Source organism: Hypomesus transpacificus, chromosome 7 (assembly GCF_021917145.1).
Source record: "Hypomesus transpacificus isolate Combined female chromosome 7, fHypTra1, whole genome shotgun sequence".
Classification (NCBI taxonomy): domain Eukaryota; kingdom Metazoa; phylum Chordata; class Actinopteri; order Osmeriformes; family Osmeridae; genus Hypomesus; species Hypomesus transpacificus.
The window spans coordinates 978,419-1,235,918 of record NC_061066.1 but is presented as its reverse complement, the minus strand read 5'-3'; the positions used below and the strand labels follow the sequence as shown (position 1 = coordinate 1,235,918).

At 44.6% G+C, this 257,500-nt stretch overlaps 10 protein-coding genes across 22 annotated transcripts in view; 5 read left to right on the top strand and 5 right to left on the bottom strand.

The window, feature by feature from the left end:
• ppfia2 (PTPRF interacting protein alpha 2) overlaps positions 1-24,371 on the bottom strand; it is a 105,196-nt gene extending 80,825 nt beyond the window's left edge. The window contains exons 1-2 of the mRNA XM_047022729.1: positions 24,204-24,371; positions 18,326-18,580 (exon numbers count right to left, since the gene is read on the bottom strand). Of these exons, the coding sequence (XP_046878685.1) occupies positions 18,326-18,574 (249 nt within the window). The 5' untranslated portion in view covers positions 18,575-18,580; positions 24,204-24,371. The remainder of the gene's footprint in view (positions 1-18,325; positions 18,581-24,203) is intronic.
• Positions 24,372-52,056: 27,685 nt separating this feature from the next.
• si:ch73-352p4.8 (cystine/glutamate transporter) lies at positions 52,057-58,985 on the top strand. The gene is made up of 12 exons (XM_047022742.1): positions 52,057-52,878; positions 53,144-53,270; positions 53,429-53,544; positions 53,622-53,747; positions 53,846-53,945; positions 54,041-54,085; positions 54,166-54,289; positions 54,503-54,606; positions 54,725-54,821; positions 54,946-55,095; positions 58,383-58,560; positions 58,778-58,985. The coding sequence occupies exons 1-12, from the start codon at positions 52,650-52,652 to the stop codon at positions 58,840-58,842; spliced, it is 1,461 nt and encodes a 486-aa protein (XP_046878698.1). The 5' UTR covers positions 52,057-52,649; the 3' UTR covers positions 58,843-58,985.
• Positions 58,986-59,139: 154 nt separating this feature from the next.
• foxm1 (forkhead box M1) lies at positions 59,140-64,690 on the bottom strand. 5 transcript variants are annotated; one of them, XM_047022732.1, is made up of 9 exons: positions 64,521-64,690; positions 63,531-64,031; positions 63,251-63,399; positions 62,693-62,893; positions 62,415-62,543; positions 62,147-62,206; positions 61,729-61,777; positions 61,433-61,599; positions 59,140-61,339 (listed from the first exon to the last, which is right to left on the bottom strand). In XM_047022732.1, the coding sequence occupies exons 2-9, from the start codon at positions 63,985-63,987 to the stop codon at positions 60,521-60,523; spliced, it is 2,031 nt and encodes a 676-aa protein (XP_046878688.1). In that variant the 5' UTR covers positions 63,988-64,031; positions 64,521-64,690; the 3' UTR covers positions 59,140-60,520. The 5 variants fall into 5 exon arrangements, with proteins under 5 accessions (XP_046878688.1, XP_046878687.1, XP_046878689.1 ...); XM_047022731.1 differs by having other exon boundaries at positions 63,531-64,360; positions 64,554-64,690; XM_047022733.1 differs by having other exon boundaries at positions 64,554-64,690.
• Positions 64,691-64,798: 108 nt separating this feature from the next.
• rhno1 (RAD9-HUS1-RAD1 interacting nuclear orphan 1) lies at positions 64,799-66,604 on the top strand. Of its 2 annotated transcripts, none has more exons than XM_047022747.1 (3): positions 64,799-65,036; positions 65,272-65,468; positions 65,610-66,604. In XM_047022747.1, the coding sequence occupies exons 2-3, from the start codon at positions 65,292-65,294 to the stop codon at positions 66,357-66,359; spliced, it is 927 nt and encodes a 308-aa protein (XP_046878703.1). In that variant the 5' UTR covers positions 64,799-65,036; positions 65,272-65,291; the 3' UTR covers positions 66,360-66,604. The 2 variants fall into 2 exon arrangements, with proteins under 2 accessions (XP_046878703.1, XP_046878702.1); XM_047022746.1 differs by having other exon boundaries at positions 64,806-65,036; positions 65,260-65,468.
• A 195-nt stretch (positions 66,605-66,799) lies between these two features.
• Positions 66,800-87,909, top strand: tulp3 (TUB like protein 3). 5 transcript variants are annotated; one of them, XM_047022737.1, is made up of 13 exons: positions 66,800-66,911; positions 73,304-73,345; positions 75,489-75,540; positions 79,405-79,567; positions 80,528-80,740; positions 82,736-82,951; positions 84,427-84,560; positions 84,665-84,856; positions 85,017-85,129; positions 85,324-85,441; positions 85,552-85,650; positions 85,922-86,093; positions 86,220-87,909. In XM_047022737.1, exons 1-13 carry the CDS (start codon positions 66,892-66,894, stop codon positions 86,351-86,353), a joined length of 1,668 nt encoding a protein of 555 aa, XP_046878693.1. In that variant the 5' UTR covers positions 66,800-66,891; the 3' UTR covers positions 86,354-87,909. The 5 variants fall into 5 exon arrangements, with proteins under 5 accessions (XP_046878693.1, XP_046878694.1, XP_046878692.1 ...); XM_047022738.1 differs by lacking the exon at positions 66,800-66,911 and adding an exon at positions 67,966-68,056; XM_047022736.1 differs by lacking the exon at positions 66,800-66,911 and adding an exon at positions 68,065-71,549.
• Positions 87,910-88,369: 460 nt separating this feature from the next.
• On the bottom strand, positions 88,370-91,427 carry LOC124469766 (protein mono-ADP-ribosyltransferase TIPARP-like). The gene is made up of 6 exons (XM_047023257.1): positions 91,409-91,427; positions 90,393-91,254; positions 89,869-90,037; positions 89,441-89,628; positions 88,987-89,250; positions 88,370-88,814 (listed from the first exon to the last, which is right to left on the bottom strand). Exons 1-6 carry the CDS (start codon positions 91,425-91,427, stop codon positions 88,370-88,372), a joined length of 1,947 nt encoding a protein of 648 aa, XP_046879213.1.
• A 511-nt stretch (positions 91,428-91,938) lies between these two features.
• trim35-14 (tripartite motif containing 35-14) lies at positions 91,939-97,586 on the bottom strand. Of its 3 annotated transcripts, none has more exons than XM_047022745.1 (8): positions 94,947-95,231; positions 94,485-94,600; positions 93,851-94,337; positions 93,492-93,587; positions 93,190-93,420; positions 93,063-93,085; positions 92,854-92,972; positions 91,939-92,717 (listed from the first exon to the last, which is right to left on the bottom strand). In XM_047022745.1, the coding sequence occupies exons 3-8, from the start codon at positions 94,271-94,273 to the stop codon at positions 92,173-92,175; spliced, it is 1,437 nt and encodes a 478-aa protein (XP_046878701.1). In that variant the 5' UTR covers positions 94,274-94,337; positions 94,485-94,600; positions 94,947-95,231; the 3' UTR covers positions 91,939-92,172. The 3 variants fall into 3 exon arrangements, 2 of the variants coding, with proteins under 2 accessions (XP_046878701.1, XP_046878699.1); XM_047022743.1 differs by having other exon boundaries at positions 93,851-94,316; XR_006956299.1 differs by lacking the exons at positions 91,939-92,717; positions 92,854-92,972; positions 93,063-93,085; ... (1 more) ...; positions 93,492-93,587; positions 93,851-94,337 and adding exons at positions 96,013-96,137; positions 96,218-96,240; positions 96,425-96,652; positions 96,754-96,840; positions 97,081-97,586 and having other exon boundaries at positions 94,491-94,600; positions 94,947-95,763.
• Positions 97,587-110,235: 12,649 nt separating this feature from the next.
• On the top strand, positions 110,236-133,075 carry ptn (pleiotrophin). The gene is made up of 5 exons (XM_047022748.1): positions 110,236-110,447; positions 126,118-126,215; positions 126,590-126,763; positions 127,979-128,140; positions 132,177-133,075. Exons 2-5 carry the CDS (start codon positions 126,119-126,121, stop codon positions 132,230-132,232), a joined length of 489 nt encoding a protein of 162 aa, XP_046878704.1. The 5' UTR covers positions 110,236-110,447; position 126,118; the 3' UTR covers positions 132,233-133,075.
• A 68-nt stretch (positions 133,076-133,143) lies between these two features.
• On the bottom strand, positions 133,144-185,213 carry chrm2a (cholinergic receptor, muscarinic 2a). Its single transcript, XM_047022741.1, has 2 exons — positions 185,109-185,213; positions 133,144-140,675 (listed from the first exon to the last, which is right to left on the bottom strand). Exon 2 carries the CDS (start codon positions 140,610-140,612, stop codon positions 139,101-139,103), a length of 1,512 nt encoding a protein of 503 aa, XP_046878697.1. The 5' UTR covers positions 140,613-140,675; positions 185,109-185,213; the 3' UTR covers positions 133,144-139,100.
• Positions 185,214-239,143: 53,930 nt separating this feature from the next.
• On the top strand, positions 239,144-249,037 carry mtpn (myotrophin). Of its 2 annotated transcripts, none has more exons than XM_047022982.1 (5): positions 239,144-239,263; positions 239,451-239,565; positions 241,995-242,108; positions 243,089-243,172; positions 247,661-249,037. In XM_047022982.1, exons 2-5 carry the CDS (start codon positions 239,494-239,496, stop codon positions 247,745-247,747), a joined length of 357 nt encoding a protein of 118 aa, XP_046878938.1. In that variant the 5' UTR covers positions 239,144-239,263; positions 239,451-239,493; the 3' UTR covers positions 247,748-249,037. The 2 variants fall into 2 exon arrangements, with proteins under 2 accessions (XP_046878938.1, XP_046878939.1); XM_047022983.1 differs by having other exon boundaries at positions 239,145-239,300.
• Positions 249,038-257,500: the final 8,463 nt, after the last annotated feature.

Genomic DNA, 257,500 nt, shown 5'->3' with positions numbered 1-257,500 from the left:
TTCATTTTACTATCAGAGGGTTCAAAAGACTTGGCATTGTGCACGTGACAAAGGCTACCGTCCGTCATAACCAGTCCTGTTTCTAGAGGGTGGCCTGGTGGCTGATAACAGAGTAGCAGGGATGAGGGGACATACGGAGGGAGGGATGAAGGCAGAGAGAGGGACGGAATCATCCAGCGTGAGAAATCGCAAGCTGATTGACCTCACCGCCAGAGAAACAATCTGGTTTTAGGCTCCTAGTCACGCAAGCCTTCTCTCTCTCTCTCTCTCTCTCTCTCTCTCTCTGGGACATTCTGTGGAGGGTGGGTTGGGAGTAGAGAAGACAACCTGGTGCAGTTACACAGATAACCAGATGAGGGAGAGAAAAGTGCTGAGCTGGAACAGGAAAAGACAGGTTTCAACCAGCCTTGTGTCTACTGATGAAGTCATGTTCAAGGTATATATAACATGCTAAATGTTGCTGTTTGTGTGTGTGAGAAGTATGACTGGTGTTTGTGTGTCTCATGTGTTTGCAGGCTTGTGTGTGTGTGTGTGCGCCTGTGCTGGTTTGTCCTTGCATGTCTGTGTTCACTGTCCCCTCCGCTTCTCTCCTCTGCTCTCCCAGTGACAAGCAGTGTGACACGTGGGACCCGTGCTGTCATGTGACTTTCTACACAGAGACAGGTTATCTTAATCATCAAACACACACACACATTCACATACACACACAAATACATATTCTCTCTCTCTCTCTCCGCTGTTGAGGCGGTGATGACAGCTACATGCCTTCATCAGCTGCGGCCGCTGGTGCAGAGGGAGACAGCTGGCCAGCTGCTGTTAGCCAGGCCCTGAACCAGCCCTCCTCAGGCTCCCTGCCTGCACCACGGAAATGTCATCCTTTCACTGACGACACACACACACACGTACCACAAACTCACACACTTACTCACACACATACCACAAACACGCCCGCGCGCACACACACTTGCATTCTTAACTCACACGTACACACACTCATACACACTTATGCACTCACTCTCTAACACTCACGTACACACACAGACTCACACACAAACACACACAGACGCAAACACAGTCACACTTACATACACACTGCTGCGCCATTTGACATTTAAATATCAATATCATAGCCCACACGAGAAACACTGGGTTGAGCCTGTGGGTATTTCGGCTGTGGACTTCATATGAACAATGTAAAGCTACTCTACGGCTACTGTTTGCATCCAGAGTTGTGAGTATTCAGAGCCTGGCAACTCCAGAACAATTGGCAAATGTGTATTAGTCTGGAACCGCTCAGTTAAATTTCGATTTCCAAGGGACGCTATGAATGAGTGCAGACCAGAATTCCTCTGGACACACCTGGATAGGACTGGAAAGATACAGCCAATCAGAACAATGCAACGTCATCTCGGTTGTTTATGAAAATGCCTCTACAGAGCTCTTCTGTAAAGTGATAGTATTGAAGCTGCCCTTTATCAGATAAATGATTGTGATTGGCTCGCACTTTCATTTTGGAAGGAAATCTGTTTTAATGGGAGGGTGGCCAGACCCATCTCCCAAAGCACATTAACCATGAGCTGGCAGATTACTCTGTGTTCCCAGGATACACATTATAGGTATCTTCCATTCTTTCAATCATAGCTTAACATAAATTGTGTTTAAAGCAAGATGGCCAAAAGTTCTACAAGTGGCTAGAAGTGGTTATCATTCTAGGTATATCTGTATAGCTTGCAGAGTCATCTGGTTCCTTGGCTAGAGTATTCATGCAGGATGAACATCCAAGGAACTCATTCACAACCTCAATGCTTCCTCAGTAGCACACTATTTAGTATGAACAACATGCATAAGGGACTGTCTAAGGAGGCCAAGGGCTTGAGGGCAATGACTGGTAATGGATAGAATTATATCCCGAGCAGAACGCATGTGTGGCTAAATGGTTGTGTATGCTTGGAATGGAAAGCACACGTGAACAAACAGGCAGGCACACACACACACACAAGCAGAACACAGACAATAAAAAAGGTGATGTCTACTGATGTCTCCCTCCACACACACACACACACACACACACACACACAGGAATCACAAAGGCCATCTGACAGGCCAGTGTCCTAGTGAGGCAAAGTTACTCTTGTGATCTATGTCCTTGATGAAGAAAGAAACAGAAAGAAAAAGAGAGAGAGAGAGGGAGATAGATAGAGGAGAGAAGGAAAGAAGAAAGAGAGGGACAGAGATGTGCTGGCCCCTATGTAATAACATGACATCACTGCTTGGCAGCCTGCTCCTAGGAGACTGTGGTGCCTGGGCCACAGTGATGTGCTCATCCAATCACAGGGAGAGACTGTGTCTGTGTGTGCGGGTGTGTGTGTGTGCCTGCCCACCCTGAGACCAGGTCAGTCAGCAGTAGCCCCCCACTGCTGTTCCCTAATCAAACAGAGGGAGGTCACCCCAGGGGACAAGTAATGGAATACAGTGTGTGAGTGTGTGTGTGTGTGCAGTGAGACAGATAGACACAGTGAAACTGTGTGTGTGTGTTTGCGTGACATATACACACACGAAGTAAAGAGAGTGTGTGCGTGTGGTGAGAGAAATAAGAGAGAGACAGAGCAAGAGAGACAGAGAGAGAGACAGAGAGAGACAGAGAGAGAGAGAAAGATACAAAGAGAGAGACATAGAGAGAGACAGAGAGAGAGACAGAGAGAGAGACAGAGAGAGAGAGAGAGAGAGAGAGAGTCCAGGTGTGTGTCTGTGTGTACGAGCCAGACAGAAACAGAACAAAGAAGGCGTCACTCCATCTGCAAGTATGAGAAACGGGCAGGTGGCCAGGGACAGTTAGAAGAAAGAGGGACAGTGAGAAGAAAGAGGGACAGTTAGAAGAAAGAGGGACAGTGAGAAGAAAGAGGGACAGTGAGAAGAAAGAGGGACAGTGAGAAGAAAGAGGGACAGTGAGAAGAAAGAGGGACAGTGAGAAGAAAGAGGGACAGTGAGAAGAAAGAGGGACAGTGAGAAGAAAGAGGGACAGTGAGAAGAAAGAGGGACAGTGAGAAGAAAGAGGGACAGTGAGAAGAAAGAGGGACAGTGAGAAGAAAAGAGAGGATTGGGCGCAAAGGAATAGAGTGCGTGCCGGGGAGAGAAAGTAGACTGTGAAAGCATTTGACAGCATGAGTGAGGAAGAGCTTGTGTAGAGAAAGAGAGGTGAAGACAGAACATTTGACGGCACTGCGGAGTAAGAGAGGGTACGTAAAGAAAGAGACCAAATATGAGGGAAGGTGGAGAAGGAAGGCGGGGCTGGTTCATGTTGCTTATGTAATTTTGCGGCTCACCATTGTGCAATGTGTCTGTCTAAATCAGCTCCTGCCTGCGTGCTTGACATGAAGGGGGCTGTGCACCGTTAGTGATGGCAGGTTCTGACCCAGAATCCAGCTTCATAGGAGCCCACTGTTCTTCAAACACCGTTTTCCTCTGGAAGGGAGATATTTAAGGATTGAAGCAGAGCTCTCCCTAAATCTCTTCTGATTTCTGACTTCCTCCCTCATCCATTTCCTTGTGTGTCGTTCCTCCTCTACTCCTGCATCATCGCCAGGTGTGACGAGCAACACTCCCGTTTACAAACACACCTCCACAGTGACGTCCCCGCCCAGACGTGTGTGATTCACCGTGGGCCAGAGGTACCCTCAGCTACGCACAGCCTCTGCTGAACTACCTCCACAAAGTCAGCCCTGCCAGGGAAGCGACCTAGCGGCACACAGATATTATAACACTGTGGAGAGCGTGAACTCATTAGCACCCAGGCAGTGAGTCAACGTTTCTCGGACTTCTTTTCCTTTCGAGACCAGGACATACAGAACGGTAGGTGCTAGACTCCACAATGTGTCAATCAAACAGGCCTTCATACGTAGAGAGGTGCAGAATATAAGACAGTGATTGAAGGTTTGTGCTGAATAATAACACATGATTGTGGAATGATTACTGAGTTTTGAGTCAAGACTGTGTGGGAGACACAGTGGATCCTGAGAGCGTGTGTCTGGGGCCTGTCTGGGGTGTGTGTGTGTGTGGGTGTGGGGGGGGGGGGTGTATGTCTGAGACATGGGGATGCTTTCCCCTGGCGAGTCGACAAATCCACTTTACAGCCACACACTCCAAGCAGTCTTAGAAGGTCAAGGACACAGTCTCTCTCCCTCTCCCTCTCTATTGCTCTCTCTCTCCCTTTCTCTCTCCATTTTTTTCCGTTTCTCTCTTTCCCTGTCTGTTGTTTACCCTCAATTACCTACAAACCATCTGTGCCCTTCTCCACCTCCGCCTCCGCCTCCGCCTCCGCCTCCGCCTCCGCCTCCCTCTCCCTCTCCCTCTCCCTCTCCCTCTCCCTCTCCCTCTCCCTCTCCCTCTCCCTCTCTCTCTCTCTCGTAGACATCCCACCTTGCAGGTGTGAGTGTGCTGGAGCTGGTGTTAGCGCAGGACCAACCCTGTGTGGGGAGACGGAGGACATCCAACCCTCCGCCTGGAGACACACCACAGAGGAGCATCTGGGATCACCATGGAGACGACCGTCCCCTCTGGGCCACTGTGATACTCACACAGCAGGAAACACACACACAGGTCTATATACACACACGCATAGACACCCACACACACAATCGTACAGTACACACACACACTATGGTGGAACACACTCAGACAAGGGGAAGGGAGAAAAGACAGACTGTAAATTCCAACTATTCACTGACACACTATTACACAGCACCCTGTATACAGCCAGCTGTCAGAGACATTTACTGCGGGCCCTTTCGAAGACGGGGCCCTACAGTCTACGGAGGAGGACTTGGAGAGGGGGCCCCTCAAAGCGCCTGACGTAAAAGTGACTGACATCAAAGGTACCGAAATAAAATTGAAAGCGAGGTGTTATGCCTCACCATCCAGCCCAAACTGTTCACAAGCTCTCACGTTTCGACTGGTGAGAAACACTGGAAACAGTGCAAAACAGTGTGTGACACAGCACAGCGCCTCTGAACACCGCTCACGCAACCTCGCAGACAATGACGCGCGTAGAGGGAGGCGTGGCAAATCGACAGCGAGTGAGTCACAGACTCAGTCACTGTGACGTCAGGATCTTACAGAGGGGAGAGTGCTGGAGATGTAACTCATCGCGCTGCAGACGGTGCAGGTGCGGGTGGGCGTTCAGCATCGGCGGTGGGCGTTCGGGACTGAGGTGAATCTGAGATGCAGAGCCTCTCGCCCCCCGAGGCTGTCCTACGTGATCCTACATGGCCATGGGCTCTTCCCTTCCTTCCTCTGCCGAGTTCTTGGGAGTGCTGCAGGAGCGCCGCCCGACAGTCAGCATTACTGAGACAACGTGTGAACATATGCCAGAGGGTCAGGCCTCCAGGAGGCGTCCTAATGCCCCACTAAACTCTCTCCCTTTCACTCTTTTTTTTACTCTCCCTTTTTTCTTCGGTCTCTCTCCCTCTCTTCTCGTTTTCTCCCTTTCTCTCCCTCTCTAGGCTCTCTCTCTGTCTCTCTCTCTCTCCTTCTCCATATCTCTCCCTCTCCATCCCCCTCCCCCTCCCCCTCCCCCTCCCCCTCCCTTCTCCATCTCTCTCCCTGTCGCTCTCCCCTCTCTCTCCTTCTCCATCTCTCTCTCACTTCCTCTCTCTTCTTCTCCATCTCTCTGTCACTTCCTCTCTCTTCTTCTCCATCTCTCTCCCTCTTTACTCTCTCCTTCTCCATCTCTCTCCCTCTCTACTCTCTCCTTCTCCATCTCTCTCCCTCTCTACTCTCTACTCTCTCCATCTCTTTCTCTCCCTCCCGATTTGCTCCTTCCTTCCTCTTTTCCCCTCTCTGACTGTATGAGGTAGCGGAGCACATGGTATAGAACTACCTCTGTGAACATGCCAATGCTGGCTGAAAGACTCCACGCCAATAACACGAGCGCAGCTAGTTCTGGCAGGGCAATCGGGCAGCGCGCGTTATCGGGGACGTAAGGCGTCTTACTCCACCTTCCTTACTCCACCCACTACCACACCCATGTAGCAGCGCATATCCATTGGGCCACGTCCGATAAGGCGTCTTTAAAAGACGCGCGGATATGCACATACTCACCCCGGTCGTTGTATGATCAGTGCTGCTGCCACCCTCCACCGTCCCCTTCTCCCCCATGCTGTCTGTGTATCTATCCAACAGGGGGATTATATCTCTAATGCTCCCTGCCTCATATGTCATGTATGTATGTGTTGCATCAAGGAGGCAGGGAGTGCTTCCCTTAGATCATCCACTCCGCCAAAGTCAAATCTACATGTCCATGTCATGTAACAATAAATGCTCAAATCTAATACGTGATTGTCTTGACTGAACTCTTAATGTGCATGTGTGTGTTTGTCTCTGTGTACACTAAGTGCACAGTCAATTGCCCATCAAAAGGAGCCGTATCAATCAGATACACAATGAGACTGCATTCAGCGACACTCCCATTAGTGTAGGGCGAGCATGTCTATTGAGGTTAAATAGTGGGTATCCACTGCTGCCTGGCTATGGTCAAACTGGCTGTCTGTTTATCAAACCGGCACCAATGTGACTTGTGACAAGGTTGAGCAATGAGCTCTATTTAAACTACATTAGCTCCTCGTCTGAGGATTCTTCTTTCAGCCTTTGATCAAAAGGAACCAAATATCTTGACTGTGGTTGTCAGGGAGGACTATTTTGAAGCTTCCGCAGGATGTGACACACCACTGATGTCAGGTATAACTGGAAATAGCATCAAAGCAACATACAATGTGGACAGCTTTTCCTCCCAAACAAAAACTAACTGCTCCTCTCGCCAGACTCTGGACCAGAGCTGAAGTCTGGAAGGTAAAACTCTCCCCTTCTATCCTCTTTTCTATTACTTCCCCGAGCTCTTTTTGTCATTCGATCTATCTCTCTTTTGCTATCACTGTCTTCCTCTTCCTGTTTTTCCTATCTCTTCCCTCACTCCTTCCATCTATCAGTCTGTTCTACACCAGAGGGGGAGTTGGCTGGCTGGCTGCGACCTATTTCTGCAGAACTGGGACTGTCAGTCATGTAGCTGTGTGTCACGTTGTCTTATTGCACCCTGAAAGGATGCCTCCCAGTCCCCTGCCTGTTCTCCTCCTCCTCCTCCCTCTCCTCCTCTTCCTCCCTCTCCTCCTCCTTCTCCTCCTCTTCCTCCATCTCCTCCTCTTCCCTCTCCTCCTCCTTCTCCATCTCCTCCTCTTCCCTCTCCTCCTCCTTCTCCCTCTCCTCCTCTTCCTCCTCCTCCCTTTGCTCCTCCTTCACTGGAGGGTTGAGAGGTTGGGGTGTAATTTTGGACTCATCTGCTCCAGTTTTCTTCAGGACACTTCACCCTCCAAACAAGAGAGTGTGGGTGTGCTATCCAAGGTAGACGGCTTCTTGCTTAAAAGTGAGCGTTATATAATGACGTTTGGCCCAGTGTAGATTTGTGTCTGTCTGACCGTGAATTTCACAGTGCACGTCAGGGGTTTCTGGTATGTGTCTGTCTTGTGTGTGTGTGTGTGTGTGTGTGTGTGTGTGTGTGTGTGTGTGTGTGTGTGTGTGTAAGTAAATATGTTCCAGCCTTCCTTTGTAGACACATTCAGTGATTCCATTAGCACAGGAAGGTGGCACTGGGATCCATCCGCCCAGAATAAATGGCAGCTGAATTATTGAGTGTGTCAACTCACTGAATGACCAGGGATCCATTCCCTGCACTGAGATGTGGTCCAGTCTGACAGGACAGGAAGGAGGGACAACCTGGCAACAAAGTGGGGATGGGGGGGGCCTGGTTGTGGAGAGAGGTTCAGAGTCTGTAGTAAAATCTCCTTGCCTTGAGTCTCTGAGTTAGAATGTATAGGCTGAGGGAAAGGGAACGCACCACCATTACATGACAGAATGAATTACAACCGGCATTACCACCAGCCTGTCCTAGTAGCCATAAAGACTGACCTCAGAATCACCTGCCACATCACTCTTTCCATCCCTCCTTCCCCCTCATTCTTTTCCATTGACACACTCTTTCGCTCTCTCAATTGTTTGCTTTCTCTTTCTCTCTCTCCATCCTTTCTTTCCACATGTTTTATTCCTCCTCCCTCTCTCTTACTACCCCGCCCTCTTTACTCTGTCTTTCTCCCTAAGCTTCTCATCAACAGCTCCTCCTCTTCTGACAGTTGATTATATCTCTGCTCCACAAACCACGGGAAATCATAAATTAACACTGTCAAATTGATGGCCAATTATAGACAAGTATCAAAGCGGAGGAATTATGTGTCATAACAACACATCATGATCAGTGTCAAGACAGGAACAGAACTAGCAGACTTAGTCATTGTTGACTGCGACACGCTAGTCACGTTAAACCAGAGGCAATCTGCAGAGCAGGCCCCATGCTGCCTTTGATGACCTTTTGTGTGGAGGATCAGTAGTTGTTGAGGACTTTTAAGGTCAGATTTTAAGAGGAGCTGAGTGGGGGGTACAGTGTCTTGGTAAATGCGGTGACATTGTCTGGTTGGCTGGTTTCTAATGAGACCAGAGGACGAGGGGCTGACTGCAGGACACACATGAGCCTCTTCAGTTACAAAACTCATTACATACATACACATACATACGCACACACATACGTATACAGTAGTTAGCCTTCTTTACTAGATGCATGAGAGCAGTGTTTTCAAGTTGACCCTCTTACCCTCTCTGTGCACCACAACAGGACACCACGGGGTTGTCTTTAACACGGCTTCAAATGTTTATTTCATGTGCTTTAATAAACACTGCAAACACACGCACACACACACATGCATTCCCCCCCCCCCCCCGACACACACACTTTCTCCACCACAGATTCCTTCTGCTCTCTAACGACCTTTGAATTGTGAATACATCACGGCTGTCCGATGAAGGGAATCAATAGAGCCCTGTACATGTCGGGGCTGAGAAGGTGAGAGTGGACCTGTCAGGAGAAGTGAGCAGCATCTATCATAGGAACCTGGAGTCTCGGATCAAATCCGAACGGCACGATCCACACAAGCATCTGTTCGACACCGAGGGGTCTTCATTGGTAACCTTTCTTTCACACTGTTCCTTCTGATGCCTTCCTCCAAGTGCGTTCTTGCTCGTTTACTACAGTCTAGAGCCATAGCAAACCTGTGTAGCGTAGCAGGTGATGCACTACATAACATCAGCCTGGGGAGCAGCAGTGTCTGAGAGGAGGAGGATGAGCCCAGGGTTTGTGAGAGCAAATATTTCAGCCACACTGAGGGTTCTAGGGAAACCACATCCTCCCTCAAAACAGCCAGTGAAGTCATCCTCAGAGACCCATCATTGCCAATGATTTCATCCCCCATATAAATAAATCAGAATAAGGGGTTTTATATCAAATTGCATACAGTACTTTTGTGTGCATGCGTCAAATCTACAGTAATTAATTTCACACAGCATTCAAAGCAAGCTTTCTGTGTCATCTTAAATCCAGCAGCAAATGTATATGATACAATACAGAGCTATACCAGCGACTATTACCTTAAAATAAGGATGTTTACCATACAAGGTTTTTAATCCCCCCAACAGTGGATCTATAATATTGGCATGTCTTCTGGCTCATATCACAAGAAACAAAGTAGAGAGGCTCAACATTGTCCAATAAAGACAGATGAAAAGCTACATTAATACACAGGAACACAATTGGAACCAAAGCAAGGTTATTATAATTCCATAACCTTTCGTGCTTGTCTGTGCATGTGTCTCTGCCTGTGTGTGTCTGTGTCTTTGTCGTGTGTGTGTGTGTGTCCATGTAGCTCAGTCCACAGACACATTCAGCAGCACGTATACAGCAACATGTACGGCACACGTACGAAAGATTCAACACCCCTCTACCTGCAGAACATCAATCATTTGCAGACAGCTACATAAAACACCTATGATTCACACATCTCAGACGAGCTGTGTACTGGCAACCCAACACAGAACAGACCAGTCAATAAAATGGACCTTTGTTATGGCAACATATGTTCACTGATGTGTTCAGTGTATTCAATTAGCAGATGCTTTTATCCAAAGTGGTGTACAAAGGGAGATTCAAACCTGGCAACCTTGATGTGCAGTCAAATACTCTCCCACATATGTATAATAGACATACTAAAACATCCTCCATCAACATTTGTAGACAACCTTTTGATGCACATCAATAACAATGTGGTCTCTAACGCACATTCACAGCTACATTCAGACCATTTAGTGACGTTTGTGTAGAGTAGGTAAACCTACTCAATCCTGTACATCCTAGGCATTGTTGGCAGATATTTTTATAAAAAGCAAGTGACATCTGCAATCATACTGCTAGATCACACACTACAGCGCCACTGTAGGGCAATCATCATCTAACAATTCTAGTTTTCGATTCATGATTTTGATTACAATTTCATTATCCCATATCCCAATACAATTCTAATCTAGTGTGACATACCAGTCAGTGGATGCTCAGGGAACAAGCTGTGTTCGACAATTCTAGTCAAACATCCATAAGAAGTCACCCATGTGAAAATAATTGCTTAGAACTAACCAGAAGTAAATTGGCAGTGATTAGGGGCACATCTGTCCGACCATCTGAAATCTCACAGAAATCTTTTCGCTCTCTGAAAATGAGTGGCTCCTTCAGGAAAAACTAATACACACATTCGATGAGTAACACAACATCCGGCATCCACGCCGCATAAACAATGTAGTGTGTGGCGTGGCCACCTCGGGATCAACGCAGACAAACAGGGCTACTTCAGGCAGGTCTCCAGGGCCCTTGGATGGGGTAGGAACCCCCCCTGCTAAGCCCTGGATCTGGGGGCACAGCGCCATCTGATCTGCCCTCTGGAATACCTGCGCAAAGACTTCCTGGGCAGCAGCTGGAGGTGGCAGAGGGACGTTGGCACCAGATGACTGCACTCAACTCCGGCTACAAAACAAGCAGCTGTATCATCGGTGGGTGGGCTGGCCTTGGCTTTAAAGGCAGACCGGGGCTGTAATTACCGCGAGGCGAGGGGGGGGGGGGGGGGGGGCACATAATGCAGAGAGAAGAACCAGGCAAACCCCTTGACACTGACTGACACTGTACAGCCCGACATCACAGACAAATTATCCATTGCAGATGAATTAAGTAGGATGGGTGTAGCTCAGTGATGGAGCATTTGATTGCAGATTGAGAGGTCCACCCCCATCATAAGTGGCTTTGGATAAAAGCACCTGCTAAATGAATACTTGTCAAATATGAGGAAAATGTGACAGGAAGAACGTCAAATGTTTTCTAATCTCCTATTATGTTGGTCAGAAGAGTTGTCGTTGAATGGCCAGGATTAAATATCCTGCAGTGTCCAAAACCCCCCATTGTTGCATTGCAAATTCATATCCTATAAACAGCTTCACAGGCGCCTGTTCCATCTGACCAGCACTCTTGATTGGGCACATGCCATTAGGAGCAACATTACGAGGAGAGGTGCTTTGATGTGCACTGTTGGGGGCTGGTGTGCGCTTTAAGGTTGTGCTACAGTCCAACACCTGAGTCACATGACAGGGTAGCATGGAGGAACCCCTAATGTGAGCGAGAGAAGCCTGTCACATAAGGAGCAGAAGATCATTCTGGGAAGAAGAGTCCTCGAAGACCTTGAAATATCAAGATAAATGTGCCACGGTCACCGATAAATTAGGAGAAATTGTAAATCAATCGTAGTCATATTAGAGGGCGGAGAGAAGAACAAGCAGCAAACTAGAATGTTCTACATGCCCCGCCATGTAACTCTTCCCTGTGATGTGTGATGTGTAGGTGGTGAAGGGGGGGGGGGGGGGGGGGGGGGGAGAGTGAAGGGTGAACGACATATCCAGGACATATCCTGCGTCTATATAAAGCTCTGCTGTGGGGTTAAAGCTCATCGAACTGACTGCATATGTGGCCTGTGAGCTCGCTGGGGGGAAAGTGAGGGACATCTGCTCATACGAGCCTTCCATTCTCCCACACCCACTGGCTTACCGTGCACACATGCAGTACGCTTTGACAATGTAGGGTACACAATGGTGTTCAGAGCTAGCAGGAGGAAGCATGTCCAAGAAGATATCTGTGCCACTGCATGATAGTCTTCACGCCGACTGTGTATTATAGCAGAGAACCAGCTTTATTAAAATGCATGAGGTTGGCTTAGATGCCTAGCTCCAGCTTTATTGAAGATAGCACACTTTTGCAGTGCAAAGCTGTGAACAGTCCTTGAACAGAGCATCTTATCCGGAGTGCCTATGACATCATGGTCTATTTCGGGCCCAAGTGGAGCATTCAGAAGCTTAAAGGTATCCATTAATGGGGACCAGCTGTCTCTAGAAACACCGTCTCTCAAATCTCCAATTTGCAGATTTCTACTGAACAGTCTTGCATGTGGCAGACAAATCAAGGTCATAATGATCACTTGGTCACTGGTCATTTGATGTCTTAGTGTTAAGCTGGCAAGCATTCATTTTCTGGATCAATCCATTTAAATCAATCAATTAACTCATATTTCCCATGCATTCACGATAGTGTGATCAGACCATATGTCCTGTTCAGTTCATGCATTGTTAAGTATAAACACAATAATGTCATTGATCACATATTTACCTAACATGGATAGTTATTTCAGATTTAGAGAAAATAGTACAGCTAGTGTAAACAAATACCCCCAAAACCAGATCCATCCTTTTCAACAACCGGAGACGTAGAATAAAACATGACTGTTGGAATTGAAGAGACAGACTAGATGTTGAGGTCCAGAATGAAATGCCAGCATGAAGTATTGGTCATGATAGCTTCATTACACTTCATTCACTGGAGTGGCTATGGAGAGAAACGGGCTCTTATTCCCAGTGGTGTGAGTGTGTGTGCGTGCGTGGAAATATTGTACAGTGCGTGTATGTGTGTGTCATTAAGTGTTTCTAACCCTGGGTGGAGGTGCGGGCGAGAGTGATTTCCATGTTTCATCACTTGACTTGAATCCAGCACTCTCAACCAGTGTATATACAGAACCTGACCAGTACATACCCAGAGCCTGCATCAATGATTTATCTTAGTGGGAGCGATCTGTCTGCTTAATCAGACACTAACCTTTCAAGGGTATTGATCAAGAAACTCTGACAAAGCCATTACAGGCGCTCAATGGGCAAAGGCGTCTGCCAAACGCCCACCGCCGCTTCCTCTAACTGGGGAAGATTAAAGGGAGATGGAGGGAAAGGGATGAAAAACAAGACGTCGGGGGTAAATTGAGCATGAGAAAGAAAACTAGAGAGAGAAAGAAGAGGGGATGCTGGGGCTTGTGGGACCGGAAAATCGGGGACGTAACCGTGATGGTGTACTGTGCCACGAGAGACGATATCAACGCCAATGGGAGAAGAGCACTCCAAGGGTAAGAGTGCATTAATGCCTCTGTGCAGTGACACCTCTCTATCCTCCAAGGTGACTGAGCACGAGCAGCCAAGAGGAAGCGTGTTCGACTCTCCAAACGGTGTCAGCTTTTTAAAACCCCGCTCAAGAGCCCAAGAGGTGAAAAAGCCACAGTGAGGTGTGTAGACCTTCCGACATGCCCTGCCCTTGCCTTCTAAAGGTTTCAGTTGGGGGGGGGGGTCAAAGATGTCGTTTAGATCTATCGCTATCCAGGCGTCCTCTGAGAGGACGGTTGACTGGGAGACAGGGCCGTCATTACAGCAGCTCTGGAGAAGCCCTTCGGCTGGCCTCTGTAGAGACTCCTCCACGTCTGCTGTGGCGTACATGAAGCAGGACTGCAGCCGGAGGGTGCAGGGAACTAGGGCACAAACAATAACAGTAATCATCATGGCCAATCATGTGCTGCTCTGGAAGAGGAGACCAGCTGACTGCCTGCCTCTCAGAGCCCAGAGGGGCCAGCAGTCCATGTGACGTGCATGCAGGGAGGGGACAACCAGAGGGAGGAGGTGAAGGCCAAGGAGGGGAGGGGGTTTAGAGAAGGGAAAAGCACTCTCTTCTACACCCGCTTACTCATCTTCTTTTCCTAATTCTGCCCTTGTCAGCTGTATCAGCTCTATTTTCTCTCTCCCATATTTCGTCCCATTCACTACTGACCCCCGCAAAGGCATGTGGAATGGTTCAATCCAGGAATACACATGCTGGTTTGGTGTCATAGATAGGATCCTCTAGATGGGAGATGGGGAAGACGCGGTCTGGCTCGTGACCATAGACTGGGCCATTCACGACTTACAGTCTACCCAGCAGGGGTTGGAGGGTTTGAAAGAAGGAGAAATGAATGGACTTGATGTGGCAGGATAAAACCGCCGTTGTTAATGAGCGTTCTCAAGGCCTATGACAGATGTGTGCTCACCCTTCCTGTCTTCTCACCATCACTAATCCTCACATGCCGCACATGCTCTGTAACATAAATTCAGGTCTGTACAGGTTCTGTAATTGAAAAAAAAAACGGTTTTGCACAACACGTTTTTCAAGAGAAGACGGTCAGACAGACATGAATGAACACAGGGTAGAGGATCAATCGACTGGCCCGATACAATAATCTAGAGCTATCTTAGCCTTCATTACAACAGCGGTGTGTGAGTGATCAATAGTGGGCGATCTGATTACTGTCTGGCAGGGGAAGAGAAAGCACTGGGGGACTGGCGTCAGTGATGAGGACTATGAAGAGGGTGTACAGTACACATCCCTTAAATCACAGGCTGTATGGAGCAGCTAGGTACAGCGTGTTATGGGGGGGTTTAGAAAACTGTTTTGTTAAGGCACGGATACCCCTTTGATGCTGTAAAACATAATGGTTCTGTTATGCTGTGGTGGTGGTGGTGGTGATGCTAGCTGCTACAAGGACAAAACACGGATGTCACTTCCTCTCCATGATTTCAGACTCCACCCAGGAGCTTTGATGGAGGTTCAATAGGTTCAGCTGACCAAGCCGACAAGCCCTGCTTTGTAAACAGCTCAGGCAGCACAGACCGACACTTCTTGACTACAAACACAGAATCCTAGGTAGAGGTGTGAAGAACAATAATTATAGACTGATCAATGTTGGGCACAACAGAGGGGTCACCCGGAACCAGGTCGTCACCCGGAATCCAGTCTCCATGACGGCCAACAGCGAGTTTCCCGGTCCCATCCAACGTCTATAAAGCCGAACAATGGATTTTGGTGTTTCAAAACCCATTGACACTGTATGACTATGTTTAGCTTGTGTTCTGCTCCTCTCTCTTACCAACCGTCTCTGGAGGAGGGGATCCCTCTCTGAATTGCTCCTCCCAAGGTTTCTTCCATTTTTTCTCCCGGTGGGAGTTTTTCTGGGAGTTTTTCCTTGTCTTCCTTGAGGGTTTAGGTTGGTTGAGGGGCAGTTCTATGGGCGCATGTGAAGCCCTCTGTGACATGCTTGCGTGTAAAAAGGGCTATACAAATAAATTTGATTTGATTTGATTTGAGGGGTCCCACATAAACATGGTTCTGCAGGTCAATGGTTGTCTGTCTTAATCTAGACCCTCAGAACGTACATACTGTAGGATATTATTGCCTACTGTATCTCATATATCCAGTATATCCATCTTCCTCTCCCTCCGTTCCTTCCCCAGATTGTAATTCCTCTCACACCATGTTTCTCGATCCAACTCACTCAAACTCCTGACAGCCTCCCTCACAGAAGGAGAGGAAGTAGTGAGAAACAGGGAGACCGAGATAAAAAGGCTAAGATCAGGATCTCAAGCTGAAGCTACAGACTGAACGACTGCTACCAGGCAACCAGGGCTTCAGTACGTGTGGCAGTCCCGTCAGACACACTGCAAGGCAGGAGGACACAGACCCGCAATATCTATCTGCGGGCAACCAGTAGCTGTTATTTGGAATGTAAATGACACAGACAGAAATGCAACTGAGCTAGCTCCAGGATCCACCACCGCCATGCCAACTGGAATTATTGTTGCGTGGCACGGGCACTGCAGCTATGTCCAAGGGCCCACGTGGTGACTGGGTTTCAGATGAGTCTATGTGGCCGTGTTTGTGTGCCTGCCCGCACGCTGCCCACAAAGGCGCTTAGAAATGCTGTTCAAGTCAGTGACTTCTTGGCAGCTTGCTTCTCATGCAGAGATGCCAAGCCAAGCCAAACGGGCAAGCTGCTGCAGACACAAAGACAGCTAATGGCTGCCCACTGCCACTCCACCCTCCCTTCTGAAAGAGAGAGAGAGAGAGAGAGAGAGAGAGAGAGAGAGAGAGAGAGAGAGAGAGAGAGAGAGAGAGAGAGAGAGAAAGAGGAGGGAGAGGGGGGTGCTGTTGCATTCTTATGCACAACAGGGGTCAGAGGCCTGAGAAGAGAGAGAGAGAGACAGGGAGAGAGGGAGAGAGAGAGAGAGAGAGAGAGAGAGAGAGAGAGAGAGAGAGAGAGAGAGAGAGAGAGAGAGAGAGAGAGAGACGAAGAGATGGATGGAGGGTAAGGCATGGCAGGTAGGGAAGAAGACAGTGATAGAGATGTTTGCAGTGGAGCCCTGAGCCTAATTCTGCTCCAGCTCTCTCTTTCTCTCTATGGAGAGGTGGACAGACATGAGAGAGCCCCACGAGGCCTTCTACTTCTGACTATCTCCTCTGCACACACACAAACACACAGTAGTGTACTCACATCATACAAAGACCCGCTGGGCATCTTCGGGCCTTTTTAAGATCTACACAGCATGATTATTTTGAGCAGTTCTCTTAATTCACAAGTGCCTTAGAGTTCTGAAAACCAACACTTGCATCAAGCCATACAGCCGTCTTTACATATTCCACTCCAAACAAGCACTGTCCCTGTCAAACGCCAATGACATTATTTCAGCAAAAACAGGGAGTTGTAACCCTGCGCAGAAAAATACATTCATTATTTACGTTTCCAAGAAGCAGACAGTACGCACAGCCTTATCAGCAACATATTAAACAGTGATACAAACGACTTTCCCGGCGATTAAGCACCTCTCCGCTATCACACAAACTGCTTCATAAACCATTAGCGTGATGTTGCTATCATACAGGCTAATACAACCCCGGCACATTAATTAATGGTATGGTTTGTGCGTGGGGGACAAACATTGCAAGTAAGGATCCAGATTGCCTTGTGACATCTAATTCAAACGTTGCAGAGAAAAAAACGCAGCACTGTATGTCGGCACGCTGTCATTATTAGCCTATGACAACCAATACATCATTGTACACACTGTAGGCCTACTTTAACCACCTCATGCAAAAACGTCTGATAACAGCGTCGGTATTTTATTTTTCCGATGGTTTGCTGTTGAAACATACCAGAAACTAATTGACGTGAGAGGCTCTCACTTCTACCGCACGTTGGCAAGATAGAAGCACTCTCGCAATCCAGTTGTCTAGCAGATTCAAGTACGGTAGCCATGGCCCAAAATAGGCCAGTGCATTCTAACGGCTACCCTCACTATACTGTTAAATAAATCCGTTTGACAACCTGACAACTGAATTGAATTCAAATGAGCAAACAGGCTAATCCAAACGGGAGCTAAATCCACAAACGGAGAATGTTTCTAAAGATGATCGTTTTTAGCCCTGTGTGTTTCTGCCTTGACTGTCGGCTGGGTTCTTCTATATGTCCATGTCATAACAGAGCTGCAGAGACAGGCCCCTGGGGCTATGTCACTGGGAGAGCGACATAGCCCCAAAAAAAAGAGTTTCCGAGGAAAACCTTTCGAAAGGGTGTGTACATATTAAACATAAAAATACTTTTTGATCTGTATTATACACTTTGTAAGGAGGAGAAATGTGATGCTCAGACCCAAAACCCCTTCTCAAGCACTGGGATGTGTGATCCGACCAGAGCTAATACAGTTCAGTGTGCTTTTGGCAGTCTATAAAACCGTGCAGATTACTGGAGTATTGGAAAGCGCCGCTTGTGAACAAAGTGCCCTTTTCTACTAGCTTGAGCACTGGGGTCCTGGGGAAAAAGGAGGACAACTTGTGACTAGAATTACTGACACACATTTAGTCAGCAAGAGAGCTAATCTGTTCTTAGGAACTATTACCCAATCTCCCCAACCCATACGCTGTGAAAGGAAGTCTGCACACCAGAATGTGTGCTGTTTCACTCCCTTCCACGGCTGCCTCAAGGCTACGGTGATGCTCTCCTCATGGGAGTCATGGGAGCGACATGGCTGAATGCACACACACATAAACATTGCGTAGCTTCAGAGGCCCACACTCTCAGTGCATACCACAGAGAGCTGGAACCATCCTATATATTACCGGGGCAGTAGGCACAGTATACTGTGTAGCATCCTGTAGTTTCTAGCTGTAGCATGTAGCTCTTTCTGTTACCTGCGGCAGGGCGGAGCTGAGCTGCCTCTGGAGCGAGTCGCGGTCGTAGCTGACGTCCTGCAGGTGCTGCTGGGCTAGGCCTAGGCTCTCCTGGGTCTCCCGCAGGGTGTCCAGGAGACGGTCGCGCTCGTCCAGCATGTTGACCATCAGCTGCTCGAAGTGGGAGTCCGGATCCGAGGCGCTGCTCTGGGAGCCGCGCTGGCTCAGCGCCGTGTCCTCGCTGATGGTCGGCATCACCTCGCACATCATCGCACCCTGCGGCCAGGGGCGAGAGGAGGGAGACGGGGGGGGGGGGGGAGGGGGAAGACACGGGAGGGGGGCGGTGGTCAGAGGTCATTCAGGTTGACTGCGAGAGCGTAGGCTTGGGTTTGAACATTAGTGGGGAGGGACAAACCTTTTTTAGCACCCTAAACATCTCATAGTTATTGGTGGGGACGTTTCAGTGGACTCCTAACATTGCTTTGTCTCTAGTATTACTGTCTCTAAGATTTCATTGATCTTCCAAGGGACAAAGACGGCTGGTTTTCCTCTGCTTTCTCTTAGCCTCAGGTCTGGGAGAAACATGGGCCCTGTTTACGACACGCTGACCGGTGTCTTGTTCTGTCACACCCGAGCACTGACAGTGGATGATGACGTGAGAGGGAAGGGCATGTCCAACTGTGTGGAGGCCAGAGAGATGGCTCGAGGCCCTGGCCTCAGTGACCTCGCTTTGGGCTGTGAGATTCAACTGGCAAGGACGTGTGTGACTGTCTGTGTGTTTGTGTGTGTGTGTGTGTGTGAATAGGCCTGGCACACTTGGATCTGGGCCTCTCGTCACTCCAGCATTTCAAGGCTGTGTCGACGTCTTAGGAGGCTGGGCGTTCTGCCCCAGTTTTCACGCTTGTGCTGTTTAATGGGCCAGCCTGGATCTGATTACGTCATGTAGCCTATCTATACTATTGTGAATTTCTAAAACAAGTAGTGAAGAACCATCTATGTTCTCATCGTCTGCAGTTTAAAAAACCTTCTTGCTGACAGTTGAAACATCTCTGATTTAAGTTGAAACATTCATTATCACTGCATCTTCACAAGTTCACAGGCCTGGGCTTTGGTGTATAGCGAATTAGTTCAAACACAACAAACTTATGTGTGAACGCCATCCTGTGAAACGAATGCGTAGACCGCCAGATGAACAGACAGACAGACAGTGATATCATCCCCACTCCAAAGGGACATAATGGCTGGTCTGTCTGGCAGTGTCGTCTCTGGAAGGAGGCCCGTGTCTGTCGGTGCTGGGCCAGGCACACAGCCAGGAACCCACCAGCTCCACATTCAGCCGCCATCCGCTGCCATTTAAACCTGAGAGACCCAGACGTGGTGCTCCCAGCACCCTCTATATAGCCCAGGCAGGGGGAGTGCAGCAGCCAGGTTGGTCTAGCATTAGAAGTGAAGAGTCAGTTTGCTTAGTCCTTGAGCCAAACAAGAACATCAGTTCAACGATACTCAGGTGGCTAAAGCACACTTGACAAGAGATAGCCTTGCAAACCAAATACAGCTGATCCTGCCCTACTTGAACAGTGTACAGTGTAAGTATTTGCCTATGATGATAAATAATCGTAATGTGTTGATTTAGTAGACAATTTCATCCAAAGCAACGTACAGGGAGAAATTTGAACCCACAACCCTCTTGATTTGCAGTCAAATACCACGGGGCTATGCCCATCCCAGATAAATCATGAAGACAATTCACCATACCACAAACAAAATAAGCCTCACACTGGATATCCACACTCAGATCAAAATCTCATATCTCTCAACGAAATTCCTCACAGTTTCTCAGTCAGTATTGAATAAGTAGCCTCCTTCAGTCTTTAAAGTGGCAAGCTTCAGCACCCTGGCAGTGGAATTCTCTCCTTCTTTCATAAGTTAATGTACAGTTTATCTGCCTGGTCCCTGAAAAACATTTCTCCCAAAGTGCCACTATATTGTCACTGTGTGTCTGTGTGGTTACATAAGATGTTAATTCTCCAAGTAACTCACCACAGAGAGAGAGAGAGAGAGAGAGAGAGGGCATTGGATTTAGTGAGCTCTCTTATGAACTCCCGTATGGATGGTCAAAATCACCCCCTCAAACACACTGAACACTGTTTACTGTCTGAGGCAATATTTTTAGTTTACTACTACTACTAGTTTCTGTACCCCAGTCCTTACTGTGGCTAAGCTCAAACATAGAGTACACACATTCGAACCAGCATCTGAAGAACCATACAGAAGCTCACTCTGCCACACCATGTTTGAAGAAAGACACAAGAAAATCTGTCTTTGGGTCTACTTTTATCTGCAAGGGATCTCTATTCGGTCCAAAGCCTTGATATTGATGGATTGAAAGCCTTAAAAACGTATTTCAGGAAAAACACGAAACCTTCGCAATGACAGGATGCTGAAAATATTTCTTGTTAAACACAACTGACCGTGGCTGTCCATCAAAAGAAAAGATGAACAGCGCTATCACCTCTGAGCACTCAGTTCCCGATTCTAACGTGCACAAATGAGAGGCAGGCTGACAAAACAAAGATGAAATGAAACCAAAACCATAGGAACAATGGAATGTTCTCTAAAAGGCATCGTGGAACACGGACGTGGGGGGGAACGTGAGCTGGCAGGATCACGGGGCCTCCCTCTTCATGCCATATGCCAATCAATGAATTATTCACGGAGAATAGGAGACTGGGCTGTTTTTCCAATCGGTGCAATCCTACCACCTACCTACCACAACCTCACTGTAACCTCCGCCCGCCCACACACACACACACAAACCCCAGCCTGCCTGGAAAGCCCTATCATGAGTAGACACCTTCTGCAGTGCCTCTCACCCTGCCTGTCATGTTGAACCCCCTAGCGATGACTGACAGACATGCCACATGGCTCGGGCCTCCACCGACACCTGAACCACAAACTGTGGATCTCTACTGGTTCGGATGAACTGCCTAAATAACCATAGACAAGACTGCAGGTAATCTTCTGTATTGTTGATCAATTTGGAATGGACAGAGTTGAACTATGCCCTGACAACAGAATTAGACAGTAGTGGTGTCAGACACTCTAAGAAATAATTTGAAACGATTTAAGAGATTTCAGAGGGATTCATAATGACCATACATCCCTACACCAGGTCTACGTTTGGACCACAAATCAAATCAATTACAAGAATTAGTCTCCAGAGTTCGGAAGTGTGAGTTGCTCCACGATTGCAACTGCCCCCACAAGCAATCGGAAGCTAATTTCCTGAATGTCGTCTGTTAATCTCATTAACAGCAACATTCAGAAAGTATATAAGGACTGCTCCACTCCAGCAGGTTCCAGGGGAATAAAGCCAAGTGTGGTGATTCAGCATTACTGTAATCTCAACTCATGTACATCAAGGTATCATTGAAAGAGATAAGAGATAAAACAAGCATGTGGGGAAAAACACAGTATGCATCATCAATACTGTGGCATCCATACAGGTGTGAAACGACTTCTGTTAAGACATCAATATAAATGATTTCAAACTCAAATTAGCAACAAAGAAAATTTGTGTTGTTTTTATATTGATGATTTACTGCAATACCATCCATGTTGCTTCCAAGATATGAATTATAAAGTTAATGACCCACAAACTTATATATTCAAAAATAGCGACATTATGAAAACATATTCGGCAGAAATACCCTGTTGCTAAATGGCCCAATAGTCTACTTCCAACAAATGACAGTGGGATCAGTTTTCTACTCTGTGAATAACAGACACAGAACATCACTGTTACATTAACAGCCTGCACATCAGCAGTGTACTACACTGATTATCCATGGGATCGTTGACTGGAGAGTGCTGACTTGGGATAAACCCACTTCTAAATGATGCATATGAGGTCGTGGCATTACTTGGCATTGTAGACTACCCATACAAGAAGCAGAATGATGATCTGAAGAACATTGGAAAACCTATTACACCACACTCTCTCTCGATTTGGCAAGTGGCCATCGATAGACAGGTAGAAGAGAATGACACAGCAGTTTTGTGAATGAGAGAGACGAAACCACATGCTGCTGCGAGAGTAGAGAGTTCCCATTCATATGGAGCGGCCTACAGAAAATGTGTTTCAGACAACAGTGGATAGCCTGCCAAGAAGACAACATTTCAACGCTGTCCAATTCAATCACTGAAACAGAACTCAAAAGGATAAGCAAAGACTGACAATATGAAACAGCAAAAAAAACACATTAAGCTCCATTTCATTTTATATTTGGCTTTCCACATGCGAATCACCATTATTTCATGAAAATGACAAGGACTTGATCACAAGGTTCTCCCAGCCTGCATCATCAATACAACATAGGATATTTCAATCCATAACCAGCTGCCAATCACAACAATGTCTCAGGCAATACCGAGGGTTATATTACAATTGGTGGTTACAAATGAGAACATGAGATCTTAGAGTACACTGTGCTTTCATTGAGTAAAGGACTGGCACCCCCCACCCGTCCCACTCTCACTCTTCCTGAATGGACGAGCTTGAGAGGGGTGGGGATGACAGAAAGGGAGCAGTGTCGAGTTTCACCCTACACAATGCCATTATGTTGTGTGTGTGTGTGTGTGTATGTGTGTGAGAGAGCATCCACGCTCCTGGATGTGAGAGGCATATGCTTTGATAAGAGCGTGTGTGTGTGTGTGTTTGTGTGTGTGTGTGTGTGTGTGTGTGTGTCAAAGCACCGTTCCCCATAACATCTCCTCTCCTAGCCCTGAAGCAAGGTCATGCAAACCATCAATCGATGGCGACTGAATAAGAACACCAATAGAGATGAAAAGAAAGGGCATTAAAGGCAACATTTGATTTGATTTGCAGGTGACCAGCCTGGGTCAGTGTGACATCACTTCCGATGCAAAGCCAGGTATTTTACCTATATTTTAACATGGAGCGTCAGGTAATAAGGAAGTCAATTCACCGACACTCATAATTGTGAAATGCCTCGTGAATTAGTCTTCTCTATTAATGTTCATGTATAAGGCTACTGCCTTGATGTTTCACTTGCAATATTGAAGCTCACAATAGCTACAGGTTTGTCAAGAGATCTATTCCATAGATTAAAGACAAATTACATTTTGATATGACATCTTTATGAATTGAGATGATCAATGCTGCTCTTTAACTACTAATTCAAGGACAACTGGTTTATTCATCCCTGCATGTATGTATATATGTATGTATGTATGTATGAATGTATGTATGGGTGATAGGTGTGTGTGTGCAGGGGGGGGAGACAGAATCAGAGAGTGAGTGAAAAAGATAGAGATAAGAGAGATAGGGGGAGAGAGACTGAATAGCCCATATTCACATGAATGGTGGTCTTGCTAGAGGATAGGAGGGGCAGCTGATTATGTCTTGACATATTTTCAGTCCTCCTGCACAGACTCGTGACATGTTGGATCGATATTCTTTGAAATATAATTTTTTCACAGTAACATCTTTTCCGCGCTCCTTAATAATAATAATTGGGAGAATCCTTAGCCATTGTCTCCAGTGCATTACATCATGCATGCTTCACTATCCCGCCCCCTTTAACTCTCTCTATTGCTGCACTCTTGACAGTGCCAGTATTTTCTTAACATCTTCACCGGTAAAACAGGACAGTCCCACGAAAATGTATTTCCATCATGTGCATTCATTCATGCCCGTTTCCAGACTCCAGCATCACCCACGTCGGTAGAAGTTGAGGATGTGAGTAGGGCACTGTAGGCTATCTCTGAATCACCTTGAGCGCGCTGCCCATCACGGGTCAGGATTTTTGAACGTCGACAGGCAACGGACAAAATGTTACAGAACCATATTATATTTGCCAACAAATGTCATACTTACGTTTAATTCCTATGGGCTCCTGACTGTAGGCTCTTTAAATAGATCAATGACAACTGCAGTCTCGGCAAGCTACCGGAATCGCAAAGCTGGGACCATAAGCAGACAATCCTATGAAAAAGCTTCACTGGAAACGAGCAGCGACAGAAACGCTCCAACACAAGGCACACTTTCTCCCGCTGGCATTTTCAAGAAATTGAAATTGCCTTGATTAATTGTAACATTTGGTTCTCCAGCTCTACCCATTGGTAAAATATAGCATGTTACAAATTGTACCGTGAGAAGCGGAGCTGGTAAAGACCATTGTCTGAACTGACGGAGGGGAGGTGTGCAGCATCTTAAAGTTGCAGCTGTTCAATTATTTGCTCAGCAGCTTAAAGACTACAGTTGTCACGATTACAGCTAGGATATTGATATTGTAATTTTAGCCTATGAGCAGTTCTAGAACATAACTAAAGATTTATTGGGCTACGATAGACTGCCTGATGAACACGGATCCAATAAAGTAAGCAAGAAAGTATGGAACTGCTGTTACCACACAGTAAATCATGGGTATGCATTTATCCTTTATCAACATTGCCTTTTTTAGTAATGATGCCATGAAAGGAATATTTATTTATCAGTTTTTCGGGTGCATAAACCGTAGTGGGGGGAAATCTAAGGTGAGAAAAAATCTCTTTAGCCTATTCTGATCATGCTCACCTTCATCTCACACACAAATGGTTTATGCCCGTCTTGAAATAAATTGCGAAGTAATCAAGATTGCACTACCAATAATGCTTACATTCCCCCAGACATTTGCGTTGTCGTCAACTATACGACTGTCGCTCTTTAAAAGCGATACGTTAGCCCCAGATGGTATGCTCTGTGCGCCATTTATTAGACATAAAATCTCAATCTTATGGCACCTCTGGACCTTCTCCACAGGTCGCTGTGCCAGATGTTGAGCACTTGGATATCCAGAGTAACATAATGTATTAGTAAAGTACCAGTACAAAACATGACAAACATTTTAGAGCAAGTGTAACTTTAAAATTGTTATCATTCTGGAGAAACAGAGGCAACAAATCTCTAAAGGTGTATTGATTTTTAAGGTGCTATTCTGCATGTTGTTTCTAGTATTTTACTTTCATTAGGACAATGGTCAGAAGCTTACGTGCGACCATTATATAACCAAAGTGATATAGCCACTCTTAAACAAGATTTCCAAAAATAGACCACAGGCCAGTGTGTTTAGGAAATTATGAATTAGGCTTATATGAAATTACCATGCTAAATTGTGTACTTGTAAATGATATGAAATGGATGTAAACTGGAAGCAAGTAACATTTAGCAATGGATTCAAAGCCCCAGAAATGAACCCAACCCTATAAATACCCCAGGTAGTGTCACACAGTGTTTAAGCCTATTAAATATTGAAGAAACATGAATTCTTTGTTTGGGGGGAGTCATTGACCGTTGTGTTACTTCTCTTTGTAAGACAAGCATCCTTCCAGTTCCTTGGTATAAATGTTTTAGCGCAGTCCAGTGACTTGGCGTTTTATGTGCATTCAATTACCAACAGCATAAGGTCATTAAAGAGCCAAAGGTGAACAAACGATGCCTGCAAGGCTTTAGATCACTGTTAAAGCCCACACGGCTTGGCTTACTTAGCACTCACAATAGAATGCTCATGCTGTGGTGCAGATGAAACGGCAGTGCTTTCTTGGTAAGTTATATCCACAGCTTGTGGGAGAAAGACCTTCTTTAACATTGTATCCAGGTTTGGCCAGGCGTCATCATATTTAAGGTTAGGGGATGAGGACATACTCCGCACTTTGCCTGGGAAAGAACGAGGAGCAGGCACGTTGCAAAGTGTCGCTGTCCATGGTGCTGAACATAGTGTAAACCTCTGGTGGAGTAACTGTCCAAAGCCATTGCTTTGATAAATCAGACACAACAAGGTAGTATTTATTGTATGTTATCTATATCCGAAACGTACCTAGTCTAATATCTGATTTGCGTAAAAAATACAGACAGAGCTATAGCGGTGAGCTGTGAACTGATCAGTAGACCACAGGGTCAAACACTGAAGGATTGCTGCTGTCGGCCTGCAGCTCTCTAACTTAACACCTCCAGAGAGCCACTGTGTCACAGCTAGCAGAATGGCTGCCCCACGAACACGAGAAACCTCCTGAACCAGGTGGTGCAGACTGTGACCTTCACAAGAGCGTAAGTAGCCGAGGGTTCATTCATGTCTTCTGATGTCCAAAGGAGGAACTACAGACATGTAGCTATTTCATTATTTCATTTGTGGATCTATCAAAGCAGCTGGGACTCACAAAAAGGTAAATCGTCAGGATAAAGAGCTGGCAGTGGACGTCAAATTTGGGTTGATCTTGGGAATCACCCGTCTGTATGAGGGGAATGAGGGGTTGAGATCAGAGGTTGGACACTGACATTAAGGAGATGATTTGGAATGTGTGTTTTTGAGAGTGGAGAGTGCTGGGTTTAGCATATGCTTGTTTGCTGGGGCAGAGGGTGTAGTCACACAGACACTCGGGGTTATGGAGACGAACAGACATATGGAGAGGTTATCCATGGTTGAACACTGAGGCCTGACCATGTCTTGTGCAACTGTGTTTTGTACTTCGCACAGACATCTTATCCCAGTTAGAGTACCTCTTCTGACACCACATATGTGCAAATGTAAATGTGAATGTCTAATCTTCTGGGTTTGTTCTGATGGATTATTGAGTGTGACTGTGGTCTCTAAATGTAGCATGGCATGAGCAGATCATTCAACACTAATTTCCCCAGAGGTAGGTAGATACATTGAGGAGCAAAACATGCTCTGAGCTTGAGAGATTCTGTAATATCCTTCCTCAAACCTCCAAGTTAACGTGCAGAGACAGAATTAGTCATTCCTTGCTCTGCCATCTTTGCTGTGAGGTGTACTGTTAGGCTTTTTGAAAATGTGCCAAGATATATGTCTATCTTAAAGCAGTGGTTTACTCTGATCCAAACATGTCTCAACTTTCCTTTGATGTCTGAATTCATGAAAATCCGACTCCCAGGTGAAACCATGCCAATTATGGCAAATATTTGACAATGCTTTGACAAAATAATCCAAGCAGTGACAACAAACGACAAATCAATCAAGAAAACAAGTTGAGACCATTAAAATAAATTCCTCCTGTTCAGAAGTAGAAAGGGGGAAAAAACGTCATATATCTTGTCAGGTTCTCCTTTGGTTATGCAAATAATATTCATATGAAATTATAGGGTTCTGCTCAGTTTGTGCGATGAGTTTGTAAATGCTAATTTTGCATTACAAACTCAAGGATTCTGCCTCGTTGGAGAATCTGACTGATGAAATCAGAAATGCACATGCACATGGGCTCGGCCTCAGCTCATCAGTAGTGCTGATGTTAGGTAAATGTTTACCTAAGAAGATCGAGGATATATCGTGGCCCCATTAATATTCATGTCTAATGCTTGACTGCAAACACGCATGTATGATGACAACACAACTGAAGAGGAAGTTCATTAAGAAACCAGGAAGAAGAGGCCCAGCAGGCTTCCTCCCTTCATTTCCTACTACTACAGATATAGACACAGCATGTATAGAAATATATACAGTTTATACTGTATATATTATATATATTATATGTATTTTCTCAAATATTTCTGACATTTACCTCTTCTGTAAAAGCATGTTTTCAGGCTTCCAGTTCGACATACCCTTATCATACGTCTCATCCTGATGTTATAGCACAGCCTGACAAATCCTCAAATGATTTAGCCCTGCGATCCAGGTTAATAGAACACAAAGCTGCATATATCAGCAGCAGGCAGTGCAAAGCTGGAGCTGCCAGAGGTCTGCTATCTTTATTACAGTTTCGAACCTCCATCTTCTAGGCCTGGCTGAGGTACAGACTAGGGCCCATGACCTCACTGCATCAACCCCCCCCCCCCCTCCCACACACACACACACACACACACACACACATATTTGATTCAGTGATAGCAGCAGAGAAGCGCTGCTGTGAAAGCTATCCCAGTCTGAGACGGGACTGAATAGGGGATTACAAGCGTCTGAAGTCCGATAAATGTTTTTATCGGTGGCTCCCGCCCCCCTACAGAAGAGCACTGTTGTCACACCTTAATGCCCATTTTCTGCCCCCTGCGATAGCACTGAAAACATACACCACATAAAGGCTCAATAAAGCGGTTTACTGCCCTTCCAAACCCTGAGATACTGCACAGATTGAGAAAGGAAAGAGAGTGATGGCACTACTTGAATGAGGAAGGAGCATTTGTAGTGCTAGAGAGCTTATCCGTATTGCCTTTCAGCTCATGAAGGTCAGCATTATACAAGGTGGGGGTCTTTGGAAGCAAGTGTAAAGTGAGATGTTAGCATTGTCATTGTCAGCCTATTAACATGATAGGTGTGTGTCTAGGATTTGTAAAATGACATTTTAAATCCTTTTGTTAAAAGACGCAGGTTTAGTCTAACAGTTTGTTCAGAGTGTGTGGCCTCAGTAAGATACACTACGGTAGGACATAAGTCATCCCCTTCCATTGTCCTAATACGCGTTCATGAATATCATCCCACACGCAACAAACCAGTCTGAACAGACTGTAACACACAGAAGAAATATGGTGACAGTTAGTGGTGTAGTCCAGTTTTTTCTTGTGGTCAGGTTTAAACCATTAGAAATGTGGAACTGTATTCATCTCTAGTTTCATTGTTTGAAAAAGAAACAGCAGGCAGGCTAGATCACCTTCCAATGCACAGTCATCAGAGTGTGACCATTTATACAATGCCCTTTGCACTCATTCAGGGAGCATTGACTTTCAGCACTGCCATAAATTATTCTAACCTCTGGAATATTACTATGATCTCTCTCAGATTATGATTATCACAATGCTGTAAGCTTGAGTGTGTGTGTGTGTGTGTGTGTTTGCATGTAGAACCAAGTATGTCTTTGTACTGTAAATGTGTTCATAAAAGTATGCATTTACAATGTAAACTGGAGAAGGAAAATTTGTGAAAAAGAGAGATAGACAGAGAAAGAGAGAAAGGGGGAAAGAGAGTGAAAGAGAGAGAGGGATACAGAAGGTGAAAGAGAGAGAGTGAAATAGAAAGGGAGGGAGGGAGAGAGAGGCAGGGAGAGAGAGAGAAACAAACAAGAGAGACCAGAGAGAGAGAGAGAGAGAGAGAGAGAGAGAGAGAGAGAGAGAGAGAGAGAGAGAGAGAGATAGGCAGAGTTGCTCACCGGCTCCATGTGGTTCTGTAATGGATAGAAGGGCACAATGTGTCAGGCATGCACTACACCTTCTCCATGGAGATGGAGCGCAAGAAACCAGTCCAGACACCTAGCAGTCCAAATGAACCACTGCTGTTTTCTGTCACAGAGCAGTTAATTGGACGAGCACCTGTGTCACAAAGAAGTTGTAGCAGATCCTGCCCATGGAAAATACACATTTACAAGAAATGTCGTTGTCTGTCTCCCTCATTCTTTCTCTTTCTCCCATGATGTTGTGGTCTGTAGATAGATGAAGATAGACAGACATAGATGTCTATTCCTCCCCCCACCCTTTCTCTTTCTCTTCCTTATCCTTTGCCACCCTTTCTCTCATTCCCCCTCTGTTCTTCTCTCCTCTCTACCCCTTCCTCTCCCTTTCTTCTGTCTCTCCAAACACTTGACCTTCATGCAGAGATAGCCCCTGCCTTGTAACAAAGACCTTCTTGAAAATGTCACTTCTCTGGACCCGTATGGGTTACAGGAGGAAAGAAAAGAATACAAAATGGGTCTGCATGGACCCAGGGCGGAGTATGGGGTTTGTTTAATGGAATCCCCTCAGAGGTATAAACACACACTGCAGACATGTTTTATTGTTGAGAAGAGGTATGGACAAAGGAGAATGATGTAGTGGAGCTCCATCATCTTATCTTCCAGAGGTAATGTAATATATTTCAGATAGAAAGGTCATCTGTGAATACACAACTAACAATTCGATGGATTTTGACTACCATGGTTTTCATGTTGTATCTACCGCAGCACACATTCAGAGTCCTCTTGGATCATGACCTTGCAGAATATCTACTGTATCCACCGTTTACTGGAGGTAATAGAAGTTGTTCTATGGTGAGACAGTTACTACACCATCAAAATTGTCATTCACCCCAGCCATCTAATACATTGTGGGTCTGCACTGGTGTCCAAGCCCGGGTGTCGCCCTATCATGCATCACGTTTTGCGAAAGACAAGTGTAGGCACTGTTGCGGTTAAATATTAATCGAGTGTGCCTTGCTGCTATTGGAAATCAAATTGAGTTGGGAGGAGGGAGCGTGTAAGTCTGTGTATGCGTGTGCGTACTGTGTATGTGTGTGTCAGACTGTAGATCAGCAATAGCCACTATGTTCCAGAACCTGAAGATTAGGTCATGCAGGGAAATGTAGCCATACCATGCAGTACCAGACGTCGTTCCAGCAAAGCTTCATTCCCTGTCCTCGAGTTTCCATTATTCGTTTTTGTGATAAAACTGTAGTCACACTGGGTCCCTGCTTAAAAAATTATGAACCAAAGAATCAATTGGAGGAAAAAAATAAGTATTGAATAAGGACTATTTACTTTTTTCCATCTTTCCCTTTGCAAGAAGACTCCAGTCTGGCCATGTCTCTGCTTCCTGTTCCAGTGGCACAGAGGGGGAAATGCGAGCGGACCACCAAAGCAAGTGTGCCATGTGATGATTGACTGCATACTATATCTCTGTTACAATGCCACAAGCACTAGTCAATGTAGTGTTTGTTTTAAAAAACGGTATTTGACTCAGATCATCAGTTTATTCAAAGACTCTGGTGAGTCCTAGAGGGATATCAGCCCAAACATACACAGTGTCTGAGCCCTGAACTCATTTTCATGCTTTCTTTTCACTCACTGTCAGTGAACCACGTTTATAACCCATGGCAGGAAAAGCTGTTTGTTTGTAAGTCCAGAATATTAAAACCTGGCCCCGAATGTAGAATATTTTACACCCTTTATCTCTAGTATGATCATATTGCTGTGGTTGTGCAACCACAATCTATTGACTGAATCAAAAGCCAGTTCTACACTTGACTGTTGGTGATAGTGGAGGTTATTTGGACCTATCTGGTCTTTGAATGAACATGGAAGTGGAGGATATCATCTGAATCCTCTACAAGATCAGGTGTCCATACCAATTTCCAATGAGCAGCGCCTCATTTTGTGATGGGAAGCAGGGGAAAGAGGGAGAGAGATAGAGACAGATAAATGGGAATACATAAAGGAGGGAGGAGAGAGAGAGGCAGATAGAGGCTGCATATTAGATAGGGACAGGATAATGGAATCGGAGAGGTAGGGTGAGTTGTATATTGAGAGAGGGAGGCAGGGTGGGGGGGGCAGAGGGAGGAGAGAGTACATTGATGCATTAGCCTTACTTCTCCACCCTGGCGATTTGGGCGGCGGCCATGTTTCGAGATGATTCATTGAACACAGAGGGTGTCTCCTTAATGGAGCCTTCTATTGTCTCATCTTCAGGTGCAGATCTATCGTCTTTTTTTTCTTCTTCTTCTTCTTTTTGCAAATGGCCTCCGGAGTTTATTTATGGTGATGAGTCACAAACGAAAACAGATATTGAGGTTTAAAGGCGCGCTGGTTGTGCGAGCGTGACGCTCGCTCCTGCACCTCCTCCAGCCTTCTCCAGCCTCGCCCGTCATGAGAGAGGAAGCGGCTCAGCACGCACGTGCCTCATACATCCCCCCCCGTCCCAGAGGAGGAGGAAGAGGGACTCGCGTTCTCATTCCTCCCCCCCTTCCCAGATTTGTTTGTCGGGAGTGAGTGAACACTCGTGACAGGCCCGCGACGTGTTACACATTCCACCAAACGTTGCCCGTTTATCGTAACTTTGTTCCTCAAAAGCGTCGCCATGGCTCCCTCTGCGGCTGTCTTTACGTACGAGCGCCGCCCTTGAAGTCGATGGTGCCGGAGCACAAAATCAATTGAATTAGAGATCTCACTCTGCCTTTCATGTGTCAAGGAGAGAGAGGCAGAGGGGAAAGGCCTGTTGCATGTGCTCCGATTGGTTGCGTCGGGTCTCAGTTGCCAGGCAACCATGCAGCGGTGTACACGGGACCTGGCTGACGGGCAGCTGCTAATGAATCCTAAGCAGCATATAGAAGGAGCGCGCAGCATCCAGAGAGCGGCCCCAGGCTTTTTCATGCCTCACACGTACCCCGGGCCCCACCACACACGCATGAGGAGGCCTCCTGGATGCTGCACGCGTGCGGGGGGGGGGGGGGGGGGGGGGGGCAGGTGTCAGCTGACTGGCTGCCAATGCATTTCATCGAGACACCGATGGACACACGCACATGTATACACAAACACACACACAAACACACACACTGGGTATACTCTCTCGTTTGTCTGTGTCTCTCCCTAGGTCTCTCTTTCTTTCTGTCTCTCCCCTTGCCTCCCCACCCCCCATAACTAACATTTACACTGGGATGGCACGAGCCCGCATGCATAATCACACGATATGTTCCGCCTCTCCTCACAGAGGTAATGAACCCTGGGAGGCGATGTGTTGAGTGTGAAGGTGAGCTATAGGCTGCTGTGGACTCATCTCCAACCACCAGCCACTGAGGATGAGATGCAAGCAGCATCCAGACACACGATCTATCAGTGGTTAACCCAGACAGGTGTTTTCCAAATGATCACTGGTTGTTCATAAGGGAATTATGTTATATGTGTCAGGGATGAAGCTATGTGCAAGGACCAGATCGACTGTTTAGTTTCCCTTTATCGTTTTGTCAGGAAGCAACATGAGCTCTTGATAAAAGCGTGGCCCCTTTGGTTTGGGTTGTCTCTGAGCTGAGGGGAGAAGAGGAATCAAGAGTGCTCTAGCACAGATGGTGGCAAGGCAAACTTCACAAGCTGAAAGTTAGTGTTGATTACTGCTGAATGACTCACAGGTCACACATACAGCACAGCAGGCTGCGGAAGTGCTGTCGTCCACCAGGTTAGCAGATCCTGTATGAGTCAAGACACTTCACATAGCATGTTTCACATCTCATAGTCTGTGTAAATATGCTACCCGTCAGTGTGACCTCGGGAATACTAAAGGTGGACGGATTCCTATCGATTGGGTTTTAATGATGTACCCCACATAGATATAAGCCAGATGAATCTCTGCATCTCTGAGTGTGTGCATGTGTACAGTTATATGTCTGAATGTCTGGTTGTGTTGCCATTTTAGCGGCAACTCTCTCCAAAGACTACTGTGCCTTTCCTTTCCTTGTCGCATTTCTGCCTCTTTGTTGTCCGGGGGAGGTGGGGTGGGGAGGTGACAAAAGGATGAACAATTTCCCCCACGACAACACATCCGACACTGGGCTGTCAAGCTTTTCAGGGACGACTGACAAAATGGGCCATTTGTGCGCACTCGACATGGCCTCGCGGTGTCCCTCTCTGGACCACTCTAAGGGGAGCTCCACGAGGCCCTCCTGGGGCTCTGAGCAGGGAGACAAGCCCCCGGCTCCCTCCTCCACAACCGGGGAGCAAATGGAGCTGAGCTCCTCCCATGAGCCGAGCCCCACCACAAGTGGCCCCCTCTCTCCCTGGTCGGCTGGGAGATTTCCAATTACAATCTCAGCAGCGTGCACAGACGGGGATGAAGGAGAGAGAGGGGCGTTGCCAAGGACAGTCTCAGGGCCCCGGAGAGTCTAGACACAGGCTCCTCTGTGTGTCCATCTGCCTGTCTGTCCGTCTGGACGTCTGTCTATCGGCAAACACGTCTGCCTGTGCCTCTTTCCGTCGGTCCATCTGTTTACGTCGAAATAAAGACCCCTAGGAGCGTGTGTGACTCCCTTCCCTGGTTCCCCGGGTCTCTCACAGACACGGCCAGCCTCTGAGACCAGGGTCAGGAGACCGTGCCAGCGATGTCTCCAATATGCAATGAATCTTGTGTTGTTCCCGAGCACGACAGGTATGCCTAATAGATATAAGCTGCCTTCTCAAGGTCTCTTATCACTCTCTGTAGATGAAAGATGGATGGATGGCCCTCTTTAAAGGCTATATGGCACCAGTGTCAAAGGGTCGGGGGTCTCACCTGCACTTCCCCTGCTCTATAATGGGACGATGTTCCATACATCCTCCCATCCCTTTATCGTAAATATATGGTTATGGAAGAGTTGGTGCTAATCTATGCAAGATATATAGGCCCCAGTCACATGTTGGTGAGATGTACAGACAAGAAATATGGGCGTTTGTGGCGTAGGGTTTTGTCTGTGTGTGTGTGTGTGTGTGTGTGTGGGAGGGGTGGTGGTGTGAGTGTGTTTGTGTGTGTGTGTGGGAGGGGTGTGTGTGTGTGTGTGTGTGTGTGTGTGTGTGTGTGTGTTTGTGCAGAGCTCCATGTAACAGTATGTGTTACATAGAGTACCATATGACATTGTTGTTTATATTGAAAGGGACCACATGACCTCTTGAAGAAAACCCTCATCATTATTGCTGAGTGCATTATGCTGCCAAACTAAATTACTCCTACGACTCTCCATCAAAAGATGATGGCTTCATTAAACACACATCCATATGTTACCCAGGCAAGGCCTGTCACTGCTACACATGAGATTACAGTTAGCTGGCAATTACTTCTCTGCCATCTGAAAGGAATTTTGGAGCCAAGGATACATCATAAAACTTTCTAGCATTCTCCTGCCTGTCCTATAACGAACAACACCCTCACCACCCTCTCTATCTGCTCCTCCAGGATTCTCTGGTCCAAAGGTAAAGTGTTGGCGAGTGAGCCTCAGACAGTGGATGCTGGCTAGGCAAAAGAGATCAATTATTCAGGAGCCAGACGCAGCAGGATACACCAGGGCTCCTTGGAGGGAAGGAACCAACAGATCATACCAGTGCTTGGCTGGGTATGGAGATGGAGATGGGGCAGGGGACTGAGACAAGGGCCTACGACTGGGGACTTGAAACGGAGAACCAGGGCTATGCACTTGGAGCTGGGACTGGAGACTAGGGCTGGGACTAGAGCTGGGGCTGGGAGTCTTGGGTTAGGGTCAGTCCAGCTCAGCAGAGTAAACTATCTCTGTACACCAGCCGCTTGGGCTGAGGAGAGTGGATGGTCCGGACTGTCTGAGTGGGATAGAAGGAGAAGTCGAAGAAGTGCTAGAAAGAAAATGAGGAGTGGGGCTTAGATAAAAGGCTTTCCTGTGCTGCAGGCTGGGCAGCGAAGGGAGGATGCACAGGCTGGCAGGGAGGGGAGTATTAGTGTGTCTGGAGAGAACCACTCTGGGCCAAGGTTGTTCAGGTCATCGGTAAAGTATACCAGCATTCCTGATCGCTGCCAAGAAACGGGAAGCAAACAAACAACAGTTGAATAGATTGAACAGATTTGTGACCAGATGGATGAATGGATGAATGAATGGGTAACACTTTAGAATAATGGTCCGTTGTTAACAAGTAGCTATGCAAGAAGTAATAGGTAGTTCTACATTAACACCGAATTTAATACTATTAACTAATATGGAACCAAGATTAACTAAGCAGTAAGTAATAGCTAATTTACAACAAAGGTAGTTCCTTGGTAGGTATTTGGTTATTACTAAATAAATGTATCCTCTTGAGAACTACTTGTGAACTATGAACAATTAAGAAAATATAACCAATTAATTACTAATCACAAAAGTAACATGTCTAAAAAGTGAACAATTTGGTTGTTTTACTCATAACATGGTCATAACTTTCCAGAAGCTTGTGCCTCAAATGGGTTCTTTGTGGAAACCAGTTAATTAATATTATATTCCCCCAAATACGTTAACTACAGGTTGAGATTTTGCCTACTCTTACCAAAGGATGGACGAATGGTCTCTGTTTATTTCAAACTTAAACATGGCATAACACAAATAATGATCATTTGTTAAAAAATAATAATAATTAGGAAGTGATGCTGACACTCTCATGTTTGTATTAGTTTGGTATTATGAGCTCTTGAGTGTCAGTTAAATGTCTCAGACTCCAAAGACCTACCTTTATGTTACAGTGGCCGCCTGAGGAGGACTTCTCTTTAGGATATGAATATAAACATTGATGTTCTCTTTTCAAAAACAATTTGAAAACCAAATCTTCCAGATTACAATGTTTGTTAGAATATCACTAGTGCCTCACAGAAATGTATGCCTCTACCGTATGTGTCAAATATAAAATTAGACTTATTATAGGCCTATTACTTGTGAAAACCAGTATAACTCTTCGCTAATTACTCAAGCGTTACCTTGTCATCATGCAGGAACTACTTGTGATGTGGACCATTATTTTAAAGTGAAAATCATGTTAACTCCTCACTAATTATTCAAGCGTTACCTTGTTATCCTGCAGGAACTACTTGTGATGTGGACCATTATTTTAAAGTGACAAACATGTTAATTCCTCACTAATTACTCAAGTGTTACATAGTCATCCTGCAGGAACTACTTGTGATGTGGACCATTATTTTACAGTGACAAACATGTTAACTCCTCACTAATTACTCAAGCGTTACCTTGTAATCCTGCAGTAACTACTTGTGATGTGGACCATTATTTTAAAGTGACAAACATGTTAACTCTTCACTAATTACTCAAGAGTTACCTTATCATCCCGCAGTAACTGTAATCTGGACCATTATTTCAAAGTGAAAAACATGTTAACACCTCACTAACATGTCACCTCACAAGATATACAACATAAAACAACTGCAGTGATTGGATAACATTTCTTTTAATTATATCCACTGGAAGATTTCCATGAAGTCGTAAAAGAAAATCCTACATAATGCAAAAATGCACATGGGCATGCAAGAATAAAGCATTTTGTAAAATATGTCTGAATTAAACATTCTTTTCTTTTATTCGTTTTGCACAATGATGAAACCTAGCATTTAAACAAAAATTCTGTATTTTGGAATGAAACATTCAACACACTCAACAAAATGTGACGATAAACTGAGTCAAACATAATGGCTAAATAAGTAATAAGTAAGTACATGGCTAACCCTAACCCAAATCAACGTATAGGCCTATCCACTACAACAGCAACGCTCCCAAAGGAATAAAAATGATTAAGGAAGAAAGAACAAATGGCAGGACTGTAAAATAACTTGCTAGATAACCCAATTCAGAGAACAGGAACATGGCCCAAAACGCTAGCTACAGTTGTTGCTAGCTGTAAAGCCAGACTATAGCTGTCGGCTAGCTTGTAAAAAGTCCCTCATACAAACTGTATAGTATTGCAATCGAAATTTGCACTAATTCTACAATTCCAAATTTGCACTAATTCTACAATTCGAAATTCTAGTGAAATTCACCTAGTTGTTGTTGTTGTATGTTAGCCAAATACTGGATATTTACAATCCATAAAAATGTGCCACTGCCAAATGATTTCGCGCTCCAAACTCACTCGTTGACGTTGCACCAGTATAGGTTTAGGGGAAAACATGACATGGATTCAGGACAAATAGGTTTTGGTAAGCCAAGTCGACTGGATTTGGAAAACGGACCGGCCGTGATTTGATATTTTCTGAGCTGCAGAAAGACCTTATAGCAGACACATCGAAATTGCCCGCATAATCAAACAGTATGATCAAATATTGGGGAGGACGTGTCCCATAATCATACAGTATGATCAAATATTGGGGGGACCTGTCCCATAATCATACAGGGACGTGTTATAACGTTAATATTCATAAACTGGTTTCCACAAAGAACTAATTTCAGGCACATGTTATGACCCTGTTAAGAGTTAAAAAAAAAAACAATTGTTCACTTTGTAGACGTTACTTTTGTGATTAGTAATTCATTGGTTATTCTTTCTTAATTGGTCATAGTTCACAAGTAGTTCTCAATGAGGATATATTTATTTAGTAACAATCAAATACCTACCGAGGAACTACCTTTGTACTAAATTCGGTATTACTTACTGCTTAGTTAATCTTGGTTCCATATTAGTTAATAGTATTAAATTCAGTGTTAATGTAGAACTACCTATTACTTCCTGCATATAGCTACTCATTAACAACGGACCATTATTCTAAAGTGTTACCAATAAATGACTGAATGAATGGATGGATGACTAGGTACATGAATTGATAATAAAATGAAGAAGAGACAAACAAACAAAACAAAACAAGCAGAGCTGATTCATGCAGGGGACGCGAGACCTGGCGCGTCACCAGCAAATCGTCATCACGCGTCAAGGCACACCTTCCTAATAGGGCGGGGTATGTATCAGGGATCCCGGCACTTGCATTGCTAGTGCGACACAGACGCTCTCGGCCTCCCGCGGCCTCCTGCGGCCTCTCCCCGGCCTCTCCCCGGCCTCCAATAATGTATTGTAACGTGTGGAATACAGTATCAGTGAACAACACTACTGAGTCCTCCTGCCTGAACCAGTAAACCTGCATGCCAACAAGAAAGTGAGATCGAGTAAACACATTTAGGAGCATTCTGCATTGTCAGAGCAGTTCCGAAATCCTTTCCAAAGGAAACTCCCTCCCTCTGCAGCAGCAGTCTAAATTTAGACATGTCTGCATGTGGAAGTATAAATATCACATGTGGTGTGGGGCTTATTAGGTCTTCTAAAGATTGGTGAAGTTTAGCATTCATGGAGAGACTCATTATCAGGGGGCCTCAGGCATGAAATTGGAGAGAGAAGCTCTGAGATTGTGTGTGACTCAGTGCGTCTACAAAGATGCAAACAGACGCACAAAATCTCCTTCGCAACACACCTCCCTTGATGTTTAATATTGATGAATGTTGGAAGTCTGAAACGAACCACAAGATACAGTAGTTCTGATGTGTTGCTATGGGCCCTTCTCCATGTCACACATACAGGACACTTGAAGCTTTCCAGGAGGGGATTCCTAATGCAGTAATACATAGTATCAATTAATGTAAGGTTGAAGACAGTCATGGGCTAGTGATACATGGTCAATCTTAACACACCATGAGTCTGTTGACTGGGCTGTGGAGAGGGTGCTGGTGTTGGCCTGATAACTACACACAAGCACTGACAGCCATGAAAAACTGATTTCAGTGCCTCAAGACTCACAGATGTAGTTTGCCATGCTTTGATACAAAACGTTCTAATCATGTTGGAGAACAGCACACAGTAAGAGGATCAGAATAATGAGTACAACACAGAGTTCAGCGAGAGCTGGGTTCGGAAAAAGAAGAATCCCTTTTCATTTCCAAGCAAACCGAAAAATCATCCCAAATCATTCTCCTCCTCACTTGTGTTTTCTGCAAGCCTCAGCATCCCATCATGCAGCTGCAAGTGTTGTTCTGCTCCTGGGTGTGGGTGTGTGTGTGTGTGTGTGTGTGTGTGTGTGTGTGTGTGTGTGAATTGTCTCTTCTCTTCCCAACTGTGACCAGAGTTTCAGAGGTATGTCGTGCCAAGAAATTGACAGATCCTGTATTCCGGGCCCAGATTAGCGCCTGGGAGTCTCAGACTACTCTATCTCTCTCTACCCAGCCCCACACTCTGCTTCCCTTTGACACTGAGGGCCTGGCTCCACCAAAAGAGGGTTCAGGATTTGACAGAATGAGAGAACTGCACCACTAGGTTGCCAGGTATTTACTATCCACATCCATCCTCAACCCATACAGTGGTTTGTGGGTTTTAGAATAGGCTTGAATTATCAGTGTTCTTTGAAGATTTTGTTTTGCTTATCTATTACTGTAATTTCAATGAATTGAGCTCGATATCGCCCACATCACAAATCCCAGACTCATAACAGACATGATAATTCTTAGAAAAGTACAACTAAGGAGAGGATGACATCTGCTGCAGTGAGATGTTAGACTGCTGAGTGCTGGTGCTTGAGCTGCTGTCCACGAGCTGATGGGCTGTTAGCAAGCAGCATTAGCAATGTTATTACAGTGTACTGACAGGCAAGCCATGAGAATCAAATGAACCTGCAGAGCACTGTACCAACAGCTACTACATACAAACAGGAGTCCTGTTTTGGCTAGAAGATGCTTTCTCTGTCTCTTTTTGAAGTGTTTAACGTGTGGGTATGAATTTGTGACCGTGTGTGTGTGTGTCTGTTGAAACTCCATTTAGAGCACAAGTGGAGAGACCTCCTTTTCTCATGTTGCTTCCTAATATACAAACCATACACCCATTTGTCCCCTGCAACATTTTAATCTGGCCATCTAACCTCCCAATAAACATACATTCACAAACAGATACACACAAACACACACACACACACACACACGCATGGAGACATGCATTTTTATTTGCTCTATTTGCTGTAGGAAACATTTCCATCCCCCCTCAAACCGAGTACACCCCTATCACACACACTACACCTCTCTCACACACACTGCACGCACACACCGTCCTCCCTCCCCCCTCGCCCCTCCCCCCTGGTTCTCCATACCTGTGTGATTACAAGGGTTTGGGAGGTGGGTAAGGGGGGTCAGGACACTAGAAAACTGCCAAAAGGAATCAATGAGTCAAGGGGGACATTTAGAGAACATCCCTTCAGGTTCCTGAAGGATTAGCAGGAGAGCTCTCACTGGAGGCTGATGCATGCACTGTGGAGCTCTCTGAATGCAACCATGGCTGAAACAGTGGCAAACGAAACAGCTTTTGAACTTCCCCTGAAGGGCAATTACCATTATCTAATTAACACTTTCTCTGTGGTGGATGCCAAGTTTGCTCCAGAGCCAAGAAAACGCCAGGAACCTATAGTGTAAAAAACGGACTGGCCGGTACTGGAATGGGACTCCCTGCTGGAGAGGGATCGTTGTAGAATAACACATTTACATTTCAATGAAGCCCGTGTAACAAATGATCTGCTTCCCCATTCATCAAATTCACATTATCTTCCTACCCTCAATCTGGAAAATAAATCACCAAAGGCTACAGTGACGATTTACAATCCCTAATTGCAGCTTTAATGATGAAATCCACAGAACAATACTGACTGGCTTACTTTTTGATGCCTCCATGCTTCTAGAGCTGGGAGAGTCATGGGTCTTCCAGGTTGATGGGCTAGTGTCAGGGGACACTGATGAAAGGGACCATGATGCATTGTCAGACGCTGATCAATCCTGAGCTAATCATGGCAGGCCCTGCTCCATCGACCTGCTGTGACACCAGCTTCCCCCTCCTTCATATGGATTTCCAAAACTGGCTGGGCTTCTCTGCTGTTCTCCGACTCACGTGTGACTGATCACTTCGATTTCGAAAACACAGTTATGGATGTAGGCTAAAAGGAGTACAAGCAGAATTTCGGAATCACACTTTTTACTGATCAACACCACAGTGCCACAGAAGAGGACTGAGAACAAAATTCAGCCTTGTGCATGCCCTCACCTTTTCTAAGAAAGGAAAGATTGGCTGTTTTTCCATTACTGGCAAAACAACTGTAGGCAGGTTCAAAGGGCTGTGGCGGTTAGCCTCTATGTTTATAACCTTAGGGTGAATTTCAGCCCTGTAGGTATGTTAGCAGTACGGCCACAGAGCTTGTTGATACCAATTGCTCTCTTAAATGATGTGGAATACTTCCAGAAGGATCCATGTTAAGTAAAGAAGAAATAATGTTCCATAGACAGGTTGCTTAATCAAACCCTCAATGCTATTCAAAGCAGTGAGCAGCACCGTAATCAGATTCAACACTACTTTCCCATGTATTTTTGCAGACGCTTGTACAAGCCAACGTGTTTGTGCGTTAGAACTTCATAAGCATTGTCAGGCTGTACTATATGGGTGAAAGCTTGTCTCAAATCTATCTCACGTGCTGCTTGTTTTCCAAAGGTGTTATTTAGAGAGTAGATTAGAGTCTAGATTTCCATTTTCCCTCAATGCTTTACTGCTCCATGAATCATTCATGGCTACTTCCTGGCTGGAGTTCCTTCAGTGGAAAGCCCTGAGGTGAATGAAAGCAGGTTATCGAATGAAAACTCTGTCAGCTACACCTCTGTGTCGAATAACAATCCATAGTCTCATAGGCTGCATCATGATGAGTCATGTCACTTTTTATCCATGTGTTACTTTAATCATTTTATCCTTTAGAGAATTTTTGTTAATTTCACTGATGACCTCCATGTTAAGTGCATCAAGGATGAAACTAGAAGACTGCTCCTGGGAGCTATCTTAGATCATACATTTTTAAAGGACTGGTTGTTAGAATTTAAGGTCAACCTGTACAGTTTTATATTGACTTACCACCACAGGAGTTCAAGCTGGTTGTTCAACAAATACTGTGTTTCGTGAATGTTACTGAAGTAAAAAATGCAAGAAGTAAGAGATGCGTGCAATATCTAACACAATAAAAGGTCTTTCACATACCAAACAGGATTTGTGTGAAACCAAGTTATCTCTATGTTTTGGCATTCTGTGCACAAGGCTCTGGATAGGATAACTGTCTATGTGCATTCAGAGCAATGATTAGAGGCTTAAACATAATCTGGTCTTTCAAGGAAACTTGGAGGAGAGCCAGTAAAGAAAGGCATTGAATTCAAAATGGACTAACTGACTGACTGGAAACTCCAATGGGAAACAATAATTCCGATCTCAGCCAACTGAGATCTTATTTTCCTTTATCCTGTGGGGTGTAGTTGCAGCAATCTCTCCTAACACCAAGGAAAGAGCCAAACAGGTAATGAGGTTATCTTAACCTTACTGTAAGAACTCCGTACCTTCATATCAGACCTTAGTACCCATGTTAGGAATATACTTTGCAATGCCTTTCAGGCAGTAATGTCATGTCATTACGACAGTCCCATCCCCTACATAGCAGTATTGATTATGCACCTCCTGTTCTTGCTTCCATGTCCACCATCCCAGATTTACCTCTCCTCCACATGTCAGTGATGAACAGGAAGTGAAAGGAAGCGTCCATCAAACCCACGACAGAGCAGATAAAGATGGAGTCTTACTCATGGCATATTGATCGGGGGCCAGACGGGCCCCAGGGGACTGCATGACAGCTTGTCACCGTGGAGTTGTGCACCATGAGACAGGGGTTAATATCGTGCTGCTGTCTTCAACTGCAGGCTGCTTTAAAGAGGGGTTGATACAGGGTCAAATCTACGCTAAATATGGTACAAAACACGTTGTATAACAAGCTGTTCTTAGGCTGAGTAACATCATTACCTCATTGTGTTGTTTGGAGTGGGCTCTGTAGTGCAGACAGAATACAACTGGTCTGGCTCTACGTTCTCATCGTAGACTGTAGAGTTAGCTTTTCGTGACCTCTGCTCTGCAATTTGTTTCTACTTTGCAAATTTGAAATGAATCAATTTCTTATGCGGAAAAAAGGGGTGCTGGCACTACATTCTGTAAGCTCCACTTGAAATGTTAATGCTCCGAGGATCTTCAAAACCGAGACAGCACATCGGGTCAGAGTGAGTAAGTGGAGTTTAATCCATGTGGTCTGAAGGGAAGGCAGAAAGGGGATGGGAAAACTCATCCATTTCAGAGTTAGGAATGATCTGTGTGTCTCAGGGGATTCGTTCCTTTATCAATGGCAATCTTTTAACGTGTGAGAGGACCTTTTTAAACGTGTTAAAAACCGTTGGATCACGGGTACTGGAAAATCACCTAAAAGATTTGACCGAGAACTTCCTTTAAGTTATCTGTTTAAAAGTAGAAGGATTCAAAGAAGCTCACACACACACACACACACACACACATGTACTGATGTCCACTATCCCACTCAAACTCCCACACATGTGCCCACTCTCTTCCAGCAAGGCACAATTGAAATAGTGGACGTTCATGCCCTGGTTTTACCTCAAGACAAGCAGTTTTAAAACACACTTCAAATGCAATCAGATCTATGAATAATCATACAGTGCTGCTGCAGAACATTGCATATGAATTTGTAAGTGAGATATTTTAATGATGGTGTACAAATATACATTTCTTAGATATGAATTCACAAATTCAAACATCACCTTTACCATATAAACGCCTTCTGGACCAAATACTTTTAGGCGAAGTGAACGTGCTTTGAATGGAACGTGGTGATGTTGTTTCACTGAGAAAGTAAGTGTGATGTAACATGTCAGAGGAACTGAATAAACTAGCGACCCTCTGAAACAAGGAGCCCCAAAAACATCACACACCTTCCCCAGCATACCTGTTACTACGTTGCTCTGATACGATCACGGTAGTAGGGCAAGATATGAGGCGACGATGGGGATGATCTGGTATGGTCAGAAGGTACAACAACAACTGAGACAACAAATAATTGAATGTGTTACAGAATGAATGTGCATGGACTGGACATAGGCTGGTAAGGTACCACCAAACAAACCGATACGCGTGTCCTTCACAAAGGAGAAGTTCAGATAGCACAAAGAAAACAATTTGAGGGTAAAAAAAATGTTTTGCAGCGATTAACCATTTGCCATGTAACTTACATATCAATCACTTCATTGTTGGGATTAGTGAAACGGTACTGAAAAAACATTTGTTCAACAAATAAACAGATAAACACAACCTCTACAGTCGGACACCTCCCACTGGTCATTTGCAAGTATATTGTCATATATTTTACATTTTTTCAAGGGGTAGTTTCTCTGTCTGTCTGTCTGTCACACACACACACGAGCCTGCACACACACACAAAAGTGTGCACACACACACACACTTAGCACCAAGATGGAACCTGAAGCTAAATCACAGGAACACGTGAGAAGCGTGGGTGACAAGGCAAGAGGCAGGGAACACAACAGTCAGCAACTTCACTCCAACCACCTTCTCTCTGATTGAACATCTTCCCGAACACATGTGCACACACACATGCACAAAGACACCTGCACACACAAACACACACACACGCACACACACACACACTCATACACACGCGCACACACACATACACACACACACACACACTGTACACGCAAGTAATGCACTTTTTAAATGGTCAGTGTTGACATCAATTTAAATATTACATTGGTACATACATGTATTCCTATTCATCCACTACAATATCTCATATTTGCCCTTGACACACTATGGTCATTCCATGTCCAGCTCTGAGATCTGGAAGATTGCACTTTTGCATTGCTTTGCTCAGTCGATGCTATATTAGTCACACACACATGCAAGCACACACATGCACACACACACACACACACACAGACCTACACACACATGAACACACACATGCTTGTCCTTTACATCCGTCTGCCTAAAGATCCACTGGGCAGGGAGGCGGCGTCTCCTAGCAACTGGTGCTCAGCGTAAACAGCCAGCAGGCCCAGAGTTTAACAGAGAGATGAGAAGCACTCTGGCACAGCTCTGTGGCGTGGTGGATACATGGACAGTAAGTGGTTGGAGTTTAGTATTTAAATTATTTCAGGAAAACAGACTTAAAAATTTGTTATGTAAGTGAAACAGGAGGCCACAAGGAGCTGAATTAAACATTAAAGCAAGTCACGTCTACAGCTCGGATGGAGTCTTGATTTAGTTGTTTCGATTGTTTGCAACGGCACAACACACTGATTGGAAGAACTTTCTTGATCTCGATTCTCAACAACACAAATTCTGTGACCTAACACATTTGACATTAACTGAGTCCACCGAGAAAATCTAAACACTTCTTTGAGGTAACAAAACAACACAATCAATCAGCCATCAAGTCTCTATCACCTCTGCATGTCCAAATCAATCTCTCTCCCTTCCTCCTGCCCCTAGCAAATAAACTCCTGCATAGATCCAGCTTGCTTGTTTCTTTAGCTGTAGCCCCTAACACCAGGGGCATATATTTTGGGGATAAGTATAGCTCAGTGGTAGAGCAGTTGGCTGCAGATCAAGGTTACAGGTCAAAATTGCCTGTTTGCCTCTGTGGAAAAAGAAATGCTGAATAATACGTTCTTTACGTGTTTTCTATGCACATTAAAATGTGGAAGGCCTTAAGTGTATACCCTTGGGGAAAACAAATACACAGGAAGTGATGAAATGATTAGGATTCTCACCAAATCTCAGAAACTCTCCTCAATTTACCGTCCACCTCTCCATCCTTCATAGTCATAGTACTCAGGAAGGACAATGCTGTAGTGTGCTCCAAAGTGTATCGGCAGCGTGGTTTTAGAAGGAGCTAGCTCTGGCATGCAGATGAACAAGAGACAGGGAGAAATTAGATTAGTTGCTGCTTATATAATTTCTTTTGGGGGTTGAATCCAGTCTGAGGTGTTAGAGAGAGGAAAGGGGCATCAATCTCATTGGGATTCTGGACTGCAGAGCACAACTCCCACTACAGTTTTTCGGGGCTTTTATCCAGGCTGAAATAACTTACTTGTCCTTCAGCCGTCCATTCAGCTGGGCCCAAATAAACTCTCCTCTCCCCACAGTGCCTCTCTCAGGACTTGTTTTGGTCTGTGGTTTACCTGTGACAATACAAGTCTTCGGACACAACAAATGCAGACAGCTGCCATGTGATTCACTTCCTCCAGGCTGGATGGCCGCCCAGTTGGGTGATTCTGAGAGCAGTCATAACGATGAGATAAGTTAGCCACCGTCTAAATGAAAGGAGTTAGAATACTGTCCAACATCCATCTGCTGAACAACACTTAAACAAGACCCCTTCAAAAGGGCAGGACAGAAATGGCAATGTACATATGTTATCCTGGGTACATACTGTGTATGCGGGAGTGACTGGGCTGTATCATAAACAGCCAAAACAAAGTTTATCAAACATACTGTGCACTGCCGACTAAGTATATTTAAGGTTACTTTGGCGGATAACGTGTCTTGGGGGAAGACTGAACTCTTTATTAATTGTAAAAATAGGTACACTTGTAATTGTTATTCCAGGCGATGGTATGCCCCATCCTGTATGATGTCGTCTTTCATCCACAGTGCAGTGTCATATTTCCTGTAGGCCCACCACTTTATGAGTGTTTATACAATACGGAAACAGACTTCAAGCATTGCATGCTTGCGATTAGGAAACAAACAATGTCAAATTGTAAGTGTCATGCATCAGGCATCCTCTCTCTGCCTGTGTTAGATGTGCCCAGTTAGCCATCGCTCCATGTTGGCAGCCAGTGGCCCACGTCGGCCTCTAGGCGCGCCCCCTCTGCCCTCCCTCCCTCCTCATGCCTCCTCCCTCAGTGAAACCCTGCCAGCACAGGCACCCAGCTGGTGGCTTGGCACCTGTCCCTTCCCACGCCCCACAGAACAGAACTTAGGATGATCACTTAAGCTCACGGGCAAAAAGAGAGGTCTGTGTGTGTGTGTCTGTGTGTGTGTGTGTGCGGTGGTTGCTCCGGGGGACAGGGGGATCACACCAGGCACCCAGACTTCTCTGTCTTGTTCTGATATAACTGTCCACGTGTAACTAACCAGACACTATGAAGACACAGGAACAGGACACTCCTCAAGGGAAACATGGCTTGTCATGTGTTGAGACTAAACCACCTCATGTTAAATACCTAGATCTACACTGGGTTTAAAACATGAACACTTACATTTCTCTATTGGGCTAATTTGCTACTTTACAATTCCACCTTCATCATAGCTTTGTTCAGAGCACCTGGAAGCAATTAGGGAACAAATCATAGCAATCAGCCAACTTCTGAAACATTTACCTCTCTGGGTTAACCTACATAGAAATTCTTGGACATTCTGCTAGGAAATACCCTTAAAGTGTGATTCACACTCTGTAAACATGTCAGGAACATGATAACATATTTACACTCTCTTGAGGTTAACTATATTATAATGTATTACAACACATTGACTGTAAATTGAGTCTCATCGCAGTTCACTTTCAAATGGAATGAAAAGATGATCGCGAATGTAATGTTTACATAAATTATGTGTTTCTACTGAATGGCTCATTATGTCAGTGGTGATTACTCTATCTAATTTGATGAGTTGGAATTGACAGTTATTGCAAATAAATAGCAATCGTAATGGTAACCAAGGGATCCACTGGTTCCTCAAGCTAGAATCTGTCATTACAATTGTTTGCTTCCTGTAATTAATAACTCTTGAATGTGAATTAGGTTCCACAAGCCACTTAATGTGTTGGTGTAAAATAGAGGCAGTTGACTGGTGGTCATAATGAAGTTACGGATTCCAAAGAGCCACTGAGAAACATGACACTATCATTAAAAATAAGGATGTTATTTATCCAGAGTTAAAGGCAACACATTCTTAATAATCTAAAATAATAATCTAGTGGATCTGTTTTTCTGAAACTCATTCATGTACACTACATAGCAACAACACATCATTAACAACCCCACTAAGAGTGTGGTGTGATTCTGTAAGTTGAATGAATGCCCAATAAATCAAGCCAAGCTTCATCTGGTCATAAAGTACTAGATGGATGTAGACATGAACAACTGAAGGTATGTTATCAAACTATATGACTGCGGCAATCTGAAAAAAATCTGCAATTACTCACTGCATCAATAACACACAGACGACACCACTCATTTGACGTCCCATGACAGCCACAAACAAATTACTCAAAACAAACAAGGAGGCGCACGCTATCAGATGCATAATGAAAAACATGAATTATTAATTGTGTTTAGTACTTACAATGTACATGAAATCTGGGCTCAAACTCAATTTCCCCAGGGTTGAGCTTTGCAGTGTCTTTTCTAAGCCAGTCCTATTCAGATTTTCATTGATTAAGGCATCTGCTTGTTGGTGTAGTGATGTAAGCAGTGACACATTGTTCTAGCTTTCCAGGGTCAGGAATTTGACAATCACCTGACAAATCAAATAGTTTAGCTGCTCTCACAGGGGCGGTTCTACACGGGGGCCTACAGGGGCCAGGGCCTCTGTAAAAATGTATCTGGCCCCCCATGTGGCCCCCCTGAGCTGACAAAAAAAAAAAAAAATGTCAAGGTATTGAGAGAACTGAAGAGCTGGAAGAGGGAGAGCCAGAGCCGTTTGTATGATTTTAATGTAAAGCAAAATTAAATTATTTAATGTTTAAATATCATGTGTTTGTTTTTAATGTGCCCCCCTGATTAAACACTGGCCCCCCCTTGGCACCCCTAGTAAAATCTGTCTAGAACCGCCACAAGGATTCTAGTATAGTTTTATGCAATAATCTGCTTGTTTGAGTATAGTAAAATATTTGCCAGGTTCTCTTCTTTGTAGACATTTTGGAACAGGAGCTGTGCCAAAACACAGCCTGTTTCGCAGGAACATTTGTTGTTTGTTTACTACATTTCTCAGCATACCCTTCACAGTATTTAACACCTGAACACAACTGAGCACAAGATAAACTACCTCCGACATACAGTAGTACTGCATATTACTTCAACTAGAAGGGAGAACACTGACATGTACAGTCTAATTCAGTATATTTCTCATCTGTGTGGCCTTTTACATTTGGCACAAACACAAAGTTTTACTGTGCCTCACTGTTGACACTCACCCTGAAAAGGCAACCCATATTTACATCCCAAAACTGCCCAGCACCACCTGCTTTTGTGTGTGTGTATGTGACTTTGTGCATTTGTGTGGATGTGTGTGAGAGGGAACGAGAAGTGCTACTGCAGAGAGACCAGTGTGTGTTTGTGTGTTTGTGTGTGTGTCTGTATTGCTTGTTAAAATCCTCACATCAGAGCAAGTTGTCCGGGGACTTAATTACCTTCCACACAGGCCGTTATCTGCTGTAATAGGGCCCTAATTGGTGGAGACAAAACACTGACACTACTATGGACACGAGGACCTCAGCTGGGTGCTTCGGACAAGGACAATAGGGAGCATGATTTATGTATCCTTTTCTTCTTTCTCTTTTTTATCCTTCTGTCAAGCGTAGATTCTGACAGCCATCGTGGAGGGGTCCAGCCACACTGTGTTGGTCGTCTCACTTCCAAATGTTTACTTTGAGGAGAGAGGGAAACCCTGCTTCTGTCTCCACGCTCGAGGGCTTTTGTCCACGCTCATCCTTTTATGGAAAAGAAAAGAGAGATAGTCAGAGAGAGACAGAGAGGGAGACATGACAAAGAGAGAGATGGGTAGAGAGAAGCAGAGAGACAGGGAGAGATGAAGTGAGAGCGAGAGAGGAGTGAGAGGGAGAGATAGAGAAAGAGAGAGATAACGTAACCCTTTCCCGGGGCCCTGCCCCTTCTGTTCACTAGAGTTGTTATTCTTGTCCACAGAACCTCTATGGGTAGTTAGGAAGAGGCTGAGCAGAGACAGATCCTCCCCAGGGATGAGGGGATGACTGGGGAGAGAGCGAGTGGTAAGGGGGAAGGGTTGGCCTCCACTTGACTGAGCAGGGTTCCAAGGAGGTCTTGTAAAACAGCGGGGGTCCAGTTCACATCTCTGACGGTGGAGGGAGGGAGGGGGGACCCACTACAATGCCACATGTACAGAGTAACTAAAATTGGACTGAATCTATTTTATTGTACATAAGAATTGCACTGGGATTCCCAATTCCACTGCTTCATATGGGACTTCCAGGATGTATGACATTTGTTTGATTTTACCAACAACTTTACTTGATCCCTATTTTTTCCTGCATTGCATCATCTATAAAGAAGTCCCCAGGCACGCGTATATGCAATGTTTAGTTGATTACGGAAAAGCTTGCTTTCTACTGGAGAATAACTAAACTGGTGATTTATACTGTAGCACCATCAGCTGGCCATCACTGTAACAACAGTTCAGTTTTCACCACTGCTTTGTGGTGGGACTGTTGACAAATAAACCCAATTAAGAATGTAGAATACTGGAATTATTGAAGATTCTAAATAATCTCTCAAGGAGGTTTTACATTGGGCATGAATGTTTTAAAGGTTTATTTAACTATCTTAATCTAACTGTTAAGGTGAAAGTCGGCCAAGTGTAACATTTTGCATTCAGATGATTGCAAGCTGTCAAAATATGTGACCTTATGTGCGCAGGTATCAAAATCTGTTACCTTTTGTTCCCAGGTCTAGCTGATAAGTATTGTGTGTGAACGTGTACTTATGCTCTGGATTGAGGAATTTGCTTTTTTTTCATGGAACTTTAAAGAAATCTCTTCCCCTCTACAACTTAATTCTATAACCCCGGGATGTTATAGAAATTAAGGACCCGAAAGAATGACCAAACATGTCAAATGAAAATACAAAGCCTCTGTTCGAAGCCATTGTGTTGCCTGCTTTGTGAAGGAATGTTAACTAGATGCTCAGCTAGTGACTGGAATGGACAGACACAGTTAGCCTTGCACAAAGAGAGACGGCAAGTACATACACATTCTAACAGTTTCCCGCCAACTCTGTCACTTGTGATAAAACACACTGAAGGTTATACTTCAAGACCCCTGGTTAGTCAACAAGAGTGTGTGAGGGCAGAGAGAAATAGTTCAGTACTGGCACTGGTCAGTAAAAACGGTTGTTTTTAATTTGTAACTCGTATAACTGCATGCTCTTATGGGTCTTCCCTAGGCACTTGTTTAGTTTTTTCACAATGTATGCTTCATGTTTTGGTTGCTTGCAATGTTTAGGACTACTTCGTTGTTATGATCAGTGACCTATGCTCTTTTGTAAAGCTCTCTCTTGGAAGTTGCTTTGGATAAAAGCGTCTGCTAAATGCATAAATGTAAATGTAGTCACTGTTCAGTCCACCTATGTCACATTTATCAACTTATTTCATCTCTATCTCACAGTTGGCCTTTATTCTAATTAATGAATCGGCCTCTGGTGTGTGTTGAACTGATGTTTTATAGATAACTTAGATCCTTTTTTTTTTAGGACAGCAGAATTCAAAATGTTTTCGAGAGCAGACCACCTGCCTCAACAAGACACAGCAAGCCTCAACTCATGCTACATTCTTTGTTTCAAGCTGTGCACACACACCACACACACAACAGATAGGCCTACAGACACACAGCACACACATATGGCACAACACACTATACACACAGCACAATACAGCACAGCATAGCTGTGACCCTAAACTGCCTTAATTACTTGTGTTTTCGAAGCTCGGAAGACTGTTGGCTTTGTTTTCTGCTTGTGCAAGATAGTCAAGTTGCTGTGGTTACTGTGGCGTTTTGTAAGAGCCAATGGGGAGATCAGAACCAGCCAGTTAGCTCAGAGCAGAGGGCCCTCTGAAGGGAAAGGGGTAGAGTGATCCAGACACTCTCTTTCTCTCTCACCACTCTATGTAGCTGGTCAGACTTTTACATGAGGATTAAACACGAAGAATGACCATCGATTTGTGAGTCAACAGAATTGGTTGAAGGACTTTCAAAGCTTTGGAACATACGGGAATGCGTGCTATATGTAGGAAGGAAGGTAGATACTTCTTGGAACTACATGTTTGAAGGTGAGAAGTCGTCAGTGGAATTCCAACCTTCTCCGCGGTGAAACTTATTTCTACCAGTCACGTCATCCAGTGCCTGGATCTTCCTGGTGTCAGTCTACGATCTGAGAGAGAGGTGTGTTTCCATCCACACACCGTCTGAGAGATGGATGGACCGACAGGAAAGGGGGATGAGGCAAACGTGAAGGAGAAGAAAGCGGAGGAGGTGGTGCACCTGAGGAGAACCATCGGCCTGCTTCCTGCCGTGTCCTTCATCATTGGTACAGTGGTCGGCAGTGGCATCTTCATCGCACCCAAAGGAGTCCTGATGAACAGTGGCAGTGTGGGGTTGTCCCTCGTGGTGTGGGGACTGTGTGGGGTCCTCTCCACATTCGGTAAGAAAAACACCTCATTGGTCAGTTAAGAACAACACCTCATATGTCAGTTATGAACAACACCTCAGTTGGTCTGTTTTCACTGTTTCCCTGCATGGTAGAATCATTCACTAGCCAGGCTGGGGAAAGACAGTTGACGTTTTACTGGGAGCAGGCATGAACACGTTGGCTTATAAGGGGAAGCACAATCCCAAGAACAGCATACAGTGTGTGTTCAATTATTAAGCCATTTAAATGCAACATATAGAACCTATCTTTGTCTGAGGTGCCCTGTGCTATGCTGAGCTGGGGACTACATTCACCAAGTCGGGGGGCCACTACACCTACCTCCTGGAGACCTTGGGGCCCTTACCCGCCTTCCTTCGACTCTGGGCAGAGTTCCTGTTCATCAGGTCAGTCAGAAGCAACAGCGCTTCCTGATGTGAACTTTTAGACGGCTACCAGCAACCAGTTATCTTTCTCAAAGGCATTGTTAGTGCTCCACAGGTCTTTTGGCATTGTGTCTCACTGTCTGGTACCCTGATCACCTGTGTGGGTTCCGGCTTGCCAGGCCCGCGGTGGCATCCTACGTGTCTCTGGCGTTCGGGCGCTACGTGGTGGAGCCCTTCTTCGCCCCCTGTGCCGCTCCAACAGCGCTGATCCAGCTGGTCAGCATCCTCGGCGTCAGTAAGTGGCTTTTCTTGTTATTCTGGTGTTTTTGACTTTCCTTGAGGGATTTATCGTGCTTCCCTGTGTCCCTGTAGCGTTTGTGGTGGCAGTCAACTGCTGGAGCGTGACCCTGGCCACTCGAACACAGGTCACATTGACCTTCATCAAGATGTTTGCCCTGGTCCTCATCATCGTCCCTGGAATCATAGCATTAGGGAGAGGTACATTCATGTAGTCTTAAAAAAAGTCCAGAAGCAAATAAATAGTTCTTGATAGCGATGGTTATCAGATTATATTTCTCTTCTCCTCCTCGCTACAGGTCGGACTGAGAACTTCCAGAATGGCTTTGAGGTTGACACCATAACCCTGGATAAGATTCCATTGGCTTTCTATTCAGGGCTCTATGCTTATGGTGGCTGGTATGCAAAACACCTGTACATCTTGGGACATTGGTGTCTATTACGAACTGCACAGTTAGTTTAAGCTTGCTTTCTTTTCCTGTCTACCTCTGCAGGTTCTATTTGAATTTTGTCACAGAAGAGGTCATTAACCCGAATAAGTAGGTATCAAATAAATGATCACTTCACCATGCTTTATCACTAGAATCAGATGGTCATTGTCTGCTTGCTGTCACCTCAGAAACATCCCGTTGGCCATCATCTGCTCCATGGTGACAGTGACGGTGTGCTACGTGCTGGTGAACGTGGCCTACTACACCATGATGACTGCAGATGAGCTGCTGGTCTCTGAAGCAGTGGCGGTGGTCAGTGCAGTAGCTGAAACACACGTCAATCACAACAAGCCCAGTCACGGTCTTTGAGCCATCGTGGTCTGTCACCAGTCATGCTCTGTGAGCAGTCATGGTCTATGACCAGTTACGGTTGGTGACCAGTCATGGTTAGTCACTAATCATGGTCGGTGACCAGTCAGGGCCTGCGACCTTAACAACCATCTCTCTGTGTTCTTCTCCCTGTAGACATTTGCCAACCGTGCTCTCCAGGGCATGGCCTCTGTGGTGCCTGTGCTTGTGGCTGTGTCCTGCCTAGGAGCGCTCAATGGGGGCTTCTTTGGAGCACCCAGGTAAGGGAGCATACTTCCAGTACAGTAATTACAGCTACAACATCCAGTGCCTGAATGAAACAGATAAGATATGTGGCTGTCTGTCTCCCTGACTGCCCACTGTCTGCCTAAACCCCAGGATGCTGTTTGTTGGGGCCAGAGAAGGCCACTGGCCTGTCCTGTTTTCTATGATCCACATCCGTAGACAGACACCACTCCCTGCCGTGTTGCTGCTGGTACGACACTCTCCGACTGCTGATGTCACTTATCAACCCAGTGCAATTAGTCCCATTGGCTTTTGTGACCCTAGGTGACAGGACTGAGATTGTTGTGTTGTCCCCATCCTCTTTCGACACACAGTACCCCTTGGTTATCATGATGGTGGCCAGAGGAGAGATCTTCCAGCTCATCAACTTTGCCTCCTTTTCCCGTTGGTTCTTCATCGCCTTGGCAACCATGGGAATGCTCATCCATCGCTACCGCTTCCCACACCACCCCAGACCCTTTAAGGTTGCTATGGCGACAGCTAATGTCCGCTTACCTTGATGTCGGTCCTTTGAGGTTGAAATTTCCTCCTAAATGTATAATTGTTCCCATGGGGCCCGGTCGGGCACAGCCCGAAGAGACAACGTGGGACCCTCTTCCAGTGGGCTCACCATCCGCAGGAGGGGTCATGGGGGTCGGGTGCAGTGTGAGACGGGCGGCGGCCGAAGGCGGGGGCCTTGGCGGTCCGATCCTCGGCTGCAAAAGTTAGCTTTAGGGACGTGGAACGTCACCTCGCTGGCGGGAAAGGAGCCTGAGCTGGTGCGCGAGGTAGAGAGTTTCCGGCTAGATATAGTCGGCCTCGCCTCGACGCACAGCGTGGGCTCCGGAACCAGTCTCCTTGAGAGGGGCTGGACTCTCTTCCACTCTGGAGTTGCCCTTGGTGAGAGGCGTCGAGCTGGGGTGGGAATACTGGTTTCCCCTCGGTTCGGCGCCTGTACATTGGGGTTCACCCCGGTGGACGAGAGGGTAGCCTCCCTCCGCCTTCGGGTGGGGGGACGGGTCCTCACTGTCGTTTGTGCTTATGCACCAAACGGCAGCTCAGAGTACCCACCCTTTTTGGGAGTCTCTGGGGGGGGTGCTGGAAAGCGCTCCTCCTGGGGATTCCCTCGTCCTCCTGGGGGACTTCAATGCTCATGTGGGCAATGACAGTGAGACCTGGAGGGGCGTGATTGGGAGGAACGGCCCCCCCGATCTGAACCCGAGTGGTGTTTTGTTGTTGGACTTCTGTGCTAGACACGGTTTGTCCATAACGAACACCATGTTCAAGCATAAGGGTGTCCATATGTGCACCTGGCACCAGGACACCCGAGGTCTCAGTTCGATGATCGACTTTGTAGTCGTGTCATCGGACTTGGGGCCGCATGTCTTGGACACTCGGGTGAGGAGAGGGGCGGAGCTGTCAACTGATCACCACCTGGTGGTGAGTTGGCTTCGATGGTGGGGGAGGACGCCGGTCAGGCCTGGCAGGCCCAAACGTAATGTGAGGGTCTGCTGGGAACGTCTGGCGGAACCCTCTGTCAGAAGGAGCTTCAACTCCCACCTCCGGGAGAGCTTCGATCATGTCTCGGGGGGGGCCGGGGACATTGAGTCCGAATGGGCCATGTTCCGGGCCTCCATTGTTGAAGCGGCTGACCGGAGCTGCGGCCGCAGGGCGGTCGGTGCATGTCGCGGCGGTAACCCTCGGACCCGGTGGTGGACTCCGGAGGTGAGGGATGCCGTCAAGCTGAAGAAGGAGGCCTATCGGACTTTATTGGCTGGTAGGACTCCAGAGGCAGCTGATGTGTACCGGCAGGCCAAGCGGAACGCGGCTTTGGCGGTCGCGGAGGCAAAAACCCGGGCATGGGAGGAGTTCGGCGAGGCCATGGAGAATGACTTCCGAACGGCTTCAAAAAGGTTCTGGACCACCATCCGGCGGCTCAGGAGGGGGAAGCAGTGCTCTGTCAACACTGTATACGGTGGGGATGGTGCGCTGCTGACCTCGACGGGGGACGTCCTGGATCGGTGGAAGGAATACTTCGAAGACCTCCTTAATTCCACCAACACGCTTTCCGACGTGGAGGCAGAGTCTGGGGACATCGGGGGGGGCCCTTCTATCTCTGGGGCTGAGGTCGCCGAGGTGGTTGAAAAGCTCCGCGGTGGCAGGGCCCCTGGGGTGGATGAGGTCCGCCCGGAGTTCCTTAGGGCTCTGGATGTTGTAGGGCTGTCTTGGTTGACACGACTCTGCAACATCGCGTGGACATCGGGGACAGTGCCTCTGGACTGGCAGACCGGGGTGGTGGTTCCCCTCTTTAAAAAGGGGGACCGGAGGGTGTGCTCCAACTTTAGGGGGATCACACTCCTCAGCCTCCCTGGGAAAGTCTATTCAGGGGTCCTGGAGAGGAGGGTCCGTCGGATTGTCGAACCTCGGATTCAGGAGGAGCAATGTGGTTTTCGTCCTGGCCGTGGAACAGTGGACCAGCTTTATACCCTCCGCGGAGTCCTGGAGGGTACATGGGAGTTCGCCCAACCAGTCTACACATGTTTTGTGGATTTGGAAAAGGCGTTCGACCGTGTCCCTCGGGGGCTCATGTGGGGGGTGCTCCGAGAGTACGGGGTACCGGATTTCCTGATCGGGGCTGTCCGGTCCCTGTACGACCGGTGCCAGAGTTTGGTCCGCATTGCCGGTAGTAAGTCGAACTTGTTTCCGGTGAGGGTTGGACTCCGCCAGGGCTGCCCTATGTCACCGATTCTGTTCATTACCTATATGGACAGAATTTCTAGGCGCAGCCAGGGTGTTGAGGGGGTCCGGTTTGGTGACCTCAGGATCGGGTCGCTGCTTTTTGCGGATGATGTGGTCCTGTTGGCTTCATCGGGCCGTGACCTTCAGCTCTCACTGGAGCGGTTCGCAACCGAATGTGAAGCGGCTGGGATGCGAATCAGCACCTCCAAATCTGAGGCCATGGTAATCGACCGGAAAAGGGTGGAGTGCCATCTCCGGGTCGGGGAGGAGATCCTGAACCAAGCGGAGGAGTTCAAGTATCTCGGGGTCTTGTTCACGAGTGAGGGAAGAATGGAGCGCGAGGTCGACAGGCGGATCGGTGCGGCGTCCGCAGTGATGCGGGCTCTGCATCGGTCCGTCGTGGTGAAGAAGGAGCTGAGTCGAAAGGCGAAGCTCTCTATTTACCAGTCGATCTACGTTCCTACCCTCACCTATGGTCACGAACTATGGGTAGTGACCGAAAGAACGAGATCGCGAATACAAGCGGCCGAAATGAGCTTTCTCCGTAGGGTGTCCGGGCTCTCCCTTAGAGATAGGGTGAGAAGCTCGGTCATCCGGGAGGGGCTCAGAGTAGAACCGCTGCTCCTCCGCGTCGAGAGGAGCCAGCTGAGGTGGCTCGGGCATCTGATTAGGATGCCTCCTGGACGCCTCCCTGGTGAGGTGTTCCGGGCACGTCCCACTGGGAAGAGGCCCCGGGGAAGACCCAGGACACGCTGGAGGGACTATGTCTCTCAGCTGGCCTGGGAACGCCTTGGGGTCCCCCAGGAAGAGCTGGCGGAAGTGGCCGGGGGGAGGGAAGTCTGGGCCTCCCTGCTTAGGTCGCTGCCCCCGCGACCCGATCCCCGGACAAGCGGCAGATGACGACGATGTATAATTGTATATACCGTAACTGTAGAAATATTATCTACTCTTCTCTAACAGACACTAAATCGATTGCATGTTCAGATGAACAGATATTGAGACGTTTTCCTATTCCTCTGCATGTTTCCTCTAGGTGCCCCTGGTCATTGCAGTGTCCTTCACTGTGGTGTGCTTCTTCATCGTGGGGCTGTCCCTGTACTCAGACCCCTGGAACACAGGGTGCAGCTGTGCCCTCACCCTGTCAGGGGTCCCAGTCTACTACCTGACCATCCACAGCTCACGTCTACCCCCAAGACTGAGGCGCACCTACAGTGAGTCACAAAGCACTTCACCATCACCAGTCATATTTACAGTACTTTATCCCTAAAATACCACTTTATGAGCCGACTTTTACTCTGAAATACTATTGAACTATCTGAGCTTAACGCTGAGATAGCACTTCTTTATTTGAATTGAACTTCATTTTATCCGACACTGAGGTGAGAGCTTTGTGTGGTAACAAGGCTTGTGCTTGTCTATTCTGTGTAGACTTCTGCAGCAAACAGCTGCAGATCCTGCTGGAGGTGGCTCAGCAGGAGGTGAAGACCTACTGAACATCCTGACCTCACCTCCCTTCACACACACAGCTTGCTGCTCCTATCCCATATTCAAGTCATATTCAAGTACTAGGACCCATCACAAACTCTCTGTTCAACGACGATACAAGAAACAAGTAGAGCAACTCCCCCCCCCCCCCCATTACAGTAACTGGCTCATGTTTTGAAATGAGTGAATGTGTCTTTCAATGCATTCAAGAAACTGGTTCATCGGATTTATGTAATACAAGCTAGTGAAAGTTCTTTAAATTGCACCTCCTCAAATCTTGTCTAAACAATAAGCAGAGACAAACCTTCTTCTTGTAATTTATATCAGATCATTCAAATTGCATTGACATAAAAAGGTAATACAACAGGTTTGCTTTGCTACAATATGATCTGATATGGTATGAACCTTTTCTAGCCCTTTCCAAATGGTGAACTCGTAATAGAATACAATTTAATGACAGACAGAATGTAAAAAGGATTGAAGTTGACCAAAGTTGACATTTGTACTTTTCTGTAATTGGTCATGTTCTGATAACTACAGTGATTAAAAAGGGCAGTTTTGAAAACATAAAACCCAAAAGGCCTTCTGAACGATATTCCCAAGAGCAGCACTTTTCAAACTTTCAGAACAGTCACCCAAAAACAAAGAAACTAGCTCTAAAAAGGTCCAAGACGACAAATGCAAGTTGAGCATTAACATTTGCTCCAGTTGACATTATCTGACCCAACTGTCAAAAACGCTGCTTATTGCCAAGTTTACAAAAGTCCTGTGGCGTGATATTTTACACCCCAAATCAGACATGCCTGAACACCTTTACAGAACCACCAGAAAGTACAGAAGCTATAAAGCTACTGATCACCATGAGCTCCTTAAGCATTCTTGTTATAATTTCCCATACAAGTATACTGCACCTCATCAAACACTTTCAATGTCAAAAAATCTAATGTACTCCTTCCTACGTACCACTACACATTAAAAGACAGTTCAACCACCTCTAGCGGGCCAATCTAATATACTTAGATCATTTGTTACAAAACATGGCCACTGATTAGGCATAAATACAAACGGTCTTGTCATACCAATAATGTCTAATGTCTACAAAAGTGCACTGAAGTTGTTGACATACTGACAAATTAGAAAATTGTGTGAATCAATAACACTAGGAAGATACTTATTTGGACAAAGTTGGTGTTGGTTACTTATTGCTTTCCAATTCTTTGTAAACTTCCCTACCATCTGCAGATCTAAACCTAAATCCACTTTCAAGTGATTCATTTAAATGGATACTATACATAAGCAGAGGAATTCAGGAACCCCATTCTAGCATGGTATTGTAAGCTCTTACTGGGTGACTGGATAATCCATTTAATCCATTGACATTTTCAAGAGCTAAAAACGTTACAAATGTGCAAACCAAACATACATATTATATACACACATTTCTATTTTCTACATGTTCCATCACAACTACACTGCAGTGAAATATATTTAACATACATGTAGCTTGGGTTTAAAAGAAGGATACAGAGAATAAAAGCTGGCAGTTAGTGTCAAAGGCAACCAAAGACATTAGGAGGAAAAAAAAAGATTCCACATAAAGATGGGAAGACGATATGTGAGCAGCTTGAACAAGGACTTGGACTATGCAGCCTGCTTCTTCACCCAACGGGACAGCTGTGAAAATGATCAGAGAGGAGGCTCCTTGAGTTCAGGGATGAGCTGGGACCAGCTGATGTTCCCCATCCCCAGGTCATCATCCTCCAGACCAGAAAAGCTGATGTCCACCAGGATCTTGCTCAGGCTATCGTTCATCGTGTCCAGGACCAGACCCTCTGTCAGGGAGTGGTTGGCCAGGGGTGTCCCCCCCACCTGGAGCTCTCTGGAGCAGCCCTGGAGCCGCTGGGGGGAGTAGGAGGGACCCCCCGCCATCGAGGAGGAGCGGGCTGACGTCAGCAGCTCGCGGGGGGAGTTGAAGAGGGGCAGCTCTTTGAAGGGCGTGCTGCTGAAACTGAAGGGTGTGAAGTCGTGGTGCTGTGGGGTGAGGCTCGGCCCCCCGGGTGTGCGGATGGGGCTGAAGTCCAGCACGCCACGGCTCTCCTTCCCCAGAGGGGTTACCTTCCAGGGCTCTGGCAGCACAGGGGGCTTGCTGGGGGTGGAGGAGGCTGGGTGGCTGCTTTTGATGGGGGTCTTGAAGGAGTACTGCCTGAAGGGGCTTTCCGGGTCGGGCCGTTGGTCGTGCTCGGCATCGCGGGTGTCCTGGAAGGTAGAGGCCGAGGCGTCGGACGCCAAGCCTGAGTCAAAGAAGGTGCTGTTTGGGAAGAACAGAACAGGCTCCTCGATGGAGGGGAGGACCATGCGTTGCTTGCGCCGTGAGCTACTGGTCTCTCGTCTTGCAGCGGCTGGCTGGATGCTCCTGGGGGTGTCTTTATTCAGGGGCAAACACACCTGCTCCTCCTTCACCTCCTCAAAAGTGGAGCAAAACATGAGAGTCTCGCTGTGTGTAACCTGTCAAACATGTAAAACGTGTTATACTGTGTAGACACACACACACACACACACACGTACTGTTCGGAAACACAAACGCGCTTTCTCTCTTACCTTGGGAGCAATACGGACCTTCTTTCCCCCCAAGGACCTGCATTTCTGTGGGGGGGCCGGCATGGAGAGCTGGGTACTGGAGGACAGGTAGAGGGAGGGGGTGATGGGCAGCTGGATGGGGACCAGGTAGGAGTCAGTCCGAGGGAGAAGGGGTTTCATCCTCCTTTCTGAGTGAGTTGAGCGCAGGAAGAGAAAAGGTTATGTCTTGTTTCTACACTCTGGAAATGTTGCAATCTTCCAGCTGTTTTCCCCCCCCCCCCTCCTTCCTATTATGCACAAATCCCCATTCCACTCACCAGAGGCACCGGCTGTTTTCTTGATTTCAGGACCCATTCTCTTCTGCTGCTGCCAAGACAAAAAGGAAGAATCATGAATTTTCCGTCATTAATTTGGTCTCAAACGGCCCCTTTCTCTTCACAGACAGCATCGGATAGCCAAGCATAAGCTAGCCTGAGTAACAGTGCATGTTACTGCTGGCTATATACTGTTGCTTACTGACTCAACAGATCAATAAGTCAAGCCAGGGGAAGTGTCTGCCTGCCTCTTTTTCTGTCTGCTTGTCGCATCATCTGCTTCTGAAACAAAACTGCTACTTCAGATAGAAAAGACTAGATCGGGTTCGGGGGTCTCCCATCTGACTGTCCTGTCCTCCCTGGCTCCCTGTGCTCTGCAAAAGGCTGTTCCAGAAGTAAACTGAAGGTAAAACCATCTTACTTGTTGGTCAAAGACCTGCATGGCCTGAGAGGAGAGGGAGGCTGCAGAGTCACCATCAGGCTGGGTGGCAGAATGGGGATGAGAGAAAGATGGAAGCGGAACAGTTCAAAAACAAGCAGTTAACATTACAGCTACGAAAGAAAAAAAAAGTCAGGATTCACGGTCAAACATGACTCAAGCACAGATACACTTGTTCAGAAAGACTTTGTAGAGTTGTGATTTGTGTTGTGCTTTACTATGTGTTAACATCTCTTGCCCCCATGCATACCTTGTAGACCTGGTCCAGAGTCAGACATCGGTTGGCCTCTGGTCGGATGGTCCAGTAGGACACTTTGCCATCTTGTGTTGTTTCACGGATGAACATGTCATGGAGGGAGAGGTTGTGGCGAATGGAATTCTGGTACAAAAGTAAAAGAGGATTTAAAAGGATGACAATCTCATGCCAACAAACTGCTTTGTTTTTTGTAGTATTGCATCTAGATCTGATTTCCTCAACAAACTAAACTATATATATATATAATTTATAGTGAAATCATTTAAATGTACCTTCCAGCCTGGCTTGGCCACAAATCTAAAGAAGGGGAAGTGGTCTTCAATCCATGTGTAGATCTCTTTCAGGGTCATCCTTCGATTCCTTTTACTGTTGATGGCAAACTGGATCATGGCCATGTAGGAGTAGGGAGGTCTTTCTGAAAGGGGATCCTTCACGACAACACTCTCTGTCTCTACTTGTCTGCTCTGTGGCTGCTGTAGAACAAAAGAGGAAAACGACCTCAACAACCTCCTTAAATACACTTGAACAGAATCTAGGCAAATGTAAGACAACATGAGTAAAAGATGTATGATAGCCGTCTGCTATTTTGTTCATTGGCTTCTCTGTAGACCTTAACAACTGCAGCAAGTTAAATGGTTTCAGTGATGTTTGTAGAAGCATATTACACTTAAGTGCCATACATGACAGGCTGTCAAGACAAACAGGACAATGTTGGCAGTACACCCTGGAATGTGTGTGGCAAACAACAAAAACATCTGGGAAGCATATTTGAGGACAGGCTGTTAACATGTTCCCAGTGACAGACACTACAGTGACGAGCAGCAACACACCTGGACGATTTGAGCACAGGCATCCTGGTTCTCCTTATCAGCCGGCTTCTTGGCTGGATCAGGGCCAAGACCATCTGTACTCATTCTGCCGAGCCATTGGATGTTAGTCAGGCTGTCATCAAGTGGACTGCAATCAAGGTCCTTGTTTACTGAAATAAAGGAAAAGGTAAATGTCAAGCACGAATTGGCGATTTGACACTGAGCTGATTCCAATACCTGAATTTGCATAAGGCATGGAGGAGTCAAATTGAATAAAGATCAAAAACCTTTTTTTACATACATGGTTTAATTGTAGTCAGAGGCTTAGTATCCAGAAGGGAGTCAATGGCTGCCTCTTCCTCTGTCCGTGTGTTGAGAAGACCCAAACTAGTCCTGGTAGTGCACAACCCGCCATCCAAGTTAGCTTGACAAAACGACTCTGGCCCATCATCTAGACTGCCACTCAGTAGAATGAACTTATTTGGTCCATGAGAGCCACACTCCTTCCCCTTAGCAGTGAGTGCTCTGATGACACCCTGAAGGTCCGCAGTTTTGGGAATGATGACAACTTGGGTGTCAGACATAGTAGGATGGTCCATGATGCGGATGCCATCAGGAAAGCACTGACCACCTGAAGGCTTGGAAGGTTCCTTGTGCTTAAGTCCATCTGGTCCATCATGTGAGGGCAAAGGATTATTTTGCTGGAAAGGCAGCTTCCTCCTTTTTAGGATCAAGGGTCTTCTTGGGCTGTCTCTCATTCTGCTCGAATCACAGAGACTGGCCCTTTGTGCTCGGAGGTTGTCTACAGAAATGACAGTTAGGTGGTAAACGTATCGTAACCAGATAGCAAAGACGAAGTAAAAAAAGATGGGTTAGTTGGCTAGCTACATAGCTGAATTGGCGGTGTACCAGTTTACAGAGATGGTAATTATATAGCTAGCTATCGACGTTGGCAACAAAAGCTAACGTTGGCGATTTTGTAGCTAGTGTAGCTAAGCTAGCTACTTTTAAAGTGGATGAGCTACAGTAGCTGGAAATATCCGTCTTTCAAAAGTCAGCTTGGTTCTGATGCATTGTCTTCTAGAACACGTAGCCGTTGGTCAGCTAGTTCTCGAAGGCACAAAAAACATTCTGAAATAGACAATAAAGCAACGTTATCTCCGATTGACTGCAGTCTGTTGCTTGTTGTTAGCTTGGTTAGCCGGACTTCTAACATGGCTAGCAGCCTTGCTAGATAGCTAGTGCTACATTTGTTAACTAACTATCATGAATATGAACATACGAATCAAACCTTCATATTAAGATGATGAAACTGTTGACCAACCTAGCTAGTACGTTTTGTTTGCTGGACATCTGCTCCATGCACGTCATGAAATGTTGATACAATCTGACAATAATATGAGATTTAAGTGTTATCGCTAACTGAGAAAGTGAAACGCATTTCGTCTCTCTTTCTGAAGGTGATTTTGAATTTTGGCGCAGTACGAGTAATTCCGGTCACGTGGTTTTCCATGACCCATGAAAGTCCACCCGTTTTATAAACCACATCAGCCTGAATGGGTGGAGGTTTTTTCTTTGAGCCAATAGACTTGCTTAAAAGGAAGAATCCCGCCTAAGAGAGACATTACAATAAAGCAAACAATGTATTTTAACCGGGTTGGGCATACTCAATTTGGAGCTAATCTCTCGAAGATCACTATAACTCGGAAAACATAATTTCGTGAACCTAAAGGACTATTAACAAGTAGCCTGCCTGTCACACTGTTATGTTCATTTATCTTTTCACGTACGCTGTCTTTATAACAAGGTATGTCGGTTATTTGAACAAATGGAAGATAGCAAGCCGATACACTTTCTCTAATCTTTTGCTTGCCAACAAACAGATTGATCAAATTCCACTTGTTTTTGTCCATGGCCGTGGACACGTCTGTATGATCATGATGGCCACTGCTTAAGCACCGACAACATGCTAGTATGCATCAAGATGTGTGTTTATCGATATGTACAATTCTCGTTTAACAATTTTGTAGGGATCTCTACAGGTCGAAAGCAATGACATCCAATGCCCCGATCCCGTAAATCACGAAAAAAGTCATTGTTGAAGTCGCCCCTGTTATTTTTGGAGCCACCACTTGATGGAGCCAGATACTATGATGTACCTCAAGTGCAGGCAGCACTCAATCCCAAATCGTTTGTATCAGAGGAGGAACGACAGAGCAACACGGCACTTACTTCTTGGGTAAGTTTGTCTATGATGGAAGTCATGTCAGAAAAAAAACTGGAAATCAGTTAACATCATAAAGTCTTTACAGTTCCAGACTCCTGTAATGCTCTTTCTTGTATCTCAGTATCTTGTCTTATTATTTTCACAATTTTCCAGGTGAGCCCACAGTTTGATCAAGTGCAGATTTCCGCAGTCCCTCCAAGGCGAGGGAGGAGGGCCAAACCAGCAACAAGTATGCTGGACAGGAGTAGTCAATTGTCTAGGAAATCTACCGTTTGCAAGTTTCCTTCCTTGTCCTTCGAAAATAAGACTACATCTCAGGATCACCAACAAAAGCATGCACCTGGAAATAAGAAAAAAGAGACTGTCGTTGGGGGCAGAGGGGTTCAACAGACATCACAACATGTCCAAAAGTCACCTCCGGACACCGAGACACCTAAATGTCCACCCTTTCTTAGGAAAAGGACCACTAAGGGGTCAAGTTTGTCGAGATACACGACAAATGGAATTGCATCTACCTCCTGTAGAGTCTTAGAGGACCAAATAAATCCAGCTGAACACATTATTGCTAAGCAACACAACAACCCCTCATGTTCTTCTATGAATCCAGGATCAGAAAACAGACAAACCCCCAGGATGAGCAATGTTTTCACTCCACCTGATATAGAGACTCCAGAATTACACCAAGGAGGCCACAGTGGTCCCTCCACTGCCTTTCTGGATCTCCTAATACACCCATCCCAGCCAGCAACTCCTCTGCACAGACAGACCCTTGAGACTTTGGTGGGAGACACTCCAGAGAGGGACTATGGAGTGAAGGTGACATGGAGGAGGAGGCAAGGACTAATGAAGCTGCTGAAGGAGCGAGGTAAACTTTCCACCTCAGAAACTCTAATTAGTATCTAAAGTGGAAACATTAAACATTTTCAACTTGTCAGTGTTGTTGTGTTATGGTTGATGGGCTAGTAATAATGATGCATAATGAATGAACTGTCATTAAATAAATGGTTAATTAGAAAAGGGAGTGCTGCTTTCTGCTTATACCACCTACAGACCTACCGTGTAAAAAAAAAAAAAAAAAAAAAACTATTAATACTATTTTCTTTATTTTTTCTAAACTTTTTGTGGAGGTAGTCCACTGACCAAAGGAAACAAAGGTTTGCAATAAAAGTAAATACATTTGTGTGTGTGTGTTGTAAATCGTGTTGATGCTTATTGATGTGTCTACTCAATGTTATAAAATAATTTTAGATAGGGTACCGCAGTCCGACAATGTTAACCAATCACCTTTCCCCTAAGTACCTCGTTGTCCAATGGCATAGTCTGTTGTAAACGAGTGAGGTAACCAAGGCACAGGAACAATTATTTTTCCAAGCGCGTGAACGAAAGTTGTCCTGCAGGCCACCAGCTGGGGGATCCATAGCAACCGTGGATAAACATGAGTTACTACAGCATAAGGTAGTCAAACCATATAAATATACGATTGCGTGTTTTTATGTGTTTGTTGGCTCGTTTCTGTATTAGAAGCTCTCGCGTGCTTTGTAGTTTGACGGACATTTCTGTTGAATACAACTTTTTTAACAGTACTGTTGCATTGCGCCGGGCGAAGATGTTCCAAGTGAGCCAGCTAGCGCACTAGCACGACGAAATTGCGAGTTCAAAGTATTTGTTAAAAGACAGCATAATACGAGTCAGTGAGTTTTATCGCCGAAATATTTTCACGGAGATCGGTTATGTGTTTAATCGCAGCAATCGAAGTCTCGAGCTTGACATCTTGAACAATCGTAAACGCTAGCCAGCTACTGTACTGTAGTTGACTGCCGCGGCATTCACGCCAATGTTGCAGTCACTGAGTGGCTAAGAAAAGCTAACGGTTAATAGATTGAAGGGACAGACAGATGTTTGGTCCGTGCACATCTGTTTATAATGACGCGGAAGCTTGGTAATATTTCGTCAATCGGATATTAATGCGTTACAAAGGTAATCAAGAAGGGAACATTACGTTTGATCTATCGTGTTACGGTGGCTGTGACATAGGAGCCTGAACCACTTACACAGGGAGCTACACTGGTTTAAAACTACAGGTATATAAGGACAATTGTACCCATGAATTGTTTACTAGTAATATAATGTCATAATAAATCATAAAAGGTTCATCGATATGTGAGGCATGTTTATTATTTTAACGATCGAAAACGGATGTATCACAGACCGCTATCGTATATGTCGTTAAACAGAGGCTAATTACGCTAACGACTCAGTCATCAAACGAAAATTGACTACTGTTTTCGAAAGTAAATGTACTGATAATATCAGCGTACATCGTACTGTACATTAAATATCACAATTGTGTTTTTTATCACAATGTTAAATGAGGAGTAAGTTCAGTTTGGCATTTGTTGACGCTTGGAACTCTCCGTTGTGATTACATTGAGAGCAGAACGTTTGTCCTCCCTGGAGACTGCTCTGTTGAAGTGCTGGTCGATGATTAGCATTATACTTGGCATATTAGGGGGGACACGATCGTCACATTGCCTCTTACCAAAACCATCTTGCTAGTGTCCAAAGCTAAGAAATGAAGAGATGAGCTTCAACAACTCCAGGTGAAGAAAATGTCATAATAAGTATCAAATGATAGGCATTGGATAGGCATTGTGTAGCCTAGTGATAACCTAGAAATATAACTAAACGTTTTTTATCGTTCGTGATGCATTATCAACCACATCCTGGTGTTGTCAGAGACAACCAGCATCTTGCAAAAGCTAGCATAAATGAAAAAAGGGTAGCTAGCCAAATTTACTCCAAGTGCCCGATAAAGCAATGGTTCAGAAAAGCATGTATAGACCTTCCCCTCGATTATTTGGCACAAAATGCTGTATAAACTACAAATTCCTGGTCAAAATAATGAGGCACCTCCCCCACATAATGTACTGGAATGTAGAATGTGGATTGAATTGTTGGAGACAGGCTATGGGGTCCTGTAGTATGTGATTGCATGTTCAGAAATCATCACCACAAATGGCTATAAATCAGTCTTTAGCATACGACATACTAAAGTCACCCTGTACAGATAACCATCTGTATTCTATATAACCTACTGTGCTTTTAATGGCCTACAGAAACAAACCTTAACCCAACATGAGATGAAAGAAATGGGGAAGCTTGCTGTTCAAGTTGAGACATGTTCTTTGCTTGTCTGCCTGTAACATTTATCCAGTCTGCTCCAGGACTGAGGTGTCTTACATCTGACCAGTAATAGTCTTTTGGGAATGGCAGGTTCTTTGCAAACTTTCTTTTCATGTTAGCTGATCATGAAAGCAGGTGCTGGCCAGCCATATGATCAAAGTGTGTGTGTGTTCCTCTTCCTGTGTACAGAGTCAAGTAAACTGTGGGTCTCTACTTGTATGAGGGAGAGATTAAAATCTGAGTGAAGTAGCTCCCACCCTTTCCTCTTCCTGCTACTATTGGGCTGGGATCGTTTGATTTAATCTTTTAGCTCCTCTGAAACATTTCCAGGGAACCTGTAAGTGAAGGGGTAGGGAGGGACACGACAATCATCCAGGCAATTTGTTACCATGTAGGCTTATAAACATAGGCCTTTTTGTCTGTTTTGTCAGTGGAAACGTGTCGGTGGTCATTGGAGATGTTTGCTGTGTCTTATGTAGACTGAGTTTGGAAGGAGCTGGGTGCTAATGTGTCTAACCAGCGTAAAGGCTGCATGTTGTGTGAGGAACACACAGTAGGCATAGACGTACAGATTTTGATTGAGCTGTGATTGGACAAGTCCTCACTCCAGCTGCTTCCGTCCAATAAGGTGACAGCACACCTGTAGCCTCCTGCGAATATATGAGGAAGTCACTCGAATGTTATCTCTTATGCTATTCATGCCAGTAAAAACATCTCTCACAAGTCTCTCTTGTAGTCTGCTGTCTTTCATGTTCGGTTGGTCACACCACAAGGCCCTCTCCTATCGAGCTGTTTTTGTGCTTGTACGGTGACTCATTTGGTAGAGTGGGCTATGCCAGCTTCTGATGGGTGAGTGTGTGGAGTGCTGAACATTTGGGCTGTGAGTGTCCTTTTCTATCCCGTATCAGAGGCTGGAACAACACCACTCAGTCTGTTGCACATAAGCAGCCCAGAAGCAGAGCTAAAGGTGCACAGAGGATTGAAAAGTCATCACCATCGAGATATCATCAGGAAGTAGAGCTCAGTGGTTAAAGCATTTGATTGCTTATCAAGGGGTCGGAGGTTCAAATTCCCACTGTACTTCCCCTCTGAGAAAACTGTCTGCCAAATGGAATACAAAGTTAAAATCTAGCTCCTCTACACATGGTGGAATATATTAAAAGTGTTCAATCATTGCAACCACACAACCACAAAGAAGGGCTTTGTTTTGGCTTCATATCCATGTGTACTGTAGACTTCCACTTCCTTTCATCTGGCAGTGTAGTTGTAGTAGACTTAACACATCGACTTAACACCACCCTGGAATACAAGCATGTGGCTGGCTACTACTGGACTGTGTGCTAGACTGGAAGGTCAGCAATGCTTTCCAGCTGAGGGAAGCATATGATTCAATTGAACTTTCGGTCTTCTTAGCACGACACATTCCTAACACATATGGCTCAGTGGCTTGAGCAATCCACTGACTTTGTTGATCATGACTGGACTGCATGACAAGAAAAACATCTCTGGTATTTTGTAATCATCCGGTTCATGCGCCCTAAAACAAGCGCCCTGTTTTTATGCTTGTAAAGTAAGTGATTCCTCTTGCTTTCCTTTTGTAGTCCTCCATGATGGTCTTTCATGATTTGTAGGCCACATCACAAGGAAGGTGATTGTTGTGTGTTTCTGAACACCTAATGAAGACACTGTAGACTCTCACCCAGAGAAGAGCAGCAAGGATGTGCATTTGGAATACTTCTGGGATGGGATATTATCAGAACACATCTCAAGTTTCCCTCATTTGTTTTGACATGGTTTAATTATTCCCTCAGGTGTGATTCCCCAGGCTGTCCTTAGCTGACCTGGATGACACTTTTCGCTGTTTTGTACCTAAACACACACACACACACACACACACAGACAAAAGGACAAAACAGTTCCAGTTTCCTAGCAACTGGACCACGGTCACATAAATCCAAACATTTCTAAATGAGAAGGTAGTTTATGATTCCACTACTTGAGAATAGGCTAAGTAGCATAAGCATTTGTTTTACTTTCATGTCTCCATATCTTTAACCTAGTTAAACTGAACTAAGAACTTACCGTCCAACAAACACATCAGTTTCATATGGCTTTGGTTAGCTGAATTGAGACTACAGTTTTGGGGTTGGGTTATAGAAAAACATAACATTTTCAGTTGAGCTTCAGTCAAAAACACATCTTAGTGGCTTGGGTTTTGAATTGTGCTTTGGTTAGCTGAATTGAGACTACAGTTTTGGGGTTGGGTTATAGAAAAACATAACATTTTCAGTTGAGCTTCAGTCAAAAACACATCTTAGTGACTTGGGTTTTGAATTGTGTATATATCCACTTTTGAGTGTGAGGAAATAACATTGTGTGGTTTCATCATTTGTCAACTCTAATGAGGAACAAACTTGACCTGAACAGTTAGTGAACTAGGCACAATCTTAGTGTTTATAAGAAAGGGCTCAGCTGTCTTCATTTGATTGTTTTCTCTACAGTTAAACAAACATACTTTTTTGTACAAGCCTGACTTTGATTACTAGCCTTCTCTAACAATCTTACTCGTCATAGTAGTTTGGCTCATCATACATCACAGATTGCTAGTCACTGTTTGGGGCGTGTATAGTGATAGAGAGTATTGCTTTGAGTGTGCAGTCATGGCAACAGCTCCTGGTCTCCTCAGTCACCCTCAGTTGTGAGAGCTGTCACTCCCCAGGGCAGCACCCCCTCCCTCGGGCCTCCTGGCCTCATCGGAGCAGGTATCTAGCAGGACCATACATGTGAATGAATGCCATTCAGCCCTGGAGTCTGAACTAGCATACGGGTGTACAGCAGCAGCAGCAGTAACATGGATACTATAAAGAGTGGGGGCTCTCAACAGCCTGTCTACAGCCGTTGGTCCTACAGGTACACACACACACACACACGTTTCCGTATGATGCTGACACTAATGATGTACACTAGTTACATACGCACATTGTAACAGCTAGTGTGTTGCTTCTGCTTTTTGTAGAATGTATGGTATGACGGGATTAGAAAGTGAGAGTTCGAGGTTTGACCCTCCTTGTGCAGTCAGACAGGGGTCTGAGTCTGTGCTGAGTCTGTCTCTGTCCTGCTCTACTCTATCCTGCTCTGCTCTGTCTTGCTCTGTCCTGCTCTGCTCTGTCCCGCTCTGTCCTGCTCTGCTCTGTCCTGCTCTGCTTTGTCCTGCTCTGCTCTGTCCTGCTCTGCTCTGTCCTGCTCTGCTCTGTCCTGCTCTGCTCTTCAGGCAGAGTGCCTCTGCTACAGTTAAGGATCTGTGTTTGTCTCTCATGTTTCTGCACTCATGTCGTTACTTATTCAAGGGGCCAAGGCTGTTGTAACAGGAGTGCGTGACGTCGAATGTTGTATGGTTGCTTCGAGTTTTAATCCCCTCGTATGTTGTAACATAGGAAGGCATAAGAAGTCATCCTCCTGAGTTTTATGCTCTCCAAAGGGACTTCTAGCTCAAAGCCTTCAACACCAATGTTTCAAATGGGGTAATCCCCCTCCAAATGTTCAGATGGTGCGTGCATTCATGAGTGTTTTCACCATTGTAGCCTATCTCCAGATCAAACCATTCACTCTTGTCAGAGGGGTGGATTAGTGGATTCATTTGTATACTTTTAATTATGTTGCTTTGCTTTAATAATTTACCAAAGGGGAAATTGAAATGATTCAAATCTGTCTGATGCCACTGCAATCCTTATGCATGCATTACTATAGCATGGTCTCTTTACATTGACAAAAGAGACTCACTGTTTGTCTTATGTTAAACTCCTCACAGCCAGGTCTACATTTGAAATTGCTTTGATATCGTCAGCTGAATGCAGTCAGTTTCATCCTCATTCTGCTTTCACCAGAAGCTTGAGGAAAGTGAGGGTGGTGGTCAAAGGCATTCTGAAACTTGTTGTCTTGACAGCTTGAAAGCACACTGCTGTCTTCATGTTGTCCCCGTTTTCAGCAGATCTTGACAGCGTAGTGCTAAAGCAGATTCCCCATTCACTGGGGAAACAATTGGCTGCAGTTTTTAATCAATGCTCTTCAAGGTGCAGTGTTGACGGAGGTGTCCATGGTTACCTCGTCGGTGTCACGCCACACAGACGAGACTGTCTCCTGTCTCTCCTTCCTACTCACCTACGCTGTGAAAGTAATGAAACATTGATCTGACTGTGTGTGTGTGTGTGTGTGTGTGTGGGAAGGAGGGCGGTTGGAGGGGGGGGGGGGTTGCTGGGGATAGAGGTCGCTCTATGCTAGTTAAAGCACAGATTTAAGTATTGAGGATAATACCCTGAACTGTGAAGAATCAAGTGTCCTTCACTCAGCATCTGCCCTACTGTAGAAACAATCCACGTTATATAACGGTCAAACAGACTTTAACTAGCCTAAGCCCATTTGACTTTACAGTATAGGTTGAAATGAGACCTTGGACTTGTACAAGCGTATTCTAATAAACATAGAACAAGCTAGTCTGGTGTGCTTAGACATAGTTAGCCTGTGGTTGATCGTACATGCAAACGTAGCCTACTTTTCTCAAATATGAACGTAGGTTTGTGTTCGTTGCAAATTAACTTCTTCCTTTGCTTCCTGTCTTGTCCTGCCTCCCTCCCCTGGCCCGGTGCCACCCTGCCCCACCCCTGAAGACCCTCCAGCTCCTCCAGCTTCTCCTCTACCTCCGCTGCAAGGTAAGACGTCCCGCCACCACTGCCAAGAACCATGACTGGCACCTGTAATCAAAGATCCTCACACACACCGATTTCTTGTGTCCCAGCTCGGACGATCGGTTTCCTTGCACGCGCTCCCCTAGCACGAGGCTGGCTTTCTTTGGAGGGAGACATGTAAACTACAACCCAGTAGGTTCAAAATGAAAGGGAACGCCAAACAGCATGGAGCGTGTAAGACATGTAAAAGAGGTGTCGTCTACATGCGTGACCTTTTTATTCTAACTTAAAGAAACTCATCTGCACTCTGGATTTCTTATGGCCATTTTACTGCCAAGTCATGCTTGCATCCAGTCCTTGCGGGGGAAGTCTAAAGCATAGAGGCCTGCTAATCCCTATGGCAGTAACCATGTCCACCAATCCCCTGCTCACAGCAGAGGACAACACCCACCTCTGCGGCTCCTCTTCTCTGAGGTCTCTAGTTGGACAACTGTTGCTGGAGTCAACACACCCCTCACCCCCTTGCCCTAATGACCCTACCCCCGTGTGTAATTAACACCTCCCTTCACGCTGTAGTCTGGGCCTGGTCTGACACCAGCTGCTGCTCTGTGGGGGGGGGGGGGGGGTGGGGGGGGGGGGGGGGTGGGTGGGTCTCCTAGAAGTGACCTCCCAATAGACTGACCTCCATCCATGGACCAGCAACACAACAGCCACTCAGAGTTCAGAACTGGCATTAGCATGCTATGCTAACACTGTTATTCTAAGGGCTTTGCATGCTTGCACACACAGTCACATTGTGGGCTGATAATGACAAATCTCAAGGAAACGAGAGCTACCAAGTCCTTGTCCGTGTCCAGAATGGACTTGAACATCGACCAGCTCAGTTGTTTGTAACCCCGTCACCACCTCTGATGGTTTTACAACAGAAAAACCAAATAGTCTCTAATGATCTGCTATCAAATGACCATGTGGAGAGCAGGAAGCAGTAGGTGGAGGTATGACAGGTCTCTGCTCTGCTGCTCTGTGTCTGTCCCTCGTACAGCTATGACATCAGCTGCCAGTACACATCACATCCTGCTGTAAAGGAATAGAAAAAAGAAGGGCGGGGGGGGGGGGGGGGTAGGGTTGTCCAGAATATCAGAAAAAGGAGGGTTGAGCTGTAGATAGGAGGCATACAGAGACAGACCCTGTGCAGACAGACAGACCCTTTGCAGACAGAGACAGACCCTCTGCAGACAGAGACAGACCCTGTGCAGACAGAGACAGAGGCAGACAGAAGCGTCCTATGAGGTCAGATATTTGGAGAGGTTTCAGACAGGAGCCAGACCTATCCTCCCTCCCTCCCTCCCTTCCCTCGCCTGGCATACGCACACCCACGCTCTCTCTGAACACCTACAAAGAAAGTGAGTGTGTGTGTGTATACGTGTGTGTTTATGTGTGTGGATGCGGAGCAGAGATTGACTCCTTTGACTGTGTCTGTCTGAGTAGTGTCCTGCTGCTGCCCTTCTCCCTCCACTCTGTAGCTAAGCAACATGGGGCCCACTGGTCCTTTCATAGGTGTCCAGCCAGAGTGCCCGTAAACCAGACTGGGAAAAATGAGAATGATGTTGTGTGTGTGTGTGTGGTTCTCACCTATCCGCTATCCAATCACCAAGGCCACTGTGACATTCACACTAGAGCAGTTAGCTTTGTTGCAGAGCAGGAAGCTGTATTTCCAAACATAGATCTGGTTTCATAACTCCCCCATGTACAGTTTCCAATATATGTATTGAATGCATTCAATGTGAGGGTATACATGTATGTGCCTGTGACACTTCTTGCAAAAAGGGTGATCAAGTGCAAGTGCTCAGGCACGGGTGATCATCTGGGCCTTACGATGATTTTCAACATGTTACCCTCTTCCTCCACAACACACAGCTGTGGCTTCTCCAGCTGTTCCAAGGTTCTCCTCCTTTCCCATTATTTACATCTGCGTTGCCCCCTAGTGGAGAAATCTGGAAAATCCTTGGTTTCCCGTCAGTGTGTGACCATGTGGGGTGGGGGGTGGGGGGGGGGGTGAGCTTCCCTGGAACCTGCCTGAGAGGTGCAGCTGTTGGGGCATAGTGAGTCACACCTGAGTCGTGATGAGAGTGCACGATGACCCATCCCCTGCCCCCTCTCTCCTCAGTGCCCTTGATGATGACAGCACCAGTCTCAGGCAGCAGAAGCTGGAGAAGCAGGTAAGCAGCACACACACACAAACACACACACGTATATTCCCATAAACACACACACACACACATTAGCACTGCTGTTCAAGTTCAGCTTCTCTAATCTGCATGAAGTCATTTCGGACTATCATGTTATCAAATGGTAATGCCCGCTGCCAAAGTGCTGTGGCCGCATAAAAACACAAATCTCCAGGCTTGCCTCAACCTTGTTTTGTGTGCATCAGCATTAGCATCATCTCAGTTAGAAGCTGACCTTGTTTTGTCAGTTTAATGTCACCCAGAGAAATAAACACTTCTGGCACACTGGTCAACACTGGGATTCATTTGATGATTCATGTCAGACAGAGGACCTACAAAGCAGCTCAGAGCTCTCTTCATGCAATCACACTTTCTTGACTAAAATAGGACATGGCTTCAAAATGAGATTTCTCTATATCGCACATAACTATCCATATATCACATTATACTTCTCCCTATATCACAGATATTCCTATCCCCATTTCAGAATATCTATCCTAACATCACAAAATTTGATATTTAATGCAGACCTAGATGCAGTGTTCGACATGTGTGATGTTGTGTGTACAACTGTCTCTGTCTTGATACACTGTGTGTGTGTGTTTGTGTGTGTGTGCGTGTGTATGCCAAAGCACTCTTTACGTAATGAACACACTCGAATTTGGAGGAGTACTTGGTCTTTTACAAGACTAGAACCAGTCCAGGACAAGACTGCTGTGCTCTGCTATTCTATTTAGTTCCCATGTCCATTCATCCAGAACATGGAGCAGAACTGCAGTTGCCCCTCCCCTCAACCTAATTGTTTCTGCTTCCGCCTCTCTTAAGTATTATGAACAATTAATGACCATTAACTCCCACCGCCACCCCCTCTCCATTGTCTGTCTGTCTGTCTGTCTCTCTCTCTCTCTCTCTCTCTCTCTCTCTCTCTCTCTCTCTCTCTCTCTCTCTCTCTCTCTCTCTCTCTCCTATTGTCTGTATCTCTCTCTCCATCCTTCTCTCTCTTCCCCTCTCAGGAGTAGAGTGCTAATGACTACTGATTCAGTTGGAGACAGTGAACGAACACACACACACACACACACACAAGCACACTTTAAGCTCTCTCATACAAACACACACACTCTGGTGAGCTGTGGAGAAGGGGCTAGCGAGAGTGCGCTAGACGGACGTGTGGTGTTAAGGCAGTCGGTTGTCTAGTCTTCCCGGGAAGAAGGTCAGCGAGACAGAGTGATGCCCTGCAGAGGTGCTGCAGTCTGGGGGACAGTTTAGAAGTCTCCAGCCTCTCAGAGCAAGAAGGAACACAAAGCTGTTGGGTCCACGGGGAAACTGTTCACTTCGATTCACCGCTGTTCACGATGTCCATGGAACGGGTCGGTAATTATTGTTGGGTTTCATCCACAGATCAGACATGAATATTTAATGTCTGTTGTTTGTACGTGTGTGCCAGAATGTGTATAGAATTTAAGGAGCTTGATGGACAGCGTTGAATGCCTTTGGCTCCATGTTGTCGGAAGTGTTGCATTCTTGTATAACGCGTAAAGTTCTACATTCCGTACGTGCTCGCCTGCTCGTGCAGTGTGGGGAGCTGGGCTCTGTCATCCACCGCCCCGTGATATCATTGTTAGTCTGCTTGGGTAGATATCCCCTGCTGGGTTCTTATCCTGTGGTATTTTCATTAGCTCACTGTTTAGTTTCACGTTCACCCTCTGAGGAGACGGGACCAGCCGAAGGGGAAATACATCCTTTTCCCCTCAAATGCCCGGTTCCAGCCAGCGTAGGAACAAAACAAAAAGAAACGTCACAATGGATTTGTTTTTAAAAATAGCCCTTTGCCGTCTTAGAGGACGTCAAAGCAAATGACTGAACGCGAGAGATCCCCTGCAACACTGCTCACAGGAGGGCCGACACTGCCCGAAAGCATAGGAGGGGTTTCAAAGTTTGAGCGTTCTCTAGAACAAAGGCAACAGTTGCCCCTCAGATATAGATGGACCCGTGCGCACGGCGTCTGCGGAAAAGCAATTCGTTTGAGGCATGGAAGGAAGAATCGGGAAAAGGAGTTTGAAAGGCGAGAGCAACAAATGAACAGTCTGGTCATTATGATAATCCACTCTGATGTTGAATTCATTTGCCGCTTTGTTTTTAGCCGTGTCACTCTTCTTAAAACAAAAGCCTTTTGAGGTGTTAACCAGACCCTGGCTGAATAGCGGATGAAGCAGCCTTTCATCTCCTCTTTGATTAGCATGTTAATCAAAGAGGAGCTGCCTAGTCTGTCTTGGTCACATTGCAGGTGTATTCATGTCCCACTTGGCTGGATGCTGCAACCGTTATTTGCGCTGTGTGAGTGTGGTCGTGTACGTGGTTGTGTGTATAAGTGTACACGTGATTGCATGAACTTGAAACACACTTGTGCAAACATTTGTTCCCTGTTTGTGTGTGTGTGTATGTAAACCATGTGTGTGTAGCATGCTCCTGCGTGTGTGTGCAAGTGCTGGAACCCCTAACAATGCGTTATGAAAGCATCTGTGCTGGTGAATGGGAGAGTCCTCGTCCTGTTCCAACTCACTTCACCACCAAACCAGTGAGTTGTTTTGATGCTGGCTCGCTAATTGATGCGGTTACGTAAGGCCCAGCCTGCCTTACCAGGGACAGGGGCAGCTGGAGGGCCATTTGACTGATCCTGTCAGAGGAGTCCACAGGACTGGAAGATTCCTTCGATTGTGCCACCTCTTTAGAGACGCTGCGCTCTGTCATGCCACGGAGAAATCCCAGCACAGCGCAACACTTTCTTTTTTTTAAACTGTCAACTGCAATCACATGTACATGGTAACTTGTTCTCACAGAGTCTCTCAGTAGCAGCCTCTTCAGTGGCTCTTGTTCTGACAGTGCTGCAGTACAGGTCCTGTACCTGCTGTCTTTCAGTAGGCTTCCCACCCTGCTTCTCAGGGTTTGGGTTAGGGTTAGCCTTCTCCAGATCGCACCAACTCTGACACAGAGACAACATGAAACTCATGATTTCTCTTGGTGATGATGCTTTTTGTTTTTTTCCCCCCCAAAGTATTGTTTCATTCAGTGCGTCTTGATTCTCTCTCTCTCTCTCTCTCTCTCTCTCTCTCTCTCTCTCTCTCTCTCTCTCTCTCTCTCTCTCTCTCTCTCTCTCTCTCTCTCTCTCTCTCTCTCCCTGTTTTTACCTTTTCTTCTCTTGCAATCTCTCTCTGCTTCTTTCTGTACCTCTCTCTCTCACTCTTACCTTTCTCTACCTCTTCCTTTCCATCCTTCTCTTTACCTCCATCCCTCTCTTTTCTCTGTCGTGAAATGACGATAAAGAGCGTTAGGAAGCATGAAAAAGATTTCAAGGGCAGGATCCACTTCACTCTCAGGCACTAGAGCCTTCCGTTACCATAGGAACCTTGCACTCAGATCCATCCCCTATCAGGGCAAGCCAGTCAGAGCGACGTGCCTTGTTGATTCTCAGATTTGTCTTTTGACCGCAGCCAATAAAACACCAATATCGATCTTGAAAGCTTGACCCGACCAAAACTGGATCATCTGCCCAAGAGTGTGATAATGTGTCTGTTGTATGTAGGAGAGCAGGAAGATTTTAAGAGGCTAGTGACGTTGCCGGCCTCACCAGTGACCCATCCACCTTGTTTGTGTGGCTGAACAAGGACGTTGAGTGGTCGTTGTATCTAGGGAGACTGCCATGAGCAATAAGAGGACCGTTTATTGGTGAGGCGATGAGCGAGGCTTCACACTCGCGTCCTCAGAGCTGACACTGCGGGAGAGACGGCAGCCTGTCCCGCCTCCGCCTCGACTCCCGCTTTGTCCACTCACCCCTGCTGTTCCCCTCCCCGTCCACAGAGGGCGCTGCTGGAGCAGAAGCAGAGGCGGAAGCGCCAGGAGCCGCTGATGGTGCAGCCCAACCCGGAGGCGCGTCCGCGGCGCTCCAAGCCCAGGCGCAGCGAGGAGCAGGCCCCGCTCGTCTCGTCTCGTCTCAGCAACACCAGCGACGTCATCATGGACGGTACGCTTCTACGCTAGCTCGAGGGACACAGGGCCAAGGAGAGCTGGATAGGCCAATGTGTCTCTAGGTTCTCCCAGGCGGGTTTATTCATCAACACTAGAGCTGAACTTATGATGATGATATAATAAGTACAACTGTGTGTGTTGCTGAGAGAGAGAGAGAGAGAGAGAGAGAGAGAGAGAGAGAGAGAGAGAGAGAGAGAGAGAGAGAGAGAGAGAGAGAGAGAGAGAGAGAGAAAGAGAGAGAGAGAGAGAGAGAGAGAGAGAGAGAGAGAGAGAGAGAGAGAGAGAGAGAGAGAGAGAGAGAGAGACAGAGAGAGAGAGACAGACAGACAGACAGACAGACAGACAGACAGACAGACAGACAGACAGACAGACAGACAGACAGACAGACAGACAGACAGACAGACAGACAGAGTGACAGAGTGACAGAGTGACAGAGTGACAGAGAGTAGCACTTCAGCAGTCAGAATGGAAGACCTTACGGACAGACTGTGCAGACAGATTTTGACAGACGTGTGTGTGTGCCGTGTGCGTAACTGTTCCAGTTCTCAGGGTAACTGAGGAGACGTCCAGGCCCCGCTCTCCTCTGACACAGAAGAAGGACTGGAGAGTAGACAGACGGAGTGACCAAACGATACACAGTGAAGCATTCACATGTTCAGGCAAGGACAGGGCAAGCTACAGAAACCCATCAGAGGTCAGGGCTACTCAGACTGCCACTCTTACACCATAGATCATAAGCTGACATGAGGCCGCGTTCTATTCAAATGTCCCTTTTACCAACCCTCATGGGTGCTGACCTAATATAGAAGACTTACTAAGCAGTGGGTGACAAACAGAATATCTGTCATCCTCATTCTAGCTGGACAGTCATTACCACGCCTTCTGTTCCCGCCAACGCCTCACAGCTTTGTCAACCTCGAAGCTTTGTCAACAAATGTCCCCTCTCCTCCTGTAGGCATCGACGGTCCTGCTGCCTTCCTGGTGCCAGAACCCCCAGACCTGGGTACCAAGATCCAGATCCTGTCAGTGAGCCAGCCCCAGCCTCAGCCCCAGCCCCTGTCCCAGCCCAAGCCTCAGTCCCCCCCTGTGGATGAGCCAGAAAGGGATGGAGACACAGAGACACTGCTGGAGCCCAAGACAGACATCCATGAGCTGCTGCAGAAAAGAGGTGAGATGGGGAGGTGGGCCGGAGGGATGGGGGGTTGGAGGGTTGGGGGAGTGGGGGGATAGGCAGTTAAGGGGCTGGGGGGCTGTGTGAGTAGGGCTGGGAAGGAGTTTTGTCGGCCAAGACAAGTTGTTGGTCCAGACATGTTTGTATTGGAGCTGTGAGCTTGTATTTAGGGAGAGGGAGTTGACATCCAGTGTGTTTGAAGAGCACTGTTCATACAACAGTACTTCCTCCACACTGCAAGTAGGTCTATCAAATACGGCCTAGTTGTGGCAGGAAACTTGGCTACCGGCAAGGGAGTGAGTTAGTTATTTACCTCCATCATTTACCCTGCCATTTCCCTGTGCTGCGCTGGGGCCACACAACCATACCAAGCAGCTTCATAGATACGGTCCTGTCAGGGCCTGTTCCCTCCCCTGATATCTCCAAGTCCACCGAGCTGAGCAACACCTGAAGGGAGGATGTGAAGTCAGAGTGACAGGAAAGGGGAGAGAAGCAGTGAGAGATTGAAGCCAAAAGTTGTGGCCTGAAGAGATAGAGACGAGTGAGGCAAAGCAAGGGACACTGGAGAGAGGGGAGTAGAGAAGGAGTGCTTGTGTGAAAAAGGTAGGGTGAGGTGAGGTGATAAAAGCAATCTAGGATGAAGGTCAGGCCGGGCTGGCAAAAAAGCTTCTTTTTTTTGCATTCCTCTTTTCATCCCCAGAGACGTCAGCACGATTGTTATGTTGTGGCTGTCCAGGGCAACCAGGCTTTTTCCACCCTGTGTGCGTGTGTTTGTGTGTGTGTGTTTTAGGGCAGCCTGTGTGTGTACTAGGGTATCCTGTGTGTTTGTGTGTGTGTGTGTGTGTGTTTTAGGGCAGCCTGTGTGTGTACTAGGGTATCCTGTGTGTTTGTGTGTGTGTGTGTGTGTTTTAGGGCAGCCTGTGTGTGTACTAGGGTATCCTGTGTGTTTGTGTGTGCGCGCGCTAGGGCAGGGTGTGTGGCAGGGAACAGACAGAAAAGAGATTGATGGTGACGCATTGCTGTGAAATGGCTTGTTTCATGATTTGATGCAGCTTCATATGTTGGTTTCCCTGCAGTTTAAAAACAAATGTATTTACAAAACACCAGGCGAGGTCCCTAACTCACAGACTGGGTTCAAGGTCTCAGTCACCCTAACAAATAATTGCTGCCTTAGTTTCAGATTGTAAATATATATAAAAGGATATGGATATTATAGTTGCTCTCTGTACGGATGCTAAATATGCTTAAAAAAAAAAGTTACATCCTTTTATGTTGACGACATTCATTATAGCCGGAAATGTCTGCATGATTACTGTGGGCTGATGATAGGATATTAGGCAGCCTACTTACCTATATTCATCTGTTCCCCGCCTGAAACACCAGGCTCGGTGACACTTCCCTCTCAATTATGCAAACCTTCATCAGTTATGTCCCCTAGATTTAGCACTGGGTCCTATCCTCAGGTGCCTCACAGGTATTCCTGTCTCCTCTCCGTTTCACATCCCTCAAAGGAAATGAACGTAAAAAGAACTCAACTGCATTTCCTAGAACATTAAAGTTAAAGAGTTGACCATAATCGGTTCGAGCTTTTAACGAAGGTAATGGAGAATTAAGTGAATGGATTACTAATCTCCATTCACAATCTCCATTCTCAGTGAGGGCTTTAAATAAAAAATGCAGACTGATTTATTTTCCGGTTTCAAATGATAATTATGGAGCCTTGTCTCATAAAGGTTGAGCAAGCATGATCAGGCTCCTTTGACATTTCCAACAATCCAATTAATGAAGCTTGTCAGCCGTCCTCCGCGTTGTTTGCTGTTTTTAATTGGTGCCCTGGAGTCACGATCAAAGTGTAACATTTGGAATGTGTGTGTGTGTGTGATGCTAAGCACTTGTTTGGCATCCAGATGCAGCTCCAGGGCTGGAGCTGAAAGGCAACGGGTGTGTCAATATTGTTTCTAGCAGCTCTGGTCTGTTACATCTTTACTGCAGAGGCGTGGGACTGCTCTCTCAGCTCTCAGCCCTCCCCCTCCGAGGCTGGCCCTGACCGTGATAGGGTGAACCAGCTGAGACCCTCCCCCTCCGAGGCTGGTCCTGCCCGTGATAGGGTGAGCCAGCTGAGGTCCAACCCTGAGGAGGAAGGGCCAGGGGGGTCAGGGGAGGGCCCAGAGCGCCCTCTGTCAGCCAGGGTGAAACTGCTTCAGTCAGGTAGAGTGCAGTGCTTGCGGTGGTAGATGGTGTTTGGGTGCTGGGAAACAGGTCCCTCTGTCTCTTTCACTCCATCTTTGCAACTATGTCACAGGTTGATTTGAGTGGTTTGACGATATGGCACTGACAATCGACTGACAAATGTTTTAACTTACTGTACCGTACTGTAACATACTGGTTTCTGGTTGAAATTGAAGAAGCATTTATGCTTCTGGCTGACAGGCACAAATATGAGGAAACTGTCTGAGGCTTAAGGTTGTGCATAATATGCCTGCCTTGAGATGGGACTGAAATGTTTCCAACAAATCAAACTGACACAGCTGCAAAGATGGACTCTTCTCTCCCTTTTTTTTCTGGCTCTGCTAACTTTGATGTCTACTTTTCCTCACTCCTCAACAGCATTCTCGTTTCCGTGGCGGCTTTAGAGTAATCCACAGAGCTAGCCGGAGTCTCGGCTGATGAATCTAATTAACAGTGAGATCCTGACGCAGGTCTCCTGCAAGCCAGCTTGTCCAGATGCCTGGATGTCTGACCGCTCTCATGATGTGATGTGTCTGCTCTGATGATGAAAGCACTTGAAGAGGAGTTCACCATCTCGTCCTTTAAAACCCTTGCAAATGGAGGGTGAAAAAAAAAAGAAGCTGAATAATTGCTGACAATGGTCTATTTCTGTCTGTAAAGAGTGTCTTTAGTTGACAACGCCAGGAAAAGCCAGCTGAATTGAAAGGGGCCTATTTGGCCCGCATTGTTAAGACGTACCCTTGGACCTGAACATTGTTCTCTCGGTGAATCTCTGTAGAAGACTGGGCCAGGTTGGTTATTAGCACATTCATTGTTGTCCATTTCAGTGCAGAGCGGGATAAGATACAATGGCGGAATGACACAATAGCAGAGGCTAATTGCTGAACTATAATGGGTAACATGTTTTTTGGTTCCAGCTTCCAAAGACGCTGTGTAAATTAATCTCTCTGTGGTTAGTTTACATATGTTTTCCTCAGTTATGAGTGAGGATGTTTGGTAAGCAGCTAGTTTGACTCCTCAAAAATAAACAAGTCTGTTGAATCTTTAAGGAGGCACAGAAAGAGGGGCTTGAGCTGCATAATATAATACTTGGTTTTTCCCATTGCAGAAATATTGCATCAGTTTGGATCAATTTAGCCGAATTTCTCTAATTTTTGGTATCACACATCAAAGTGTAAGTGATCAAGTAGAAAATATGCATATTCCTTTTTTCTGCTAATCATAACCTGCAGGGAATCTCTTCTTCTCTCCCGTTTAAACAAAGCTCTTCCTCGGGGGATAAGAGAACAGGGAAGCCTTGGGATTAGAACATGCAAATGGATGTGCTCTGAGTTTAACTGTCTGCTTGGGCTCATCTCCTCTCTGGTGGAACAAGAATCAAGGCAAAAAAACGATGTCAGATCTCCAAACCGCACTCAACCTTCCTCACTCCTCTGCCTCCCTCGCTCCACCAGGGCTCTCTGGCAGCATGAACTACGACGAGGCCAGCGAAGATGAGGAAGATGAGGAGGAAGATCGGACCCGGTCCCTGTCCCCAAACACAGAGTCCACCAGGCCGGCGTCAGCCTCCAGCACCAAGTCTAACACGGTAACAACCAGGCCTACAATCCTACTTCTCACTGGCTTCCCTCTGTGGCTAAATGTGGATCAAAAACGATTGTTTTAACGTATCCGTGTGTGTGTGTGTGTCAGGAGTACGTCACCACAGGTTCTCCCACAGCAGAGAGCCCCCTGATTGAGGTGGACAACCTGGAGGAGTTTGTGCTGCGTCCTGCCCCTAGGGGCGCCACGGTCAAGTGTCGCATCACCAGGGACAAGAAGGGCATGGACCGAGGCCTGTACCCTACCTACTTCATGCACCTGGAGAGAGAAGATGGCAGGCGGGTAGGGCCCCCCTTCTGGTTTTTAACCTCCTATTGTGAACACAACCCATGGATCCCACCTATGGTTCCGAGTCATCTCATTCCCCCCCCCCCCAGTTGTCTTGCGTTTCATTGCCGAGAAACGGCAATAATCTCCTGGTGTGTGTTGTCGTATCTGCCAGCTGTTCCTGCTCGCGGGGAGGAAGAGGAAGAAGAGCAAGACCTCCAACTACCTGATCTCCGTGGATGCCACAGACCTATCACGCGAGGGAGAGAGCTTCATGGGGAAGCTAAGGCAAGACGCCCAGCACAGACGCTCCGTCAGCTCAAGCAGCTGGTGTTAAAGGGATAGTCCAACCAAAACACTAAATCATTCAGAGCCTCACTGTCACCTTATATTCTAGCCTTCTGGGTGAAGGGCTGTCGGTGGAGCACCGGTAGACGTAAGAACCTCCAGGATGTCATTGTGTTGTCCTGTTTGTGCTGCAGGTCCAACCTGATGGGGACCAAGTTCACGGTGTATGACAATGGCACCAACCCCTGCAAGAACCCTGGGACCCTTCTGGAGGAGAGCAACACACGGCAGGAGCTGGCAGCCATCTGTTACGTGAGTCCCTCACACACACACACAAACACACACGCAGACACACGCACACTGGAGTTATTTAGTCCTTAAGACAGGTGAGTGTGGTTCTAAACTCTCGTCTCCTTTCACAGGAGACTAATGTGCTCGGGTTCAAAGGTCCACGGAAGATGACCGTCATCATCCCTGGTATGAACATGAACTTCGAGAGAGTCCCTGTCCGCCCCACCAGCGTGAGTCAGGGCCTATGATGTCACTTCCTCTGTCGCACGGACTAAGAGAGGGTTATCGCTGCTGTCTCTGTGTATTATCGCCGCACTCACTACTGACATCATCACACTCGCTGCAGGCCATGCTTAGCGTTGTCTGTCATTTCAGAACCAGCACATAATTCTCATAATTGCAAATAATAATAAGCAATTTGTCCTCACACACATCAGAGTGTGTGAATGAGTGTACAGTCTGTGTGACAGCTGTGTGTGTGTGTGTGTGTGTGCCCTGCAGGAGCAGGACAGCCTGCTGAGTAAGTGGCAGAACCACTCCCTGGACAACCTGATCGAGCTGCACAACAAGGCCCCGGTGTGGAACGACGACACCCAGTCCTACGTGCTCAACTTCCACGGCCGCGTCACCCAGGCCTCCGTCAAGAACTTTCAGATCGTCCATGACAACGATCGTGGGTCTAGTCCGTGTTTCTCTCTCTCTCTCTCTCTCTCGCTCTCTCTCTCCCTACTCTAGATCAGGTTGTGTGTTGTTCGTAGTTTCATGTGAGGTTCAACTGTCTTTTTTTTTACCCTGACAGCGGACTACATCGTCATGCAGTTTGGCAGAGTGGCAGAGGACGTGTTCACCCTGGACTACAACTACCCCATGTGTGCCCTGCAGGCCTTCGCCATTGGCCTGTCCAGCTTTGACAGCAAACTGGCCTGCGAGTGACCCCAACCGCCCCACTTCAGCATGATAACCCCCCCCACACACACACATACACACTCGCCCTCTATCGCTCCACAGGACTGGGTGCCTGACCATTCCCCTTTTTCAGTGCTCAGACACAGATTTCCTGTACTGTTGACCAGCTGTACTTTGCCTCGGAAGGAAAACCATGGACTCTGCTCTCCTTCCTGCTAATGACATGTCCTCCTAACACCACTCCTCTCCCTGTCAGCAACTTGTCAAATCATGACGGTCAAATCAAACTGACTAAGAGGAGGGGAGAACTTGGGTGAGACACGTGTGGGCCCCTCGGACCAACAGGAACCATTAAACTACCACTGCACCAAGAGAGGAACTTAAGGTCATGACGCCTTTGTTTTTATTTGTATTTAAGCGGTGTTTTGTGTTTTAACCAGTTTGTACTTGCAGTTTACAATTTAGTCATTGTTAATTGGTGAATGTGTATAAAGGGAAAGAGGACACAGTCCCCAACACTCCAGCGAAGGTGAACTCAAGCACAGAACATGCCTCATCACTCGCATCACACGGTATTAGATTTGAATGACTTGCTGCCTGAAAATTACCGTTGCATTATATTTTGTGGCAGATTGTTTTAATGTTGCTTTTATTGCCTTCCTTCGTTTTTGTGCTCTTGTATTAATGTCACAGAGATTGTGACCATGTTGTTGATTTCTGCTTCAAAAAAAAAAAAGTATCCATGACATTTATATCCTTTCATATCCATTTAATACGTTTGAATCACTCAAGGTTCCTGTTTAATCTGAGCAGAATATTACTTAACTACAAATATCTGTGTTTGTGTTTTAGTGAAGTGTCTATAGTTTTTCTACATAGCATGGTACTATAACGTCACAGAACATTACTATGTTTAAACCATGCAGGAAAACAAATGGAGTAGTTCCGCAGAGATAAAGGGATTTATTTTATCGTTTCTGACATAATGTTCACTTTCCTATGAACTGAAAATGTTACAAAATGTCAATTAAATGTCATGTTAGGACAGGAAGAGAATATAATGGCCTTTACTCGACCTTCGCCAAAATAAATCTACCCACCCATTACAAATTATATCAGATTTCATAATACGACACAATACTGTTGAAATAATAAAACATAAAACGACTGGAACAATACCTTGGTCATAGGGGTTCAGAATTCCTAGTTTCAGTCACAAGACTAACCCAAGAGTACAACTACCTTCCAATGGATCTTTGGAAACACAAGGTTCTTTTAATGATGTCATAGAATGTCTGCTTCTTATGAGCAGTGGTGTGATTTCTCTTGAGGAAGAAAATGGTTGATTCCAGAGCAACATGTTTCAGCACTGATCATGTATGTGCCAGTACCCTTAAGGAAGTTTAGCTTTTTTGCAAACGAAGGGAAAGGTTTGATACAACGTACAAGTTATTTAAATAATACAACTTTTACTATGAGATTTTTGGTAAATGACATTCCATTCATAATCTAGTGTACTTTTATGGCATATGTTCAAATCTAATTTCATATGAATGTAAATTAAATGAGTTTATTGTAAGTGATTTAGACTCATTGTTTCATTTACAGTAAGAAAATGTTTGCTTTATTATAATTTTTTTTTATGTACACACAGAACATTTGTGAATATTTGACTTAACAGTTTATTTTCGAAAACACTACTTAGTCAAAATAAACAGTTGGAAAACATACAAACACATCCAATGTTTACCATGAAGAAACTCTGAATTAAACTGGAAGATTGCATATCCTCTTCCACTCATCCTTTTGTTTTTTACTTGATAATGGTTAAACTCTACTGGACCCATGCATCATTTGTGTTCATCTAAAGATAAAAGCTGATCTACTGCAGATAAAATTTTGCTTTGAACCGGGTGAACAAAAATATTCAACAGTAAACAGTTTTGACATCTTATGTCTGGATCTCTGTAACTCGAGTCACAGTCAATATTCTACAGAATTAACATTTACTACTTGTTAACAAAAGTAACATACTCACTAGGCTCACACCAATTCCACCACCATGGGCAGCTCTCTGTACTTGATGAGGTAGTATGGGTAGCACTGGCATCTGTCAAAGACTACAAAAATGGAGGGTTTGGGCAGGCTGTCGACACAGGAGTCGTACAGGATGCAGTTGTTCTTGCTGACCGGTGGGGGACGGCGGAACTTCTGCTTTCCAACGACCATCTTTCCCACCAGAACCTTGGCGAGGAACATGTGTTGGGTCAGGCTGCCACCAGACGGGGTGGCGTAGGTGTTGGAGTATCTAGCGTCGCAGGCAAAGTAGGCACCGTACCCATGAGACACGCCGTTGACCCCGGCGACACGCGGGTCGATGTTGTTGTGGCAGATGTCTTGGATGTTGGTGCCTGGGGTCCCGTGGAACAGGTGGCGCTCCAGCCCCTGCCCTGCCTTGGGGTCACACTTCAGCATGTGCTCCTTATGTCTGGGGCAACACAGACTTGTTAGCACAAGGTAACTACCGGTAAACACATTCGGAAAGACACTCACATGATTATACATTGTTGTGTTTAAATGTGCTATAGGATTAACATTGACTTGGCGGCATTACTCATTGTGAAACTTGTAAAGTAGTAGGTATTGGTCACTTCCTATACCTCTGGAACTTGTCCCAATGGAGGACGTTCTGAATCTGCAGGATGTTGAGGATCTCCACGCTGGTCTCTGGCAGGCTCTGGTGGAACAGGCGGTAGATCTTCTGGTAGACTGGAGAGAAGGGGGGCACGTCCACCATGATGCTGTTCTGCTCGGGGTTTGGAGCCCACGTGGGAGGGTACCAGGTGGAGAACTCTTTCAGGGGATCCACGCTGAAGTTACCCGCCGGGGAATCAGCAGGAGTGGGGACAGTCAAAACGCCTGTCCTGTGCAGTGAGGGGAAAGTCGGAGCGATGTAAAAGTATTGTCTGTGGTCTAGATTTCCCCAGATTGGGCTTGACACTATCTAGATTACACTAAGTATGGGGTTGACATGTCCCCCCCCCCCACATTCAGACATGTTGTATTTGTTCCCATTCCATTTAAACTTCAGCCCCACTCAGCAGTGGGCTGTACCTGAGGTGAGGCAGGATGTCGAGCACCGAACGGTAGGCCGGTCTCCATCGGATCCTGCGCTCAAAGCCTGTGGTGACATTGGTCTGGGTCATGCTGAGGAAGTTCACCATGTACTCCTGGGATCCGATGTGGAAGCGACAGTCCAGTCTTTCACTGGCCATCGTCTCCAGAAGGAGCTTAGACACATCCTGCCAAAGCCATCACAAACACTCTGCTATCACTAAAGCTCAGTATTAATGACATGCAGTCGAAGGACAGAAGAAGAGTTTGACTGGTACAGAGGAAGAAGCCAAGGCAATGTGTTTGTGTGTGGTCGTGGAAATGTTTGTGTTTGTGTGGTTCTGTGTGTGTGTGTGTGTGTGTGTGTGTGTGTGTGTGTGTGTGCGTGTGTATGTGTATGTGTGTGGTTGTGTGCACAGTAGCCCTACCTGTTTGTACTCCTCCCAGCTGAGGTAGTTCCACCAGAAAAAGTGCCACTCGGTAGGGAAGTGGGGGTTACAGATTCGGTTGGAGGTGTTGGAGAGACGCCTCACCAGGTCATACTTCTCAGATTTGCCAACCTCCATAGTGTCAAACGACAAGGTGACTACAGACATTCTGGAAGATATTCACAACACATATTGCTGGGAAATGATGTCCAAATGAAGTGAATTGGACACAAGATTTCACATTGCTGAATACGCTTGACATAATAAATGCATACATTTCATTCATTTGACAGATACTTTCATTCAAAAAGACACAACAAAGAGTGCATAGAAGGTATGGCAGAAGATCATGGACATAGTTTTAACAGTATTCAGTAAGAGTTAAAGTCTTCAGCTACCAGGCACAATGGGCAAAAAGATACAGAGCAACAATAACATATTGGTTACAGTAGCTGGCTAATTAAGGCAGAAACAAACCACAAATGTCCATAGTGTATTAGAGAATGCTGCATTACTCTACTCACCCATCACGCAAGCTTATCTCGTCTCTGCTGACATTACAGTACAGCCTCTCCAGGCGTACCTGGTTACAAGTGGAAAAGTCCAACCACTGATCGCACGTGCTGTTCCGCAGCTGCCAGTGGAAGGGGAACGACGTGTGATGTTGCTTGCACTTGAGCCCAAGGAAACAATCGTTGATCAGGAAGTGCTCGCATATCTGGATGTCAGGGGAGTGCTTGGTGTGGAAGAGGCGACAGGCAGACAGGGGTGGAGTAGAGGTTGTGAACTGGGCCTGGTAGCTTGTAGAGGCTACGGCGCTATCTTTCTTGGCAGAGGTGCTGGTCTGAGTTGGAAGTTGAGGTTGCTTGATGATAAAAGGCAATGGGAGGATGACGGAGTTGGGGATGAGGACCTGGTTGGGGGTGGGGAGGCCGGGAGGGTGAGGTGGTGGGGATATCTGGAGGGTGCTCTGGGGGAAAGTGACCAGGACATTAGGGGTGTTTGGGTCGGAACCTGCGTATGGAGACAGTGATTGGATGATGATTTGTTGAAGGCTGACGGCTCCGGTCTGGGGCTGGGTTGGGGCCAGGGTGGTCCTGGGTATGACACTGATTTGGCCACACCCTGGGTCTGGCACTGGCTTGGACAGGAGAGGAGTGAAACAAACATTGATACTGTAAGGTGTCACAGTCCATCCGATGTCCACTTGTTGTGAGCGAATACTGTCCCACACTGGAAGGCTGGTGTTGGTGTCAGAGGCTATCTCCAGAAGAAGAAGATGGGAGCTCAGGAAGCTGACTTTGGGTGACTCTGAAGGTGAATCTCTGCGTGAAATCTCACTTTCCTTTCTCTTTTTCATCTTGCTTGTTGAGAGGTTAGTTTCTTCTATAATCTGTAGAGAAATACGAGTTTAAAGCAGGACTAGCTACTTTAAAAACTGCAAGGGTACATCTAAAATTAATAATTAATTCGATGGTTTCTGTTGCAAAGCCCTGGGGACACAAGTAATGGTCACCGTCCAAGCTGTCCTTTTGCTCACCTTTGAAAGAAAAATACATGTGCGATTTGCTAACGCTTGAGAGAAGAGGCTATCGAGGGCATAGTGACGGGTTTACACATTAAGTCAAACATAATCATTCAAACCATCTTAAAAACGTTATACAAACATACATAACCATAATAACAATATATTCCTTCTAACACGATTATAATATAGGTATAAGACTTAGCCTACTTCTGTCTTCTTCCTTACACTGCGTTGTGCGTTACTGTACCGCTTTGTCGACTGTCCTATTAGAAGCTATCTTTGCTTAAGTTAATAGGCCTAAAAGTTAAACGATGGTGGACTGAAACATTCGTCTACTAACATAATTAAATGTAGGCCTCCGCAGTAGGTGCCCTCAAGATAATTTTACAAATGATTTTAGATTCTAGCCGTTCTGAGGGTTTTCACGTCAGTGGATCTGAAAATTCCAAGAGTGGTTTATTCCAGCTGCCCTCTAACGAAAGACAAAGTAGTAATAGTAATACTAATGATTATATTCATCAATTACAAGTAAACGAAACAAATGACATTTCAAGTTGACATGCTTTTATTCTTGCTCGAACAAACAGTTACAAATTGTCACAATTATATTATCTGAAACAAAACAAAAATAACAATCGGAAAATACAATCTTAAGTGTAGTGACATGCAATTAATAATTGGATAGAATCTCAGAATATGTGTAAGTGCTGTCTTATATTATTTAAATAATAAATCAATTAGACTTCAAAAGATAAATATATTATGAATTGAGATTCTCAACTACAATCAATCGTTTTTACAGAGACCTCTAGTGGCTCAATCCTGAGAGGACACTGTTTACATCCAACCCAGAAGTAGGGGAAGACCTTTTCAGAAAAGATGTGTTTGAATGTGTAGATGTTGGAGTTGTCTGCCGGATCAGAGAAAGACACTCTCCCCCTCTCACAATCCACCTGCACCCTGATTCTGTGAGGCTTCTTCTTCAGGTTAAGACGTGTTAGGGGGGAGGTTCCTGCAAAATACATCTTGTGGTAAAAGTAAACAGATAAGTAGCCATTTTTCAGCACTGAGGATACTTTTTCCTTCCTCAGGACAGATTCTTTGGCCACACCCAGGACCCAGGCGGTGTTCTCCCCAACCTCTACATCCCAGGTGTGTTTTCCTGAGGTGAAGCCCTCGTGGCCCAGGACGCCAGTATCAGGGTCAAACCTCTCTGGGTTTTCCGGAAGCATCTGTTTGTCATCACTGTCTCTCACACTCGTGAGGTCTTCTGATAGGAGGAGCCAAGGAGCAGCTGTGTTGGGGTCAAGGGTCACAGGGGCTGAGGAGAGTGTGACAACACATCTTTAGTCCCCGATGAAGTGACAAAGCCGTGCTGCCGTCATGTCTTGGGTTCTACTGAGTCTGTCAGACTGTACTGTACATATACACACTATATCATGGTCTTATGTACTTACTGTATTTAATGATCCCACGCATTCTCTCCCATACCATGTACTTAAGAGAACCAAGGTACTTGGCCACATCTATGAGGCATCCCTGATCCACAACTGGTTCCTGTAGTGTACACTGAGCACTGCAACACAAAATAAAGTACTTTGATTGGAAACGCACAAGGCCACTGGCAAAATAGGTTGTCAGCACTAACAAAAATGAGGAAACATACCTTGACATGGTCTTCTTGTATTTCTGGGGGGAGCAAAAGACAAATATTAACAAACAAAAACCATTGCACTTTGGTAATCCACCTAGAAAAGATCATTCAAATGACGTCCATCCGCGGACGAGCTCACATGCAGGAGGGAGATGTCCTCCAGGGCCATCTCTGCTTCGAGGGATCTTATCGTGTCAGAGAGAGCGGCTATGTTATGGTTCACCTCCTCAATCTTCTGCCTCATCCTCTCCGTCTTGCTCTCCTGCTCCTCCTTCAGTGAGGCCATCCTAGCCTCCTCCTCTGCCTTGAGGAACTGATGGAGCATCTCAAACTCCTCGTGGGTTCTCCTCTCCACAAAGTAGGCCTGGGCCTGAAAAACAGCTCCTCTATAATACTGTCGGTATTAAGAGTTTTTAATGAGTGATCGACATCAGCGTTTACCTGAAGGTGTGTAGTTATGTTCTCATAGCTTTGCTTCGTTTTGTCAAAAGATTCCTTCTTCTCTTGCAGAGAGGTGAGAGCAAACGTGATCTTCTCCTATCCAAAATAGGAACGTAGAATTTAGATTATGTGAGCCTCTTTCTCCAGTCCTTTCAGAGACGAGGCTGAATAAGTATCTGGGCCAACTCTACAAATATCTACAAAAGCAGACAGTGTTTCACATCCAAGTCCAAAAGGCAACAGTAAATATCAACAGGCTTAACTTTAAAAGCATTATTCCAACCAAACCTAACTTAACACCAATATACAGTGTGCAATCGAAGCCCAATAAGTAATCAGAGACGTTTGAGGTTACTGGCCTTCATTTCCACGATAGCCTCGTTGACAGGGCAGCACTCGTGTTGTTTGTGCTTCCTGGAGGTGTGGCACACCACACAGATTGGCACTTTGTCCTGCAAGCAGAAGAGCTTGAGCCTTTCCCCGTGGAGAGCACATAGCTCCCCTGGTTCACAGTACAGCTCGCCTGCTGAGTCCTGGGCCTCACTCTCCTGGATGTAGGACTCACACAGGTTCTTCAGGGTCAGACTGGCCACAGGCTCTTCCGCAGTCTCCCTCCTACAGAGGGGGCAGTCGCGACAGGACCCCTTCCCAGACCAGTACTGCTGCAGGCAGGAGGCGCAGAAGCTGTGGCTGCATTTGAGGACCACAGGGTCCCTAAAGATGTCACAACATATGGGGCAGGAGAGATCCACCTCTGCGAGAGAGAGTCTGGCGACTGCCATCCAGGCTTCCCTTATCGTAAGGTGTGTACGTCAAAGGCAGGAGCTGGAAGTGTAACAGACAAAACTGCCTTCGATTAAGTCACACACAAACACTCTGGAGGGAGTCATATTTCTTTTCACTTGACTGTTTAAAATAACATGCTGTCGAAATATGTTTGCGTTTTGTAAAAGAAAAAAAAAAGAAAAGAAAAAACGTTCTAGAGACACTCACCTTTCAAGACACAGCTGAAAAACAAGCTACGACACTGAAGTTGTTTCGACTTCCTGCTTCCTGTTAAAATGAGTCATCATCCGATGGGGTGGAGCCAAGTGGTCGGCTTTTTAACCCTTTAAAGAAAAGCACTTACTCAAATCTTTGATTGAAAGTTTCCCGTTAATCTTTTTGTTTTGTCCCCGGTTGAAAATATCACAACAGTACGTAAACCATCTTAGCTCAAGAATGAGTTAAATTACCAAGGTAAGATGTTTTATTCAAGTGTGACACTACAATGAAGCAACACATCTTGTAATAGTATAGAATGTTTAAAATGGACAGAAAATCTCAGACTATGCACCAATATTTCAGTTTACAGTTACAAACTACTTTTGATTAAGGCAGCAGACTGCTCCGTTATTATTAAAGTAAAACATAGCCTGTAGATTTCAAAAAGCTATCCCCGTCTGGTAGTAATACCTGGTAGTGAACTTTAACTTCAACAACTTTCAGGCATTAAAATGTCAAGCCATTTTCGGGTCATCATTGGTGGATAAATAGAACTGCCTGAAGTGTATTTGAATGGATTTGTCAATTTTCTGTGGGCCTTCGTTACATGTAAAAAAAAATACAAGAGAAACAGATGAACAGATTAACTTTAAACGATTTAATGTTGAGATCAACAGTTTGCAGATAAATCTAACATTTGGCATCACTTTTGTAGCACAAGAGTAATTTACAACATTCCTCAGCCAAAAAGTTAGTTATTGAACGCCTCCAAAACGCAAGTCTAATATCTGAAGCTTCAGTGGACATTTAAGGCTGCTAGTATTAAAGTATGGGTACACCTTCCCTGTGAACTTGTTGTTGAAAGTGTATAATTCTGTTTGGGTTATCTGATTTGAAAACTTCAACTCCCCTTTGTCGTAGTTCAGCTGTACTCTGATCACACGAGGGCGCTCAGCTACATGTATCGCAGAGCGTGCTTTCACACCTGCCTTGTATTTCCCACTGACAAACCTGATGCTCCACAGTCCACTTTCAGGAACCATTTTCAACATCTTTTTGCGTGCAATTGACTCCTTGACCACCCCTAAGGTCCAGTTGTCACTGTCTCCAACATCCACAACCCAGTAGTGGCTGCCTTTACTGTAGCCCTCAGACCCCAAGACCCCTGCACACATCCGCTCAGGAACATCTGGCCATGCCTGGGTCTCCTCACTATATGTCACACTGGTGAGGTCATCAGTGAGGATGAGCTTCCTGCAGAGTGTGTTTGGATCCATTGTGACTGGATCTTTGGGAAAGGGACAGTACAGAAACACATTTACACAAATGGTGTGATGTGGCTACTATAATACAAACCAGTCCTTGACTCAGGCCACCAAAATACTGTTAGAATGTGCACTTCTGATCCTTGATCTTCTGCTGTGCTTTTTACATGCACTATTTGTACGTTGGTTTGTATAAAAGCGTAGGCTAAATAAAATGAAGAAATGATGTAATTTTAGGTGTTTTCTTAGCTGTCTTCTATGAACAAACTTACTGTGTTCAAGAAGTGATGTCATCTTGGACCAGACTTTGAACTTTAGAGATCCAACGTGTAGGGCCATGTCAATCAACATTCCTGGATCAGTCTGCTGAGGTGTGTGCTGAGAGGTGCTGTTTGCTCTGTGGTTATAAATATCATTGGTGTGGTTACCAACTGAGTCATTTTCAGTCCCAAAAACAACTGATTGAACAGGACTTACCTGTCTAGTATTGACTTGTAGTTCTGTAGAAACAACATTTTTAAAAATGAGAAACAACTCAATTCTTCTAACACCCATTCTATAGGGAACAACTGGACACTAATACGTTTTTCAATTTCTCACTGTACACCTGTTCACATGTTTACATTGCATACCAAGTATGACAAAACTCCTAATCGTCCCCAAGGTTCCCAAGTCATATTGTACCTTAAGAAAGGTGACATTGTTCTCCATGTCCTTACTGATTCCTGAAGAAGTCTCTAAAAAGGACGACATCTCCTTGGTCAAAGTGTCATTTCTTTCTCGTATTACTTCATATTTCTGATTTTCTTCTTTCCTCAGAGCAGCTATCCTGGCAGCTTCTTCCTCCTCCAGAAACTGCTGTAGTTTAACAAACTGGGCTCTTATCGTTTCCTCTCCACGTTGTCCCTGGTACTGAAGAAACCAAAAAAATAAATTTTTTAGAGTGTTAAGAGTCTTTTTCGCTGTCTGATTTTTCGCTGTATGATTTGAAAAAGTTTAAAAAAAATACCAACCGTTATGTGGTCCATCAGGGTTTTATGTTCCACCTTTGCTGGCTCCATTAGACATTTGTTTTTCAGCAGAATAGCCTTGATTTCACCCTAGAGTCAAAGGTTGTATTTTAATATTGTCAAAGTGTATCTGACACAACCTACAAAGACAACAAAACAAAGAACTGTTTTTGATTTGACATTTATGTCATAACCAATTCAGCAGGCATTTATCTGACCAAAAGTATACCCCATAGATTAATTGCTGATAAAAAGTTATGCTAAATGAACACATAATCATTGTATCTGATTAACAGTAAATAAGAGAAAAAAAACTATACTCTATCTCACCTGCAGTTCAGAAACAGCCTCTCCAATGGGATAGCATTCATGACCCTTATGTGCTTTGGATGTGTGACAAACAACACAAATGGGCTGCTTGTCCTCAAAACAAAACAATTTGAGTTTCTCATCATGTAGCAGGCACATGTCCTGAGATCCGGAGACGTCCTGAGATCCTATGGGCGTCTCACTCTTGTTCTGTATGGATTCACAGAGTCCCTTCAAGGCTAGGCTCACTCTGGGCTCCTCAGTAGAACACTGTTTCCGACACACCGGACAGGTCACACTCTCTATGTCCTGCCAGCACTCTTGCAGACACCCATGGCAGAAGCTATGGCTGCACTGTAACACCACAGGGTTGTTGAATATGCCACAGCAAATGGGACAGGACAAGTGTTCCTCCAGCAGAGACACATTAGTCGCCATTTGTAAAAAAAAAGAACAAGAACAGGGAAGTGGTATGACTCTCTTACTCTAGACGGATCCAAGCAGCTATGCTTGATAATAATTAGTCCCGCCTTTCTTTTTCCACACGTCACTGATATGTTTATGCATGTTTGAGCCAGGACTATTCAGGACATGAAACTCTACACCCAAAACCACATAATTACACACACACACACACACACACACGCAGTCTGACTTGTAATCTGCTCTCGTGCTTGCCACAGCCTTGAGAGAGGGAGTGATTGCTCTGGAGATCAGTTGTTTAGGATTTCACGATGTTACCAACTCTATCAGTAAAGACATGTATTTGGCATGTTTCTCTCTCCCTCTCACACACACACATACACACGCACACTTTTATACGCGTACACTTAATTTTTATTGTAGTAGAAGTATTTTACCACTAGATGTCAGAAGAGTGTTTTTCTTCGTCCCTTTCTTTTGACCTGAAACTGTTTGAAAACACAATCCTTCTGAGTCAAGCCAAGCTTATAGCCAGCCCAACCCAACCTAACTCAGCCCAACCCAGCCCAGGCCAGCCTTGCTCAGCCCAGCCCAGGCCAGCCTTGCTCAGCCCAGCCCAGCCCAGGCCAGCCTTGCTCAGCCCAGCCCAGCCCAGGCCAGCCTAACTCAGCACAGCCCAGGCCAGCCTTGCTCAGTCAATCCCTGAGACTCCAATGAGCTCCATCAGGTGGACATCCACAAGTTATACCAATCTTGTCTTACTGACTGATACCGCACGGAGAGCACCTCCGGTAGCTGTTTTCACCCTCATGTGGGAGCTGTAAAAAGGCACAGTTAAACTGATAGTCTTTCCCCGAGAGGTCCACCCTTGACTTGATTCCCTTCTGCAGCAGTGTGGAGCTCCAAACTGCAGAGATTATATCAGGGAGTTTATTGATGACAGTAGCTCAGAGAGCATACTAAACTCTGTTATTGATAGAACATAACAGTCATATTTATTTTGTCCTTGTATAAACCTATTTACAAATATATGACAACAAGTCAATACTCTATTACTTTGCAGTGTTTTTCTGCTAAGGTGGACGCTAACCAATGAATAGATAACTATTAGTTATGAATGTTCTGAAAAGGGCTAAAAGAGCGAGAAAGAGGGTGAGGGAGAGATAAAGACAGAGAGACAGACATAGATTGAGGGAGAAAAAGAGAGGAAGAGGAGAGGAAACACTGATAAAGGAGGGAGAGTGTGAGAGAGAGAGAGAGTACAGATGGAGAAACAAACAGAGAAAGACAGAGAGAGATGTGATAACAGACTCCAGGTGCTGACAGTTGGAATCCTCCCAGGACTTCTCTACATGCTGTGCCTCAGCTGACTGGCTACAGTCCACAGTGCCTTGTATCAACAGTACCCCTACACTATCCCCCTTGTGATTATTAGCTCGGTAGAAATTGTACTGCAGCCTTGACTCTTCTGATCGCAGAATAACAACACAAACATCAGCAGAGCGCAAAGCCTTTAGCAACAGTATCTATTATGGCATTACTTTAATTGCTGCAGCAGAGATGAAGTGAAGAGGCAAAAAGCACAGCTAAATCATACTCTTTCTCTTATCTTTATTCAATCTGTAAAAAAAACTGTTGTGAATTGTCAACAAATCATTTCCATGCCCTCCACGTCCTCTGCAAAGAGGACCAGCATCGTCAAAGGATAGAAACCCCGAGCACATCCATTTCATCACCGGATGCTTTCATTTCAACTTTTCACACATGAATTGAGGCCTCCATTTAAATTGGATTAAATGCACAATTTCACCATGCCTGCCAGGGCTGCCCACCACAAGTTACCTTTTTCAGGCATATTGATTCACATTTTTCCTCAGCTCCAGCTGAAATGGTAGAGAAACATTTGACAACAATCTCAGTCAGACGACACTGTCAAGCCCAACGGCAAAAATAGTCGGGGGAAAATGACAGTTTCCTGATGTTTAGGGCAAGAGTTTGGAAAAGTCTCACCAGAAGTCATTTCAGACTGACACCAGGTTGAAATACAGGTGAGTTGACGCAGCCAGTGAATACACACTCTCCGACCAGAGACACACCACATGTCCTCCCTCCAAGCACACACAGACACACACACATACCCACACACAGACACACACACATACCCACACACAGACATACACACATACCCACACACAGACACACACACATACCCACACACAGACATACACATACACAAATGCAATCACCCTTCACACACATCTGGCCTGCAGTGGGAATGAGGAGGTATGGTCAATCTGATTTAGAGTGGTTGGTGGAAAGCCCTTGGCTCAGTCTTCTCCTTGTGGCTCTGGAAGGTCGCCAGCCACCTCCAACCCCTCTCAGTCTCCCACACGCACGCACGCACACACACACACGCAGCACCCCTGAACAAGATTCAGAAAAGCCACAGATATATTGGGTGAGCAATATGCAGCCTCACACACATCCAATCATTCCCAAAGGAGTTTAAAGGAGCAGCATCAATTCAATAACCAGGACCTGACAGAGCAATTCAGCACACTCACTCTCTGCAACCTAATTCTACTTTCCGTGAAAGTTCTGGCAGAGGAATAGAGAGTGATCCCATGGTTGTTTCCTCGATATGAATTTGTGCACCCACTATGACTCAAATCTTTATTACAGTAAGGTGCGGTTTGTGAAATAACTGAAGAAGAGCAACACGGTCCCTGTGACAAGGAGATGCCTCCAATCGTTTCGGCGGAAATGGTGTTTCACGTTATGGATCTTTCTCTCCTGCCGCCACTCTGAACTTGGAGAACGAGGGACGGCTGTAATGGAATCACGAGGCGAGAGTAGAAAACGTCAGATACAATTCATTCACCATAGGGCCCCGCCAAGCTACTGGAGGGTTTGGGATCATAGTGGCCATTCTGATATAGAAAACAGGTTCAAATCAATGTCACAGACATACCATCTCCATGCAGGTTATGTAGCCTGTGGAAACAGGTCGGGGCCTAGCTGTCACCAGCGACGTGTCAAATCCTTAGTGGCAAACCCATAGGGTCTACAGCCGGAGGTATGTTTCACTAGAGAGGGCAGAGGACATGGAGGCGAGGTGGTTGCTGGTGGTGTGTGTGTGTGTGTGTGTGTCTGTGTGCATGCCTGTTTGTGTGGTAGAGGTCCTGCACTGAGAAATGTCCATCCTCTCATATAAGAGATGTAGGGTGAGTATGCACCCTGCAACCCTGCACCAGCACACACAGTGTCATACGACCATTCAGTTATCATGAACTGTTGCACGGCTAACACAAATAATCCAGATCCTTTTGCTTTGAGGAACTTCATCTTCCATCTGTATTATCATTCTGCCACGGACACTGGAGTCTCCTTAGAGCCAAGATAGATGTACCATATCCTCCACTATGACATCAGAGGGCCCCAGTCACATGATAGAGGACATTAAGCCCTGTCCTGGGGGACAGCGTCTGCCCTCACTGGCTGGGAGCTGGAGGGACTCGTGAAGGAGGAGGATCGTTAAAGGGGACCATATAATCCCCCATCGACCCTACGAGCCCCCAGACACTGACTGTGTGTAGAGGCAGAGATCAGGGACACACTGATGTGTTTGTGTGTGTGGGTGTGTGTGTGTGTGCATGACAGTGTGTGGGTGTTTGAGAATGCATGGCTTTATTCATGATCAAGGGTAATGGTGATTGGTGGAGAATATGCTGTCCACTAGTGTGTGTGATGAGATGTGAGGGTCTCATTGGTCCTCACTGCACTCCACACTGCTGATTCAGACTGGAGAGGTTTGTCTTGATAAAATCTTTGCAAAAAAAAAAAACATTGCAGCTGTCACTAACTTGACAGGGTCCAAGAAAACAGGATGAACATAATACTTTTATTAGGGCAGTCAGCACACTAGCAAAACTACTGTACACACACAGACATAGAGACATGCGCACACACACACAAACACACAAACACACACACACACTCACACACACAAACTACATTAGCCCCTTAACACCCCCACATGAGCATCAGATCCTGGCTCCACATAACTCTTCTCTGTCCCAGCAACCTTTTGTCCCTTGTGAAATGGCTGCTCCGCTGTGGACAAGCTATTTTCTTTTTATTAGTGATCTCTCCCCAAGGAGGTTTTAGATTGGATGAGCTAACACGCTGGCCTCTTTCCACCTCCGTCAGTTCCCTTCCTCACGCCCCCCAACCCTCATCTATCTGCCTTCTTACTGTAAGACCAGGAAGCCTTCAGAATAGCTTGCTGAGGGCGACCAGATAATGGTGCAGTACCATTGAGTGAACCTCAAAGGAGGATGTTTGAGTCATCAGGGATGGGGTTTTGAATAGAAAGGCAGGTGTGGGCAGATGGCAGTTGACCTGTGCTCCTCTGGATTGCTGCTCTGTCTGGATGAATGGCTGATAGTAGTGTGTATCCCTCCAGCAGCCCGGCCCCCCTCCCCTCTCCCGTGGGCGTGGAGACGCTGTGGCGTTACCGGGGATACAGCGGCTGAATGTGTCGTGGATGAAGGTTCTGGAGGATTTGTACCTTGTTAGTCTGACATTTCCACTGAGCGAGATTTGCCTCTAAACGACTTGCGCGTCTCCTGCCTTTAAATGTCAGCTTCTAGGCCTAATGATTTTTACCATTAAATGGCCATAAAAAGCAGAGAAGCTAGTCTGCAAAAGCGAAGAAAATAAAATGGGGAGCAGGCTGATCCAAAGGCATGTTTTTCCTTGATCTGGCTTTCAAGTGGACTTGAGACAAGCCGACCTAGTGAGATGTATTTGATTTTGTCAGAAAGTGGATCATAAAACGATATTTTAAGGCACTTGCAAAAAAGTGTATATATATATTTTAGTGCATTCATTTGGAGAAAGGTGAAGCCCTTGAGGGAGTTATAAATTCTTGAATTCACTTTCTTATTCCTCCCCACACAACCATCAAGTGTGGGGCACACCCCCGCTTCACATTAGGACTGTATCACGGCTGGATGGACAGGGATTCATATCAGCTCGGGACTGTGTCTGAATGTCCATAAAACAACTTCTGCACTTTTTTGCATCACAAGCTTCCAATAAATGGAGCCTGCTCCTATCACTTCCCCCCTGTGCTAACTGATAACGATGATCATAATCGCGCTGCCAGATGTATCGACTGACGACACTCTGGTCCCCGAGAGCAGGGCGGTGAAGGGAGGGAGGACACAGTAATCAGACATTGATCTGAGGGCGGGGGAAGGTGGGAGCGGTTGGAGGGGTGTGGGTGGGGGACTGGTCTACACTCAATGAACAGGGGGTTTCGATTTTGATAAACAATGATGTATGGTGGACGAGGAGAGGGGGAAACGAGCCGAGATAATTGTTTTGTTGGTGTTCGCTCCTGGACTACGGGCCCAGTGAAGGTCAGGATTTATTGAGTGTTTCGCAACGCTTTTAGCCATAACCACGCTGTTAGGGATAATAGCACTAGTGATTACACGCGTATCTCGCGTTTTACAACCCTCCAAATTGCCCCATGAAGATGGAGCTCAAGTTTTAAACGAATTTCTCCAGTCAAGGTGAAATAAAATTATCCATTCGCAAGAGGAATGGACGAAAGCTGCTGTTTTCCACTCAGTAGCAATGCTACGGCAGGCCACGTTAAAAAGTGTCTTTGTTGATGTGTCCATGATACATTAAGTGGTGTGTGCATACCTGTGTGTGTGAGGCGGCGTGGGCTGAGGCTGATCTCTGCTCAGACGGCCAGGGCGGTGGGGACTGATGGACAAACACAAGTGATGAGCAACACCTCTACACTTGCTTCTCAGGTCAGACTGAAAGAAAGAGAAATAGAGCGTTTCTGTCAGGACGGACTCTCGCTCTCTCTCTCTCTCTCTCTCTCTCTCTCTCTCTCTCTCTCTCTCTCTCTCTCTCTCTCTCTCTCTCTCTCTCTCTCTCTCTCTCTCTCTCTCTCTCTCTCTCTCTCTCTGTCTCTCTCTCAGTATCCCATGTGCTCTTTTTCACAGTCTTGTTCTCCCTCCTTAGCAGGCTGGCTGGTGGTGGGCTGTTTGTTTTGCAGTCCGGCCAGGTTCCTGACGGAGTGGTGCCGGGTGGAAAGGTCAGCATGGTCATTCTTCCCCTCATTAGAGGAAGCCAAGCAGCTCCTGGGTCCAGACAGACAGTCATCAGTATGCCAACAGACTCTAATACACACTCCAATGTGGTTGAAGATACACACACTGGTTGCCTTGAATGAACCCCCACAAACACACACCCACACATTCAAATAATATCACACACATGCATACATGTGTACATGCGTAGGCACACACACACACACACTCACACACTTTTGTTACGTTTGTCATGTCTGCTTTTAATGTGACCCGTACCTCCCCAATACATGTAAGAGTTCGGCAGTAGGTCTTTCCAAATTGCGTCCCTCTGAAAGAAATGACCGATCACGCTTATACTCTCATGGCGTGCTCGACTTACACTTGATTTTCATTGGGCACTGAAAAAACTTTGGGAAGAAATTAAGTGAGCAAACTACATAGTTGTACTCTCTCAGTTCTCATCAAATAAAGGATTAGGTTCAAATATTCTTCTCTCATGAAGTTACACTGTACAATAACGGATCCTCTTCTCTTTCTGTCTCTTCATCATCTGGAATGTCGTCCTCCTTATTGCCATGGGGAGGAATTCACTTCTATTCCACCAGACATATTCACATTTAGGGGTGGGAAACACAGTTTCATTAATAATGCATGTTCGCCGAAATGAGCTCTGAACATTGTGATCAAAGTTTAAATCCATGTTTAAAGAGAGATCACTTTTCATTGTCCATAATTACAGTGGATTAGGGTGGGATTATACGGGGGGCAATCCTGTTAGATTAGGGATTACATCACCCCTGCCGGATGGTCTCAGTCATTTTATAACTCATATCCTCCCACTAGCTGTACTGAACTTAGAGAGCTTTTCTCACAGGAATCAGTGAGCTGCATGCTGTATTTAATACAAACAAACTACACTTGTCTAAACTCCATCCCTGCTATTGATGCAGTGTGGCTCATTAACACAGCAGCAATGTTTGTGTCTGTGATTGCTTACAGCGGCTGGTTAAGGAGTAGTAAGACTATAGATCAGCTGGGACTAGATGCTCGGTGTAGATTTGTATTTACTTTTGCTGCTGTGTGGATTGACAGTAAGCACCTGCAAAAGGGCCAAGGCGGCTCCCACTAAGCTGATGTGTTTACACGCTCTGTTGATTCAGAGAGAAGCCGCGGCGTTGAGAAAATGAGGGCTTGGGCCACTGTGCCAATCAAAACCCCTCAGCAGTCTCCGTGCACCTGTAGGAGTGAGGTAGAAGGAGAGGAAGATGCAGACCGAGAGAGATGGAGGAAGGGGAGGAAGGGAACAAGAGAGAGTTGAGCAAGTGACACAGGCAGCAGCGATAGAGGGAGAGAGAGAGTGAGAGAGTGCTGAGGTCATTTTGACCAGTCCGCTCCAGATTTCTCTGACTGTCTGTGTGACCAGGAGGGCTGAGGCTGAAGAAGGAGCGGTGAGGCCTCAACCTGCTCCTCATTTCTCTGGCGAAATCCGGGCTGCCGGGGTCATCCATTTTCCAAATCAATTTTGACTGCTATGCCATCCAACTGTTGAAGTCTTAGGGATCAAAAGATGGACAAATATGTTGTTACAAAGATATCCATGTCCATCTAAAATCTGATTGTCTTCATAAAGGGCTGCAAACCAGTAACATGGTCAGAGTGCTGGACTGTACCACAAGCATTTACATTTACATGTAGTCATTTAGCAGACGCTTTTATCCAGAGTGACGTACAGTAAGTACAGGGACATTCCCCCCGAGGGAAGTAGGGTGAAGTGCCTTGCCCAAGGATACAACGTCATTTGGCACGGTGGGGAATCGATCCGGTAACCCTCTGATTACTAGCCCAACTCCCTCACCGCTCAGCCATCTAACTCCTTGCATCCTACAAGCAACTGCCTCCCTCCCAGCCATTTTGGAATTCCAGTTAGCCCAGGACTGACTGTGTGTGAGTTTGTGTGGGATCTGATTTGTGCTTAGACAGCAAGCTGGGGATGTCTTTCAGTGGTCCTCTACAGTGCCGGAATGTTCCATGACTGGTCACGGTGCCATATCACCCTCTCTCTCGAACGCTCACAGCACCAATTCAAGGTTTGGATTGAATGAATGAAACAAATGGGAAGGAACCAATCAAACACAGAGCAACAGGAAGGGTTCCCTCAGGGCTTTTCCCTATTACTGAACCATTATCCTACACTGTTATTCATGGTTGCCAGGTTAGCAGACAACCTTCACTCGTGTTCCCAACAGCTGTGTTGTGTCTGTTTCATCTCATTTTACGTAAAGGAAACCTCTGGTCTCTGAAAAGACTTATATCACACTTGATATTACAAAAAAGCTTTCCTACCTCAGAAAAAGCTATTTCAGTTGAGGCAAAAATGACACATTATTTTTCACGTTTATAATTGCTATGTAATATAAGGTTGAGAAACCTATTAATGGGAACATATATACGCCATAGCAGGAACACCGAAAGAAGTCATTAAAGATTAATGAGTTTTTTGGGGAGGCGTATGTGGGCGGATAAACGGCTGGCGGCCGGCGAGGCTGTCGGGCTGAGAGACAGATCGCGACGGGCTGCCTTGCCGACGCTGTCACGCATCGCCGGCCACGACAGGGTGTTTGGCTCCTGCAGATTAATTGTCAGCGCTAAATTAAGTTTCTCGCTCCATCCATTCGTAGACTGAAATTCTGCTCTATACCGATGAAGCTCTTGGGTTTGTTTGAAGCAAGGGCAGGAGAAGAGGGGAGAGGAGAGGAAGAGGAGAGTTTCCAAGGGGTTTGAGAGGAGATGTTGAGAGGAGATGAGGTCAGGGGAGAAAAGGGGGGTGAGGGGGAGAGGAGAGTGATGACGGAGAGTGCTGTTTCTGTTCCAGGAGCTCTCAGAATGCTCCGACAGTCCACAGAAGGATGTATTCACTTTATAAGGAGATAATGCACTTATTAGGCATTGTCTTTTGAAGGTAGACTAGATATTCAAAGAACAATACCAATACAATAACTAAATTCCCACTGGATCACATACTGAGAGAGTATACTGTATGTATGCTGCTGTATATTTGAACACACAATACTATAAAATGCAAAATAAATATGGAGATAAAACGTTTTACTTGCTATGTATGGAACAATGAACATTATTTAAAAATGTTCTCTGAGTTTCAGAAAAGAGAAGATGAGGATACGGATGATCATGCAGAGTTAAAATCTCTTTACTTTTATGAGCAGTGCCACAGAGACATGAATATTAATATTCAACCAAGAATTCATGATTTATGCATGAAACTGAGCTTCATGTGAAATTAAATTGGCATAATAGGATTTCTTTAATAACTCCATGCTGAATTGATGAGAGACACAGAATGATTTTGGAGACGGAATTGTTCAGATGACGGCTTGATCTTGATCAACATGAGCAGCTTCCTTGGGCATCAGTTTGTAAACTGGAAAACAGTTTGAGTGACAAAGTGATCAGATGAGCAGAAGGTGAGTGACTTACAGTATGTGTTTGAGACGTACAGAAACACAACAACGCCACACACAAACACACCGATTGATGGACAAGCTGACATCACTCTTATGTGTATTGATTGGCTAGACAGACAGACTGACACCACTCTCTTGTTGGTATTGATTGGTTTGAAAGTCCCTCTCAGAAGCCCAGTTGTTGCCAGATGTTTCTTGAGGACCCCCCCTCCCCTTCCACCCCCACCCAGTCTAGAAATTATCTGACCAGACTGGCCCTTTGTCTTGCTCAAACCATTAAATCACATTCATTTCATTTGTTCTCCTCTTTGTCTCACTGCTGGACTAAAATATGCCAATTTGTGCGGATAAATTTAACAGAGGATTTGATTGCATTGTAGAGAGCATCATGGTTCACTGAGTGAAAGACGAGGCCTCATATTAGTCTATATTAGAAGTGAGTCAGAAAGGTGCAGCCATGCTACAAGATTCTGAAGATGACCAGCCAGCCTGCCTGCCTGCCTGCCTGCCAGCCTGCCTGCCTGCCTGCCTGCCTGCCTGCCTGCCTGCCTGCCTGCCAGCCTGCCTGCCTGCCTGCCTGCCTGCCTGCCAGACCCCTCTCCTCCCCCGGCTGATTGAGATGCATGGTCTAGCCCTCCGCAAAGATGGTAGCTGTCAGACTATGTGTGTGTGTGTGTGTGTGTGTGCCTGAATGACTCCTCCGCTCCCATCAAGAGGACCTGCGCAGACTTCCTCTCTCAGACGTAATAAATTCAATCTCAATTTGCCAGACAGACACATGGCAGAAATAGAACATTTGCGAGGTAAAAAAAAAGAAGCAAATCTTCTCTCCCTCGTGCCCCTTTTAGAGATGGGCTGACACTAGTCCTTTCAGCTCAGCAATTTCCCCCAAGCGAAGGTGTTTGTATCTACAAATGACAGTGCGCCAGTCTGTCCCAGGGCCAGAACCGCCAGCAGCTTCATATGTCAGTATGGAGGTGCAGGCTGATTTCATCCGATTTCATCAGACGAGGCAAGCACCACAGACACAGATGTTCACGAGCACAGACATGCGTGTGCACACACACACACACACACACATTCACGCACTCACACACATATTCACTCACACACGTACTCACAGTTGTAGGAAAGCCTCTGGCCAGAGTTTGAATAGGTTTGAGACAACGCTATTTGTCATGCCAGCAAGACCTCGACCACAGGTCCAGAAAGAACAACACCTGCTAAAGAGATGAAAGCCGAAGAGGAGAAACTTGCCTTTCCGAGGAGACCTCCTCAGTCAGGCTTTTGTCTCTGAACCGCTTTTAGTAGGAGCGCCCAAGGTGTTTTGATGCAATAGAAGACCCACATTCACTGCGACCAGACACAAACAAACCATAAGATAACCAAGGCTTCTCAACCCTATCACTTCATCATCTGTCAGCACTCATTCAATAAGTCGGGGGGAATCTCATCGGGGGGGGCTGGAGAGGGTCAGGCTGGGGTGCACACTCCTGGGAGGGCCTGAGAGGATAACGGACATGCTTCATTATTGATGAGAGGAATATGAGAGGGGGATGTCACAGCGTTGCGTCAGGACCACAGGGGAACATACACACACACACGATCACACGATCACACACACTCCAGGGTAACATGAGTCACCACGAGGAGGAGTGACCATCACTGCTGCTGACTCTCTCATGCCCTGGTCAACTGGAGGCCTGTTGCATGTGGGCTGCTGTGTCCAGAGTGGCAGGACTGTTCTGGAAGGCTGTGGAGAAGCTCGCTGCTTGAGGCTTGGCTTTTACATCACCAATAATTCCCATGAGGACCTTACAAATGCTTTTCCAATGTACTCTGAAAAAAGGAACGAATCAGATATACATTTCATACCTTTGACAAACGTAATATCCAGATCTGGAACCAACAGGTCTTTTTTCTAATTAGACTAAAGTGCATCAATGAAACAAACAAGCAAGCAAATAAAACAACAACAGCAACATATTCAGCATCGCTGATTGCCCCCCCCCCCCCCCCCTGCCCCCTTCCAGAGGCAGGTCTGAGCCATTGTTATGAAATCCACGGCTACATTGCTGTCTCTGTGTGTGTGTGTGTGTGTGTGCGTGTGTGTGTGTGCGTGTGTGCGTGTGTGTGTGTGTGCGTCTGACATCAGCATGGTACATGGCCTGCAGACAAAGCTAATGGCAGAGGTTATTGATTGTGGGTGCTGTAATGTGTCAAAGGTGTCCATGTTAGAAGCAGAGTGAGATCAGGGCTGCCTGTGAGGTCACATGAAACCATCTGTTACAAACTCAAGCCACAATACATCCATTAGGATGGTCAAGATGGGAAATTAAATAAAATACAAAGATGAGAACAGCTTTTTCTTGTTAATGTTCTATTCTGTGGGAAGTAATACTAATGCAACCTGTTGTTGGTTCAGAGTGTGCTGACAGTTGTTGGTTCCCTGGCTCCATGTTGTGTTTTGCATAACAAACTGATTGGGTGTATGTGATAGCTAAGAGTGGCTTTCCCCAGCCTGTATACCCACATTTACCCAAACACAACTCTTCCCTGTCCATTAAAAGCATCTCTCTCTCTCTCTCTCTCTCTCTCTCTCTCTCCTCTCTCTCTCTCTCTCTCTCTCTCTCTCTCTCTCTCTCTCTCCTCTCTCTCTCTCTCTCCTCTCTCTCTCTCTCTCTCTCTGTCATTGTCTGTTGTGGGACTCTGAATCTAAGAGCTCATACTCCCTCCCTCCCTCTCACTCCACTCTCTCATCACCTCCCTCCCTCCCTCCCTCCCTCCCATCCTCCCTCCCTCCCTCCCTCCCTCCCTCCCTCCCTCCCTCCCTCCCTCCCTCCCTCCCTCCTCTCACTCTCTCATCACCTCCCTCCCTCCATCTTTGTATCCCCCTCCCTCCCTTTCTCTTTGTATCCCCCTCCCTCTCTCTCTCTCTCTCTCTCTCTCTCTCTCTCTCTCTCTCTCTCTCTCTCTCTCTCTCTCTCTCTCTCTCTCTCTCTCTCTCTCTTTCTCTCTCTCTCTTCTTTACCTCCCTCTCTCTCTGAGTGCTGCTCCCCTGCCAAGTGGGCCGTCCCTGGAGTGACCTTGTGGTAATGAAGTGCTGATCACGAGTCAGGAAACCAAGCTTTCAGCACGCCCTCTCAGCTACAAAAAAAAAGAGAGAAAACACACACACATCATTCTCTTACACACAAACTAACTACACCCAGCTATCGTATGCCCAGCCTTGTGCAGGGACAAGAGAGAAGGATATTGAGAGAGACAGAGTGAGAGAAAGAGAGTGACAGGAACAAGGACTAGATGAGAACAGAGTGAGAAGCTATTGCAAGCATAAACACAACTACCAGACCTCCCATTCAAAGTAAGTACTTTTTGTTTGCTTGGCCTGTATTGTTTGAGTTGGGCGTAGGAAAGAAGGGGGATTTCAGCACTGACAAACGCGGACAGAGACAGTCTGGAGGGTAAAAACGATGCCGGCCCAGCTATTTGGGTAGATAAAGATGTATCCTAACAGACGTTACGTGGGGGAATGCAGCCTATGCTTTATAAGATCTTGGAACCACTGATGTGTACTTGATAGCATCCAACTTTCTACATGTTCTCTTTGTGTTGGTTAGCTGGGCAGACATCCAGTTCATTAATTACACACCTCTTTGACAAAAGAAGTAGCTGAGGAACTTCATGTTGAGGCCAGCATGTAGGGGCTAGGATTTAGGGTCAAGGATTCAGGGGCTAGGATTTAGAGACATGGTTGTAGGGGCTAGGTACAGGGGCTAGGATGTTGGGGCTAGGATATAGAGGCTAGGATTTTGGGTCAAGGATTCAGGGGCTAGGATGTAGGGGCTAGGATGTTGGGGCTAGGATGTAGGGGCTAGGACCTAGAGGGTTGGATGGGGTGACCTCATATTGTTCAACACAGCTGATGAGTGGGACTAACACACTGTCTGTGCTTTAGTGCCCCAGTCAGGAGCAGTTTGTGATTGGCATGCCTACTGTTGCTTGATCTGTTCATCTACTTTGTTCAGTCAACATGCAAACTAGATTAGCAGATGTAGCAGAACATTACAGATCTTGACATTTTTGGGGAGGTTTACACAATGATGCGTTCAGGCAGATGTGAGAACTTACTTAAAGAAGTTACGTTTGAAACATCAGAAACAATGACTGTGTGACTCATCCGTGATATTCACATCAAAGGAATGTCTCGAAGGGTCTCTATATTAAACAACACCACTCACACTAAACTCTTTCTTCAGCATCGATGTAGCCCCGTCGTCTGCGAGCTTTACGCCAATTTCTCGAACGTTTTTTTCCAGCGGTCGTGCATGTGTGTGTTCACGCGTGTCAGTGCTAGGTTAGGGCCAGCTTTCCCAGGATGTTGTAATTTGGGTCAAACCTGACTTGAATGACAAACCGAGGGGGCCGTCATTGTACCAGCTCTATGAGGTCGGAGTGGACCTTACACTGCCGTTGCCATAGCTCTCCCAACCCCTGGAGCAGAAACCCCACTCGGACACCGGCCGTTTCTCGCCTCGCCGTGGCATTCCTACTGTGTACAAAAGCACCCGGCGCCCCATTGGAGCTCTCAATGAGAAGGCCAGCTCATTTCTTTAGAATCAACACATGGTGTGCTACTAATGAAAGCTCCGGGAGATTAAAAAACGATGTGGCGAGGATGAGCTTGCGGGAGGAAACCAGCTTTGGTCAGAGGGAAGTCAAGCTCATTGTGGATGTGCCTGGACGCGGGCCAAAGACGGAAAGGGGGAGAGCTCACATAACCAGTCCCATGTGGGCCAGCTTGGCCTTCCACTTTCTTCTTGCCTTTTGGGAACACACAAGAGACATTGTACACACACGGTCCTGTCCTCTCATCTGAACAGCTGCCTCTCACATTTAATCACGTGTTTTTACCGGAATGTACAGAACTGGGTGGGATGGAGAACGGAGCACAAAGCCAATGTATATCTCCCTTGAGTCTATAGAAAAGCTTTCACGTGACTGCTCCCCATGGAAGACACCCAGCAACAACACCCAGGCTGTCAGAAGCCCTAAGAAAGCGTTGCTTCACGGGGGGGGGGGGGGGGGGGGGGGGGGTTAGAAGCCCTCTCAAAGGATCCAATTCTGGTCTATAGGGCGAGTGTGTGGTGTGTGAGTTTATGTGTGTGTGGGTGAGAGAGAGTGTTTATGTGTTGTAATGGGGCTTTGGGGGATAAGAACATGCACAAAGATCCCAACATTGAGTGGCTGCATGGTGAGGTGCATACTGACCTCTCACATCAGATGAAACAGAGGGGGACTTGATGGGGTCTGGGAGGCCTCCATAGGGGCTGGTGATGGGGGGCATCGGGGGGGGGCATGGGGGGGGGCATGGGGGGATGGGCTCTCCTGGCAGAGACTGTTCATCTATAGCTATCACTGTTCATCTATAGCTATCACTGTTCATCTATAGCTATCACTGTTCATCTATAGCTATCACTGTTCATCTATAGCTATCACTCGAGTACTCAGTGGGCTCAGTGGAAAAGGCTGGTCCTCCTTCTCCAGCAATGGAGGACGGGTGGTCAGGCCAAGAGCTTTGACCCTGCTGAAGAGGTTTGTCTTGAAGCTGGAATGGAGAGCACTGGATGCTTCTGTCCACTTGACAGTACCACTGGGTCTGACGGCTTGCTGGTACCAGCTTGGAAATGTATGGTTTATAATTGAGCTATCTCATTATGACTAAACAGAGGAAATCCAAGAACCAACAAAACAAATCCTCTAAGCCAGTGGTGGGAGAATGTCTCTCTTGTGCTGTTAGCCTATTGTCAAGAGGGACTCTCTTTGGAAAAAAGCTCTATTGATGGGGCTGGTAATGCCTTTTCTTGATGAATAGGAAGAATGCTTAGTGTGTGTGTGTGTGTATGTGTATGTGAGAGAGAGTGTTTATGGTAGCACGGAGGGGGTGCATGTGTGATGTGCATGTGTGTGTGAATGAGTGTGTGTGTGTGCATCCGTTATGTTTGTATGTCCATCTTTACACACCACTCACATGCATCACATCCTTTGATCCCAATTCACTCCCACTCTGACACCCTTTTGAAGGCCAAAGGAATGGTCCTCTTTAGTGGCAGTGGTCAATCTGTGGGAATCTAATTATCTGGTTGATGTCAGATGCCTTATTGGCTTGACGTTCTGTTTGATCCTCTGGATGCTAATGATACCCTGAGGGCCTAGACCACGATCAATGTGTTCATTAGCCTCCCACTCTCCCAGGCCTGCAATTGGCTAGCCCTGGGGATGAGGGCAAAGGTTAGGCCGTTGGGAGGGCTATGTCGTGTGTCGGTACACTGGTAAAGTGAATCCAACGGTATTATGTTGTCATTACATTATATGATGGCGCTGCAGTTCTACATTGAGGATAATTCCAATTAGACCTTTGAACAAGAACTTGAAATTACAAATTACAAAAACAAACCTGTTATAAACATTGAGAGTGTGTGTGTGTATGTTGAAGTGTGTGATGCAGGGTATGTGTGTGTGTGTGTGTTGGAGTGTATGTGTGAGGCTGGGAGTGTGTGCGTGTGTCTTGTTGGCGAGTGTGTAGGTAAAGCTGGGAGTTTGTGTGTGAAGTGGTGTACGTGTGTTCTCTAGAACTGGTCTCCAGGGGGTTCAGCCTCGGTGTGTTTGTGTGTGCTGGTTGCTGTTAGGACACTGTGGGGGACCTGGGACTGTTTGTGTCTCTCTAATGAACTGAGTGATGATCGTGTCTCACACGCACCAACTCACCAGAGAGAGAGAGAGAAAAGGGGGGGGGGGGGGGAGACAGTGAGAAAGTGAGAGTGTGTGTGTATGAGTGAAACAAGACAGTAAGATAGACACATACATACATAGATGGAAAGAGCATAATAGAAAGAGAAAGAGAAGGATGAAGAGAGACATTGGAGAGCATCTATGTACAGTAGTTCTGATGTACATCACGTGATGACCGTACACATTCTAATGCTCCAGAGAGAACACAGACAATGTGATGTACGCGACAAAGCGCTGAGATCGATGGAACCAATCGATACAAAGACCTGTATTATTAACCAGCAGACTCTTCAATCGTCAGTGGCTGGACATGAGTTGGATTGTTCCGTAAAGCTTCCTCTATTATGACCTGTAGTATCAGAGCATAATCTACTAAAACCCCATAGCTGAGTGGTTGTTAAGGGATTTGTGATTGCCTGCCTGCTCCTGTCTGTTTTGCCACAGCCCAGCCGCATGTGGGCCATGTGTGTTTTGATGTAGCCATTGATGTCGAATGGAAAGTTTAATTGATCGTGAGCACCCATGGCCAGCACTGCAGCACTTAGTGTCTATATTCCAATCTCCCCCTAATAGCGTGGCTGGGGCTAATGGCAACTAGAGATCCGATTGAACGGGATAATTGTGTAATCGCAAGTTGTCGCTCCTATGGAATGTCGAGGTGTTCCACGTGAACACGACTATGCTCACGACTCTAACATGAGCCTGGTCGTGGAGAAGTCATGGCTACACTTCGAAACAAGTTTTCCACCACTAAACCCTCCCCACAGTCAGATTTACAGATTCCCTCACCATGCTTGAGATATACCTCTAATCCTACCATAGTCAAATCTTGCCTCCTTTTAATCTGGCTCAAAGCAGACTTTCAAAGGCTGATAACACGGTGGGACGTTCTTATTTCCCTCCAGGGGGGGGGGGGGGGGAATGTGATTCAGAAACGTCCCACGTCAGTGAGGGACGGGCGGAGATCAGATGGACACCCTCCTGGTCTTCAGCTTGGTGTCCACCCACACAGTGGGATTAATGTCCAGGATCATTACGTTCTGAGAGGCTGTATTCACTGATGCCCCAGGGAGTCATTCTAAAATCATTTCTGCCTTGTTGTTAGTGCAGTGGGTAGTTTGTGTCTCAGATATCTGTTTGGGGTGTTTCGGAGGCAGCATATGGAAACTTCTGGATGTAAACAGAGTCGTGTCCACAGGGTGGTGGATCATACATTGTGTAAAGGAGATGGAGAGGTAACAAGAGAGGGTGCGAAGAGGACTGAACATTGGAAAATAACAGTGTGTGTGTATGTGTAAGTGCCTGTGTGTGTGTGTGTGAAAGAGGGAGGGAGAGAGCCATTACTCATCCATTAGTATTCTGTCCACAGTTCCATAAGGAGATGATAGACCTAAACAAACACCAGAGAAGGGGCAGTCTCATTATACGTTTTCTTTCTTGTTCTTACATAGTTCAAATTCCTCTGACCATAAACAAAAGCCACAACACACAGCCATGCCCTTGGTTTGTACTGGAGTTGAGGGACATAGATGTATTACCCTGCAACATTTCACATGCTTCTCATGGCTCCCATCAGATGAGGGAACCACCAGCAAGGCCAAAGGGAGCCAGGGAGCCAGGGAGCCAGGGAGCCGGGGTGGGGTGGGGTCAGTGGGTTTGAGGGGGATATAGGGGTTCAAATTTTAACAGCCCATTATGTCCACTTATACTCTGCTCCTGTTCCTCTGTCTTCTGGAGAAGCAGGGGGCTTTGTGCTCTGCAAGGGCCAGAGCCCCCTGGAGCCTGGAGGAGAGGACCTGGTGGGTCCCTGGCTTCCCTGAGGGGCCAACTGGGCTAATGATTCGTGAGCTGCACAGCAATGCCAACCCAAAAGAAACGCTGTCAGATTGCCAAGACGACAGCTTACACGGGCATCGACACTCGTTTTGTCGATAGCATCGTCAACAACACCCGGAAACACTTTCTACACAAGCTGTGTGGTTGCATGAGGGCTCCGGATGAAACGGGAATGTGTGGTTCTATTATATTTGTGGGTCGAGGAGTGTATTCTTAAAAGCGACGAGTGACCATGCCAAGACACATTTGTCCAGTTGACCCATTTTGCTGCGACAGAAGTTGAGGGAGAGGGCAAATGCATAACCTCAACATCAAATACTGAGAAATTCCATCGTGTTTTTCCTATGTCCAGTCCTAATGCTTCCTGGCATGTGGAAAGGGCAGAGTCAATGCCCTCAAGGGGCTGCTTCCGCATCCTGTGTTTGGAAGCAGGTGGCACTAAACTCCCCTCTTAAACCTCCGAGAATGAAAAACCAGAGAGAGTCAGCAACACAGTGTCAGAAATGTAGCTCACGGGAATGCTCACCCCCTATCCTCCATCCTCTGCTCTGAGAGAGTTTTATCAACACAGCAAAATGGGCCAAGCTATTTACTTGCAAATTGCACACAGGAGAGTAGAGAATATGTGGGTTTTGGTTTAAAAAACACACAAAAAACAACAAAAGCTGGTCGGATTCAGACATGTATAGAGATGTAAATGTATATAATAGCAGGTTTGGATAGAAGGGAGGTAACTGTAGATGCTTGTTAGAGGAAAGGCAGTGTGTTTCTGAAGGAAGATACTGAGAATAACAAATGAGGGTGGTTTTGACCAGCTATGCTGTTCCTGTGCCTTGACATTGCCTTCAGAAAGGAAACAGTGTGTTCTCTCTCTCGTAAACCATCTTTAAAGAGCAATTTGACGCAGGTGAAAGGATTTCTGATAAGTGATTGTGTGTGTGTGTGTGTGTCTGCGTGTACAGTTGTGTTGAGAGTGTCAGCGTTCAATTGACAACAAAGAAATGTGTGTTCAATGAATAAAGTGTGGACTCTTTTCCTGTTAAACATCTGTACAAAGATTGACCGCAACCTCCCTTCTTCAGACTCAGAGACTCAGGAAAACAGAACCAAGATGGAGGGTACAGGATACCATCCACATCTTGTTGCAGTTAGAACACAGCACTAGTGGAAAAATAAAACCGGGTTTTATTGTGGAATAAATGAGCTAGCGTTGATGGGTATTGGATTCCCATCAGGCTTTGCAGCGGACGTCAGAAGGACCCGAGGCGCTGGGTCTCTCATGGCTGTGCAGCACATGGCCTGCTCATCAGTGACTGCTCTCTTAAAAACCCACATCACTGTCGAGCTCTTCCTGGCTAGGCACACACACACACACGCACACATGTGGTACAGACAAACACACACACGCAGGCATGACTGCATGCCCAAACCTACACAAACACGCACGTGTGGAAGCACATTCATACATATGCACACACAAACACGTACTCTGTCCACACATACATGTGGTTGCACACACAAATGCACACACACACGGAGAAACACACACACACACACACACACACACACACCTCATAAGCCTCTGCACAGAGGAGGGGGAACTGTTCAAAGTTCATTAATCAGAAGAAGTTTTCAAAAACTCAGTTTTTTTTTTAACAGAGTGGAAATAGGTGTCGGATTAAATTGAAAGTCCACTTGTACTAGTGGGCGATCTTTAAATCCTGATATTAGCTTGACATTCAGAGCTTCAGAGTTGTTATAGAAACCCAGGCATTGTGTCAAATATGTCTCCTGCCCTTTCCTACTCAATATTAGCCTTGGATCATGTTGTTTCACCCTCTTTTAATGAGGACTTTTGTATGCTCTGACGGGGTTAGGGTTAGGGTTAGGGTAAAGGGAGAGAGGTCAGAGGTCAGAGGGCAGGGCTACTCAGCACAATACATGAATGGAGAAGAGGAGAGAAGCAAAGTTCATTCAAACACGTTACATGACCCTCACACCCAATGGCTGTGAAGACAATACCAGAGGAGTAAAGGATTTTGAGAAAGAGTCCTGTCCTGTCCTAAATCAGGGTTATCCAATCCGCTTGTGGTTTGCACTATACATAACTACCCATCCCATCCCTTAACATCCAAAAGACCTGAAAGCATGACTGTCTCAGTTAGAACTAGAGACACACAGAACCTGCACAGCAGTGCATCTAGCTCACAGAAACAGATAGCAAATTCACTGGTGGTCCTAAAATGGAATTGTGAAACACGCTTCAAAAAGTTGAATGACACTCTCACTGTGGAGCGGAGGTAAACACTGTGCTGAAATATATGTCTGCTTCAGGTTTGTTTGGAGAAGGAGTGCAAGTGCTCCATCACTGTCTCTGAGAGGACCTCCAGAAGAATAAGCAGTCCTCACCTAGAGTCTGGAGTAGCATGGACAGAAAAGAAGCATTTGTTTAAAGATAGTTGCCAGATTAAGACTGAACTGGAAGGGAGATGGACTGGGAAGGGAATGGACCTGCTAAAGTGATGACTGTATAATACATCTCTCCCTGTCCTCTCCCTCTGTCGCTTTCCTCAACCCTTTCTTTCTTTCTTTCTTTCTTTCTTTCTTTCTTTCTTTCTTTCTTTCTTTCTTTCTTTCTTTCTTTCTTTCTTTCTTTCTTTCTTTCTTTCTTTCTTTCTTTCTTTCTTTCTTTCTTTCTTTCTTTCTTTCTTTCTTTCTTTCTTTCTTTCTTTCTTTCTTTCTTTCTTTCTTTCTTTCTTTCTTCAATAGCAGTACTTGGGGCCTCCCAGCAGAGGGCAGTGTGTAGTTGAAGAGGTGATCCAGACTTTTTAAGTGGAATTACATGTAAGCTAAAATATATTGTATAGAGAGAGAGAGAGAGAGAGAGGGGGGGGGGGAGAGAGAGAGGGAGAGAGAGAGAGAGAGAGAGAGAGAGAGAGAGAGAGAGAGGAGAGAGAGAGAGACTATGTCTGTGTTGTGCGTGGGTGGGAGTATCAGGGGGAAGGAAATAAGGGGTTACTTTCAGAGGGTCCTCTGCTGACAGCTACGCAGCTCAAATCTCAGCCAAAGGATTAAAGAAAGCAATTGGATGCTTGTATCACCAAGCCAGCTTATCCCTGCATCCGCCTCATGAATGCAATCGGTTGGAGAAATCCAGAGGCCCTTTTCTACACGAGAGCACTGGAGCGCTGAGAGAGCCATGTCCAATCTGCATCGCACTGCATCCTGTTGTCTTTCAGCAATATTTGGGGAGGAAACAATCATGTATGTTTTTCAACGGAGGTAGTGCTTCGTGGGTGCCCTAACAGTTGGCGCAGGGGGAGATCAGCTTTTAATTATAGGAAGAGAGGCAGAAGCAATTAGTTTGTACACCCACTTACCATTGTACCCACTGCTAGACAACAGAGATGATGTCTTCACAGGCAGGGATTGCTGAATCTCAAATCCCACCAGTACTGTCTCCATGGCCCCTGACTCCATTTACCGATGACTATTTTCGTAGGTGTCTGTTGTTATTGAGTCATCCACCACCCACCCTCGCCTGCCCAAGACAAACCTATATCTCTGTGGATATGCAATCTGGAAAGGTGCAAGACATAACTATTAATCAAACAACTTTTTGAGAAGCACAATCAAGGTGGGAATATGTGTGTGTGGGGGCTGAGGTCTAATTAGTTTCCTCCCCACAGCTGGGTACCATGTGGGTACAGCTGGCACAAATTAAGAAGTTACGGGCGAGGCCCTCCAGAGAACCACTGAAAATGACCAGTGACGACGGTCTGGTACCAAAGCAGGCAGGTCACTGATTAAAACCCGTAATTGATGTAATTGTCTGTGCAAATGGATCAGGGATTCGGTTAGGGCTGAAAACAATCTGGGGAAAGCTGCTTTTGCGTCGTTAAAAAAAAAAGAGCCCGCTACTGTGTCTGAGAGAGAGAACAGATTGATAAGCCATCCAGGCCATCATTCAGACGGGTTCGTTCAATGTGCTGAGAAAGTCTAAACGCACGTGAGGTTCACCCTGAGCGGCTGCCTGTTCTGAGCTGCCGGGTAAGGTGAGGTGAAACGCCTCGACCGACATCATTTACTACTGTTTGCTTTGGTGTGAGCCTGCTGTAATCTCGTGCTAAGCTTTGTTCCCTGTCCAGCTTACTCTCCTCATAGCACGGGGGAGCCAGGGGGTGCGGGGGTGAGATAGTGCTATTAAGTTGGCCTTGACCGCTGTGATTGGATGACAATCCACAGCTCAGGTGATCCGTCTCCACAAGGTGGAAAGAGATAAAAAGGATGATACTGTTGTAATAGTTGGGGCGAGACCGTTTCTGATCGTTTTGGTGTGATTTCGGTTGAGATAGGCTACCCGTTTACTTGAGGAGCTTGAGGAACTTTGATTATTGCTAAAGGAAAGTTGAACGGTGAAAAAGGTATGTGAACAGCTGAAACATTCCGTCGATCATTTACTCAACTTGGTGTGAAGCCCTGACCTTGACATGATCACATGTGAGATCTATGATAATGTAATAATCGGATAGGAGCATTATCTTCCCTCTCTCCTTGACACTGACAGTGATTCAATGTGTGTGCTCAAGCTGGGACGGCCTCGTTCCTAATGAGGGGCTGTGCCACACTGGCAAATGTGACCCACACTGTTTACCTTGACTCACAGCATCAAGGACACTCTCTGCCGGAACATCTGAATCGTGCAGGCATATGGGAGTGGAATGCACAGGCTATTATACAGTCATACACACCTAACAAGAGCTGGAACGAGTGATGGAGAGAACACGTGCAAGGAAAAGGAGAGGGTGGCAAAAAAAGAAAAAGGAGATGCCTTAATCAAAAGATGGCCAAAACTGCATCGCATCCAAAGGCTTTCTCCTCCTCTGACACACTTTGATGAACAAGTGTTTCAAGGTGCTTTCAAGAGCTTCTTAGAGAGAGAGAGAGAGAGAGAGAGAGAGAGAGAGAGAGAGAGAGAGAGAGAGAGAGACAGAGAGAGACAGAGACAGAGAGAGAGAGAGAGAGACAGAGACCATCTTGTTCAAATTGGAGGCTTTTGAGAGTGGGTAGATAAAGGAGTGAGGGAAAGAATAATGGGAGAGAGAGGTAGGGGGGGCAGGGGAGAAAGGAGGCAGAGAGGAGGAAGAGATGAGGGAGGGGGGGGTGAGCGGGGGATGTGGGGGATGAGAAACGGCGATGCTTGTGGGGTGAGACTGGAGGGAGGCTCATTTCCCTTCGCGGTTTGACATGCAAGGAGAAGGGGTCGGTTGTGGGGCGTGGGTGGTGACCGGGGGTAGGGAGGTGGAGGTCAGAGGAGAGGAGGGGATTAAAGGACAGGCCTCTGGTCTGGGAGAGGAAGAAGAGACGCCATTTTGAGTAATCCCAACAGAGAGGATGTAAAGAAGAGAGACAGAGAGAAGGAGAGCGAGCTAGATAAGGCATCTCCAGCAGCCACAGGCTCCCCACACAGGTAATTCAACCATGACTCACACTCAACTCCCTGTGATAAATTGAGATTATAAAATAAGGGCCAGCAGAATCCCCTTGGGAAAAGACGCTCAATATTGGCCACGTTAAAGGCAGTCTGAAATCCCTGTAGAAAATGAATATTCATATTCAATGCTGTACTGTATAATTGGTCAGTCAAGCTTCAAGCAAAAAGCCACCATGAAAATTGACCTGCTGTCACCCTAATGTAAATGAGTCAAAATACAATGTAACTATTTTGTTCTTACAAGCAAAGGTGTCAAGAAGAAAAGTGTAACATGGTTTTTACAAGACTGGTGATAAGAATATACATGTATTGGGATACCATCTAAATGCCTTCCTGTTGTTGTGAAGCTGTACAGATCTGTACTGGGGAGTACTGGACTAGAAGGAAACTGTCAAAAATATTTTAGCATCACTGAGAGAGGGAGAGAGAGAAGGAGAGAGGGAGATGGAAATTGAGAGGGAGAGAGTGATATGGAGTGGGAGTGGCAGAAGGAGACAGGTAAAGGGAGAAGGAGATAGACAGGGGAAGGAAGAGGGAAAGAGGAGGGAGAGAGAGAGGGGGTAGAGAGGAGGATATGGAGATAAAGAGGGGGGGGGAAAGAGACAGCGGGAGAGGGAGAGGGGAGGAAGAGCAGGAGACAGAAAAATGAAGCCGTGTTCGTCATTATTATGATTGTGGTTTTATGATCGCCTTCACTTGGCTATTGACGAAGGTCAAGCTCTATTCTGTATTTGCTCATTCCTCCTTTCACAGAAGCCCCTCTCTAAACACACACACATACACAAGACCCTCACGAGCAACACACTCACTCATACACATCCAGACCCCCCCGCCACACACATGCACACATGCCAGACACACGCAGCACACACACCAAACACACACACAATACACACACACACACACACTGTTATTGTTGGCAGGGAGAGATCTCTGGGGGTCTTATTTGAGCTGCTAAGAGAGCTAGCAGACACTCTGCACACAGAGTCTCCCCCACCGTATGACCTTTACAGACCTCAGGTCAGCAAATACCTGCCGCTTGATCCGCCTCATCCCACAGCTAAACACACGAGGCATGGCGACAGGGCTTGTTTAGGATATGCGCCCTCCTCAGCTGGGAGAAAATCCACGTTCTCCCCGGGTTGATGGATCTGTGGCTTTGTGACGGCTTTTTAGGACTTTTGGTTTGGTTTTCTTGCTTGTGACGTTTTGCTGGTGAAGCTGCGTAACAGCATCTGCTGGGTTTCTGACGTTTTTGCTTATTGTTTCAGACTTCTTTAAATGTGACTTATTTTCAGGGACGAGTGGGGTTTCACCCTGCTCTCTGTAGATAGTTTCTATTTCTTTGTATTATTTTCTCCAAAGCTCATAAAAACGAATAAAACACAGACTGAGAAACTTTATTATACATTTCAGTCCACTGTATAGGTAAGGCATTTCCACTCAAACACAGAGGACTTCTAAACTCAGAGCTTTCAGCCTTATATTTTCTTCAAGAAGTAAAATGCATTTATTTTACTAGAAAAACTTACTTTAGTTGTTAGTCAATGCAATTCCCACAGACAACAAGACCTTGTAAATCCACTGGGAAACATTTCTACAAATATGGATTGTTGTTGTAGAAACTGTAGATAAACCCTCTTCCTTGTATTTTCCCCTTAAATTTACCTTTGTCCAATATTGGCTGTAACCTAACATGATATGAGAGAGAGAGAGAGAGAGAGAGAGAGGAGAGAGGAGAGAAAGAGAGAGGAGAGAGAGAGAGAGAGAGAGAGAGAGAGAGAGAGAGAGAGAGAGAGAGAGAGAGAGAGAGAGAGAGAGAGAGAGAGAGAGAGAGAGAGAGAGAGAGAGGAGGGGCAGTTTATCCTCCAGCCTGCAGTTTATCACATATTATCATCTGTTTACATCTCTCCTCTACAAGCCAGTGAGAGAGTCAGATTGAGTAAAACACACAGAATGTATGGGCTAAAACCCTTTAAATCATTCCCACAAAGCCTACACTTATCTCCCTTCACAATCCATGCATAATTCAGTTCTCTTTGGTTCTGGGAAATAGGGATTGGCTTTTTTGAAACCTTAAAGAGGAAATTATTTTGTTAAATCTTCATGTTTTATTAATGCATAGCCAACGTACACTAAAAGCATTTAGTGCATATGGAATCTGTATTCTAAAAGTTTTCTCTACAATACCAAAAAAAGGATCATTATTGCCGATCCCGTTATTACAATCAAAAATAATTAAAACATTTTAAGAACCAATATAATTTTCTTCTCAGCTTGATTTTCATTGTCTTCATTCAACTGAGATGCCCAATAACCCAGAGTGAATTCTCCACTCAAATAAAGTCATTTAACTGCTCCTTCCTTTGTTCCCCCATTTCATTGCCTTCCTCCATTGAATGAAAATACACTAAGGGATCAGACACCGAGAATAGATTTTGTCTATTGCTCAGCATTCTGACATTTTCAACGGGACAGAGAGCAGGTGCAGACAGTGTTTGTGAGATGGAAGGCTGGACCTGAGAGTGGTTCTATAGTTCTATAGACAGAGGAAGGTGTTGGGGCAAGCTGAGGCTCCATTGGTTCCAAGTCCAGTATTGAATTTCTTCCTTCCCCCTCTTGTCCTCCAGCAGCCCACTGCCGGGCCTGATCAATAACCGAATGGCCCGTTTGAAGGAGCTAAACCTAGCCAGCCGATGAACCAATGACACGTCAGTGTGTGAGCAGTACACCCACCACGGCAGACGGGTGGCAAACCTCACACGGTCTCGTTTGTCTGTCTCTGCTCATGGAACCTTCTGGAGGGGCTGTGGTCGTCCCCCACACCTCCGACCAGCTCACACTGAGCTCCGCTACCCAGACCAGTCAGACCCATATGGAAACATATAGTATGATGCGCATGACTCTTACACAGCAATATCAAACAGCCATTACATCCCTCACTGTCGTGTCAGTCACATGCCTGACTGCCTCCTTCTGAGACATGACGGAACTCCCACCATAAGCAATAATCTACACAGCTAACGGTCTACTGGAGAAGCAGTCCCTGAGCAGCGCTTACACTAGGGTCGTAGGTCAAAGTTCACTAGGGGCAGTAATCTGGAAAGGGAAGTTTAGTTTGATGGTTTTATGTTCTAGATCTCTCTTACAAGCTCTTATGAGGTAATCAGCTCCTCCTCAGTTCAGCTGTGAGCTGTGCAGGTGGAAGAAATGACAGAACGGGTGCTTCTTTATGTCTCAGCACTGGTGCCATACTCACTGTCTGTCTATTAGAGAGGGGGTGTAGCATTGTGCTGTGTAAAAGCCAAAATCTCTGATTCAGTCTATCATCCATAATAGAAAGTGTTGCCATGCTCTTAAAACACAGGAAGGGGAATTTGGGATTTGGTGCAAGTACTTGATGCACAGTACCTACTGAAGAATAGATGAAACCTTTGTGTGGAGGGTGACCCTGAAGTTTGACCTCGATAGGCCCTTGGCTTCTTCAGGTAACCTGCTCCGGTACTGCTCTGCTGGAGCTGCCTGTCTCCCACCAGCCTATCTTCACAAAACCTCCTCATTCTTTCTCTGTGCACCCTGCAGTCAGCTGGTAATACATTATTTAGGGAAAGCTTACCCATCCTTTGAGCTACCAGAAGAATATGTATTTGAAAATTGATTTCTTATGACGTGGCAAGATTCGCAATTTAACTTCTGAGCAACAAGTACTCTTTCATGGCTCGGGTTCACTCACAGACTGCTTCTGGGAAATAATACATACAAATTCAAAGATGTTTGAAGATGTGCATTCAAAGATATGCATTAGAATAGATTAATTCTTCATAACCACTTACAGAGACACCAAACTAATATGAAAAGGCTTTAGACTTGTATTTGAATGGATCATCTCAACATTCATGCAATCAGGGAGACTGTGGACTGTTCTTCTGAGAGCTCAAATAAGATGGACTACTGTCACTAAAACTGTCATTTTATCAGCTAATGAGCACAGGGACAAAATAAATTGCTGAGTGAATGTACTGTGAACACGGCCTAATACTAAACTAAAGAGAAGTTTAATTGCCCACATAAAACTCATTAACCATTCAGCAGCCACCTTGCATTACAAATGGGTGGAGGGTGCATGAACTTCTGTGAAGTCTCAGAGTGAAGAAATGTAACGACCATACTGTACAGGGCCACACACAGTAGGGAAGGGAGGGGGGATTCATTAACATTTATGACCAGAAACGATTTCCCCAGCAGGCTATACCTATCCCCATAATTTGAGCACAGTGGAGCGTTTTGGCTTCAAGATGTTTCCTAATTGCTTGAACCTCAGGCTTCCTTGCTCCCCTCTGAGTGTGTTTGGTAGGTTTTATCTCGCCAGTCAAGACAAGACACTAGACAGAGGGGTAGAGGGAGGAGTCAGGCTAATGCCGTTTCCCAGAGTTCCAAAGCGCTGTGGTCCCCCGGATTAGATCCTACTGTGTTTCTCTCTTATCGGTGTCCTGGGATTGAAACCAAGGAGGTCTCTCACATGGTACATGTGTGAAGACACGCAGATGGCAGGACATTATGCACTTCCTGTGTTGACGTCATCCACTTCCTGCTGAGCAAAAATGGATGAATTCCAGCTGACTGGATTAGACACTGGGTCTACAGCACTTCAACTGTCCCTCGTCCAGCCTCCATGTAGTAGGACTACGGTGACAGTCAGACCTTTTCTGAGGAACACATTCCTCACAACATGTCTTCTTTTCGTAGACGCTTTTATACCAAGCAACTTGAAAACAGAAGACAGAACCTTCAGTGGGTTTAGCATTCTAACCCACGATTCAACGTATGCCCTGGCCAGCGTTGAAGTGATGGAACTCCTGAGACATGGTCTGTTTTTGACGCTCGTCTCTCATGACGTTTTCCCTCCTCCCAGGATGCATGTGCAGAAGCAGTGGGCATGCGTTGCCGTGGTTGCGGCCCTCCTGATCCTCACTGTGTCAGCTGCTGAGGGGGGCAAAGCCGAGAAGCAAGGTGAGATTCTGGCGCATTGACAGCAGACGCCAGCAAAGCAAAGACCCCCAGAGCCAGGCACCTGTCTCATCTAGAAATGCTGCTACAAGAGGGGAATGTTAATTAGATGTAAATCTTGATATCGGGTCAGATTTCTGCAGGCATCCACTGAAAGTAGAGGGGTGCTCGTAGACTTTCAATGACAGATGCATATCTCAGTGCTGATCAGATTGAAATCATTTGACCTTTCAAAGTGGAATTGGCTTCATATTATTTTATCTTTATTAATTGCATCCTAAATAAATGTGGAGGTGACTTCAGGGTAAGAGTGATGTACGTGTGTACGTGTGTGTGTGTGCGTGTGCTCTTATTCATGTGTGCATGTGATCTAACAGGAAAGAAAGAGCGTAAGTCCGACTGCGGTGAGTGGCAGTGGAGTGTGTGTGTTGCCAACGAGGGGGACTGTGGACCTGGCACCAGGGAGGGCACAAGGACCGGCACCGACTGCAAGCAGACCATCAAAACTCAGCGCTGCAAGATCCCCTGCAACTGGAAGAAACAGTTTGGAGGTGAGGTGGGCTTGAACATGGGAGCATAAAGGATTCTGTCACACATGCACGGTAATGCCAACGTGTATCACATGGTGGTGAAATCATCTAGTAAACTGGATTCTGGCTGAAATGTCTCTATTGGGAAGATCTTCTCTTTCTGTCTCCCATGGGGGCAGCAGTCATGCCTTGTGTATGGGAGAAAAATGTGAGAAGATGTGTGTGCACGCGTGTGTGTTAGACTGTATTTGTGTTTACAGACTTGTGTGTGTGTTTGTGTGTCTGTGTGTGTGCGCTCCCCCGAGCGTGTATGTCTGAGTGTCATCTGCAAACAGAGCGTGGGCACTGCTCTGTCCCCCCAGGGGGGCCCGGGTGGAAGCGTGCTCACAGCCAAATGATAGGTACCTGCTTTCACCCTGCGCTGTGTAGGAGGTCCCAGTAGGATTCCTCCAACAATGCATCCTGTCACCACCCTCTCCCCCATCCCTCCTGTCCTCTCCCCCTGTCCCTCTCTCCCTCTTCCCACTCCCCCTTTCTGATGAGGACCCAGGGATCTCATAGCCAGGTGACAGGGGCCTGTGCTTTTATCTGGAAAGGAAGTGAAGGATGGGTAAACGAGTGTCACTATCCGCAGGGGAACGGACGGCTGGGCAGAAGGAAGGCCAGACGGGAGACGAGACATGCACACAGACTCACAGGCGCACACACACACACACAGTACATTACTCATGGACAGATATGTCATTACCTTCACCTGCACAGAGCGATGCAGAACACACGTAATCCAGCTTTAACCTTTGTATGTGTCCTCTTTTGAACGTTCCTAATTCCACAAAGTATCTCACTACATCGCATAGAACAGCCACACTTCAGATACCATCCCCTTTAAGACAAAGAGGCTACTGAATCTGTGAAAGGATAAAACGTTTCTGATGCATTTGTAAGAAAGAAAAGTATACAAAACTGTTTACATCTCATAACTCCAACTGTTCTCCACCCGTGAGAATGTGGGGGGACTAATTACTTTAAAGTTGAATATGTATTTATGATGACAAAAGTGTTACCAGCAATAGTTTTTTTGTATCCAGAAGTAACTATGTTTTGCTGTTGTGCTCTCTCTCTCTCTCTCTCTCTCTCTCTCTCTCTCTCTCTCTCTCTCTCTCTCTCTCTCTCTCTCTCTCTCTCTCTCTCTCTCTCTCTGTCTCCCTCTCTCTCTCTCTCTCTCTCTCTCTCAAGGAGAATGCAAGTATGACTTCCAGGCCTGGGGAGAGTGTGACCTGGCGACCGGCAAGAAGAACCGGACAGGCGTGCTGAAACGTGCCCTCATGGATGCCACCTGCCCCACCACAGTCAGCGCCACCAAGCCTTGTGGCAAGATCCCCAAGACCAAGCTACAAGGTACAGCTCTCTGCCAGTGCCCTCTCTCTCACTCTGTCGCTCTGCTATTCCCGTCTTTCTCTTCAGGAGACTGTCAAGAGGTTTATTATGCACCAAATATTGAAGCGTGAAAATGTGTACATCCCTGGGGTAGATTATCATCTGTATGAGAAACTCTCAACAGGGACGAGAAAAAGAGAACTTTGGGTACATAGTCATTTTCCATATTTACATTTCCATACATATATAAATGCTTCGTGTAGCTTTGAGTGCGTCCTCGTGGCGCAGTAACCTTGGTAATGATGAGAGGAGGGAAAGAGAGTGTGTTTGAAGTCCAGGATATGCTCTCCTTCTTCTGCAGCTCCCACTGATTACATCTTGCTGAAGACCTAAATCCGCCGAAGGATTTAATCAGAGATAGTGCCAGACTTGTCACATATTCGTATTTAATCCATTTTCTCTCCAGTCCAAAACGAATACCCTCTCTATTCATCCTTGCATTACAGGAGAAGCTAAATAGCTTTTACAAGAAAAACAATGTATACAGGGGCAACCCAATTTCCACCATCATGTTGCATTATTTGGCTGGCTAAATAAGAAAATCAGACCATCCAAGGTAAGGTAATTGTTTTTGCTTTGTCCTCAATGTTGCGGTAAAAAGACAAGCCTATTCCAAATGAGTCTATAGTCCCACATTGACCTATGGAACACAGATACTTCGATATGTTGTGGTGTTGCTTACAGTATGACCTCACTACTACAATGGGTTGAACCAAACACAGCCATGTTCTTAATTCATCATGTGCTTTGAAAGACAAGCTTGAAATCTTAACAGAAGTATTGCATTGGATGATGTATCAGAGTTACACTGAAATATTCAGATAAGTTCATCAGTTGCTTTCCCAGGTCTCCCAAACGATGTGCACAGTGTCATTCTGTTCAGATCAATATCCTTCCTCGTAAATCCCATCTACATCCACCGTTTGTAAAACCCTCAAAAATATAAAATAAAATAAGAGAATCAGCCTTTGGGTTTGTTTGAAGATGCATGCCTCTCCATGTCCAAACCTTACATGATTTCAAAGGGAGAACAGTCTGAATATTTCACTCTAGTCTCCATCACTAATGTATGATGACAGGGTGTATCTAAAGTGCACTGAACAGTTCCCCAGACTTCCTGTGTCTTCCGTCAGATCAGCCACCAGACAAATCCCTGCAGTCACCAAGCTGTTATCATGCTTGTTAAAACCCCTAACAGACCACGGCTTCTCTTTTTATTGGGTACATGCTCTCCACTCTCGGTGACCATTTAAAGTAAGATATGTCCATAAAGAGGGATCTAGAGTTTATGAAACAAATATTGGTCTAACTTTGGCACTGTGAAGAAAAAAATACATTGCTGAACGCTCATTGGTCTGCTAATATTGACTTTCAAACGTACACTGAAGTCACAGGGTTGGATCGAACTCCAAATCTCCTGTCCATATGATTGGAATTTCTGGGTTCAGTTCCTGTTTTCCCTCGCATTGTGACTAAGTTTGAGTGAGTCAGTCATGAGGGTGAGAGCTGTAAGCCAAATCTTCCTCTATGTGTGAAGAGTGTGCTAGATTGACAGAGCTAACTGTGGCTTGGTAATAGCTGTCTTATGAGCAGAAAAATCCTAGCATGCAGGATAAGCCTCGAAAAGCCTATTAGGATGGCACATACAGGGAGAAATTAAAATTACATTTGAATGAATGTACACATGTGCATTCCAGCACTTGAATTATTACAGTACGATGTGTTGTATATTCATGACATACATAAAAAAATCTGTACCGCATGTCAATACTGTTGTGTTTAGTGTTTGTGTGTTTATATATATATATATATGTGTTTGTGTGTGTTTTTAAGAGAGAGACAGAGACAGGGATTGAAATAAAGAGAAAGAGAGAGTTTGTGTTCATACATACACCATAGACTCTAAACACACAATCCTGGCTGTCACCACACTGTACCTCCGTGAATCTCACTTCTAATGAATGCCGCAAAAGTCAGGGGTAGCTGCCCTGGAGGCAGATCAGTGCAGGGTGAGAGGCTCAGCAGGGATGACAGGACTGGGATGAAGAGAGACAGTTGGAAAGAGAGACCCGTTATCTAAAAGATGTGTGTGATTTTCCATGTCTGCCAGTTCTGAGATAAGCTTTGGAAGCAAGGGGGTAATTCTGTAGAAAGAGAGTCTGATAGTGTTGCGGTGTGTTTGCAAGTGTGTGTGAGTGTGTGTGTGTGTACATGTGAGTGTGTCTGTCGGTGGGATAGCAGACACAGAGTCACAGTAAGACGATTCGAGAGCCTGGGAAAAAAAAGAAAAGGAGAAGCCTGTCCTGAGAAGGCTATCTCACCTCTGGCAATGGGCCTCAAGCCTCAGGCCTTATTTGCAATTCTAAACAGCTACCTCGGGTGGAGGAGATAGGTTTCCCCTGACTACTGTAGCCGAGAGTGAGAGAAAACATCTGTCAGTGCCAGATTCTGCTGAAGACAATACAGAGAGGCAGCCAGAGACGCCATGAGGCAGTCAAGGGTGTCAGGGCTCGCTGGTCTCGCATGGGTGAAACGTGCCCCGTCGCATGAAACTGAGGAGGGCCAAGAACAAAGAGTGACAGCAATGAATCGTTATGAATACCTGTAGAAACCTCTGAGTCCCTTCCCTCTCTTTCACTCCAGCCGGCTGGAGACCCCCTCACCAACATGATTCGGGGCAAAACAAAACACTTCAGTGGTAGCTCATGCTATCTCAGCAATTGTTTGGAGTGGAGGGGTAGTGGGACTTGGACATTGATGCTGCTCTAAGCCTAATACCCTATCCCTGTAACACACCTAGCCCAATACCTAACCCTATCACACACCTAGCCCAATACCTAACCCTATCACACACCTAGCCCAATACCTAACCCTATCCCTGTAACACACCCAGCCCAATACCTAACCCTAATTCCAGTGTTAATAATTGTAGTGGTAAATTGTTGATTATTGTTAATCACTGATTTCTAATAAGCTTGTTGAAGTATTGTACCAGATTTTAGATGATGGTTTATGAGAATATCATAATGATTGTCTGATAGTTGCTTTTTAGCCAGTTCCTCTAAGCAACTCAGAATGGATACTGTGTTTCATGCCGATTGCTCAGCCAAGGAATGATTTTCATGTCAAGATGACTTTCTCTCATGTTAGATTGACTGAGCTGAAGGGCTTTAATCAACCAACCGATATAGGAGGATCTCATTTCAGTGGCAAGTGTAAACTTGCTTTAAATCAGGTACACAGACAACACAAACAAGTGTTGATTAGTCTGTTGATATCTACAGTCTTTCCTCGCCCACAGACCACATGGTGTCCTGTCTAAAACCCTGAGTGTATGAAAGGAATTACTTTTTTTTTCTTCTTTTTCTTCTTTTTCTGGAATACAAATCACACCTTTTGATTTCTAACTCAACTTCAGAGAATAAAATATAATCCCAAAAATTACTGTATGTAGAATCTGAGAGATGTACACACAAACTTTAAAACAGATGGAAAAAGGGAAGCACTGTATAGGCAGACAGGGAGACAGACAGACAGACTGACAGACAGACGGGGATAAACACGGAAAGTGGTTATGTTCTTCCTATTCACTGAAGCAGAGCGACAGAGAGGGTGGCATGGACAGCGGTTCTTGTCATTTCTGCCAGGTTCCAAATCCGCTCTTGTGGGACAATGATAAAGCATTTTTCATACTGTACTCACATGCCCACCAAGGCTTCCCTCTCTGGCCAGCTGCAGCAGTAGGATTGACTCAAAACCAAGAGTGTGTGAGAGGGACACTGGCTTAAATTGAACATGGTGCTACTCATCAGTGACTGCAATATCACAAAACGTTACCTTGTTCTGGTTGACAGCAAAGTAGATTATACCCCCAAAATCCCTTGGAAAAATAATTAATTCACTTTTCAAAGATGAAGGGCTAAGACTTTGTGGGTGCTGACTGAATAACAATTATTTGAATAGATTCTAACTGCATGTGCATCTGTTCTTACACCAGATTCCAAGAAGCCCAAGAGAGAGGGTAAGAAGAGGGAGCGTACACCAATGGACTAGCACTGAGGTGTATCACACCAGGAAGTGAGCGAGGAGGAGTTTACTGTCCATATGGTTCCTCATCTCCACATGGTTCCTCTTGTATGTCCTGCAGGTTAAGACTAGAAGCATGGATTGTAGTGTAATGGAGTTATGGATTGTAGTGACAAAAAAAAAATGTTATTTTTCCTTCCTAGTGTTTGATAAAGTTTGTAAACTGTAGTGACCTAATGTTTGGATGTATGCATTATGCATATGGACAAATAGTTTCTTAATAAAAGGCTTACTTAATACCATTTTTAGGGTCATTTTGTGAATTTTTAACACACACGATTCTTGTTTGTGTTGGTTGAGTTGAAAAACAAAATGTTACTCACCGTGATGTGATGTATTGATTTATTGCTTCAGCATGCTGAAAAACTATTTTTAATCAAATGATGTCATTGATATCTTCAATTAGATAGCTCCCACTTCAGTCAGCCAACAAGAAAATTAAACAAACGATTAATAAATCAAGTTTTCATTCAATGTTGTAATAAATATTGTTTATTCTACATTATACATGACCGGTTGGTCAACAGACGATTTTTGTAGACACTTTTTAAGGTCAAAACTATTACAACTGATATATCTCATAGAAAATACAGAGTAAGATGTATACTATTGTCTCGTATCTGCTTAAAGTGACTCTGTATATGTGCCCAGTCTTGTTATTCCTGCTTGGTTTGTCTCATGTAATAGTGTCCCTGACATCTATAAAGATTTCCAAACATTGTTGTGTGTGTAGTTGATGTTAACTCCTCCCTCAACTGTACCCCTAATTTGGTATTACATTTTAAACCAATAAAAATGTAGATGTGTAAACCTGATTAGTTTTCATGTTGTACCCTACATGCAAAAAAAAAAATATTGTGTTAAATAATAATACGAAAAATCAAACACATTTCTGAAGATTTTATTTGAATTCGGTTTCAAAATGTTATGGCACAATATATCCACTGAATATAACTTTACAGAGTCATAGGTGGCCAGTGACATTACAGTAACACTCAGATTCATTGTCCTTCACAAATAGTCAATCAATAATGTTTAAAAATGGAAATCAATACCATTACTACTGTACATTAGAGGGAGTGGCTAGCATCACATAGGAAGAAAGAGGGAGAAGGTAGGGAAGCAAAGGGAACATTCAGATAAGCTAGTAAACATGTATGTACATTTCAACTGTACTGCATTCAAAATACATATGTATACCATAGATATATACAATGCAAACAATTTGTCTTTACCAGACAATGTACTTATTGTATGAGGAGCCACAAGCCACAGTGAATAAGTACACAATAAGCATCTATATACTTATGCAACTGAAAATGAACACCCTGTACAAAGTGTACAGCTATTAAGGGAGGGTATGCTTGTTTGTTTTTTTTCTGCGACAGGTCCATTTAAAGAGGCTTTCACATTAAAATTCAAAACAAGTTCAAATGTATTCCCTCCTGACAGGTTTTGTTTGTTCCGTAAAACACGTCCTCCCATATATGACATGTCAAGTTTCAACATGGCTGTGTGCCGTAGCAGCTGGTCAGCAGCTGGTTGTCATGGTTATCCCAACGGTATGTTTCTAGCTCCCCGTCCTTCATCTCTAATTTAGAAGCTGACCCTAAATGGATGCAAAATATTTCTGATGAGAACAGTTTTGAACTTTTCATAGTCTTTCTGTCATGGATGTAGTTTGGTCATATATCCACAACAAAATATCCTCGAGTTTCTTCTCCACTTACAGTCCCCATACATGGGATAGAATCCGATCATTCTTCTGTATAACTGAAAGATCTAAAAAGGTTTTGTCTAACTGAATGTTTCATAAAGCAGTTGTCCACTCCTTCAGAAACCATGCCTTAAGAAATGTTATCATACATTTGTTTTTCACTTACATCAAAGTAATTCGTTTTCTTCCAACTTTGGATTTTAAACTTTCTTTCTTTCGTCAGTATACTTTCATCTTCTCTTTTTCAGTTCTACATACTTATGTGCTGGTTAGATCTGTAACTCCTCTTACAAATATTTGCACATTTTTAACATTTCTGAATCTATAATATTACATTATTACATTTGTACATCCATTCAATACACATATATTTATAAAATGTGAACCAAAATAAATGTCCGTAATATGTGTGTTGGCTAAATGAATGCCTATTTTATATTTGTACTTTTCACTGAATGTTTTGTCTCTGAGTCTTTGGAAGCCATTTGCTTTTGAGACACTCATGGAAAGACCAATGAAAACGTCTATATTTCTACAACTTGTGCCTTGTGAAATTAGTTCTCAATCAGAGATGCTTTCTGATAGCTTCATGCAAAGATTTTTGGTAACACTTTACATTGTGTGTTCATTAAAAAACCATGTAGCTAAGTAGTAATAAATGCAGTAGTTACATAGTAGTTACACGTAATGTAAATTGTTACCAAATGTTCTCATAAAGAAAAAAATAAGAAAAATCTAATAAAGAATCACGTATAACTGCCATACTCATTCATCTTTACATAGAGTACAGTATTTTGGACACATACACACATACTCTCTTTCCCACACACACGTACTCATGCACAACTTCAAGAATGTTATCCATGTACCTGCCTTCAGGGTTGTAGCCTTAAAATGTGTGATTTGAAAAAGAGGTATATTAGTAAAGAGTTGTATTTCTAATGAGTGGAATTTTTTAAATAGTTGTTTTTGTAAAGAGCTGTTGTTTTAGTCAGGTAATTGATGATGTGGGATTGTTCAGACACATAACATCCCAGTGGTTGCCAGGGCGATACGTGAGGTGAGAGAAGAGACCGCATCTCAGCACGGCGAACAATGTAACATGTTGCATCCATAAAAGATTTCTGAATTTTCACCACTGAAGATTATACTGAAAACATTTTAAATACATTGTGCTTTTCATAACTGCTGTCACACAACCACCATCAGTTTTCAATACTTAAATAAAAATATGACTATTATTAACATTTCAGAGCAATGTTTTATTCTGATGTAGTTATATATAAGGCACTTCAAACTGCTCGGTACAATCTGGCGATATGATGTATTTTTTAGGGGAAACCATGAAGCTACAATGGAATCAACGGCATGCTTGTCAGAGTACTGAGGTTGACTAAGGCCCAAGGGACTTTTACTCCTTCACCTTAAAAACCAAAGAAATCAGAATAGATTTTAATACTACATGGAAAAACTAGTCCTAACCTATTACTCAAAACAAAAACAAAAAACGACCTAAAACTTCCCTATTATGTTTTAATTATGTATGCTTTTTACTATAAATATTTAATAGATCTCCCTAGATAGGAGTTTAGCCCTTTGATATAAGCCGTGTGAAAAGGAGCTCAGTTAGCTCTGTCGGCACATAATGTTCTGTTGACACCATGGAGACAATGTTTACATGATGCTGGAGAATGGTAAATGGTGGAATGACAAATCCACCCATGAAAAACACACAAAACACCACACAAACACATATCTACTGTTCACTGTGTCCTGTCTATGATACATGTTATTTAGGAATGTGATGATGTGTGGGAACAAGGAGTCATAAAAACAAATCAGAAACTGAACCGTAACTCATTTTGTTTAATAATTCTAGGACGGTTAAATAATTCCTGCAGAAAACCCTTGGCTAACCTTTGCTCAAACAGTCGGCCTTCATTTTTTCCAAATATGGTTGACAGTTGACATCCTTTAAGACTGTGAGCCAGCCTGCTGTGCATACAGTTGACGGGCCTTTGCTCTGTAATTGTGACTACAAAAGCTATCTTATCTAGGTCGTACTGAGTGGACACCTCAGGGTCTGCCTGTTCCTTGCTTGCGTATGCCACTTTAACACATGGTAGCATTATCCTCTCTTCAGCTCAACTCAGCCCAAAACACTCACCAAAGACAAAGCAGAAAAGGAAGTAATTTTTCTTGTAAGACCAAACACCAGCCATTGAGAGGTTAGAGTTGGAACACTTTGATAAAAAAGTTGCCAAAATAGTGAGTGGCGAGTCGCGACCATTTGGAAAACCATCTCAACAAGGGGTTTTACTGCTGTCACTCCCCATCACCCAGCCAGGTATCTGTTACCAAAGCTGGCCTTAGACCACCAGTTGTGTTGGAGAGCACTTACTTCCCTGCTGGTATCACTCAAATGACAGCTTAGTCTAAGATTAATCAGACGTGGTAGCAAGCAAGGAGGTGCTTAGCCTCTACTGAGAGGTGTGACAGATGACACAGAGTCATGGGTCCACTTATCATAGTGACGAATGGCTGGATGCTCAACTTGGATGGATGCCTCACCTCGCATAGCCTGCTGGGATAAGCTGTCTAACCGACGGACTGGATACCGCAGTGATGCCAAGTGTCCAGTGGCTAACATTTTTATTTCAATCATGATGGTTGAGGTTTCAATCAACCTCTCCTCTTTTTTTAAGTCATATTTAAGGGCAGGAAAAAGTTTGAGTCTGAATTCCATCTAGAAATATATTTTGAGAGAAGGAGTGCTGTTTATAAAGAAGAGAAAAATAAAGAGACAGAGAAAAAAATGAAATCAAGAAAGACAGAAAGAAAAGAAACGGAAAGACAGAGGAGAGGTGAGAGAGAAAGAGAGAGAGCAGGAACAGAGCGAGAGACACTAGTAAATATGAACACAGTGTTGGCTATGTTAACATTCCCATGGAAACAATGCCGTGGTACAGGGACAGTCACACATAAGAGGATGGGAAGGGGGGTGGGACACTAAGTAAGAAGGGCGTCCTGTATAAACCAAGCGTATAATGGCCAATCTTCAATCTCCTATGTAGGTGTTCCACATCATATCATAATCTGATCAGCCCCATAGTGAGTTCCATAATGGACCTGTCCCAGATCTTTCTCTTTAAGGAGACATGTGTCAAGGGACTGCTCTATGATGGCGTCATATCCTGTTATGCCGCACAGACTGGCTAGCATCCAATTACTGCTTTTATATTCATCACTTCAATTGAAATACATACATGCCAGAAAACAGAGACTTGGTTTGAGGGTTAGCATTCCGTGTTAATGTAATATGTGCCCTGTGTATTTGTCGACACAAACATGATTATGTGCTTGTCATTGTAATCCTAATACTGTAATTATACAGAACCAGAACATTAAATATGATATAATGCACCTACAAAACTGATCTCAATTTTTTTTGTCTATGCATTCACTTCATTCTATGATTCACAGCATGGATTATGAATTATGAATGTGATGTAACAACATGAAAATAGCCCTTATAAATCACAAGGCCAGAGCCTGCGATTCAAAGTAAGCCTCGTACAGAGGCACCGACACGCACCACGACGGCTCTTGCGCGCTCACAGAGAGATCCCCCAATGACGAACCAATCTGGCAACCCCTTAAGGTTCCCGAACAAATAACCGTAACGCTCGCACCACACACACAGACACACACACACACACACACGCTCACTATGATGTAAACCGGTACACGATGTACCATAAACCACGTATCAACAGGATGGAGACAGTCGTCTGTGTCCAAGAAACTACCCTCTCATCTGTCTCCCACACTGCTGTGCCACAAGAGCCTTTCCTGACAGGAACTGCCACTATGCGCTCTACAACCTGGTCGCTTTCAGAACGAGTCAGAGGGCTCTTAAGATCAGTGGACATGACGACAGCACGGCCGTAAATATCTCAACAGCAATTATCGCAAGAATAAAACAACTGGTGTGGTGTATTGTTAAGAAATCAAATGACGGTGCTAAAAACTGGCAAACCAGAGAACGTGAATGAACAATCCCTTTTCGAAGTTTTTTCTCCATTTACCCTTGTGCAACTCTTGCTGTTTGTGTTCCATTGGCTAATGTACAGCATGTTCTACTGTGCACTACAGAGCTCAAATCAATCTATATGTTCAATCGTTTTAAAACCTAATTATGCTTGATATACTATGGGGGTCTGGCATGGAGTTAGGTCCATGGTACGATTTGAGGGGCCCTTCTATTCCATCTCAGGAGATCCTAACTATAGTATGTGATTGTGTGGACCTGCCAGAGGCAATTTAGGCAAGCTGTTCTATATTGAATCACGCCAACACACGCCAGTGGAGAACAGAAACAGATTGCAACATGAAATATGTCCTTGAGTCATTGTTACTGGCGGCCATCTTCATTTAAATTGATTATTTACCCTTACGCTCATGCCCTAACAGACACGCAAATACAGGCAACTGAGAGCAAACTGTTCATTCTCACAAACAAACACACAAGCACGCACTCAAGTATGTTTCTATACACAGTTATATACAGGGATCTTTTTACACTGAACTGCAAACTTGACGTTTGTAAATTCAGTCAGCCCTATTTTCCCTTTGAATTTGTTATGTATTTTACACAGTGCAGAACTTTCTATCCAGCTGTCTGCTTCATTGTCAGTCTATTTGTTCTCTTGTGCAGTTCGCTGTCAGACTCATGTCTCAACAGTTGCATCACACACCGTCCTCTGTTTCACTTATGGTGTATCTCATTTCAACATTGCCGTGATGTGTATTCTCTTAAGAGACTCAGCAAAGAGATTTATTGAAAACTGTTGCAATGATGTCTCAGTGTTGTAGATATTAATTATTTCTCATGTAAATCAAATGTTTTTGTGGCCAACAGCAGTTTATTCCTTTCCTTTCTGCACTGTTTAAAAAAATCTGCAACGTATCTCAACAAAACTGGCTGCAGTTAAGCTTGTGTAAAGTGCTACAACAGGTCATAGAGAAGAAAAATATGTAAAAACTAAGGAATCAAACTGTCATACTTTGTCACACACATACACATCAACCCACACAAGCACGCACACACACACACATTCATCTAGCTGACCTAATGTTTTTGTACTGGCAAAGAAGAAGATGTTTGAATGTCTTTTTGAAAGTGACATTGCAGAGGGCGTAGCAAGCGGGGTTGATGGTGCTGTTGATGTAGCAGAGCCAGTAGCCGATAGTCCACACCGTGTTGGGAATGCAGCTGGAGCAGAAGGTGTTGATCAGCACCATCACGTTGTAGGGAGTCCAGGTGGCCACGAAGGCCACCAAGATGGCCATGATGGTACGGGTCACCTTCTTTTCCCGAGACGGCGCTGCTTTCTTCTTCTTGGGAGGCTGTTTGGTCATCTTCACAATCTTCCTGGCCACATGGTCCTGCTTCTCGGTGGCAGGGACGATCTCCACCGTGGCGTTGGAAGGCGTGTAGCAGTCTCCCTTGGGCGACTTGGTCTTTATCTTGATGCAGGTGAGTTTGGAGCCGCCTGCTTTGGCCCGCTGACGCGGCGCCAGCTGGGTGGGCTCAGCGCTGCAGTTGGCCCGGGAAGGCTCCGCCTCTTCGTCCTTCGGATTGGACGCCGCCGCGCTGCCGGACGTGGAGTCGTTGGAGCTCTCCTTCTCCTCCCCCGGGGTGCAGTTCTCCTTCGTTCCCTCCTCTCCCTCCGTCTCACCCTCGCCCCCGCCCGCCGGGGACGGGCCCTTCCCGTTCTGCAGCTTGCCGCCGTCGTGCTGGTTGGGCTCGCCGTCGGTGGTCTGGGTCTGAGCGCGCTCCGTCTCCTCCAGGGCCACGTTGTTGTTGTGGGGTTTGGGGGTGTGGCTCTGGGCCTGGTTGGGGGGCACAGCCCCCTGATTGGCCTTGGAGAGGTTCCGGTTGCCTCTCTTCACCCGGCTCTTGCTGGCTTTGGAGATCCGACAGTAGAGCACAATCATGATGATGACTGGCAGGTAGAAAGCTGCGATGGCAGTGCCGAAGGTGACGGCGGCATTGGAGAAGAACTGTATGTAGCACTCCCTCTCAGGCACTGTCCGCCCACCTACAATGAACTGCCAGAAGAGGATGGCCGGCGCCCAGAGGATGAAGGACAGGACCCAGGCGGCGGCAATCATCATCCCTGCCATCTTGGTGGTCCTCTTGACAGGGTAGCTGAGAGGTTTGGTGACACAGAAGTATCTGTCAAAGCTGATGATGAGAAGATTCATGACGGACGCATTGCTGACGACATAGTCCAGGGCTAGCCACAGGTCACACACCACGGGCCCTAAGGGCCAGTAGCCAATGACAATGTAGATTGTGTACAAGTTCATAGAGCACAGTCCAATGATTAGGTCAGCGCATGCTAAGCTGAATAAAAAGTAGTTGTTGACTGTCTGAAGATTCCTATTCACTTTAATGGAGAGCATGACCAGTATGTTTCCGATGACGGTGACCAAACTGAGAGAGCCAGCCACCAGCACAATGAACACCACCTCTACAGTCTTGTAGGGGCTTCCATTTTCATCCACTGAGTTTGTATTATTGCCTTCAGAGGCATTCCAGTAGGTGAAATTGAACACATCCATTGCATTTGGTCTTGGTTGTGTTTCTCTACGTGGTTGGAATCTGGGTTTGGACTTGCCACTAATCTGTAGAGGGAAGGAAAAAAACAGGTCACGACAGGTTCATATGATACAGACATCTAATTTTCCCCTCATTTTTCCATCTCATTTCACCAACATGAATATAAATGCAACATTTATGAAGAGGAGGATTATACATATTGTAAACAGGAATGTGTGAAAAAACCAATCTGTTCAAAATGCGTAATGACATTGCACTCGATGTAAGGCTACTACTACAGGCAAAAACACTGCATTTAAAGTGGTCCGGCCAAATAATATATGGATGTGATAGCTTTATCTTCTGACGATATATTTCATGAAAGCAAATACGCCAGACCTTAATGTTGAAATGGACCTTTAGGCACTTTGGAGGCAGTTTCATCATATCTTGGAATGAGACTTGTGAACTTCTTGGCCATCAATGTTTTATTGAATATATTTGATATATATGCTGAATTTAGGCCCAGTTCAAATTATAGTCTTCAATGAATCCACATTTATTTAAGGGAAATGGTAATACGCATTCATTCCAGCTGCTACTTCATGTCAGATCTAATTTCATATTAGTCTAAACGGACACTCAGATATTCACTTAATCAGCATTATTAACTTAGATCCCATTTGACCCACCAACTCCCATTTAACTTGAAGCACTGCATGTGTATGTGTGTGTGTGTGCACATGTGTGTGTGTTTAAGGTCTAACCCTTTGCTTTGTATTCTGCTCAAAATTACTATTCCTAGTCTATAGATATTGATAGTGATTTTGTTGGACAGTTTTTGCTGTACACCTGCAGCGAGCTAGTGACGAAGGCAGGACCAGCTGATGTCTGTCATAACTTTAACGATCACACACCTTCTGGCCTATCACTTCCTCTCACACAAATCAAAGAGCTTGCACACTGCTTTGACGTAAATGCCATTAGCTTCTATGCTGTAGTCTCTTTCTCTCTTTGTCGCTCTATCTCTCTCTCTATCTCTCTCTCGCTCTCTCTCTCTCTCTTTCTCTCTTTCTCGCTCTCTCTCTCTCTATCTCTCTCTCTCGTCTTTCTTCTACCTTCTGTCTCTTTGATGCTCGACCCTGCACCTGAAGAACTGTTTGTGCTCTGGCGTGATGTCATGAGAGTCTGTGACAATGCCCTTATGTCTATGTGACTGTGACATAAGGAGGACTAGCCACTTGATACTCTGGAGACTATCTCAATTCTAACAGTGAAGTAATTTGAACAGTGAATTTACTGTGGACGTTTTCATAATTTGGTAAGGAGTCAATTACTGTCTTCGTTTTCACTGCTGACTGACTTTTTGACTGGCATTCTTTTTTATTAAATAGAATATCACTGTGTGGTTATTTTTTTCTTCTTCAAGGAACTGACTGAATCACCATGCAGCAGTGACTGATTTGCCAAGGACTTAATGAAGAGTTATTTGCTGTCGGCCCACCGTCAAGGGAGTGCTTCTTACCAAGGCCCTGTCATTTAGGTACACCGCCCTTAACAGTTGAGCACAGCAACTGAGTAACTAGAGAGCATTTACTTATCTTGTAGGCCAGAAATCCCTAATCATTGCATTAGGTGGAGAACTAAGCTCAACTAATCCCTATAAAATGTTTAAGTCGACAGATTTATATTCAAAAACAGCAACAATACAAACAGAATCCACTTGTGGCTCACCAGAGACAAGTGGATTAGAGAAGTAAAGTGGATCAGTGGAGATGGACTGAGGGATGAGGAAGGCAGTAAGTCTCTCAGCCCCTCCTTGTCCACCTCCAACTGCCATAAGCCTCCTCCCACACCTGAAATCTCCCCCACAACAAGCAAAGCTCTGCCTTCATTGAATCCAACAGACACACAAAATCCTCTTTGCCACGAAGCGTGCATGGACATGGTTACCAAAAAGGTCCTTGTTTGAAAGTGTTTTCACACTCCACATTACCCCTGTTGAAGGGTAGACATCTCGACTCCCCGGGGAAGACGAGACAAGTGTGTCGCATTTCACCAGAGAGGTGTGGAAGATGGGCTGGGTCCGGTTGTCTTGCTAGTCATTTAGCAGTGTGGGACTAACAGCCCTCTCAGTGTTGAGTACTGTAGAAACATGCCCTGCCTCAGGCCCATCATGGACTTGACCTGAACCCCTTCAGAGAGTGGCACTGGTGAAGGATGACACGGTTGCCGCAGTGCTGTCCAGGTGTGAGCTAGTATCGTCCCGGGTGTGTGCAGGTGTCGACACCCGGGGCGACAGTGGTGGTGGCTTCGACATAGCTATCCATCACTGACTCCACCTCAAAGTCAGAGAGCCCTTGCTGTGCCCCCCCCCCCCCCCCCCCCCCGACCCCCGACACACACATCCACACAGGGTAGAGTAGCTCTCAAACACAAAAACATCCTGAAAACAGCTCTGATGTATTTGTTTCCTGCATTTCCCTTTTCAGGTACGTCTTTTTCCTTGAAACGCGAGAACAATTTCATTTTGAATCGCATCTTTCCACTGACTGTGCTGCGATGGAATTGAATGCTGCCACCTCAGATTTTGCCATCTCACTGTGTGTGTAAATAGATGGTAGAGCAGTCCGGTTCTACTGTGAGGTGAATGTGGATAACCGAGTTTAAATGAGTATTGTTCTGCATTTTAGACTTGAGCTGTTTCTGTGGAACTGGCTCAGTAGAGCTGAAAATTGCTTGTGTCCATGGGGAGCCTCAGAAGTCCAACTTTGCCCTTTGTACACGATTCATGCTTGTCGCCCTCATTTTGTCGTAAATGGCTGAATGCAGACCAGTCGGGTGACATTTTTCCAATACACAGTGCTCAAAGTCAACCTGTCAGTTTTACCTAAATGACAATGATTGTTTACAGCCAATATATCATCTGTGTTGCCACCCAAGGCTTTCCTGGTCACAAGGTGCGTTGTACATCTACAACAGTATAATAAGACCTTGAAATGGGTAGGTAACCTTTCTCTAACACTGGTGTATAATCATGGTTGCTCTTGATATTATATCAAGCTTACCATGCAATTGCAGGGGGAAGGTAGTGTGTAGGCGCACTTAAAGCGATGCATTAAGGCTGACTCCCCAGTGTACTGCTTCTCATTCCCCATCTCGGTGCACTGATGCAAGGCAAAGCCCAGGGCAGTCGACCTTTGCTACCAATGATTAGATGCATTTTTATTGCTTACCCCTCCACGGGAGTGCACAGGGTTAAGGCTTCCGTTCACTGTGCTGTTTGCTGCAGAGCATGCCTGGAATCCAGGAGCCATCATCACTGCAGGACGGCTCCTCCTCAGGGGGTATGGATACACTCAGCGCTCCTCTCAATGGTATTACATGGATGTATTCTAGGCAGGAGATATGAGAGGAGCTGTACATTATATGGGCTCAAGGCCTGTCGTTTTCCCATTGCTTTTATAAGCTAGAAGATGATGTTCAGATTCCATCAAAGTCTATTGATTTTTTTTGCTTTATCCAGTTTTACTTTCAAGGTGTAACGGCAGAGATGGGGTTTTGAAACGTTGCGCTTAAAACAAAGGTTAAAGATTTGTCTTGAGTGTCATGCTCCGTGGTTCATCCTAGAATGTTGTTTTTAATTCCTATTAGAGAGGGGCACTCCGCTGTTAAGGGGTTGCTTTGACATGATGGAAATGTTGGAAACTGTAGTGAAACAACCATAACAGCTTTACTCCGTGTTCAGCCTCTTCTCTGAGTAGGAGAATAATAAACATCTCCTTTAGGACCGTGTGGAAAGTGCTCTCTTTTGAGGGTCAGCAGGAAAGGGAATTCACAAGATGGCAGCCATCGAAGTACGAAGCACATTAACCACAAACATCAAATACTCTCTGGATGTTAGATAACAATTCCAGCTTACAATGATCCTTCACACATTCAGCACGTAATGTACCCACTGTTTATTTCTGGTTCAAAATGTCAGCGGAAATTGAAAAGGCCAGTGGCCGCCGATAGAGACCGCAACCATCCTCCTTCCTCATCACATGATGGATGTCCTCATTATGATTATAATCTCTAGTTTCTAGTTTCCAGCTATGGGGAAGTACGATACAGAGTTTGCATTCATTTCCTTTTGGCATTTCTCACCAGGATCTCACATTGTTAAAGATAGCTCCCATTATGAGTTAATACGGACCTTTCCTTGATTCTAATCACCAAAATATTGTTACTGTGATCTGCTGTTCCCTCTATGTGCACTGTTTGTATATTGCTTGGAATGAAAGTGTCTGCTGATGAAAATGTAAAGTAAAGTACTCATGAAAGTTAACCATGAGACTGACGACAGTCTGGAAAGTCTTTATATAAACTCTTGCCTTCCTCTTGATCAGCTGTGCAGTCTTCTCTCTCTGCCAGTTTACGGGGAGAGCTTTCAGAGTCAAGCTGTCCCATTTGAATTGAAATTAAGGCATTCAACACCCTGGTCAGGTGTGAAAGAGCCATCTCCTCACACACGTTATGGGTGGAGTGGACACCAAGTAAAAGGGGTTAATGGAGAGTTAACGAGCAGAAAATGACAGTCAAGCAAGTGGAAAAGCTCTCTGTGTTGAGCAAACAGGGTGGTCAGACTCCCCAGAGAACACTAAAAGCCCCACAACTGTGTGTGCATGTGTCATGTGTGTGTCGTGTGTGTGTCGTGTGTGTGTCGTGTTTGTGTGCTCTGGCCTTGCTGTTGTGAATGCACGTGAGAGGGTTTTAGGTGAGAGCATTGTCCATGGAAAACAGTTCTGTATCAATAACTCTTCCAGACAGAGGGCGATGTTGTTGATGACACCTCACCATCTGTTTGTGTCAGTCCCCACTGTGAGGGTCAACCTCAGCCAAAGCCAAATCCCTTTGTCCGTTCCTTCGCATGGAGGTCCGTAATTCTTTTCCAGCTGACCTGTACGTGTCACTTCCTGGAAATTACATTAATTCAGATTTCCCACAAATTTCACTCCTTGTCGCAGGACTGGCACGTTAAGGTGCCCTCTACTTCTTTTCCCTTCTCCGAGAAATCTGCCAAGAGATCTGTCTATTGATATTCAGTCTGGTTTCTATGGCCGTCTCCTCCACGCCATCTGTGAAAAATGAGAGTGTCACACACGACCTCTGGCGTTCTGTCAGGTTGCCCGGCCAGCGCTGGACTGATTTACACCCAGGCAGTCGCATCATAGACACGCGAGGTCTGGGGAACACGCTAACACTCAGTATATCAAGCCTACGGACGCTAGAAGAAATATAGGTGGTCTTGAAAATGCCCTACAGCTAGAGCATCTGTTGTTGTATCATAATGACGTACAGGAGCACCCGTAGTAAACACAGACACATGACTAGAGCTGGCTCGACCAACAGACTCTACTCTCAGACTCGATGTGGTCTGAAGAGCACTAGAAAGATAATTTCCCAGTTTGCCACCCCTTGCTTGTTCTGTTGTTCAAGGACCATGTGGGCAAGCGAGGTATCATGCTGATTTGATGGTGTTGGGTGGAAAAAAAACACGTTGGCTGAAAGCTGAGACTCGAATGATAAAGCAAAGTACTGGAGCGGGCTGATGAAGGTTAACAGACGAGTCCATTTCCTCCTGTCACATTGAGAGTCCTCACGGCTGGTGCTACTTGACAAACACAGTCACGCTGCATACCCAAATGCTCCCAATCTCGTCTCTCAGAACATACAGTACTACTGTTGTCATTTACCAGAGACTGGAAAAACAACAACAGAAAGTTATGTCCATCTCCTCCACATTACTGAAATTAGTCCAATTTGGCACTGTCTCTTTATTGTAGATTTGATGAATGCCAGGAATTCATTCGGTTTCAATCAACGTTTTTTTCTTATTTCTTAGCAGAACCATTATACTTGTTTTTCTTTGATAATGAGTTCAATATATGTTGTAAAACAACAATGAATCTGTATGGAATGATCTTAAATAGTGAAATTCTAACTGTGATGAACAGCTGGGTTAGCATCAACATTGAAATTGAATGGTTCTAGTGAAATACTTTAAAAGGCCATTAAAACTTGTGGCAACACCAACAACATCAATCTCAACTCGTTCATTGCTCATCCTCTGTGAATAGTATCCCAGGTGTCATTTCTGGCACACACACGCAACACCTTTTTCACAGGGCACAGAGGACGACGGTAGCACCCCTGAAATAGCCCATTATCAACAGGCAGATGTATTAACAGCAACATCTGGCAGGCTGGTCATCTCTCTGGCGTGGTGCCGTGCTGCGGGCCAATGCCAGCCCAGGAACAGACAGGATGTTTACGCCTGAGTGCCTAATCGCACGGATGGGATGTGCAGGGCTGAGGTACTGTACACCTTCCCAACATGATGGAACAACACTGGACAAACACAGACACCGCCAGCTTAATCGACTTATTAGGATCCCCATTAGCTCTCAAAGCATCAGTGTTTGTGTTCCTACTCAGGGTTTTCCTCACTCGGGGGTTTTCATCCTCAATTTGTCATCTGGTGCGATGTTGTCCATAATATGACTGAGCTCCACGTTCACCAACTGTAAGATCTCAGGGTTTCTCTCAGAGATAGCTTTACAAGGAAATCCAGGAAACGGAATTGCCACAAATCTTTACTTGGCAGAGACACAGTGGTGTAACAGATTCTGGTTGGTAATGTGACACATACACAGTCATCTTCCAAGTAAAACTCCCCCATGCTGAGTGTCAAATGAAACATGTCTCATTTTTGTAAGAGCCAGGAGACCCTTCTGCTGTCTCTGGGCCCACCATACTATGCATGGCAATGAGCAGGCCTGCTGCTATCTTAGAGGGTAGAGCTCATGACTGCTTTCTTGTAGAGAGTGTTCATGGATGCCTTGACTCTCTTCCCACTCAGAAGTGTCATGGAGGCTTGTTAGTCATCCAGGCCAGGCCTAGGAAGATCTGAGGGTCATCTTCTTAGGTCTTCTTCCCCCTTTTTTGGTTATTGAATGTAGCCCTGCTTCTCTACCAAGGTGCAGGATCAGCTGGCTGATGGTTTGAAGCCACAGCTTCCAGAGTTAATAAGCTGAAAACAGATGTGACAGCAGCATATTTTTTCTCCAGGAGTTTTTTTTGTTTAACACTTGTTTTCATCTAAAAGCTGTCAGAGGATTAAAAGAAGGTCTTCCAGTGAGCATTAAGAAAATGTTGTCTTTTCTTACTTCAGTCGTGTTGTATTTAGCACACCTCACTTTTTCAGAATAATGTCACTGTGACACTGTGACAACGGCATTCAGTTTGTTTGGAGTAAAGTGGTTCTGAATGTACCACAGGCCTTTACTGTCTAGACTAATTTTATGAGTTGGACGTGTTGAGAGACAGGGTACAATGATAGAGACAAGGACATCTTGTACTGTAGACCATGTACCAGTGAAGAGATACTAGAGAGGGTGTCTTGTTAGGACCATCATGCTGTCCTGAATGTCTCCAGAGAGGTGTCACTTTCGATAGCAATTCAACTCTCAAGAGCAGACCCACAAGGGACAAATGATGAGCAGTCAGGACACTGTCAATATCACTGATTGGATGAGTCAAGAATCAGATAAGACAGCCAGACTGACACAGTCAGTGCGTTACTAAACTGAAGACATGACACAGTCTAATTCTGTTGCTAACCGACAATGCTTTACTTCACAGTGAAATGTTGTAAACGAGGCTGCCTTAAGTCTGTGGAAATGTGCCGTTGCTGCATGTGAACCGCAGAACTCATTTACAACATTTCACTGTGAAGTAAAGCATTGTCAGTTAGCAACAGAATTAGACTGTGTCATGTCTTCAGTTTAGTAACGCACTGACTGTGTCAAGGGCTTTCTGTCCGAAAGCCCTTGTTCAATTCCAAAAAGTTTTCTGTAAGGAACTGTGCCATTCTACTGCCATGACCGTACCCTACTCTCTCTTTCTCTCTCTCTCTCTCTCTTTTGCAGTGAATCAGCATGGCTGTCTACTCAATCTTAATCGCTTTGTGTAGAGTTCCGGCAGCTTCACTGTCTCCCCATTCCTGTCCTCTCCACGTCCCCCTCTGTGTCCTGCTGGTGATGCATCGCACTGCCACTCTCCCTAGATGGAAAGCTGTGGTGCTCATTAAGATGGAGAGAGATAGCAAAAATGGGAAAAAGAGGTGGAGGACGAGATAAAGCGTGTGCCCGTTAGATTTGTTCCACTTCATTGTTTTCGTTTTCTCAGTCCAACCCCCCCCCCCCAACCCCCCCTCCCTCCCACACACACACACACACCCTCTCCTTCTACCACGCACAACGTTGCTTCTGATGCAGCTTGGCGAATAAACCGAGCCATATCATCCTTGAATGGGTTGTTCCATTGCCTGTTTGTTTTCTTTTTTTTACCACCTGCATAAAGAGACTTGAGTCAATAAACATGTCAAAATATATCAACAAGTTTGGCGGTATTAATGACATACCAGTAAGTCTACAAAGAATTTATCTACTCCCCAGACTATTATCCAGTCGAAGAAAATGCAATATGTAACAGGACTAACATTTCTCACGTGGGCTATCTTTGTCTGCCGTTAAACCAAGTCCATGACAAGATGTTGTTGCAACCTGTCTGTCTTCCATTCCCGTTGTGGGAGTTGAGGTCTGAGAATCACTGATGCATGAAGTCTTTCTGGGGCCTCCATTCACATGCTGAGGGATCTGGTTTCCCTCATGTGAGACAACTTCAGCCGTGTCAGATAAGAGACGAATAAAATACACCACACTCCAGACCAGTACCCGACACCAAGTAATATCTGCCCTAAAACCCAACAGTGTGGTTGGACATAAAACAGGCTGATAGCTGCTAATCCACAGAGTTCAGCCTTCTTTCAAACATCAAGTTCAGCAGGAAAAACAATCAGAACCAAGCCTTTCCTAGACGATGGCCTGTCAAATCAGGTTAAAACAGGCAGGTTGGATCTTGACAGAAACCACTTAAGGTTTTTTTTCTCAGATTTAGCGTCATTTCCTATTTCTCTTTTAATGAAAAAGCATCAGGACAGATTCACACATGACAGGTTGCATAACCTAGTCATGCAGGCTACACTTAGCTCAAGAGCTTAAGAGAAAGTTGGACATCTCTAGCAATTTCTTAGGTTGCTCTTTTATTTGCCTGCACTTCTATTCTTAGTACTTAATTCATTGCATCCATCATTCAACCGAAGCCCCTCGCACAATAATCAACATTTCTAGTGTCCAGGCTATTTATTTATAAGACCAAGTCTTACTAAGTCATTCAGCTTGAGAGAGAAAAAAACTATTGGAAGAAGAAAAACAAACTCTGTCAAGTAGTTTTCAGTCTCCAAACCACTATGTTGCTAAGGCATTCAATTAATTGTGTTGTGTATTTAAACTTCACCTCCACTTTCCTCTCTGACTTTGGTTTTCATTTGCATAGCTTTGAGAGAATATCCCTGTAGGAGTACTTTAGCTTTTTGAAACAGCGACTGCGCACTTAAATTAAGTTCCCAGTGTTTGCTAATGGAAACTGAAGCATTAGATGATGATCACAGACTTTCATTTAAAAGACATGACGGGTAGCAAAGGAAGAGAGAAAGAGACTTGGGGCTTACAGAACACAATGTTCAGACAGGGATATCGCTCCACCTCTGCCATTCTTGTCTTTTCAAAGGCAACAGCAAACTACACCGGACAGGCATTGGCAAAACCGTAAAGAGCGGCATCCAATCAAGCTAATTAAGTACTTGAATGCAACAAAATTTGTTATGCTCCGATATGGTAATTTGAAGGCTGGTGGTCTCAGCTGTACAATTAGCTATTCTAAGCCCTCTAGCTTGCAGAACCGTAGTCCCTGGTGTCCTGATGGACAGCTCCGCTCTAACTCAAGGGGCAACTGCTTGCTGGACTATGGTTCACGCAAGCCAACACACCCTATGGCTAATTAGCCTGTGCTGTCTAGCTGGAGCTACAAACAGCAAGGCCAACAACATCTCATCAGAATTGCAGGCCAAACCTTATCAAACCACAGGCACGTCATTAGGGAGGCCTGACACTGACTTGGGGGGTATTTTTGTATATCACCATTGAAAGTCTGTGAAGGAAAAGCCCAAAGGAAACTTGCTGTCAAATCAAATTCTGTTAATTGATGTTTTAGCTGGTTTGTCAGAGTTCTGACTTAATGTGGCCTTTGGTCAAAAATGCCTTGAAAAGGTCAGTCTATAACTTCTATGTCCATTGTTCAATGCAACCTTAGTTGTTTCGCTCAATGTCGGAGAAGATCATTTTCAAACGAGTATTGAAAAATCATGAGTGTGGGTTTTTTATGAGCTCATGGAGAAGGCAGAAGTACGTTTATGTTTTGTACAACTAAATTAGTTTTATGAAATCAGTTCATAAATCATCATAAAATGCATTCTTTTCAATTATTCTCCATTGAATTACATTTACTGTGTTCGCTTCATTGTTTACAAAGGATTTACATTTGCGTCCAGGCAGAATTTTTTGGGAATAGCCTGAATGGGTTGCGGTTCTGAGAACCATCCAAGCACTGGCACAAATTCACCATGACATTTTACTTGCATACTACAGTATATCCAATGCATGGCAAAAGCCTGGGGTCATTGTGAACCAGGCTTAGGACCATGAAGATATAGAGGGTGACACCAGCACAGAGAAACACAGCTCCTGTCAGAGTTATTTAAATGACGACATAAACATATCCACATTCACCCATGAGCACTCTAATGTAGAAACAACCTACCACAGCTGCTTAATGCTCCAGGTGAAGTATGTACAAATAAACCCTTGATTCTACACACAGTGGTTTTAGTTCAGATTTGTTTCTAGTTGTTCAGATGGACTTTTCTAAGCAAATCACTTTGAGATAAACCATTTGGAGTGTGCTGAAGTAAAATACTGTACAAAATAGACTTTGTCTATAATAACTGGAGTCAAATGCATTACTTACTTAGTCATACAGTATTTATATTTGATGAGTTTCTGACACAAATGTAACTTTTGAACTGATCCTAGGTTAAAATTTGATGCGTGGATAATGAGCACATGAGAGGATGGGAAACAGTTTTGAGACAATAACATTGGCTCAAATAAGCAAATAGGTACTTATTAAGTTTGATGGAGCAAGGCAGTATAGGGAATCAAGAAATAAGCCATGCCATCATTTTCTTGTTTTCAGGGGATAGCAATTGATAATATAACAAATTATAAATTTGAATTTTAAAGAAAATATTCACGTTGAATCTTATTAATATTACAATAAATGAACGCATGTCCCCACAAAGGGATGGGCCACTTTTGAATCTGAGGCCCAATACTCCTTGTGAAGTCCACCAATAAAAAATGTATTTCTCAAGAAACGTTCTCGCTTTCACTGACATTGAGCGCAATTGATCTTTGACTGCAGTGGGACGATGACAGATTCAGATTAATTTGAAAGCATTCAGGCCTTTATTTGTATCTGCCAAAGCTGGGCTGAACTCCATCATTCAGAGAGTAATGACTCTGTCATTTGATCCTTTCCATTCACAGGGTGGTGGTGGTTACCTTAAAGTGATAATTGGCTGTGATGAAAATGGTGAGCTGGTCTTTGTGTTTGGTCCTGGCTCACTGATGCAGTACAGATACAATAGAAACAGTATGATAGTGGCACACCAGTCACATAATTATAGATATATATATACATCTATAATCATAATAATCCATTTTATTTGTATTGCACTTTACATTAAAACTATCTCAAAGTGCCACCAGAGCATATAATAATGCAAATTAAAAATAATCAAAGTTTAATAATTAAAATGAACCTCTTCAGGAATGACTCACTGTTTTTAGTCATTTAGCAGACGCTCTTATCCAGAGCGACTTACAGTAAGTACAGGGACATTCTGCCCAGGGGAAGTAGGGTGAAGTGCCTTGCCCAAGGACACAACATCATGTGCACCGGACGGGAATCGAACTAGCAACCTTCAGATTATAGGCCAATGCTCTACCCGCTCAGCCACCTGACTCCCGATGATTCCATCATTGTATGGTTGTTGTTTACTCAAATAATATGGTGTTTACTAAGTCATCTTGTTTTACATCTAAAATGCCAACTAGTAAAGGTTTGTCTGAATTTACATAGCCCCCATTAACGCAAGTCATCTTGAAGACCTTGAAGATTTTCTGCTAACCCAGATTAATAAAGAATGGGCAGACATAGTTCATGTACACAAACTGGGTTAACATTTAAATATCTCTCAAAGGTTTGTCTGTGTGTCATTCCTAAGTCACATTACATACCTCTACAGACTTGCTGCCTCTAACAAACACTACCTACAAAATTAACGGTTCTCCAAGGATAAGAAGAGACAACCAAAAGTCGTGGATAATGGAGATTCAACAGTCCTTAAAATGATTCATATATCTGTACTTGGTTTAGTGTTTTCTGATTTGTTTGTTTATTCTCCCGCCATGATTCTGTGTATTTTCCCTTGGTTGCCCCTATGAAGCTCTGCCAAGTACGAGTTGTCCTCCCGACTCTGTCTTTCCCTGTCCTTCACTCTCTCTGTCCCTCTGTCTCTGCATCTCTCTCTGTATCTCTCTGTCTCTGCATCTCTCTCTGTGTCTCTCTGTCTCTGCATCTCTCTCTGTATCTCTCTGTCTCTGCATCTCTCTCTGTGTCTCTCTGTCTCTGCATTTCTCTCTGTATTTCTCTGTCTCTCCCTCTCTTTCCCTTTCCCTCTCATTACCTCTCTATATCCCCCCCCCACACACACACACTCAAACACTTTCTCTCTTAGGTTGGGATACTGTACCACTCAGGGAGAATCTGCTCCCTGTGAAAATGATTGCTTTCGATTTATAATTTTGACGGTTGAGAAATTCAGTGTTCATGTATTTTATGTCTGCAATTGGAGCTTGACCTTAGTTGGACAAGGCTATGTGTGGCAATTGTTATTAGATTGGGCTTTATGTGGCAGGGAATTTATGATTAGGCCACATATAGACTGTATGTGGCAGTGGAATGTATCTTGTCACATGGTCAGTTATGGCATAATATAGCTCATAGCACCAACTCCAGACTCTTCAGATCTAAATGACTTGTGAAAACCCACATTTGCTATCCACACATGTTTACCCTCCAGAGACAACGTTCTTTATCCAGAGCTCTTCAGGTCTTACTGATTGATGAACAGGACAGTTTAGTAATTATAACTCTCCAAGGTATACTTTAGCTACCCTGGAAAACATCCCTTCTTTCTCTTTTCCTCTATCTTCCCTTTCTCTCTCAGTTAGCAGTAGCTGTCTAATTATCAGATCAGGACATCAAAATTGAGATTGAACTGATCAGCGTAATAAGAAGAGGGAGGGGGCGGTCTTTTACCCTCCGTCCCATTTAGCAGATTAGCATCACAAGGCTCTGGCTGAGACGGAGTATGGAGACTCCACTAGGCTCACTGCTCAGAGGGATGAGGGGAGCCGGACGTGAGCTTGGAGCTTGCAACTGATCTTATTGATCTGTTTATCCCCACACAAGGATGTTTCACAGGCTAACAGCGACTTGAAGGAGGGGTGGTCTGCGCAGCCACTGAGAAAAACATTTTCTTGCACCAAGTGGAGAGGATAACTGCACTGGCTTGAGGGCAAACAGTAGAGTTACTTTTGTTGCACTCAAGACAGAAGGTCATATGAGGTGAATTCACAACAACATGAGAAACTTTTAGGATAATTAGGCTAATCAGGGGTCGAAAACCAGGATGTGACTATTATTGGAGATATGATACCATGGATCAGGAATCATAACAGCATGACCACTGGCCTGCGGACTCCAGGACCATAGCACTGGGATTAAACACACAGGAAGTTTGGAAGGGCATCAGGCACTGGGGAGGAAATATTGTTTGTCGGGCAAAAAAAAAAAAAAAAAGGAAATGAGATTATTCCATCTGGCTGTGACCCAGTATTATGATTATTATCATATATATTATTATACTGAGTTATGCATTTATTCTGGCAGTGATGGAGCAGAGTGTGGTTTTAATCTGCAGGCGTCACGCCATCAGGCTTTCTTGCTGCAGTGGATTTGATAAACTGGTGTGTGGAGGAGAAGAGAGGCCAGTCATGGGATCTCTACACCAGGCTCTCTGGACACCACTACATCTCCCTGTGATCTGCACATCGGGCAGCTCTGGGGCAACCACTAGGTCGAGATCAGATGTGACAGCCAATCGGGAGAGGAGTTCATGTTTGCGGCCTCTTCGTCCTCTGTGAGGAAACTATTATATTTGATTGGAAATTTGCCTTGTCTGGGTTAGGGTTAGAATTATCAGGTATAAAGTATTTTTCTTATAAGCAATGTTCTCCACCAATACAGACAAGGATCCAGATAAATTCAGCCCACTTTCTAGTCTGTAAGATGTGTACATGCAGCTGCTCTCTGTCTCTGTCTCTGTCTCTGTCTCTGTCTCTGTCTCTGTCTCTGTCTCTGTCTCTGTCTCTGTCTCTGTCTCTGTCTCTGTCTCTGTCTCTGTCTCTGTCTCTGTCTCTGTCTCTCTCTCTCTCTCTCTCTCTCTCTCTCTCTCTCTCTCTCTCTCTCTCTCTCTCTGTCTCTCTCTATCATGCGAGGTGTGTTGCGGAGCTGCATGGTTTGTGGGAGCTGGTTAGCTCTCTGCTCTCTGACAGACAGTCATGAAAGGACCATTATCAGTGACCCCTGCAGTAAGAAAAGCACTGGCTTTGTTCAGGAGGGACTGGTGGAGGCTGTAGAGGACAGTTACAGAGGCCTGGACTCAGTGTTGGGTCACTGCACACTCTTAGCAGAGTGCTTTTCAACCGTTTTTTCTCTCTCCACAATTTCCTTCATACAGGGACCAGTTTCTCCCTGTATACAGTTTATAGCTGTAATTGCTCAAAGTTTGGAGGTGTGAATCTTGCAAGTTGCAACAGAGGTTGTGGGACCTTGTTATAGGGGGAATTGTCTTCCCGCTTCAGTGGTTTAATGTTGTCCTTCAAGGGGTGTTGAAACAGAGTCGGGGGGGGTGGGGGGTGATAAGGATATTTTGCTTTGGATAAAATCTAAAGATGGCATGTACTGTAATGTGTTATACTGTAATGTTATCTTACTGAATGGCCTTAATGCTAATAATGTAAAAGTGTGATATACGGTAGAAGTGTGTGTGTGTGTGTTGTATGTGTATGTATAGTATGATGTGTACAGTATGATGTGTGCATATGGGTGTGTATGTCTGTGTGTGTGTCGCCGAAGTGTGGTGCCATGCAATCTGTGTTTTGCAGCATATACAATTTGATCTGTATCTTGTTGATATCAATGTATACGCAGAAAGCCTGTACTGTCACTGAATGCTGTATTGAGGTGGAAGTATCCAGTTGCAGATGATAGCAGATTGGCTGGTTGACATGCTATATCTATTGCTTGCCTGCCCACCAACTGATAAGCTTCCAGTTACAGTAAACACTGATAAAGAAGGATAGGTGGGATACCCATGTTTTCTTTGAAGTGCCTCACCTGATGTGGTTTTCATGGAAGTGTATAGGCTCCAGGGTGAATGTACTTGCAGGTCAATCATAGTTTTTTGAGCATTCAGCAGATGTGTGGTTCTCCAGGGGATACATGTATGAATATTGCATATTTGTTCTATTATATTAATGTCATGCGAAATCAGTATGGTAGACTACATCATATTATCGCACCACTCTCTAAACACATTTCATCTATCAACAACATGAGACATATTTGAAATGGGGAAATAACTCATTATAAAAGTGCTGCTCACACTCTGTTCCTCATGGCACTCATTTTGTCACAGACAGAAGGCAGTGTCACCATCTCATTCACGATTATAATTTGTAATTATGTGATGTGTTATGATTCTCTCTGTGCCCAGTCTGCTCACAGCTGTACCCATGGGACGACAAGGACTGTGACTTGAAAGATTAAGCTATCAGCCTTGTCCTTTAAATGATACTATTAAACAGACCGCTCTACCAAACACAAAGTTGTTTTGTGCATGACCACCCTGACAATACTGTCTGGGAAACACAGAGACAGTGAATCAAGAATTATAGTCCTATTGATCCCTTGACCGACAATGTCATTTCAAGGCTGGATTCAAATGAGTTGATTTTGGTTTAAATTAGTTTTGAGAAGTGCCGTTACAAACATTTGACGCGCAGTTTGGAGCAGTGAAAAATAACCATTCAAAACTAATACACAAAAATTGTGACATCTGAAAGATAATGAAACTATACCACAATTGTACCTCAACACATAATTGAAATGAACTAAACTAGTATGAATTGATTATTAATATAACATTATGCAAGTCACAAACGTGATTCGTCTCAACATATAGATCAACTTACATAGGAGGTGTTCCTCCACCCTGAGAAGGTGCCTGAAAAATTACCACACCTGCATTGATGACCACACCTGCATTGATGACCACACCTTCATTGATGACCACACCTGCATTGTTGACCACACCTGCATTGTTGATCCCATCCAATTAAGTTAGCCTCCAGCATCCTGCTTGTCATGAGCAGCCTGGCCGCTAAACACAGGTATATAATCTCTCTCAGTCTACCCCAACGCTATTCATGAGTCCAGGTGTTTATGTGCATTCATTTCCAATTCATTCATGGTTTTACATCCATTAGTTTGTTTGTTTGTTCAGGTCAATTGATGGTCAATCTCATCGAAAAGATGAGTTTAAGTGTAAGAGATATAAATGTTGCCGATTTTGGTGTCGGATGAAATTCCCTAGTGACCTCACCAGAAAATCCAACAAAATGAAAAACAACAACAGCCGCAACTGTAATTGTGACTCAGGCAGGGTCCATTGCCAGCAGGAAGGTTAAAACGTCTCCAATTTGTGAAAAGGAGACAATTAGAGCAGGGGGAATAGAGTCATCTCTGGCCTGCATCCAGCTTAAGCATCTCTCAGAAAACTTCCCTCACAATGTCCCGCCGCATCCATTCACCAGTGGGATTACGTAATGCGATTACTAGAGCCAACAAATGAACCGTGGTGAATGCGGCCTGTAATTACAGCTAGGAGATGAGGAAGGTGTATGACAAAGATTAGGAAAGGTGAACTACAGTGTGTGGTTGCAACACAACACCTCAGCAGCATCAGCATTGAACAGAGAGGCCATGTATGGAGAGAGTTGCTTAGTAACGAGAGAGTGGGTACTGTAGCCACTCAGTCTTCTCTCTTGGGAAACCAACAGGTATCCTTCGTTTTGTTTATTGATGCGTTTATTTCGAATCGTGATCGAGACTTTGAATAATTGAATGAGCGATGGGTTCTCACATTCTTGAAGCTTAACTTGTTGTCATCACCACGTGCGGTAATCAACATCAATGTAAATGATATGGTGTCATTCAGAGACCTGTCATGGATGCTGTACAAGAATCTCCAACCGTTAAAGCTGCCAGTTGGTTTTCAAGCCAATGAATCATACAGACAGTAATTGAGAAGGCAATTTTTTTTGAGGGTTTGATTATTTGGACAAATTAGGACTGGGGTTTGACCAGGTATTTGAACAATGTATCTTGAAGCCAGTAGAAGACCTATTCTAACAACCATCCATCTCAAGTATTGACCATATTATATCAACACCATTATTTTCAAATTATGATATGACTTTTTGTTTTTAAATTAGGTAGTTATAGAGTAAATTGGAAAGTTCGTTCAGTCCTCATCACTTGCATCATGTGGTGTGTTTTTTCTTCTTCTTTCATTTACTGTAATGCAGGTTCTCTACCCTTCAGTATATCAACAGAACATCTACTAATGACTTCCCCTCTTAGACCAGTATTTCACAGACTGCATATCTAAGCAGGCAGGGTCTCATTTGACTCCTGAGATAAGGTTAGCACAAAGTAGTATTGCAAGCAGTAAAGAAGTTTAACAACCAGACAGGGATGCATTTTCTTCTAACATTGGCTTAGTGCAATGTAGGATCACTGCTACCTGATAATGTGAATGGTATTTTTTTGAGTTTGGAGGCCTCTCCAACTCTAACTCAATGATGTAAACAAGGACGCAGGGATCATCTCAATCAACCCAAACCATCAGCTGGTTATGGTTCATTCAGCTTTCGGTTTTATCCTTGTTTTAGCCTGTTTTACGATAACAAACACAATCAATTCTTGTTTCAACTGGCTTAAGAACTGCCTACAACAACCATATGGATGCCATAGGGTTTGTATGCACATCCTATTTGTTTAGGTGTCATTTGTGACACACACAAGTTGATGAATCTTTAATGTCTGCATACCTGAGGGCCCTCCCTGCACAATGTGTGTCTCTTCAGTGAGCAAGACAGTGTCATCCGGCACCATACCCTTTGGCTTAGCTGGAAGGAAGGCAATCTGTATCCTACCTCTGAAGCCATATATCTTCACAACACCTCAAACTGAAGGCAAAGACTCCCTCATATGGGAGAGGGTGCGAGAAGAGGACAAGCAAGGAACAGGCTCAGTAGGGGCTGTGGGACAGTGACAAGGTCTCCCATTAAAAAAGAAGGGAAGACTCACGTCCGTATATCAGCAATACCCAGGGAAGAAATGAGGCTTATCACAGGAGCGGTCGCCCATCCATCAGCGATTCCTCTCCCTTTATCAGCCTGCCCAAGTCGAAGCGCACGATGATGTCAGGCATTCATCAAACGCTGACACCTCACATTCAGGACTTGTGTGTGGTCCTGCTGGTCATCTTCCCAGGGGTGCAGAGCACTGTCCTGCGGAAGCCTTGACAGGAGGGTGCCCTCCAGAACCACAGAAGCCGTCCCGGTGGTCCAGGTCTGGCTGGATTCTTCCTTATACATGAGAGATATGTTGTTTGGTGAGTGGAAAAGGGTTGCGTAAGGAAGTGTGCAGGGCCACAAATGAACAGGGCATGAGCGTTCATTAACACAAGACAATCCAATTGGAGTCAATGTATCTCCTTCACCCGCAGCCTGTGTGAATAAACAGTGAAGATGATGTAATGTTTGTTATTATTATGAACATGTTTGCCTTCCTTGTTGGAAACCATCTTAGAATTTTGACTTCTGGTGCTGTAGTCCTCTATGTGTTTATGAATGAGTTGCAGAAGCACTGTGATGTTCTTGTGTGCTATAATCCACTTACATTCAAAATGCAGTGGAACAACATGAGAGTTTCTGGGGGGAAGGGAAGAGGGTTGTCTATTTTTAGAGACCCTGCCGATCACAGTTTTTCTGTCTAGAAATTGGAAACATAATTTTTCCTATTTAATTGATGTGTTGAGGATTCAGTGCCTCCTGAGAGTACAGGCAGACAGTCAACACTCTCTCTTTTAGATACAGTAGTTTAGATCTCTGGCATACATGTTCTCTGTTTTGACAGGTGACTTGGATGCATTGATTGGCGCTCAGAGAACCTAAGGTTATCTTTTGTGCCTACTGAAAAGCGAAAGCATGTGTGAAAAAGTCTGCAGTAAAAGCTGCTTTGGATTCAACCTGGAAGAAATAGACTCCCATAGTGTCATGGTACTGTTTAATATCCTAAGGTGTGAATTATTTAGACGGAGGGATCTCTGGGATTTCAAGGCATGGAGCCAGCTGTGACCCTGGCTCACATTCTCAGCCTTTTCACTCTCACATGCTTTTTGTTGTTGACTTTTTTTGTCATGTTGAAATGGCCCCTGGCCCCAGAATGTGGATGTTTTGAACGCTTTGTTTGTTTGTCTCTGAGCCTCTCTCCATTTTAGAGAGCAGCACAGAGACAGACAGAGATCGAAGGAAAAATACAAAGTAGAGAGAGACGGTAAAAATACAAAGAAAAAAAAAGAGAAAAATGTTTTTCCTATTTATTTTTTGTTGCTGTGAAGAGGCCCTAGAGACTTCAGGACCGACTCACCTCCTCCATGTTTACTGATTCCAAAACGTCTGTATGACTGTGACCTAAAACAGACCTCCCTAGCAGCACACACTGCTGCCCTAAACAGGAGGCCGGCACATGGGGGAAAAAGGACCGTGAGCTAGCAAGCGGGAGGGTGCGTGAGTGTGTGTTTATAGAAAGAGTCTTTCACAAACCCCCAAAAAAAAGAATTTCAAGTCAATTTGCAAATGAGATTGGACTTGTTACACAGCATGTCTGCACCATGTGTATATCTCCTAGGATACGTGACAGCTTGACATTCCATCAGAAAGGTACAGACTTTCTACTGGAAGATCGTGTTTGCATTGAAATGCAATGTATACAGTATCATCATCAGCTATGAGGACCCAGACTGTTGAGAGTGTGAGTGAACTTGAATTGTTTTTTCAATGATGATAGCAAATGGAACAGATCAGGAAGAGGGAGCCTTAGCACTACCACTAGCTAACACACTTCCAATAGCTACTGAAGACCTTATTTCCCCAAAAGAAACAGAGTGGATAAATGTAATTTAAATACAAACTATTTTAAATCTCTCTCTTGCTCTCACTTGCTTGCTCTCATTAAAGTTCTGCAAGCTGATTGACAGGCCACTGCTATTCCTCAATGTTTCCCTGTTCATCCATGGGGACTTGAGAGCCTGTCTGAGACTGCAGCAGCAATCCCATGAGGTTTTGACACTGTTCTTCTGGTTCCATGTTCCAGCTAGCTATGGCAGTGTCCAACAACACTAGATATCTCTCCTCTCACGGGCTGCCAGAGCTTTGTCCACAAGTACCAAGTGGAAATGGATGCAACTCATACAATGTTCCAACATTGACTTCCACAAGAAGTCTCTGTAGGGACCTACAGTGTCAGTGACCCAGATTGCTTCTCCATAAATGTCATATTCTTTCCAGGAATCTTTCCAGTACACAGTAAATGCATCCACCATGCTATATGAATGCAATGCAGGCAATTATTTGTGGGAAGCGAGTGCAGTCACACATCTGTGGAAATCCATGGTTCATGCATCATTTAATGTGCATGGCTGTAGTCCAATAAATTGATCAGTTACTGTTTCACAATGTAAAGTAATGGCAAGAAACGTCTGCATCTGATCAAAGAGAAGCCTCATTTGTCTGCATGCTACCATTGATGCCTTTAATATGCTATTTATTTATTTATTAGTTTATTTGACAGGGACAATGCAGTTAAACATAGCTACAGAGCAAAGTTTGCAGCTGGTGTGATGCACATAGAGGTTATAGCAAGAGCTCATTTTCAACTCCCGTCCCTGGATGGGCCTTTCTACAATAGCACATAATAAAAACAATATACAAAAATACAGATTAGAAAAATACACATTCAGAACACACGCATATTGTGTTGCGTACAATCTTACAGTATGCATCGACAGATATGCGTTGATATGCATTAATCAAATAAAAAGTAGCTTTGAAGGCAATATTGAATTCAATATGTGTTCCTATCATATTTATGTGTACATGTTAGCCACACTGCACAAACTATCAGCATATTACAAAATATCATCTAATATAGACATTTTATAGGCTCACTTTAAGAACTAACTGTCATCAACGACCTTGCTGCAGTTCATTATTGTTAAGTTTATTGTTTTGAGATACGCTATACCACTTATCTGGAGAAAATACGGTTCACATTGATGGTTGCTAGGGAACGTTTAATGTTATGTACTTTTAATGTCATGTGCTTGAAAGAAAACAGGGTCAGATAGGGAAGAAGTCCGAGGTCGTTCTGTTCCCTCTGTCTTCCTCGTCTTTGTACCCATTGACAAACTCCTTCTTAATTGTCTGATAGGTCGACTGGTGACAAAAGATGAACAGCAGCCCTTGGACAGACTGAGCCATGGCTAATGGTTTGCAGACATCAGCTCAGACGAAGGAGCGCAAGGGTTCATATCTTGACATTTAGAACCTAATTAAAAGCAAGGAGGGAAATGATCCAAGTGGGGTCAACGCCTCCTTACAGGCAGGTGGTCACACACAAAACACACACACAACACAACAACAAAACACACACACAGTCTTTGTAAGAGCACATACACACACACACACACACACACACACACACAAACAAACACACATTCATGCAGATAGGCGCACACACAATGGTAAACACACCAACAAATACAGACACATACATGACTGCCCTGACAGAACCAAGCATAGCCACTTCTCAGAGCCACTGGTTTCAATCACACAAGCAGATCTCAGTGGAAATATACTGCTGACCTACAAAGACCTACGCTTCATGGGATGTGACCTGGCAATCCAACAAGCCTCAGGCAGGACTTGAACCTCAAAATATGCACGTAATTGAAATGCAAGGCTGTTTTGCATATAGACGCTGATTACATGAAGGTCTAATGATAATGTTAATGTTTTAGGCCCAAGCTGGGAGTTCTTGTGATGAGATACATGCACTGCTCCCATCAGCCATACATTGTTAACACAGTCCCATTCTTGCCCTGTCGTGTGCACAGTGTGCTCAGTCTTTCATCATTGTACTCAGTGCCTACCAGACGAGAAGAAGACCGTCATTCCTAGTGACATCCAATCATGCTCAATTCATTCAAATGTTCTATGTGAGCCCCCCCCCCACCCCCCACATTCACAGGGAACAAGAGCTTGAACTCCCCAGACATTCCCGTGAGATGTATGTTTGTTTGCTTGTGTAATGGCCGCTGCACTAACTCCAAAACTTCAAGCAGAGCTCCTCAGAACAGACCCAGCCATCCCCTTAACCAGGAGAGACAACTTGAACTTAGAGACAGATCTCACAGGAAAGTTGAAACAGTATCAATATTTCATTTGATCTACTTCAACTGTAACAATTAACTTCAGATCTCGAATGCTGTGAACATTCAGAAATGCGACGTGATGGAGGGGGTGCTACAAAACATAGTATAGTCGGCAATGGTCGTTCTGCAGGCATTTCAAAAACGGAGCTCCCAGGAACCTGCAGCTATGAATTCCGAGACTGTTATTACCGAAATTGGCACATTCTCCATGGACTTCCCTTTCAGCCTCTTTTTCGAATCTGCCTCTAAGTTGCACTTGTTGTTTGAGTTTGTGTTAATCACCTTTTTCGGATGCTGCAACCTGCCTTCCGTCTCTCCTATTCATGGGTGATTGGCTATGCGGCGCATGGCTTGACGGGCGGAGGAACCTGCGGGCGTCTGTGTCTGGTGGAGCGAGGGGGGCTTAAAGAAACAGAGCCCACTGAAGCATGGCCCGCGGCTCCTGACAGACACCGTCTTTATTTAAGAGTGCTCTCCTTCTTTTCAGACCTACTTTTTCCTTTTGGCGTTTTCTTTTCTCTTTTTTTCTTCTTTCGCTTGCCTCTCCGCACCTTCTTTTGCAATATCCACCCATCCGTCTCTCAGCTTTGTTTGTTTCCCTGCCTGCATCCATCCTCCTCTTTGTGTCTCCTTCTAGACACTGCGGGTTCACATTGAACATGTGGACTGCATGCCCTACTTCCCCTCCAGGACAGGGTTTAGAAGGTCTGCCCAATATCCAGATTACACAGATGTAGTTACAGCCCGGCAAACTGACGAGCACCAGGGTGCTGTGGTATGTATGACCAGAGCTTCACTTGGCTGGAAGTGGATTTCCGATTTAGGAGACTGCCAGACACATGGATTACGCAACTCCAAAGCTGTTGCAATCATGCTACACACCAGCGCCACCCATTAGCCAACTTCCAGGTCTTGTCGTCACCACAATAGCCCCTCCGAGGTGACGAAGGATTCCACATAACACAGGCTCCAAAGTAAAAAACAATTCCAAATGGTCAACAAATCCTCATTGGACCTGACAGTACTACCCAAGTGGTGAATGTGACCTTTAACCCCTGTGCTTCCAGTACCTATACATTCTGGCTCTTGACCCCAGGGTATCATTACACAGTAATCATGCGCTGCTCTGCCAGCCCACATTTGTTATTTCTCCCTGACAGCCTAATGTTGAGCCGAGGCAATTTCACCTGATGTATGATCTTAAAAGGATGAGGGTCTGTTACAGCCCTCACGCCTGTCACTTGAATTATGCACAGCAAACCCCAAAAACCACACTCTCTCTCCGTCTCCGAAACTTGCCTTACAAAATATACGGTCTGCGCATGCATGCTCGTGCTACGCAGCCCTGAGAAGTCCCCTCATCAAAATGCACGTGGGACGTTCTTCCTATAATCAGCTTTGATTTTGATAAATACTCCACCTTAGAGTAGGCGGAAGTTGATGATGTATTTTTAGCTAATCCCCAAGCAGCCACTGATTCATAGCCAGTGATCCCTTCAGTTGAGGGAAGTATTCACAGTCTCTTCCCTTTGACACTCCTCACGCCACGTGAATCAGGCAACAATGAGTAAAAAGTGTCAACACGGGCCTCCTCAATCTTGTCACTTTAAGAGGCAATCAATGCTGCTTTCCAAGCTACCGAATGCAATTGGATCCTACATCCCCTGCCCCCCCACCCTATACTACCCGCCCCCCCAGCTAACCCCCCCCCCCACACACCTTCACTGCTTCCCCTCAATCGACTCTGTTCCTCACACACTGGGTGGAACATTTCAATCAATAGGCCACTGCTGGAAAAACCAGCAGCAGAGACGACAACAAAGTCCATCCCAGGTTGAGGTAAGCGCTTCAGAAAGGTTATACAGGATATGCTCCCTGGAGGGTTTCACCACAGTGTGATATGACTATGAAGAACATTTAAACGCGGAAATACTTTTATTGCTTGACTACAAAGCTGTGTTTGCATTCCTTTCACGTAAAGGTTAAATGTTGTGAGAGGCACCTTTTGGAAAATGGGGAGGCCTTAAATAACAACATACAAGCTTGAGTAGATGCTAATGCCACGGTTCTGACAACAAAAAGCATTATACGTCAAAACGAATCACAGCTAGACGAATAGTTTAGTCACACACACAATTGCCAAGACGTTTATAACTCATTACGTAGGACATGGACTAATGGGTTGCTACTCGCAGTCTACCTCTCATCCTGATAGATCGCAAGCTCTGTGACATCACGTGGTCACTGTGAAAGACGTTTTGGGCCTATATGTACAATGAATGTGTTTCAGGAAGAAGCTTGATACAATGTATGTTAATTCAACTCCATTTGGTAGAGATGACACCTGTAGTTTTATAACACCTAACTAGGAGACATGAAGTCTAAGAGACGTGAAGTCTGGGTGACCTGAAAGGGTTCTTGTCACCTGGGGGGGGAAGAGACAGTTGGTCTGAAGAAAATGTGGATTTAACTGTATTGTTCTAAGGATTTAACCAATGACAGAAGAGATTTAGTATAGCTTCCTTTCTGTAGGATGGACCAATGACTTTTGAGAACTGTCGTATCTATAAAATGGTCTGTTGAAGAATGTTCTGGGGGGTTCAAGGCCATCAGCTGGGTAGTGCTGGTGGGCTGGATTCTCCCGGTTCCATTCTAGAATGCTAGATGGAGCTGTATGGAATTGTCTTTATGTTATTGTCTTATGTTTGTGTGCTGATGATGTTATGTTGGTAACGTTATTATGTTTAAACCTACGTCAAATAAACATTAACTCTATACTTCACCAGACTTCAGCTTGAACAATTGATTGTTTGCAAAAACTACCACGACATCACACACTCATATCATATTGAGTGGCCAGTTGGGGGTCTGGACCACTTTTCCCCCAAGGACATGGATAATATTCTGCAACCCAGCAAAGGAGATAAATGTTGCCTTTATCAGTGGCTGGCTGCTCTTGAAGATCAATGTGGGCTGCCTTGCACACTCTATTCACCTCTGTATATGTGTGTGTGTGTGTGTGTGTTTATGTGTGTGTGTGTGTGTGTGTGTAGTGGTAGTCAGTGTTTGAGGGAGGGAGAGAAAGTGAAGGAGAGTTGCCAGTGGCTATGTACTGTGTGTGTGTGCGTGTGCGTGCGTGTGTGTGTGTGTCTGCCCTCCCCTGCATCTGCAGCCCTCGCCAGGTCGTACAGACAGGGTGAGGCCAGGGAAGGATGCTCAGGTTACTGGCTGATAATTGGAGGGGAGCCCCCTCTGAGTTGCTACTCAGGACTGGTAGTCCTCCTCTCTCCTGTTCCTCTCTGACCTGATTGGAGGGATGTTCTCTGCCCTGTTCCCTCATCCTGTCTCCCCTCTCCCAACATGTAAAAGGTTACATGTGTTTCGGTGCACATAGACAAATACTGTACACCTGCACATGCATAAATGGAATAAAAACATCATGAAGCTTGAAAAATCTATAAAAATAAATATGTTCTCTCACACTTACACTTTTTATTGTGGAGATTAGAAGATGGCATACCCGACATATTCCTCCATTTGCCATTGCCATATTTCGCATAATGAAATGTTACCTGCCAAGTGTGATTTAACAACTATGCTCTAGACTGGAAGTATATTCATGTCTGCCATTGGGGGTTTGTGTGTTGAGGAGGATGATAATGATCTACTGACCATAAAATCTTTGAGGCAGATGGTGATTCATAAAGACAAGAAGGCTTACGACACATACTACATCATCTCAGACAAATGACTTTCAGATAAACATTAGGGTATGTAGATGTGCAGATCGATCCAGAGAGCAGGGCCTATCCCTCATTGTAATTTATTTATTCACAAATTTTTAAGATGGGGAAAAGATTTAGCCCTATGTTGACAGTATTTATCTGATATGCCATGTTGCGTCGCTCAAGGTCATACAAAATGTAGACAGACTATCGCAATCAAATCCCATGCCTGGTGATGCTGTGTCTATGTAGACACAAGGAAGAATGTAGACACAAGCACAAGGAACAGGATTTACATCAACACCCAAAGCAAGGCGATTGACAGAGAAGAGCTTCTCATGCACTCAACACTGCTTTTCAGTTCTAAACGAATGAATCAAAGGCGAGGTGTTTATTTAGCAGTAGGGACCCTGCTATTCTTCCCCAAACCAAGGGATGAAATGAACGGAAGACTGGTTGCCTCTATCCAGAACTGCACAACATGCTGCAGCAAATACAAGTATTATGGGGTACAGCAAAGAGGCCTTGCTGTCTGTAAAGCAGAAAAGGCTCCAAACCATGTTGTACATCCGAATGTCATTTTACATCCATATTACCTTCAACACAAACTACTATTCATTTGAACAAACTAAGCCAGTGACTTTGTTCCAGGGTGAAATGGGAGCTGGGACCAGCCCAGAGGTTCTGCTTTCAGCCTCCTCACTTGATTAATACATACTTCATAAGCCCCTCAAGCACCTGTAACCTTACACTAAATAATGTATACAATATGTTCTACTGCACGATGAAAGCCAATTATGAAACATTAAAGCGACTCTCACCGCCTCCTATGTAAATGAGCTTGGTCATGTGTCAAGGGCCTGTATAGAAGTCACGGGTCTTTAAGACCATTATACCAGTGCCCTCCCTCCCTTCCCGCCCTCCCTCCCCGCCCTCCCTCCCTCCCCCTCCCACAACGCATCCCCTTCACCCCTTCTCTACCCCATCGCTCCCAATGAGCCACTGTAACAGGCAGCCTCATGTTTAAATGCAAATTTGTGTCACACAACACCTAACCAAAATCAAAGCACTTTTGAAAGCTCTTTACTGGAACCTGCACGCCTGTTACGAACACGGCCTGAAAAGAGTGCACTGATGACTGCACCAAAACCAGGCAAAAAGAGGAAGGTCACACTTGTTTTAAACCAAAGGCGAAACAAATATTGCTTCAGACGTTTTTCATGCGGAGGCTTGAGAAGGGTGTTCAATGTGGAGTAAGCACTGTGGCTAGAGTTAAAGCTCAGGTATGGTCTGCTGATAGAGGTGCTATGTTAAGATATGCTCTGTTTATGCAACGCATAACAGCCATCGCAGGCTGCAAGGTACTCAACTCAGTATGTTATGACTAATCATACACACACACCCACGCACACACACACAAGCACTGACACCTACAGTACAAACACACAGTCACAGTGAAGGCCTGGGTACTTCAGCTTTCAAGGTGCATGGAGGTGGAAACGGCTCCCTTGAGGTGGAGTAAAGATGGAGGTTGTTTTGACTCTGGGGGATTTGCATGATAGGTAACCAGTAGGGCAGAGAATAGGAATACCAGCTGACACATAGCTGTTGTCTCACATAGTTGGGCATCAAATTACCCAAATGATTTCCCTGCAGACATTTTTTTTTTGTTTGATGATCATTGTCCCGGGTGCCATAATTCACTCATAATGCTAATCGGAAAAGTCATTAGTCTGATCAGACATTGCATGAAAATAAGTAGACTCTGGTGTACGATGATCTGCTACCCCTTACCAAAGAGCCTGAGGGTGTTTTGTCAGACGGAATTACTAGTGTGAAAAACTCAGACAAGGTATGTCACGACTCTCAGTCCCATGACAAACACGTCCACAGCAAGATGTTACACATCTTCAGTGCGGATGAATCCAGGCGGGCACAGTAGATGCAATAGTTTATCTAGTAAGGTCGAGGCTGAGCCAGATAGACAGACTCGGGACATAAGGCAGCTTCCTGCTGACCAGGGATAAAGTTGGTCTTCCTGTGGGGCCACAGCTGTCCTGAGGGAGAGTTATCAGAGGGATGGGTGAAAGAGCCATCAGGGCTGTAAAAGGGTGGTGTGTGGTCTGGTGTGCATCTCGCCTGACCCAGCCTAGCTGTCTTTATCCACGATCCATCACCTTAATCTCCCCCCATAAATTACCCTGCTGCCCCGGGGGTGTGGAGCTTTTATTTAATAAAGCCCACAGACCTGTCTCAACAGACTGTCATCCCTGATTTACTCCCCTCTAACTGTTTGTGGAGGGCCTCACTGAGCGTGGGTGCGTGTGTGTGTGCATGTGTGAGTATGTGTGTGTTTGACTTTGACTGTTTGATACGGTAAACATATCAAATGGAAGTGAATGTGTTGGGTGCTCTCCCATGTGAGTGGGCTGCATCCTTATATAGAGTTTTTAGCTCGAGTATTAGGTTCAATTAAAATCCTTGAGGGTGAACCCACTTGTAGTTACATTATTAGCGTGATTTGTAGTTGAGAATTCAAACAGCGAGTTGTATTATGCTGAACTACTCGATAAGACTTTTAGCATAGCTAATTAAGATCCAGATTGTATTCTCCAGGAACCAAGACCTTGGAGCTTCACAGTGAATTGCTTTTGCTTCTCAAGAGCCTAATTTGCCTAAAATGTACACATTTCATAACTGCATGTTCTCAGAAAGTCTCATCTTACTGTTAGGAACCTCAGTCAGTAATATCTAACCCGACTCAACCCAGCACAAAGCAGCATTATATGTAATTTACATCCTAGTGATTCATTCAATCAAATGCTTTATGGGTAGTTACCTCTCTTTCTTCATTTCCCTCTCTCTCTTTCTGTCTCACTCTCACTCTCTTCCTCCTCTCCCCTGTGTCTCTCTCTCATTGTTTTATTCTCTTCCCCTCTTCTCTCTCTCTCTAGTTGTCTCTCTCTCTCCCCTCTGTCTCCCACCCAGTTGTGATGTGCAGCGGTCTCCTCCCTCCTGTGAACACACTGCTGGCCCTCCTCTACCAGATCTGCCCCCCTCACCTGGACACTGGGGGAACACGGTTGTCAGGCGTGCAGCATGGGGACTCAAAACAGTACAGCATGTATCAAATACAGACTCAGTTCTCAACTGTTACAAATACAAGGAGGCCTACTTCAAGATGTCTTCAAGTATAAACATCAGGGCTAATAGTTTGAGCGCTTGTGTTTAGAGAACTCCTGATGTCTGGAGAGCCGAGTTAGCATCAAGAAACAGTTGATCCATTTTAAATTAGGTTTGTACAGTCATCCCAATTTCCCTTCAGTAAACTCTTCTGAGAGATCGCTGTTTAATGTCTGCACACTCCAGCGTGTCCGTGCCATCCCCCTTGGTCTCCTTCTTATTATAAAAACATGTTTGCGGTGTTATGAACGGTCTTGAGTGCCTGGAAAATACCTCATCGAAAGCATCAGTCATAAACCAAGCCTTGTAGTGTTTCCATTTTTAAATACCCAAGAGGGAGCATCCATAATGCAATTTTCTAGTACTCTGTGTCACTTGACAGTGTTTGCCGAGGCCCTGGTCCAAGTGTGAGCTGCCGCTCTTTAAGAGCTCAGGATTATAACTGGGGGTAGCCTCTCTCGATCCGGCCTGGGCCCCTCCCTGGAGATTGTAGCTGACGTCTGAACTAGCTCCACACAGTATGCCGCATAACTTCCACTCAGCTAGACTGCTTGTTTCACATTGCTTTTATGACAACTTGATTTCAAGATGTATGTTTCTGGAGAAGTTCAAACATCAAATGCATTTAGTTTGTAAACCTCTGGTGTGTTTGTAGGGTGCTTTCACATAGGAATACCGTGCTGTCTATGTCCTTGCCTGTGTTGATGTGACGGGCATCTAGATAACCATTCTCTGCTTGATCAGATATGGTTTGAGATCTATGTGGAATCCTGACAACAACTCTCCATTCATCGATGAGCACTTGCGGTAGTTTGAGGGAGCACCTTGTCTCATACACACATCACAACACAGTAGGGTACATGTGTGCGTGTGTGTTGTTTTTTCTCCATGGTTGAATGTCAATGTGTGTTTCTTTAGCGAGACCTGTCTGTTCTAGATTCATCGACACTGGAGTCAGATGTGTGCAGTCAAACGGCCCATCTCCTGAGCTCATATTGCCTGTGTGAATACAAATACAAAATCAACAAACAATGATTAGAAGGTCTGTTTAACCTCAAGGCAAAGGACTCCAGTTATTTGTTTGTTTACCGAGATGATAGCATAGCTTCCCACTCTCCTGCCGAACAGTATGTCCCAATACCATTCAAGGTATACTGTATGCTTACAGTACAAAGTAACCGAAACATAGAGGAAGATGTTCACACTATAATGCCAAAAAGATGACTTAGTTTTAGCATCTGATTTACTCACTTCGATAATTTACTAAAACAAATAGAAAAATACACTGTCTTGCAGAGGTACTTAAATAAATGGAATCCAAAGAATGTTATGCAAATGTTATTTGCAAAACATCAGACACGCATATTGAAATAGTTGTTTATCTCATTTCTATGCATGGAGGAACATGCAATCTTCTAATGTCATATAGTCAATAATCCCTATGGCTGTCATGAATTCAGCCCCATGAATAAAACGACAGTTAATTGGCTAACACCATACATGAAATGGTGACACCCATATGTATTCATCTGTATGTTGATGCCAATGTGTGAACAAGCATCTAATTAAGTCTCGATTTCACTTGGAAGAAGAACCGTCTAATAGTAGATACGAGAGAGTGAGGGGCTCTACTAATGTTGATCCCTTGTCAGGGACTGTCAATCAAAAGCTTTCCTTTTCGAATAGCCTTCAATGAAAAAGGAAGTGGTGTGGCTCGGTGCATAGACAAAACCCCTATCAGCTGTATGAGTGGTACACCTGAGATGTTTCTTCTCCCAACCATCAAGGTACTTGGGAGTGTAAATATCTCAGGAGGTATGGAGACTGAAGGCTACAGGATGAGCCAGTAAACCTGTCAGATAACCACATTTTTGTCTGAGGATTTGTTTATGCACTCCCTACCCCACTGCTTCTATCTAAACACAGATAAGGAGTCCAGTTCACACAAGACTGCAGACTGCAGACTTAGCTCTGCATATTTATTCAACCTCATCCCATCAGCGACGAAAGTCTCTTTTCTTAAATCCATGCTATTGAAAGGGGAGTGGGGGGTGGGGGGTGGGGGGTGGGGGGTGGGGGGTGGGGGGTGGGGGCTTTTACAGTGTTCATCCCTTCTTCACCGGTGTGCAGTCTCACTGCTGGGCCCAGACTTTACACTGGGATAGAAAAGATTCCATCCTAAAGTTCATACTACAGCCAGGGGAGAGAACAGAATGAGGGACATGCAGTCATAGGGGGCAGATAAGGCATGAATAAACACTCAGTCTGTGGCAGAAAGGTTAGCCTCACACATTGTGGTGCAGCACAAGTCTCAGAATCCAACAATGGGTGGTGATTGCAATTCTGCCCCTGCTTTTGATCAGTCCTAATCTTGATGGCCAGACTGGACGTTTCCATGAGAACCAATAAACGCCAGGGTTCTTTCCTTCTCCGACTCCAGGAGCATACATCTAGACAGATTCCGAGCGAAGCCGGTGTGAAGCCTCGTACTGACGAGTCGGTGACGGAAAGGAAAGATGTGGAGACGGGTGACCAGGCTTCGTCTCTCAGTCTGCACGTAATATCATTAAAATCGCAAGAAAGATTTCCAGGGTCTCTTTAAAATGTAATTTTCTTCCATAAGCACAGTAGGGCATAGTGCTGGGGTTTAAAAAAAAACCTGGAAGGAAATCTGGGTTAAGTAAAGGTTACAGAACTGGGAGGTAGTCATCCCTCTGAACTCTGATGTAACAAGGTTTGCTGCCAGAGGTCAGCTCTGGGACAGGAAGTCTAATATTCCCTTTGTTATGTAAACAATGTTAATCTTATACACCACCGTGATAAGCTGGTCGAGATGTGACCCAAATAGAAAGTCCACAAACAAAGCAAATGAAGAAAACATTTTGGAAGATAATAAAAGCCTCCAGTACCTACTTTAGAGTATGGCTGTACTACATCAAGCAAAAAAAATACTATTGGTATTCATATCATGTTTTAGCACTGGGTCATCTAGATTGCTTGCACAGCATCTGAGAGTTTGTTTCTTTTAAATTAATGTTCATGCAGTCAAATTTGCATTCCATCATCTAATTTCCTGCTGGAACAATTGTTTGGGAAATGCAAATAGCCATGTCTTGGAGAAAAGAAAGACTAGAAGAAACATTCTTGAGCGGAACTGCAGTAAATGAAATGAAAATGAATAAATGTAAATGTATTTCATTTGTTAACTAAGCTGACGTGCCATCAAGTTCACTTGTGTTACTCTCCAGGGTAAAGATCAAGTCATGGTGTTGTTCACGTACAGGGGAATAATACAGTGGGACGACAGTGTAATTAGACAGCAAAGTAGGCTATTAGTATGCAGAAAGACCAACAGCAGTCTGCCAACAAACAAAACCACCAGACTGGAGCTGGAGAGGAAGATCTACAGGCTTTTTCAGACTAGGCAGGCTTCAAAATTGATTCTTTAAAAACATTTCTGTGTTGCGTTTATCTTTCCTCAGCAGAACAGCCCTGTGAGAGTCGCCATGCAGGAGAATTGAGTAAAGGTGTTTACGCAAGCGGTGAAGAGGCCTTTTCACTCCTTTTCACATCCACTGATAACTTTTGCATTTTTATTGTGTCAAGGTGAGTGGGTTCTAAAAGCAAAAGTGGTTTGCTTCTTTCCGTATGGAAAACCAGGCTGAAATACTTTTTTACTTGAGTACTCAAATAGAGAAGAAACTTTTTGAAAAGCAAGTCGATTTGTTTTCTGTTCTGGATTTAATTTATGAGCAATCCTCATCTAAAATCATCAAAAAATGCTGATTGGATATCAAAAAAATAAAAATTTAATCTTAGCATGTTGCACATTCTCATGTTCATTTCTTACAAAATGCAAAATGTATTACCTATCCATTGCGATCAAGTTTGGATGGCAGTGTTTTCAAGCAGTCAGCACTTTATATCTCTCAGTCTCAGGATCTAACAATGGAAGGTTCCAAGCCTCAAATGGCTTTATAATGAATTAGTCAAGGCAGGAGATGAAAAAGCTGTGCTGTCAGCTGGATAGCAGTGGGGTCCGCTCATGTTGCTAGTGGAAACGGCCAAAGCGAAAGGTCCCTAAATGTTCCATAAATGTTCCATACCAGCCCTACATGCTCCGCTTTTCTTTCCCTTGCAAAATCCCTCTTTCTGTAACTCTCAGTCTCACGCTCTTTCTGTCTGTCTCTGTTTTAGTGGGGTCTTTCCAAAGTCTTCTGTTGTAAAGACTGCTCAAATGTTGATAGACTGACCCTGCTATGTACAGAATAGTCATAATAATCAGGAAGTCAGTTATCTACAGGGAACAGCTATGTCAACAAATAATGTTTCCATCTGAATAAGTGAAATGCTCTTATTTGCAGCTCGGTAACGCATTCCGATAGGGACCCATTTCCGATGCAGCCCCCCTCCCCCATCCCTCCCAGATACCAGTGTTCATTCCGCAGCCATTTTCCAGAGCGATTTGTGAGGATAATAGCACTCACAAATCATCCTCTGGGCACTGGCGCTTGTGAAATGGATGTGCCTTCATTTCAAAACAATGGAGGTGCCTTATGAGGGGTCTTATGATGTCATAACTTCAGCAGCTGACAGGCTGGGCAGGAGAACAGGGCCTGAGGATGGGCCGGGGCCTATGGAGCCCTCACCAGGACGACTCAATCAATCCCAGAGTGTCAGGGGAGATGGCGGAGCCAATGCTATAAGCATCCCCCAAACCTGCTCAATCATGCTCCTTACACTGAGCAGAGGACAGCCTTGACTTTCAAATCTGGCTTTCCTCCCCCAGACTGGTATCCACCCTCTATTTTTTTTCTTCTTGATCTCTTTTTGTTCATCCCACTGTCGCTCTTCCCAGTCCCACCGTTAACGGGATAGTTTGAAGACAAGACTGACCACACCTGTACCTCATAATCCCTTGCCTGTCCTGCATAAGCAAAACATAATTTAGCAATCCTTCAGCATCATCTGATGAAAAGTCTTAAACATGCTCCGGAATCGACAACAAAACACAAAAGCTGAATGTGTTTGGCGCCGCAGTTTAGCCTTTATATGTGTCTCACTCCCTCTCAATGTACTGGCCGGGTGATATCAGAGTGGATTAAAGAGCTGCTGGGGTTTTTATGTGGAAGCGATTGAGTAATAAATTATTCATGGGACAGGGAGAGGAAGACCATAAATCTAGAGAGTTTTTGAGCAGAGGCCCCCTGCGTGAAACTTATAGGGTTGTGCATCGTTGGCGCCGACACCTCACTGATTTAAACTCACTGACGAAATTAATGAAAACCTCAATTTTTTACGGGGGAAATTTTCATCTTCAACCCCGATCCGTCAGCCGTGGTCACATTCCTTATTAATACTTCTTCCTGTGGGTGTGTGATTTTTATCAAGAAGGGTAAGGGTTAACACCTCTAAATGAAAAAGATTAAAAAGCCACTTAGATGTGAAAAAATAATTATGGGTGACCGGGAGAGCGCTGCTTAATTGGAAATTGATTGACTTGGCAGGGTTCTTAACACACCTGGTCTCACAACATTTCACATCCCCTCATGCATGGGGACTTCTGATGCAGTTTGAGCTTCTCCACGGTGGGGAAACCGTTTTCATACTGGAAGCTCTGTGTGGAGGAAATTGTGTGGATGGAGTTGTCCTGCCTCAACAGATCCAAGCCAACACTTCAAAGAGACTGGGTGGGGATGATCTTTGCATGACGGATGGGGCTTTCCTGGCTGGAAGCACCAGAGGAATGAGTTACCATACGTATCTGGGTCTTGCATGCCATCGACCTACCATCCGCCATCTACAAAAAATGAAGTCAACCAATCATGTTGGATCAAGCCGGCCTCTTTAGATCTTAAACAATCAACTTTGGTGGAGAAGTATGGCTCGTGACTCATTGGTGGGAATGTTTGCGGTGGGAGGGAAGTCGCTGATGGAGGGATGAAGTGGGATTTTCCTGGTGTTTCCTGGGACCTGCTCTCCGGGCTCTCCATACGCGGGCAGAAGGCAAAGCGTGAAGACAACAAACAGGGGGAATCTCCACTCCCCTGCTACCAGCCAGGGTCAGTGTCAGCTCGCGTCTCCTCATGTACATGGAGACTCCCACGGCCCGCGCACCGTTCAGTCACACACAGACACACACACACACACACACCCACACACCTCTATCTGAGAACAGAGCACATTTCCGGGCTGTCAGACTTGGCTGAGGAGGTTAGAGGAGGTCAGTCTGACAGTGAGCCACCAAGTAGACTGCTTGACAATTTTGCTGACAACAAGACCGATGGAGCGATATCAACACACTATACTTAAAGCTACCAAATACTGCCAAAGCTCTCTCATCTGAGATATTCAGCATCATAAGCTTTCCTCTATAAAGGTAAGAAAAGGCAGAAATAAGAAAGTGATTCTGAGGGCTCACAGGTTGAACTTCACTAGACAAAACACAGGTCACAGACACCATTTCCCTGATCAGGCAGCCATATCGAATAAAGGAGTTATAGGACCAGACTAGTTGTGAGCTGTAATAAAACACTCATGTCTCGTTGCTGGGTTTGCGTACTGCAGATTTGGGGGCACCAGCGTCATCGTTACCAGTATTCTTCTGGGGCAGACTCCATCGTGAAGCAGTGTCACAGAGAAAGCCACCACTACTTAGCAGGCCGAGACGCAACGAACAAGACAACACGAGAGGGGAGAGAAATGAAGAGCGACAGGAAGGAGACTGACAGGATATTTGAAGTGAGTTAACTAGAAGAGGGGGAGGAGAGCCAAGTAATGAAGTGGGTCACAGGATGAAGAAAGGGGGAAGCTTAGAGACATAGATGGAAACAACTGGATACAGAAAACACTGACCAGTGGAAAATTAAGTATGTAAACCATAGAGTACCTCCCACAAACCTCAGATACAACAACATCGCTCAATCCATTCACAACCAGGAGGAAGCAGGAATACTGTTCACTCCAGATCATCTCCAGGAATGTGATGCCTAATATGGTGGTTCTAATGATTCTGTTCTTAATGAAAGTGGAGAAAACCATCATTATCATTCAACTCACTTGATGCATCATCATGTTTCCCCTCCAAAGATGTGCTGACTTAAATATCAGAATAGACTTAGTGACGTGTCTAGCAAATGACCAAGGGACATGTTTTCATCATGGAAGATGATGTGAAGATGATCTTGGTCCTCCAAGACTTGTCTTTATGATCAACCTGAGTGATTCATCGTTATATGGAAGATAATTTATTTTCCCAATCAATTTAGCTAAATGTTTTAGCAAGGCATAAACTGTAGCTGCTCAGTTAACTGGATTGCCGTTAATCACTTTCTGTCTCTAAAATCTGAAAGCTGTCAACCACCTCCGGGATTCTGTCGCTAAGCACAACTATTTTGAGTTACTTCTGGATAAAAGAGGTGCTCCTATTATACAATTATTCAAAAGAAAAATCTCAAAGTGACCTCAAAGACATTTTACATTTACATTTAGTCATTTAGCAGACGCTCTTATCCAGAGCGACTTACAGTAAGTACAAGGTCATTCTCCCCGAGGCAAGTAGGGTGAAGTGCCTTGCCCAAGGACACAACGTCATGTGCACCGGCCGGGAATCGATCGGGCAACCTTCGGATTACTAGCCCGATTCCCTCACCGTTCAGCCACCTGACTCCCTTTCAAGACTTGAAAGACCTGAATTTTACTGGACAATACCTTCACCTTTAATGACCATATCAAGATCGACATACTTGAATCCCTAACGACATGTTGTGGTGATACTGAACAGCATTGAATCTCAGGTCCCTCATCAAGAGTCCATATAATTCCATATAATTGAGAAACAGTTAGGAACCGTATCAGCCAAATATTACCACCTAAGTTAGAGTGTCACCTCTCTGAATGTATCATGCTCTATTGATTAGATTGAAAGACTCTGTAACATGGGGAACAATGGTGGATGACCTTTTCTCCTTTACTTCCTTGGAGTGACAAAGTGAGCTATTGTGTGTCTGCCTTGCATGCTAATAGCATCTCTTGCACACACTTCCAGTTGTCTTTTTCAATTGACCTGACGACTCCTTTGGTTTTCAGCAATGTCAAATAACCTAAGCCTCCACAACATCACAACAAGAAGGAACTGTTTTTAAATGTCCTTTTTTTTTTTACTCTTTCGACACCTGTATATGCTTGTTTGCTCAACACATCTTTTCCCCCCACTGCATGGCAAGCACCATGAGTTTTTTCAGAAAATCGTACTTGTATTTTTCCCGTCAGAGATTTCTGACTCCCCACAGAGCTGGGGTTTTGGACAAGGCCATCAAAGAAGAAGGTTTTCTAGCTGGGGGAGGGCCCTCGTACTGAGAATTCACCCATCTGTCGGTTTGTGTTCCACTGACACACTCTATTCTCTTGGCGCCCACCAAAAGCCAATCTCTGTCAACTCAAATAACAGCATTTCAGATGGGCTTCTTGCTTTGACACGCCTTGCTGACTCAATGGGAAGCCAAAGAGAATAGAAAAACTGGTCGGACTGTAATAAAAATAAGAAACTCGCCTATAAATTCCACGCTGTGTCATCAAAAGAGGTCGGAGTTCCACAGTGCAAGATAAATAAGCCTAAAAACACTCACTTTCTCTGGCATTTCTCTGAAATGTCAGTGCAGTGACCTGGAAGCCATTTTGTATACAATAGAAACTTCAATTTTAATGTCAGGACTGTCCATTGAATGTGTTTAGAGCAGTTCTATAGGACAAATGGCTGCTAGTTGTTCGGAGAAAGAGCTTGAGGTGACTAAGTCAGGCGTCCAGACTTGGTCATGTTGTACTTCTACAAATGTCTATGAAATCTGGATCGGCCGCCTGTCCCTGCACTGACCCGGTCATGTTTAGCTTGTGGAAGTTTCTCATGACTCTGTTTTCAGTCAGTCTGAGCTCCATTGCTCTTACATCGTCCACATACTCCAGTGATTCTTCTACCTTCCCCTAGGCCTGTGGAAGTGAGGATGTTGTTCATTCCAAGAAATAGGATTGTAAAACACTAAAATAATGCCATCTAACAAGACAGTGGTTTTACAACTGTTATCTGGCGTCCTCGCTGTTACTTTTAGTAAGACAGCTGCAGACAGTTCCTATAAATTTAACGTGCTGACCACATAAAAATAAACTACACTTCACTTGTACAAAGCACAAAAAGAAACAAAGTGCTAAAAGAGTTATATGTGTGTGTACACACATCTCTGGTGCTACTAACATCCTAGATGCAGCTGAGAGGTTTCAGACAAGCCAATAACAGAGAATGATTGATGCTGACACAACGATCTCTATTCCACAAATGTAAAAAAAAAAATATATATATATACCACTATTGTTATCCTGTAAATCAACATGTCTAATGGGATCTTCCAGGACCCATGGACATGGGCTCCCTTCTCTACTCAGGGTTCAGACTCTGTGTTAAGCTGTTGAGCTTTTGCACATTATTGAACTTGGTGTTGCGCCGTCTTTCTCCGAAGTCTCATTCAAGGCTGATTTCGTAGATCCTCACTGACACTGTGAATGTGAGAAAGGAAATCGCTTGGTAAAATTGCTCTGGCAATTAACAGATTGGTTTGACACTCTAGATATGTTTGTTCTGAAATGGTTGGTTAACCAGGAATAAAACCAGCCTATTTGCCAAACTTTTCAATTTTTCAGACTGTTCTGATTTCCACCCTACTGTAAAAAGACTTCTGCAGCTTTTATTCCAGTTTGATACAGATTAGGTACTAAAACTGTGTAAATGTAATGGTGAGTAAATGCTATATGCTTCACCAAGTCTTCCCCTCAATAGAGATGTCAGTGAAACTGTCTTGGGACATTTATTATGCAGCTCCTTCAGGGCTATGTTAGCAGTATTCAGAGCACTTAGCGTAGGTTCTACAGGACTTGCAAATGAGTCACCTTGAACTAGGTTTCTTTTTTGAATGTTTCTGATATGCACTGTATGTATATACGGTTAGTAGAAATACTGGGGCCGAGACAGAGTAAAAAAAAGGCACTAACGATGAAGATTTTATAACCTTGAGAGTATTACTAACCAGCTTTTAATAACTGTCAATGTGTTATTTATTGTTTTTTTCAAATGGCTAAGGCTGATACTCACTGATACTTTTCTTCATATATTTAGCTTTCTAGCAATAACCATTAATTCTCCCACTGTCTTTTCTGTATCAATAAGTAGCTCATAGAGTAATTATGTGAAAATCTGCACGCTACTGAGAGATGAAGACAAAGAAAATAATGACTCTGCATGGGACAAAAGTGTATGCATATGTGAGTAAACATATGTGAGATCATTTGCTGAAATATTATTTCAGTCTCCATGGTCTTTTTAGTGTCTGTAAAAAAAAAAATCCGTGTGTAGAGGCAGTCTGGAACAACTATATTTTTTAACTCTGTTACATTTTTCCCCTGAAGGTCTTCTTCCTTCTGGCTAATTGCTCGTTAGCACTCACAACCCAATAAAAGATACATTTTGAGGCCACCTCAGTAACCCCCACACAAGCAACATTTGCAGCTCCATAGTGAAAGTCACCAATCTTTCACGACAGTGACACTAACCAGTAACAGGAAGACTATAGTGATTGACCGCCTCCGCTAGTCACTCTCACTAAGGATACTGGGAAAAGGGTTTGAGGGGAAATTAGTCAACCATCAGCACTTGCCCTCTGTGTCAATCCCTGCATCCCTGAATGTTCCAATGCCCTCCAAACATTATGTGTTTGTCTGTGTATCTTCATATGTGTGTGCCTATGTGTGTACATGTGTCACGTGCCTGCTCGGTTGTGTGTGCATGTGTGTGTGTGTGTGTGTGTGTGTGTGTGTGTGTGTGTGTGAGATCAGCAGTGCCGCAAAGCCCATTTCTCCTCTTCTCAAACCTAGCAATCTCCCATCCAGGAGGAATTAAGCCTGCATGCAATTACGCTAGGATTGTCCTGCCATGGAGCCACTGCGAGAGAGCAGGCCTAGCAAGGTTTCATGGAACCAATCTCAATGAAGGATCTGGATCTAGGAGCAGAGCACCGGATTTGCCCAGGACGGAGGCTGAGTACAATTAGGCACAGGGACAGGCGGCATATATTCTGACTGGATGAGTGGCAGGATTTAGGAACACCTGAGGCTGTTGGAAGCACTGCCACGGAGCTGATCACAGACGGACACATGATGTCTGAAGATAGAAAACTATTTTATTGTTTTTCCTGCTACACCACCTCTTTTGTTTTAAATTTTTTTACAGTGACTAAATAAGAGGGGTCAGGATTTTTTACTACGGTAAATGTTATATTCAGCTTACTTTACCGGCTGTTATAACATTTGTAATTGAAAAGCTATGTCGTGAGATAACAGTTGATAGCATTATGATAAAGTGCAGAACCACCTTGACAGGAATGGAACCGTGTCACCCTGCTCCCCAGACTGCATACACCCTAATACCCCAAGAGGAAGATGGCCATCTCAGTAGGCTAGCATTCAGAATGGAGGAAGAGCAACGTATTGTTGAGCTCTGTCTTTTGCATGTCATGATCAACCCAAACATAACTGGAACCATAGCTTTCCTTCAGCTCATCAAGCCATCATGCTGTAGTATGTTGATTTGGTTTCATATAAAGCATGAAACTTATTTAAATACAAAAAACTGTATGTGGCGCAGAACGTTTGTATTCTTGGCATACACTTGGCAAACAATCACACACGGTTATACATTACTTTGCATCTCTATTATATGTTGGAGCTTGAAAATAATTGGAGAGGACCATTCTGACAAATGAGGACTCCCTTGCACAGTTTTAGCTTAATTAGACCATCTTACTTCAGAACCGACCATTTCTAAGTCCCTCGGCTTATCCATACAAAGCAAAAATAACATTTTGATTGCATAAGAATAAAATAAATAAGTGTTTAATGATAGCAAGAGAAAGCGATTAAAGCAGCGCAGTTCGGTTCAAATGAAGGAGCTGAAAGCGTGATAATTAGGCATTCCTTTCAACAGGCGCCAACTTTTAGCTTCGCTGATGTGCAGAGACTGTGTCGATGCACCATAACAGAGAGGCTTATTCTAGAATCACCCAACCCCAACCTGGTAAATATATAATATTTTCACTTCTCGGTGGTTGTAATTGTGCTAAAAGAGTTGGCAGTCATAAGAATGATGGTTAAAGTGTGTGTAGGTGTGTGTGTGATCCACAAAGCCGTCTGTATCATGACCATTTAGAATGGGCCCTATACAAACTCTTGAAAAAAAAACGTATTTGCATACAGAATTTACAACCGAATTGATGGAAAGTAGGCTCGAAGTAAATGAAAAACGTGAAAACCTGAAGGAGGACTCACTTTCATATGCATTCATTCATTTCCGATCCTAGCAGTACACAAAATCGACATTTACTCTTGTCCTCGCATGTGCTTCTACCACCCTCCGCCATACAATAATCATCATTAACTCACAAGTCAGTATGCATAGAAGCTGACCATCAAAAGTAAGTCCATAACGCAGAAAAAGCAAACTCCAAAAAAGCATAGCGCAAGTTGAAGCTTTCATAGATGACCCTTACAGTTGCGACATGAGAGGGTTCAGGCTGCACGCGATGACGAGTATCAGCATTGTAAGAAAATCCGGACATAAAAATCTTAAAGGCGTGTCAATATGATAGTAGGTTATCCAAGAATACATGCCACCAAAAGCGGTTGAATGCAATGATGACTACTTAATTCCCTGTGGGCATCAAAAACAAATGACCGCTATAAGCAATATAACTACATAGCTCTATCTATCTTTCTATCTATACAAGTGCTTATTACTTGATTCGTATGTGTGGATAGAGAATGCAGAGATGCAGGATAATGTAGCAGGTCGAAAAATGTACTATCTACCATGAGCTGCTCTCAAATCACACGCATATCAATGATGTATGTCTACTGTGACATATCACAAACCGGGAGCAAACCTGGTGATATGAGGTGATATCAAAATGATGGTGCGCAAATGGCCTTAGTTGATATGATGTGTGATTTTGACCTTAAAGACTAACAATAAAAATTGCAGATCAATTCTCAGTAGCTTTAATATCTGCCAATTACTCGTACCTAAATTATCTTAGTCTTTATACTTGCATTATTATTATTATTATTTAAAGTTAGTATTATGTAACTTATATTCACAGTATGAACACTAGACAAACGTTTGTGATGATATGACCATGGCCTTGCACTAATTAATGTATACCCTCAGCTACAGTGTGTTGGTCTAACTTGGAACTTTGAATACCAAAGTACGTTTATTCCCACATCACAAAGAGTATGAGCATAGGCTACTGTATGTTTTGACCTGTAAGCCTATAGATTTTGTTCAGCCAACATGCATAAAAATCAGGAACTTCAGTTAAAACCATATTTGGACATATGAGCGCGTCTTCCAACCAAGTAATGACGCAAGTCCCTTTCTGATCAGTGAACAAAATATGTGTGCACAACTCCCGTCGAACCTCATGTACCTTTCAGTAGAAATTTGATTAAGCTTTTTTGACGTAAAATACATATATGAGATACAGCAAGAATCAAAGATATAACAGGTCAATTCAAAAGCATACCAGGTTTCAGTGGCCAAGTGCGTTTTTACGCACACACTGTATAACAGCGTGATGCGCTGCAAGGCAGCTTCCTTCATCACAAACCAAAATGTTGTTCGTAGCAACAAACAAAAAAATCTCACAATTCACGAAGAAAAAATCATGAGAAAACTAAACAAGCATGAAAATTGCTCCCCTTTGTGAGTTTAGCATCAATATATCATGGTTCTTCGTGTGTTCTTGGGCCAGTGGCTGCCAATTGATCATTATCAAGGTGCGAAATTATTAGAGCAGAGGCTGACAGTCCGTGCGAACTGACTTAAAAGGTACGGTGAGCTGCAACAGTGATAGGGACGGAGTTGTTTTTGAATGGTATGCAACAACCAAAGTAAAGAAAACGGGTGCGCACAACATACATCCGTTTTAAACAAGGCAGTATAACAACATATTCACATAAATTATGTGTATTGACAATTTTTGTCATCCTAATTCAACAAAAAGATAGATTGATACACAAAACACGATTTACTCTTTTCAAAACACGTGCTTGTCAATCTATGCATGCAAATTAATCGTTAATGTTTAGTGGAAGTATTGATTTGATTAAAAGCATTATAAGTAGACCCTACTGTACACGTTAAGCAGTGAGGAAAGCGTCATTTGTTATATGTAAAGGTGAAACGCATCGGCCATAGACTAAAGAGTGGGTAAGAAACCTGCATTATACTGGAGGTGCATTAGACTGACAGCTATACTCCGTGACTTCATTGCAGAACTGTGTTCGTGTGCAACGTGGTAATTGCTATTTAATATACATACGTGGGGAAAAAAAGATTGTATTTGGATCTAAACCTGCACAAACCTTAGAAATAACGTATTTTAGTTATGACATACTTCATCCGTCGGACACAGGAGACGCCAGCGACATTGTGAATCATGACTACCCTGCCATCGCACACCGTAACCGGGGCAAAAGCGCGTTTACTTAGTCTTAAAGTCCTTAAAAACTTTCAAAATATGCTACTGGGGGGGAATCAAGGAGACCCTTGCATTTGTGTGCGAACGAAGCTTTGGAGTCATCTGGCGCATCCTATGTTAATTTATTTCTAGTGTCCAAGTTATAAAATCCAGCAAGAAGTTAAATGCGCTTCTTTAGACTCCATTGCGATTTCTTGTACAACTTTGCAATGCACTACTGACTGTGAAAAATAAATAAATAAAACCTCTGCGTTACATGATGTTGAAATTAATTACCTGTTCTCAAGCTGTTATGCTCCAGGGGCTACCGTTTTCTTTCGTCCTGGTCGCTGGCCGTTAGTTGATCCGCTTCATCACACAGCTGCACGTCTGAGGACATGCTTGTAGAGTTGAGCTTTGAGTCGAACTAGCGTCTTGGATGGAGAGAGTGTGGAAGGAGGAGATAGTGTCTGCGTGTCTATGACAGAGAGAGAGAGAGAGAGAGATAGAGAGAGAGAGAGAGAGGGAGGGGGGAAAGACAGAGGGAGGTATACAGAGAAATACAATTTCATCGAACGTCGTTGCCAGTGAGCCGACTCCCTCATTATGCTTTGATGAACGGAAAGTGATGTTCCTTTGCTCATTAATTTAATCTTAAACTTTGTAGTTTCAGAAAACCATGTGACAGTTTTACTGTGAAAAAAAAGATGAGACGGTGTTTTGTCTCTACTTGTTATTACCACTGGATCTATTTTCAGTAGACGTACTCGGTAAATGTGCGGGCTTCGGATTGTGCGGAAGTAGTTTGCTCGTTTCAGTACCACGGAGAGCGCACTCGGTCGCTCGGCGCCAACCTTGTCTTTCAGACCAGAAAGTCGATTAGGCGTACATTAGTAGGCTACTGTCCATCTTCAAAACGTACCTAGCATTTCAGATGGCGTGGTGTCGTAACCAGTTAAAGTTGCTTACCACATAGAGAACAATGACCCCTCACTCTCATACAGGGGCACCGCCAGGAATTTTGGGCCCCATGAAAATATATATATTTTTATATTTTTTGATGATTTCTATTAGTTTTTCAATTTGTCACCTGTCAGTCAGGGGCCCTTAGAATCGTCATAGCTTCCCCCCCCCCCCCCCCCCCCCCCCCCTATACGGCATCCCTGCTCTCATATACCCTGCACTGACCACTGTGTAAGCGCCAACCGCCAACCAATCCATCAACACAACTGGCATATTTGTTGCTGTTCAGCCGAGGGTCTATTGTGAGAATGATTCTCATTAGCTCACACACGGCCTTAAATGACAGGTGAAGGGACTGATTTATGTGGGGTGGCAATAAAAGACAATAGCTCAAGGTGTTTGTACTGCATACTCACGCGAACTAATAATTTAGGGAATAACTTTGCTGGTGTTTATGTATGACAATGTATAATGCACTGGCAACATTGCCTTCTTAATTCCATAATCATTCAAGGAGGGCAGAGGGGGGTGTTTTTTGCAATATGTAATGATAATCCTTTTGGTTTTGCAATTTCATTTGTTTTTTCTAACATAACATTTTTACTGACATCTACTGGGGAGGTGAATCCCCCTTGGTATCACCTCTCTCTCTCTCTCTCTCTCTCTCTCTCTCTCTCTCTCTCTCTCTCTCTCTCTCTCTCTCTCTCTCTCTCTCTCTCTCTCTCTCTCTCTCTCTCTCTCTCTCTCGCTCTCTCTCTTCCTATATCTCTCTTTCCATGTCTAACTTGTGCTCCTATTCCCACACTGGAGCTGAATTCTGTCATCAGAAAGTTAACGGCAACTGCATATAGGGACAATGAAAAGTATTCAAGTTTTGTCAAACAAGTTGATGGACAGGTCATTTCAAATGTGTCAGCGGTCTCATTAGCTGGAGCACCTGGCCCCATGCATCCTTTTGTTTCTTTCCCCGCTTCTCCTTCCTCTCCGACTTGACAAAGCTATCACTCCAAGAGAAACCATTTCTGATTCCCCAGCTGTATTGTTAGACTCTGTCTTTTCTAATTGGCTAAGGGTTTAGTCAAAACAGTTTAAATTGACTGCAGCTGTCAATTAAGATGGTAGACTAATAATGGTGTGTGTCTGGGATGTACTTCACTGTATAGGACTGCATGGCATAGTTATTCTGTCATACTGTGCAACAAAAGCACCTCTTTCAAATGGGTTGGTGAAAGTCTGAACTGTAGCTAGATTTTTATAGAAAAAGAAAGATAAACCGAACAACTAATGAAAATAAAGTATTTACTTAATTCCAAGAATTGAAAGAGATTAAATATTGGTGTGAACTCACCTGTTATAAGGAGATATGTAGTTAGTCAGAGTAAGTCATACAGTCAGCTGCAGTATGCGAGGACATGAACATTCACATACACTGTCCGTGTGTGTTTGTTTGTGCACATGCAAAATATGCCATAGTAAACAGGTGCAAAATATAAAAATGGGGCAATGATTAAGTGGTCCATATTTTAGGATGACAAGCTGAATGAGAGGCTGAAAGGTTGGCTTGAGTGCACATCAATTAGAGACAGAAAGAGCCCCCGTTAATGTATCCTCTTTCACCAAATTGGTATGTTTCGAAGACACATCCGCTAATGCGTTGTGTCTTGGATAATTCATGCACCCGTTTACACACACACACACACACACACATACACACACACACACACACACACACACACACACACACACACACAGCAAAACACATATATATCTGGCATGTTGGAAGGATCACCAACATAGCAGTTGCACAATAGCCTTTCTGCCTTTCATTTTTTCTAAAAAATCCTTCCATTGATCTGTGAGCCCCTAATGCTCCTTTGTGTCAGCTGTACACCCTGGGTATATCGACACAAATTGAGTCTCATTTGTGCCCCAAAGAACTGCCAGTGTGGTCGACGTTGGAATATCAAGATGGCCTTCTTCAAACACTTCAAGTGGTCTTCCTGATCAATACATTGTGTTAGAGATTAGTGGGTGTCAGTTAATTCAGACGCTATCAAAGGTTGACACTCAATAATGGGATCCGGAGAGACTTGGAGAAACCCAGGGGGACTATAGAGTTGCAATAAGGATTCCTTTTTACTCTAATCTATGATTTGCTCCAACACATACACTGCCCATCAGCATTTGAATGGCTGTTTTGTGGTGAGGCTAATTCCATACACTGAGTTGACCTAGGTAGAGGAGCAAATAGCACTTCACCATTCTGCACCTGAGTACTTGTGTCGCAGCCCTCATCCAGTTTGAACCCACTCTTGAGTACTGTACATCTCGTGTCAACAACCTGCGTTGTCTAGTGGGCCTGGGACCCAGAATCCTCATGGTTCCAGTATGATAACAAGTAAATGAGTTGGTGCTTGAGCACTCTGTCTTAAACAGAGGCCTGACAGGTCAATGACAAACTGGGCTGCGCTCAATACACTGGGAGCTCCCTCCAGTGACGAGAGTGACAGAGATACAAAGGAAAAGCAACCAAGAGTGGGAATGGGCGCCGGGAAAGAAGAAAGAACTGGAAAAGGAGAGAGAGAGAGTCATGTTATATGTGCTAATCAGTAGAGAGGAAGAGGTAGCTGTTTACCAGGAATCCAGAAACCACAATGAAACAGTGTCAGTTGAATGCATCAGGTTGCTAATTGCGTTCACGCTTTGGAGCAAAGGAATTCTTTACAGCTGTGAAGCAAGCATACGACACAACAACAACATAGACCAAAATTGGATACTACATGTGAGTCCATCTTTTTGATGCCATCATATGTTTATATTTGTAGATCACCTTTGCAGCATTCAGAAAATAAGCTTTCTTCAGAGGTCACACAGAATGTCATGTACTTCCCCCACAGTCTGAATGTTTTCTTGAGTAGTTTAGAATACAATTGTAATAGCTTTCCAGGAGACTTCTGTGAGAATCAGCATGCTGGAGGTATGTTTCCTGTGAATGTCTTGACCTCCACCTCTCGTGTTTGTTCTTAGCTGATGACGGTGCACATGTTGCCCTTTTAAAGAGTACAGCCAAGGTTCACACCCAAGGTCCAAATTGCCATAAGCATGATCTGCTACATCAGCATAATAACTTGCTAATGGACACCCCGGGGAACACTATGTTGGTAGTGTGCTGTATGCAACTGTATGACAGTCATTAGGTAGCAGCTTACACTAAAGGCACACTTCTGACGTCTGAGGGCATGGGCCACGAGTGTAGAGTGAAAGGTCCTTGCTTTCTCCATTTTTCCTTTACACTCTATATTCTCTGGCAGCCTAACATCCTGAGCTGTCCCTCACTTGGAAGAAACATCGATCTTCCTAATGTGAACCTTGAACTTGAAATCGATAAGATATCAATCCTCGGGTTTGCTTCCTTCCTTTATGCAGGCAGACATAGGTGGACAGTGCCTTTGGCCAGGCGTGGGGGTTCATTATCCTCCATGCTGGGTCCTTGTTTTAGTTTTCACTGTCCCCAAATTAGCTTATTAGCAATTCTTTGGGATGAGAGATGGTTTATGCATCCTAATTGAGACTAATGAAGTGAAGTAATAGGGCTGGTGGGTTGGAAAAAGCATGGAGCGGTGTGTGGGCAGATGAAGTATGGACCTGTAATTGTAACCTCTGGAGACCACTTGTTCTTCATTGCTGGCCTTTTTCAGATAGGGTGCATGCGATTTGGCTCCTTCATGAAGGGAGAGGATTCTATAACACAAAAAAAGAACATTGTGGAAAACAGCTGATAGTTTGATCAGAATTGTTTTGATTACATTACTTAGGATCATTATATTGAATTGTGATTTGCTTAGTAGTTAGTACTTAGTTTGTTGTAAAGACAGAGTCTATGATAATTTAAGGGTAGGGTGTGTAGAGGCATTTGTTGTGGTTGCAGAGTTCATTTTTGTCTATATGACTGCACCATATTTTATTAAATTTCTGGAAAATTATAATGTCACTTGCAGACAACCCAAGTAATCAAAGACACCAGTGGCACATTGGCCTTATGTTCCCCAGAGGTAGGAGATGCTGGGCTTCCTATTTGTCATGCCAACTACTGCATGCCAACTGCTATCAGATCTCACAGCAGTCTGTTGCTGTGCACCATTGAGAGTGTGTCTGTGCATGCACCCGGAAGGATGTTTATAAGTTATACATTTTCTGTCTTCAAGTTTTAATTTCTCTCTACCTGGGAAGGCTCTACTGTGCAGTACCATTTTGGTCTCTGACTTTAAAATGACAACAACCCTAGAATCAGTGAATCATTAAGAAAATAAGTGCAGCCCGTTAGAATATTTCTTTGTGAGTGTTTTTACTATGACAACGCAATTCTAATTGCTGGTTAGAAGAAGACTATAAAAAAGACAACTCTGTAACCCTGGGAGGTTTGTGACGGTGCTCTAACTTCTAGCATGAAAATCCACCTGATGTGAACAGAAGAAAATGTCACAGCAAAATATATGCAAGTCATGTTCTTCATTTAGAATGGAAGAAACTTTGAGCCAGCAACTTGGCACTTATGAACTCAACTTAGTTGTGACTGTGAGTCACATTTATATATGTTTTTTGCCTTGTTGCCTGATGCGCAGGCGGACTGTGCGTCAAGCAACATTCTTCTGCACTAGCTGGTGTGTCATTAGATGTTTGCATAGATTGACCTCTGAGAAAATGTCAGACTATGACTTGTTTGCTCACATTCAGTCCTTCCTATTATCACTTGCAAGTTGCACAACATTATGTCAAATTGTCAGCATGCACATTGGTGTTTGGAAAACAAGACTTCATTTGGGAACGAACACCCAGGCTCATCCAGTCACACCAGAACGTAATTGGGCTACATCAGACAAGCATAACCCTTGCACAATCCATTTGGTTGTGAACGAGGGGGCAGGGAAGGAAAGGCCCAGTCATAAGCTACAGTACTGGGGTTTGAGGAGAGAAAGCTAATCAGAGTTTCAGTCAGCTCCAAGTTGCTTTGTTTCAAGCCTGGTAACAATATCGATTGCGCCAAGCGGAGCAAGACGGATATAAGGAAATTGGAAATTATTCCTGATATGTAGGAGACATTTTCCCTGACTGGGAGAAAGGAATCTACCAGCCAGCTTTGATTGAAGCAGGCAACCAGCTTACGAGGATTCTAGTGATCAGACACATCTCTGCAGAACTGACAGAGGTTCCCAAACCGCATTATGGATGACTCCATCCAAACACACTCAAAAGAACAGAAATGTACTTAATCTACAGAACACACACACATTGCACAGTTTCACATTTGACCAAAGATAAATTAGTTTAATGTCCTAAAAATGATTTAATGTCAAAATGTACAGATATAAAGACATCCTGGTGTAATTGTCTCTTAAGGCTGGGGTAGGATTTTTATGGTCAACACTAAAGTTGAGCAATATGGACAGCAGAGGTGTAATAGAAAATAAGTTGTTGGGAAGTGATGGTTACTTAGCCATGAGTTTAAATCAGCTGCCGTGATGAGGGTAATAAGAAACCACCAGTGAAAGGAAGAGCAACGTGAGGGCCTTTTTATTTTACACTAATTATGCTGTAAATCTGTGAGTTAACATTAAGCATCGCCAACCAAATCTAAAGGGAAATTAAAGCTACAAGCAGCATTGAGTCGGGTCCAAGCATTTCCCGGTATGTGGAAACGGGTATCCTTAAAGTGTAGCTTGACAACATCTCAAATGTGGATTTTTCCAAAGTCTTACAGTGTTTAAATCATGTGCAGTTGTTGAAATATCTCAACAGCTGGGATAAGTAATGTAGCTTAGACGACGACTCCTGCAGTCTTTCAAATATGTCAGTTGAAACTGCAACACCTCACACTCTCTCCTCCCTTCTCTCTATCTATTTCACTCCCACATTTTACTTACTTCAGATGGCTAAAGGAGATCTCCCCTTCCCTAAGCATGGATGAGGAAGTAGGAGTATTTTGCTCATTCCCAGCCAGTCCCTTAGCCCCTCAGAGCATGTCCCCGGGAGGGAAGCAGGCCAGACTTCCACTAGAATTACTAGCATGTTGATAAGATAGAGACAAGTACAATGGACAAGATATGGGATGATGGGATATAATACTGAAGCATTATTTTATTTATCCTCAGTGTGCTTTTGATGGCACAATGTGATATTTGTGTTGCCAAAATGTATTTCAAATAACAAATATTCCTGGACCACAATGAAAAGGACAAGCTTAGAAAACACATATGTGCACATTTGTACATACAATGAGCAACAACAGAAAAGCACAATGTTGGAAGCTGCACAAAATAAGGTTTGTGTAATATTGACATCAATTTGGAGACAATCAGGAACATCTGACCTCCTCTGCTGAGTCCAGTCTAATATACTCATATTTCCTCCGAAACCCCACGTGTCTCTCTCTCCCCTGACCTCAACATATACTGTGGACCTGTCCACAAAATGTGCAGAAGAGTTGAAGGCACAGTACACAGGACACATCCGGAAGCACACCATTGCAGTGGTATTCCGATACCTAGGCCAATATACCCAGTTGTGATAAAACCAGGAACGTCACTTTATCACAAGCTTGTACAGTGGCCCATCACATCAATGTTTCAGAGGATCATAAACTCTTTTATTTGTTTCCGTCTTACGAGCAGATCACAACACAAACTCACCCAGCTGCAAATGCTTACCCAGCAAACTTTTGAAATACAACAGAAAGTTGAGCTGCTTTAATAGTGCTATTGAATTGATCAATTTAATGTTTGTTGAGAAGACGGAGCATTATGTAGGCGTCTTCAAAAAAGAAGAATCCGTATTACCTGATATTATTCTGTGATAAATGCTTCTGTGGTGCTTTCAAAACTCCATACTATTCAACAATGAATTCATGGGTTTTACGTGGCCCATCAGTCAATAGTAAAATCCTGAATTATTCAGTGTCATTACCAACGTCTCAGTTGTCTGACACAAAAAGCACAATACTTGTATTATTCAGCTGCACTGTCATTATTCATTTGACTATTTGCTGTGTTGTTCACCGGTTAACTATTTTTTCTCTCTACTGAAGTCAACTTAAGAAGAACTAAAACTTGTTGTGGACTCTGTGGACTGTGAAGTAGTGAACCGGTTTATTAAATCCATCATTGCAGTTGTGGATGGCAGCACACCGGTAGTGTAAACATGAATTGCTGAGCAACGCCACACAGACGGTCAATTGCCTTCAATTGCTTTCATTCCACATCAAAGTAGCAGACTGCACCGGTTTGTTTACTCCACACGTTACTGTAGATCAAAACTAACCCCCTCAAGCTTTACCATCCAGTCAAAGACTGAGTTTGCAGACATGTATACAAGTATTGAAATAAACATGAATGAGGGAGCCCCAAAAATGTGGATGAGGGGAATGGAAGAAAAAAAGAAGGAAAAAAGAAGGAAAAATAAGGAAAAAAGAAAAAGGGAGTGGGAAGATATATGGAATTCTTGCTGAACTTATTCTTGCTGTGGACTTGTTTTCACATTCATCTGTGTAGTTTAGTGTTGACTATGTCATCCTTTCCATCCACATATGGTCCCCCCACCCCTCTGTCGCTCTATCTATGCGTGAGAATGTTTATATTTTCTCATGCCTGTGTGTGTGTTCTAGCTGCCGTCTTTCTTTGTGTTGAAAAGAATAATGCCTCCCTGCTCAGAGTCCCGCGCCACCACGTTTTTAACAGTCTATCCGACTCATTGAACAGAAGCTATATTTCACGCAGCCACAGTGTGTTAAATTACACTGCCTTCGGTTTGAATTAATTCCAGGGAGCCTTTTAAATAACATCACTTCAATTAGCCCTTGGTCTCCCCACCTGAGTGTGAGGGGTAGTATTAAGAGACCCTAAGCACTGCAGAGTCAATTGGTCTGCAAGGAGAAACCTGGCTTAGTTCAATAAGTAATACTTCTGGAGTTCTCCTCTCTCCTGGCCTCTGCACAAAGCACAGAGCACGACAAGCTGGCTAATCATTCTCATAAGCAGGACTGCAGCATTTCTGCAGGCTCTCAAATCCCCTGAAATAACTTTGTTTATTGTGTCTGATGTGCTCAGTTCCCAGCTCAGGTGTTCCCCAATTTAAATCCCCTAACAGGGAAATAGCTTCACTGTCTCTACTTTAAACAGACAGAGAGTCTATTACTTCACACACCTCACAGGTCTTCCTGAGGGATGTAGACCATTTTGTTTGCCAAAGGTTTTATCAGTAAGAACAGCAAAACACTGAATTTCTGTGAAGCTTAAAATCAGGATGATAAAGAACTTCATGAGTCAACAGTCAGACTTATCTAATTTGAACTTGTGGAGCTACCTGTCCATCCACTTTTCCCGTGTCTGTAATACCTGTTTAAGAGAGTCAGAAAATAGCCGCAGTAGGTGACGTAGAAATCTAACAGCCATGACTTAGCAGACACTTCTACACTGTCCCTTCTCGGTCAATGCTTTAGACAAGAGAATCAATCACAGATTGTTCCTTTAAAGACAATCCTGTTCTGACCAACCAATAACTGTGACCATCTGTTACTTGTTTTGTCCTCTCTCTTCTGGGCATTGGTTGGTAAAACATATTTACACACTAATATTGTACATTTTACATTTACATTTAGTCATTTAGCAGACGCTCTTATCCAGAGTGACTTACAGTAAGTACAGGGACATTCCCCCCCAGGCAAGTAGGGTGAAGTGCCTTGCAATGTGACTCCACATTGTAGGTTCACTGCAGGCAAACTGGAGTGGCTCCTGTGTCCTCAAGATTGACAGGAGAGATGAAAATGGATGCAGCTAAAGACGTTTTTATTCATCCTTTCTCGCATTACTTTTTCTTTTCACTCTTTCTCCTAGTTTCCGTGGAGATAAGAAAGCATGGGGTAATTACAAGCAAGACTTCCTGGTTTTACATCAAGAGCTCTGCTAGGCTGAGAAGAAACGTACAAACTGTGTTCACGGACTGATTAAAATGTCTTTGGTCCTCACTTTTACATTAATGCAACACATCCTTCCACTCTCACTGATGTATTTAACATGCAAGAAGGAGACAACCACTCAAACACATCTGAACAGAAAAGCCCTTTGTGTTAATAAAATGGCACGACACATCATGCAATTGATTTTTTTTTATACTTACTTCAGTACACAATTGTGCCATTTGGTCTTCATTGTATTTATATATTTCATATAACTTCCCTCTCGTGTAATCATCATTTAATTTGTGATGAACTTGTGGTACAGTATGTGTAGTCTTTAAACGATAATGACGAGGGACCACCCTCAACACACCAGGACCTATGAAGCTCCTGGCAATCTCACCTTGTGGAACAGTGTCTGTCTGTCTATCTGTATGTCATCAGTGCTTTGACGCTGATGGTTAGAAATGGATTGACAGTGTCCCCAACCATTAAAGGGATTTTCAGCAGCCTCCGGAGAAAGCCTCTACAGGCTTATTGAACAGACACACTGTAATACGTGATTGAATTACTGTGTGCCGCGGCGCACCAGGCGATATTGTCAAATCAGGTTGGCGGCCAGCCAGCCCACAGTCGTCTGTTGCGGGGGGGGGGGGGGGGGGGGGGGGTGTAATAACCTATTAATGCGGTTTGCGTTTACCAGCCTTGCTTTATGGTGCCACAGCACTTGGCGTGACGGAAAATAAGTTGTGAAGGTAACATATGCATGCATACCAAACAGGGGTATTATCCCTAGTGACAGAGCTACGTCTAAACTCTGTCTTCAGAGCTCCTTAAGAGAGGCATTGTGGGAAGGGATCTCAACCACATGCAGTCATGAATAAATAAGCACCTGAGAAAAGCACATCCCTCACCCCTGCTTCACAGAGCCAAGACCACCACAGCTCCCAGCTGTTTGTGTCATGAATAACCCTGCACAGGGAAACCCTGCTTGATTGTATAAAATCAGTGTTGCTCAGGTAAAGAGCAACTGTTAGAGAGGGAGTGGGGGGGAGTGGGTTTTTCGAGACGGCGTTGGAGGGTGTAGAGGAGCGGCTCCGATGCAGCGTGGCGACCGAGGGAGGAGGCAGGGCCGACGGAGATCCACACATGCGCGTTGTCCTGTTTTGACAGCCGCTATCACTTCCCCACACTGGGCCAGGCAGGAAGTGAGGCAGGCGGGCACCAGCGTGATTAAGGCACGCACGTTTGAGTTGTTGATTAATGGTGTGTGCTCTGTGCACCACGCAGGGAGAGAATATGTTTGTCTCATTACTCAAGAATAATGAAAAAGAAAGGCCAAAAGGCAGACAGTATTATTGATGGCTATTGTGGAAAATTGGTGGGTCCAGAAAGAATGTGGCACTCACTGTTTACGTTCACATCAATCTGTATTTGGTTGCTGCTTCGTGTGTGAGTGTGAGTAGGTGTGAACATGTTTGCTGGATACAGCACATGCAAGTTAATGGACTGAAATTGTTGTAATTAAAATTTCATGAAGGGTTAATTAGCTCATGTGCAGGATGTGTGACCTGTAATGTTTCAGCTGGTATCATATGCTAGTTGAAAGATATTACATTATGGAGGTCCTTCATAAAATCAAGTATTGTTCCAGACAAGTCTTCATTGTCAGTGTGTATGTGTAAGTGTGTTTGTTTTCAGAGTTTTTTTCACTTGCTCACTTGTGCGTGCAGGTTTAATAATTAATGATTACATTCATACATGCAACTTGATGTTCCATTCATTACATCTGACATGTTCTAAAACATTGCTGGGGTTCTATTCTCTCATACCTCAACCGACAATAGTTCCCACCTGTGGTCAGCTGAGAGGTAGTAATTTCAGATAAACCTTAGCCACTAACTTGTTGGCCAATCTTAGTTTACTGCTTTTCTGTGAGGGAAAGAGGGTGGCACCAGTAAAGTGGAGCCTGCTTATAGAGGGTTACTCACGTCATCTGAAACAGTCAGTAAAAAAAGTTAAAGCAATTGACCAACATAATTGTGTTAGTGTAGCCTTGCTAATACAGAGCAGAAATGAAATTGTTCCGCTTTTCACACAGATAGCTGTAGATAAACTTTTATTATATCTTCCCTCTATAGGTTAATGTAAAGCTATTAAATTCATTGTATTATGACAATTTTATGAAATGCAATTATGTGATTATAAAAGAACATATTAATTGTCCTTTTTATCACACCCTGTGTTAACTGGCTTTGCCGAGAATATACTGTATCAACCAAAACAAAGACAAAAGGATTAATGTGTTAAGAGAGCCATCCATGTGAGAAAGAAAAGCCAGACCGAATAATACAATCTGACAACACGGAAATTGAAGAACAACCCTGGAAGATGTTCCCATTTACTGCAGACAAATAAATACAAAACAAGAGAAATGTCAGAACTGATGATGATGACAGAGCAGAAAGCACATTAAGCACTGAGGGGAAATTCCAGGAAAACTAGCAAGAGACCGCATCTCAGCCATAATGGGATTGGTGGCAGTGCATATCCCTGACATACGTCAGCAATTCTATTTATCTTGTTTCAAGATAATAGGCAAAGTTTTAATAAACTCAAATTCATGCTAAATATGGAGGGGAAATATGAAGGTTTTCAGGGAGATGAAAGATTCAAAATAATGTGCTCCATTGGCCAGGGTTAAACTAACCAGTTTGAAGGTCAGTGTTTGCCGGCGAGAGAGAGATGGGAAATTAGAGTAAACATAACATCTGATAAACACATATTATTTCCTGCTTCCCTTTATTGTGCACCAACAAACCAAACTGCATTCATTTGAAATACAAACACATACATACACACGCGTGCATTTTTTCAAGACAGCAGGAAAGAATGGGGCCTGTTTTGGGGGTTGTTGGCCAGACCCAGGCTTAAATGTGATCGCTACACAGCAGTACAGTTTGTCAGAAACAAGCAATACTATCACATATACTGTATGCATTTAACATTTCCACTAAATTCAATGAATGCTCATTGTGTATGTATGCTTTATGCAAAACATGCTCTGGTGCACTCTCAACTCCTTCCAAGTTTATGACATTCCATCACTGGGACTGGTCAAGGGCCATGTGTCCAGGGACAATCTGATAAATACTTGCTAAATGGAAAAGAGCAGCGGACATGGCTAGGATCTCCTCTCATTCAGAGAGTCCGCTGTCTGCAACATACACGTGTTCTGTCCTTCCTAGCCCACGGCAATAATGACTAGGAGTCTGTCCTTTGCCAATGCATTCCAGTGTTATATTTGTGGATGCAGTCCCGGTGCTTAGTTAGCCCCTCTTTTGGTTTAGAAATGCAAGAAGCATTTCCATAAAGGAGTCCATATTCATTACAGTTTGAATAACTTGAAGAGTCAACAGTGGAAGGCATGAACGTCATCATGGATACTACAGTTAGAGGTGTTAGAGCATGTTTACAACTGGCTTGGAGACTATACCAACTGCCTTCTGACTCCCTGTTGTTGTGAAGAAATCCTTTTAACTATATCAAGCTTCTCCGGGGAACATAGTGTCCCTCGTGTAGCAGTGACTTTGTCCGTAATCTGAACATTCCTTGAGCTCAAATGGTTTTGAGATTTTTGTGTTGGTTTGTTAAATCCAGTTTGGAGTTTGTTGTTCACTCTGTCTTGTGGGACCCATGCTGCTCGCTCTTGTTATTCTAGAATGTGGTGGACCTTGGAATCGTATCTTTTTCAACATGCTGTTTCTCACATTTGTCACTGACAAAGTCCAAGTCCACAAGCGGATTCATTCAGAAGTGAACAACAGGAGTTAACAAGGGGATATCTATTATCATGGCCAGGGTAAGCACCTTACATTGATGCAATGGGGAGTACATCAAACTCTGCTAATGAGAAGAAATGTGTCTGGTCCCATTTTTGTGAAGAGGTTTCACCAGTTAAAACCAGTGTTCAGTGGCCTGTAAAGGTAACCTTTACATAATGGTATCTAAGATAGTACTGCATGGTAACACCTGATACATTGTAAAGTAAATGACCAATATCCCCTTGAAAGCCTACGTTGATGTAAGATATACAAAGAACATTCTCTGTAAAATGCTTGGGAGATAATTTCACTGTTTCAGTGTGTGATATTCATGGGTTTACTGCAGTAGGAATTCCTCTCGTCATCTTAAATACTTTATCTGTACATAGCTTCACTTTGCCACAGTATCCCTCATAGACTCCTAGCAGTGTAATCTTTCACAGCAGCCTAGCATGTATCAATTCAATCCAGTGGCCAAGGAATAGGCCTCTATCTCCACTCAACAAAACATGAGCCCTCTCCTCCTCCCAGGTCAATTAAGGATGCATCTGTGTGTTTATCTTCATGGAAGTTATGTACTCTACCAATGTAAATGTAGACAAAGTAATTTATTGTCTGTCCTATTTAATCACAGTCAGAGCTCCACCTATCAAGGGCATACATATTAGGAAACCAGTTATATTTTGACGTGATTCAGGCCCATATACAACGAGATAAGCTTTGAAAAGTGTGAAGAAATGAAATATTTGTTTACCAGCATTGACTCTCAAAGACAATTAACAATTATTGTGACTGGCGTACTGATTATTTTCCATAGGCAATAAAGAATAACAAATTCCACAACTCTGAACTGTATTGTGATTATCGCATTTCAAGCTTGCTTCTGCTGCTTCTACATTTCTGTATATACTGTAATATATATGGATATTTAAGTGTAGCATTGTGATAAACCTCCTTTTGTCATAGGATGTACATGTATATTTCATAAAATGCACTAATTTAATGGATGTAGATTCAATCTCATAAGATTAGTTATTACTATTTTACACTGAAAGATAACAGATGAGATAAAGGAAGCCTAGGATGGAAGATGATGTTCCCAACCTTTACCTGGTACCTCAGTCATAAATCAGCAGACCACACAGCATGTGGCAGAGCCAGCATAGTGCTTTGCCAACACAGCCATGTTAATTAAATGCTAAATAAAGCCAGGCTATTACACTAAATTAGGTTCATTTTACATAATCAATTACTTTGTAATGTAATAAGTTACTTGGGACAATACCTGATTGGCTTGCTGAATATGTTTACCATTGTTTGCAAGGCAGGAATAGGAGGTTACATCTATTGAAGAGACCATTTTAAAGTATGTCATATGTTCAAATCGGTTGATTCTAGCTCTGTGATAAGTTAATTGAGTCAGTTGCAAACCTTCTACTTAAAGAGCATCCAAAGAAATCCCGTAGAAAGACTGCATACAAGGCTTTTCAGAGAGTCCTGAAAAGCCTCGACGTATGATCTTTTACACAATGTGTTGTATAGAGTGTATTCTTTAGGTCAAGAGAACAGGCTTTTTGTGAGTTAGTGAAGCTCTGTTGGGATTGAATGCAGACATTCATGGACTCTAAAAAGATGGTATTATGCAATGTACATGCCTTCTCCTCACCTTGCTTCGCCTCCGATCCAAGGATTTTCTTGGTACATCCAAACAGCCGCTCTTTACAGAAGTAAGGAAAGGAAGGTTGACACAGACCAGTGTTCAGTAGAGTCATGAGAGGGAAAGGCATGATGGGTTGAAACAGTGACAACTCATTAGCAGCCATGTTGACGCACTGGCTGGGAAGGATACGCAAAAAACTGTCATTCCCACGTTGTTTTTGACATTCCCTTTGTATGTTCATTTCAGCTGTAATTGCTGTAAGAATGGTTTATTTTGGATTTCTCTTGGCCCTCTAGTATGAGTGTACCACTTCTGCATGTATTGTAGCCATAAATCTATATCAAGAAATGTGTCTGTCTATGGGGGTGTTTGACATATTTATGTTCAAGTCATGCATTTGTTTCACATTGAAGTTATGCATACTGTATTTTAGCAATAGTGAGACACGTTACTCACTGAGAAGAGGAATATGGGGACTAGTAAAATGATTATGTGTGAGCTGTTTTGCAACACTACATAATTCATGGTGATTTGATTACTGTGCATTCAGAATGTATTTAGTAATGCTTGTGTTATTCTTGCGATGTCAGAGTCACTAAAGTTTAGAGCTGCAGGATCCTAAGACTCAATGATGTTTCATAATGTAAGCTGTGGAGCACTGTCACTTTTGTTTGTGAAATTAAAGGCATGTTGTATTGTATAAAATGGCTCTGAGAAAGTCAGAAGACCTTTAACAGAACAACAGTGGGCAGGACAAAGGATGTTACCATTCCATTTTGAAGATGTTCTTCATAAACTTGTTTCAAATGTACTTTCAAGCTCACTCAATCTTCAACTCATCCTCCTTCACTCACTCTACAGTAACACTACAGGGTTGAGACAGACCTGACGACCAGAGCTGATCACTCTTATTCAGCTCTCCTTCCTTCGCTGGTTCAAGACTGCTGTATCCTAGCAACGGTATGTGATATGGCACCAAATGCGTTCCTCGTTGAAAAGGACAAAAGGAGAATTAGCTTCGAAACAATTTCCTCAAGCCCCTTTCTACCCAAATTAGGCATTTTACATCCTGAGGAGAGGCACTGAGAGCCTCCGAAGTTGTTATTTATGGAGACGAGAGTGCTCTTGAACGCACAAGACAGATACATCTCTCTTGCATTGACCCGATCTCAACCATGACACTCCCAACTACACTGTGCAACCTCAAAACCGGTCAGGTTTTGAGGCATTGATTTCACTGCAAAATCTGTCCAAAGCTGTTTGATTGTCACATTATGTAAATACGAGTGCTCCACGGATTCTGGCCTCCCTCTTTCCCCCTCTTCCCCCAACTAACTGTCAGCCGTGTCCCCCAGGGGAGTGAGGCGAGCAGCTCACCTGTCAGGGGGGCTTCAGACGCCGTCAATTAGGTGATGGGCGAGAAGCAAGAGACCATTATATTTATTTCGCCAAACCTGTTGTTTGTGCTTGGCTGCTTCCATTGAGGAGGGCCGGGATGCCAGGCGTACAAGCACCGTCTCCCGGCCTCTACCATTAGTCCCACCGTAGGGGGGCTGTGTACATGTAATAGAGCAGTTGGACTGCAGCATGGCCCGGAGAAGGGGGAGACCATTTGGCGATGGCCCTGCCTGTGGAGGGACACTTCTAGAAAAGGCAGAAGGCTTTGAACTACTGTACTTGTTTCCGTGTGGATGTAGGGTATCCTGGAGTTGCGGATATAATTGTGTATTCATAGTGCAAGGCTCACGTACTGTGAAATTGCAAAATACACAAAGGGGTTTGACTTTTCCTTCACATTTCATATTGATATCTACATTCGTGCGAGCGGAAATATCCCTCTGAGCCCATTCTACACTACTATTTCTAGATGGCTTGATTTCATACACACACAGAGTTCAATGTTTCCTCCAATTCCCCCGATGTTTAAACATCTGTCAAATACAGCTCTGTCAGAGTTTTCTGCTCAAGAACGTAATGGCAGGATAAGTGTACCTTGAATGATGAAGTTATATCTTCAGTTTGTAAACAGAGAGGCCCATTAGGGACCTGCTGAAGCCAGCCGACTGGCTTTCCCTTCAGGCGACTCAGGGCCATCTCCAGCCTAGTCCTCCAGGGGAACACAAAAGTCTCCTTTTACTCCTGAAGGTGTCACAGATTTGCTTGGTTTGGTAAACCAGCAGATATTTCAATCAATGACACAGAGTGACAGCTTGAGAATGGAGAGAGCAGCCAGGCATCTGCGCCTGAAGTGATTCTGTCTCTACGTGCTCCTCAGGAAAAAGTTGAGGCTTGTCTCAGAATCCCTGTTGTGCTGCTTTAAAGATGAAAGAAGAACAGATTTAAACACACCACCAAACCTTTAAGCTCAGTTTCTCAACATCCTCCTACATTCTTATTCCATCCTCTTGTGCTGGATGTACTGATACAAATCCATGCTCACCCGTGCAAAGGGGGCCATGTTTGCAGCATTTGGTAGATGGTGTGTGTGTGCACGCTTGTCTGTGTGTATTTGAGTTTCCTCACATCCGGTTCCCTGTCAGAGTCCCAGCTAGGAACCACATGATACCCCTGCAGTGCTCTCCCAGACTCCCCCAGATGGAAACCCAGGGAGGCGAAACAGAGAGAGACAGAGAGAGAGAAAGAGAGAGACAGAGAGAGAGAGAGACAGAGAGAGACAAAGAGAGACAGAGAGAGAGAGAGAGAGAGAGAGAGAGAGAGAGAGGGAGAGAGAGATAGAGAGAGAGAGGGAGAGAGAGAGAGAGAGAGAGAGAGAGAGAGAGAGAGAGAGAGAGAGAGAGAGAGAGAGAGAGAGGTGGAGAGATACGGTAGAGAGAGAAGAGCAGAGAAGCATAAATAAGTACAGTGCAGTTGCTATTTAAGTGCGCCGGTCAACGGGGTACCTCCTTCACACTCCCCGGAGTGTGAGTTATGGAGTGTTTGATCGACAGTAAAGCCTCGACACAGGAATAGATTTTCTACATCTTTTTGTTGGTGAAGTGACCCATAGGAGAATCGGAAGGGGGAGAAAAAAATGAGAAAAAGAAGTTTCTAGATGGAGAAGGCAGAACCCCGGGGTAGTGCGAGGGAAAGGGGGAGTGTGTTCTCAGTGGAGAACTCGTGGTCTCAGCACCAGTGTTGGTCCATCTCTCTGTGTGGTGGAGAGAACTCCTCTTATGGCCATCTCTTCTCCAGCCATGCAGCTGCAGAGAAAGCTCTTTATCGACCCAGTCTACCACTGTTGAGATATTTCACACTTTAAACAGACTCCTCTGGGATGACCATGAACAAGAAGGGGGCTATGGTACTTGACTTCTCTCAAACACACACACACACATTCACACATGCTCACACACACATCCAACACCCAGAACAAAGATAGCATGGGGAATACAGGATTCTTCTTACTACTTGTGTGGTGTTGTGAATTGAACTGTACAGAGGAGGTTAAGGACTTCTCACAGTACATGGCTTGAAAATAGACTAGACATATGTTACAGTCAAGGTTGTATAAACTCATCCAGCACGCACAGAACAATTAACAACAGAATACAAGTATCGTCAGCGACTACAAAACAGATATTTAATTTAAGAATGCATGAAGTCTCCAAAAAAAGATTTAAATTGGGAAAGAAGATTAAATACAGTAATAGTTCAAGTGAATAAGTGCCCTCCTTTTCCCAAGGGCTGTCTGCAGGAAGCAGTACACGCCAGGAAGCAAAGAGAGCTGTTGAATCATTCATAGCTGCAGGCTGGAGCTCAATGTGGTGTCCCACCTCTGGCTACAGGGAACATGAGCTTAGTGGAGAGATTTTGAAAGTGAGTTAGCCAATGATCTGTTTCTAGTTGAGGAAATAACCAAATGCTGTCCTCTGGTCCCTGATGGTGATTCCTCTCTATAACTGAGTGTTTGTACCTGTGTGTGTGTGTGTGTGTGTGTGTGCGTGTGTGTGTGTAAGTGCGTGCATGTGTTTGTGTGGCTACAACTAGGTAGCTATGTTGATGACTGCATTAGCAGACTGTTTGAAAAGCAAGTCATTGTTCTCTCTTGCAGCCCTATTAGCATTGGCCTTGGTTTCAAAGTGTGATGGGGCATTAGTGAATGAAAAACGCTTTCATGAGGATTTCAATGGTGCTGCATTCATCATGACATCATTGTTACGTATTATTTATGTTAAGGCACATAGGCACACATGTAGTACAGCATTGACACACAAACACAGACACATACACATATAGCCCAACATGCTCCATAAATAAACAAGCCTCTGCAGTATTTGTTGCATGAGACAATGTTGCCACGCATTCATGCCACGCTCTGAAACAGAAACACAATACCATGTAGCTGTGTATGTAGAACATGGCTCAGAGACAGACTGATGCTGTCTGGACCTGGAGGGTGGACTTCCAGCTGTTGTCGGAAGGCTACCCTTGGTCTGACAGAGAGGACAAAGCTGCCCGCTACACTACACAGGGTCACCTGGGGAAGTTCACTCAGGCAGGTGAGATAGCAAGTTGCTAACCAAGACCTCCGGGCAGAGGACAGACCACCGCAAAATATATAATAATATTTATATATCAAGCCATGCTCAAAATACTGAATAGTGTTTTCTGTATACACTGTGGTAGATTGCACAGTGTACACTCAAACTGAAATGGGGAACAATTATATTTGTGGGAACATTAAAAAAATAAAATGTGAAAGTCTCAGTGGGTCTGAGACTGTGGTGGTGAGTTGTTTGGGGCCGATCACACTAACTTCCCTGCTACATCTGAGTGTGTCTGTTGTATTCTTTGAGGGAATCGCCTTGAGCTGATGAAGACATGAGATAACTGACGCCAAACCTTTCTCCATTTTCAATTTCCATAACATTCATTCTGTCAGAAGTGAGTTTAATTTCGGACGTAACAGGCATAATGGAAGTTATTAAAGCTTCTGTATGAATGAGCTTTCTAGTTTAAACTAAGGCTGTACGTATATTTTTATTGGGGGATCTGAAGTACTTTAATTCCCTATTCCTAGTTGTTTCAAATTCAATTTGGGATATCTCGTTCACGCTCCTTGAAACTTTAATGAGCTTTTGAATTATTTTTCCACAATCCTTCATAATGAAATGAGACAGTGTTTTATAGCTTCGTCATGGGGTGGTTGGGGTGGGCTTTGGGAAGAGCAAGGTGAGGTGGGGAGGGTTATCAGAAAATACAAAGAGGAAAATGGGTACTTAGATATCTATTACACTCAATATTAATCTCATCTCCCGACACTTCCGGTTCAGCAGCAACAATCGTTTTTAATTGCAAAAAGATTATTTACCATCTCCATAAAACCAAGAGAGATGTAGAGAGAGGGGAGAGAGAGAGAGACAGAGAGAGAGAGAGAGAGAGAGAGAGAGAGAGAGAGAGAGAGAGAGAGAGAGAGAGAGAGAGAGAGAGAGAGAGAGAGAGAGAGAGAGAGAGGATGTTTCGTCTCTCTCTCTCTTTAACCCTATGTTCTCTGTTCTCCAAGTTTAGGAATATCCAAGATCCATGTCAAGTCCTTGCATCTGTGAAGCGTTGCAAGAATTTCCGGGGCTATGCCAATACAGTGGCACATGTAAATGTACATCGACCTTGGTGTGGGTTGACAACACTTCCTCTGACATATATCACCCAGAGCAATCTGACATCTGACACACATCCTTATTCTGCAGTAATCGTTCATGGCATAGTCATAGGCCATGAACGCATAGTCATGACATCTGACATAGTTGTACATTGAGTTTGTCCGAGTGAATGACCCGCTGCCGTCCATCACAGCCAGGCCATAGGGGGAGATTCTGACTCCGCCAGATGGACACCCAGTGGAAGATGCAACACCTGTTTGTTGTGCAGTGCCTGTGAGGCTGAGGCTATGAAGAGGATGATAAAGTAGGGCAGGGAATTGGGAACCAGGAACGAGGGATGCTCTGTATTAGTGTGAAGGATAACAGAGCGGGGCGGAGGAAGACGGATAGAGAGAGAGACTTGAACTAGGATTGGGGCAGGGGGAAAGTGCACATGGCAGAAGGGGTTCTGAACATAACATAGCTGGAAACAACAACATAGAGAAAGTGATTCACCGCACTTTCATCAAGGCCAACACCTGTTTGCACTTGTGAAAATAATTCAACTGCACACGCGCGCCTGCACACAAACACACTCACAGACACAAACACAGAGATACATCCCTGTCTCTCACTTTATCCTCCATTTCTCTTTATTTCTCTATTTCTCTGACACTTTCTCACAAAGCACATCCACCTCTGAATGAAGATGGCATCTTGCAGCGTGAGCACCTGATACCAAGAATATCATAATGAGGTCAACAGTGGCAGCATGATCACTGCTTTGTGCTGCTTGATCGCTGTCATGTGTTGGAATGCAGAGAACAGAACTTGACACTTTTGTGTTGTGTTCATACCTCTCCCAGCCTGTCTCTCCATCCATCCCTCAATCCAAGAATCATATCCGCCAACCTTTTGCTTTTGTTTACAGCCCTAGTGGTCATCTGGTGTACTTCAGATGAGCGTGTTGGTAACTAGGCCAGGCAGCCGGCTGGCATAGGCATGTTCAATTGTGCTGTCGCTCAACATGTGATTAACCATGCTAAAAGCAGACACCAGTCAGCCCGCCAGGCGTAAGGCCATGTCTCCACCATGCATGCTCTCTGGCTCGTACGTGTGCCCCGGGGGAGTGTTCTCTGAACGGCCTGACTCACCTCGCCAGGGGAGACGTGTGGGGGCAGCGTCCAGCGTTCTGGTTACGTGTTTCTATTTCTCAACATGTGTGTGTGCGTGTGTTTCTCTCTGTGTGCAGCAGCTTTGATGTATGCGTGTGTGTTTGCGTTCTGTCTCCGTGTACGAGAGAGGCTGTAAGTTTGTGAGTGTGCGCCTGCTGGAAGGGAGACCCCTGACCCCAGCTGCGTCTCCGTGGGGCACGAGGCGGGCGGCGCGAGGTCCACAGGATTAATGAGAACACAGAGCTCGCAGCTCCTACTCACCGCCTCCGAGACCCGCTCCGCTAATTAGATGGATGGAAAAAGGCAAAAAAAAGGCAAAGTGCCCTTGTCTGAGTACACATGTAAACCACAAGGGCTGTCAGTGCTGTTTAGCTTTTGGCTAGGGTCTTTTCTGGTATTAAAGCATGCTGTGACTCCCTCTCTCTCTCTGTGTGTGTGTGTGTTTGTGTGTGCGCGCATGTGCGCAAATGTGTATGTGTGAGTGAGTGTGCGTCTGATCGAATTGGTATGAGTGAAATTGTCCAAGGATCAGCAGCTATCAACTTTCTGAAATTAGAACAATTGTGGGATTTTTCCCCCCCCACTCTGCTAGAGAGAGAGCAGAATGTTGATTGGTCTGGTGCCTGGTGCTGCCTGGTGGTCTTGAAGCTTCAGGGTCTTCAATCCTGCAGGATGGACGCCTGCTGCTCCTCCAGCAGGAAGGGTTTTGACTGCAGGAGGAAGGCCTGGTTACTGCTAGAGAAGGGGCTGGTTGGCCCTCCAGGAATACAGCCGAGGCTGGTTGCTCAGAGTAGGGGTGTTTTTTCTCTGCAGGGTGGTAGGTTGGTTCTTCTTAGAGGAATTGAGTCTTACATCCCACCAATGTGTTCCCCAGTACATCACTCCCATACTGTAATGCAGTGTGACATTCCACCTCTTTCATGTTGGAATAGTTTATTTTCCTTCGACGATTGCAGGAAGCACATCGGCTTTTCTTTTCTTCTGTTTTTCTGTCCGTCATCCCTCTCGTTTCTACATTTCTCTTCTTTGCTCTTCTCTTTTCCATCTGTGAGTGCAGATGAAGCTTTGAAGATATTTGCGACACCAATCTGTTCCTGTTTTCTCCTCAGGAAAACACTCCTCTCCTCTCATCTCCTGCATGTGTGTGTGTGTGTGTCTGTGTCTGTGTGTGTAGGAGTATGCTGGTCAGTGGGCAATTACCTGCTGTTAGAGTGGAACAGTAAACGTCACAATGCCCAGCTGTCATCTCTTTCCCCCTGTCGTCTGATACAGAGGTTGGTCAACACCTCACAAGACACTCTTTTCTTTTGTCTGTCCTTCTCCACCTATTTCTTTCTTTCCCTCTCCCCTCCGTACCTCTCATTCTCTCTCTTTCTATCCCTCGATATCCTCTCGCAATGTATTTACTTCCATTTCTCTCCCCAAGTCTCTCTTTATCCCTCTATTACTTCTCAGCCACAATATCACCTCCTACCACACAATCGCCACATCTCCCACATCCAAATTGACGCGCAAAAAAAACCCCAGTTCACATGGAGGCAGGTGCAGTTGTGTGGCAGAAGCACTGCGTTCGCAGCCTCGAGGTTTCCCCTGGGTGTCCGCTCACCTGCTGGTGCCCCCCCCCCCCCCCCCCCCCCCTCTTGCACCCTGTCCGCCCTGCTCCGACTGACATTATGGCTGATTGGCATGTCCTTACGAGCTGCTGCTGCAGCCACGGGGGTGTGTTGGGGCGTAAAGAGGCAGAGGAGTCCCTTAACAGAATCTGCCTGTGTTTTATGGGTCATTCCCTCGGAGTTCAAGGAAGCGTGGCTTCCCGCAATGCTGCGAAATCACTGTAACCTTCCCCTGCTTGGCTCTCTGGGGATGGGGGGGGGGTTGGGGGGTTGATTACCTCTGAATATCCATAGGTGGAGCACAGAAAAGGAAAATGCTGAAAAGTCACTGGCGTAGGCACTATGAAAGGTTACGGTGCTTTAAAGGTTGAGCGTTGCTCACACGGTACAGTAAAGCGCCGTGCGCTCCGTGTGGCCGTGTGACGCCGTGTGACGCCCGTGTGCCAATGCCTGCAGGGGGAGACGGAGGTCACACCTCCACAAGCAGGAGGCAGGAAGGAAGACGAATGTGTCCGTGTCACCTCAGTCACCACACGTTGTCCCCGAGGGTCTTTACCTCTGTACTGGGTGTCCCCCCTCCCCTCTCCGCACACACATGCACACAGACACACATATGGACTCAGAGATGCACACACACACATGCAGACCATGTGCCATTGTCTTCTACGGCTTGATGAATCACCAGGACGTGGGAGCCTGAACAGGAGGGGGAGGGGGGGGGGGGAGCCCTGCTCCTTAGGGCCCCCACTACGCCTGACCCACCTTTGCTGCCAAGTCCACCTGCGCGAGCTAGTTCGGTGGTGTGCGTTTGTGTGTGTCGATGTTTATATGTGTGTGTGCGTATAATTTTGGAGTGCGTGCGCGTCTGAGTGGGTGTGTGTGTCTGTGTGTACGTGTGCGCGCCCGTGTGTGTGTCTGTGGAGCCGTCAGAGCAGAGGGGGAGTCAAGCGGGAGATTGACTTTAGCAGGGAGCAGACGGGCGTCGGCTGAACGCCTGAGATGTTTCCTCCAGAGCAGGCAGCTTTCACAGCAGATTAGTGACACTCTCCAACTGCTTTTCAGTTTAGCGCCAGCGCCTGTCCTGAATACGGATGACGGCCATTGTGGAGCTCTGGCCAGAATCACCCGTCTGGGTCAGCTCTCTCCCCAGTCTGGTGTCTCTTCCTGAAGTGAAACGTCGAACCGTAAGACCACAGCACTCGGCTGAGCTTTCTACCCCCGCCGCAATCTGATCAAAGGGTGTCGTTTGTCACTGCTGAGAGCACTACTCTAGGGACCGCCTTCACTTTGAGCCATGGAGAAGTCTCCGGTTGTTTTTTTTTATCAGTTGAAACAAACTGCGGAGCTGCGAGGCCCCTCTGCTTGCCCCGCCGGAATGTTGCCACACAGATAAGAGCCTTTGTCCTTGTCAGCAGGACTGATGTCTTTCTGTCGACTCGCAGGCAGCCCTCTTTCTCATCCCCTCTCTTTTCTGTCGCCCCGCGCTCCTCCCCTTCCCTGCTAGACCCCGCCATCCCTCGCCATCCTCCTCGTCGTCATCTCCCTCTCCCGAAATACCGACTTCCTTGAGGGCTGTTCATTTTCTTCATGTGCCTAAGGGCCACGGCTGGGAAGCTTTAGTCTGTGTCGGCGCTGCCTAGCAATACTCACAAACTGTGGAAGCACAGAGCCAGCATCCATCTTGTGAGATTCAAATGCTTTCCCATATAACTCTGATATGTTACGATGAGAAGATGAGATCATCTCGCCCACTCTTTGAGCACATGTAGCTTGTAGAATACTGTAGATCCAGGGTGTGTTTCCATTCTTCATCACATACAATCACACGTACACAGGCCTATACGCTGACACACACACGCACTCAGACACAATCCTCATTCGGTCATCCCTCACTCAGATTGAAGTTCTAGATTGGTCTCTTGTGGCTTTACACCTGCTGTATTCATTAGCGCCGTGTGTCAAAAGCTCTTCTTTAGTAATTAGCAACTTATGATAATAGTCTAGTGCAGACGGAAAAGCCCAGTGCAGATACTCATCTTCTCCCACAACAACCTTGTCCTCTAAACTTCTTCCATTTGCAATAACACAACCACATAGGACATTCAACTTAATCAACACTTCTTCCCTCTCCTTAATTACAAAACTTTGAACAGACGAGGAACAGTGAGGAAAGTTTTTTTTTTTTTTTGGGGGGGGGGGAAACTAATATAAGTTCCCTTAGCAGGTATCACTGGGGAGGAAGTGAAGGAGGAAGCAAAAGGAGAGTGTCTTGTCTCCCGTTCCAAGGTCGTAATGCTGAACTAACTGTACCTGGCCCTTGAGAACGCAGATAAAAATGTCAGCTGAACTGTAAATAAGAATACAAATAATAAAGTCTGGCTCTATTGAACGTCACAGGGGTCACTTTCGGACCGTGCCTTGGAGATTTTAATCTCTCCCACTAAATCTTTCTCTGCTCCTTCTCCCTGTTGTCTGGGGACCTTTCCACGATGGGACTCTGGGAGGGTGTGGTGTGACAGTGAGGAGGTGGCATGCTCTCCTGTTGTTATGTCAGGAGGGGAAGTTGGGGACATAACTTATGGTGTCAGTGTTGTAACTAAACTTGAGCTCCCCCTTTGAATGTTATAGTTCAGTTTCATTGCCCCTGTTTCTGTACTTTCTCCATCTCTGTGTCCTCATGGATTCATCCTGTTCTACAGTAGATGAGTCTGCTGTGGCTACATTAATTGGCCAAGCGTGTCTCATGATCATAAGATTGTAATGATGGTTAGAGAAAGAGAGAGAGAGAACTATAAACCTTTTTGGCCATTAAAGTGTGTGTGTGTGTGAGTGTGTGTGTGAGTGTCTATGCAACAGTAACAGCTGCCCCCTAGGGTAGAAGTTACAACGCGTCAAACTCATAAACAAAATATGAACAACCTGCACGACCAGATGCCCTGCAGATTATTAGCCATGCAAATGCATGCACACCTTTAGTTTCTCGAGCACTATGGCTACACCAAAGCCAAGCTGCCATCATTTAGCTTCTATTGGGTTATGTAAGACAATAGAATTGAATATGCAAATATATGCATATCAGTGCAGATGAGGAGACGTGATGTACTGCAGTGGTACACAGAGGTGGGCCGGCACTGTCTCTGGGGGTAACAGGAAACGGGGCGGGGCCATGGTATGCTAGGACATGGAGGACACGCCATGCCCCGGACTCAATGTCACTTGTTCTTCACATTTCTACGCCAAACACTTGTGGTATTTGCAAATATATTTCGGTGCACATGATATTATTGTCTGTAGCCCAAAGTTCAAGACAGGGAATTTTTGATGGTGTTTCTCTCCCTTTCCTGTGTTCCTGATGCGATATCTTCACTTTTGTACTTTCCTCCAACTCCCCCCACTTCACCCCCCACCATCTCTCTCCCCCGCTACACCCTTGACCCGCTCCCTCCGTCTCCTGCTGGGGAGAGTGGGAGCCGGCCGCTGTGATCCTCCCAGCGCTGAGCCAAACCTAGGCCCGATGTATCACTGCACCTCCCAGGCATGGAGAGGAGAGGAAAGAAGAGAGCAAGCTGCAATATCTATCTCCATGGATCTGTGGTGTTTACCACCTTTCATCTCCAACTCCAGAGATATCTGCCACCTGACCTACACAAGCCCTTCATCTGGGCCCACACTCTCAGCTCTCTCTCTCTCTTTCTGTCTCTCCCTCCCTTTCTCTCTCTCCCTTTCTCTCTCTCTCTCTCTCTCTCTCTCTCTCTCTCTCTCTCTCTCTGTCTTTTTACCTCAGTCTCTCTCTGAGAAAACTGTTCAAGGTTTTTTGTAACACTAGTTATGAAAGAGACACATGTAATTCCGTTGTGCTGCTTATGACCGCTGGACTTTGGTCCCACGAGAAATCTGCTCACTCCCTCTTCACGATCGACATATCTTTCATCCGGATCTTCTCACCAGCTTTCATCATCACTGCTGGATCACTCACAATCATTTGTGTGTGATTGTCCCTGACCTCCCTATGTGACAGTGGAAATCAAGGTCAAGGAAGTTCAGCTATCTGCAGATGTCCGTGATTTATTGGGGGAACCCATGATGCATTGCACCAAACCTGGGAGCAAGGTACCTGGTGACAGCCCGTGTCGCAGTCCCCAAAGTTCCCTGCCGACGTCACATGATCCATCTTAGACTTCCTCTTTCAGAGCCTGGAGCAGGAAATGGTCCCTTGTCATCCCTCGGGAGTTTAAATCCCATGTTATGTCACTTGTTTTTCAACAAAGATCCCATTAAGCTACTGCTCCAAATTAAAAACTAAGTACCGTTAACCTGTGTTTTGAACAGTGCATTGGGGTACAGTCAGCCTTGAAAGGGTTAACATTTTTTTTAAGGCTAGCAAAATAATGTCTACCTGATGAAAGTGAATCTCACTGGGACACATTTGATTTAACTAGGAAACTATAGGTAGTCCTGGTGTTATTCCCTAAATGGTCTCTGTTATTTCATCTGGCTCCACGGTTTTAGAAAACCTTTTAAGAGAAGGTCATGCCCCAGGCTGTACCTGTGCTCAGGAGGCTGATTAAGGAGCACTAAGTCAAAGCCCAGGACACCAAAGATTATTCAACCTCCCAACTCTCAACGTCTTCCTCTTTCAATGTTCTCTTCTCCATCCACGCTGCAATCTCCCTCTTTCTTTCTCTTCTCTCTCTCACTGCAGATCTCTATAGTCCTGTATCCCCTCTGTTTATGAAGCTGCGAATACACATTGGTTCTCCTTCCCATATCCATATTCTTTCAGTATGCACACAGCTACTACATTATGTATATATGTATACATATATGTATAAACTATGTGATAATAGTGGAGGACTTATCTCAATTACATTAGCGCTTTAAAGATGCATTGTACTTGGACCTGTCAGAATTCATAGAAGTTGCAATACATCATTGCTTAAACCATGTCGCTTTGAGTCATACAATGTTTTACATAAACAAACTATATAATATTATTTTGGAGTGGATTATTTCCTCGTAAATGTGACTTCTTCCGAGTGCAATTGAAACTGAGAAAGGACCTAAACTTAACCATGCAAGTGTTTAATTTGTTTGATCATTTTAGACCACTAGATTATTGGTACATACAGTGAAACTAACAAAGAAGTGTTAGCACTTAGACTGGTAAATACCAGTCCCCCCCCCCCCCCCCCCCCCCCCCCGACACACACACACACACACACAAAATTGTAAAAAGACTATTGGTTATAAGGCTACAGTGGATGCTACCTAGAAGAGCATGATTGTGTTCCCTACTGTGTTGTTTGGTTTTATGTGTCCAGCAGACTCGAACATCCAATGCCAGCCGTGTGGCGTGTGTCAGGTGCCAGCAATGTTGCATGGTGGGAGAAAATAGGGCCTCTCTTGAAAAACACACACACACACATGCATGGGCACACACAACGTTGTGTTGTTTGGGTTAATGTGTCCAGCAAGCTGGGATCTAGAATGCCAGTACAGTGCGCCAGCACTGTTGCATGCTGGGAGCCAACTCCAGCAGGATAGAGGGGAGCTGCTAGCCTGTATGAAGAATACGGTGAGTGAAAGCACCAAAATGATTGAAATAGCCTACTAAAAGCCAACAAACAAACAACAAACAACCTAGTCACCATTAGCATGCTCCCACCGTGCAGACAACCTGTACGCATATCAGATCAAGTTTAGACATGACAAGGAAAGATTTTTAGTGGTATCTTGTGACCCTGATGCAGAACAAGCAACAAGCAAAAAAAGGGTGAGTAAATGAGTGACTGGGGTCGAAGACTCTGGTTGTAGTAGTCTGAACCATCATTAGTGATCGGTTGTTTTGAGAGTGGCACTCTCCCACTTCCTGTATAACTTTGGTGTTTCAGTGGTAAACAGGTCTGGCATGCCAGCTGAGTGGACTCAGAGGGTATCTGTTTGATTTGGACCCATGGAGCTACTTCCTAAAACCCTGAGTAGGAGAGTTGGCTATGGAGTTTTGCCAGGCGGCAACACATGCCCAGACAGTCGATACCCCCTCTGTGGCATCCGGACCCAGGCATCCCATCAGTCCACTCTCCACCTGGAGATGCGAAACGCAGCCAGCCAATTAGAATGGAGGCGAGAGAGTCTTGCCAAGAACAGTGGGAGTAAGATCTGAAAAGTGAGATGCGACGAAATGGAGAGGAAAAAATTGTTTCTCAGCAATGGTCATTTTAGCTTGAGTAATGGATTCGAAGATCTCAGAGAAAACAGATACTGTACACACACAAAAAAACATAGTACAACTGTCTCTCTCTCTATATATATATATATATATATATATATATTCTATATTACACATATGTTTAATATATATATATTACACTGGTGCCACATGTCCATGGCCACATACACTCATACAGAGAGTTGTGTACGTTAATGTGAAACAAAGTTGATGTCTCTGTATGTCCATCTGGTATGGCACACCAGGAGCATCAAAACTGTTACTTCCTGGTGGCCGAGATAGGGACCTGTGCCAAATCCTTCCCCACTCCCCCATTCCCAACCCCACGGTTGCCCCCCTCTCCCTTCCTGCTTCCTTCCTTCCTTACCTCTCTTCTTCCTTTTCCTTTCAGCACTGTAATTCTATCTGTTATTGTCTTCCTCCCTCTCTCTCCCCTCTGCCTCTCTCATCTCACCAGCTGTCGTGTTGTGTACAGAGCTGTGCAGTAAGAAGCAGTTAGTCATAGTTTTAGTGGTGTTCATCTATTGCTACGTCTGTCTCACCCTATCCAGAGCGAGATGGAGAGGAGAGCTACAGATGTGCCTCTGTGTGTGAGCTTACAGGAACCGAGGGGTTTGGGATGACATCAACAGCACGGCCGGAGGTTGGCTCTGACGTTTTCTGTACATAGTCACTATGTTTCCTATGGAGACGGTTCCAAAAATAAATGCGACCAAAATGAATTCAGATGAAAATTTTAAGTGTTAATAAATGGTGCAAATTGCATTCAATGAATTATTGATTTCTTAATCTGTCTTCTGGTACTTTTCCAAAATACTAAATTATTTTTGCATTAATATGTATGTATATAATATACATTTAATATTGATTATGGTAACATCAAACTATTTATAGATTTAGCTCAAGTATTTATAGATTAGTAATGTATACATTTTTGTGTCAGTTGGATTTATTTGTATTGATTTCTAGATGATTCAGTGGGTTTCTCCGGTTCTATGGAATGATAAGACGACAATCCATCAGAGATGTCAGCATGGTACTGGTAGCACTAAATGAACATTACACCCTAGGGGACAATGCCTTTGAAAAGCATTGACAGCCCTCAGTTTCCACCTCTCCACTTTGTGAATGCATTCTCAAAATAGACAGCCCATTTTAGAATCTTAATTCTGTGGGTACATCTTGATGGAAAACGGTGTCAAACCGAACCCAAACATGGGTTCTCCTGACACGCTGTGACAGTCCCTCACAGTGAACACAATAGGAGGAATGGAGGCACATGTCCTCTTCACCTGATTCCCTGTCTCCCAGGGCGACCCCACCAACATTCCGTGGGCGTCAGATTTAGCGTTGGTCTCCATTCAGACATTAGGAGGGATTTCATACATGTGCTAAAGCTTCGCTAATAGCTCAGCCCGCCCTCTGCACTCGCTGGGAAGCAATGCTGCCTAAGGGAGTAGACGTGGCAGCCAGCTTCCTTCAAAGGAGCATTTCAATCATCAAACAGCTATTGTAGAGCTAGAAGACCGAGACGCTGTTTACGTTTTGCGGTGTGATCTGGCCGCATGTCGCACAGCGAGCGTGTCACATGGTGAGTATGTAATGGAAATGTTGGTCATATTCTCTGGAGAAGGGTGCGCGTGTGTGTGTGCATGTGCGTTTGCATGTGCGAGTGTGTGTGCTTGGCTGCATGTCACACACGTACACCATGGTGATGACTGGGTTTCACGGTTGACCAGACTGTTACTCTAACAGCCACATTCAACGCCGGGTGATCAATTCAGAAAATGCATTAAACTGTCCTCAGAGTGTGGCCTCACACAGCAAACGGACAGAGAAGATATCAGCCACTCCAGCAAGGTCGTTGAAATGGATCTATCATCTTCCTCTCTCTTCTGTTGGCAGAAAAACGCCACAGAGGAGGATGAAACGCACGTCACCTCACATTGTCTGGCCATTTCACATTGTCTGTGTCGTTTTTTCAAAAGCTTATTTTTATTCTGCATCAGACAGATAAACACTTTGGACCCAGGCACAAGTATCACTTCATAGCTATGTTGCCCCCAACATAATGGCACACCCTGAATGAAAGTGTGTTAGAGAGAGGTGGACAGCAAGCCTAGCTGTGGAATAGTCACTATTAGAACGAGAAATTGAGGGTATGCATTTCAACAGAGGGCTCTCTCATAGCTAGCTATCTTAGCAAGGTCGTGCAGCACTTTGGAAACTGATTACTGTGGGGGATACACACCCATGTGCTGTATGTTTCTCTTTCATTCTCTCTCTTTCTCTCTCTGTCTCCCTGTTCCTTTCCTTCCATCCTTCTCAGTACCTTCTCCCGGGCTCAATTACAGAAGTGTGTCAAACAACAGCGATAACTCTGAGCACCGTCCCCTCCTGACAAAACCCTCACCCTCGCCCTGCAACAAGCCCGCTGACAACAAGCCCAGCTGAAGAATCACCAGCCACGGCCTTAAATTAGCAAACAAAGACCGGAACATCGAAGAGCTTGTCCCCGTTTCACATGGTGGTTAATTTGACCTCCCGCCAATATGGTGAGGAAGATGTGCCCTGGGTCACGACACAGTGTACTAGCACACCGATAACCATGGTGGCTAAGTGTTTGGCACACCGTGGTGCATGCAGACAGCATGGCTATTTAAAGGTTCTCCTCGGCATCACCCCGTTCACACAGTGAACACTCTGTCTTAGTCCCAGCTGTGATATGATAGGGCTCTGATAAGGAATATGGGTGAGATAACAACCTGAGGCTTTATCAGTCAAATTCGAAGTTAATGGCGTCAAGGTTAGAGTCAGATGCTTTTAGAAGGCAGTGCCTGGGCTTTTAATGCTCCCTCTGGTGTAACAGGAACACGGGCTAAAAGGTGCCGCTTCGTCCCTGCACAGGCACAGCGTGTGTGTGAGTGTGTGTGTTTATAGTGAAGGGGGGACACCTTAGCCACTCTGAGGGAAAGGGAGAGAAGAACACCTATAGTTGTTCTGGGAGATTGCTTTATTTGTTTCTCCAACCCCCCCCCCCCCCCACACACAATGCTTTTTTACTCTGATGCAGAAAAGCTGGCAGAAACTGGGTTCACTTGTGGATTGGCCTCATGAAAATACCTTCCAAATAAACCCTGATGTTTTTTTCTGGTTTCTCTGTTTTCATGTACATCCTCCTCCCAACAGCACAACTCCTCCAAGGCTCTTGGGCTCATTACTAGCCTGGCCACATGGCTCTGGTTCATGGCCAGACTATTTATCATCACACATTTCACTGGACTTGTTAGTATATTGTAGCTGGGAGTGTGGAAGGAGTTGGATTGAACACGCAGACAAACACATATCCACACAAATGCACACATACCCATACTGATTAGAAGTACATTTCCCCCCTGTGTGTCGCAAAGGAACAAGTATGAAAATAAGCTTGCCAAGCACATTTTTGTGGCCACATGAGAGCAAAAGGCAGAGAGAGAGAGAGAGAGAGAGAGAGAGAGAGAGAGAGAGAGAGAGAGAGAGAGAGAGAGAGAGAGAGAGAGAGAGAGAGAGAGAGACGATGGGGGAGTATATTAACTGGGGAATAAAGCAATGGTGACAGCAGAAAATGGCATCGGCGGTCTAGCACAGTGCTTATGGATTCATTTGCAGTTGAGGGGAAAGAGGGAGGGCAGTGGGACTAGGAGGAGAGAGATGGACTGTCAGTGCTAACCTCCTTGCAGGACACATCCTGTCACTGACAACATTTTGCAATTTCACACACGTGTTTCTTACTTGTCATAACCTCCAACAGGCCTGTAATGGTTATATCCCCTATCTGCAGTTGATTAGTCATCTAATACTTTATATATGTCAGCCCTTTAATGATCAGCGTTGTGCAAGCTGGTCATTGTAGTCCTTTTCATCTCTCCATCCCTTTTATCTGATACTCAACTCAGAAGACCTTCAGTCACAATCTTTCATCCCGTCTTTGATACTGATCACAAAACATACGGTGGAATGACATCCTGTTAGATAAACAGAGACTCATGACTCTTTCTTACCTTCAGCCTATTTGTCTTTAAGTCGGGGACTCTCTCCCTCTCTTTTTCTCACTCATTCCATCTCCTGTGAGTTGTATACTTTGCTACGTTGATCACTCTCTTTTAATACTGCTTTCTAATTTATTTCTCTATTTTCTCTTTCTCTCTCTCTCCTCTTCGTCTTCCTCTTTAATCACTTTCCTTCTCCATCCTTCTTTCTCTCTCTCTCTCCTTCACACACACACACACACACATATACACACACATACACACACACGCCAAATGGTGCACGCAGACACAAGAACACAGTCTCTCTTTCTCTCTGTTCACCCCTCATCTGTTCTCCTCTAGAAAGTGCCACCAGACTCTCTATTGAAGTACAACCAGAGTGGATTCTTCCGGTCTAGAGCAGGCCGGGGTATGGATCTTCGCCGAAAGCTTCTGGCAGACTTGTGAATTGCTGCAGCAGGGGTCCTGTGGAACATTCATGAAGGACCTGAATAAGTAAAAAACCAAAAGACGAGCAAAAGCCAACATCAAAGCCATGTGTCTCCAGTAGAACAGAACACCCGTTTCTTTTGCTTTTCACCATGTCAAATTTGACACTTTTCATCCCTCATTCTCTTCTCCTTTCACATGTTCCGCTAGATGACTCTTTGGAATTGTGCCCCACTTGTATCCCTCTCCCGTCAGTGCAACCTGTGCATGACTGTGAACAGATTACCCCCGCAACCCCCTTCCTACCACCACCAACATCTGTCTGTCTTTCTGTCTGTGCTGTACTCTCAGAGTTGTCCCTTCCACCCCTAGCAACCATGTGTCCTGCTGAACAGGACTTGGTGTGCACGGCCCTCCCCTGCTCGTTGTCCACTCCACAGCTCGGGCTTTTGAGTGGAAGAGACTTGAAAGGCTTCAGACCCTGCCCTGCGATAATTAGACGGGCCAAAAGATCTAAGGCTAGGGGGATAATTTGGGTTAAAGTAGCAATTTGCGTCAAGCGTTTTAACCCTGAGTACCATTTGTGGGGAACAACAAAGCAGGAGGGCTCGCAGTCATTTGAATGCAAGGTGTTTTTCACCTTTCCCTCTCCTGTCGCATTCATTGAACTTCATTACGGGGCAATGAGCCAATCGGTGGCTCGGATACATCTAGTTCTGTCAAACGTGTCTGTTGAGGTCGATGAAAAGCAAGTGAACAGGGGCCAGCAGCGTGGTTACATTTGTAAATTCACTTTTGAGCTTCTGAGCTCTCTCTCATCTCCCGAGCCAAGGTTTGGCCCTCAAAGAAGGAGGGGGAATAAGAAAGATGAAACGATTGATCTTAATGGATTTTGCTGTAGGATAAAATCAACAGTGTTTATTAAATAGGAAAAGAGAGAGCATCTGTTGAGTTGGCAGAGTGATGTTTTTGTTGAGTTGCAATTGAATGATGGTGTTTCGTTTAATAAAAGAAGAAGCTATAACCTTGAATCTTGGAAGTCTTGATTTCAAAGAATTGCATTTATACACTTGGTGAGGAAGCACAAGCATGTATTCCATTAAATCTTGCTCTTTTCTCTCCCTTGGATTCTGAATTAAGGGCTTATCTTACCCATGCAAAACAAATCTAATTAGATATTTTTACTGTATTTTTATCCAAGTGAATTCCAGTGTCGCTCAAAATCTGAAAGTACATGATGGTACATTGTGACAGTGTGTTACTCTGTGTGCATAATTGAACATATTTTAATTAAGGAGTTGAATGTAAAAAAAATAAACAGCTCATTGTTTGAAGTGATATAGATTACAATCTATCTAATCTTTATTTTAATTTATTGTAATTAAACAGATACAAACTTGTTGTTTGAATCCATTTAGATAAAACAAAGGTGTATTTTTAACTGTCTAATGTATATGGGACCTTCTGTTCTAAAGGGAATTTAGTCTTTGCAGGTGCTGTACAGAACATCATAATCAAATGATCGTCTCCCGTTCTTTAAAACAGGCCTTTCTCTCTCTATCCAAACAGAAAACCTTAATCATTGTGAGATGCATAAGTTCTCCAGTGCTTTGTTTCGCATAGCCAGGGTTTGCATGGTGGTTGGTAGGAAGACTGCCTTTCCTGGGGCAGAGTCCACTCTGGTTGAGAGCATAATGCTTTATTCATTCTCCCAGGGGCTCCCTGTGGCTCTGTGCGATCATATCACACCCTCAGCACATCACCTCCCACTTCTCTGCACCTGTAGAGCCTGTGGCACTTGATCTTTGCTTCCCCTTCAACATTCACCCTAAGTCCCTGGCCACCACAGCAGTTTTAGCCCTCCGTTCCCAAGCCCTATTAGCCTCCTTCACCATTAGCTTACTTGTTTCTCTGGATCATGCAGCTGAGGGCTTCCTCTGCCCTCAGGCATGGCATTACAAATAGTTGCTTCCTCTCGTGTCCTTGTTCACTCCTTGTGGATAGATAGGGTCGGATAGGCGTAAACAGCAAAGTGGTTCTAGGAGGAGCAAGAGAGTGCAATGGCACTTCTCTTATCTGTGAAGGATGGGAAACGAGGCCATGTGGGAAGGTAAAGCAAACAAACAGTCTTTCGGGATGCGGCCCCTCACCAGCCATCAGGCCTCTCCTAAATAGCACCGCCCGGGACCTTATCTCTGACTGCTGGGCAAGCCCCTAGTCATCATCATCACCTTCAGACAGAGGCAAGGTGTCAGTCTGCAATGGGATGCACTGCTGCAATTACCCTGATTACTGAAGAGCTATATCCCTGGCCGGCAGCTCAAAGTCAGCAAGTGAATACGGTGTCCACTTTCTAATGAGGTAGAAGACACCCCCTGTTCTTCACAGCAGACGGAATCTATTCAGGCACCTTGGCTGCAGCGTGCACAAGGAGTACCTGGTCAAAGAGTCTAATCTCCACAACCCAGAGAGGATAGAAGCGCTGGCTATTGGATGTTTTGGCCTGCTCCTCGTTTGGCTCATTTTTACGCAGTAGCGTGGAGGGTGTAGAGGGGTCTTGCTTATCTCACTATTCTCCCTGAATGCGAGCTCTCCATTCATTTCATTCAATTTCCCCCAGTCTTTAACTCACACTCCCCAGACGGATGTTTGAAATGTGGCCTCTAAATGAATACCTGCTGAGCTGTGGCTGTAGGTTGGCACGGCCTGATTAATTATACATGTAGCCTGGCCTGATTACCAACAGAAATTGCTGCCGAGTGAAACACGTCACTCAAACTCGGCTAGTCGAGGCCAACGATGACGTGGTGTCAAGCTTCACTGTCACCTAATTCGCTAAAGAGGATGGACGAGGGTGGCAAGACAATGTGACAAAGAGTTTTGTGTTTCATGTATGCGTAGCTGGACTTTGAGGAATACTGGGTGTTTTTGCACATCTATTCATGGCGAGGAAGATTCCCAGGAACAAATTATACACAAACAATATTTTTTTTTATTTTGGCACGCCCCTCAATTACCAAAATCTCCCCATAGAGTCGAAGCGCCAAGGACTTCTGTCAAGACTAATCCTCATATATCATTTGTTCAATAAACAATCATCTTTACTTCATTCACTGTGCTCTCCTGATTGAAATGTATTTTTGAGCAAAAGTAATGTGTCTCCATAATATCACTAGCCTTACATAAATTGGGTGAGTAGTTCAGGGTTTATGGAACAATGAATGCGATCATTCAACAGACAGTACAGATCCCTGTAGATGATAGATAGCTCAGCATTTGTTGAGCGGCAGTTGGTCATTAGTCCAAACAAGACGCCAGCATTTTGGAATCCTGCCTTGTCTGCAGCAAGCCTGGCTGCCAACAGCATACAAGACATTCTGTGTGTGTCTGTAATTCCATATCTTTCATACTCTACATGGTAGACTTTACACAGTATACTCACCGGACCTTACAGTACATGGAGTTACAAGGTCCTCAGATCCCTCTGCTCTCCCGTTGATGTCACAACCACAGAACATGTCATCCCACCTCCCACTGACCCACCCTCTGATGGGCTCTTGACACAGATGTCATCTTCCAACACTGACATTTGCAGGATTGCAAGACAACACCAGAACCCCTCCATCCAGCTCCTTCTTCTCCTCATGTTTCTCTCATTCTCACCTCCATGCCCCTCCTCCCTTCCTCCCCTTTCCCTCTGTCTATCCCTGGCATCTGTCTGTCTGACGACACTACCGGGTGGTCTCTCTCCCAACACATCGATATGATTGCACACACCTCGACGACAAGCGTGGGGAGGGATGGAGAAAGAGAGAGTCCACACACGCTGTCCTCTTCACTCACATGGCCAAGGTTGTGGGTTTATGCTCACTGCCACAAGGCTGTTCTGCTCTCTATGACTTTCAGATGAGGGAAGACCCTCCACCTCCCCCCTAATACTGTGAATTGCAGATTAGCAGGCTCACAAAAATGATTTTTTTTGTGTTTGTGTGCCACAGGGACATTTTTGCCGGGGCAAGGTTTAATGTATTTTCTACTTTCTAGTGTGTTCCTTACATATTCAGTCATGACCTAGCTGCAAAGCTAGCAAAATATAAATGTTGAGCTGTCGTTTTTTTGAAAAGGTAAAAACAAGACTGGTCTGAAATGAAGATGTATCCCTGGGGGTTGGGAGGGAGGAGGGTTTATGGTATGTCCACCCACAGACAGGTCTTTCAACTCTAATAGCTCCCATGTTCTCTGCCTTAATCACTCAATTAAACATGGCCGCTGCAATTTAAGGAGTGCGATGTCGCTTAAAGTGTGAAGCAGATTTGACCCCACAGGCGATGTAGACTCCTAAGACAATTAGCTGACCTTGTAGCCCTACAGTGTGTGATAACTTAAATATAAATGATCATATTCGACTCTAGTTGCACTGTTATGCTGCTGTCTACAGTGAGAAGGAAATGTGATCATGCAGAAAACTGGATCAGATATTTATGCAGATTATATTATATTGCCCCAATCATTTAGTTAGGGATTTGAGTTGTCACCTTACTTCTGAGACGATGATGTAATTATTGCAGTTATTACGCAATCTCAATTTCCTGACAATGCCGATCATGATTCTCCATGACACCTAATACTTAGCTCCAGATCAAATTAGCCTACCGTTACATAAAAGACAAATTACCTAGCAAAAGAAGTAAAGCACTAGAGTAAGGGGATTCTGATTTTTAACAGATTTGGAGGCACTGTAAGAGTTTGTCTTAAAATGCTAAGTTGATTTTAGGTTAATACTTAAAAGGCCCTCAGTCTTAGTCCCTTAGTATTCAGGGTGCATGCAGCCGCCAGATTTAGTACTGGCAATCATCAAGACTTAATAGAGAAATGAAGGGGCAGTGCCCATCCACCTCCTGATGCATTGTTTACAAGCCAACTAATCTAAAAGGAAATTGCATGCATAATTGCCTGTACATCTGGGGCAGTTCCTCCATAATTAAATGTGTTGTGCACCGACCTCAGTATACCAGGGAAAGAGAAGGCTATTCTGACACGTTCGTTCACTCGCGCTGACCGCAGCGACCTGTTTCAGGATCTTTACGAAGGATGGAAGGATGAACACGTGTATTTGCGCCGTTAAACTTCCGATGCAGTGAGTTCTTTTCTACCATCATTGTAGCTGTTGGGAAGATAATTAAAAGCCTAATTAGGTGAACTCATTATTCAGTATTGTAATTCTCTTACTTCATCAGGCTCATTAGTTAACAATATTCATAATTAGTGGCATTAGGAGTGAAACTCTTCATTGGTGGAGCACAGGGCCAGTATTCAGTCACGGGTAATACAGTCATGGTGGTCTAGTTCTAGTCTACAAACCAGATATCACACACTGACTGTATATACTCCACACTTACAGTATGTTGAGCTTGCAGACTATGTCATAAAAGGGCTGAGAAGCCAGAAAGTTCAGTCTCGGTCAGGTTACCCTTCCATGAAGCTGACCGCAACATCAATGTTAATGTGGACAGTGGAGTCCAGATGACCGTGGTACAGCCCGTGTTTAGAATTACTTTGGACTCTTTTCTCCAGAGAACCAAACCCACTGTCATTAACAACTGAGCAATAGTTCACCTATCAACCCCACTCACAGTCTGTGTTTTCCCAAAGACATTCAGTTTTTTTCACAAAACTTTAAGTGTCCCCTGCCACATTTCGAACAATAGACATTTAATTTGAGCCATTTTTCATTTTCATTATCTCATATTTCAAACCTGTGTGAAGTCTCTACCTGAAAAAAAAATATATAGAAAGGAGACCTCATAATAATGTTGAGGAGATTATTTATTTAATTCACCATTAATCATGCTGAACTAAATATGAAGACGCTTCAGCAATTCATCATAACGCGACAAAGAATAGGAACGTAATTTCAAGTGTTTATTGTGCTGAACATTTGCACTATTCTCGTAATTGTAATTAGGTTTTTGGTGGCATGCAAGTTGAAAATAGGGTTGGAAAGAGTGCTGTGTAAGAGGACCAGCTGGATGAGTCTCTTAATGACGTCAAAGTAACCCATTTAAAACTCAGGGCTGTTTTATTACGAGAGAGTAAAGTCGTCTGGTTGTTTTCTTCAGTTTGTGTCATAAAAAAAGAGCATTCTCTGAGCAATAAACCAAATTTGTGACTGGATGTGCTTGTGATGACACCTAGTACATTTTAGAAAATGTGTACATCTGTACGAAGAAAATGTGAAACATCCGTATTTTGGAAAATTTAAAAACTAAATCATTTCTGAAAAGCTACAGGGTTAGTTGCTCCAAATCACATACAGGGAGAGGAAAAAAGGTTGTTAAGTGCACAGTTCAAAACTCAGGAACCAGCTAGAGAAAAGGGTGATCAAAGTGGAATGACCTCACTCTTCCTTATGTTTTTTCTGGTTGTGTCTCTGTTGTCTACCTACCGCATTTGATCTCATTCTCATTGTTATCTTTTTCTGTGTGGAACAACATCCCCCGTGCTCAGTTATGTCCTGAGGAAAAGGAAAATCAAGAGAGAGAGACAGAGTCAGAAAGAGAGAGTCCAGCACTGCATGGTGTATCACTGCCCGGGTCTTAATCAGTGAGCATACTTATTACAGTCACAGTGAAAAATGGACTTGCTTGGCTTTCCAGTGATTGAAAATGGCCATTCAAGGACCCTGGGGTCATAGGTCTCTTCATTTCCTCTCTGATGTGATGGACAGGTGACAGGCCAACCCTCCTCAGCATGGGAAGCAAGCCGTAGGTTAAAAAATGAAGCTCTTTGTATAAATATATGATCTTACTGTAAGTATAAAATATATACCCTTTTTTTAATTCCCGTCTCTTTTATTAGTGGTAGGCTCTAATTGGCAGAAAGGAGACAGAGGAACCACGTCGCTCGCCAATATCTCTCTCTAAGAAATCCTCCAGTTCCTGACCATGATCAACTCAAGTCACCCTATAAATCTTCCTTATGTGCTTGTCAATTTTGTGCATGGCCTCAGCTGCTTATCTCTTTTGGAGAGAAAAAGCCATTTGTTTTGTCTTAAGCTATTTGTTTTTGTTTTTATATTAGAGTGTGATTGTGGTGCTCTGAGGTGCTGTCTGGCTGTAGATAAGCGTGGCAGTGGGTACTTCCATAACACCAGCTGACGTCAGGGAATACATGCTGACCAACCTAACAAACCTGTCTCATAGTCCACTGTGGTTTATTGTGTACATAGAGCAATAACACTGTCAAATGAAATGAATGCATCATACTCCTTGTAAACCCAGAGGATATCATTAGAAAAACTGAACTGGATTTCAGTTTATCAAGTGTCCTTCGCCTGCTTCAAGGATCTGCTCCTGAAGGATGTCAACTTTTCTGTTGTTCATACTGTCATGGTCGCTTTTATTCAAATATAGTTACTGTACTTCAGTGTTGGTCTTTATCTGGCAAATGTATATGAGTGCCCTGATAGTGATTTCCTTCTGCTCAATAAAAAAGTACTTTCTTTTTCTTTTTAGTCTTGCACATCACACATGACTCTGTGTCAGTCAATATAACACAAATCAAAAGTGCTAACACCAAAGGATTCACATTAAGTTGTTCTTGACAGTGATTTATTCAACTTCTTACAGTTGTCTGGATCTTATCAAACGTTGGAGGTTTCAGTAGTGTTAATATCTGTGAGTGAGAAAATTCCCTGCCGTTAATGATATGGCAGTTACATCCATGGCTTGAAGGAATGAGCTGCAGCTGTGAATAAAGATGAGCAATCAAAATCATTCAGCATGAGCTTAAAACCGGATATGTTTGAAATTCAATATTTTTGCCAAAACTCAAGACTATCTCAGTAACTGTAACTGGTCTTAGCAAAGGCCATATCCGTCTAAAGCTGCATTTTAACATGTCATGTCAACACGCAGGTTTGCTCCCATGAGATACGACCACTGTGGACACGCGCTAGGGAAAGTGATTCAAGTAGTCATAGCTACCTCACACAATAGTTCATCATTCATCACATCCCAGTGTGGAACCTGCAGTTGGCCCTCACAAAAATGTTGTCTTATCTCCTCTTCATAGGTGACCTGTGCAAACCCACACAAACCATACAAACCCTCCCCATTCACCCCCGTCGGGCTCCATGCTGTGTCTCAAGTACAGTGGACTACCATGCATCATGTGACCTTTAGATTGTTGTCATTGGTTTGGCACCTAGAGGATGCACTTATAGCACAACAACAATGTGTTGTGAGCTGTTGTGATGTTGTAAGCTGAAATATCATATCTCCCTGCTAACTCTTACATGTATCCAGTCCATAGAGGCAAATCTACATGTGACAAGTGGAAAGGGCAGCTTAAAAATAGAGTATGCATGTCTGATATCAATCAATAGAATATATTCTGAATGTCATGAGGTTGCACAACTAACCCTTTTGAATTGTACACGTTTGCCCTTTGACATAAACTTGGAGCCATTCAAGTGTGTGATCTGTTGACCTTTTAGATCAGGGAAAAGAGTACCCTAACCCTCCAGTAGAACCCCACCCATATAGAGCAAAGCACAGATCAATGTCTATTCCTGTCTCATGATGTCTATTACGAAACAGCAACTAGATAAGTTCTGGTTGTATTGTTTCACTTACTGCACAGTGTTCTTGAATGTAATTAAATGTTGTCGACTGTAGATCAAATGAACATTGCTGCTTCGGATTCTTTTCTATTATAATTCATGAAAGAACATTGAACATTTTCAAGGATGAATGACATTAGCCATGGATTATGAAAAACTGCAACACACTATGAAATGACCAGAGGTACTTTGAGATGCAAGGAATTTAGATAGGGCAGGGATTTGCACAATAAGCCCAAATTCTTTAATTCGTGTTGCATGAATAGCATTTCTCCTTCTAATGAAAAAGAGGAAAGGTTTTTGGTCTGCAGAAATGTACTATTTATTTCAAAAGCTTCTTCCTCCAGCGATGATAGCTGATTAGAATACAATGTTTGATCATGTCTGGGGTGGTGTTTGTTTTCTGACCCTGTTCACTCCCATCCTCTTATCAGCATATTCAGAGACTTGCATCCAAAACATTGCCCGGAGAGAGATGACACCCTAGCTTAGACCTCTGGAGAAAGAAGACGGGAAGAGACAGGTGTGTTACCCAGAATTCAGCCTGTGAGCGCAGCATGACAAGCTTGATGTCAAAGCTAAATGCCCTTTCAGGTGCATTGGTTTGTTGTCTTGGCCTGCGAGCTGATTTAACATCTGCCCAGGGCTGGAGGGTACGCAGCCTGTCCCAGACAGGTGTGCTGTGCAGGGAGCGTTTGCCAGGTTGTGTCAGGTGTGGAGCTGCAGCTGGACAGGGGCACACCGCAGGGCCTGTGAGAATCCAAGCCCCACCCCAAGATTCACATCTCTCCAGGCCGCAGGCTTAGTGGAACGTCAACAACTTTTCCTCAACCTCTTGGTTGACTTCATCACAAAACTTTTATGCTTTAAACAAAAACCCTGGCCACTCTCTTGTATGTGATTGGGTACAACGTTAAACCTTGTTTATCAGACCTATTAGTGTAAATGTATATTTGAACTCAGATGGTGAAGATGTGGCTAATTGAATCCGACTGATTATTGCTTAGCATCGCAAACTTTTCTGTCGTCTAAGCAACTGCAAACTCACAAACGGAGAACACTGCAACAGCAGCACAAACCAAATTAATCAGAGGATGAGGGGGTATGGCCAATGGAGTGGAATAGGAGGGGGGGTCCCCCTGTTCTGAGTTTAATCAATCACCCTAACAGAAATCACGGGTTGAAGGAGTGGATGGAGAGGCGGAGGGGGAAGGGTTGTGGATGCTGGGTGTTTGCAGGGAGGAAAGGAATCCCATCCTCCCCTTAGTGAGAGCTGTTGGAGCCAGACTCATTTTTCTCCTCCCTGGGTGGGGATGAATGGATATGGCATATCCATTCATTAGGCAGGGGGGGGGTGGGGGTTGGAGGAGAGGTTCTGCGGTTGTGGTTGAGATGCTTCATTACTCTCTGAAGGCTAGCAGGATTGTACCACGCTGTGGAATATTTAATCTCCCACTCTACTTCCTGCTTCCCTCCCTCCCATCCCTTCCTCCCTCCAGTCCTCCTTGCCCCCTTTCTTCATTCTTCTCCCTCTCAGGTCATCCAGGGAATGATGTGTGCTCAACATGTTTGAGTTGCTGCTCATTATTGCTGTATCATCATAACTCATCTCACTCTGGACAGCAGGGCCAGGCAGACCGAGACAGAGGGAATGGAGATGAGGAGATAATGTATGGACAAAGATGGGGAAAGTGATGTGGGTCTTTGACTCTACAGTCTCTAATGGAAAGAGGGAACCTGTCATGCTTTATTGCTTTAAGGTATCTCCCATGCAAAGCCATTTACAGTAAAAAATAGTGTCAACAGTGAAATCCTTTGACTTTTCAGTTGATTATGTGTTGTTCCTAGTTGGACTTGGTAACATCTAAGAGCTATCTATTGGAATCACCCAGTATTGATCAGATGAACAAGGCAACCTCATCACTGGCATTTTTTGTGGCTTGAGGTCTACCACTTTACCTCCAGAGTGTTAGGTCCATTCACATGGCTAAAATGTATCCGTTCCGACACACCTCATATCATTTAATTACCGTAATTTGGTCACATCAGTTTGGAGAAGTTAATGGATTTTAGCTCCATAATTATTATGCTTTCTTCCTTCCCCCATCCCACCAGACTCTAATTTTTCCATGTTTGGCCCTCAGGTTCTGGTTTTCAAAAAGATTGCTCTGCAATCACTGCTATTCTTTTTATGATTACCTCCCTTACCTTAAACTTTGAGAGCTACTTTTGCTGTGGTTTGAAAAGCTAATTGAGGCTGAAATCTATTTTTAGAAAACCAAGACTCACTTTGTTTACTTTAACAGCAGTCAATGTAGCAAACAGCAGACATACCTATGTACCCTCATGAGATGAGATCAATCTTCAGTAATTTTTTTACGTTTAGTTTTGATTAAACTCCGTACATCTTCCTCTTATGGGGAAAAGGTGCTACCATACAATAAGAAACCTGTATTTATTCACCAAGTGATAGTCTTAACAAAGAGTTGCTACTGAGGTGTGCAGATGTTGTGGCGAGGAGGATCTTTCATAGTAGTGGGGGTGCATGTGTTGAGAGCTGCCCTTTGTCCATAGGGAAGTAAATCAACAGTGCAGAAACAGGTATTCACCGAAGACTGAACTGAAAAGTCTTCTCATGTTCTCCGATAAAAATCTGCCCTGTTTAAAACTTATAACTTACACAATTCCCATTTCTATCTGTCCTTTTCTTTCTTACACCGCCCCCCCCCCCCCACACACACACACACACACACCCACACACACTCACAAACAGAATCATCTGATGTGCCAAGCCAGATCCACTTCATTTTATGATAGGCTTTTTATCTTAAATTATTAAGTAATTTCTGGGAATTTTATAGTCCCACAAAAGCTGTGTTATGATTTATCTTTGGACTGTAGACCTCGGTGATAAATGTTCTTGAGAGCAAAAATACTATTTGTGTAATTGGATCATTCTCCGCCTTGCTCCCCATAACTCCTCCATCTATTCCAGCTAGAATGATGTGCACTTGTGGCAGGTAATGTTTTTCATTATATGCCAGGCCAGTTTTATATATAGAAAATGGGTGGGAAGGGACCAGGCCTAGCCTGGAGCCATTTGCTTGGCTAGTCCCTGTAGGTGCATCCAATATTGATTGCCAGGGAGTAGTGAGCTCCATCCCTGTAGAGCAGCAGTGTGAGCAAGGCCAGATAGATGCTGCTGGTTTTCTCACTGGTTAAATTTAGCTGTAAAGTAACAGCAGTGATGACAGTCTCTTGGTAGAGGTACCATACGTTCACTGTGAGCTTCACAGTTCAGGCAGCTTTACCTTCACCATTGAATACAAACACACACACCTTTTTTTCCACTCTCCCGAGTGGAAAAACACATGTCAAAACAGAACCGGTGGGACGTCTCACTGTGCTATCATGCATCAAGTATTTATTAATTTCCCAAAGAAAACTTTTCTTCCTCTTTTCTTTCTTTACAGTAAATTAGCAACAGGTAGCATTATAAAATAAAATTAAAAAATTAACTTACAGTGAAAAGACAAGTTGTAGGATCTTTTATTCAAGTTGTCTTATACAGTAGAAATGGTACAGAGCATGGCATATCTTGAGATGTGCTTCTTTGACAGTTTGACCATGTTTAAAATGATAATGGTCAAACTTGTCTCCAGATGTGGTCCTTATATATAACATTAATGCTCCAGTATGAATTACTTCAAGAGTTTCCAATTGGGTGGAATGAAGTTGAAAAACTAACACATTTTACTGGAATTCAATCATGGAGTGATGAATACTGCTCTGTAAGAATCTTCTGGATATTTACATCAAAACTGCTGGTTTGCATTCCAGAGGTTAAAGGATGTCTTCATCTGCTTTTCCCTTTTAACTCTGATGGATCTGCTAAGCCGCTTTTTTGCCCACCGCAAAGAAGTCTGTGAATTAATGAAAAGCGCTGCGTTCCTGAGCCAGTAGTTTGCCACCAGAAGGACGATTCCTAGTAATCTCATTGCACAGCAAGTGATTTTCCTTATCAACAGTTTCAAGTGAAAACGATGTGAATCATTCTCTTTCATATGTGCTTAATCAAGAGTGGGAAGAAGCAAATGAAACAGACTCGTTAGGACGGTATGAATTGTCAACAAATGCCAGGGTGGTTGATGGGGGTGGAGGGGTGGGGGGTGGGAGGTGAGGCATGAAGGGAGCAGATTGGCATGCTTGATGCGAGTCTCACTGTCTTAAATACAAAAGGCAAATTATATATATTTTTTTAAAGGAGTCCCTTTCCCCAACCTGGATTTTTATTTTATTTTGTCAACCTAGCCTCAAACAAAAGTTCAGTCCTGTCAAAGGCCCAAGTATGTATTTAATGACATATTTCAGGTAGTGAAATGCTACTGAGAATCTGAGACTGTGCATGAAAGTCACTTAAAGTAAGAAAATAAAAGTACTCAGTCAGCATGAATAAAATACCCTACCCCTCCAATAACCCCCTCCCCCCTTCATTCCTCCTTTCTCATAGCTCAGCAAATTGTGTCATTAAGAACAGTAAAAATGCAAACCTGTTCGATGTGGTGTTTACGGTGGGCAATTTCCATCATTCACAGTGAGCATGGAGGACATGTGAAACATCCTCGTCATCATCAGCTCACCTGGGGCAGGCGGCCGGCTACAGCCCACACATGTAATTACAATTATGCAAATCAAGCGCACCATTAAGCCTGAAAAAAATATACATCCAGGGATGGAGGCAAAAACAGTCGAAGCACACACACACACATCCACACACACACACACACACACACACACACATACACACATACAGTATACAAGAATACACGCATGCATATTAGAGTAAAGCAAGCACACATACACACATATATGAACACAACCTCACACACTCACAAAAAGAAACACAAATACTCTAAACACACACCATATCATCTTATATCAACTGATGATGGGTAAATGCTCATTTTTCTTGCAAAAGCCATAAACGGAAGCCTGTATCTAGCACAAAAGGATGTAAGTAGTCAAATTATGGGTCCTTAGGAGGGATACTTTAAGAGTGCACATAATCTTCACTCCCTTGTTCCTGGCCGGAGGTATCTAGATTGCCTGAGCAGTGGCAGGCAGGAGACAGGAGGACCGGAGACTAGAGTGGAGCCCACGGTTTTGCCACCTCATCAGACATTTAAAGCCTGTTCCTTCTAAGTGCAGGGGGGAAAAGCCACAAAGATAGTTCTGGAAAAAGGAAGAGAAAGCAAATCGTTAAATACACAACTAGAATGTAATGGTCAGATTACATTCTACAACAAATGACCACATGTGACAGCTTGTGGAACAAAACTGAGCTACAGTACGGTAGCTCACCTCCTATAGCACATCCTATGCTGTACCTGAATCCTAAATCCATGCTTCCTCCACCGGACTTCCTCCTCGCCATTCCCACTAATTAAGCCATTATTAAGTCTAGTCCATACAGCGTGAACCACCAGTAGAATGCAGGCCGAGACATTTCCACCAGCCTCCCAGAGCAACCAAGCGAGTGCTAATGAGCCCATCTTCCATTAATTTAATTTTGCGTGTGGCCCATACACAGGCCTTTCCCTCCGTCTCTAGCACACTTCCCATGCACGGCTCTAGCTGCAAGGTGATTAACCCGAGGACAAGCCCGCAGTGTGGCGGAGCTGAATGCCAACACAGGCATGGGCTGTTACTGTGGAAGTCTGCTACCTTCCCACCTTCACACACACACACATATTCACACACACATACGTACTCACATACATACACATACATACAGCACTCTCACACACTCACACAGGTGCCTTTCAACTGTAACACACACACACACTCTAAGATATGCACGGGTACGCATACATGTTAAAAGCATACATGGTCTCGTAAACATACTGTAGTAAACAAACATCCCCTTGTACTCACATACTAACTCACATACACTCACACCTAGATTTCACTAATGAACAGCAGTAGGAACGTTTTTACAGTTCACAATCAGATTGATACACAACTTTTTGAATTGGGTTATATATTTGCCTGGCCTTCAAAATAAATGTCCATCATCTAGTTTTTAGGGCTTGCGTGCTCTCCACTCTCTTGGTTATACACGCATGCACTGCGGCGTTTGATGAATTGAAGATGAGTCAGCAGAAACGAATGACAATGCAAAGGATAACAATGGAAATGTGACTAGTCTTGCACTGTCTCTGATGGGTTTAGTTTTCCTCAGTAGCAGAGGCTTCTGAGGGGAAGTTCTGGGGCTGTTCTGAGGGGAGGGGAAGTTCTGGGGCTGTTCTGAGGGGAAGCTATAGGGCTGTTCTGAGGGGAAGCTATAGGGCTGTTCTGAGGGAAAGCTCTAGGGCTGCTCTGAGGGGAAGCTCTGGAGCTGTTCTGAGGGGAAGCTCTAGGGCTGTTCTGAGGGGAAGCTCTAGGGCTGTTCTGAGGGGAAGCTCTGGAGCTGTTCTGAGGGGAGGGGAAGTTCTGGGGCTGTTCTGGGGGTAAGCTCTAGGGCTGTTCTGAGGGGAAGTTATAGGGCTGTTCTGAGGGGAAGCTCTGGAGCTGTTCTGAGGGGAAGTTCTGGGGCTGTTCTGAGGGGAAGTTCTGGGGCTGTTCTTTGTCGTCTTCAGGGTGCCCCTCTGTGGGTTTTAGAAGTCAGAGTGATGTATGTAAACTCAATAGTGCCTTTCAACTGATGAATTGCTGCTACACCACGTGTTGCATGTCGACAAGAAATGTGTTTGATCAAAGCTATTTCCCCACAAAAGTGACTATAGGTGCTCTACAAAGGATGTTCGACTGAGCAGTACTGTTGGTGTCATGCCTACAATTCCCTTTCCTAGAGCTGAATCCTCTGTTAGAGGTGTGGGTAGATGAAGAAGCTAATGGTTAGAGGTCAGTTCCATGGTTAACTGGCCTGTCACTTGTGACTAGGTAGACAGTGTTCCCTGATGACAGGCGGCATGAGACAAGTTACATTGAAGAAGATAGATAGACAGATAGATAGACAGATAGATGCAGAAAAAAAACTAGACAAAAGAGAGAGAAAAAGAGTGAGAGTGAAAGAAAGAGAAAAAGACAGAGAGAGAAAGAGAATGTGGGTTTCCCGTGAATATCCGGAGCTTGCGGCTCCCATCGCTCACTTGTCCGGAAGAGAATGAAAGCGGGCCTACTGATTTGCGCCTAATAAAGTTGTCACATCCTATCAGCAGCCACATCGACAATGTGCAGCACAAACCCCCAATCAGAGCCAGCCAGGGGTGATGAGGGGGCAGCCACTGGTGGACAGCACCTCAGAGTGATGGATGATGGGGCTGAGGACAGCATGATGGGCAGATGATGTCGGGTGATAGAGGTTGACATTGGCCAGACAGCTGTGTTGCCACTCCATGTACAGTGCCTGTGGTCTTAGCAGCAAGAAATGATGTGCACATACACAAAATGATGGACGAAGGGGTTAATGATACAGCTAACAAATGGTGCTGGCATTGCTTTTTTGTCTGGTGTTCTGGTCACGGTGCTCTATAATAAGTTGCGTGGGTTTCATTAAAAAACTATTAGGGAGGTATGAGTTTCTAAAGATGATGGCCACCTTTCACTGGCTCTAATTGTAAGAGAGCAGTCCTTTCGTTGAGCCTCTTCACTTTTTTTTAATCTGTATCCAAGTTCCTTCTTTTAATGAGGGATGGAGAAAGTATGAATACAGGTTATTGTGCACAGTGGCTGCTTGGAGCTAGGGTTCTATTCGGTGTCCTGCATCTTTTCTTCCACCCACACTCTTATATAGAGTGGCAATGGCCGAGGCCTGGCCCCTAGAGGGAGTCATAAGCAATAGTAGCAGCCGCCCACACTGCTAATGCTCTTCTTTTATGAGGAAGGTCCTGTAGGATCTCCAAACTCAACAGTTGCTCGCTTTCTCTTTCTGTTCCATTACACTGTCTGGCTCCATGAGTCACTGTAGCCTCCTCTCTCCTTTTATTAGATTGTAACATAGTAGGAACACATGAGTTAAAGACACTAATACGTAATGAAGACCTAATACAGTATATCATGGCCAAAGAAATAATAAAGCTGTTATTGGTTTTGAAAACACAGTAACAATTGGTTAAACTTTCTTCAGACTGGGTTTTACTTCTATACACATGTTGCAGTTACTTCACTTCATTCCAATGTCCAAAAAATATACCTATGTCTTTTTTACACTGTCACTATTTTATTATCAAACACTCCAGTATGGGAGACAAGAACAAGACCAGGAAATGATATGTATTTGATTAAAATAGACAGTTTGATGACTTTTGTGACCAACCATCCTGCTGTTCAGGTGCACACCTAGTCTTGCTCGCCTAGTCCCCATCATTATTACTTTTTCAATCTCCCCTTTTTTTATTCACATTCCAAAAATAACATTGAAAAATAAAGTATATAGTTCTGCCTGATTTCTGTAGTGCAGTCTTATCAAAACATTCCAAATTATAAGTTGAGAAACCAGATGCTACTCGTCTCTAACATAATGTATTTCACACTCAACTTCGAAAACAAAATTTGGTTCACAAGCAATCTTTATGTATAGCTGATTTGCAATGTTGAGAATTTGACAGCCAAAATAAATCATGGTAAAACTGATTATCCTCGGGAGTCACCGCATTTGTATTTCTGTATGTACATAAATGAAGGTTATTATGGAGGAAAGTACAATAGTATATTATAAGAAATTAAACTAATGATCAACTGATACTTATGTATTCTAAAAAGTATACTGTCTACACATAAGACTATTCAATGTAATACCATAGTAGGTCAAACTAAAAGTAAAACAGAATCTAATGCTATCAAAACTGCAGTCATGTCGCCAATTTTTGACAGTGTATGTCAAGATATTGCTGACATTGTAGAGTCAGGATCTTTTGTTTAATGTATATGCAATAGTCACATTTAGTCATATTGATCATTAGTCTGTTAGCAACGACGCTGACGCATGTCTATACATGACTGAAAACTAAAAACTCACACTTTTACAGAGGGTCAGGAGGACAGGATCTTCCTAAAGTGAGGGTTGAGAGCTTGAGGTCTGTTGTGAAGACGGAGAGAAGAGTCAGAGGAAAAGCTGCATGCATTGGATGAGAAGAAGAGAATAGGTTATAGAACAGACTGTTCAAGTAATCAATGATAATTTGATCTCACTGTGTTTACAGGTGCTTCCCCATGTTCTCAGATAGAGAGAAATGTACCCATAACTTCTTTTCAACTCCTGTAGGAGCTTTGGAAAAATCTTCTATTTCTCTTCACACATAAACAAGCAGACATACTTCAAAACTGTCCATTTCACACATTTGATCATTAAAAAAGTAATCACATATCATTATTATCTCTACTAAAAAGATGGCCTTGTTGCGAGGAAACATTGCTCAGAGACATGATTTTTCTGACAAATTATGTTAAAAAGGTTATGTCTAATTTACGGTCTATGAGGATCTGATTTTTCTTTGTTATGTGATATAAAGAATACTAAGAGCCTGGTTTAACTAGATTAAACTGAATATGCTGCAGAGATAAAAAAAAAAGGACTATAACGCATATTATTTCCAAACTACTTTGGCTGCATGTTAAATATAGGTTCCTAGTTTGTCTGCCTTTGCATTGTTCTGTCCAATTGAAAAATGAAGGTGCTTTGCTATCACACCAATAGGGAAAACATATTTTTTATTTATTTAATTCCTCTGACTTATAATAGAATATGAAGGTGACAGGCCAAAAAGCATGTTCTACTATCTTTGCTGAACTGTAACTGGGCTGCAGAAGTACTAGAATTTGTCATTGGTATTACTTGTCAATCTAATGTATGTTTGTTTTTGCATGTACAGTAAACGTTTCATCAGCATCAACAGTTCCTATATGCATGAAACATATTAAGCAATACATTCAAAAAGGTAATAGTTTGTATTTACATGTGGAAAATGGATGATCCTACCTGTGCTCTTGACACAGTTTATAACAATCCCATAAAAACTGGTTTAATGATGGAGCCTCAAGTCTGACCACAATTTTTCCTCTATGCTCGTAAGAGTGTTTTCTCTATGTCTGTGTGTGGGTGTGTGCGTGTGTGTGTGAGAGCGAGAGTGTGCATACATTTATTAGTTCGGAAAGTGAAGGAGAAGAGGAGGGGGCAGAATCCCATTACTATCATTTTATTCTCGTCATAGAGTCATATAGAATTTTCTTCAAATGGCAACTTTTATCGCCCTTTTCGTCCAGGCCAGATTGGTTTTTCAGTGGGAGTGCTTATATCATGTAATAATAGTGCTAGAACCATCTTTGGCACTGACAGTATTTCTCAGGGGGGGCTGGTAAGTGGGCATATGCATTTTCATAGTGCATGACAGGGGTGGGTAGTGGCTGGAACAAATGTAGAAGAGCCTGCAGAGAACGTGATTGAAAACTGTAAGATGGCCTCCAACATGTTGTATGCTTGATTCCACACCAGCAGTGGGTAGTAGAGAGATCCGGATGTGTTTTTTTATTAACTTGCAGGTTTAATAGGCCTAGAATTAATTAACGGTGCCTAAATGAAAGTCAAGAAGAAGATAATGAAAATGGAAATTACTGGATGAGGCAGGATGAGGAACTGATTGTGTGGAGATGCAGGGCAATTTCCAACCAGACAGTCACCCTCAGTTGCATTGGTTGATTGAAAGAGAGACATTCTTTCAAGGAACAATAGGTATGTTTTGTGTTCCCTATGCTAATGAGGTCCTCTGAAAGTTGTTTACAGTAGTGACCCCAGCTGACAACAGCTCAGTGGCTGGAGAATGTAAATGGATTTTTGGAGCAGGTTGCAATCTTGTTTGAGGATTTTATAGTGAGCTGTGTCTTTAAGGCTCCTAAAAAGGGATCCCTGTCTTGACTTTGTTGTTTCAATGTTGTGTTTTTCATTTAAATCGTTATTTTATGCATGACTGACACAATAAATGGATAATAAGAATATATATCCTCCTTATCATTCTAATCATCAAAAATATATAAATAATGTTATTGGAATTAATGTGCGCAATTGTAGTCTATACGTTGCTCTTAAAAACAAATTGAACTTACGACTTATTGAACACACACGATCATGATTTTATCTTTGCCTAAAAAATGTATATATCTTTCTGATTTGCGGCCAGTTTTACATAAAGATCTTCGAAAGATTTGAGGTTGGAGCTGATCTTGGATCTGTGCGTTGCGATGACACTGTTAACTTCCGGGTATTCGGCGGCATCGGAAATACTTCACTAGTACAGAGAGAAAGGCGGATCCCTTCGACTATTGCTCTCTTTGAAACTTATTTTAACAAATTATACGTACCCTGTCTACACCTGCACGTGCCAGGTGTTTGTCCTTAGTTATTATTTGATTCTTGAAAGTTGTACGTTCATATTTTGCACTTGCCTATTAAGTCAGCATTACGTCCCTGTCTGTCTGACTCGGAGAAGTTTTGTCTGCTGTGAATGTGATAGCTAGACTGCTAGTAACGTTACGTTAGCATTACTTGACAGCTGCCTTTTTTAAACAACAGGGAACTTACACTGCTGCAGCGATCTGTTGTGCAGCACAAGAACATGGGTGATAAAGAATTGATGTGGGCCTTGAAAAATGGAGACCTGGACGAGGTTAAAACCCTTCTCGTGAAGGTAAGTTTTAATTAATTTGCAGTGGGGTGGATTATGTTCCACTAGCAGTCTAGTGTTAGACGCGTATGGCCTTGACCATCACTACTGCTAGCACTTAACCTACTCTAATGCTGCCGTTAATTGCTAACTAGCTAGGTACAGTAGCTAGCTAGTCCTTGCCTGATCAGCGATTTTAGGAAGTTACACTAGCGAGCGCCAAATCGATGTGTCTTTGTAGCTAGCTAGCTAGCTAGCTTGCCAATGGGCTACTGTGGAGCTGCTAAATGCTGTAGCACCAGCTCTTCAGTACTCTCTAGCTGTATTGTGCAACAGCTTGTTGAACTCCTGACTGACAAGCATCACGCTAGCTAGCCAGTCAGTTAACTACAGCAACAAACGGAATGGTGCTAGTACTAGCTAGTCTAGATAACTACGCGAAGTATAATGTAGCAAACGAATGTAATTTTGACTGCATAGATATATATACACGCTTAGAAACTAGGCTATGGCGTCCACAAGTGACAGTACTGTATGCTCCTAAGCTAGTTAACGCCGGTTCGTAACAGCTAGCCTAGCGGCCAAGCAGGGACCCAAAAAGACGTGAGGAGGGCTTAGCTACTGTACTGGACTTGCAGCTAAGGGTGGGTGGGGCAGCCTCGATCTTTGTTTTCAGCTAGCCATCTTTAGCAACACGTCTCTTGACACAGTTCAAAGATTCACCGTGCGGTGTGGATACACTCACATGCTACCCAGCAACCATTTTAGTTAGTATTCAGCGATTGCTATTTTAAGTAGACATATTTTCAATTATTTCGTTACATTGACTGGGAATCTATATACTTGATATTAAAGCTGTCCATGCTGCAAAAATCCAGATTCAAGAAATAAGTCAGTTAACCTACATGGCTTACTTTGGAGGCAGAGGAGAATAAGTATTGAAAACACTGTGGCTTTGAGGTTAAGGTAGCCTCTTTAAATACCTTTTTAATGGAAGTATAACACCGTAACATAGGTTTGTGGCCCAACCACCATTTATTTGTTTCAATTTCACATTAGCAAGCTAGGCTAAGCATTCCGTTTTGGGATGGTGACCTGTGTTTAGTACCCAACATCCAATAATACACTAGATTGAATTGGCTTATTCTTAAATGTGTCTTGTACAATAAATTGGGAATACCCTTCCCTCTATTAGTTATCTGTCTTGCCAACTGGATTTCATCTGATTTAATGCTTGGTGACATCCGCCTTGTGAAATAACTTAATTGTGTTATAGAGACCAGCAAAATGTCATGCAAGATCGGTAGCAATCTTGCAGTCTGCAGCTCTATTGATCTTGACCCTCTGATTTTAATTCCTATTTGATGGAAGGGGGAAGCTTGGTTCAGTTGTAACCATGCCATTTCTGGGATGGATTTCACATATACAAATGATTGCTCATTTGGAGGCATTCCAACACAACTCACAGACATTTCAAATATCCCTATGCAGATTTCTAACTAATCATATGGCGTGGCCCTTATTCATCAGCAGTAAAGAAACCATTTCAATTAGCCCTCATAATCCATTCACGTGGGTCTCGTAAGGGCTCCTGGAGGTAACATTTCAAAACTATTAAAAAGGGAGATGAGATTACCATCGTCTCCAACGGATTGAGTCGGGAAATGAACAAATGGAATCACATCTCTCTGTTGTCCTTGACCTTTCTGTGAAGGTGGAGGTGGAGGGTGTGCTTACTAGGGCCAGTCCTTGGGGCTCCGTTGTAGGTGATGGGGCTTTGGGTGGCTGATGATGCACTAGTGACGGGGTTGGCCTAGCTTCCATACAGGTGACTGTCAGGGAAGCAACAGTTTTCTTACACATGGGACTTGTAAAAACTAAGTGAAGTTATTGGCCCCCCAAAAAACGTCACCAGGATCTTAAGAAGCATGTCTAGTGCCTTTAGTAATCAGAGAGGTCCCTGCTCTAGGCTGTGTTCCAGGTGTGGCAAAGCAAGACATGTACTGTGGCGAACTGTTGCATCTCTGTGGCTGTGAGATCTCACCTGGCCATAAGCAGGTCAGAGCAGCTGGCCTGGTGGCTGTAGCTTCCCCAAGCCCCGTCTGGAACCCCTTTCTAAACGGTGAGGATCATCCGTTCTTCTGGGGGCTCGCTGCTGCCTTTATCAGTTCTTGTGGGCATCAGGGGAGAAGAGAACCATGCTGTCTCTTAACAGCTACAGATCAAGATCAGGTCAACTACAGAGCGTTGTGTGGCTCTCCTGAACGCGCGCACACAATATTGTGTCAACAAGAATCTGTTCCTCTTGTGAAATCTAGAAACGCTGTATCAGGAAACACACCAGGTGAAAGGAAGTTGTGATGACATCCATGTTGACCTCCCGGTGTGTGTCTGTCTCTTCTCTGTCTCTTGCTCTCTCGCTCTCTCTCTCTCTCTCGCTCTCTCTCCTCTAGGCGGAGGATGTTAACCGAACCCTGGAAGGGGGTAGAAAGCCACTGCACTACGCCGCTGACTGTGGCCAGGCTGAGATGCTTGAGTTTCTGCTCTCCAAGGGAGCTGACGTCAACGTAAGAGTAACACGACTAATAAAGGGGAAGGAGGGGGGGGGGGGGGTGCGTGATCAACTCATGCAAAGTGTTGACTATAATTTCCCTGCGGTCTAGGGGTGCACTGCAACAAGGAGTAGACCAATGTGTCGTGTTCTTTTACATCCCCACCACAGTCCAACTCGTTAGACCACATATTCTGTTAGTGTTGGGCCTATGATCCTCACCAGAGGAGTGGGAAACGTGTCTTAACAAAAGAGACACCATTTAGCTGTAGGCTGGCTGAACTACTGTAAGTTTGGAGGAACTTTATGTTGTACGGTGGCAGATATGTGTCAACATTTGCTGACGTTATCTTTCAGTGTAGCTGTTGGTTTCTCTCACCCTTCCCATATGAATGACTCTTGGCAATCAGATTTAAACACATTTATATTAACCTTTTATCCTGAAACCAGTTGGAACACGTTGAGCTCTCCTGCTTTCATGCAGAGCTACTTTGGGGGAAGTCTCCTAGCAGAGCACTGTTTGTCCTCACAGCCTCTCCTGTATCTGCCCCATCATCAACCCTCCTTTCACTCTCTCCAACATCCAGCCGTCTGGTTGTGGGGATAAAAGAAGTAAAGTAACGGGTTAGCCGCCACCGCCGCCCCCCCACTTCCTCTTTTTATGGCAAAACATTTTTCTTGAGAATGCACCGCTCTTCTCGTTCCTTTCCGATAAGACTCAGGTTCCCCAAATGGAGAGTCAGAGATGAATACAGTGGCAGAGTGGCCTCCTCTCCCTATAATTCATTGATGTGATAAGCAGAAGGAGAGGGAGGGAAGTAAAAGTGTTCCCTCCCAGGAGTTATTTCCTCAGATAATGAGAGTGATGTGCCCTTGTGCAAGAGGCAAGAGCAGCAATGATCCACTGATGTATGTAGCCTGTCCATTCAGACCTGTTATCTCTCTCTCTGCTCTCCTCCACCCCCGCTCTCTCTCTACCTCTCTCTCTCTCCACAGGCTGCAGACAAACACGGCATCACTCCCCTGCTTTCTGCCACTTATGAGGGCCACCTCGCCTGCGTCAAGCTCCTACTAGAAAAGGTACCATCGGTCTCGTACATGCGTTCACACAGACACACACGCACAGACACTCAGTGCCTGTCGCTGCATCACAAGCTGTGTGTGAGCAGTGACTGCTGATGAGGTAACTTGTGTCACAAAGGGCCACAAAAGAGGGCCCCAGTGGTGCCTGGCCCTCGCTTCTGTTCGGTGGAGGCTGCTGGAATGTTCCCAGACACCGCGCAGCACTCCTGTTGTTTGTTTGTTTTTCCAAGCCGTCTCGCTTTTTTGCTCTCCCAACACTCACACACGCACTCGCTCTCAAACTCTCTCTCCTCCTTCTCGCTGTTTTGTCCCTTCCCGCTCATTTGCTCAGGCTATGGTAAATTCTTAAATTCATACCAACTGTCAGTCACAATGCACATGCTGTAGTGAATGACAGCATTGACATACCGGTATTATCTTCTTTCATAGACTACTAGTCAACAGTACTGAGAGCGGGAGAAACTGTAAGGTGAAGGGTCACTTTGTTTTGTCTCACTGCTCAGGAAGCTGTGATTTGTTCTCCAACCGTGGTTGATGAGTGTCCTGTGATGGATGCATAGATTTATGCCTCGCCTGGCAGCATGAGCTGCATAGCTTTTCATAGATGAGACATGTCAAGGTCTGACCTACATCCTAACTTATATAACTACGGGCCTAGTCCCTGTTCTGCAGAGGCCTAGTAGATGTCCTTGGCTCAGAGAGATGGCGCTAACTGTGTGGCAGGCCACATAAAAATGACTGATGTCCCTCATTCCCCTCACAGTAGACCAGAGGGGTCTGGCTACTTCTCCAAACGAGATCAAACTACTGTGAAATGAATATCCCCTTCCGTCTGACTGTCACACTACAACACGTCCACATAAAGGATCTTTCCTGTCATTACCTTGAAATAAACGTGTCTCTTATTTCCACGGTCGACAACTTTCTCTGCGATAGCCCACTTTGTCATGTCATAAAAATTATAAACTTATTTTGTAAATGTCTTGGATGTGTAGGTGTGTGTGAGAGAGAGTAACATGGGCTGGTAATATTCCCAGTGAGTGAGCAGCTGTCTCCCTCAGCTAGGCTAAATGAGACGGGGTACATGGACGGTCACGCTTGGCGGTTCGCTGGGGCTGTCTCTGACCCTGTTCCTCCTCTCTGCTCCTTCAGAGAATGTGCCCCGGTATAGATATCTTTGGCGACGACAGCGCTGCTCAGCGCTGCCAGAGCCGCTGGCCTGTGTCGGTGGTATGCAACAGAGACTGGCACTCTCTGGACAAAGTCCACAGTCACTAAACCTGCCAGATGGAAAATTCCTTGTTTCAGCTCGTTCGTGAGTCCGAATCTTCACACGCACAATCTTGAAAACGTCCCCATGCCCATCAGTCAGATGGGAAGCCACCACCAGTGGGTTTAAGGTGAGCCAGTGTCCCAACAGACTCATCAGAGCAGGGATTAGTAATAAGCGGGACCCTGAGGCGACCCGCGCTGCAGCCATGTGCCTGTGGTTAACCACATCTCTCCACGGAGCATCCGCGGGGATTACTGCCGCTGAGCACAAAGGTCACGGCTCTCCCCTGGGACCAGTACATCTCCTCACTGTTACCTGCCTCTCCACTGGGACCAGTACATCTCCTCACTGTTACCTGCCTCTCCACTGGGACCAGTACATCTCCTCACTGGCACCTGTCTCTCCCCTGGGACCGGTCCATCTCCTCACTGTAACCTGCCTTTCGCTCACCTCCCTGACCTTCTCCGTGAAAAGCGGAGGAAATGAAGACCACATCCCTGACCACCTCAGCCTTTTATCCTGTTCCTTTGGAGGAATTCCTCCAGATGCTAGCAAAAGGTTTCTGTTCTGTTTTGGATGTAGTGTTTTTTGGTGGTCATTTGGAAGGAATGTAGGAGTATGAACAAAAAAAAAGGGAATGCTGACTGACAACCAGGGGGCGGTCCTAGAAAACAAGACCTTGTTAATTATGAATAAACACAGAAGAGGCCCTCCCTACACCCTTGCTATGAGGCAGGACTGGGAGCCGCTGATAGATAGCCCTCCCCCCCCCCCCCCCGTGTAACTGTTTGACTACCTTGCGCCTGCGAGATTGTAGCTGCACAGTGAAGAATGTAACCAAGAGATTTATCAATTGGATAAAGGGTGGGACCAGTTACAGGAAATGCGTGTCTTCCGCTCTAAATTTAGCACGCTGAACTGCACCATTAGCATGTGTGCTGGAGAGGTGATAAGTGTGAAGAAAGATGAGCTTGACCTAAGTCATGCTGTGTAGATATTAGCATTCATAAAGTATCTTGTGTCATGCCTGTACTTCCACCCCATTTGAAAATAAATTGGTTCAGTTCATGCCTTTTCTATCCATCTTTCTTTTTTTTTTTTTCTGTTTCCCGTAGCTTCCTGACAAACTGTGGTTTTTCAATCTAGATCGTTCAGGAAATGACCTCCCTCCTCCATGACCCGAGGTCTTTCCCACTTATTAATGAGATTCTTGTGATGGTGAATCTATCACCGCCCATCACCATCCTGACCACTTTCCCTATCCCTACCTTGAGTCATGCACTTCTACAGACTTTGCCGATATCTATGCCGATATCTATCGATTACCCCCCAGGCCCCACTCCTCATTGGAAGTGATGTAAATATTCCTATTTCCTTCCCTACAGCACCAGACTTGAGCCTGCAGGTCAATAAACTCCTGTAAGCATCACATTTATACCCATCCCTGAGGGGACGTCTTCAGGTAATGTGTTATGTATGGGATCCTCTCATCCTCACTCGATAATGGCATCATGATAAGTTAAACAGACACCTGGGGGGACAGACTTAGCGTTCGTTTTCTAGCATTTGACTCCATCAGCTGATTAGCTAGCACGTGTCCATCCAGGAGGATGGTCTCTCTTATTTGCATGCATACCCAGCGAGTTGTCTCATTCATGAGGCTAGACCGGGTTTGTGTCGGTGTGTGGTTTGCCAGCTAGATCGTTATTTTAAGTGGTGAGTAGAGTACACTGCTTGGAGAACTGGGCAGTGGAGACATGGACACTTCATATGCTGACAGAGGCAGCAATGGAGGGAGAAGGTACAACTGGAAGTGCGCCTCTTATCAGAACTCCCTTGGGAGGTCCTGCTGGGACCGTCCAGGTATATAACAAGTGTTGCCAGCGAGCTTATTATACGCTACCTGTGCCTTGCGGGTGAGACACCTTGCTAACTGTGTAGCCACGCACAAGACCCGGTACTTCTTTCCGGCGGTGGGTATGTGCTGATGGCGCCCCTTCCAGGTGCTGTGGTCAAAAGCAGCCCGCTACATCGTGGTCTTCGGATATAATCGACTACTAATGACTTCCCCAGAGCTAGAGCATCCTTCCTCTTCTCAGCCTGAGGAGCTGAGAACAACACAAATGACCATGGACCATGTCTTCACATACCTGACTGGAATTTGGGCTTTCCTAAACCCCACCACTGAAACTTTTGTGCTTTTCATTCTACTTTAATGCGAAATGGCTGCCTGAATTAGTTTCAAGTTTGAAGGCTGACTGAAATCTGGCAGTAATCTTTTCTGATGCAATTTGCACCTCCAACCTTTAAGCTGGTCAATATGTTATGCTAACGAAGGGGTTAGCCTGAGTAATAACTAGAGTTCAACTTGCTGGAAACCTTTTTCTCCTTAATCAGAGCTGTGTTTCTGACAGGTTAGCCATCTAGCTCGTTTTAATCCGTATGCCTGGGCTTCGCTCTGTTTCTCCTTTGGCATGTCTCACACACCCAGTCAAACACAAACTGGGTCAGTCCGTTCCACTGTTGTCGCCATTTCTCCGCACAACAATGAGCGTCTCTCAGCCCAGGCTCCCTAAACCCCTCGCTAAGAGGCTAAGGTTGGCAGGCCAGACAAAGAGCCGCCTCCCTCCGGACTGTGTCTCCGTACTCCTTTTCCATTCAGGACGTTGTTGTGAATGCAACACATTGTTGTGAATGCAGCACGTGTCCTGTCTTGCCCTCCTCCCCGGCGTGTCTGCTGCTTGTCTATCCTGTTTGTAGCCCTCACATTATCTTTGTTCTTTCTCATTCCTTATCTTTGTTCTTTCTCATTCCTGCCCAGTCTCTCTCCGTAACTCAGAGCTGTCTTGCATTCTCTGGCTGTGGACGTGTGCCTGACCCGACCTGGCTGCCGACCGACCGTCTGACTGAACAGCCTTGATTGAGAGCTTGGCGAGGGTTAGGGGCAATGAAGTGAACGCATGTGTGTGGGTGGGGGGAAAAAGATGACCTCCGCCCTGCTTTGTTGAGGCAATGGCAGACCCTGGCCTTGGGTGAAAGGTTGGAGGCCAGACAGGAGACAGCACGGAGGCCAGAGGGAGGAGGCACCCTGCTGCTCTTACCTTGGCCATCGCTCTGGGAGAGAGGCGTCACCGAGAGACCCGGCTATGACAACCATGCCTAACGTCGATCTCTCTTCATCTCTCCCTCCCTCTCTCCGCCATCCTCTGTAGGGAGCCGACAAAGAGCGGAAAGGACCGGACGGCCAGAGCGCCTTCGAAGCTGCAGAGAGTGATGCCATCAAGGCTCTCCTCAAGTGAGACGCTCTAGGAAGGGCAGAAGAGATGGATGGATGAATGGATGGATGGACGAACAGACAGACGGATAGACGCGGTGTTCCCTGGACAGCCAAGAGGCATACACACCTTTTCCCGCCCTCCAGCCTGTCTTGGCACTGCTTTTGTCTGTTTGTAGGGTTCAGTTCGGTTTTCAGTTTTCATTGATTTAGAATTTTATTTTGTATGTTTATTTTATTTTCTTCCTCTTTTCACCTTGTCTTTTAGTAGTAATTGAATTGAATGGATGGACTTATTATCCTGTTTCCCTTAGGGACCAAACACTGAGGGACATAAGCCACACCTGGACCTGAAAACAGCACTCTAAACAAAAAGAAAAACAAGCTTAATACTTCACTTTCACAGTTCACCGTTTTGCGCACAGTACTTTTCCTTAGCAAAAACAAACCGATTCAATAGTAATTCCACAATGTGTTTTTGTTTAATTTTGTTTTCCACAGCAATATTAAAGTTGTCGTATGGCCCTCTGGTTGTAGTTATGCAAACATCAGCTATAGATATTGTACATTAGGAAAATAAGATGGTTGAAAAGACTCCATTATCTCACGTAGGTGGCCTCCTCTTTTCCACTGTAGTATGTGTTGACCAGACCGGCTCACTATTATTATTATTGATTTTAAGCGTTTGTCTGGTGGGGGTAGGTCATCATTTCTTTCCCAAGGCAACCTAACTGCTTTACATATCACCGTAGTGAGTTCATGATCACCATAGCAGCATATAACCACATCCCCACTTGACCAATCGCCACGTTGGCAAATTAAAATAAAGAAATCAGTGTTGTGATATTGCGCCATCCGTTTCTGTCCAGATAAATGACTTGAAAACATAACAGAGACGGTAAAAGGCAGGGCTTTTTCGAGGATGCATTTATTTCTCTTTTAAGTGAATTTGTTTTGAACGCTGCTCTGGTCTGAAATCCTCGGTCGCTGCTGCCTGTCTGTGTTTTTGTACTCCGTGAATCTGGCAGGTTCTGAACAGTGAGGTTATTGGATCAAGGTTTGAAACTGTGGATTGAGAGGCTGAGGGAGCCATCGTCATCCTCTCACTCTGGGTTTGACTAGTCTTGCCTGCTCTGCTGCATGTCACAAATGCCTCTGCTTCTAAGCTCTTCAAGACATGACCGCTCTCAATTGGTTTGCTTTCAGATTAATGACAACGCAAAGAAAAAAAACTAATAGCAATTTCTTCTCTCTGGCATCGTTGTGATGAAAAGTCTGCAAAAACTGAAATAAATTTAAAAAAACTTAAAATGAAGTGTTGTGTACTGTGTGTGTTTCGGAGAACTGTGGAGGATGAGTGTGTGATTTCCTTTCAATACCCCAAAATTGAAGTCAACTGTGCCTGTGCTTTATAAATTCCCACTTCACACATACCAACCTCTGACTGCATTCCATACCTGCATCTTTGTAAGGCGACTTCCTCCATGTTAATGATGCATTATTACTTGTCGTCTTTAAACTCTCCAGTCCTTCCCAGCTGTGTCAGAGCCTACAGCTCAGTGTTTGGTGTCTAGAATGAATAACAAGCAGCAGTCATTGATTCCTCATTATGCTGTCTGGTGCTCGGAGTGGTGAACGTTATTAGGTTCAAAAAGAAAAAAGAAGCAATGCTCGCTCTCCAGCTCACTGCTGTAGTGTATTGCTTCACAGAATGGCCTCGGGAACAATGCTAGTGTCCGCTCCTTCCTACAATGACAAACACTACCTTCATATTTAGAAGAATTGGTATATGTCTGATGCTAGTGGTGGGTGTGGATCAATTCAGTGTACTGCAGCCTAAATCATTCACATTAATGTAGTTATGTGAATATTGTAGCCAAACAAGAATTCTACCCTCAACCAACGTCAAATGATTTTTTACCAAGAAAGATACTGCCTCAGAAAATAACTATAAACAAATGATTTCTAAAATTGCAGCTGCCCCCACTGCCGTTCAGGTGCTGCCTTTAGGACTGCATCAGGCCAGTAGGCAGCTGTGTTTCAGATAACTGTCTGTGCATCATGACAAATAGTACAGCTTTCAGAAAAGGCTTTTTTTTTCAATTGACAATGGCAAGTCTTGGCAAGACAGCTGTTTTGTACGGAGGGGTAGAACAAAAGGTATCGATTTTCAACAACCTTGAGATCTTAGTGTTTGATCCACCCTGTGTTCTCAATAGAAATGTAACGCCTGTTAATATCATCTGGATCAACAGAACTGATGTCTTATTCAGAGCTACACCTGCTTACGACCAGATACAACAATCAGGCTGTGTGTTCACTGTTTTGGTTGACTTCTTAATTGTCGAAAGTCACTCTCCCTTGGTTTCTAGTCTGTTATCAGGCCTGTACGAGATTAGGAAGACTGACTGGGTGGGATAATCTCAATCTGCATTACATAGCACCTACAAGCTACTACGACCTCACTGGCAAGATAGATCCTCAGGCAAAACCCTTTATTTTACAATGTGTTTTGAAATGATTGGTTTACCAACCACCAACCGTACACTATCCTAAGTTAGCACCCACTGTCTGACATCAGCACCCAGACTCAGTTGTAGAATGACCTTCTGTTCTGGAGCCTGACAATCAGCTGCTTGTTGGTATACCACTCATCTGGCCTATAATGCTCTGCACAATGATGTCATTATAAAGACTCACAAAACTGTGTGAATGGGAGTGATTTATACAGTAACCGGTCCTTTCTGTTTGGAGATGGTAAATGAGGTGAGTTTCAATGGTGTAGGACTGGTGTAGGTCTTTTTAACGCGGCCTGGCTGTGAAGTGTCTTTGCCAGGAGGGTAAGGTTTGTTAGGCAGACAAACACTCACTCTCCTCTCCATGTCTGTATCCTGTCTTCTAGTAGAATAAAGACAAATAAATTATAGCAAATAAACATTCCACAGCTGTGAAGCATTAAGGTAAACTCAAACAGTCTGGTTTTCTGTTTTCCCTTGTCTTTCTTCCTCACTTCCTTTCTTACTCCCTCTCTTTCTCTGATCGGTGCCTTTGCGATTAAACATTTACTACAGCAAGGTTTTGAAAAATGGACAGCAACCGATGATTGGCAGGGACACTCTCAGCATATAAAGCACCTCATTTTCCTTTTGTCTTTGCCAAGCCAGCAAATAGTATTGATGTTGTTGGAAGAAAACCTATGATTTAGACAGATGATAAACATGAAAGAAATTTGTCTCCACGTTTTCATTTAGCTGCTAAATTGCATTTTCTCGGCAGGTACGTGCTACCAGACGACTCGTGCTTTCAAGTCAAGTTTGTTTAGAACAGAAAGCCTATGCTTATACCTGTGTGTTAACCAATGAGCTGAACTTTGTCTCACTCCCCAGTGCTATGCTGTGGGATCAAAGCTGCTGCTGTTACTGGTCATCATGCTTCAACAAGGGGTTGTCGAGGGACTCGTGTCCAGTCAGAGAGACAAACACCATTGTTCAAACTAGCATTGTTCTTCAGGTATATCTAGCGTGAGAAATTAAATAAAAGCCCTTAATTAGTTCCTTAGTTACATTGATTAGGTTGAGGAGCCGTCTGTGTCTTGCATGTTGCCTTGAACTCTACTTCCCCCTGCTGTTTCAGAGGGATAACTGCAACTTCCCTTGGGATTTTCAATTTTGTGAAAAACAAATGTGCTGCATGGCAAGATTATGCAACTTGTCTGGAACATGGAATAGAGTCTAATCAGATGTATCATCTTGGTGAAATACTCATTTTCAGAACAATGTTCGTGATTATGAGAGTAATTTCCTCAAATGCATGACCACAGCACAGACAGGGTGGGGAATAGCAGCAGATTGATTGCTGAGTTTCCTGTATTACAGACATAATTGCCAGCTGCAGTAATTAGCACACATGCACACACACGCACACACACACACTACCCTATGTCCCTCTGTGTGTTTCCCCCCTAATAGTTGCTACAGAGATTCCATACAGAGAAAACCTTGCGATCCCCCAGCTCTAAATGAAGGCTTATGAAGCAGCAAATCCAAGTCATCAATCTAATTATTATTTGTCTATGATATCCATCTTCAGAATGTCATTCTATCTCTCTAAACTGTTTTTTTTAACTGTTCACAATTTAACAAGTTGTTAACAAGTTGTTTAATAGTTCCTTTTGTTTATTTGAGATTGTACCCTTTGTGTGCGTGGGTGTGTATGTGTGTATGTGTGTGTATGTGTGTGTGTGTCTGTTCAATTCAAACATATATATTTTTTAATTATAAATAACCCAAGGAGGAAGAGATGACCGGTGCTGTAGTGGTGGATGCCTCCATATCAAGGATAATCTCATAAACTCTGAGAATGTCTAATGCCAGACTTTAATTAAGATCCAGTCCAGCTTCCACAGAGAGCCCCCCTGGACAGACTCAGAGACCATGGGGGGGGGGGTGGATCTCAGCTCTGCTAAAGAGGAGCATCAGGATGGCTGAGGAACCAGACTGCAACTGAGTTTCTTGTAATACTTTGACATGACTATACTTTATGTGTCATTACACCAATGTTATATAATTAGCTAGCAATGAGAAATGATTTCATTATGGAAGTCACTGTTGTCTGTAAATGCTTTATTGATTGTTTCTGAAAGTTTACAACTCATTTTGTTCATTATCCGCATAAACTGTTAATTGCTTGTAAAAGATAGATACAAGCATTTTCCTGTCAGTAAAGACTAATTCAGTTTTCACCTTCGGTATGGTGAGCTGTTGTCTTAAAGAGGGGTAACTGTTGCACAGACATAAATATCTTACACTCTTTACTTATCAATCCTGCTTTGTTTGTACTCCCAGCTAATGGGAGCTGAGCCCACAACCAGGACCCTAGAGGGGCCTCGGCGCAAATGTTCTCAGCTGGATAATCATTTGTAGAGAAATCAATGCAGCTTGAATGCTATTAGGAACATTTTAATTGGGAATAAAAGGGGATTTATGAAGGCTGTTATGACGGGCTCTGTGGTCTCGGAGCTGAGCTGTATGGCTGGCAGCCATAGACGCATGTACAGCTGAGCACAGGGGCAGGCTGGGTAATTTGTTGAAGCCCCCGTGTTACCTCCTGGCGTTCCATCTCAGTGACTTTGGGAAACTTCCCCTGACAACTTTTCCCCTGTTTTTTTAAACTTCCCCTGACAGCATAAATGTAGGATTTAAAAAACAACCATATCCCTCACGGTGGTTAATGACAACACAAGAGGGCTCACTAAAGTGTTGCAGGCATAGAAAGACAAACAAAGTATGTCTTTTAGTTGTTTGTGAACTGTGTTTTCTCAGCTTGTTTCACCGTTTTTTCTTATTCCTGGCTCCAAATTTCAGCTACAGTCTCTCTAAGTTAGCCTTGGTGTTGTTGCCCCATTGACTAAGGCCAGGTAGACATAGACACAAAAAAAAGAAAAAGGAGCTCTTACCCTGAGCAGTGTCTCCAAGCCCTGCTGAAGGCAGGTCCAGCACTGGCAAACAGCCTCGAGTGCCCAGCGAGGTAGTCTGTGATTGCCCTACACCTCCATGGTTCCCGGACAGAATCCACAATCAGCTTTTGTTGTCTCCTCATTCAGGATAGGTCCCCTACTGTGATACCATCCAGCCCCAAGCAACTCCCCACCACCTCCAGAGTTTACAAGATCGATTATTACATTTTACAGCAGAGCTGTGTGGATTAATAAATAAAAAATTGGGCTTCCGTTCATTCCATTTTTCTTAAAGTAGTACTTTTTGATGGAAGTTTTAGTCCCTATGAATACTGCACTATTTCATCGATGTGGGGTCAGTGCCTGACTGATAGCATTAAACCTTTTTTTTACACTTTGGGGAAGGACTTGTTTTATTGCTTTTTCACTTTAGACAATATCATTTTAATGGGAGTTGGAATGCTGTTTTGTTTCAAATGTTAGGTATCAGTGGTGCACTTTGGAAATGAGGGTCTTCTAATGGATAAAATTGTATTCTGAGGCACTCTAAACCATTAAAAATACTTTCTTTTAGTGGAATATTAAAGACTCGGCGGTCAACACATTTAAGCTCATCAGGGTGAATAAAATGCATGGGCACTGTTTTGAACGTTTGAAAAATGACATGCCACTGACTCAAATACTTTGAATGGACTGGAGTGCTTCTGGTGACTTTTAATCTATTCAAATTACTGTTTCTGCATGTCATTTTTCCAATCCCATTTAGGTTTATGGATCACTCCCTTGAAAAAACGCTTAAAGGATAGAACCTTTAGTCGACTGACCAATAACAAAAATCCTTCATCTATTCTCAATCTGACACTGAGGTATAAAATCTTGAAAGATCTTCTTTGTCTTTGCCATTGATTCATTTACTTTCTTTAGGCCCCTACTCGTCCCCACCAGCATGATAGAAGTATTGACCGATAGACGTCGTCACAGAATAGGTAGCATTCAGGGCAGGGTTGACTCCATTATGACACTGCTGATGTCTCCCTTCCCATTGTCTTTGACTCTGAGTAATGTCTGCTTCTTCAGCTGTAGGACAGGTCACAGCAACCATCTGTCTACCTGCCTTTCAGTGCTGTATCAAGGTCCCGCACACTCCCAGGGAGAAAGAGAAGTGCAGCTGAGAAAAACATGCAGCTTCCTTACAGTCTGTCCTCTTCTTTCAACTGGTTCTTTACCCTGTGTGTTTCAGTGAATAGGTATAGACACTATATTGGTCTTAATGGGGCTTTTTAATGTTGCTTGTCTCTGTCTGAATAGGCCAGACCCATCAGAGATTGTGGAAAAGGTCTTTCTGCAGAACTTGGCACTGCCAAACAAAAATGATTCTGAGCCCTCGCCAAGGACCCTTGTGGGCTAAAGGGTGCCTGTATAAAGTCTCATTAAAAACCGCGGTGAGTAAGCATGTTTGATGTCCTTGAGAGGCCGGATAAGTTTAAGGTTTAGGGCTAGTTTCAAGTCCAACAGGAGTCAGTTAAGGCCAACATCCGGACTATAAGAACTTTCTTGTTCTCAATCTCTCTCCCTCTCTCACACATCCTGTTCTCTCTTCATCTGTTTCTCTCTGTCTCTTTTTCACATAACTTTCTAACGTATCAGTCTGTGGGTGGTAGAGGGGGACAGCTTGATGCGGCTCATTGATTATGTGGTTTTCCATGCCTGTTATGCAGACTAGAGGAAACTGTGATGAACCCTAAATGGGCTGAGAGGAGCGGTATGTCAGTGTATCGATCACGCCATGATATTGTCATAGGGTTTCTGAAGGACCGTGTTTATATATTTTGTTAATAAATTATGTCAATTCTAATGGTGTGAGTCATGAACTGTACATAGGTGTCAAACTCCTATTACAATGGCCTTGAATGTGAGATGCTGTCATATCTTTAGAAGGCATTGTGTTTATTGGTATAGACTGCAATTTGAGATACTGTACTTCTCTTGTTTGTGTTTGAAACGTGTTTTTCCATCAAAGATAAATAAGCTGATGTGTGTCCAGAACTATTGTGCGATGGTTCAGTCACACAGGAAAATGGACACGATCTGTCAGCAAACCTGGAGACCTCTTAACAGTCTGATTGTTATTTCTGCATGGCTAAGAAAGGACAAGGCCCAAGAACATGCTTAGGGATATCACATACTTGATACTTCCTTCACCTACCCTATGTTTTCCAGATGAAAAAAGGAAGAGTAAGAAGGGGAAAGGTTTCGAAGAAATTTTAAACGCCCAAGATGTGCCTTCATGCCTTCTCCCCATCTCTGCTTCTCAGACCTGAAGCTTTATCAATGTCCACACCCTGGGGACACCAGCCACATTGCAGCCAATTATGTGGCCATATCAAATGGTGTGTGAGTCTGAACCAGTCCTTCACTCTGTCAGCATTTGAGCTAGCTGATGCTAATGACTGCTGGCAGTAAAAAAGCTTGTTTAAGCGACCAGTAGTTAGCTTTTCTGGGGGAACAATTAAGCCTACAGTATGCCTGTTTACATCTGTTCTATTTATTTGAGACAAGACTTGCATTAGGACAAGCCATTGGCCTGCAATTACCATGGAAGTGATTTGAGAACTGAGGTTAGGGGGCTGGAATTAAGACGTAATTCTAGACAGTGAAGCAGTTACTCGCTCCAGTGCTCTTAGTGCACAGTAACAGAAAGTGCAAATACCTTTCCACAGTCAATACTTTCTACATCACATGTTCAATGTTCTCCTTTGTTCTCCAATTGGGAATTGAATCATCCATCAAAAATTTGAGTCTAATTGAATTGTAATCTTCTAAGAGAATAGATTACGTACACTCAATTAACCTTTCCTCTGTTTTCCTAAACATACGTTCTGCATATCAATTGTGTTCTCAGCCATCTTTTCCAATTCCATTTTCTCTCAGTGGATTGGTTTATGAGCAGACATTCTGTATCTATCAAACTAAACTATTTGGTGGATAGAGAATTTGGGTGACTATAAGGGGTGTTTGGCAACCAGTCCGCTACACACATCTGCTAGACATTTGTGTCTGGAGAAGCTAAGAAGATGATGTGTTAGTCTTGGACACCAGGGAAGATATTCGGAGCCTCATTTACTAACAGGATTGCGCCCATTTCAGGCGTAGAATAGCGGGTAAAGACATTAAACCATATTTACAAAGGCAGTGCACTTGAGTAAAAACGCAGATTACCGCTGTTGGGAGGGTACAAGGGAAAGTGGGTGTGTGCAGCAAAGAGATGGGAGGAGAGGTGTATTTCTTCCTTGTAATGATAACGTTAAGGAAGTCAGATGGCTAAGCGGTGAGGGAGTCGGGCTAATAATCATAAGGTTGCCGGATCGATTTCCCGCCGTGCCAAATGACGTTGTGTCCTTGGGCAAGGCACTTCACCCTACTTGCCTCGGGGGGAATGTCCTTGTACTTTCTGTAAGTCGCTCTGGATAAGAGCGTCTGCTAAATGACTAAATGTAAATGTTAGCTGTAACTTTGTGAACCAATATTTTTATCTCCTGTTCACTGAACCTTCTTTTTCTTTTCCTCGAATCACCCAATGGTGGCAGTAAAATGCAGACGATTTCTCCCGTCTTTTAACGGCGCACTAATTAACCCTAAAGGGCGGAGTGAGGCGCTGATTGCCCGACGAGGATCTGGTTTGATAAATACCAAGCAAAATGCGGAAATACACTGTGCGCTTTTGGCCACCTATGAGAAGCATATTTGAAAATCTTCTCTATAGTCTTCTGACATTTTCTTTTATGATTATTTGGTGTTATTGCCCCGTCTGGTCATTACAATGTCTTTAACTTGGTTCTTCTTCTTCCAAGTCTCTCCAGTGACTTTGCAACAGAGCCTCTTCTCAAGAATGTCTATATATCTGGAATGAATACCATTAAGTTCTGACAAGGCAAGAACTGTGAATTCTGCCTCCAATTATTCCAGGGCCCCAGTTTCAGCTTTCAGTTTTATGACTAACATTAGATTGCAACACCATTTGTCTGTCGAGACGGGACACCTTAAAAAAGGGGCACCTATTCATCTCCCACTGAAGAGCCTTACCCTGCACATCAGAGCAGGCCATTAGCATTGAGATGGAGAGAATGAGACAGAGAGCCCTCCGAACATCGCCTCTGATGAAAGTCACTGGCATCTTTGATTGGATGCTCTGGATACAGGTTGACATGAGGTCCAAGAGTTCTAAAAAGACTCTTACTCTGAGCGCTTTTTAACAAGTAGTTAGTTTAGGTGGGGGGAAGCTGATGAAAGAATGATATTCTGTGGGGATCCAATATTGACATT

Excerpts from the sequence above, each read along its gene's own strand:
- si:ch73-352p4.8 (XM_047022742.1), top strand. The coding sequence starts at position 52,650 with ATGGATGGACCGACAGGAAAGGGGGATGAGGCAAACGTGAAGGAGAAG. Across the intron at positions 53,271-53,428 it reads GCAGAGTTCCTGTTCATCAG|GCCCGCGGTGGCATCCTACG; the intron begins GTCAGTCAGAAG and ends CCGGCTTGCCAG. Across the intron at positions 54,822-54,945 it reads TCCCTGCCGTGTTGCTGCTG|TACCCCTTGGTTATCATGAT; the intron begins GTACGACACTCT and ends TTCGACACACAG.
- foxm1 (XM_047022732.1), bottom strand. The coding sequence starts at position 63,987 with ATGAGAGACAGCCCAAGAAGACCCTTGATCCTAAAAAGGAGGAAGCTG. Across the intron at positions 62,894-63,250 it reads CCTGTGCTCAAATCGTCCAG|CAGCCACAGAGCAGACAAGT; the intron begins GTGTGTTGCTGC and ends TTTGTTCTACAG. Across the intron at positions 61,340-61,432 it reads AGGTCCGTATTGCTCCCAAG|GTTACACACAGCGAGACTCT; the intron begins GTAAGAGAGAAA and ends CATGTTTGACAG.
- rhno1 (XM_047022747.1), top strand. The coding sequence starts at position 65,292 with ATGCCCCGATCCCGTAAATCACGAAAAAAGTCATTGTTGAAGTCGCCC. Across the intron at positions 65,469-65,609 it reads ACACGGCACTTACTTCTTGG|GTGAGCCCACAGTTTGATCA; the intron begins GTAAGTTTGTCT and ends ACAATTTTCCAG.
- tulp3 (XM_047022736.1), top strand. The coding sequence starts at position 71,491 with ATGGATACTATAAAGAGTGGGGGCTCTCAACAGCCTGTCTACAGCCGT. Across the intron at positions 75,541-79,404 it reads AGCAGAAGCTGGAGAAGCAG|AGGGCGCTGCTGGAGCAGAA; the intron begins GTAAGCAGCACA and ends CCCCGTCCACAG. Across the intron at positions 84,857-85,016 it reads AGAGAGAAGATGGCAGGCGG|CTGTTCCTGCTCGCGGGGAG; the intron begins GTAGGGCCCCCC and ends CGTATCTGCCAG.
- LOC124469766 (XM_047023257.1), bottom strand. Across the intron at positions 89,251-89,440 it reads GACATCCTGCCTCACCTCAG|GACAGGCGTTTTGACTGTCC; the intron begins GTACAGCCCACT and ends CTCACTGCACAG. Across the intron at positions 88,815-88,986 it reads CATTGGGACAAGTTCCAGAG|ACATAAGGAGCACATGCTGA; the intron begins GTATAGGAAGTG and ends GTGTTGCCCCAG.
- trim35-14 (XM_047022745.1), bottom strand. The coding sequence starts at position 94,273 with ATGGCAGTCGCCAGACTCTCTCTCGCAGAGGTGGATCTCTCCTGCCCC. Across the intron at positions 93,588-93,850 it reads AGGCTATCGTGGAAATGAAG|GAGAAGATCACGTTTGCTCT; the intron begins GCCAGTAACCTC and ends TATTTTGGATAG. Across the intron at positions 92,718-92,853 it reads GCGTGGGATCATTAAATACA|CCCCTGTGACCCTTGACCCC; the intron begins GTAAGTACATAA and ends CACTCTCCTCAG.
- ptn (XM_047022748.1), top strand. The coding sequence starts at position 126,119 with ATGCATGTGCAGAAGCAGTGGGCATGCGTTGCCGTGGTTGCGGCCCTC. Across the intron at positions 126,216-126,589 it reads GGGCAAAGCCGAGAAGCAAG|GAAAGAAAGAGCGTAAGTCC; the intron begins GTGAGATTCTGG and ends GTGATCTAACAG. Across the intron at positions 126,764-127,978 it reads CTGGAAGAAACAGTTTGGAG|GAGAATGCAAGTATGACTTC; the intron begins GTGAGGTGGGCT and ends CTCTCTCTCAAG.
- chrm2a (XM_047022741.1), bottom strand. The coding sequence starts at position 140,612 with ATGGATGTGTTCAATTTCACCTACTGGAATGCCTCTGAAGGCAATAAT.
- mtpn (XM_047022982.1), top strand. The coding sequence starts at position 239,494 with ATGGGTGATAAAGAATTGATGTGGGCCTTGAAAAATGGAGACCTGGAC. Across the intron at positions 239,566-241,994 it reads TTAAAACCCTTCTCGTGAAG|GCGGAGGATGTTAACCGAAC; the intron begins GTAAGTTTTAAT and ends TCTCTCCTCTAG. Across the intron at positions 243,173-247,660 it reads TCAAGCTCCTACTAGAAAAG|GGAGCCGACAAAGAGCGGAA; the intron begins GTACCATCGGTC and ends CATCCTCTGTAG.